Source organism: Muscardinus avellanarius, assembly GCF_963383645.1.
Source record: "Muscardinus avellanarius genome assembly, chromosome: 1".
Lineage (NCBI taxonomy): Eukaryota > Metazoa > Chordata > Mammalia > Rodentia > Gliridae > Muscardinus > Muscardinus avellanarius.
Genome location: NC_137786.1, coordinates 128,980,525 through 129,268,882, shown reverse-complemented (window position 1 = coordinate 129,268,882; position 288,358 = coordinate 128,980,525). Strand labels below are relative to the sequence as shown.

At 44.3% G+C, this 288,358-nt stretch overlaps 1 protein-coding gene across 4 annotated transcripts; it reads left to right on the top strand.

Annotated features, from left to right (window-relative positions):
• Window positions 1–117,375: 117,375 nt before the first annotated feature.
• Window positions 117,376–240,762, top strand: ETS1 (ETS proto-oncogene 1, transcription factor; the record flags this gene model as incomplete). 4 transcript variants are annotated; one of them, XM_080707433.1, is made up of 9 exons in its annotated part: window positions 117,376–117,444; window positions 136,192–136,336; window positions 210,624–210,743; window positions 212,519–212,719; window positions 215,624–215,701; window positions 216,836–217,084; window positions 221,543–221,803; window positions 238,526–238,644; window positions 240,547–240,762. In XM_080707433.1, 9 exons carry the CDS (start codon window positions 117,376–117,378, stop codon window positions 240,760–240,762), a joined length of 1,458 nt encoding a protein of 485 aa, XP_080563559.1. The 4 variants fall into 4 exon arrangements, with proteins under 4 accessions (XP_080563559.1, XP_080563560.1, XP_080563561.1 ...); XM_080707434.1 differs by lacking the exons at window positions 117,376–117,444; window positions 136,192–136,336 and adding an exon at window positions 177,451–177,700; XM_080707435.1 differs by lacking the exons at window positions 117,376–117,444; window positions 136,192–136,336; window positions 221,543–221,803 and adding an exon at window positions 177,451–177,700.
• Window positions 240,763–288,358: the final 47,596 nt, after the last annotated feature.

Here is a 288,358-nt window from a genome sequence, read left to right as displayed (position 1 = left end):
TCTGTTGTACAGTATCATGTCAGTGGACTAATATAATATAAATGCAACCTTTGGAGTCTGACTTCTTTTACGTAGCAAAATGAAATCAAGATTTATTTAGCTGGGGATGGTGGCACAGTACTGTAATTTTAGTACAGGAGGACTGCAAATTCACAGACTCAGCAACTTAGCGAGGCCCTCCCCTCTGCAACCTAATGAGACCCCGTTTCAAAATTAAAAATAAATAGGGCTGGGAGTATAGCTCAGAGGCAGAATGTCCCTGGGTTCAAGCCCTAGTACCACCAAAAAGAAAAAAAATGATTCATTTATATTGTGTAAATTTATGACTTAATTTCTTTTTACTGCTGAGTAGTATTCCTTTACATAGATTTACCACATTTTGCTTATCTGCTCACCTATCGAAGAACCTCTAGGCTGTTTCCAATTTTGGATGAACAGGAATAAGGCCGTAAATATGTGTATAGAGATCCTTTCTAGTGTGTGAGTTTTCATTTGCTGAGGGTGCTGAGGAGTGGGATCCTAATTGTTTACCTTGATAGGACGCTTCCAAACTGCTCTCTGCAATGTCTGTGCTGTCCTGCTTTCTGCCTATGGGCTCAAGTTCTGCTTGCTTTTCAGGGAACTGGCCCTTGATTTTAGTCCCCTCCCTGTGTGCTAAGGATGAACATAATTCTTTCAGATGTGGACTTACTGCATACTTTCTCTGGCATTTCTTTAGATTGATGTTTTATTTTCATATTTAATATTTTAAAAATATATTTTGCGGTTTATCTTTTGATTCTCTTAACTGTCTTTCTCATAGCGAAGGCATTAAATTTTGATAAAGTATAATTTCTGATTTTTGTAAGTTTGTTTTATGAATCTTACTTTTGTAAGTAAGATTTTTTTCTGGTGTGTGTGTGTGTGTGTGTGTGTGTGTGTGTGTGTGCGTGCAGCTAGAGATTGAATTCGGGGGCATTGTATCTCTGAATTACACCTCCAGCCCTATTTTATTTTTTTATTTTGAAAGAGTCTCAGTAAGTTGTCAAGGGCCTCACTAAGTAGCTGAGGTTGGCCGTAAACCTGCAATCTTCCTATCTCAGCCTCCCAAGTACTGGAATTACAAGTGGGCACTACTATCACACCTGTCTTGTTGTCATATTTAAAACACATATCCAAGCGCTGGGCGTGGTGGCACACGCTTGTAATCCCCGCGCTTGGGAGGCAGAAACAGAAGGATCACGCAGGTTCGAAGTCAGCCGCACTGGCTTAAGAGACCCTGTTTCCAAATAAAATATAAAATAGGTCTGGGAATGTAGCCCGGAGGTAGAAGGGTTCCATCCCCAGTACCACCAAAAGGCAAACAAACAAACAAAAAAAACACATATCCATACCTGAGGCCATGCAGACCTGTTTCTGTTTTCTTCTAGAAGTTCAGTGAATTTAAGTTTTTCAGTTGAATCTGACATCGATTTCAGTTGGTTGTTGTATGAGGTGGGAGGTATGCATAGAGGCTCATTACTTAACTTGTATTGGTCATTTGTATTATAGATATCTAAGTGTTCTGGCAACATTGGTTGAAAAGGCCATCTTTCCTCCATTGAATAGAGTTTCTACTTTTGACAAAAGTCAGTTCTTTATTCTGTTCCACTGATCTCTTTGCTGATCCTTTTGCCAATACCAGTGTCTTGATTACACAACTCTACAATGAGTCTCAGCCAGGCGTGGTGGCACACACTTGTATTCCCAGTACTTGGGAGGCTGAGACAGGAGGATCACAGGTTCAAAGACAGCTTCAGCAAGTAATGAGACTTTCATCAGCCTTGCGAGACCCTATGTCGAAATAAAAATTAAATAGGTCTGGGAGTGTATCTCAGATATAGAAATGCCCCTGGGTTCAGGTCCAAGCACCACAAAAAATATAAATAAGAATAAAACTAAAAATAAAATGGAATTGGGGGTGTAACTCAAAGGTAGAGTATACATTCCAGAAAGAGAGAGAGAGAAAAAAATAAGTCTCAAATTTATAGTGTGAGTCCACCTTCATTTTGCAAAAAATAAAATTAATCTTTAAAGCTGGGCATGGTGACGCACACTTGTAATCCCAGCACTTGGGAGGCTGAGACAGGACAATTGTGGGTTTGCGGCCAGCCTCGACTACTTAGTGAGGCCTTCTGCAAACTTAGTGAGACCTGTTTCAAAATAAAATGTTAAACATAGAATTAGGGTGTAGCTCGGAGGTAGAGTGCCCCTGAGTTCCATCCCCAGTACCGCAAAAATTAATCTTTATTGGAGCAGTGTAATTGTACATGATACCGAGAGTCGCCGTGGTACATTCATATATGTGCATGCTATTCATTGTTCTCTTTCCTCTCGTCTCCCCTTTTCCTCCCTCTCCCGATTCCTTTCCGATGCTGTGAGGTCCTTTTCTTTCATTTTTTCTCTCTAGCTGCTACCTGTGAGAGGAATCACACGGCCCTTGGTTTGCTGAGTCCCTGGTCTCCCTCGGCACGAGGGTCTCCATCCCACCCATCTCCCCCCAGATGATATCATTTCATTCTCCTTTATGGCTGGGGAAAACTTTGTAGTGTATGGACACAACGTATTTTCTTTGTTCACTCTTCTATTGTCAGACTCCTAGGTTGGTTCCATAACTTGGCCATTGTGTCTTTTGGAAAATTGTTATAGCCATTCTACCACCTTGCCTTTAATTAAATTTTAGAATCACCTTGTTGGTAACTTTAAAAGCCTACTGGGAGCCGGGCATGGTGGCGCACGCTTGTAATCCCAGCAATCGGGAGGCTGAGACAGGAGGATGGCGGTTCAGGGACAGCCTCAGCTACTTAGCGAGGCTCTCTAAAACTCAGTGAGACCATGTTTTAAAATAAAGAATTTTAAAAAATAGGGCTGGGGGTGTAGCTTGGAGGTAGAATGCCCCTGGGTTCCATCCCCAGTACTGAAAAATAAAATAAAATAAAAGCTTATTGGGTTTGTGACTTATTGTGTTGAACCTATAGATAAGATGGGGAATGGCCGCCCTCCCTCCGACATTTCAAGCCGTATCATCCTAGTGCATCTTTTGAACGTTGTGCAATATTGTTGCTGGTGTTTATTGCCACACCTAAGTACATCACACATTTGCTCTACTCTGCCATGAGAGGCTAAGCTGAGCTGCAATTGTTAATGTTTGGCATTAAGTAAATGGTTCAGTACTAAGACAAAAATATGGCCACAAATTTCCCATCTGATTATTAAGTGATTGAGGATCCTATGTCTTTAAGGTGGCGCCTGAGCCACCAGGCAACACTGTACAAACAGACTTATTTGTGCCTGTATTTTTATCGGATTTGTAATTTCAAATTACCTCTACCATTTTTTTCCATAGGAAACACCTTGAAAAAGAAAGATCTATAGGAATTTGAACGTAGATTAAGTGCTCAAAAATGGGATTGACTAACCGGGCGTGGTGGCGCACACTTATAATCCCAGCATTTGAAAGGCTGAGACCAGAGGATTGCGGTAGAGGACAGCCTCAGCTACTTAGTGAGGCCCTTTGCAGCTCAATGAGACCCAGTTTCAAAATAAAGAATAAAAAAAGTAGGGCAGGAGGTGTAGTTTGGAAGTCGAATGCCCCTGGGTTCTATCCCTAGTGCCACACACACACACAAAAATGTGATTGACTAATAGTGCTGTAAAAAATGATTTAGTAATTGCTATTACACTAACATTACTAGCAGTGCTCTGAGGCACTGCAGTGTGGTGGTGAAGACTCCCGCTTTGGGTGGAAGGGCTCTGGGTCTGCGGGACAGCAGCTGGAGGACCTTGGCTGGTTATTTAACACAGCCAAGCCTCAGTTTCCCGTCATTGAAGTAAAAATAGCTACTAGCAGCTCACTCCCAGGGTTCTAGTAAAAATTAAATTGTATTATGCACTAAAGTGCTTAGCACAATACCTGCAATTTAAGTTTTAATAATATTAGCTATAGTAATTAATAGACTTTCTTTGATACTGGGAATTGAACCAGAGGGCATTCTCCCTCTGAGCTACATCCCAGCATTTTTTTATTTTTTATTTTGAAATAGGGTCTCACTAAGTTGCTGAGGCTGGCACGGAGCCTACAATCCTCCTGTCTCAGCCTCTCAAGTACTGGGATTACAGGAGTAAGCCACCATGCCTGCCTTAGACTTATTTTAATCATTCATTCATTCATTCATTCATTATGATACTAGGGGTTGAACCCAGAGGCATTCTACCTCTGAGCTACACCTCCAGCTCTATTTTTTTTTATATTTATATTTTGAACAGAGTCTTGTTAGGTTGATGAGAGTCTCACAACTTGTTGAGGCTGTCCCTGAACCTGTGATCCTCCTGTCTCAGTCTCCCAAGTACTGGGATTATAGGAATGCATCACCATGCCCAGCTAGATTTGTATTTTATTTTATTTTATTTTATTTTATTTTATTTTATTTTATTTTATTTTTTGTGGTACTGGAGATGGAACCCAGGGGCATTCTACCTCCCAGCTACACCCCTGCCCTATTTTTTATTCTTTATTTTGAAACAGGGTCTCACTGAGTTGCAAGGAGCTTCACTAAGTAGTAGCTGATGCTGTCCGCAAACCGCGATCCTCCAATCTCAGTCTCCCGATGCTGGGGTTACAATCGTGCGCCACCACACTCAGCTCTTTTTGGAAGTATATATTAATGCAAGAGAGCTTTCAGTTACGGACACACACACACACACACACACACACACACACACGCACACACACACACACATTCACATATGCCGCGAGTTGTGTTTGGCATTAGGAATTCATCTAGTCCAGTTTATAAACAATCCTGCTTAGTTACTTAAAATAAACTTTGGCACTCTCATTACTTTTGCATGATTGTAGGAAAAGCAGACACAGTTGACTTCAAATCTCTATCATTTTGGAGTCCCTACAGTAACTGCAGCTCCTGGAAGGCGTGGGGACAGCCTCAGTGGGAGGGATGCAGGGACAGCGGGAGGAATGTTGAGCCCTTTGGGGATGCCACAGGCCCTCAGAGGGTTTGCCCAGGTGCGCACCAGGCTGGGAGCTTTGGGACCTGGGAGAGCGCCACAGAGCCGGGCTCTGTCTCCATGGTGGGTAAGTCTGAGTCCCTTCTCGACTCCATTTCCTGCCTCTAACTGCCACAGCTTGATCGTTGAGACTCAGCTACCCGTGACTGTTGTGGGAACTAGGGGAAAACTGCGCTGCTGTATTCAACTCCTCCCTTGCCACAGGGGAAGGGCTGGAGACACCGAGCCTGAGCAGAGCTCCTCACTCACAGTCACCCTCTGGCTTTCCTTTAGTTTCTTTTCCTTCCTTCCTTCCTTCCTTCCTTCCTTCCTTCCTTCCTTCCTTCCTTCCTTCTTTCCTTCTTTCCTCCCTCTTTCTTTCTCTCTTTCTTTCTTTCTTTCTTTCTTTCTTTCTTTCTTTCTTTCTTTCTTTCTTTCTTTCTCTTTCTTTCATACTGGAGATTGAACCCAGAGGGGTTCTATCCATGAGCTCCACTCCAAGTCATATTATTATTATTATTATTAATTTTGGTGGTACTGGGGTTCCTGGAAACCCTTCTACCTCCAGGCCACACTCCCAGACCAATTTCATATTTATTTTTATTTGGAAACAGGGTCTCTTAAGCCAGCGAGGCTGGCTTCGAACCTGCGCGATCCTCCTGTCTCCGCCTCCCAAGCGCAGGGATTACAAGCGTGTGCCACCACACCCGGCTTATTATTATTATCGAAACAAGATCTCACTAAGTGGCTGAGGGCCTCCCTAAGTTTCTGAGGCTGGCCTCAAACCTGTGATCCTCCTGTCAGCCTCCCAAGTACTAGGATGACAGGTGTGCACCACCAAGCCCAGATCACCCTCTGCGTTAAAACCTAATATACTCTTAGGACTCAGAAACAGAGCTTCAGCAAGCCTTGAGGGAAAGCATTTTCTTTTCTTTTCTTTTCTTTCCTTTTCTCTTCTTTTCTTTTCTTTTTGGTGGGGGGGGGAGTTACTGAGGATTGAATGTCCCTGGGTTTACAGGTGTGAGCCACCATACCTAGCCAGTGAAGCTTTTTCTTTGAATTTAGGATGGAAAGCTTAAAGTTTCAGGATGGAGAAAGACAAAAGTCATGCACAATAAAGGGTCGGTGTTTCAGATGTAGGGAGTGAATTTTGAGACATGGAGACCAGGGACCATGGAAGTTAGAGACTCTGCCCTGAGAGTCTGGTGCTCAAGGGTGGTCATGGGTGGGCACTCCCCCAACGCCCGCTTCTCAACCACTGGGCACTCGTGCCAGTCATTTAATCCCCACCTGGCCTCAGATTTCTTAGTCTTGTAAATGGGGATATGGACCACTGTTGAAAATGTAGTGAGACACCCATGGGCGGTAGAGGTCCTAAAAAGCACAGTCTAGGCCTATGCACAGAGAACCATGCTTTAAAACTTGATTTGAAAAATTCACTGATGGCTAAAAATATCCTGTTGACACAGGCCTGTCTGCACCCTCTGATTTTTCATTTTACGTGCAAAAATTTATGTTTTTCCATTTTTGTTGGCTGGGTTTCTGTTATTTGAAGGTAAGGTGTGGGAAGTCCTTCAGAGGTTCAATGGGAGACAGGAATCGGATATAGTCTTTTCTTTTCCCCCCTCTGGAAGAAACTTTCATGGAGATTTTTTTTTTTTTTATGTTTAGGCTCCACTTGCTACTGTAAACTCTAGTCCCTTGCCAAATGGCAACACAACAAAGACAGCCTCCTTTTCAAGTTTCTGGTTAATAAAACAACACAACGCAAGACAAATAAACAGAAACAGAAGGCTTGGGTTTGCATAACTTAGCGGCACATGGGTAGAGAGAGGAGGATCCGCTCTGTAGGGACAAGCGGACCACTCCCATTGAGCAGCCTACCCAAGACCAGCCGTGGGGCCCAAGATCTGAGACCCACAGCCCAGGTCTGCACACAAATGCCACGCTGGGCCTGGGGCAATCTCACATCACATGGCCTTCACTCCGCCCCTTGGCTCCCAACTTTAGAATCTGTGCTCCTGGAGATTAGAGTCACTGACTGAATTTTTCGAGGTGTTGGCTTTGATCATACTGGTGGCATTGCTAGCTCAGCGATAGAAAGTGGCTATGGCTGCAGGGGTGCTGGTGGCACGTCCTGTGGGGGAGTCCGGGTAGAATGAAAGTGAGATCACGCTTGTAATCCCAGCATTTGGAGGCTGAGAGGGGAAGGTCACGGTTCTCAGACAGCCTCAGGTACTTAGTGAGGCCCCTTGCAACTCAGTGAGATCCTGTTTCAAAATAAAGAATAAAAAATAGGGCTGAGGGTGTAGTTCGGTAGTAGAATGCCCCTGGCTTCCATCCCCAGTACACCCACCCACACACAGAAATGCAAGGAAGATGACTCCGTTGAACTAGGAAGTCAGCTGTCTTGGGTTTCTTTTCTTTCTTCTTAGTGATACTTGTTTTAGGACTCCTCTGTGAGTGGGGTGGAAACTTGGGGCCCCTTGCTAGCATGCAGGAAAGGCAGAGGGTGCAAAGGAGCACACAGCCCTAAAGCCCTCCAGTCCTACAGGGACCCAGGAGGCTCCTCCTGCTCTCGCAGCTGCTGGGTCCCACACTTTGCTGTGGGTTCTGGGAAGGGAGTCCGGCACCATGATCCGGAGGGCAGTGAAGTAGCCAAACCCCCATCCTACATTCCACGCTTTCCTCTCCTTCTCTTTTGTTCTTTGGCATGGAAGAGTGCATTCGCGCCTCCGAGGGGCACTGGATCCCCTCTTTCTGCCCTCTACCAGGACGAGCAGAGACGTGGCTTTCATTGCAGGATGGAACAGGCACTCCAAGCCCGGAGGAAAGCAGTTCCTAGTAGTGGCTTCTCCCAGGCGTGTAGGAAGGGCCGTCTCAGCTGTTCATCTCTGTTCTCAGGGGACATCTTCAGGCCATTACGAGGTAGTATTTGTGGATCAGCTGCAGCTAAGTCCTGGAAACGAGGGGTAAGTCCAACACTCAAAGAAACACTAAGGATTTATGCTGTTTCAGAAGAGAAACTGTCCGTAGCAAGAGCCAACTTCTCCGTAATGTGTTAAATAACAAAACCGAGGGTGGAGAGCTGCTTCGTGTCACATGGAGCAAATTAAATGTCAGGAATGACTGTGAAGCCCTTGGTGGGATGTCTGAGTGTTTGGAATTCGACTGTGCAGGGTTTTCATCATTTTGAAGATTCTCTGATTTTTGCTTCTCTTCGTTCAGAACCATTGCTTCTCCTGTTTTTGATCAGTTTCTCCAGGATCTCTTCTGGGATATATGGTTCCCTCATTTCTCTCAAAACCCCTTGAATCTCAAGTCCTTATTTAGGGCTCAATCGACTCATCTACAACAACTTCTTCTTTTTCCTTTCTTTATCTATTTATTACCCCCAAAGAAAATAGAAGCTAGAGGATATCCTAACACAGAAACTTCAAAGTCTTAACTATCTGAAGGTTTCCACGTGCTGGGCGTGGTGGCACGTGCCTGTAATCCCAATACTTGGGAGGCTGAGACAGGAGGATCACAGGTCAAGGTCAACCTCAATAACTTAGCTACACCCTCAGCCACTTAGCGAGATCTTGTTTCAAAATAAAAAGTAAAAAGGGCTGGGGGTGTAGCTTGGAGATAGAATGACCCTGGATTCAATCCTCAACAGAAAAAATGTAGTAGTAGTAGTAGTAGTAGTAGTAGTAGTAGTAGTAGAAGTAGTAGTAGTAGTAGTAAGGAACAAATAAATAAAGGTTTTGATGGTTCTCTATAGACTGAATTTCCATTCCCCTTATTTGCTTCTTGAGACAACCAGGCCCTGGAGCGCACCTCTCCCGCATGCTGCCTGGCTTCTCAGGATGTCCTGTTGAGACATCCTCCCTCCCAGGGCGGGCTTGGATTTGGCTGCATAAATCCAGGCAGGTGCATCCTTTCTGAAAACACTGGCCGCAGGAGTGGTCCTGTGACCTTACTTTGAGAACTCACATAGGAACCCGAGGCCCAGCTGAGGTCTCAGGCTGCGAGGTAACAGGTGCCAGCTCGACCTTTGACGCTGATTCCTATTAAAGGCCTCACTGAGGACCACATACATCAAAGCTTCAGAACCTGTCATGCACCATGTTGTTACCACCATCATTTGTTGGTTCAACCCATCACTCCTCCATAAAAAATAACAATAGCATCCACCCTTATTGAGGGATTATGATGTGCCAGGTCTTGTGTGGAATGTTGAAGTGGCTTTAGAGCCTTTGTGTTTTTACATACCCAACTCTTTTAGTATTTTTTGTTTTAAGATAGGGTTTCACTAAGTTGTTGAGGCTGGCCTTGAACCTGTTATCCTCTATTCTCAGTCTCCCAAATACAGGAATTACAGGCATGTACCATCACACCTGAATCTTGGTTTAGTTCCTTTAATCTGTGTTGCAATCCTATAAAGCATGTTATTATATCCCCATTTCAGATAAAGAACAAACACTGATAAGCTAATAATTTTTCCAATGTAATACAGCTAATAAGTACTGGAGTTTACTGATAAATATCTAGTAAATATTTGAGGAAAATGATAATGGCCCATGCATGTGTTCAAGGGATTGTCTAGTCTGCAAAAATCGCTGCTTGTTTCAAATTCTATTCTGGTTGTAGAAAAACACTTTTGTAAGCCGGGCGTGGTGGCGCACGCTTGTAATCCCTGCGCTTGGGAGGCTGAGACAGAAGGATTGCACAAGGTTCTAAGCCAGCCGCACGCGCTGGCTTAGGAGACCCGGTTTCCAAATAAAAATATAAAAAATAGGTGTCTGGGAGTGTAACCCAGAGGTAGAAGGGTTTCCAGGAACCCCAGTACCACCCAAAAAGAAAGAAAGAAAGAAAGAAAGAAAGAAAAACACTTTTGTAGTGTTTTTCTATTCGTGCTTCCATTATTTGGCTTCCTTTTTACTGCTCCCTAAGTCTTTCAGCTCATACAAACTGCGCCTTCACAATTTAAATCTAACTACTGCACTTACTCTACTGCACTAGGGAAACAAATAGTAAGTGCTGCTGTTGGACCCTCCCTCCCTCCCTCCCTCCCTCCCTTCCTTCCTTCTGTGTGTGTACTGGTGATTGAACCCAGAGGTATTCTACCTCTGAGCCATATCCCCAGTCTATTTTATTTTATTTTATTTTATTTTATTTTATTTTATTTTATTTTGAAACAGAATCTCCTAAGTAGCTGAGACTGACCATGAACCTGTGATTCCCCCGTCTCAGCCTCCCAAGTACTGGGATTACAAGGGTGCGCCACCACCCCTGGCTTACACCACACCCTAAGTGTGTGTGTGTGTGTGTGTGTGTGTGTGTGTATTAATGGAAACTGTGGGTGCCTCAAATATTTTGAAACTGCTAAAATAAATGTACTACTTGGTATCAAAGACAGCAGCTTACTAGCTACCACATGTAGGTGTAAGGGACCTAATGTTTTGCCCTGGAAAATGGGGACCGATTCTGTGCAATTAGGGAGGGTGTCCTAACCATCTTGACCAAGAGTTCTTAACTGGAGAAGGTTTTGCTCCTCAGTAGTTTGACTGCCACGCACCTGGTGGAGCAGACCCATGTATACAGGACAGCCCCTAAGAGCACAGACTGCCCAGGTCTGAGTGTCAGTAGTGCTGAGGCTGAGCAACCCTGGTCTAGACAGACCCAAGGACCGGCGCTGGCTTTCTTTCCTGATTAGGCGGGTAGTCCATCCTATCTACAGGGGCTGTGAGAGCATCCTGGAATGCTCACAGATTGGAGCCCGCACTGGCGCTCAGCCAAGGCCTGGAGCCTGGCCAGGTCCTTTTATTGGGGGAGACACAGGCCTCTGACCTGAAGGAGGGACTCAGCGTATCCGCACTCCTTAGCAGAGTGGGAGGAGTTCAGCTGGGCAGGGCCTGCAGTGTGTCCAGACTCCTCCCTCTCCTCTGCCCTCAGTTTACTTCCACTGTGCTGGCTCCTGACAGCTCCAAAGCCCTAGGCTGAACACTTTCCCTCCTCTATTGCCAGCCTAGGGACCTGTATCACATCTCTATAGGCTAGGGTATCTTCCCTCTCTGCTAATTCTCCCTTGTTACCTCTGCTCTGCCATAGACATGATGTCCTGTTAGGATTTTCCCATTTGATTCCCAGAAGAACTTTACAAAGAGTAGAATATTCAGATTTCTTTTAATCCTTTTACTAGGCAAGTCAACTTTCCTTAGGGCTGTGCAGATGCCTCCATATGCCGAGGATAGTCAGGACATAAAAGAAAGAAAGAAAGAAAGAAAGAAAGAAAGAAAGAAAGAAAGAAAGAAAGAAAGAAAGAAAGAAAGAAAGAAAGAAAGGGAGAGAGAGAAAGAAAGCCAGCCACAGAGACGAATCTGTCAAGTTCTTACTTCACTACATCAGAGATCTCACCAGTTTCCTCTACCTATGCTTTGCAGTTAGGAAGGAGGTAGCGGTGGCAGAGGGCAGTTTTATAGGTTCAGCCAGATGTCAGGGCCATCTGGTGACTGGGTGTTTGTTTTTAAGCATCTCTCCTCTGATGCCCATAGGAAGGGGGCTGGGAGTTGAGAGGTGGCTGCTCATGGTTACTCTGAGATGGCGAGGACCGGGGCAGGAGCAAGGGCAGGAGTCTTGGCCTGGCAGGAAGTGACTCTCTGTGCCTTTGTTTCTTCCGTTGAAGATGAGCCCTTGATGATCTCTGAGACAGTAGTCATCACAATTCTAGCTATAGCATACAGGGCCCTTATTTTATGACGGGCACTGGGCTAGGCCCTTTGCTTATGTCATGTGTTCAAGTTAGTTTCTCTTGTGCTAGGAGACATACTTCCTAATGCTTCTGGAGTGAATGCCATTCTCTTTGTTATCTGGCCAGATAGCATGCTTTAGACTTAAACATACTGTTCTCACTTTTAGAAGTTTTACTGTGCCAGTCCCAGGGTAGTATTTTATTGTTGTTGTTGTTGTTTGCTTGTTTTCTGTGTTTTGTTAATGAGCTATCTCAAGTTATCCACTTCCATTAGCCCACTTTTCTTGGTATTTGTGACTGTGAAAGCCTTCCATGAAAAATAAACTTTTCCAGCCTAAAGTCACACCTTGGAACTTTTCTTTCATAAACTTTGGGCTCCAATGAGGTAAACTGATCGATATCTTTGAAGAAAGAATCAGACTTTCTGGAGAACGGAGCTCTTGAACTTGAGTCTCTGTCTCAACAAAGGCAAGCTGGTACCTGCATTTTGTGATCCAAATTCAAGCTTTAGAAAGGGAAAGTCTGGGTAAGACTCTACTGGATGTGTAGATTTGAGGACTGGTGGAAATAGAAGATTGTGAACAGAATTCTACCCTTTCTAAAATACCATGTCCAGCACCCAGAGGCCATTTACGATGCATAGGCTCCAAGTCTAGGTAGCTTCTGGCTCTTGTCCCAGTGGCCCACTAATTTAGGCTCCGATTCTGGGAGACTTTTCTAGAGTCTGCTAGAGGTTGTCAGTGGCAGCAGGTTCTGAGGTCAACAGGAGGTTCTGAGGTCAACAGGAAAGATGAAAAGATGGAAAACATGGTTAGAGAAAGAAATCACAGAGCACCTCATAGAGAAGAAGGGTGGGTTGAATCAAAGTAAAAGAGGGATCTGGGTGTGGTGGTCCATGCACGTAACCTTAGTGCTTGGGAGGCCGAGACAGGAGGATCACAGGTTCGCGGCCAGCTTCAGCTACTTAGTGAGGCCCTCAGCAACCTAGTGAGACCCTGTTTCAAAATAAAGAATAAAAAATAGAGCTGGGGTGTAGCTCTGAGGTAGAATGCCCCTGGGTTTCATCCCCAGTTCTGCAAGAAGTAAAAATAAAAAATAACAATAATAAATATAAATAAAATAGAAACTCAAACATAGTTTATTGTTTTGTTTTGTTTTCAGTACCAGGGATGGAACCCAGGGCATTCTACTTCCAAGCTATACCGGCAGCCCTATTTTTTATTTTTTATTATTTCTTTTATTTTTATTTTTATATTTTTGGTGGTACTGGGGGTGGAACCTAGGGATTTCTCTACCTCTAGGCTATACTCCCAGACCTATTTTATACTTTATTTGGAAACAGGGTCTCACTAAGTTGCTGAGAGCCTCATTCAGTAACTGAGGCTGGCTTCGAACCTGTGTGATCCTCCTGTCTCAGCCTCCCAAGCTCTGGTATTACAAGCACGCACCACCATGCCCGGTTTCTCATTTTTCAGTAACCCCTGTGTTCAATGTCGAGTGAAAGGTCAGGAATGCCAAATATTGTCTATAAAGCAAGACCTCTCCTTTTTTTGTCACTTCCTATAAAGGGGAAAAGTTGTTAAATTTTGGAAATCTCAAAAATTTAAAAAGAACTGAGTGTGGTGGTACACACCTATAATTCCAGTACATGGAAGGCTGAGATAAGAGGATTGTAATTTCAAGGCCAGCCTCAGCAACTTGGAGAGGTCCTCTGAAACTTAGTGAGATCCTGTTACCAAATAAGAAATAAAAGGGCTGGGGATGGAGTTCAGAGGTAGAATGACCATGGGTTCAATCCCCAGTACTGTAAGAAAAAAATATTTAAAAGCATATTTTCGAATGGATCTTTATAATAAACAAAGAAAACAAAATTACTACCCTCCATGATATCAACTTTCACATTCAGTTTAAGTATTACTACCGCTTGGATCAACCAAATACTTTCAACTCTATAAAGTTTCCATTATTTCATTTAGGCAGAGAAATCTGCCAGCTAATATTTTACTAAGCCTGAAAAAAAATTTAACTAGCCCTTTCCATATCTATGAAGTTCAAAGAGATGGTATAGTTCGTGTATCAAGACGCCATAAAGTTTAGTTTTAGAAATGTGGATTATATTTCCAATATTTCTTAAAAATATTTTTCTTTGTCTATTGGCTGACTTATTTTTAGGCCTATGGGCATGTGCTTTTATCTCACGGTGGGCTTAATTCATATGTTCTGTCTAGATGACTTTAGCCTCTTTCTGTTCCTGAAGATCACTTAAGATGAAAGGCATTAAAAGACGGTGGACTGGAGGTATCGAAGCATCTGTTTAATACAGCCCCTCTCCATAATACTTATTTCTGGTTCTGGGCATCAAAGAAAAAAAAAATTGAAAAGTCGGCACTATTCTCTTAAAAATACGTCAAGGGCCCCTGACTCTTTAACAACACAGGAAATGTCAAATATTATATGGATATAAATAACTCCGTAAAACAGGGTTACAAGAACATCTGGCTTTGCACAGTTCCACGCACTCGGCTGGCGCGGAGATATTTCAGTAATACTATCCAGTCTTTGGGTTGTGTGAGACTATGGGGCACAGAAGGGAATTTGAGTGTCGAGTGAAAAATGTGCTTGTAAAAAGGTCTGAGTTGTTATCTGTCTAATCCGTCCTAATCTGTTCAGTCATTTGCTCTGGGGGCTCTTAAGAGAGGACTACTGACCCCCTCTGGAAGCCAGTCTCTTAGGCAGATACCCCCGGGGCCCCAGGGTTAGGGACAGGGGCCAGAAGGTTAACGACCCTGGAGGAGCACGCTCCTCCGATGATAACTCGAGAGATCATTTTGAAAAGGACATCTCAATTACCAAGGAACTTGCAGTTTTGTCTTGTTCTAACATTATGGTGGCAGATCGCAGGGGAATGGTGACATCTCCCTCCTGTGTCTTGCCTGTCTAGTTCCATCCTCGGGCCCCGGTCTTCTCTTTACTGCCTCCCGTTTCTGTAGGAAGGCTTCCTTTCATTTTTAAGGTCTGATTTCCTTGGGCTTTGGGCAAGCCACCACACAGGGAAGGCAGTCTTTGCCTTTTATACTCTTTGGTGTTCATTTCACTTAGATACGCTTAAAAGAGAAATTAAGCCCCCCTAAACAAAAATACACCCCCCAGATTTACACGAGGCACTTGAGGGTTATGGTTTTCCTCTACATTGAAATTATAACATTCGCCTTTATTAAGAATAATAAAGAGCGAAGCCATCTGTGCCAAAGGAAGGCAGAGCAAATATAAATGACAGCCATAGCTTAGGTGCTTTTGGGCTCATTCCCAGACACTCGGTCACTTATGTACTCTGTGGATATTAGTAAGGACTGTGCGCCAAGCACTGCGGTGGGTAAAAGCCAAGACCCCACCTTGACGTGCAGGGGCTCACAGCCAAGGCAAGAAGCCACACAGGACAGGAGTGACAGTGAGATACAGTGCCACTCAACTCAGTAGGACAGGACACACTACAACACAGTCCCTTCCTAAATAAAGTGGACTTTTGAAAGAAAATAGATACCAGATAGAGTTGACTTGCTTAAATATCTTCTACTAACTTCTGGAATATCTACTTTTTTTATTTATTTATTTATTTATTTATTTATTTATTTATTTATTTATTTTTTGGTACTAGAGTTTGAACCCAGAGACATTTTATCTCTGAGCTACACCCTCCAGATCTTGATTTTTTTGTTATTGTTGTTGTTTTACTCCTAAATAGAGTCTCCCTAAATTACTGAGGCTGGTCTCCGATCTGTGATCCTCTTGTCTCAGCCTCCCAAGTACTGGAATTAGAGGTAGGTGTGTGCCACCATACCCGGCTTTATATTTATCTTTTTTCTACCCCTTCAGTGGTCTTTCTGGAAGTCATTGATCCTTGGATAAAGCCCAATGCGGGTGGATTAACTCAACATCTCAGTGAAAACGTGCCCAGCGCTACACCTAAAAGCGAGGTTAATGCTGGCTGCCCTGCAAGGCAGGTAGGAAAGTTGTGTTGTGCTGAATGATGGAAATTCCTTTACTTGGAGTGTGGTTGGTGGGTTTGTGTGATAATCTGGTTCCTGCCCAGGTTTCTGAAAACCTCTAAGTGCTTCCCTTATGCATATCTTTTTGTGTTCTTTCTCCAATGACCATTCTCTCTCTCTCTCTCTCTCTCTCTCTCTCTCTCTCTCTCTCTCTCTGTGTGTGTGTGTGTGTGTGTGTGTGTGTGCTGGGAATTGAACCAAGGGTTTTACACACGCAGAGCATAGCCATAGCACACGAGCTCCACTCCCAGTCATAACTTTGATGTACCTATCAAAGTCTATATTGTATGATAGTCCTTGCTTTCAGGGAGCTCAGTCAGTGGGAAAAACTTTGCAGACAAAGAATTAAAACATAGCATGAAGCGGAGACAGGAGGATCATGGGTTTAAAGCCAGTCTCAGCAACTTAGCAAGACCCTGTTTCCAAATAAAAAATAAAATAAAATAGGGCTGGGAGTGTAGCTCGGAGGTAGAATGCCTCTGGGTTCAATCCCCAGCGCCACAAAGCAAACCAAAACAACAAAATTATAAAGCAAAACAAAAGAATAAAACCAAAACATGGTGTTAGAGACCTGTGCTAAAGGTTAGAGGAAGATAAAGAAAGGTCTGCTTAGAATGCAAAGCCCAAGGTGGATGGCCTGGGCATCATGGGTGGATCAAAGTCCTTCCCACATTGAATATTCAGTTGTTTAATGGCATTGTTCATCCTAATGTATCCTAATTGGCTACTTACCTTGTATACATCAATGGGATAACTTCTCCGTTCCCTTTCACTGTGTACTCTGTAGACCTGACTTAAAAGGAATAGCCAATTATTCTAAATTAAGGACTCTGCCCAGACTGCATGATCGGTTCCCAAGGGACCTGGAGACATTCTTGGCTGGATGGCATCCCCGCACAACCAGCCCATCCCCAGACAAACACCCTCAGGAGTGTCGCCTGCAGCCTGCTCTTCTGCGGGACTCTCGGCTGCTCTCGCCCCTTCCTCCCGCTCCATTCCAGGATCTTACAGAACCGGTTGCACCCAGACACCATCGAGATGGTGCCATGGGCTAGTACTCTCCAGGAAACCCACACTGACAGAAACTCCTCCTGCCTTCTGCCCTTGGGAAAGTGGCTTAATGGAGTAAGACGCCAGCTCAGAGCCAGGAGCCGCCAGCTGGCTGCTCAAGGTCCCTGACCCTCCTGCAGAGATGGAGGTGCCGGGCTGAAGGCCGTGGCAGGCTGGAGACCAACTCTCACGGTGAGGCATTTTTCATCTGTTCATCCAGAACTCGTGATAATATCAGGCAAGACTGTGGCGCTCACAAGAAGCAGCGACAACGCTCTGGAGAGTGGGGTGAGAGAGAAGAGTTTGGTTTTTCCACAGAGAAAGGTTTTCTGGATGCTGGGATGCCAGGTAAAGTGTTCATGAAGCTGGAAGTGGAAGGCAAGATGGTAAACTTGGGGGTTCTAAAGAAAGCCCATGGTGCTTCCCACATCCCCCCTGCCCATGCTGGGGAGGGAAGGGGTTTTGCTTAGAGCTTTGTCCACATCCTGCTCAGAGGATTCCTTCTCTGGGCGGACTAGAGGACGTCATTCCTCATCCTGTGCCCCATTACTCTCCCTTCTTTTGACTCTAGGAAAATGGTACTTTGCTGTTTGGTTTTTTTTTTTTTTCTCTTTCTCTTTTTTCTTTTCCTTTTTTCTTTCTTTCTCTTCTCCTTCCCCCTCCTCCTCTTTCTCCTCCTCTTCCTCCTTCTCCTCTTCCTCCTCCTCTTCCTCCTGGTGGTCATGCCTGGATGTTGTTCTTCTTAAAATAAACTTTCTTAGCTTTCCTACGTAGCCCTAAACTCAACATCAATTGCTTCGTCCTGATGCAAGTCAAAAGGCAGAAGGACAGCCATGCCACCCAGTCTCTAACAACATTGGTTGTTAGAGTTGTGTAGGAATGACGGGCGCTGCGTGAAAATCCTTCTAGATGGTGCTATAAAGAGATCTTACTGAAAGAGGATTTCTGCATTTTAGAAAACCCAAAGCAAATATCTGGTAATTGAATCCTTTTTTATTTTTAACCATTGACTCCAACCCTAATCGGATTTTACATTTGTATTTCCCACACACGGCTCATTTTTGTTTTTATTGTAAAGCTGTATGGGAGAGCTTTAAATTTTTAGTTACTCTCATCTGTTTTTTCAAAAGTATTTATTGAGTTACAGTTTTTCCACATACACAGCGACTGTTTTTCATCTCCCCTGCTTCCCCTGAGCTTCCAGCACCCCTACTTCACCTCCTGACTAGGGCCAACCTTGTGTCCCTCCGTCCTTCCTGTGACCGTGGGGACAGGGCTTTTGGGGAGCGATGTCACAGCGCCAAGACGTGACTTGGAGAACCGTCTCACACACTTCATCAGTGGCTGTGGCAGAATTTGAACTCAGGCCTCCTGATATCTTTATCCCAATGATATTTTTTTTTACTGCATGTAGTACCTTTTAATTTTTTTATGTGGTACTGGAGATTGAACCCAGAAGCATTCTACCTTTGAGCTGCACCCCCAGCCTGATTTTTTTATTCTTAATTTTGAAACAAAGACTCATTAAGTTGTAGAGAGCCTCACTAAGTAGCTGAGGCTGGCCCAGAATCAGAATCCTACTCTCTCAGCCTCCCAAGTACTAAGATTACAAGTGTGTACCACCACGCCCAGCTAGTACCTTTTAATTTTTATACAGGTGAGCAATATTTTATTTAAAGTGTCTGTAGTGGTGGCATATGCTTGTGATCCCAGTACTTGGGAGGCAAAGACAGGAGAATCACAGGTTCCAGGAGAGCCTTAGCAAATAGTGAGACTCTCATCAGCCTAGTGCGACCCTGTTTAAAAATAAAGCCGGGCGTGGTGGCGCACGCTTGTAATCCCTGCACTTGGGAGGCAGAGACAGGAGGATTGCGCAGGTTTGAAGCCAGCTGCATGCGCTGGCTTAGGAGACCCTGTTTCCAAATAAAATTTAAAAAATGTAAAAATAGGTCTGGGAGTGTAGCCCGGAGGTAGAAGGGCTTCCAGGAACCCCAGTACCACCAAAAATAAATAAAATAAAATAAAATAAAAAAATAGAGCTGGGGTATAGTGTGCAGGTAGAATGCCTCTGGGTTCAATTCTCAGTAACACACACACACACACACACACACACACACACACACACACAAAGTGTCTGTAGCAGACTACTTAAGCATCTGTGTACCTATTTACAACAGCCCTGGGTTTGTGTGTGATGATTCATATGGTCCTAGAGAAGCCGACTGCATTGCCTGTCCCAGCTGGGAGAATGAGCATCCTCCGGCTCTGAGCGGCTCAGCAGTGGGCCTGTGTTCTAAGTTGGCCCACTCAAAATGGACACATTTCTTGTTTCTTCTGTATGTTATGGCATAAGGATGGGAAACCCAGAACCCCTGAGCCACTTTGCCATTATAAGGGAAGTCCACCTGATTTTGGAAAACAAAGAAATAAACTAAAAGCAGGAGGAGATTTGCAAAAACTGAAGGTGGGTTAAACCATAACAACCTTCTCAGTGATTGTAGCCATAAACTCTGGTTATTGTTTAAGACATTTTTTTTTTTTTTTTTGCGGGTCTGGATATGGAACCCAGGGGCATTTGACCACCGAGCTACACCCCCTGCCCAATTTTTTATTCTTTATTTTGAAACAGGGTCTCGCTGAGTTGCAGAGGGCCTCACTAAGCAGCTGAGGCTGTCCACGAACCGTGATTCTCCGGTCTCAGCCTCTCGGATGCTGGGATTACGAGCGTGCACCACTATGCCCGGCTTTTGTTTAAGACATTTTGATTTTGGTTTTTTGTAACCTATAAATTGAAAGAACAACTGACTGGTCTAACTTTTTCTGATTGCACGACCAATACATTTTTCTTATGAACAACGTAGACATTTTTGAAAAATATAAAGAAGAAAATCAAAATCATTCATAAACCTACTGCTAGAATAACTGCTATTGATACTACTGAGGTTCTAGCCCAAGGAAAAAGTATTTAAGTATTTATACTTTATTTTATACTTATTTTTATACTTTCCTTCCTTTTCTTGAGGAAGAGGTGTGTCAGTTAGCTATACATCGCTGTGACCAAAACACCTACGAGAACAACTTAGAAGAGGAGAAAGGTTTATTTGGCTCATGGTTTCAGAGGTTCAGTCCATGGCCAGCAAACTCCAGGCAGAAGCATCGTGGTGGCAGTATAGCAGAGGAAAGCTGCTTAACCCATAGCAGCGGGAAAACAGAGAGGAAGGGGCCTGGGGCAGGTAAAATCCCTAAGGCCAACCCATAGTGCCCTGCTTCCTCCAGCCACGCCACACATGCCTACAGTTACCACCCAGTAAATCCACCAAACTACGACTCCAGCTAGGCGTGGCGTTGCACACCTGTAATCCCAGGATGTGGGAGGCCGAGACAAGAGGATCGCAGGTTCTAGGGCGACCCTGTTTCAACTTAGGGAGACCTTGTGTCAACATAAACAGTGAACTAGGAATAGGAGTGTAGCTCAGAAGTAGAATGTCCTTGGTTTCATCCCAGTACCATGTGCACACATGCATGCGCGCGTGCACACACACACACACACACACACACACACACACACACACAAACACAATCAACCCATCAATGCATTAATCCACTGATGAGGTTAGAGCCCCAATTTAACTATTTCATCTTTGAATATTTCTGTTCTGCCTGCACAAGAGCTTTTGGGGGACATTCTACATTCAAGTCAAGCCATGACAAGGTAGAAATTAAGGTTTGTTCTACAGGCCTTTATTTTTTATTATTCTAATTTTTTTTATGTGTGTGTATGGTACTAGGGATCAAACCCAGGGCCATTCTACCTCCAAGCTATACCTCCAGCCTGATCTTTCTCTCTCTCTCTCTCTCTTTCTCTCTCTCTCTTTCTTTCTTTCTTCTTTTTCTTTTTTTGCAGTGCTGGGGATGGAACTCAGGGGCATTCTACCTCCAAGCTACACCCTCAGCTATATTTTATATTCTTTATTTGAAACAGGGTCTCACTCGTTATAGAGGGCCTCACCAAGTAGCTGAGGCTGGTCCGCAAACCGTGATCCTCCTGCCTCAGCCTCCCAAGTCCTGGGATTACACATGCGCACCGCCACGCCCAGTCTAGATGATCTTTTTCACAACCACTCTGAGCAGGGTGTAGGGGGCACACTTGTGCTTGTAATCTCTAGTACTTCAGAGATCGAGACAGGAGGATCGCAGTTCAAGACCAGCCTCAGCCATTTAGTGAGGCCCTCAGCAACCTAGAGAGATCCTGTCTCAAAATAAAGAAAATGAGCCGGGCGTGGTGGCGCACTCTTGTAATCCCAGCATTCGGGTGGCTGAGACCAGAGGATCGCAGTTTGCGGGCAGCCTCAGCTACTTAGTGAGGCCCTCTGCAACTCAGTGAGACCCGGTTTCAAAACAAAGAATAAAAAATTGGGCAGGGGGTGTAGTTCGGAGGTCGAATGCCCCTGGGTTCCATCCCCACACCTGGAAAGAAAGGAAGAAAGAAAGAAAGAAAGAAAGAAAGAAAGAAAGAAAGAAAGAAAGAAAGAGAGAAAGAAAAGGATTGGAGGTAGAAACACACCGGTTTTCAATGCCCAGTAACACACACACACACACACACACACACACACACACACACACACACTAAAAGAAAGCCACTTCTGCATTTACAGTTAATTTTGAAACCTGATTTAAACAGGCCATTCTAGGCATCGCTCTAGTCAGAACTCTTGTAAACACTACCTGCCAGTATCATGTCACCTGGTCACCCCACTCCTGGATTCAGAGTGCCTCTGTCATTTGCTGCGTGCTGTTCTGTCTTCTGAGTCCTTGCAAGATTGGGGACGTTTTCTTACTGCCTTCACCAACAGCAGACAGCTTAGCTGTTCTTGTGTTCTTTTCTTTTTTCTTTTTCCTTTTTTCTTTTCTTTCTTTTCTTTTTTCCCCCCCAGTACTGGGGATGGGACTCAGGGGCATTCTACCTCCGAGCTACACCCCTTGCCCTATTTTTTATTCTTTCTTTCTTTATTTATTTATTTTTGCGGGTCTGGGGATGGAACCCAGGGGCATTTGACCACCAAGCTACACCCCCTGCCCAATTTTTTATTCTTTATTTTGAAACAGGGTCTCACTGAGTTGCAGAGGGCCTCACCAAGTAGCCGAGGCTGTCCGCGAACCGCGATCCTCAGGTCTCAGCCTCCCGAATGCTGGGACTACGAGCGTGCGCCACCACGCCCGGCTGTCTTGCGTTCTTGTACTTCATCAGCACCCTGCCAGGCTTCCTTTCTGTCCCACACAGGTAACGCGATTTTCTTAGCTGCAGACCGGCCTGGCGGGCGCCCTCCCTGCTGTCCTTCTGTTCACCGTGGATTTCCAGAATACTGCTCTGTGTTGCTGTTTATGCCTGGGGCATAGTGAACATTTTTTTATCTTAGGGACATTTTTTTTTTCCTTCTCAAAAAAGCATTCTCCAGTTAGGATTCTGATTCTGATGCTGGTCTCAGTCACTTGGGTTTATTCCCCGGGAACACAACTGTGCTCATGCAGACCTGCACTCCCAGGCCTCTGGGTCTAGCAGTTTATTTTACATGATTGAGGGGCCAGGGATGCATTTAAGAGGAGAGAGACCCTGACCCCAGTCTTGAGCAGTCAGGGATTGTTCCCCAGCAACTTGAAGTGGAAGTTGTCATGGGAGCTCTTTATGCTTATAAAAGCCTGTGAGAGCCGGGTGTGGTGTCGCACACCTGTAATGCCAGCACTTGGGAGGGTGAGACAGGAGGATCCCAGGTTCAAAGCCAGCCCCGGCAATTTAGAGAGACCTTCAGCAACTTAGTGGGACCCTGTTTCAAAATAAATAAAAAGGCTGGGGTGGGTGGAGCTCAGAGGGAGAATGCTCCTGAGTTCAGTCCCCAGTCTCTCTCTCTCTCTCTCTCTCTCTCTCTCTCTCTCTCTCTCTCTCTCTCACACACACACACACACACACACACACACACACACACACACACACACGATTGTGAGGAATTGAGATTTGTTTAGGGTCTAATGATAATGACACTGGATGTCCCCTGTCTGGTGTTAGACATTGAGGGGAAAGCAGAGGGGAGAAGAGGTCTCACATCTAGGCCGCCGCCCAGTGCTCCCCTGTGGGCAGCAGGGGCAGCAGGAGAGACCCCAGCCTCAGGGCTCCGTGTGTGTTAGTCCAACCACAATCTTTACGACCTGAGCGCATCCTCTCGTGTTCCTGTTTGTCTTAGCTGATGCCCAACCAAGCATGCCTGCCGGGGTTACAGGGTTTGGGTTTATCTCCTGATACAGCTCTTCCTCTCCTGGGGACTTCCGCGCATGTTTCCTGTTCCCGCCAGGACCAGCACATCCTGGGAAAGCCTCGGCTCCGGATGAAGCGTGTGTCAGGGAGGAGTCCCGATGTATGGCACTCCCCAGAGGAGCTCTTCCTTCCTTTTTTTTTTTTTTCTTCCTTCCTTCCTACTTTTTCTTTATCTCCCTGCTCCATTCCCCACCTGCCCCAAATTCTCTGACTTCCTCTGTAGATTCCAAGCAAGGATTTCAGAGATTTCGAATGATCTGGGGCCTCTCCCGGGGCAGGGACCCCTCTCGGCTCTTCTTAGCTTTGAGTGAAGCAGTTATTTGGGTGCGAGGCTGCACGCATGAGACCCGCGGGTGATTACAGAGCTGTGAGCCCTGCCTTCTGCTTACAGATACAGCCCTTGGCGGAGGCGCCCACAGCCCTCGCCCACGGGGGCAGGACCATAAAGGATCCTGAAATCTTGAATAAGGAGTGAGAGGGGATGGACGTTAGTGATCGGTAACATAATGTGAATTAGCTTCTCTGCCACTCCGCCCCCCAGAACATACCAACCACCTTGAAGGCATGAGACCCAGGATCTATAACTTTTATAGGCATTAAAGGATTTGAAGAAGGAGGAAAGATGACCTTGCTGACCTTACATAGAGAAAACTGGAGCCTAGAATCTCAGTCTACTTGTCTGTCTATTCTAGCTATCTGGTCTACCCTATACTTATCTATATCTCTTATACTTATCAACCTATCTATCTTTTTTTTTTTTTTTTGGTGGTGGTACTGGGGTAGAACCCAAGGGCTTTTCTACCTCCGGGCTATACTCCCAGGCCTATTTTATATTTTATTTGGAAACAGGGTCTCACTAAGTTGCTGAGAGCCTCACTAAGTAGCTGAGGCTGGCTTCGAACCTGCGCGATCCTCCTGTCTCAGCCTCCCGAGTGCGGGGATTACAAGCGTGCGCCACCACGCCCGGCTCAACCTATCTTTCTGTCTGAGCTATCCTATCTCTATCTGATCTACCTGATCTATCCTGTATCTATCCACGTATCTAATCTATCTCATCTATTATCTATATTTCCATTCATTCATCAATGTATTGTGTGTGTGTGTGTGTGTGTGTGTGTCTGTGTGCTACTGGGGATTTAACTTAGAAATATCTCTGAACTACACCCCCAAACTATATTTATTTATTTATTTTTATTTTTATTTATTTATGTGTGTGGTACCTCTAAGACACACACCCAGCTCTATTTTGTTTTTATTTTGAAACAGGGTGTTGCTCTGTTGATGAGTGTCTTAATATTTGCTGAGGCTGTCCTCAAACCTGTGATCTTCCCATCCCAGCTTCCCAAGTGCTGGGATTACAGGCACATGCCACCATGCCCAGCTTTATCTTTTATTTTGAAACAGAGTCTCGCTAAGTTACTGAGCCTGGCCTCAAACCTGCCATCCTCCTGTCTCAGGAAGCCCGTGCCACCACACCGGCTTTCGTCTGTTTATTTAGTGGAAGCCTTGCGTGTGCCTCTCACTTCCAGGAGCTGCTCTTTCTGTGTATCCAGGGTGAACATGCATCTGTTGCCCATTTGAGCTTTATGTGGAGGGAAGGGCTGGGCACAAAGACAGTAAAATAAAAGTGTGAGTAGTGCTGGAGACACACCAGAGCCCTCCTGGGCACGTTTCACAGGCCACTGGAGCCAAGCAGGAACTTGATGAGCAAATCGAGACTTTGCAAGTGGATTTGACAGAGAGGGGATTCTGGGAGAGCATGGCTCCCCGTGTGCGGCTGGGGCTGGGGCAGGGGGCCACTGAGAGAGAGCGTAAGGAGGCTCAGGGATGCCGTGGCGTCCTGGAGTGCTGGAGCCATTGGCGGGTCAGAGCAGGAAGCCCAGGATGAAACTGTTACAGGTATCTCCATCCTGTGGGAATCAGTCCGGTAGTACAATACTCATGGTTTTCTTACAAATGCATATTTGAAAGTTCAAGGATGAAGAAGTGAAAAGAAAGACATTAAAGCCAAGAGCAGCGAGGAGGGAAGAAGCCAGTCGTAGGTGGAGTTCTGGATTTCCCTGTAAACTGGGTAATTTGAGAGAATAGCCTATTGCGAACCTCTGATTCCAGTTGGTGGCAGTGTCAACACAACGAAACAGAAAACATAAAAAAACCCCGGCAACACAGAGTAGCTAAAGCCACAGTCCAATTATTTGGGCTTCATTTTCCTTGGATTCCCCTGTTGGGCTCTTGACAATGATCGGATGAAGCAGGAGTTGTCGCTAACGGCTCCTTTCCCTTTGGACTGCGGGTGCCAATCTCTGCCTGTGGGGGATTCCTTCTTCTGTAACACAGAAGGAAGAAAAGGCTGCTCATGGATTCTCCGGGCTGTGGCCAGTGCTGTAGGGATGCAGCCGTTAGTCAGATCAGATCCACTTCTGCTAAGAAATCGTGACATTTTAGGATAGAACCCTGATAGTCTTTGATGGGCCCACATGAAGGATGTGTGTATGTGGCCCCAGCGTGTTAGCGAGCTGGTCCGGTTCCTTCTTCCACCCCGCTCAGAACGCTCCTGAAGCTGGCGGTAATGGAAAAAATAATCCAGAGAGAAAAGGGTGGGGAGGCAAAGGTATTTCTGGTCAGCAACTCCTGTTGCTTTTGGCACCTCAAGAGTGAGATTGCGGCCACTTGTGGCTGGTGAGGATGGGCAGGGAGGTTGAGGGCAGGGACATCCAGGAGCACTCTCGGGGTCTTCGGCCATTCCTGCTAAGCTTTGTTTTTTGTTTACTTTTACATTTCAGCGGTTCCTAATTCATGGACACAGGTGGGGAGAAAGGAAAGGAAGGGGTAGCGGCTTACATGTGGCTTTAAGGTCTCAGAGCCGCAGTTCTCCCTCCGCCCAACCCCCGCCAACAACCAGCCCTGTGCAGTGGGGCAGTGCAGTTACAGCGTGTGGCCACTGGGCGGCGGGCAGGTGATCGCCGAAGGCGGGAGTTTCTCCGTGGTCAGCATACCACTGAGGACGGCTTGGGGGCCGTGCGCAGAACAGAAAACTTTCAGTAAGGACCCCAGATGCATTGCAGTGGCTGGCACGTCACGGACAACTCATAAATGCTTGGTGTTGGTCTTTGGTACTGGATGTCAATTCTAGAATCTAAACGGATGATGGTTGCAGGTGCCTGCAGCGCCTATCATTTGTGGGAGATGCCGGTGGAACAGGACAGTACTGGGTTCTCCCTGGCTAAAGCAAGCCACGTCTGTATGATATGGGGTCTGTTTCTTAGAATGTGTGCAGTTGTTCTAGAAGACAGGGTGTAGACAATGTGAGCATCTGAGTCGACAGAGGACAAAGGCAGACATGGCAGGTGTGTTGTTTCCGTAAAATTACTCTAAATTCTGTCTTCCGGCCTTGGTCAGTTTTGATATTAAAATGATTGGTACCTAGCTGGGCATGGTGGCACAAAACTGTTACCCTAATACGTGGGAGGCTGAGACTGGCGGATCCCAGGTTCAAGGGCTTCAGCAACTTGGTGAAACTGTTTCAAAATAAAATAAGAAGGTGGGCATGGTGGTGCACATTTATAATCCCAGCATTCAGGAGGCTGAGGCAGGAGGATAACAGTTTCTCGGACAGCCTCACGTACTTAGGCCCTCTGCTACTTAGTGAGGCCCTCTGCTACTTAGTGAACCCTGTTTCAAAATAAAGAATAAAAAATAGGGCTGGGGGTGTAGGTCGGAGGTAGAATGACCCTGCGTTCCATCTCCAGTACTGCAAAAAATAAAATAAAATAAAAATAAAATAAGGAAAATAAGGGTGAGGATGTAGCTCAGAAGTTACAAACTCCAGTACTACACACACACACACACACACACACACACACACACACAGAGACTGGTGCCAAAGTTCAGATATTTTCAGGTCAGCTATATTCAGCCATGCCATTTACACCTATGACGCTTGGTCACTACATGAAGGCCACTCCTTTCTCTTCCCCTCTAGGAGTTCTCTTTTCCCTCTTCATCTGTCAGCCCTTGCTCTCCGGGCTCCACCCTGGGCTCCACCCTGGGCTCTTCTCACTCCTACTTCTCCACTCCAACTCTTGTCATTGTCGCCCTAGGATTTTAATGGTTTGGATCGTCGTGTCCTCCCACAGTGCGGGTGTTGAAGGGTTGGTCCCCGGCCCTGGTACTGTGGGAAGTAGTGAAGGACCTCCTATAGGAGGGGGACCTCGTGGGAGGAAGTGAGGTCACTGGGCGCGGCCTTCAAGCACATGTTGGGGCCCCAGCCCCTCCGTATCCTTTTCAGCTTCTCAGCTGCCACAAGGCGAGCAGCTTTGCCGTGGCAGGTAAAGAAGCAAAGGGCCAACCCACAATGCACTGAAACCAAAATAAATCTTTCCTCCTGTAAGTTGATTATCTCAGGTGTTTTGTCACAGCGATGGGACGCTGACGAACCCAGGATCCTCGGTCACAATTTTCGCCATTTTCTACTATTGTGAAGGTCACTTGCGGTGGCTGACTTCATGTGTCTACTTGGCTAGGCTGTGACGCAGATTGATGCTCCAACTTAGGTCAGGTGTTGCTATGGAGGTTATTTTTAGGATGTGATTAACACTGAAGTCAGCTGACTTTGAGTAAAGCACATCAGCCTTCATAATGAGTTGGGGCCGGGTGGAGATCGCCCAATCCATAGAAGGCCTGGGCTGCAGAGACAAGACTGAGGTCTCCAGAGGCACAGGACTCAAAACTGCAACAGTAGCTCTGCTTAGGGTCTGCAGCCTGAGGGCCTACCTACCTTGCCGATATCAGGCCTGCCAACTCCCACAAGCCCAGGAGTCAATGTTTTGACTCCTGGAGCCTTGTTTGAGCCTGCACAAACATTAGTTCTGTTTCCCTGGAAAGCTCTGTATAATTCACTCCTCCCCCTGCTCAAATGCCCTAAGAGAGATGTGCTCTCTGCAGCCCCTTTCTCTGGAGGCAACTCTTTTTCTGATCTCAATGTATTGGAGCCTGAAGTAGGAAGTAGAATATTCTCCCATGATCTCCTTCCAGATTTACTTTTTTTTTTTTTTTTTTTTTTTTTTTTGGTGGTACTGGGGATGGAACCCTTCTCCGGGCTACACTCTCAGACCTATTTTATATATATATATATTTTTTATTTGGAAACAGGATCTCTTACTTAAGCCAGTGAGGCTGTCTTCGAACCTGCGCCATCCTTCTGTCTCCATCTCCCAAGCGCGGGGATTACAAGCATGCGCCACCACGGCTGGCTACAATTTTTTTAAAAATAAAAGTTCACCTTTCTTTATGTATATAATGTTTAATGAATACATTTTACACATGTCCAATGACTTCCCAGATCTGTTTCTGTGCTTCAAGCCATTGCCTTTGATCTTACACCTTGGGAAGCAGAGTAGCGATAAAAGGAACCGCATTACCATGTTGACTTTTTTTCCTGTGTTTTTTTAAAACTTGAAGAGAAAAAAAAAAACCTGCAATTTATATAACTAAAATGTTGTGAGCCGGGCTGCGTGGTGGTGCACACTTGTAATCCCAGCATTTGGGAGGCTGAGACAGGAGGATCTGGGTTCGCAAACAGCCTCAGCTACTTAGGAGGCTTTTGCAACTTAGTAAGACCCTGTTTCAAAATAAAGAATAAAAAATAGGGCTGGGGCATAGTTTGGAGGTAGAATGCCCCTGGGTTCAGTCCCCAGTACCTGAAAAAAAAAAAAAGTGATCTCCTGACTCAGCACTTGCAGCTTCTCATCTACTATTGGGGGGTGGGGGTGCTGGGGATCGAACCCAGGGTCACTCTACTTTTTAGTTACCTCTCTGGCCATATTTTATTTTTTATGTTTGACCTGAGGGTCTTGCTAAATTGCTGAGGCTGGCCCTGAGCCTGCCATCCTCTACTCAGCTTCCCCAATACTGGGACGACAGGTGTGCCCCACCACACCCAGATCCAGTCAATCTTGTGCTTGGCTGGGTCCTTCCTCATGGCCCTTCCTGCTTGATCAAACCTCCTCCCCTCTCTCCTTCCAGCTTTCTTTCAGTATTTTAGCCCCGGATTCTTACAGTTCTTATGTCCAGGTATGGCTGGGGGGAGTAAAGCTATTAGGAATTATCTTTCCCATGTATCCCTGAGCTGCTTCTATACTTCTCCACACCTTTCTAACTTTTCTCTTTGCCTCCCCCGCCCACCCACACTCAGCTCCTAACAGGGTGGCCTCCGTGACCTCGCTACCTGTTCCCAGCCCACAAGAACCTTTGTGGCTGGAACCCTCTCGCACCCCAGGGAGCCCCGTTTCCTGCTCTTTCTCAGAAAGAGGCTGTCAGCTGCACTGGGCTGTCTGCCCCCTGTGCAGTAAGGGTTATGAGAGGGCTGGGGAGTGAGGACCCGGGAAGGGCTCATATTTCTTGAATTGGAGCCCTGCTTGGTAACAGGAGCTTGTGAAGCCATCAGCTCTGAGCTTGTGAGAATGTGGAGTGTTCAAGGACCCAGACTTTGAGTGGTTGCCTGAGCTCTAGGTCGACTCAGCAGCTGCAGAGGTTTCCAGGGTGACAGTGTAGCTTCCTGGCCAAGCTGAGCCTGTCATTCAGAATGGGATGTTGGATCTTCCCTGTACTCAGGCCGACCAGGTGCAGGAGACTAAACTCAGAGCCCAGAGTAGCCATAACAGCCCCAGATGTCCCACAGGGCTAGGGACCTGCCAAGGGCCCTCTGTGGCAGGGCCTTGTTTGAGCTCCTGCAGGCTCCTGATTTTATCTGGGGAGCATTGTGTTTATAAACTAACTTTCTTTCTTTCTTTCTTTCTTTCTTTCTTTCTTTCTTTCTTTCTTTCTTTCTTTCTTTCTTTGTATGGACATTGAAAAAGTCAGAAATGCCCGGCATGGTGGCACATGCCTATAATCCCAGTACTTGAGAGGCTGAGACAGGATGATTGCAGGTTCGAGAACAGCCTCAGCAAGTCGAGACTCTCATCAACCTCCTGAGACCCTGTTTCAAAATAAAAATAAATTGTGCTGCTATGAACATAGTTATGGAACCAACCCAGACCACCATCAACAGATGAATGGATAGCAAAACTGTGGGAAATACACACTATGGAATTCTATTCAGCCATAAAGAAGAACAAAATTATATCATTTGCAAGAAGATGGAAAGCCCTGGAGAACATTATGTTAAGTGAGATCAGCCAAGCACAGAAGGAGAAGGTACATATGTTCCCTCTAATATGCCCAAACTAGGAAACACAAAGGATACCAGTGGGACTCCAGATAATGGAGGAGAAATACCAGCAAAGTTTGAATGGAAAGATAGGAGAGGAGGAAGGCCGATCTTGATTAATGAGGGTCTACACCTGAACATGTGTAAAATTATGAATAAGACATGGTTAACCTGGACAACCATTGGTGGGAAGGGGGAAGGGAAAACGGGGGCGGGGGGAGAGGGTACCAAATATAGTTTAAATGTATACTATTTATGTTCAATTAAAAAATTGTTAAAAGAAAAAATAAATAAATAAATAAAAATAAAAATAAAGCCGGGCGTGGTGGTGCATGCTTGTAATCCCAGCATTTCAGAGGATGAGATGGAAGGATCGCGGTTTGCAGACAGCCTCAGCTACTTAGTGAGGCCCTCTGCAACTTAGTGGGACCCTGTTTCAAAAGAAAGAATAAAAAATAGGGCAGGGGGTGTAGCTCGGGGGTCGAATGGCCCTGAGTTCCATCCCCAGACCTGCAAAATATATATAAATAAATAAATAAATAAATAAATAAATAAATAAATAAAAACTAAAAATAGGGCTAGGGGTGTAACTCAGAGGTAGGATTCCTCAGGTTCAATCTCTAGTACCATATACATCCCCCCACACACATGCAAAGTCACAAAAATGCTAAATAAAGGTGTGGGCCTGGAATCTTGTCATTTCTTTCCTGGCCCAGCTGTCATCGCCTCTGTCACAGGGTCAGCTGGTGTGCCTGGGCTGGTGCCATTGACCCTTTACCTGCCTTAAGCACCTTATGTATTCATTTTTTCTTTTCTTTCTTTCTTTCTTTTTTTTTTAAGGAACTGGGTATCTAATCTAGGGCATTCTACCTCCAAGCTACACCCTCAGCTCTATTTTGTATTCATTTTGAAACAGAGTCTCATTAAGTTGCAGAAGCCTCACTAAGTAGCTGAGGCAGGCTGTGAACCTTCGATCCTCCTGTCTCCGCCTCCCAAGTACTGAGATTACAAGTGTGCACCACCAGGCCCAGCTCACTTTACGGATTCTGATGGAAAAATTTAGTGATGCCTTTCTTTCTTAATATTTTTGTTTGTTTGTTTTGTTGTAAACCAGCTCTGGGTTGGATGCTAGTTGCCTTAGTTGAAGATTGTGTGTGTGTGTGTGTGTGTGTGTGTGTGTGTGTGTGTGTGTGTTACTGAGGATGAAACTTGGGGGCATTCAACCTCTGAGCTACACTCCTGGTCCTATTTTTTTATTCTTAATTTTGAAACAGGGTTTCACTGAGTTGCAAAGGTTCTCCTAAGTAGCTGAGGCTGTCTGCAAACTGCGATCCTCCTGCCTCAGCCTCCCAAATGCTGGGATTACATGTGTGTGCCACCATACCCAGCGAGATTTTTTTTTTAATGTGGTCAATTATGCACTTTCAATTAATTAGAAATTAGTACAGCTCCTCCCCCCTCCAGCCAGCCCTGTGGTCCTACTTGCATTTTTTTTTTTTTTTTTTTTGCCTTCAGGAGAGGGATGATGAATGATATTTAGACAGAAAAACTAAGGCTAAGGGCAGATGTGCTTGGGTCCCAGGGTCATTACAGCCCCAGGGTCGTGGGTGCACTCCTGGGGGGGTCCCCTCTCCCTCCACTTTGCTATTCCCCCAAAATTAAAAGAGGCCGCGTATTGCCCATAAAACATACCACAAACCCACCGTGGCCGGCATGGCCCTTTCCAGCTGCACTCCAGCCTCTCATTGTGTGCCCCTCCCCTAAGTACCCTGTCCCCACACCATGCAGCGCCCCCATCCCAGGCCTCCGCACTTAGCCATTCCCTCTCTGCCTCCTGGCTCAGGGAGTTCTCTTCCAAGAAGGTTCTGGGTGCTTCTAGTCACTGTAGTCTCCCTCCTGTGGCCAGTCCCTGCAGGGGACAATGCCTGCCCATCTGCGTCCCCAGCAGGTCCCAGCCCTGTGCTTGGCGCCCAGCGGGATCCGGGGAATCGCTCGCTGAATGCCGCGGTGGCCCAGGGCTGAGGAGACCAGGCGGGCTGCCAGGCCCAGGGAAAGCTTCTGTTGTTTCTTTCCTAGCGTCCCAGAAGTCCGCAATTCATCGCATTGCACCACCAGCATCTGGCCAGAAGGGGTCTCTGCAGCGCAGACCACGCTGTTCTCAAGCAGCCCAGAAGCCCTTCCTGGAGAAAGCCCCCCTCGCCCCCAAACCCAGCCAGCGCCCCTTTACTGTGGTACTCAGAGGCACTCAGCATCTCTCTTTCCGAGGAGGAATGCCCTCTAAGTTTGACCTCCCTTGGAAGATATGTTTCAAGACTCATCTTCCCATTGAAGACAGCTTCTTGCCTCACCCCTCCAACCCCCAATGCACTGACTCTATTACTTAAGATATAGTATGCAGAGAACGACTTCACAGATACACTGGGAAGTGCTTTCTGAACTGAAATTTTCTCCGATTGCCACAGGTTAATGTCAACAATAAAATCCTAAGAATGAAAAAACAAAAAGACCACCAAGAATTTCTAGTGAGAGTTTAATTTTTTAACTCACGGGTAATTTTTTATATGGTACGTCAATTGTCCGAATACAATGTACTGGTTTCTTGCCCCCATTAATGTGTCATTTCATATTTATTAGTCCTCCCCCCATAAGACAGAACATCACACCTGTTAGAACGACTGTCATCAAAAAGAGAAAGAAAGAAAGAAAGAAGAAAGAAAGAAAGAAAGAAAGAAAGAAAGAAAGAAAGAAAGAAAGAAAGGAAACCAACAACCGCAGGAGAAGATATGGAGAAACTGGAATCCTTGTACGGTTGGTAGGAATGCAAAACAGGCGGCTGGAATACAGGGTGGGGTCCTCAAACTATGAAAACAAAATCCACCATAGGGTCCGGGTGTTTCACTTCTGGGTCTTCACCCAAAAGAGTAGAAATCGGGATCTTGAAGAAACATGTGCACTCTCGTGTTCAGTGCAGTGCTGCTGACACTAGCTAGGATACGGAGTCAACCTCAACACATCTTGACCGATGAGCGGAGGAAGAAAGTGTGGCACATACATGCAGTGGGTTAGGATTCATTCTCTGTGTGTCTGTGTCTGTGTGTGTCTATGTATGTATGTATGTATATATGTATGTATGTATGTATGTATGTTGAGGGCTACTAGGGATAGGAACCCAGGAGCATTCTACCTTTGACTCACACTCCCAGCCCTGTTTTATTTTTTGTTTGGAAACAGATGTCGATAAGTTGATGAGAGTTCCACTAAGTCGCTGAGGCTGTCCTCGAACCTGCAATACTCTTGTCTCAGCCTCCCAAGTACTGGGATTTCAGGTGTACGTCACCACACCTGGCTATGATTCATTCTTAAAAAGGGAAATCCTGCTCTATGTTATAACATAGATGAACGTGGAGGTTATTATGCTCAATGAAAGAAAGAAACCCACCGCACAAAAGTTCATTGATTTTGTTCCATGGAGGAAGGTCCTCTTAATCATCTCTTGTAACTGATTCCCTGCATCTATGGTAAATTTTATGAATGTGGTTTACCAAGAAGGGGAACCTAACGAGAGCTCCTGTTTATTGAGCACTTATTCTGCACTGGGCCCAGGGCCAGGTAGTTGAGCCTTCTCTTTCCAGGCTTCATAGTGGCCGGCGGTAGGCGTGGGAGCAGTGTGCTGTGTGGTCTGGCCCAGGCTCCGGGCCACACCACCTAGGCTCAAACCTGGTCTTGCCGATTGCCAGTGGCAGAGCTTCCTGACTCACTCTGGGCCTCTGTTTTCTCATTGGCACAAAGTGGATAACGATAGCACATAAATCAGAGAGGTTTGTAAGGATTAAATGGCTTAAACACTTGGTGAGAGCTTAGAACAGAGAGTGTAAGATAGCGAGCAGTCAAAAAAGGATTACAGTCCATTCTCCGTATCCTCTGGTTCTGCATTTTCAGAGTCGACCTGCCATGGCTTAGTACTATGAAATTAGTCCCACAATGGTTGCATCTATATTAAACATATGCAAATCATTCCTTACCATTATTCCTAAATATTGCAGAATAAAACTACTTACATAGCGTTTACTTTGTACTAGGTGCAGGTACAATGATGATTTAAAGAATACAGGATGAGCTAGACCTGTAATCTAAGCACTTGGGAGGCATAAGACAGGGGAATCACAGGTTCAAAGTCAGTCTCAGCAACTTAGTGAGGCCCTGTTTCAAAACAAAAAATAAATAAACAAAACAGGGCTTAGGATGTAGCGTGGAGGTAGAAAGCCCCTGAGTTCAATACCTAGTACCAAAAAATAAATAAAAATCAAAGAAAAAGTATATAGGATGCTTATATATTTGTTTATATACAAACACCACATTCTAATTTTTATTCTTTTATTTTTATTGGTGCATTGTAATGATACATCATAATGCGATTCAGAGCGATATTTTCATGCATGCCTACATCACTTGATGTGTTTTCCTTTGTACCCCCCAGTCTGTCTGTCTCTCCTCTCTCTCCATAGATGCTAGTGAGATCTTCATATGAAGTCAGTGGTAACTTCATATATGGACATAACATGATTTGAACTGTTTTCTTCCTCAATCTTCCTTTTCCCCTCCCCGCCTCCCACTCCCACCCCCTCCCACTGTTCTACTGGTCTCTTTTCTCATTTATCTGAAGTCCCTTTTGTTTCCTAGTTTCTTTCTAGCTTCTCCATAAGAGAGAAAACACATGACCTGTGACTTTCTGAGAGTGGCTGATCTCACTTAACGTAATATTTTCTAGCTACATTCATTTTCCTGCAAATGACATCATTTTGTTCTTTATGGCTGAATAAAACTCTAGCATGTGGATATACCACATTTTTTTTATCCATTCATTTGTTGACAGACACCTAGGTTGGCTCCATAGTTTGGCTATTATAAATTGTGCTGCTGAGCCGGGCGTGGTGGTGCACGCTTGTAATCCCTGTGCTTGGGAGGCAGACACAGGAGGATCACACAGGTTTGAAGCCAGCCTCAGCTACTGAGTGAGGCTCTCGGCAACTTAGTGAGACCTTGTTTCCAAATAAAATATAAAAGAGGACTGGGAGTATAGCCTAGAGGTAGAAAGCCACTGGCTTCCACCCTTAGTGCCACACCCAAAAAATAAATAAAATAAATAAATTGTGCTGCTATAAACATGGGTATACATATATCACTATAGTATCCTAATTTTAGTTTTTGGGGAAAATTCCAAGGAGTTGTATAACTGGGTCATAAAGTGATTTCATTCCTAGTGTGTGCGCACGCGCATGTGTGTGCTTCTAAGTATTGAACCCAAAGGCATTCTACCACTGAGCTACACCCCTAACCCTTTTTTATTTTGAATTTAGAAACAGGGTCTCACAATAGCTCGGGCTGGCATTGAATCTGCAGTCTTCCTGTCTCAGACTCCCAAGTCCTGGGATTACAGTAGTACAGCACCTCACCCAGCTCCATTCTTAGTCTTTTGAAGAAAATTTTTATTTTTTTAATTTTTTTTTGCAGTACTGGGAATGGAACCCAGGGACATTCGACCTCTGAGCTACACCCCCCGCCCAATTTTGTATTCTTTATTTTGAAACAGGGTCTCACTGAGTTGCAGAGGGCCTCACTAAGTAGCTGGGGCACTGAGTTGCGTAGGGCCTCACTAAGTAGCTGAGGTTGTCCGCGAACCTCAATCCTCCAGTCTCAGCCTCCCAAATGCTGGGATTACAAGCATGCATCACCACGCCCGGCTTTATTCTTTATTTTATTTTATTTTTTTCTTTTTGATGGTACTGGGGTTCCTGGAAGCCCTTCTACCTCCGGGCTACACTCCCAGACCTATTTCATATTTTTTTATTTAGAAACAGGGTCTCCTAAGCCAGCGCCCGCGGCTGGCTTCGAACCTGCGTGATCCTCCTGTCTCCACCTCCCAAGCGCGGGGATTACAAGCGTGCGCCACCACACCCGGCTTTTATTCTTTATTTTGAAACAAGGTCTCACTGAGTCGCAGTGAGGGCCTAAGTAGCTGAGGCTGGTCATGAACCCCGATCCTCCTCTCTCAACCTCCTAAATGCTGGATTCCAAGCATGCACCACCACACCCGGCTTTTTGAGGAATTTTTATACTGATCTCCATAGTGGTTGTACTAATTTACAATCTCACCATCAGTGTATAAGAGTTCCTATTTTCCTACATACTGTACCATACTTCAGCATCTGCAGAGTGTGGCGTCTGCAGGAGGCTCCTGAACCAATCCCGCACAGATACCAAAGGACAATCCACACGGATACCATAGAACTGTACTCGGCTTTCTATCTCACACAGAAAGGGAAGTCAACTGTGTCAAATGAAACCCAATGCCTTTTTTATACCAAAGCCCAGTCTCTTCTAAGCTATGTGAGCACAGGTATAAACAGCTTGATGGTGTCGAAACTGGGCTCGCTACATGGTTTTGTTGCAGACTGGCCACGGTACTGAAGCCTGGAAAGGGACTGGTCTTGGCTGTTCAGGGAGGGTTTAAGGCACCTCGCCAGGTCCTCTTGTTCTGCACCCTCCCTGTTGGCCTTCAGGGGGCGCCATTGAGCCATATTCACCACGTTCCCGGCCACAGGCCCCCATAGTACTATTTGAAATTATGCAGGAGGCAAAGAAAAACTCAAAGGCTGAAATCCAAACTGCCAAGACTTGGTCTTAATGACAAAACGACTTTTACAAACAAAAACTGCCTCACTTCGGGGATCAGAGGACTTTCCAGAAGTCGAGGTTAGTGCAACCAGCCTTGTTCATTTTTTCACTTAGCGTACTTTCAAAAGAAACTCTAAAACTACCCCAAGACAAAACGAAATGAAAAGGCAGCCGAGACACAACTGTGGAGAGAGTGTCAGCGTCAGATCTGCAGCCTTAACCTTGTCAGGGTAAGTGTTTTAGAGCCTGCCTCTCCAGGACAGGATTAAACAAATGTTTAACTCTGGTTAACGCTAACAGGAATCTAACACGTCAGAGAGCGTGAAAACCCTGGAAAATAATTAGGACCCATTCCAATTTTTTTCCTTTACATATTTGCCAAATGTGAGGTTCCAAAGGTGGCACCTGCCCTGGACGCTCTCAACAGGACAGGCCAACCTTCTCCCAATTGCCAGAACTACTTTGGTATCCCTGGCCTAAGACTACAGAGGACCTTCTGGGTCCTGGCTTTGTCCATGCCATGCACAGGGCTTGACAGCAGCAAATCACAACAACAGAGTGTGGCCGTGCGTGCCTGTAAGCCCAGTACTTGGGAGGTGGAGACAGAAGGATTGCAAGTTTGAGGCCAACAACTCAACAAACTTACTGAGACTCTTAGCAACCTAGCAAGTCTCTTGTTTTCAAAAAATATGAAGGGCTGAGGGTATAGCTCATAGGTAGAAAACCCTTGGGTTCGATCCCCAATACCATATAAATAAATAAAAATTTACAACAAATAAAAGAGAGAAAGAATGGTTTTGCTCCAGTAACTTCCAGAAATCTGATAAACATTTCCAAGCGCGCGCTCTCTCTCTCTCTCTCTCTCTCTCTCTCTCTCTCTCTCTCTCTCTCTCTCTCTCTACTAGGGATGGAATTCAAGGACATTCTTTCTACCTCCGAGGAGTGACACCTCCAGCCCTGTTTTTTTATTCTTTTTTTTTTTTTTTTTTTTTTTTTTTTTTGCAGGTTTGGGGATGGAACCCAGGGGCATTTGACCTCCGAGCTACACCCCTGCCCTATTTTTTATTCCTTATTTTGAAACAGGGTCTCACTAAGTTGCAGAGGGCCTCACTAAGTAGCTGAGGCTGTCTGTGAACCACGATTTTCCGGTTTCAGCCTGCCGAATACTGGGATTACAAGCCTGCGCCACCACGCCCAACTATTTTATTCTTTATTTTTGAAACAGGGTCTTACTGAGTTGCAAAGAGCCTCACTAAGTTGCTGAGGCTGTCTGCAAACCACGATCCTCCTGTCTCAGCCTCCCAAATGCTGGGATTACAAGTGTGCACCACCATGCTCGGCTTTCCAGTCCATTTCTAAATGAAGAAACTTCAAGCACATTAGCCCATGCCAGCTACGCCCCTCAGTCTTCTGTGATTACCCTGCTTACAGCGAGGGAGGAAGGGGACTTAAGTGTAGCAGATCAACTGCAGTGACTATGTTGAGGTTCGAGCTCTTTAAATCTGGAGAGCTTCCACTTCCACTGAGTAGCGTCCAGGGTGAAAGATCCAGTCCATTTCTCCCGGGGTTTGTGGATAAGAAAATCTTTGTTCTTCATCCCCAACCCCACAGTATGTCTCCTCCTCCTCTCTGAAGTTCAGCTCTACCAAAACGATGCTCAGGGCCAACCTGGTGAAATAGGAGGCCTCCCCATCTCCAAGGTTCCCCATTCTGGTCTTAGCCTTTGGTCCTCACATTCACAGTTTACCTCCTGCAGCCCTGACCAGAATTCTTCTGCTTTGTAAAGGCAGATACCTCCAGGAGGAAGAGCTAGGATCGCTAAGTTAGTCTCTAAATCAGCTAAACTAGTAAACTTCACTCCTCTCCTCTCTTCTCCTCTCTCCTCCTCCTCCTCCTCCTCCTCCTCCTCCTCCTCCTCCTCCTCCTTCCTCTCTCTCTCTCTCACTAGGGATGGCATCCAGGGGCATTCTACCTCTGAGCTGTATCTCCAGCCATTTTTTTTTTTTTTTTTTTTTGGTGGTACTGGGGGTAGAACCCAGGGGCTTTTCTACCTCCAGGCTATACTCCCAGACCTATTTTATACTTTATTTGGAAACGGGGTCTGACTAAGTTGCCGAGAGCCTCACTAAGTAGCTGAAGCTGGCTTTGAACCTGTGCGATCCTCCTGTCTTAGCCTCCCAAGCACTGGGATTACAAGCATGTGCCACCGCACCCAGCATCGAGCCATTTTTATTTATTTATTTTTTAATTTTAAAAGGGTCTTACTAAATTGCTGAGAGTCTTGCTAAGTGGCTAAAGCTACCTTCAAACTTGCAATTCTCCTGCCTCAGCCTCCCAAAGACTGGGGTTACAGGTGAGTACCACTGCGTCCTGCTGAGTCTCTAATGTCTCCATAGGATCTAGTTTATAACTCCTTTCTAGGATGAAAAAAGAAATTAAGAATGGGAAACCGAGTCATAAAGCAAAATAGAAAGGGCTGAGGGCTGCCTTCCAGTTTGACTTAGGGCAGACCTGGTCCTGAGTAAACTCTGAGACCACCCACAGTGAGAGCAAGTGCCCTGGGATGCAGTGCCTCCTGACGCAGGCTTCGGAGCAAAGGCGCCCCCTGGCCTGCCTGCTGAAGCTGAGCCTTCTCGCAGGCCCCACAGACGCTTTGATGGCACCAGTGCGGTCTCACAGCACAGCTACTTTCTGCTGTGCAGGGTGGGTGACTTTCAGTGCTCCTGGCTAAGAAGGAAGAATCAGATTCCACGACACAAGGCTCCTGATTCTGTTCTCAGGAGGTCACTTGGAAGGCTGAGGCAGGAGGTCACTTCTTTAAAAGAACTTAAAGAAGCCGAGGTGGGGTGGCACATGCTTGCAATCCCAGGATTTGACCGGCTGAGACAGGAGGATTGCAGGCTCAAGGCCAGCCTCCGCAACTTAGCTAAACTCTGTTTCAAAATTAAAAATAAAATAGGACTGGGGGGTATATCTCAGAAGTGGAATGCCTCTAGGTTCAATTCCTAGTATCACAAAAATAAAATTTTAAAAATTTAAAAAGCTGAGTCCATCGTGTGTGTGTGTGTGTGTGTGTGTGTGTGTGTGTGTGTGTGGTACTGGGGGTGGAACTCAGGGCCTTTTTCTATCTCCAGGCAGGCTGTATTCCCAGATCTATTTTATACTTTGTTTGGAAACCGGGTCTCTCTAAGTTGCTGAGAGCCTCACTACATAGCTGAGACTGGCTTTGAACCTGTGCAATCCTCCTGTCTCAGCCTCCTAAGCGCTGGGATTACAAACTTGTGCCACCACACCCGGCTTGTTTTTTTTGTTTTTTGTTTTTTGTTTTTTGTTTTTTTTTTAATGAACAGATACCATTAATAGTTTGCAGGCCCTGGCTGGGTTTTTTTTCATTTTCATTTGTTCTGAGAGGCTTTTGTGCCTTTAACAAGAATTTTCACACTTCCCTCTGAATTCGCCATAGCCCTAAACGCTGAGCTAACCTTCCCAGAGGCTTGAGGGACTGCTCTCCCAACAAATTCCCCTTCCCCGGTACTTAAATCCTCAAAAATCTCCAAGCTGAAAATCCCTTGCCCATCCATCAGCAATCCAGTTTCAGACAATGCACTTCTCCAAAGGCCACAGAGGTGTGATTATATCTAGAGTCACTGGGACACCCCAAACTTTTGTTTCCCAAACTCTATAGCTTGGCCCAGGAGTTGGGGAAGGGCTGTCATGTTTCTCTCCCTGAGGTAGCAGGAGGCTGGATTCTAACTTACTTCAAACAGGTGACCCTCCGTGACGTGGGGCCAGGGACCCTGAGCACTGCAGTGCCGGCACTCTCTCTCTCCACGTGGCTGTCCTCCCTGTCCCCACAGTGCTAGGGCCAGGGCGATCCTGGCAAGACCTCTGCAGCCAATGCCTGCGCTCACTGTGGGGTGTGGGAGCCAGGAAAGGAGGTGAACAGGCCGCTCCAGCCCAGTAGCATCTCCTCGTCCCTCCACCTCTTCTGCTCTCCCTCCCTATTCTTTCTGTTGGGTGGCTTTTCTTGTTGGTCTTCCTCCTCCATTGGGGATACAATCCCCTCCACCCCTCACATTTCCAATCAGGATGGAGTGACCTGGCATGCTCCTTCTGGTGCTCATTACTTGCTGGACACCTGGGGAGACGTTTCCCAAACTAGCAAGAGGAGATGGGGCTTCGGATGCTCTCTGGGACAGGCTGGTCTACAAGACCTGGCTGGGCTCACGGCCTCCGTGGTGTCCCGGGGCAGGGGTCCTGCGGTGTCACTGACCCTGGGCCAGGGTGGAGGGTGGGCGGGGCTTCTGCTGGCGCTGAGCCCCGGCTGCCAACCCCACCCGCCCGACTACAATGCATGACAGCGGATCACGCTTTCCTCTTCATTTTATTTAGTAACTGGGTTCAGCCCAGGAAACTCTGGCTTCCAATCCTTGAGTGTTTTGACCCCGGCACCATAAACTGTCTGATTTCTTGGACAAACACAATCTTGAGGAATTTTTCTCTTGACACAATGGCCGGGCGCTGTGAATGTCATGGTTCCCCCATTCAGACCTCGGTCATTTATTTCCCTTTCCTATAGACGTCAAAGGACTTAAAATAAATACTCCCTTTGGTTTGGGGGGCCTTTCCTTTGGATTACTCACCTCTATCTCTGGGATTGGAAGGCAGCTGCAGGCAGAGATAGGGTTAGTGCTGCCTTCTGTGCAGAGCCCGGGTAAGAGTCAGGGCCACGAACTCGGCTTACAATCTGATTGCAGCGACTTTGGACTTTGCCTTTGGCCATGAGGATGGCACTGCTTTGCAGTCCTGCCGTTGACCTGTGCAGTTTTCCTGTGTGGAGTGTCTTCTGATTGTCCCCTGCACCACCTTTCCCTTCTGTATCACCACCTGAGGGCTCTGGGCCTGTCTCCTTCAGGCTCCCTTCTCTCTGCTGGAAACCTCGGAGGACTCCAAGCTCAAGTTCCACTACTCAAGAAAACCAAGCCTTGACCCTGGGGCTGGCTCTCCTGCCTCCTTATCTCACTTCCCCTGTGTGTGTGTGTGTGTGTGTGTGTGTGTGTGTGTGTGAGAGAGAGAGAGAGAGAGAGAGAGAGAGAGAGAGAGAGAGAGAAAGAAAGAGAAGAGGAGAGGAGAGGAGGAAGGAGGAGGAGGAAGAGGAGGAAGAAAAGAAGAGGAGGAGGAAGAAAAGAAGAGGAGGAGGAGGACGACGAGGAGGTGGAGGAGGAGAAGAAGGAGAAGGAGGAGAAATAGGAAGAGGAGGAGGAGGAGGAGAAGGAGGAAGAGAAGGAGGAGGAGGAGGAGGAGGAGGAGGAGGAGGAGGAGACTCCTATCTCCTCATCTCAGTTTCCTGGTGTGTGTGTGTGTGTGTGTGTGTGTGTGTGTGTGTGTGTGTGTGTGTTCTACTGGGGATGGAACCCAGGGCCATTCTACCTCTGAACCATATCCCTAGTCCTATTCTATTCTTTTATTTTGAAACACAGTCCTAAGTTACATAGAGTCTTACCAAGTTGTTGAGTCTGGTTGGTAACCTGTAATCCTCCTGTCTCAGCCTCCCTAGTGCTGGGATTACAAGCAGACGCCAACACGCCTGGCCCCTGCCTTCTGTGCCTTCTGAGCTATGGCCCACCCTGAACTGAGGGTATCATTTCAGTAAGTGCCAATCCCTCTGCCCAAGGTGTTTTTGCCCTTTCTTCTTAGACTTATCCTCATGTGTAAGAACCACTTTAAATGTCGCTGTATGAGGCTTCCTGTACAGAGAGTCTCTCCCTGGCACTACACTCTCACAGCTAACCAGCTAACCATGTTCCACCCGTAGAACAGAGGCTAGCTCACTGTGACCATTATTTCAATCAAATACACTGATAATTACTCTTTTCTCTCTCTTTCTCTCTTCCTTTTTCTTTCTTTTTTTCTTTTTTAGTACTTAAAATTGAATTCAGACAAATGCAACCTCTGACATACATGATATACATCCTCAACCCTTTTTATTTTTTTAGTTTGAAGTAGGCCCTTGCTAGGTTGCTGAGATTGGCCTCAAACCTATGATCTTCCTGTCACAGACTCTTAGGCACTGGTATCACAGGCCTGGGCCAAGATGCCCAGCTCACTACTAATTTTATGTGTGTGTGTATCATACTGGGGATTGAACTCAGGGGTGTTTTCCTCCCTAGCTAGATCACCAGCCCTGTTTTATTCTTTTATTTTGAAACAGGGTCTAAGTTGCAGAGGGCCTTACTATGTTGCTGAGACTGGCTATGAACCTGCTATCCTCCCGTCTCAGCCTCTCAAGTACTGGGATTATAAGGGTGTACCACCACGTCCAGCCTAACTACTTTTAATTAATCTTTCCTTTCTTCTCCTTTTTTGCTTCCTCTTCCTTTTCCTTTTTGTTAGCTAATAATATAGTCTTAGAAACCTTTTCTGGGCATGATATGGCACTTAGAAAGCAAAGCTTTTGTCTAATTTCTGTGATATCAGATATCTGCAATGTCTAGGCACAGATCAGCTATCTTATGTTCATTATCCCATTTAACTCTCCCACTTAAAATTTTGTGAGCTAAATGTTATTTCTCATTCTCACATGACAAACACTGAGGCTTTGTGAGTTTAAATGTGTGTTTCAATGTGTTTTAGGCAAGTTTTCTCATTACTGTGACCAAAATAACCTTATGAGAAAATCCTGAAGTAGGAAAGGTTTATTCAGACTCCCGGTTTCTGGGCTTCAGTCCATAGTTGGCCAGCTCCGAGGCTGAACTCTGGTGACAGGCATAGAGGAGGGACGCTGCTCTCACTTCTTGGTGGCCGGCGAGCAGAGAGAGTGAGAGGAGGGGACTAGGAACCCCCATGACCTCCTCCAGCCATGCCTCGGCTCTGAACCTTGCTGCTCTGGGGATATGCTTTCAATACATGAGTCTTTGGGGGAACATTCCAGATGCAAGCCAAAACACAATTTCACATTGCTAGCAATGGCAGAATTCGGATCCCAGACCCTAAATCCCAGCTTCGCTGGATTACCCAAATGCTGTTGCAGTTGGACCCTTTGCATGGGAGCAGACAAAAGGCTCGCTGTTAAGAGATGACCTCACTACACCGCCATCCTCCACTCAAGATGTAGAAATGGACACATCAACAGGGGGTCCCCAGGAAGGTCACTGGGGAAAACAGGTTCATAAAAAAAAAAAAAATCTGCGATTTTTAGGCCTTCTGAAAAGGTAAGACAATTGGGATTTTTATATCCTTCCTTACTCTGATTCTCCATCCCATCCTCAAATTTATTGTTTTCCTTGTCAAAGAAATTCATCCTTGGGGAGAATCAGCTGCAGCAAGCCTCAGTTGCTGGGTTGGGGGTGTGGGGGGAGCAGGAATTTTGTATCTTTAAAGTAGAGGCAGCCGGGCGTGGTGGCGCACGCTTGTAATCCCCAGGCTTGGGAGCCAGAGACAGGAGGATCACACTGGTTCGAAGCCAGCCTCGCTGGCTTAAGAGACCCTGTCTCCAAAAATAAAAAGAAAATAGGTCTGGGAGTGTAGCCCGGAGAAAGACTTCCAGGAACCCCAGTACCACCACAAATAAATAAATAAATAGTAGTGGCAGAGCTGACTGTGATGATGCATGCCTGTAATCCCAGTACTTAAGAGGCTGTGACAGGAGGATCACAGGCTCCAGGCCAGACTCAGCAACTTAAAAAAAAAATACGTCTGGGGGTACAACTCAGACTTATAACACCCCTGGATTAAATCCTCAGTACCACAAAAAAAAAAAAAGAAAAAAAAGTGGGGGCAGGAGGAAGCAGGTGTAGGAATGTGTAGGAGATACTGTAAGATACTAGGTATCCCTGAGTGGAAACCTTAGTGAAAGTGCCCTGCACAGTGTTGGAAGGAGTCGCTGGGGAGGCAGAGCCGAGGGCAGCACAGCACAATGTGGATTGGAGCAAGAAAGGGCACTGGAGAAGGGCATGCTGAGCTCCCGGCAGCCTGGGCACGCCTGTGGTCTTGGCCATGCTCAGCATCACCGGCCCCTTGGGTCCTGACCTTTATTTCCCTCCTTTCATTCAGAGATACAATCTCTTGAGCCAATCATCACTGCATGACTATTAAAATACCTACTGTGCACAAGACATTATTAAAATGCCTACTATGTGCCGGTGTGTGTGTGTGTGTGTGTGTGTGTGTGTGTGTGTGTGTGTGTTTTGTTTTTAAGAATCCAAGCCCAGTATTTTATTTTATTTTATACTGGGGGTTGAACCCAGGGGCATTCTACCTTCGAGCTGTACCCCCAGCCCTATTTTTAAATTCATTATTTTGATACAGGGTCTAAGTTGCTGAGGTCTCTCTAAGTTGCTGGTGCTTGTCCCCAACCTGTGATCCCCTAGTCTTGGCCTCCCAAGTATTGGGATTATAGCCATGTGTCACTGTGCCCAGTGAGATACGGAACTATAAGACACAGGCCCTCCCTTAAGAAGCTGAGGTAAGGAAGACATGAATATAGGTTGAGTATCCACAATGCTGAGGGTTGAGGTATTTCAGAGTTGTTTTTTGTTTGTTTTAGGTATTCTTTAGTTTTAAAATGTTTGCAATAAATAATAACATACCTCGGGGATGGGACTCAAGTTTACACAAAACTTGTTTATGTTTCATATATACCTTATACACATGTGAATAAGGTATATGTGATTATTTTAAATAATTTTACTTATTATTTTAATATTACCAACTTTTTTTTTTTTTTTTTGGTGGTACTGGGGGTGGAACCCAGAGGCTTCCTACCTCCAGGCTATACTCCCAGGCCTATTTTCTATTTTATTTGGAAACAGGGTCTCACTAAGTTGCTGAGAGCCTCACTAAGTAGCTGAGGCTGGCTTCAAATCTGCGCAATCCTCCTGTCTCAGCCTCCCAAGCGCGGGGATTACAAGCGTGCGCCACCACACCAGGCTATTACCGATTACTTTAAATGATTTTGTGCACAAAACAGTTTCATAATATGGAATTTCTTTCTTACAGCATCCTGTTGGTGCTCAAAAAGTTCTGAATTTTGAAGAATTTTAGATTTTGGATATTTGGATTGGGGTGCTTAATCTATAGTAGGTTCCTACAAGGGCTCTCTCTTTGAACCACTATTATCTAAGGCTTTCCTACCTTTCGAGAGTAAATAGGAGAAGACCAACAGACAAACAAAATGCCAAGTGGTAGAAGTTGTTGTTGTTCAGACAAAGAACATCTGCAGGGAAAAGGGACCGTGGGGACCTGGTGAGGGGTGCGTGCTGCTGCAGGTGGAGCGGACCCCGAGGGATCCCGTTCGCACCCACTGCGCACAGGGCTATGGCTGGTTCACTCCGGCCGCTGAGGCAGGCCGCGTGGCTTAGCAGCTAGCTTCTATTTATGGAGACATCTGGACCAGCAATTTGGAACTGGGTCTTGCCTGGAAAACCCAGCGGGGGTGGTTGCCTCACTGAGCTCTAGTGCACCTTAGTTCTGGGACCTGTAATGACCGCCACACTCTAGCAAGAAAGCCAGGTCCCTGCAGCGGCTGCTCTCATGCGTCTCTCTGGTTCTTCACCCTCTTTCAGAGTGGTGTGTGTGCGTGCGTGCGTGCATGCGTGCGTGTGTGTGTGTGTGTGTGTGTGTGTTAGTGGAGATGTGGAGATTGACCCTAGGGATATTCTACCTCTGAGCGCCACGCAGCCCCCAGCCCTTTTCATATTTTATTGTGAAACAGGGTCTTGCTGAGTTGATGAGGCTGGCCTTGAATCTGCAATCCTCCCGTCTCCGGAGGACTTTTGGCTTGTAGCACTGCACCTGGCTCTGGGTTCCTTCCTACTGAAAAGCAGTGAGTGCAGCTGTCACCCTGAGCTCACTGAAGGCCTGGCCCTCCCTCTTAGGGCCCCAGCTGGCCTCTGCCTTGGCATCCTCCCCTTCTCCCAAGTTAAGCCCACCTGAGGGTGAGTCTTGTTGGAGAGTTACAGGGGACTGTTTGTCAAAGCCAGCGGGAGTCCAGACTGAACCTCTGAGCTCCTGCCTGTCCCTTCTCTTCAGAAACAGGAACTTGTCTCAGGCCAGGTGAATCACCTTGGGGTTTGGGTTCCATTGGAACTTCGAAAATGGTGTTAAAACTTGGCAGTTTTAGAGCCCAGCACTGTGGCACACGCTTGTAATCTCAGTACTTGGGAGACTGAGACAGGAGGGTGGTGGTTCGCAGACAGCCTCAGCTACTTAGTGAGTCCCTTTGCAACCCAGTGAGACCCTGTTTCAAAATAAGTAATGAAAAATAGGGCTGGGGGTGTAGCTCAGAGGTAGAATGTCCCTGAGTTCAGTCCCCAGGAGAGAGAGAGAGAGAGAGAGAGAGAGAGAGAGAGAGAGAGAAGAGAGAGAGAGAGAGAGAGAGAGAGAGAGAGAGAGGGAGAGAGAGAGAGAGAGAGAGAGAGAGAGAGAGAGAGAGAGAGAGACAGAGACAGAGACACTCCCAGGTGGCAGGCCTGATGGGTGGCCCAGAGTGACCTTCTCCTATGACATTGCACGTGCTCTCTCTCTCTCTCTCTCTCTCTCTCTCTCTCTCTCTCTCTGAGCTATACCCCAGCCCTATTTTTTTTAAAAAAACAGGTCTCAGTAAGTTGCAGAGTGCCTCGCTTAACTGAGGCTGGCCTTGAACCACTATCCTCCTGTCTCAGCCTCCCAAGTACTGAAATCACAAGCCTGCGCCACCATGCCTGGCTGACATCTCTCTCTTGGGTTTGTCGAGTCTTAACACAAACTCTCCTTCCTCACAACTAATTTCATCCTTGGACTCCCTTCCGTACGTGTTCTGACACTGTTCATCAGCTGATAACCAGTGGGGATCGAGGGTGGTAGGGGTGACTTATCAATGGGAGAAGAAAGTCAGGTCCCCAAGATACTTCTGTAAGGAAACCAAGCTTACTCTTCCTTGGGTTCCTTACAGAAGTACCTCAGGGACCTGACTTTCTTCTCCCAGCTCTTTGCTGTCATCGTCTCTGTCCCAAGACTGCATCTGGGATGGCCAGGGTATGCCTTCTTGTAAACATACAGGAAGCATTACCTCAAGGCAAGGTCTCTGGATCCCTCTGGGCTCTGCAAGGTCAGGAGAAGGCCTGGCTGGTTGGGACATGCAGCTCCCTTCATGAGGGAAGTTAGAAAAATTGTCATCTTTGTCTTGGGACATTGGCTGAGGTCATGTTTGAAGCTACACATCTCATCTGGTGCAACAGGAATGGACCACTGAGAGACGTATTATGTTCTCAGGCTTGGAGACCCTATGGGAAATTGCCTCAGGGCCCCACAGCCTGGGAAACTGGCCTAGAGGTTTAGAGAGTGACTAATATCCTACAGGGATCTGTCTCCTCCCAGGACTTGCCATGGGGTCAGCAGACTGGCCCCTCTTGAGCAGCAGCACCCCGGGGATTGTCCATGTCCATCTGGAAGAAACTGGTCTCTGGGTCTGATTCAGAACTTCTCATCCCCACCTCTCACCCCACCGTGTGGCTCACATAGCATTTTGTATTTCTGTTGGGAAACCTCAAAGCATTGGACAGGCAAGCCAAGCAGTGACACGCAAGTGGTAGTCAAAGGTGTGTGTGCAGGGCAAAGGCTGAGCTTGCCACAGAGAGAGGGGAGGTGGGGAGAGAGAGGGAGAGAGAAAACGGGGTCTCTACGGTTTAATACTACAATGATATTTTACTACTATAATATTATAATTAATAATCCTGCCATATTTGACTCTATGTGACACCATTCCACTTAATTTATTATTATTTTGGTACTACAAATCGAACCCAGGAGGATTTTTTTTTTTTCTTGGTGGTACTGGGGGTGGAACCCAGAGGCTTTCTACCTCCAGGCTATACTCCGAGACCTATTTTATACTTTATTTGGAAACAGGCTCTAACTAAGTTGCTGAGAGCCTCACTAAGTAGCTGAGGCTGGCTTCGAACCTGTGCGATCCTCCTGTGTCAGCCTTCCAAGGGAGGGTATTATAAGTGTGCGCCACCACGCCTGGCAAACCCAGGAGGATTCTATGTCTGAGCTACACCCCCAGTTTGTTTGTTTGTTTGCTTGTTTGTTTACTGTACTGGGAATTGAACCCAGAAGCATTCTACCTCTGAGCTCTACCCCAGCCATATTTAATTTTTTATTTCAAAAGAGGGTCTCACTAGGTTGCTGAGAGTCTCACTACATTGCTGAGGCTGTATTTGAACCAGGGATCCTCCTCTCTCAACCTCCCAAGTACGGGGACTACAAATATGCACCAGTATGCCCGGCTACTTGTTTATTTTTATTCTCGTTTTTAATTTATGTGGCACTTGGGAAGAAACCCAGTGCCACAAATAAACTCAGGGCATTCTATATCTGAGCTATACCCCACCCTATTTCATTTTTTATTTTGAAATGGTCTCACAAAATTACTGAGGCTGGCCTCGAGCCTAACAATCCTCTTGTTTCAGCCTCCCATGGCATTATAGGTGTGTGCCACCACGCTTGGCAACCCTAGACCTTTTTAAATTTTTTTTAAAAAATTTTGAAACAGGGTCTCATTAAGTTTCTGTGGGTCTTGCTAAATTGCTGAGCTGGCCTCCAATCTGCTATCCTCCCGTCTCAGCTTCCCAAGTACTGGGATTACAGGTATGTGCCACCCAGCTTATTTAACTTACTTTTATAATTTAATTATAAAATTGGGTGAAACAGTGTCACAGACACAAAATCCTTTTCTCCCAATTTGGATTGGGGAGGGGGTGGTTTGTGTTTAGATGTTGAACAGGTTCCTCCTGCTCTGGACGCTTCTCTTCCACAGTCTGGTGGCACCTAACACGAGCACCTGCTTGGCCACCGGTTGTCTGGGGGAAGGAGTTCCAAGTCCTCGAGCTCCTGCAGCACTGACCTTCCCACTGCCCGCGGGGTCCCTGGGAAGTGGACGACTGCTCAGGATTCATGTGTTCTTTTGCTTTGAGGACAGGCAAAGGTTGGAGCTAGAAGAAGCCTGGGAAGAGGGAGTGGTGAAGGGGAGAGGCATGAAATTTGCATGAGACTCAGGCGCTTTTAAAACCCTGACTTGCTGGCCCAGGGACTCTACCAATCACTGGAGGCTCAGTGTGTGCCTCTGGCAATGTCGGTGTGCTTGAGGGTCTTATAAGCTGCCCTGAACATGGCCATTGTTCCATAAATAAAGTCTTCAATATTTTCTAGCATAATCACCTTACTTGACCTGGATAAAACCTGGACCCAGGAAGAGAGTATTCCGTGGACGAGGGATGTGTAAACACTCCTTGAGGAGAACTAAATGATTTGTTCAGGGTGACAGCCTAGAACCCAGGCCTCCGGGGTCCAAGACAGGGCTCTTTAGACTCCATTTCAACTTTGTTCTTCTCTGAATGGGCTTCTTCTCTGATTGCAATCACAGAAACACAAGAGGCTCAATCCTGTTTCCCTGAGATGGACTCCACTAAGCGTGTGATGTGGATACAAGTGCGTTTAGACCAGGGGGCTTTGACTAGAGCCCCCTGGGCGGTAGCAGCAGGAGGCTGAGCACCGGGTCGGGAAGAAGGGAGAAGTCCATCCAGAGGAAGCAGCAGATAGAGCTGCCCCCTTGCAGCCTGGCTAGAGGTTGATAAGCCGTGTGCAGAGCCGGCCAGGGAGCTGTCGCCCCAGCTTCCTCACAAACCCATGACTCAGGGATACTGTTCACATCCTCAGGATGGCACAAGAGCTAAAAATAAGCCCCGAGATGTAGGCCAAAGAGAGCCTGCTGAGAGGGAGCGACAGGGGAGGGGGTACCTGGAGATGCAGGGATGCTCTGGGGAGGAAGGAGAGAAAGAAGAAAGGAGATGGGAGGTACACACAAAGAGAAAGAGAAGTGGAGTTAGAGCCTGTATAGGGAGAGGCAATCCAGGAAGGAGGGTCCAGCCGGGGCAGGAGAGGATGCCAGCTGCTTACAAACATGGACTTAGCCTTCAGTGGTGGCACACCTGGCAGGCTGGCTGCCCTGCCCCAGGTCACTGGCTGCTGCCCTCCCTCCCAAATAAATAAATAAGTAAATAAATAAATAATAAAATGATAAATAAAATAAAATGATAAATAAAATAATAAATAAATACATAAATAAATAAAATAAAATGTTTCAACTAACAGAATGTTCCCTCAGGGCACTGTAATCTTCCTTCCCCAGGGATCCATAAGTGCCTTTAGGTATCAGTTCTGAGCTGATGACCCCAAACCTTCATTCTGACTCTGATCTCTGATCCAAGGTCGATCCAATTTGTTCAGTCCCTGGTAGCACTGGTTTTCCTGTTCTGAGAAGCTCTCAGGATTGGTGGCTTGGGGGATGAGTCTACAGGGCCAAGGCCATGACACTCCTTAAGCAAGAGCATCTCCCTGTTAATTGGCTTTAAGGATTAGCTTCCGTCCTAAGATTGGTCTTGAAAAAGAAATTTCGCTGCTTAAAAACTTGGCAGCCATTGACTTGTAATATAGAGTGTCTTTTCTTTCTTTCTTTCTTTCTTTCTTTCTTTCTTTCTTTCTTTCTTTCTTTCTTTTTTGGTGTTACTGGGGATTGAAGCCAGGTACATTCTACTTCCGAGCTATACCTCCAGCTCTATTTTTGTATTCTTTATTTTGAAACAGGATGTTACTAAGTTGCAGAGGTCCTCACTAAGTAGCTGAGGCTGTCCACAAACCTACAATCCTCCTGTTTTAGCCTCCCAGGACTGAGATTACAAACTTGCACCACCATTCTCGGCTTGGAAGTGTCTTTTAAAATGTTTCAGCTGAGCAGAGTATAGTGGCACACTCATGTAATCCCAGCATTTGGGAGGCTGAGAGAGGAGGATCATGGTTTACGGCCAGCCTCAGCTACTTAGTTACCTTTGCAACTCTGTGAGACCTTGTTTCAAAATAAAGAATAAAAAATAGGACTGAGGGTGTAGCTCGAAGGTAGAATGCCCCTGCATTCCTTCGCCAGTACCACAAATAAATAAATTAAATTAAAAGGTTCAAACATGCCTTCTTCCATGCCCATCTGACTCCCTGTCCCTCGGCCTTTTCCTCCTTCCTGATACTGCATCCATTTTTCCACCCTCAGCTGCAGGGGCCTGATTCCACGTGTGTGTCTAAACCTTCTACTGCCTGGAAAATGCCTCAGGCTGGCCCTTTCCTTCCACCTGCTGGAGGCCCTTGGTCTCCTCCCATCTGGGCCAGGCTGCTGCCCTGGACTGGCTTCTCCCTCCTTCCCGCCTAGGCTGTGCACTGCTGTGCTGTCTAGGCTTCTTTCCCCACCTGTGCTCTTTTGCTGTTCTCCTTTCAGAATCCTCCCACCCTCCCCTGAGGCCTGGCTGGAAATCCTCCAATCTGGACACACTCTGTCCTGGCCAGGCACCTGCAAGCCTGGCCCATCCCTTCCATCAGGGATGTAGACCTTCTCCGCCCTGTTCTTCTTGGAACCCGCTCATTCTCTGAGTCTGTCCCAGTCTTGGCCATTCTTTGGTTTTTCTCAAGTCCAATCTTCTGCTCTCCCTTCTCCGAGACTCCCTGACTTATTTTAACCCAACCTTTTTTTCTGAGTTCCTTCTACCTTTGCTGTCTGGGGTGCCCAGACTATCTTGCATTGCACACAAGTTACCTGATGCTTGCCTGGAGACTGGGCCTCGTCTTCTGTTTTGTTTTTTGCTTTTTGTTTTTGGTACTGGGGATTGAACCCAGGGGCATGCTACTTCAAAGATACACTTCCACCCCTATTGATTTATCTATTTATTTAATTATTTATTAAACAGGCTCTCACAAAGTTGCAGACGGCCTTGTTAAATTGCTGAGCCTGGCCTCGAACCCGCAATCCTCCTGTCTCAGGCTCCCAAGTACTAGGATTCTAAGCACGCCCAGCTCTTTCTGCTGGGATCCTTCCACCTCTGGTTCCACACTGGTCTACCCTTCACTGCCCCACCTTCCCCAAGACACTGTGGGCCTCCCGGGCCTGACTCACCTTGCTCTTGGGTTGAAGTCTTGACTTCTTGTGGAGTGGAGGCACACCTGCTGTGGCTTTGGGCTGCTCCTGGCTCCCAGGGCAGTGACTCCACAGCAAGAGGGGCTGAGCATCCCCAGCCTTACTGTGTCCCTGTCCCTAGGCGGGCTCCCCGTTTACCTTCTTAATGGCTACACCTTTTTCATCCTGGCCTCTTGGTGTTTTGACAGCTCAGGCTTCTTCCAGTCAGGGCCTTTGCATGTGATCTGTCTTCTCACCATCTCTGCTGCGTTTCTCTTACTCACCCGTCGGCCTCAACCCAGAAGTCACTTCCTTGGGCTGCTTCCCTGACTGCCAGGTGCTGTCAGTCCTCTTCTCCATTCTCAAAGCATCGTAATGCTTACCATAGCCCTGATCACATGGTTAGCTCCTTACACAGCTTCCCCAGTAGGCCATATGCACCTCTTGGACGGGGACCAATTCTTCTCCACTGCTTTCTGCTCTGTCCCCAGCATGGACTACCATACAGTTGCTTGGAGTAGATTATAGATGTGTTGAAAATCTATGGTATACATCCTTTGGATTTGACTTAGGGGCCAGGGGCCACCAGATCTCATGGGCTTGGAGGGCCTGAAGGGACCTTAAACGTTAGCATGTTGGTCCCCTGGCCATTGGTTCTCTTTCCCTTTCCCTTTCCCTCCCTCCCTCATTCACCACAAGATTTTCTCCTCTGTGTCTTTCCTTGCCCCATGGTGCTCCTATCCTTCAGCCCTACAGGCTAACTGGTGTCTGCAGATAGGAAGGAGAGCCCCTCTCCTAGGAGGAGCTAACCTTTCCCAGAAACGTGGAAAGACCTCACTTCTACCTCTGAGCTACACTGCCAGCCCTTTTTATTTTTGAAAAATTTGAAAGTCTCACTAAATTTCCGAGAGTCTTGCTTAATTGCTGAGGCTGGCCTCGAACCTGAGATCTTCCTGTCTCAGCCTCCCAAGTGCTGGGGCTACAGACCTGTGGCACCATGGCGGGCTTCACCTTTCTGATATGAGTCAGGCTGATTTTCAGCAGCCCTGTGACTGTCCCCACCATCCTTCCCCACTGTTGTCCTGGGCTTCTTTGTTCTGTAAGATCCACAGGAGGAGACAGTGAGGAACTCACTTTTCCCTTTGAGAGAATGAGATTGGCAGGTAGGAAGGACCTGGCAACATTTGGGCTGTGCTTTCGGTCACAATATACCTTTATTAGATTCCCCCTTCCTTTCTTTCTTGCTGGAAAACACTTGAGGAGGAAAACTGCATTGCACGTTTGCATACTCTTTCTCTCCCCACACAACAGGCAAGCTTGGCTCACTGGCTGCCTGTGTTAGCAAGCCTCCAGATGCTATGGAAACAGCCTGGGCTGGATTCACATTACAGTGGGACCATTTATTAGCTGTGCAAACTCGGGCAAGTCACTTCATCATTCTGAGCCTCATCAAATGGAGACAAAATAATAATTGCTCCCCAGATGGACCATGTACAAGGACTGAATCTACTGAAGTGTCTGACAGGACAGGCACCGTGCCTGGCCAAGCTCCTCATTTCAGTGATCAAACGCGTCTGGAGGCCCTAGTGTTCAGTCCTGCAAATTGAATGGACCTGGATCTTGCATTTGAGAGATCAGAGAAGCAGCAGCCAGGGTGGGTAGATCTTTTTACGGACAGGGTCCCTCCCCTGTCTGAGGGCCTGGGCCTGTGCTGGGAAGTATGAGGGCCGGCAGCCAGGCCCTCTCCCCAGGAGCTGAGCGCACATTAAAGCTCACTGTAGCTCAGGAACTGGGCCCGCTGTGCGGAGCATCTGGATGCTCTTAGATCTCTGTCTGGACCCTTCTGCTTGTCTTATAGGATCACTTATCAGCAACAGGCAGGCCAGGCCTTTGGCTTTCCTCTCTGGGGCCTAGCCCCTGGCCTTCCTATGCATAAACACTGTTGGGGGCGTGGGGGATACTCCAGGACCTGCTTTCCTTCCTCAGCCCTCAGGGCACACACACACCCTGTCTGTCTGTCTCAGTGCAAAGCAGGGCCTCCTGTCTGGCTCCAGCTCCCTTTACTTAGTTCCCCACATGTTCAGATGAGAGATGCATGGGGATCACAGGAAACTTCAAAATTGTTCAAAAAGTGTGCATGTTGAGCCCGGGTCACCCTCTTGTAATCCCAGTACTTGGGAAGCTGAAACAGGAGAATCATAGGTTGGAGGACAGCCTCAGCAACTTAGCAAGACCCTGTTTCAAAATAAAAAATAAAAAGGGCTGGCGGAGCTGGGCATGGTGGTGCACGCTTGTAATCCCAGTCCTTGGGAGGCTGAGACAGGAGGATCGTAGGTTTTGAGGCCAGCCTTAGCCACTTAGTGAGGCCCTCCACAACTTAGTGAGACCCTGTTTCAAAATAAAGAATAAAATAGGGTTGGGGTTTAGCTCAGAGGTAGAGTGCTTCTGGGTTCCACCCCCAGTACTGCAAAAAAAAAGGGGGGGGCTGGGGGTGCAGCTTGAAGGTAGAATGTTCCTGAATTCAATCAATCCCCAGTATCAGAAAAGGAAAAAAAAAAGGAGGAAGGAAGGAGAATGTAAAAGAGAAAAGAAAGTGCATGTAGAAGGCTGTCATTAAACCCCACCCCCACACCATTCCTTTCAAAATCCTTCCAATATTAACCCCTGTCCCTCAGAACCGGGCCCTACTCTCGGAGGTTAGACTGAGCCTTTTATTCCTTACTGGTGCTTCTGTGATCCTGCAGGTGGCCGCTGGTTGGTTCCTGGAGAGGAGGCCCAGGCTTTCTAGTTGTGTCTCTGGGAGGCAGTCGAGGCAGGGATCTCAGGCCGCGTGGGAGGGACTGCCAGCACTGGGGCGAGGTCTTGGGGCGCGGCTCAGATCACCCTGAAAAGAATGTGACTGCGCAATCCTCCTTTACCACTCCACCCTGGCAGCAGTGTGGCACTGTCCGTTGCTCTGGCCTGCCCTGTGCTTCTTCACTGGGACTCGGTGCACCCTTGCTTGGCTTCCTCTGGTTTTTCTTTCTTTTCTTTTTCTTTTTTCTTTCTGTTTTCTTTTCTTTTCTTTTTTTTTTTGCGGGTCTGGGGGTGGAACTCAGGGCATCCAACCTCTGAGCTATACCTTTCTTTCTTTCTTTCTTTCTTTCTTTTCTTTTCTTTTCTTTCTTTCTTCTTTCTTTCCCTTCCTTCTTTCTTTCTTTCCCTTCCTTCCTTCCTTCCTTCCTTCCTTCCTTCCTTCCTTCTTTCTTTCTTTCTTTCTTTCTTTCTTTCTTCCTTTCTTCCTTTCTTTCTTTCATGGTGCTGGGGATGGAACCCAGGGACTTTCTACCTCTGGGCTACATTCGCAGTCCTATTTTTTATATTTTATTTGGAAACGGGGTCTCATTAAATTGCGGATAGCCTCACTAAGTAGCTGAGGCTGACTTTGAACCTGTGAGAACCTCCTGTCTCAGCCTTCCAAGCGCGGGGATTACAAGCGTGCGCCACCACGCCTGGTTCTCCTCCCAGCTCTCAAGCCTCCTCCACTCCGTTGTTTCTCATTCCCTCTCCTGCAGGATCCCGGATGGTCACAGGACCTCAAAAAGTACCTTTGAGCTGAAACCCTGGACTCGTGGCTCCAGGCCAAAATCCCTGCTCCAGACACACCGGTGTCACTCACACAACAGCCCCTCAGAATTCAGGAGGGCACCCAGGGCCCAGCCTGGGCCGTAGCCTCCGGGCTTCTATTCTTCCCCGCCCTGTGATTGCAAGCCACACTTCTAGCTTCTGAGGCCAGTCTGTGGTGTCCCGTTAGACTTCTCTCTTCTTCTCAAACCCAAGTTCAACCTGCTCATGATATCCTGGGCTCCGCTTTTAAGCTCTGTCCGGCATCCGCCTGCTGCTCTCACCTCCACTGCCGTCCTCCTGCTCACCCGTGGCTACCTTGGACATCTGCAGTGGCTGCCTCCCTGGACTGGCTTGCTTTCCTAGAACAAGAGAAGCCAGAGTGGACAGTCGTGGCTCTCCACTGCCTTCATCTTCTTCAAGTGTCTTCTCAAATGTCCTCTTCTGCTCTGACCATTCTGTATAGAAGAGCCACACAGGGCACCCTCCCATCCCCAGCCCGTTCTTCTCCACTGTCACCTGCTGTTTTACCCCAGTACTGTTCTTTCTTTCTTTCTATCTATCTTTCTTTTCTTACAAGTGGTATACATTTTTTTTTATTTTTATACTTTTATTAGCTCATTGTAATTATACAGCACAGTGGGATTCAAAGTGATACCAGCACCCAGCACTTGGTGTGCTTCCCTCCACATCCAGCCCCTCCATGTGTGTCAGTGAGATAGTGACACCTTCATGCATGGACATAACCTCACTTGAACTGTCCCCTTCCTCAAGCCTTGTTCCCCGTCCCCATCTTGCACCTTCAGTGTCTTTCCACTCTCCCAGTCTCCTCATCTGAAAGTCACTTTTGCTTCTCAATTTCTCTCTAGCTCCCACAGATGAGAGAAAACAAATGGCCTTGAATTTCTGAGACTGGCTGGTCTCACTTAGCACGATATTCTCTAGTTCCATCCATGTTTCTGCAAATGGCAGAATTTTGTTCTTCTTTATTGCTGAGTAGCCATAGTGTGTATGTGTTACATTTTTGTTATTGATTCAGCTGTTGACAAACAACTAGAGAGTCATTTCTTATTATGAAAGGAAACAATCCCACAAGAAGATATAATGATAGTAAACATTTGTGGCCCACTTACATAACACAAGCACTATTTGGCATCAAGACTCAGATTCCAACACAATAACACTTGGAGACTTCAACACACCTCCATTAGCGTTAGATAGACCATCCAGACAAAAGTTGTAAAAACTCTTCAGACCTAAAGAATATGGTAAATCAAATGGACTTGCCGGACATTTCTAGAATATTTCACCCAACGGCTGAATTCACATTGTTCTCAGCTGCTCATGGAATCTTCTTCAAAATAGACCATATTCTAGCCCACAAAGCAAGTATTAGCAAATTCAAAAGAATTATCTTTTTGGATCATAATAGGCTGAAATTAGAAATCAACAGTGAGAAAGTACAGAGCAATTATACCAATACATAGAGACCAGCCTTCCTTCCTTCCTTCCTTCCTTCCTTCCTTCCTTCCTTCCTTCCTTTTGTATTGGGGATTGTACCCAGGGGTTTTCTACCTCCAAGTTACATCCCAGCCCATTTTTAGGTTCTGAAATAGGTTTCGCTAGATTGCTGTGAGTCTTGCTAAATTGTTGAGGCTGGCCTTAAACCTGTGATCCTCCTGTCTGGATATCCCAAGTACTGGGATTACAGGTGTGTGCCACCATGCCCATCTGGGTGTCACCATTTCTCATGCTCTGTGTTTTCTGTCTTTCTTCCCTCACCAGGCTGCAAGGCCTGGCAGGGACCCTTGTCTTCCTGTGAATCCTGTGAGCCCAATGACAGGTGACAGTGCATTGTGATAAGCATAACCTTGCTGCTATTGATATCTATCCCCTTCTCATCCTCAGTGAGACCTGAATGTCACTCCCCAGGGGCCCGGGGAGGCAGATGGGGGGCTCCACTCCGCCCCACTGCTCTCTTCCCAGTTCCTGCTTCATCTTTACCTATGGACTCAGGGCTTTCTTGACTCTCTATGCCCTGGCTGCAAACCCAGCTGTAGTGAGTTTCCTTTATTCTCCAGGGCCTTCTTTCCCTTTCCTGGCACAGGCATATGAGGATTAGGTTCTAAATAATATTGGATGAATAAATGGGAATCTCTTAATCTCTTGGTATATTGTCCTATTTGATGCTCACAGTCATCTTGTGAAATATCTTTTATTAAAATATCTAACCTAGCCAGGCATGGTGGCGCATGCTTATAATCCCAGCATTTGGGAGGCTGGGACAGGAGAATCATGGTTCACAGACAGCTTCAGCTACTTAGTGAGGCCCTTTGCAACTCAGTGAAACCCTGTTTCAAAATAAAGAATAAAAAATAGGACTGTGGGTGTAGCCTGGAGGTAGAATGCCCCTGGGTTCCATCTCCAGTACTGCAAAATAAATAAATAAATAAATAAATAAATAAATAAATAAATAAATAAATATGCCTACCTTTATCTGGGTGAATTGGCATGCACCAATAATACCAGTACTTGGGAGGCTGAGACAGAAGGATCACAAGTTTGAAGATAGCCTCGGCCATTCAGCAAAACCCTTAGCAACTTAGTGAGGCCCTGTTTCAAAATAAAAAATAAAAAGGGCTGAAGGTATAGCTCAGATGTAGAATGTCCCTCAGTTCGATCTCTAGAACCAAACATAAATAAATGAATAATTTTTTAAAACCCTACTTTTTTTTTTGCAGTACAGGGGATGGAACCCAGGGACACTATACCTCCAAACTACACCCCCCCCCCAGCCATATTTGTTAGTCTTTTTATTTTTGAAACAGGGTTTCACTGAGTTGTGAAGGGCATCCCTGAGTAGCTGAGGCTGGCTGTGAATTGCGATCCTCTGATCTCTGCCTCCCGAATGCGGAGCTTGCAAGCATGTGCCACCATATCCAGCTAAAAACAAAACAAAACAAAAAAACAAAAAACAAACAAACAAAAAAAACCCCACAAAACTACCTTTTGTTGTTGTTGAAGGAATTCAAAACTCAGAGGATTGAGTGATTTGCCCATAGACTCAGAGCTATTTCAATAAAGAGAATTTAATAAAATAGGGCTGAGGGTGTAGCTTGGAGGTAGACTACCACTGGGTTTCACCCCCAATATTGCAAAAAAAAAAAAATCATTATCTATGGAGCTCTCCTCTCAGTTACAATGTGGGACACCACCCTTGGTCCCGCCTGGCTCCACGCTCTGTGCTGTGCAGCTTTCTGGCTGAGTTGAGAGTGGCTTTGCTCCTGAGCAGCACTATGCAGGGACCAGCTCAGCTCTGGGACCCTGGGTTTGGGGCCTGGGAAACACTGGAAGGGAGGCCCGTGTACCCCCCCCCCAGCTTGGCGCACATGCGCATACGCACGCACATACATACATACATACACACACACTTAATTTGCAACAGGCAATCCCTAAAGCAGCCTGTTTGCTGCTCTTGCTACTCTATCAAATAAGTGTAGATCTATAAATAGACCTCCTGTTTTGCTTCAAAAGTGACAAGCGTGCAGAAACGATTTCGCACACCGGCTAAAATGTTGGCTGGCTTCGTGTCATTGGCTCAGATGCTGAGGAGTCTCTGGGATTGTGCGTTTTCAGGCAGCTCTGCACCCTCTCTCCTGGTAGCAGCAGTGTTACAGCAGGGTTTTACAACCACATTGGGATGATTTCTTCACCTGTACCGGCTTTTGGCTTCATTATTTGGGTAAATTATTCATCTCCATTTTATTTTAATATGAACTCTTCTCAGTGCTACTAATACAATAATACAAGCTGGCATTCATTGGTTGGGAGAGAGAAGGAGAGAGAGAGAAGGAGAGAGAGAGAGAGAGAGAGAGAGAGAGAGAGAGAGAGAGAGAGGGAGGTGTGGAAGGAAGTGAGGGAATAAAAGAAAGTGAGTTGCTTCCCTCCGAGGTAAGCCCACAATGACAAGGACACACCTAGTCACACTTCTCATTCAGACCTGGGCCCCTACCTGTGCGGGCCGGTTAGATGGGCTTCTGTGGTCTCATGAGCCAATGATGGACACTAAACATGGAAACCAGTGTCTCCCCCAAACTACCAAGGCCATTTTATACAAACGAAAGAGCGCATCCAGAAGCAGCAGGCGCTAACTGCTGCTCCTCAAGTCCACTTCTGCCGGCCCTGCACCCCTGCCTGGCTTCCCTCTTCCGTAAGCACATCTGTGCTTACGGGCAGGTCACAGGGTTCAGCCTTGTTCTGATCAGTCCCAACGGGGGCACCTAGGTTGCTGTGACATCGGCCCATTTTCCCATTTTAAGACAATGTGGAGTCTTGAGGCTGCGAGCAGGTGCCCTGAGACCAGCAGACGAACATCACCGGTACCCTCCCTGGGTCTAGAATGTCAGGTTCGCACAGCCCTCACCTGTTGCGCTGACCTCCAACTCCTTGGCTCCAAAAGCTTGATTTGACGCTTTGTCTAATTTTGCAGGGACTGAAGTTCTGGGCTAGAGTGAGAAAGCATTCTCGGCCTTCTTTCCCATTGAGGCTGGATCCAGTTTTGCATGCCTCATTCCCGAACTGGCTCTTGTAGGAATGGATGGATGTTTGAGCTCCAGAGCCGCTGTCAGTGCGACGGCTCTGCCCCAGGATGGCCCCTGGCTGCACTCTGCCCACTTACCCTGGCACTGGCCCTGCGCAGTTTACATGACTTTAGGGCCTGGATCCCCTTTTCCTTCCTCTTTCTATCTGCCTGGAGGCATTTGCATCAATGCCTTTTTACATTATAGCATCTTACAGGTGAGACATCAGACAGGGCAAGAGAGAGAAACGAGGATAATTGTTTGTGTAGACAGGACAGAACCTACCAGGACTTGCAAAGCTTGGTCTATGAGTTTTTCCCTGGGTGCAAACTCTTACATTCTGGGCCACTCGAACAAACAAGAGCCCAGCACTTAACATGGATAACACCTAGGACGAAGTACCCACACAGCCAGATACCATTCGTCCACCCCCACACTCAGTTTCATTTGTGCGGCCGCCTAAGGCAGCTCAGGGTGAGACATTTATGGGTCTCTGGTCCCTGCCAACCCAGGCCTGCACAAACCACAGGCTCCGCACTGCAGGTGGTAATTTGCATGGGGTGGCACCCCTCTCCCTGGAGGTTTGGCCTATCTAAGTTTCTTTTCTGTACTTGGAAGCTGAACAACAACAAAAAAAGTTGCATTTTTTTTAAGAGAAAAACAAGACACTCTCTCTGTAAGTAACTCTCTGTTTGGACTGAGGCCTTAAGGTGTTTCAAAGCCTCCTGTGGCTATTTCTGGTACCATTGTCGTCTGGATCTGAGAGGAAGAAGGCCTGATGGCAATTCTTTGCTTGAAAGACAGAAACAGAACATTGTTTCTGGCGGCTTTGATTTAATGGCCAAAAACAGTCATAGGAAACTGTTGAGCAGATGTTCTATGAAACTCAGAAAAGACTGGGTCTTTGAGAATGGCTATTTTTAGACAAATGCTTCCTACCATCAGGGTTGGTGCACACAAAAGGGACAGAAAAGAGAGAGAGAGGGAGGGAGGGAGGGACAGGAGAGAGAGAGACAGACAGACAGACAGACAGACACTTGGAGGGAGCTTTGACGATCACATCCTATTTTTCTTCCATTTTCAGCATGAATTAAATGTACCTGGGAGCCTAAGGAGGATGGGTTAGAGAGCAGAGGTAGTTTCAGAAGGAGGGTTTTGTCCTTTGAAAAGCAAAGTTTTGCTGAGTGCTAGAAAAGCCTCTTTTGCACCCCTCTTGGTTAATGTTCCAGCCACAGGGAAATGTTGGTCTTCTTTGACTGCTTCAATTTTTGGCCTCTCGTTGGCCAAGCTGTTCTTCTATCACTCTGATCCTGTCTCTTTTACCTCTTTGGTGCTATGCCTTCAATTTGTCATTGTTGTTGCTGTTGGTGGTGGTGGTGGTGGCGGTATGTGTGTGTGCGTGTGTGTGTGTGTGTGTGTGTGTGTGTGTGTGTGTTGGGGAGTGAATTCAGAAAAATTTTACCTCTGAGTTACACTTCTATCCTTTTCCCCTTTTTATTTCTTAGTTTGAATCAGGGTCATAATAAGTTTCTGAAAGTCTTGCTAAGTTGCTAAGGCTAACCTCAAACCTCAGATCCTCCTATCTTAGCCTCCCAAGTACTGGGATTACAGGTAGCCAGGCATTTCCCCCTCCAGGGAGCCTTCTGGAGCTTTCTTGATAGAGCAAGGCTCCCCCATCCTACCTCAGACCTGCCCTGCTCTCTGGATCCGCCCAACTTCCGGGTCAGACTCATTCTGAGGCCGTGAGCTCTATGAGGCTGACACTGTGTTATAATTACCTTTCTGCTCTCGCCACTTAGCACTGTGAGTGCAAAACCAGGCTTAGAATAAACGTTTATTGAGCGAATGGATGGATGAATGGAGGAACAAAAGGAGTGAGCAAGTTAGGAGATGTTATCCACTGAGTAAAGTTTCATTTCCCCTGCAGGAGCAGAAATTAATCCTTTTTGTCTCTGCTGTTCAAATCAAACCCCAATCTGTTACGACTGTAAGATAATCGTATCATGACCATCGGGTGAGATGGCTAGAACAATTTCCAGGAGACAGGCTCTGCGGCAATCCTAAGAGCTGACCTGTGACAGCCTTCAGATTCAGATATCTACCTTTTCATTCCAGTCAGTTGTTTTCTTCCCTTCATCAGGGAAAGCCATTTTCGTGAGGACAGAGCTTCAAGACAGCCTTGGGTGTGTGGTCCCAGGAAAGGTCCCTGTTAAGGGAAAGGGCGCAGAAAAGCAGGCGGGAGCCCTCAAGAGTCTCTAACAGTGTCCGTGTGAAGCGGGGCTACAGCACTGTGCTGGAGAGCTTCCTGAAGGCTGACCCCTGGGCAGGACTTTCTTTTATGTTCCATGGCCTTTCAGTGAATGTTCCCACTTCCTTTTATTTTCTTAGAGCAGATCTTTTTTGAGCGTTTACTCCATTGTAGTTAGGTGCTAAGTGCACTAGAAAAAGATCATAATATGACATGCTCCTGTGTTGATGGGGAGCATTGTCTCAGTGTCCTCACGTCTCCTCTTTGCCTTGCTTGGGAAGGCAAAGATGAAGCCGAGTGGGTGGGAGAGAATCTGTAAATGGCTGGGCGTTGAGCAGGTGAGGGAAACAGCTGGAGTTCTTGCTCAGGTTTGACTGGTTCCAGAGGCCAAATTCCTCAAGACCTCACCATTCACCACAGTTTCCAGTGGCTTTTCTGTTTGTTTTTTTATCTTTTGTGCTCCTAGGGATGAAATCTAGGACCTAGTACATTACAGGCAAGCACCCCTGAACCACACCCCAGACTTTTTCCAGTTTTTTTTTTTTTTTTTTAATCCTACTAGGGATGGAGCCTAGGGACATTCTACCTCCAGGCTACACCCCTAGCCCCATATTTAATTTATTTTTTATTCTTTATTTTGAAACAGGGTCTCACTGAGTTGCAAAGGGCCTCACTAGGTAGCTGAGGCTGCCTGCAAACTGCCATCCTCCTGTCTCAGCCTCCCAAATGCTGGGATTACAAGCATGTGCCACCAAGCCCTACTTCTCCAGTAGTTTTTGACTGAGTTTCTCATGAGTCAGTGTCTCTCTCTCTCTCTCTCTCTCTCTCTCTCTCTCTCTCTCTTTCTCTCTCTCTCTCTCTCTCTCTCTCTCTCATCTCTTCTCCCCTCCCTTCTTCCTCCCTCCCTTTCTCTTTATTTTTAGTACCCAAGATTGAACCCAAAGACATTCTACCTCTGAACTATACCCCAGTCTTTTTTTTTTTCTGGGTTTTTTTTTTTTTTTTTTTTTTTGGTGGTACTGGGGTTCCTGGAAGCCCTTCTACCTCCGGGTTACATTCCCAGACCTATTTTTATACTTCTTATTTGGAAACAGGGTCTCTTAAGCCAGCACGGCTGGCTTCGAACCTGCGCGATCCTCCTGTCTCTGCCTCCCAAGCGCGGGGATTACAAGCATGCACCACCACACCCGGCTTACCCCAATCTTTTTAATTTTTTGTTTTGTTTTGTTTTGGGACCTCCCAAATATTGGGATTATGGGTGTGCACCATGGTTCCTAGCTATGAGGCTCTCTCTTGATCAAACCTTTTCTTTCTTTGCACACTCTCTCAGATGATTTTTCTCTCCAGAGTTTTCTGCTCTTTTCCAGGACTCTTCATTGGATATCCTGTTCTGACCACCAACATCTATAGGCCATAACAGCCACTCCCTGAGGACGTGAAGCGGCCTCGCAGGGAAGGAGCCTCTGCTGGGCGTGGACTGTCCCAGGCGCTGAGTGGCTCTTCTCTGGAAACATGACCAGGAGCACGCATGGCACCCCTGTTCCTGTACCTGCAGTTCCATGTTCCTCAGTTTCAGTTACCATGGTCAACTGCATGCAAGATTCCAGAAATTAAAAAAAAATCCTCAAGGCGTAAAGTTATAACTTTAATAAAGTCTATATTATTACAATTTTTCTATTTTATTGTTAGCTACTGTTGTTAATCTCTCACTGGGCCTAATTTATAAATTAAACCTCATCATAGATATGCAGATACAGGAAAAATATATTACAGAGAGAGTTTGGAACTATCTCTGATGTTAGGCACCCAGGAGCAGTCCTGGAATGTATCACCCATGGAGAAGGAGGAACAGCTCTATGAGAAGGAGCTAGCAAGGCTGTGTGTAGTGGTCTGTACCCATAATCCCAGTGCTTGGGAGACTGAGACAGAAAGATTGCGGAGGCAACTCAGCAAAACCCCAATTTGGAAGGGCCTTGTTTCAAAAGTAAAAAAAAAAAAAAAAAAGCCAGGTATGGTGGTACACACCTGTAATCCCAGTACTTGGGGGGGCTGAGATGGGAGGATTGCAGGTTCAAGGCCAGCCTCAGTTACTTAGTGAGACTCTTCACAACATAGTGAGATTCTGTTTCAAAATAAAAAATAAGCCGGGCGTGATGGCGCACGCTTGTAATCCCCGCGCTTGGGAGGCGGAGACAAGAGGATCGCGCAGGTTCGAAGCCAGCAGCGCTGGCTTAAGAGACCTGTTTCCAAATAAATATATAAAAAAAATAGGTCTGGGAGTGTAGTCCGGAAGTAGAACGGCTTCCAGGAACCCCAGAAGCACCAAAAGAAAAAGAATAAAAAATAGGGTGTGTAGCTTAGATGTGGATGCCCCTGGGTTCCATCCCCAGGACCACAAAAAAAATAATTTAATTAAATTAGAGCTGGGGGTGTAGCTCAGAGGTAGAATGCCCCTGGGTTCAATCCTCAGTACCACCAAAATAAATAAGTATATAAATAAATAAAATAGCAATTGCTTAGAAAAAAAATATGCTTCTCTGCTAAGATCAGGGCATAGCTGTGGATGCTAAAGGCCCTGGGTTGAATGCCGAGAGGGCTCTACCAGGGTCCTCTAGCCCATCTTTGCTGATTCCTTTATGGAAACAGGCTTGGAGAACTGAAGTAACCCTCTCGCAGCTTTATAGAATCCCCCGAGAGACCTAGTCTGGAATTTAAGTATTTTGATTCACAAGTCACTGTTCTTTAAACTCTTGGTTTATAGATGCACTTGCTGTTTAGACTTGATGATAAACTTGATGCTGACCTTGTGTTGCCCTGTCTGTCAAGATCATGTTTAAAGCAAGGCCGATACAATAAAAGGAAATCAAAATAATGTGGTTTCTATGGCAAGAGAAAAACAACCCCATGGCTAACATTAACAGGCGCTCTCACAGAAACCTCAGTTCACCAAGAACGCTTACCCTCTGTGACTGACTTCCGGGCCACATGGGTGGAGCTTGGAAACTCTGGTTGGAGAAGTCTTTTATGTATTTATTTATTCATTCATTTATTTTTGTGGTACTGGAGATTGGACCCAGGCTGCTCTATCACTGAGTTACACTTCCAGCCCTTTTTATTTTTTATTTTGACGGGAGGTCTTGCTAAGTTGCCCAGGCTCTTGTAGAATTTGTGATCCTCCTGCCTCAGCCTCCCTAGTAAGTCTTTAGGCTGGCACAAACAGGCTACAGCTGAGTTTCAGGAGAGGCTGCCATCATTCTGTGGAAAAGAGGTGGGATTTGAAAGCAGATCTGGCTCAGATCCCAGCTCTACAGGATTTCTGAGCTTAAGTTGTATTGTCTGGGAAATAGGTTAAGAAATCTGCTGTGCCCTCTTTTTTTTTTTTCTTTCTTCTTTTCTTGTTTTGATTCAGGAGTGTTCTACATTCAAGCTGAACCCCCAGCCCTATTTTATTTTATTTTTTTATTTTGAAACAGGGTTTCACTAAGTTGCTGAAACTGGCCTTAAACCTGTGATCCTACTATCTCAGCCTCCCAAGTACTGGGATTACAGGAGTGTGCCACCACGCCCAGCTCAATCAGTCTTCATTAAGGAAACATTTCATTGAGTACGTAAGTAGGGCTGGCCACAGTCAAAGGCAAATGGGACAGTTAACACGCCTAGAGGAGTTCAGTAAATTAGGACCAATTCAAGAACTTCACAAATTGGCTGGGCATGGAAGCACATGTAATCCCAGGACTTGGAGGCTGAGATAGAAGGATCTCAAGTTTGAGACAAGCCTCCACAATACAGTGAGATTCTCAACAACCTAGTGAGATCCTGTTCAAAACAAAAATTGAAAAAGGCTGGGGGTATAGCTTGTAGGTAGAATGCCCCTGGGTTCAATACCTAGCACCATACACACTCTCCCACACCTCCCCCCACACAAAAATTTCACAATTTATAATTTTCTCTCTGTGTGTGTGTGTGTGTGTGTGTGTGTGTTACTAGAAATTGAGCTTAGGGGTATTCTATTTCTGAGCTACAACCCCAGCCCTATTTTATTCTTATTTTGAAACAGGTTTTTCACTAGGTTAATGAAAGTCTCACTACTTGCTGAGGCTACCCTCAAACCTGTGATCCTCCTGTCTCAGCCTCCCAGGCACTGAATTACAAGCACGCACCACCACTCCTGGCTTGTTAGACTTTACTTTGGATGGCCTATCGAGTGTGAAAGCAGGAGTAGGGAATCCATCCAAGCCCCTGTCAAGGTGGCCACAGCTACACTAGTCCAACCGGTCCACAAGGTACAGCCTTGTATGGAAACGCAAGCTTCCTTACCACCACCCCTCGCTACATTGTTATAACTGGTGTCATAATTAGCTAAGAGGAGACCCTCTTTCCTGTTTTTTTGAAGCCATGTTTACTGTGACCTCGGATAAATAAACCCCCAAGCAGTCCTCAGACCAGGAAGCATTTTTTAGGGCTTATATCCTGCCCTGGCCCGGAGATAGGATGAGATGAGCTAATGGGTCTTTCCATCCTCGCTGCTCTGACAGCTGCCTTGTTAATAATGGCTGGGACAGCAGAACCGCAAGGTGTCCGGTGAGAGAAAGATTAGAAGTTAGCTTGGTTGAGTTGTCATTTCCATCAGCACAGGGAAATGAGGTACCAAGGCAGCCATGTTTATTCTGTTCATGTGGAAATTAAAATCAGGATGAGGGAAATCTGAACACACCTGGTCTAGGATATGCAATTGTCTCATGACCAGAGGAATAGGGAACAACAACCACACACACACACACACACACACACACACACACACACATCATAATTGAAATAAAATAAAGCTGGTCATGGTGGCCCATTCCTGTAATCCTAGTATTTGGGAGGCTGAGACAAGGAAGGATGCAAGTTCAACATAGTGAACATAGCTTCAGCAACGTAATGCAACCTATTCTACTTCTAATGCAAGCTTAGAAGTAGAAGTCCCTAGATTCGATCATCAGTTCTAATAAATAAATACCCCTTGGATTTATATTTTAGATCTAGAGACAAAATATGCAGTTCGCCACTTCCACAGAGTTGGTGGCAGGGTTTGAATGGCAGAGAAGATCTGACTGGCAGTGAGCTGTCATCGAGTCTCTGCAAAAGAGTAGAAGGTAGGCTTAGTGTTAGGCAGTCACAAGAGATCCAGTCAACTATCTCCATATGGTACAGAGTCAAACAGAGCTGGGCATACAGGCGACAAGTGTCTGCCACTCTAGTAAAGATCGCCTGGACCTTAACTTACCACCAAGTGGCTGGAATTCCCATGGTCTGGTCGGAGAGTGACAGTTCCTGGTACTGTGGTCTAGGGAGAAGACCCTTAAGTAGGAAGGTCAAGGAGTAAAATCAAGCCCTAGCTGTGCAAATTGACCACCATCCAAATCAAATCTGAGCTTTGGCTTCATCATTGACTGAACAGAAAAAATGCATCTTTCTCTCAAGATTTCCCTGGAGGAAAAATGGGTACCAGCATTTAGAACTTGGAGAGGGGTCCACACAAGCATGATAGGACTTGCTTTCCTTCCTTTCAACCTCACAGTCGTGTCTCCAAACTCTTTTCAGGCCCGGACTGCGGAATTTTCTTGATGCTTCCTCAGGCTACTTGTTGGCTGCAGGGTGACTGGGAAGGACAAGCCTGGCATTCAGAGAGTGTATCTAGCCCATGGATGTGGGTGGCAGAGAACAGAGCCAGGAGAATTATTACTGTCTTTGGCTGTCTTTCTCTGTTCCCAGATTCCTCCAAGGGACCATTTTCCCACCTCCTTTCCAGTTTGGGGGTAGTACAGAGGTACTGCACAGAAGTTGTCCATTTCATGAGTCTGACCACAGGGTGTCCAGTTGTGTGGTCACCTTTCTTCTTTCTTCTGGCTTGGGAGGCAAATAAGCCTTGGGAAGATTTTAAAGCCATTTTTATAAAATTGATGCTTCAAGTCAGTGAGAAATTGAACTCAGCCTTCCAGGCAGGATTTGCCAAAGAACAAAGATCTGATTCATGCTAACTCATTGACTGCTTTATTTGTAATTTCCCCTGCTTAATATTATAAATGCAGGCAACCAGGAATGCAGATTTTCCAGATGAGGATTTGCACAGATCATTTTTGTTTTCCATTTTCTGCATATTTCCTGTCCACCCCCATCCCAAGCCAGTGCACCCCATGAAAACCCATCCCTGTGGGGAGAGGAGCTGGAGCTGCCTTTGTCTGGAAGAGTGGAGGGCCATGCACACAAGAGAGAAAGAGGGATTCTGCAGGATGCCTTCTGCCATCTAAGAGCTTAACACCACAGGACGGGCCTTACCTGGAACCTGACAACAAGTCTTAGATGGGGAGAATGAGGCTGGCCTGCAGATCTCACCGTCCTGTACCCCTCCCTGCCTGAGTGTCTCCAAAGTGCCTGTATGAGCTGTGTGGGTGTCTGGCTATAGTGTTCAGTAAGTCAGCAGTTTGTTTCAGATCTTTATATCGAAATTTGACTCTGCCAAGAGGCGTGCTGGAACTGCTGACTTAAAAATCATAGTCATTTAAACAACATTTGGCCCATTTATTTGCATGCCGGACATGCATAAACACGGAGCAGCCCATTTGCACAGCTCTAGAGGAAGAAAGTGGCCACTGGCAGTTTCCTAGTAGCATAGGGTTCGCACATCTCCTACCCTTGGGACTTGAGTCAAGGAGGAAAACATGGTTGATACAAATTCCGTTGAAGGATGGAAAGATGGAGGCATAGAAATTTGTTGAAAGATTTTTCTGAAATTAGTGTTTCTTTTGATTCCAAATGCTTAGTCTTCCCAAAGATTCTCATAGTCTTCCTGTAAAGTATCCCGGGGGGAGGAGGAGAAGCCAAGTTTTCATTTTGAGAATTTTGGTGGTCTGATTCATCTCATTCTGACATATCAAGGATCATGGGGGAGATGGTTATGGGCCAGTACCTTCTAATACATATGGTCTCTCCTGTTAAAAAGCAGTGATTTTATTTTATTTTATTTATTTTTGGTGCTGGGGATGGAACCCAGAGGCTTTCTACCTTTGGGCTACACTCCCAGACCTATTTTTTCTATTTTATTTGGAAACAGGGTCTCACTAAGTTGCTGAGAGCCTCACTAAGTAGCTGAGGCTGGCTTTGAACCTGTGGAATCCTCCTGTCTCAGCCTCCCAAGTATTGGGATTACAAGCGTGCACCACCACACCCAGCTAAAAGCAGTGATTTTTTTTTTTTTTTTTTTTGCGGGTTTGGGGATAGAACCTAGGGACATTCGACCTCCAAGCTACACCCCCTGCCCTATTTTTTATTCTTTATTCTGAAACCAGGTCTCACCGTGTTGCAAAGAACCTCACTAAGTAGCTGAGGCTGTCCGCGAACTGTGATCCTCTAGTCTTAGCCTCCCGAATGCTGGGATTACAAGCGTGCGCCACCACACCTGGCTAAAAGCAGTGATTTTAAAAAAGTGAGTAGCCGAGCATGGTGGCACATGCTTATAATCCCTGTGCTTGGGAGGCGGAGACAGGAGGATTGTGCAGGTTCGAAGCTAGCCCTGCTGGCTTAAGAGACCCTGTTTCCAAATAAAAATATAAAATAGGTCTGGGAGTGTAGCCCGGAGGTAGAAGGGCTTCCAGGAACCCCAGTACCACCAAAAATAATAATAATAATAATAATAATAGTTAGTGGAGATGTCTATAAAAAAGGTAGACAGAACTATGGGGCGCTAGTTCATTTTATATGGGATGAAATTAGATAGGTTGTCTAGAGATAATGAGTCGATCAATTAAAATGAAGGTATATTATTCAAAGTTACAATGATAGCTAAAAGAAAGCTAAAGATAAAAAAATCACTTAAAGATTGGGAGATTGCTGGGTTGGGTATAATATAACTGAGTTACCGATTTTATGTTTTGGATAGATGGTCAATTGGTGTGGTTTAAAGTAACTAAATCAAAAAGCAGAAGACATATATTATAAAAAACAGGGAATTAACTGCCAAAAAGTGAAAATAAAAATCAACATGAAGCCAGGTGTGGTGGTGCATGCCTATCATATCAGTATTGAGGAAGCTGAGACAGGAGGATCCCAGGTTCACAGTGAGTCTCAGCAATTGAATGAGGCCATCTACATCTCAGCAAGAGAGACCTTGTTTCTAAATAAAAAATAAAATAGGGCTGGGAGTGTAGCTTGGAGGTAAAATAAAGGCACTTCTAGTGAGTGGACCAGCCATAAAGACAGAAGTGTCAACTTGCATGGTTACTTCTACACCTTTCTTTCTTTCTTTCTTTCTTTCTTTCTTTCTTTCTTTCTCTCTCTCTCTCTCTCTCTCTCTCTCTCTCTCTCTCTCTCTCTCTCTTTCTTTCTTTCTTCTTTCTTTCTTGGTGGTACTGGGGTTCCTGGAAACCCATCTACTTCCGGGCTACACTCCCAGACTTATTTTTTTAAATTTTGGAAACAGGGTCTTTTAAGCCAGCGCAGCTGGCTTCGAACCTGCGCGATCCTCCTGTCTCCGCCTCCCAAGCGCGGGGATTACAAGCGTGCGCCACCACGCCCGGCCCTAACTAGTATTATTAATGTTATTTTTTTTATTCTATGTTATAACCAAAGTTAAATATTTACATTTTGTTGATTGATTCTTTGTGTGTGTGTGTGTGTGTGTGTGTGTGTGTGTGTGTGTGTAGGTGAGTTACTGGGGATGGAACCTAGCTCTACCTCTGAGCTACACCCCCAGTCCCAGGTTGCTGAAAGTTTTCACTGTGTCGCTGAGGCTGTCCTTGAACCTGAGATCTTCTTGTCTCAGCCTCACCGACTGGGATTACAGGTGTGCAACACCAAACCTGGCTTGATAGATACAGATTGGCTCTAAAAATAAAAATTTGTGTTAAGATGGCTATATATTGATAGTAAATTGACTCACCCTAAAAACAATCTGTGTAACTAGACTTTACAGAATGAGGTATATAATTCTATGTCACTAAACCTGTGCACCAATGAAAAATAGTCTAAGTTTTAAGATCAGATGAAGTCTCTCCTTTATATGCTAGTTTAAATCATTCTAGTTTTCCTCATGTGACTTTCCTTTATAGCTTATTTTTTATTTTTATAGCTTTATATTTTTCTGGTATTTCTAGTTGCTTTTTTTCTCGTTAATTAAAGAAGTTTAAATTTTTATTTTTTTATTTTTCTTTTTGCGGGTTTGGAGATAGAACCCAGGGGCATTCCACCTCCGGGCTACACCCCCCTGCCCTGTTTTTTATTCTTTATTTTGAAATAGGGTCTCACTAAGTTGCAGAGAGCCTCACTCTCAGTAGTTGAGGCTGTCCTGGAACCGGGATATTCTGGTCTCAGCCTCCCAAATGCTAGGATTACAAGCATGCGCCACCACATCCTGACTAAATTTTTATCTTTCATCCAACTTTTTTTCTTTGTGGTATTGGGAAGGGAACCCAGGGGCATTTTACCTGAGCTACATCCCCAGCCCTATTTTTTATTCTTTTTTTTTTTCCCAGGAGTGGGGATGGAACCCAGGATATTCCTACCTCCGAGCTACACCCCCAGCCCTATTATTTATTCTTTATTTTGAAACCGGGCCTCAACTGAGTTGCAAAGGGCCTCACTAAGTAGCTGAGGCTGTCCACAAACCGCGATCCTCTAGTCTCAGCCTCCAGGATGCTGGGATTATACGTGTGTGGCACCACGCCCAGCTTATTATTCTTTATTTTTGAAACAGGGTCTCACTAAGTATCTGAGGCTAGCTATGAACCATGATCCTCCTGTCTCAGCCTCCTAAATACTGGGATTACAAGTGTGTGCCACCATGCCTGGGTCTTTTTTTTTTTTTTTTTTTTGGTGGTACTGGAGATTGAATCCATGGGCATTCTACCTCTGAGCTACACCTCCAGCCCTATTTAATTTTTATTTTCAAACAGGGTTTCCCTAAGTTGATGAGGGTAGCACTACTTGCTGAGGCTGACCCCTCAGCCTCCCAAATACTGGGATTACAAACACGTGCCACCATGTCTGAATCCTAAATTGATCTTCTAAACTGGGTGTGGTGGCACACACTTCTAATTCTAGTACTTGGGAAGCTGAGCCAGGAGGATCGCAAGTTCATGGCCAGCCTCAGCAACCTAGTGAAGTCCTCGGCAACTTAGTGAGACCCTGTTTCAAAGTAAAAAATAAAAGAAGCCTGGGGATGTAGCTCAGAGATAGAATGCCTCTGGGTTTTATTCCCCATACCACCACCAAAAACAAATTGATCTCTTATATTATATTCATAGCTTAGATCCCCTAGCACTTTTGCTTTGTTCTGAAAGACTTTGACATTTTTATTCAACTATGCTATTGGAATTTTACTGGGTAATCACATTTTTTGAGTTTCAATAACTCATTTATTCGTCATCTTCTTGTGTGTAAATATCTACAATTTTTTGGGAGGGTACTAGGGATTGAACCTAGAGACATCCTACCTGTAAACTACACCGCACCCCCTCAGCCCTTTTTATTTTTTATTTTTGAAACAGGGTCTCGCTAAGTTACTGAGGCTGGCCTTGAACATACAGTCCTCATGTCTCAGCTTCCCAAATACTAGGATTGAAGGTGTGCACCATCACGCCTGGCTATACATCTAAAATTTTAAGAAAATCATGTTTTATTGCATTTTAGGCTGTCATAGAATCTATATCTAACCTTCAAGGCTCTAAAATAGAGAGAACCTAGACATTTTTTTCTTTTTAATTAACACATAATGGTTATATATAACATATTGTGTGTGTGTGTGTGTGTGTGTTTACACACACACACACACACACACACACACACACAGTACTGGGGCTTGAACCCAGGGGCATTCTATTTCTAAGATACACTGTCCTCCCTCTATTTCATTTTATTTTTAAAAATTTGAGGGGCATGCCACATGGGCGTGGTGGCACACGCTTGTAATCCCTGCGCTTGGGAGGCGGAGACAGGAGGATCGTGCTGGTTCAAAGCCAGCCTCGCTGGCTTAAGAGACTCTGTTTCCAAATAAAAAATATATAAAATAGGTCTGGGAGTGTAGCCCGGAGGTAGAAGGACTTTCAGGAACCCCAGTACCACCAAAAAAAAAAAAAATTTGAGGGTCCGGAGATATAACTTAGTGGTAAAGCACTTTCCTGGCATGCATGAGGCCCTGGGTTGAATCCCAATACTGCAAAAGAAAAAAAAAAATTGAAATAGGGTCTCACTAAATTTCTGGCTGGCCTCCAATCTGTGATTCTCCTGTCTCAGCCTCTCAAGTACTGGGATTATAGGCAAGCACCACCATGCCTGACAACTATGTATATCTTCAACCAAATAAACCTGTGCTGAGAAGTGCCTAAAGGCCAGGCATCAGGGAAGATGCTTAGAGCTATAAAGACAAGACACAGTTTCGCCCAAACTGTAAACAAATAAGCCGTGTGTGTGTGTGTGTGTGTGTGTGTGTGTGTGTGTGTGTGTGTGTGTGTGGCGGCAATTACTCATTGGATTTGCTTACAAAGTCATTGGGAATGTGGATACCTGACCCCACAGAGGCGCTGCTGCTGCTGCTGCTGCTGCTGCTGTGTCCAGGGAAGGGTGAGGACAAGCAGGGAGGACTCACAGAGGAGAGGAGATGGAGACTGAGTAAGATTTGGGTTCAAGGACAAGATGGAGGAGAACTTTTTCATAGGGTGGTGACCATAAGCACCACCCAACACCAAACATATTTCCACCAAGAGTGGAAATGTAATTCAACTCAATTAGGTTTCTGGAGGCTGAGAGTAGCCAGGCACATTAACTTAGTTTTTCCTGAGAGAAAGAGTCTAAGAAAGAAGGAGTTATGAGGCAGGAGGATGACTCTGAGCACATGCTCATTCACACACCGCTTCCCTCTGAGTTTTGTTTTCTTCAGTACTGGTAATGGAACCCGGGGACTTTCTCCCTATGAGTTACACTCCCAGCCCTATTTTTTTTATTCTTTATTTTGACACAGGGTCTCATTGAGTTGCAAAAGGCCTCACTAAGCAGTAGCTGAGGCTGTCCGCGAACCGCAATCTTCCTGTCACAGCCTCCCAAAGGCTGGGATTACAAGTGAGCGCCACCACACCTGGCAGACTTGTGCTCTTTAAGTCTGCTACCTTGGGACTCAAATCAATGTTTTAAACCTCAGAGGAAGTCAGGCGTGGTGGTGTAAAAAAAAAAATTACATAGCAATTCTAAATGTTTAAGCTGGGCATGGTGGCGCACCTCTGTAATCCCAGTACTCGGGATGCTGAAACAGGAGGATCACAGGTTTAAGGACAGCCCTCAGCAACTTAGTGAGGCCTAGTTTCCAAATGAAAATAAAATGCGGCTGGGGTTGCATCTTAAGAGGTAGGATGCCCCTGGATTCAATCCCTGGTACCAAAAAAAGAGGCTTCTCCATAGTATACTGCTCGCTGTTCCCACAGCTCTCTCTCCACTTACCCAGTGCATCTCCAGGCACTCCTTTCTGATTTGAATGCCTTCAAAGGTTCAATAGCATGCTCATTTTCTTTTTTTGTGATTCTAGGGATTAATCCCAGGGGAACTCTCCCTCTGAGTTATACTCCCAGCCCCTTTTTATTATTTATTTATTTATTTGTGGTACTGGGGTGGATCCCAGGGGCATTTTACCTCCAAGCTGCACCCCCAGCCCTAATATTTTATTCTTTATTTTTGGTTTTTATTTATTTTTTTTTTTGTGGTACTGGGGTTCCTGGAAGCCCTTCTACCTCCGGGCTACACTCCCAGACCTATTTTTACATTTTTATTTGGAAACAGGGTCTCCTAAACCAGCGCGCGTGGCTGGCTTCGAACCTGCGCGATCCTCCTGTCTCTGCCTCCCAAACGCGGGGATTACAAGTGTGCGCCACCACGCCCGGCTATTCTTTATTTTTGAAACAGGGTCTCACCGAGTTGCAAGGGGCCTCGCCAAGTAGCTGAGGCTGTCCTCGAACCGCAACCCTCCTGTCTCCGCCTCCCAGCCGCTGGGATTACAAGTGTGTGCCGCCACACTCGGCTCCCCCTTTTTATTTTTGTTTAGAAACAGGGTCTTCCAAGGCTGCTGAGAGTCTTGCTATGTTGCTGAGTCTGGCCTTGAACTTGCGATCCTTCTGTCACAGTCTCCCAAATCCTGGGATTATAGATGGGATCCATCTGGTTCCAAAGCACTCTAAATGTTTAAAGCTCTTTATCATTTTGATGAGGAATACACCTCCCAGTAGTATTTATCTACTTATCTCATTTCAGTGCCATTTGTCAGACAAGGTGGGTTTCATCTGAGATTCCTTAAACAAAACCTCCAATGCCTTTCAAATGCAGAGCATATTTCAAAGCATCCCCCCCTCCACAATCTCATTTTAGTTTTCAATATCTCCATGAGAAGAGATCCTGTGCTGCAAGGAACACAGGCAGCAGAAAGCAGGAGTGCCCAGCTGAGGGACTTGCTAACACTGACAGGTGGGGAGATAAACAGTCAAGTGGGAGGCATCTCAGAAGATGCTGACTGGTCCAGTGCCCTCCTTCTCCGGAGCCCTGCCTGCTGATACGTGGGAACATGAGCACCTTTGAGATGGTGAGATGTGCTGGCCTCCTCCTCACTTTCCTCCTATTTCACACCAGAATCACAAATCTCTGGGCTCAATGGAATTCATGATAAAAGTGAAACATAAAGAAACCCCTTCATATCTTCTCTGTGAGAACACCCTCTGGTGAGAGATGTTGGCTTTTATTTATTTTTTCTTAAGATACCTAAATTGACAGACTCCAGAGATATTTAGAGATAAAAGGCAAATGTGTGCTTTCCTAATCTCCAGCTCTTTGTTAGACTGCTACATGCATTGCCTGGGGCTTGGGGAAATCCTTTCTTTGGGGCAATGGGTATAATAATTTTCTCCCGGCCCCAGTTATGCAGGATTACATGTGAAGTTTCAAGAAACCTGCAAAATCTTTTTATGAACTACTAGATCAGACCTCAGGAATTCGGAATTCCTTTACCCTCCAAATCCTGGGCAAATTGAGTCTCCCATTTGACTCCAGAGGGTACAGTGGAAACCATTTTCTCTTCCTCTCCTCTCTTTGATGTGGAACACACAGTCTTTATTGGTTCTGTTAAAAGAAGAAGGATTAATCAGGGTGTGGTGGCACACGCTTGTAATCCCAGCATTTGGGAGGCTGAGACTGGAGGATCGCGGTTCACCAGCTACTTAGTGAGGCCCTCTGCAACTCAGTGAGACCCTGTTTCAAAATAAAGAACACAAAATAGGGCAGGGGGTATAGCTCGGAGGTCGACTGCCCCTGGGTTCCATCCCCAGACCTGCAAAAAAAAAAAAAAAAGAGGAAGAATTAATTTTTCTGTTTCTGGTCCAAAGTAATTGGACATGCCTTTTATATTTCTTCATAATTTTATTCTGGCTGGAGCCTGCAAGAAGGTAGAAACTTCCTCAAAACTCCAGGAATCAATTTTCTTTACCCCAGGGGTATGGGGCTCAGACGAGCCTGCGAAGCACCTGTAAACCGACCCACCCCATCCCTGGGTTCAAAACAGACCTGTCACTTCCAGCAGGAGACTGGTGGTGAGTTTGCAGAAGTAGAAGAGGCCAACCACCCGTCTTCTGACGAGCAGATGAAAGACATCGCATTTCATTGTTTCAGAGGAAAGGAAGTGGAAAAATAAAAGGAAAACAAATCAAAGGATGAAGGGAAAGAGGAAATCCCTCTCATATGGAATATACAGAATAGGCCGAGTACAGCAGTTAAGAAACTGCATTATATGGTTTATGTGTCGGAAATCTTCCCTTTAGACTTTCTAGAAATCAACTATGCAATACTTCACTTCCTAGTGGAGAAAACCAATGTCCAGAGAGACCCTGCTTCAAAAATGGTTATTAGAACTAGCAATTGAATCCGTGTCTCGTGATTTTTCTCATGACTAGAAGAATCAGTATAGAATAAAGGCTCTATCCCATTCAAAATTTTTGGTTTTTTAAGAATACATGTAAGGGCTGGACATGGTGGCGCACACTTGTAATCCCAGCATTCGGGAGGCTGAGACAGGAGGATGGCAGTTCGTCGGCAGCCTCCGCGACTTAGAGAGGCCCTCTGCAATTCAGTGAGACACTGTTTCAAAATACAGAAAAAAAGGGCCGGTGGTGGAGTTCAGAGATAGAATGCCTCTGGGTTCCATCTGCAATACTGCAAAAACAAACAGACAAAAAGAATACATGTAAGAATACCAGGCAAATAGTTTTAAATTTTGGGAAAAGAGCTGAGAGTGGTGCTGCATGCTTATAATCCCAGTACTTAGGAGGCTGAGACAGAAATATCGCAGGATCCCAGCCAGCCACCAAAACTTATTGAGGCCTCTGTAAATTAACAAGATCTTACTTCAAAATAAAATAAATAATTAGGCCTGTGGGTATAGTTCAGAGGTAGAATGCCTCTGAACTCAGTCCCCAACACCACACACACACACACACACACACACACACACACACACACACATTTAAGATATATAACTAAGAACAATAAATTAGCCAGGCATGGTGGTGAATACCTATAATCCCAGCACTTGGGATTTAATAATAATTTAAATTTAATTTAATAATAAATTTAAATATTTAATTTAAATGCCATGTGTAGTATGATCTTTTTTATTCTGTATAACATAAAGACACTTATTTGCATAAACAAGGTTGAAACAGGAGAATCAGAGGTTTCAAGCCAGTTTCAGAAACCTAGTGAGACCCTGTTTCAAAATGTAAAAAAATAGCTGGTCATGGTGGCACACACCTGTAATCCCAGTACTTGGAAAGCTAAGGCAAAAGGATAACAGGCTTGAGGCCAGCGTTAGCAACTAACTTAACAAGACCTTCAGCAACTTGGTGAGACCTTGTTTCAAAATAAAAATAAGGCTGGGGTATAGGTCAGAGGTAGAACTCTCTGGATTCAATCCCTAGTACCACCTACAAAAAAATAAGTACAAAGTAAAAATAGGAATGCTGGTATAGCTCAGAAGTAGAATATCCCTGGATTCAATCCTCAGTACAAAACAAAGCAAAACAAACAAGCAAAAAAACCCTCCTACACACACAACAGAGAGAGAGAACAACGGAAACCCAGAACAATAACTTAAATACCATGTGTAGTATGATATTTTTTACTCTGTATAACATAAAGATACCGATTTGCATAGACAAGACTGGAAAGAATTATCCATTGAGATGCTATTATTGGCTGTGTTTAGGTGGGGGATTACAGATGAATCCAATGTTGGTTGTCCTTTTGACTCTTCAGATTTCCCGAATTTTAAGCCATTGACGCATATTACGTTTGGATTTAAAAAGAACAATTATTTAGAAAAAAGAGCAGGCAGAATTTCTTTTGGATTTAAAATTAAAGTCCTTGGAATTTGGACTCTAGGTCAATGGTAAAATGCTTGCCTACAATGTGCAGCCCGGGTTGGATCTCCAGAACTTAAAAAAAAAAAGTATTAGAAAGTGAAGTTAAAGGAGGTTAATAATTTTAGTATAAATTAAGTTCCCTTAAACTCTGATCACCTTTAGAGGTGACATTCACTATCTCAATAAATATAACCTTTCCTACCTCTGATCTATTAGAAGACTGAGCCCTACTTTAAGGAAAATATACCAGGAATTGTTTTTCCTTTTTCCTTTTACTTTTTTCGTTTTTGTTGGCTCTCCGGACAAGTATCTGTTACCCAAATACCCAGAGTTTCCAAAAACATTTTTTAAATGCCACCAAAATAAGATTAAAGAAGTGCTAGACTGTATCATGTCCCGCCTTGGCCAGCCATGAGCTATGGTTTAAGATACAGGAGACAGCCCTGATTAGACGCCTGATGTCATTAGATAAAGAGCCACACCGTCTCCAGGCACGAGCCTGTCACCGAGACACAGCAAGGTCGGCATCTTTGGCTATTTCAGTTGCTCTCTGCTTTGTATAAGGTTGGGTTCAAGTTTATGTGATTTCCTTAGCTGGCTTAAAAAAAAAAAAAAATCAAAGGGCAAATGGTGCTGTATACTTATTAGGGAGTTAAGGTACTAGATTTTACAACAAAAAGTTTCTTTCCACACACACTTTGTTTGCTTCAGATCTGGCCCGGGATCTCATTTCTATGCAATTATACAATTAGAGGAAAGTTCTGTAGTCAATGGGCATTGATAGGAATGAGAGACATGAAACTCATAGAAAACAAACTAAAAGGGAAATAAAGCCCCAAAGTTTAGATTCAGTGCTGAACTCACAAGTCAAATTCTTCTATTTCACTCTTTCTTAAGGAAAAATAAGATGAGGGATGTATTGAGATAACCACTCAAATAATCAGGGAAAGCCGCACCAGATGTCGGCTGAATTACCCAGATAACAGACAAACAGAGATCTGGTGTGAAGTGGTGACTCATTCGGTCTGTTTACACAGCCTGAATTTTCTGGTTAATTGTCAGCTCTTCACTTCACTCTGTGCTCCATAGAAGATAAATTATTCTCCCGGCAGGTTTATTTTTTGTGTTGATTGGAAAGAAGTGCATGCTGAAACTGTTGTATGGGGTGGACTAGAGAGGAAAGAGGTGGGTGCCAGAATTTGATATTGTACTGTGTGATATCAGCACAAGCAATAATAGAAGGATGAGAGATCAAAGAACCAAGAGTTAAGAGATTGTTAGATGAATCAGATTGTACCCATCCAGTTCTCAAAGACCCAGTCACCCACCTCTCTATCCACCCAACCACCCATCCGTCCGTTCATCCATCCACCCATCTACCTATCCATCCACTCATTCATCACTTTAGATTTCAGACCCAGTGATAAATATTTTTTTTAAAAAAAAAAAAAGATAAACAGGGCGAATCCATTCCTCACCTTGTGGTTTTACAATAAACAGAAGAGAAGAATATTGCACAAATAATTGCAATCCAATTTTTGCTACATGAGGGGAAGTAGCATATGGTTGGAAAACATAATGAAACCCAGAATGCAGTGAGGGAAGGGAGATAGGCGTGGCCAGAGGAGAGCTCCTAGCAGAGGTGGAATTCAGGCTGAAACCAGATGTGTGAATGTATGAGACATCTGGATCGTCTTAGCTTGCTTCCCCAAGTCCCTGAGTTCAGGGGCAGTCTTGATTTTGTGGAAGAAGAAAGGGAAGTATCCAGGATAAAGATGTCAGCAGCAAACCTGGCATTTGGTTGAAATGGTGTTCCAAAAAGGCTCAAAACCAAAACCAATCGACTTCCAATCATTCATCAGCCCCAGGCCAGAACGATGAGTACGTTAACAACGGCTGGAGGTGGCTTTCCATAAATCTCTCAGTACATTCAAGGCTGTGGCTGACTGTGGTTACTGGACTTCTGACCCTAGACACGTTTTGAAACAGCCAAACCCGTGGCAATCTTTCTGCTATACACTGGATCACTCTACTGGGATCTGAGCTATCTACCAAAGACCCAGACATTTGGTGTGAAAATGGGAGGACTACTCCATCAACCAAGCAATTAATCTGAATTTTGCTTCTACAGTGTGACTACCCTAACCCCAAACACAGACCCGTAGGCTCAGCCAAGGTGTTCGATATACAGCTGACCTTGGCTTCCACTAGTAACCTAAGCATTTAGCTTTGGAGTGATATGGCAAAGTTATTCATCACCTTTCCCTTAAGAGATTGATCGCTGGCTGCTTGCTTATTTGTAAAGTAATAAGCTTGCAGAATCCCTGAATATTATGTTCAACAAGTTCATGGCTTTTAGAATTCTTCGTTATGATGGCCTTGCCCTCGGAGGTATATCTTGGCTGTCTTCCAAAAGCCCTCCAGGCTTCCACAAGGAGGGGTAGTGTATAGCCACTTTATCCTGAGTAGATCAGTGGATGTATTAATGGTCTGGGTGTCCTTTCCAATGAAAGCAGGCTGACTTCTAATACAGGACTAGAAAACTTAGCTGGGCATGGTGGCATACACCTGTGGTCCTAGTACTTGGGAGGCTGAGACAGGATGTTCACAAGTTTGAGGGCAGCCTCATCAAATAGTAAGATTCTTAGCCGGGCGTGGTTGCTCACACTTGTAATCCCAGCATTTGGGAGGCTGAGACAGGAGAATCGCGGTTTGTGGACAGCCTCAGCTACTTAGTGAGGCCCTTTGCAACTCACTGAGACCCTGTTTCAAAAAAATAAAGAATAAAGCCGGGCGTGGTGGCACACATTTGTAATCCCTGCACTTGGGAGGCTGAGACAGGAGGATCACACAGGTTCAAAGCCAGCCGCAGCTACTTAGTAAGGCTCTCAGCAACTTAGACCCTGTTTCCAAAAAAAAACATAAAACAGGACTGAGAGTATAGTCTGGAGGTAGAAAAGCCCCTGGGTTCCACCTCAGTACCACAAAATAATAATAATAATAATAATAATAATAATAATAATAATAAATAATAATAATAAGAAGAAGAAGAAGAAGAAAGAAAAAAAATAGGGCTGGGGGTGTGTCTCAGAGTCAGAATGCCCCTGGGTTCTATCCCCATTACTGCAAAAAAAGAAAGAAAGAAAGAAAGAAAGAAAGAAAGAAAGAAAGAAAGAAAGTAGTAAGACTCTTCACTGACCTAGTGAGACCCTGTTTCAAAATTAAAATAAAATAGGTCTGGGAGTGTAGCTCAGGGGTAGAATGTCACTAGGTTCAATCCCCAGTATCAAGAAAAAAGGAAAGGAAGGAAGAGAGAAAGAAGAAGAAAATAGAAAACTCAAATGGTTGGCCCTGTTGTGGTTGTCTTGGGGAGGAGGGCCTGGCTGTGAGACAGGGCTCATTCTATGATCAGTAGATGGTTTTTTTTTTTTTTTTTTTTAAATTTTATTTTATTGGTGCACTGTATTCATACATCATAGTGGGATACAAACTTTTGTAGACATACATGCACACATCGCCCAGTCAGCCCCCACCCGATCCCCACCCCATTCTCTCCCCATCCCTCCTTCCCATGCTTGGCTTAGTGGTTGACATCTAGTATTATAGCAATTTATCCAAAATTAAAAATGATAATCTCACATAACAGTTTCATTTGTCTGCTACCAAGCGTTTGATGATTTAAAGATAGCATTTCAATATTTCTTTTTGCTTTCTTTCTTACCAGAGCATATTTTTTTCTGTTTTTTTAGGTGAAACTATCATATATTTATATATTTATTTTTCAGAAAAAAATCTATCCTAATATGGAATATGAATTCTAGATACCCAAAACGATCTTGAAAAAGAACAAAGCTAGCAGATATATATTTTCTGATTTCAAACCATATAAAGCTACAATAATTGAAACAGTGTAGTACTGTTCTAAAGGCAGATATATAGACCATTGGAGTTAAATACAAGCCTAGAGCTAAATTCTTCCCTATATTGTCAAGTTATTTTTGACAAGGTTTCCACGAACCTTTGGTGGTGGAAATAATAATCTTTTAACTAAATATTGTTGAAAAATGATAATTACATGGAAAAGAATAAAATTGGACTTTTACCTAATCCCATATACAAGTATTAACTCAAAATAGATAAAAGACCTAAATATAAATCTTAAGACTATAAACTTTTAGGAGAAAATCTGGGTCATAAAACCTCACAACATTGAAATTGGCAGTGATTTCTTGGATATGATTTCAATGGCACAGGCAACAGAAGAATATACAAACTCCCTAAAAAAATAAAAGAAAATATTGTATATCCAAAGACAATGTAAACAGAGTTAAAAGTTACTAATAGAATTGGATAAAATATTTCCAAATACTATATCTGAAGGTATATTAATATTCCAACTAGAAATCCTAAAAATTAACAACAATAAAGGCAAACAATACAACTTAGAGATAGGTAAAAGACTAACATAAATAATGAATCTCCACAGATAACCAATCTTAGTTGTCTGTTGGATGGAAACTCTTGTTTCTCTGGTTCTGGTGAGTGTTACCTATTTCTTCTTTGTAGTTAATCTCTTTGAGTATTTTCTCTAGCGCTGGTTTTGAAGACATAAATTCCTTCAGTTTCTGTTTGTCATGGAAGCTTCTTATTTCTCCATCTAATTTGATAGAAAGTTTTGCTGGATAGGAAATTTTTGGCTGGAAGTTGTTTTCTTTCAGAGTTTGGAATATGTTACTCCAAGCCCTTCTGGCTCTCATGACTTGGTTTGGGAAGTCTGGAGTGATTCTAATTGGTTTGCCTCTGAATGTCAGTTGGCCCTTTGTTTTTGTTGCCTTTAAGATTCTCTGCTTGGCTTCCACATTGGTCATTTTGACAATTATATGGCGTGGGGATCCTCTTCTCGGATCCTGTCTAAAGGGAGTTCTATAAGTTTCCTGGATCTGTGTATCAACCTCTTGCTCTATATTTGGAAAATTTTCTGCTATTACTTCCTTGAAGAGATTGTTGATCCCTTTGGTATCACTTTCTTTTCCCTCCTCTATTCCAATTATTCTTAGGTTAGCTCTCTTAAGATGGGCCCATATTTCTTCAATGTCAGATTCCTGCTGTTGGATATTTTTTTCTAGATTAGAAACTATGCATTCATTTTTGGATTGCTCATCTTCTAAGAGCGAGATTCTGTTCCCCATGTGGTCTAATCGGTTGTTTGTGCTTTGAATTGAGGCCTTTACTTCATTAATTGCATCCTTTATCTCTTTTTGGCTCTCTCTGAGTTCTTTTCGAAGCACCTCTATTATTTCTACAGTTATTTTCCTGATTTGATCTTCTAGAAATCTCTGATTTTCTGTTTTATCAGGTTCTGATGTTGTGGGGTTGTGCACATTCATTACTCCAGTGTTATTCCTCTTTCCCATGATTTCGGAGGTTTGTGCCTTCTCTGGGTTCTTCCCTTGGGTCACTATGGCTTCACTTAAGGTGCTCTGGATCTCGAGTCTGTATTATCTCAGACCCCACTACTCCTTTACTGGGTTGTATCACAGAGTCTCCGACCCAGGGAGTCGATAGAGGCTGCTTTAAACTATGGGGGGTGCCAGGTTGCACGTTCTCCTATGGTGTGATATCTCTGCCACCACCACTCCCTCACTGGGTCAAGTCCCAGGAGGCCCAATACTGCGATTTCTCCTCTGTGGCCCGCAATTTGACTCACTGTTCTTGAGTACGCAGATGTAGCTGTACTGAACTCGGTGAATTCACTGCTGCTGCCGCCGCCGGTGGCAATATGGCGCCTCTGCCACGCCCTCGGCCATGAGGCTGGCGTATTTTTTCTTCTCTGGTTTTGATTTCCACTCTGAATCCCTGCAGCGTGTGCTGAGCTCAGCCACTGGGAGCTTTAAATGCTGTCTGCGCCGAAAGATCCCTCCAGGCTGTTCCGCAGCGGCTCACCTGGCTTGCTGTAGCCGTCCGTTGAGTTCACCGCTGCCGCCGGCAGTATGGCGCTGCTGCCGCGTCCTCGGGCGCGTGTGTCTCCTCTGTGGCCCTGAGCTCTGTTCTCAGTCCGCTTTCTCTCTGGAGCCTGGTGGGTTTTTTTGTTTTTCTGGTGATGGTGTTTTCTGGCTATGAAAGGCGCTCTTTTTGTGGTAATGGAGATTGGTTGTTAGCGGGACTCTTAAGCCCCGCTTTTCTCGGTCGCCATCTTCCCGGAAGTCCAGTAGATGGTTTTATAAGGGAAAGTGAATGCGTCCACATTCCTTCGTGAGTGCCACAGAGACACAGCTGCAGCTATCCCACCAGCCCATCAGGACACCTTCTCCAGCAAGTGTGTCCTAATTCCATTACCAGGTGCTGCATCAGTCAGTTTCTTTACTGCTGACTAGAAAACCAACATTCCAGCCATAAGAGAGAATCAGCCCTGACTTCTCCTCTGAAGTTCCCTAAAGTGTGGTTAGAACAGCACTGGAGTGGGAAGTTGGAGCCTTGGTCTAGTCCTGGCTCTGCCATGGATAATAGTTGATAGTTATTGAATATCTGAGCACTGAATGAAATACTTAGCACTGGCCAGGCATGGTGGCACATGCTTGTAATCCCAGTACTTGGGAGGCTGAGACAGAAGCACCCAGGTTTTTGGATAGCCTCAGCTACTTAGGCCCTTTGCAACTCAGTGAGACCCTGTTTCAAAATAAAGAATGAAAAATAGGGCTGGGGGTGTAGGTTGGAGATAGAATGCCTCTGGCTTCCATCCCCAAAACTGCAAAAATACATACATACATACATACATACATACATGCATACATACATACATACTTAGCACTGACTACTTCTTTAATCCTCACAATAGTCCCTGAAGTATATTATACCATTATCCTCATCTCATCTATAAGGAAACCAAAGTTCAGATGTGTGTGTGTGTGTGTGTGTGTGTGTGTGTGTGTGTGTGTGTACTGGGGATTGAACCCAGGGGTATTCTACCTTTGAACTACACACCTAGCCCTATTTTATTTTATTTTTATTTTGAAACAGAGTCTTATTAAGTTATTGAGGGTCTTGCTAAATTGCGAAGGCTGGCCTCAATTTTTGCTATATGCCTGTCTCAGCCTCCCAAATATTGGGATTATTGGGGTGGGTCACCATGCCTGGTTAAGATTAGATATCTCAAGTAAAATCATCTGATCACAAAAAATGAAGCAGGGCTGGCATTTGAGTTGGGCCAGTTTGGCCTCAGAATATGTGCTGTAATGCTATGGTAAACTGTAATCTCCATCAGGATAATAGTTACACATTTAAAATAAAATTTTGATTGGGCGCACTGACGCACACCTGTAATCCCAGTACTTAGGTGTCTGAGACAGGAGGCTCTCAGGTCTGAAGCCAGCCTCAGCAACCTAGTAAGATCCTCAGTGAAGAGACCCTGTTTTTTTCCCTCCCTCCTTTCTTTCTTTCTTTCTTTCTTTCTTTCTTTCTTTCTTTCTTTCTTTCTTTCTTTCTTTCTTTCTTTCTTTCTTTCTTTCTGCGGGTTTGGGGATGAAACCCAGGGGCATTTGACCTCTGAGCTACACCCCCTGCCCTATTTTTTTTAATTATTATTTTGAAACAGGGTCTCACTAAGTAGCGAAGGCTGTCCGCAGCGAACTGTGATCCTCCTGTCTCAGCCTCCCGAATGCTGGGATTACAAGCGTGTGCCCCCATGCCCGGGTTCTTTCCTTTCCTTTTTTCTTCCCTCTCTCTCCCTCACTTCCCTCTTCCTTCCTTCCTTCCTTCCTTCCTTCCTTCCTTCCTTCCTTCCTTTTTTCTTTCTTTCATACTGGTGATTGAACTCAGGAGTGTTCTACCTCTGAGCTATACCCTAGTCCTATTTTCTTTATTTTGAAACAGTGTCTCACTAAATTGTGGAGAGCCTAAATTACTGAGGCTGACCACTGACCTGTGATCCTCCTGTCTTGGCCTCTCAAGTGCTGGGATTACTAGCATACACCACCACGCTTGGTGTGAGACCTTGCATTAAAATAAAAAAGAAACCTGGTATGGTGGCACAAGCTTGTAATCCCAGCATTTGGGAGTCTGAGACAGGAGGATTGCAGTTCAAGGACAGCCTCTGCTACTTAGGCCCTCTGCAACTCAGTGAGACCCTGTTTCAAAATAAAGAATAAAAAATAGGGCTGGGAGTATAGCTTAGAGGTAGAATGCCCCGGGGTTCCATCTCCAGTAGTGCAAAAAAAAATTTTTTTTTCCCTACTACCAACTAGAAATGACCACTCAGCACTGAGGCGATTTATGCTTTCAGGTTTCAAATACAGCATCACACTATCTAGACCACCTACTTTGAACTATCTAGCCGAGACTTTTCATATTCACCTAGTCCATATTATGTTTAAGGGAGTGTTGGGGGAGCTTTATATGACTATTGATGATAAGCAAATGTCAAAAACAGGAACCCGCCCTCCCAGAATCACATTCGAGCAGAGAGATAAGGCAGGACAGACTTGGGAAGGAGAGAGGAGAGCTGGGATAGCGCATCGCGGCAACAGAGGAGCAGGGAGACGGCGATGTGGAGAAGCGCGGAAGAACACGGGACGTAGAGGAGACCCGACCGCAGAGCCAGAGCTGCACCAGGGTAGGATGAGGACGGCGGGTGCTGAAGTGCGCAGGGAAGCCTTGACCCGGCTGGTGTGGAAGGCCGGCCCACCACGCTGAATACGTCGCTGACCTCAACATGGAGCCGCCGAACATGGCGTCTAACACAGTTTCGTGACAAAGGTCAAGTACTGGTTTAAAAACTAGGAAGCGTGGTGGGGCACGCGTGTAATCCCCGCGCTTGGGAGGCTGAGACAGGAGGATCACGCAGGTTCGAAGCCAGCCTCAGCTTCTTAGGCTCTCAGCAACTTAGTGAGACCCTGTTTCCAAATAAAATAGGTCTGGGAGTATAGCCTGGAGGTAGAAAGCCTCTGGGTTCCATTTCCAGTACCACCACCACCACCTATAACAACAAACAAAAATCAAAACAAAACAAAAAACCTAGGAAGAGCCTGACATGGTGGCGCATGCTTGTAATCCCAGAGTTTGGTAGCCGGAGACTGGAGGATGGTGGCTTCCGTATAGCCTCAGCTACCTGGCGAGGCCCTGCGCAACTCAGTGAGTCAGTGAGACCCTGTTTCAAAAAATAAAAAAAAACTAAAAACTAGGGCTGGGGATGTAGCTCAGTCAATGCACTGTAAATAAATATGTTTTATTTTATTGAAAGTTGATTTCAATCATATACCAACAAAACTTTTATTAAAAATGAAAATTAGCAAAAAAAAAAAAAGTACAATGCCCCTGGGTTCCATCCCCAGTAACACACACACACTACAAAGAAACCTGAGGGCCTGAATAGTAAAACATCAACAGTGGGTAGCTTTTTGGTGTGAGATTGGCTCAAAGGGGAGCAGAGGTGGTAAAGATAGATAGATACATACATACACACACATGCTTTTATTAGTGCAATGGAATTATAAGGCATAATGAGATTCAAATGATACAAACATCTATGCACTCGGTATATTTCCCTCTGTACAACCCCCTCCCTCTGCTCCCCCATCCTCCCTCCTCATATATACTAGAGGGGTTGATAGTGACATATTCTTGTATGGAGGTGACCCCAGTTCTTGTTTTCCCCTCCTCCCTCCCTCCCCCATCCCCTTCCACCAGTTTCTTTCCTCATTTGACTGAAGTCTTTCTTGCTTCTTATTTTTGTTCTAGCTCCCACATGTGAGAGAAAACATATGATCTTTGACTTTCTGAGACTGGCAGATCTCAGCATAATATTTTCTCGTTCCATCTATTTTCCTGTAAATTACATAATTTTGTTCTCTTTCATGGCTGAGTAAAATTCCACTGTGTGCCTATACCACATTTTCATTATCTGTTTGTCTGTTGACGGACTCCTCGACATAGTTCCATAGTTTGGCTATTGTGAGTTGTGCTTCTCGGCCCTTCGGTGTGACTTGAATATGCAATTTTCACATGTTCATGTTGTAATCGTGGTCAAAAACTTTATAGAAGTTAGACTGCCAGGGTGAAAAAGGAAAAGCATTTCAAGGTGGACCTAGTGACAGAAAGTACGGAGAAAGGAATAGGGGGTCAAAGAAGGAGCAAGAGAGGAGGGTTTTCAGAGGGCTCTCATGTACCCCACAACCGTCCACTCTATTGGGACTCTAAATTTGTGTATTCCAGAGATTATTCAGTACCAGGATGGAAGGCCAGGTGTGGTGGTGCACTCTTGTAATTCCAGTACTTGGAAGGCTGAGACAGGAGGATGGCAGGTTTGTCAGTCTCAGCAACTTAGCGAGACCCTTTGCAACTCACTGAGACCCTGTTTCAAAATAAAGAATAAAAAATAGGGCTGGTAGTGTGTAGCTTGGAGATAGAATGCCCTGGGTTTCAGCCGGGCGTGGTGGCGCACGCTTGTAATCCTAGTACTTGGGAGGCTGAGACAGGAAGATGGCAAAGGTTCGAAGCCAACCTCAGCTACTTAGTGAGGCTCTCAGCAACTTAGTGAGACCCTGCTTCCAAATAAAATATAAAATAGGTCTGAGAGTGTAGCCTGGAGGTAGAAAGCCCCTGGGCTACATTCCTAGTACCACACACACACAGATACACACAGACACACACACACAGCCCCTGGGTTCAATCTCTAGTACACCCCCCAAAAAAGGACCAGGATGGAGAAAGTACCTTTGACAGACTTTATTATACAATTTATTGTATAAGCTGCTTTTCAGAGGACGCTTTTAGGACCTTCTCCCTGACCCATTCTATGTTTCTATGTTGCAGAAAGGTCATTAAAAGCAGAAAGTTGATGTAAGCAACAGTGGGGTGTCCTGGGGTGTCCTGGGAGGACCATGCCAAAGACCCAGCTTCCTGCAGGGAGGCTTCCTGGCACAGCAGAAGGGCCCGCGCCTGGGTGCCAGATGCGACCTCACGGCACGGGTGCCGCTGTAGTTCCGTGTGTGGCTCCAGAGGGAGGCTGGGCTTTGATCATGGGAAGGAGAGCGATCCTTCACAAAGCGCAGGATAAGAAGCCGGGAGCCAGCGCGTGAGTAGAAGAGGGTCCCAGCTCCCTGCTTCCTTTAATCTTATCTTCGATATTTGGTGACAGTTGTCCTTACAATGGTGTCTGGATTTGACCTCCATTGTTTTGAGAGTTTGTTTAAAAACTCTTCCCTGCACAGAGGGAGTCTTCCGTAGCATCCAAAGGCATTTTCCTAAGTGAGAGGGAAGGAAAGCAGACAATATGAAAAGTATCATCAGTAGCCAATGTTTTGTTTCTCTTTCAACTGAACGCCTTCTTCAGCTCCAACTTAAAGTCTTCTTGAGTGCGGAGAGTGCTTAAAGAACCATTTCAAGTCGCTGCGAAGGGGAGTCCTGCATTTTGACGGGCTGGAGTAGGAGTAAATGGTAGAAACGGATGAAGATCCTTGCGAAGCCAAGATCTCTTAAGGAGTACGGGCTGGCGATGTGGCTTATTAGGATGAGAAAAGGAGGAAGGTTTCTTCAGTAAGAATGGCAAACAGCTCAGTGGTAATTGTTCTACAAATTCATATATGCACTATCTCAATTGTGCCTAATATATTAAGACGACTGTTGTTTAGGCTTGGCTACAAAGATACACCTGCTGATTTTGATCTTGGATTTTGAAACAAGAACTTGCTAGATTGATGAGAATCTCACTCCTTGCAGAGGCTGTCCTGGAACCTGCGATCTTCCCATCCTAGCTTCCCAAGTACTGGAATTACAAGAGTGTGCCACCATGCCCTGCGTTTTGAATCTTGTTCTTTTTAAAGGCTGAATAACATTTCTTTGTATTTGCATAACACATTTTTACAATCCATTCTTTTGTGGATAGATGTTGGTGCTTTTTCTACTTTTTGGCTGTATGAACATGGATATACAAATAGCTAAGCTTCTTTCAGTCCTTTTGGTTATAAAACAACAAATAAAATTGCTAGAACATATGGTAAATTATGTATGTAAATTATGGTAAATTATGTATGTATGTATTATGTATGTTTATATATACATATACATATACATATACATATACATATACATATACATATACATATACATATACATATATGGTACTGGGGATGGCACCCAGGGGCCCTCTACCTCTCAGCTATCCATCAGCCTTATTTTTTTTTTATTTGGAAACAAAGTCTCACTAAGTTGCTGAAGCAGACTTCAAACCTGAGATCCCCTGTCTCAGCCTCCCAAGTACTCTGATTAGATTACAAGTGTGGCTCACCACACTGGGCGTAATTTTATATTTAATTGTTTCAAGGAAGTGCCATTGTGTTCTCCACAGTGACTACACCAGTCTACATCCTCACCAGCAGCACAGAAGAGTTCAGTTTCTTCACATCCTTGCTCTTATTTCATATTTCTTGGGTAATAGAAATCCTAGCACGCCGGGCATGGTGGTGCACTTGTGCAATCCCAGCATTCGGGAGGCAAAGACTGGAGGAACAGAGTTTGCAGACAGCCTCAGCTACTACTTAGCAACTCAGTAAGACCCTGTTTCAAACATTTAGAAAAAGGACTACAAAATAGGGCTGGGGGTGTAGCTCAGAGATAGACTGTCCCTGGGTTCCATCCTCAGTACCACAAAAAAAAAAAAAGAAAGAAAGAAAAGAAAAGAGAAAAGAAAGAAATCCTAGCACATATGAGTTGGTATGATGTAACTTAGATTTGCATTTTGCATTTCTCTAATAATTAGTTATGTTGCCCATATTTTTGTGTGCTTAGTGGGCATTTCTGTATCTTTGGAAGAGTGGCTCTTCTAGTCTTTTTCTATTTTTTTTTTCAACAGGTTAGTAGTTGAATTGAAGGAATTCTTTATATACTGTAAATATCAGAGTCCTTATCAAATATGTTATTTTTAAATATTTTCCTTTTCACTTTTTTTTTGGTGTGGGTCTGAGGATGGAACCCAGAGGCATTCTACCTCTGAGCTATACCCCCTGCCCTATTTTTTATTCTTTATTTGAAACAGGGTCTCACTAAGTTGTGGAGGGCCTCACTAAGTAGCTGAGGCTGTCCGTGAACCGTGATCCTCCTGTCTCAGCCTCCTGAATGCTGGGATTACAAGCGTGTGCCACCACGCCCGGCTTCTTTTTCACTTTCTTGATAGTGCTTTTGTGTGTGTGTGTGTGTGTGTGTGTGTGTGTGTGTGTGTGTGTGGTACTAGGGATTTAACTCAGGGGCATTCTACCTCCAAGGTACAACCCTAGCCTTATTTTTTATTTTATTTTGAAACATGGTCTCACTAGATTGATGAGAGTCTCACTACTTGCTGAGGCTGGCCTTGAAACTGTAATCCTCCTGTCTTAGCCTCACAAGTACTGGGACTACAGGTGTGCACAATCATGCCCAGTTATACAAGTTTTTGTCTTTTTCTTCTTCCTTCCTTTCTTTCTTTCTTTCTTTCTTTCTTTCTTTCTTTCTTTCTTTCTTTCTTTCTTTTTCTTTCTTTCTTTTTTTGGTGGAATTGAACCCAGGATTGCTCTACCACTGAGCCAAATTTCCAGATCCTTATTATTTTTATTTTGAGACAGGGTCTTGCTAAGTTTCCCATGCTGGCCTCGAACTTGCGCTACCCCTGCCTCAGCCTCCAGAGTTGCTGGGTTTATAGACATATGCTACCACATGTCTGACAAAATTTTCATTTTAATGAAATACAACTTATCTATTTTTATCTGTTGTTGCCTGTACCTTTGGTGTTATGTTCAAGAGAATTACTGACAAATTCAAAGTCACAAAGTTTTCTCTTATGTTTCCTTCTTAGAGTTTTTGTAGTTTCAGTTCTGCTGTCAGGTCTCTGGTTCATTTGGAGTTAATTTTTGCATATTGTAGGAGTCCTGGGTCCAGTTCCAACTAACGTGCATGCGCACACACACACACACACACACACACACACACACACACACACACACACACATTGTATGTCAAAGAGTACTATCAAAAAGCCGAGTGTGGTGGCGCACACTTGTAATCCCAGTACTTGGGAGGCTGAGACAGGAGGATCGTGGTTCGAGGCCAGCCTTAGCTACTTAACGAGGCCCTCTGCAACTTAGTGAGACCCTGTTTTAAAATAAAGAACAAGAGCCGGGCGTGGTGGCGCACGCTTGTAATCCCCGCGCTTGAGGCGGAGACAGGAGGATTGCACAGGTTCGAAGCCAGCCGCACTGGCTTAAGAGACCCTGTTTCCAAAAAAAAAAGGTCTGGGAGTGTAGCCCGGGGATAGAAGGGTTTCCAGGAACCCCAGTACCATCACCAAAATAAATAAATAAATAAATAAATAACAAATTAATAAATAATAAATAACAAGAAATAGGGTTGAGGCGTAGCTTGGAGATATAATGCCTCTGGGTTCCATTCCTAGTAACACACACACACACACAAAGAACACTATCAAGAAAGTGAAAAGGAAAATATTTGCAGATCACGTATCTGATAAGGCACCCGTATTTTCGGTATATAAAGAGTCCAATTGTTTTTAATGTGGATACCCATCTAATGATGTATTTCTTGAGATACTGTTGAAGACAAAACTTAGCTACTTTCATGAGCATTCTCCAGGCCATTTCTGGCCAGTGATGGTTTACTCTGCACCATCTGATTTCCAGTCTATTCCCTTCCACACATGATAGCAGCAGAGGACAGAGCAAAGGTACCACAGGATTACTGTTTCTAGGAGCTCTTGGTCGGCATCTCCAAACTCCAGTCCCTCAGTAACCAGCCCAAAACAACTGGAGGGAAAGAGTCCAAGTCTTGTTCCTCAATTTTTGTTCAATTCTCTTTCAAACCCAGTAGATACAATTGTAATAGCTGTGACTGATTTAATTGACCACACACTTTTTTTGTGTGTGTTACTGGGGATGGAACCCAGGGGCATCCTACCTCCGAGCTACACCCTCAGTCCTATTTTTTATTCTTTATTTTGAAACAGGTTGTCACTGAGTTGCAAAGGGGCTCCCTAAGTAGCCGAGGCTGTCCGCAAACTGCGATCCTCCTGTCCCAGCCTCCCAACCACACACTTCAGTGGGTCAGCGTGCTAGAACCACGTAGGCCAGTGGGACAGGCAGAGGCCCCCTCAGCATCCCAGCCTCCTCTCAGAGCACGCGTTGCACTCTGTGGAGGTGATTGCTCGCTGTGGTTGTCTTCCCTTGATGGTGCAAACTGGATTTCTAGTGCCTAGAACAGTGCCTGCTACAAACATGTACTAAACTAAACCAAACCAATAATGTTATCTCTTCTTTCAGACTACTCCAATGCGCAGGAGCAAAACGTGAACAACAAATCTTACCTCATTATTTATTTGTTCTTTTTTGGTGTGTGTGGTACTGGGGATTGCACTCAGAGGCATTCTATCTCTGAGATACACACCCAGCCCTGTTTTATTTTTACTTTGAAACAACATCTCACTAGGTTGATGACAGTCTCACTACTTGCTGAGGCTGTCCTCGAACCTGCGATCCTCCTGTCTCAGCCTCACAAGTACTGGGATTACAAGCCTGTTCTACCACAACTAGCTTAAATTTTGATTTAAATACAACATGACTTTAACTGCACTGTTAACTTTGTACAACAAAGAATAACGATGATAGTCCTCTGAATAACATTAGATTTTTATGGATTTTCAAAGTTAAGCGCTTGTATTTTTTAATTTTTTTATTTTTTTGGTACTGGGGATTGGACCCAGGGATGTCCTACTTCCAAGCTACACTGCCAGCCCTTTCTATTTTTTATTATTTTGAAACAGAGTTTTGCTAAGTTGTAGAGGGTCTTGCTCGGTTTCTGAGGCTGGCCTCAAACCTGCAATCCTATCTCAGCCTCCCAAGTACTAGGATTAGAATTGTGTATCACTGGGCCTGGAGGAACACTTCTCTATTAAAGATGAAAAGAAGCAAAACTTGATAAATTTCAACTCTCATCTATTACTCAAAGTCAATGGAATCTTAGAAGAAGAGGCTTAGTTTTAGCTAGGCATGGTGGCACATGCTTGCAATCCCAGTACTTGGGAGGCTGAGACAGGAAGATCACAGGTTCAAAGCCAACCTCAGCAATTTAGTGAGACCCTCAGCAATCTGGTGAGACTCTGTTTCAAAATAAAATTAAGAAATAGGCCTGAGGGTGTCGTTTGGAGGTAGGATGCCTTTGGATTCAATCCCCAGTACCATGAGAAAAAGAAATAAAATAAAAGGCTTAGTTGTTTTTGTGTGTGGTATTAGGGGAATGAATTCAGGGGCATTCTACCTCTGAGCTATACCACCAGCCCTATTTTGTTTTTATTTTGGAACAGGGTCTTACTAGGATGATGAGTGTGTCACAACTTGCTGAGGCTGTCCTCGAACCTGCAATCCTCCTGTCTCAGCCTCCCAAATGCTGGGATCACAAGTGTGCGACACCATGCCCAGCTATTTATTTTATTTTTTTGAGGGTCTGGGGATGAAACCCAGAGGCATTTGACCTCTGAGCTACAGCCCTTGCCCTATTTTTTATTCTCTATTTGGAAACAGGGTCTCACTAAGTTGCAGAGGGCCTCACAAAGTAGCTGAGGCGGTCCTCGAACCGCAATCCTCTGGTCTCAGCCTCCCGGATGCTGGGATTACAAGTGTGCGCCACCACGCCTGATGAAATAACACTATTTATGAAAGTGCGATTATATAGTAACTTTTTTGTTTTTACCTAAAGGAGATGCAAGACTTTTATATTGCTCATCATTCTCTAAATGAAACATATCTGCATGAATATTTCTGTATTTTTATTCCCACACTCTGACTGATGAATTAGGGCCATTGACACTCATCTACTTTAGAGATCACTTAAAACCAGAATTTGCAAGAAGGGGCCGATTTAGCTTTACTTTTCAGAAGTCCCATCCCCTGATTCCATCAGTTCTCTTCCATACACCGCTGTACGTCAGCGGTCACACAGGACCTTTCAATCAAGACAGACTGCATACATCAGAGTGTTCACATACAATCTTATAGGTCCTGTGATTTCTTTTTAATGTGTGTGTGGTACTGGGAGGTGAACCCAGGAGCATTCTCAGAGCTACACCCCCGGCCCTATTTTTTATTCTTTACCTTGAGACAGGGTCTGAGTTGCAGAGGGCCTCACTAAGTAGCTGAGGCCGTCTGTGAACCACAATCTTCTCGTCTCAGCCTCCCAAATGCTAGGATTACAAGCGTGCACCATCATGCTTGGCTTTTTCTGTGTGTGTGTGTGTGTGTGTGTGTGTGTGTGTGGTACTGGAGATCGAACCCAGGGGCTTTCTCTCTCCCAGCTACACCTCCAGCCCTATTTTTTATTCTTTATTTTGAAACAGGAGCTCAGTAAGTTGCAGAGAGCCTCACTAAGTAGCTGAGTAGTTGTGTGCCTCGAACCTGTGATCCCCCTGTCTCAGCCTCCCAAGTACTAAGTACTGGGATTACAAGTGTGTACCACCACACTCAGCTTGTCACTGTGATCTTTCTTTGTTTAACTACACACTATAACAGTTTCCATATTGACAGAAGGGTAAACTCACCAACCTGTACTCCTCAGAACTTACCCCATATAGTAGAGGCACAACTGCATTACTGTCTTGGCAGGAAAACGGCATTCATATCAGGTTAACAGGCTGAGCGGTTCGGTGTGCCAGAGACATCTTGAGTGTCCACAGTCTCTTAAACTGGCTTTATTTATTTATTTATTCATTCATTCATTTTGTGGTTCTGGGAGTGGAACCCAGGGGCATTTCTACCTCCGGGATATACTCCCAGATCTATTTTATAATTTATTTGGAAACAGAATTTCACTGAGCTGCTGAAAGCCTCACTAAGTGTCTGAGGCTGGCTTCAAACCTGCGCAGTTCTCCTGTCTCAGCCTCTCAAGCACTGGAATTACAAGTGTGCATCCCCAGGCCCCGCTTCACCTCCGGCTTCTTAAACTGGCTTTAAAGGAGCTCTTTCGTAGAGTGTGGTACCATAGGCCTACATAACTCCAGTATTTGGGAGGTTGAGGTAGGAGGATGAGTGTTCAAGGCCAGCCTCAGCAACTTAATGAAACCTTCAGCAACCTAGTGAGACCCTGTTTCAAAGTGAAAAGTAAAAAGGGTTGGGGTTATAGCTTGGAGGTTGACTGCTCCAGGGTTCATTACTCTGTGCCAAAAAATAAAATAAAATAAAGTAAAAAAATTTTTAAAAGGAGTTTACCCTAGCCTTGGTTAATAGGGCTTCGTTGAGACGGTGAAGTTATGTGGAGCATGGATAGTCATAATGCATCCTCTGTAGGTAAACAGCGTTATCCTGCAGAGCTAGCTCTCTTTCGCTAATCTCCCTCCTTATTTCTCTCCCCGACTGAGTAATATATAGCAAAAGCATATTTCAAAGGATGCAAAACAAGATGTGACTCGTGTCGCCGGTGACACTTTGCTTCCGGCGTGGACCACAGGACCAGCTGCCCTGGTGCCAGGGGCCAGCAGAAGACCGCCTCTTCCAGCTTTCCCTGGCTTGACCACACCCCCCAATTTAAAAGGCAGCTCTATTAGAAACATTATGGTCTTCGCATCCTCTTCAGCCACAGAGCCGAGGATTCCCGCAGGTAGTTGGAAAGAGACCGCTGACCTGGTCGGAGGCTCACTCGATAGCTTCTCTTCATCTTGTTTCTCCGGCAAAATAGTAAGTGAGGTGTGAGTATCTGCTTCAGACTTTCCATTCATTCTCTTTCCCTGCCTCCCCACCCCACCCCACCCCATTTTGTGGAATTACAGGGTAAATTGATGGAAACTTTCCAGATACGAGCAAATTTCTCTTCCTCTTGTTACATCTCCCTAAATTCAGCCATTCATTTGTTTAATCCAAGTTTTCAAAAATACTGCTGAACCGTGTTAGATTAATCTGAGATCAAGACTGTGTGTCATTCTTTCCCCAAAAGCAAAATCACGCACGGTTTCGATCCTCACAGGGGACTTGTTGCAAGCTCTGAATTTTCTTCACATACTGGAGCACTTCCAAAGAAATACAGCTGTAGTTGGACAGAAAAATAGAAAGTTTTTCTCTCTCATTCCAAGTGAGCATATTGTTTTGCTTTTTTTTTTTTTAAAAAAAATGTTTTTCCTTCCCTAGTGTCTTAATGGATTGCTTTTATAGAAAAGAAATTGCAGCAGGTTTGAGTCTTGCGAGGTAAACTGGCCCGTTAGGGGGTTTTTCTGCTGTCTTGGGCCTCGCGGTTCCCCAGGGTCTGCCAGTCTCTTGGGCTGTAGTTGCAGTGGGTGCGGGTGGCTGGACAGAGGGCGGCTGCCATTCAAGGTAACACGTTTCCCACTGCAGGCGAGGCTGGACCCCAAGCGGCCCTGCTCTGGAGAGCCTGGGGGTGCAGATGGCAGCGGGCCCCATCATCACTAACTAAAGTTACATCAGGCATTTCCACTTTGCGGTTTCTCTCCTGTTAAAATCATTTTGGTCTCTATCACCTCCTTTCAAAGTATCCTTTTCTGGGAATGAACTGTGCAAAAAAAAATATGCAAGAAATTTGATTGCAGGTTTTTTTTTTTAATTACTCCTCTTTCTTTTTTTAATCATAAGACCATTCTTTCTTCTTATTTTGTACCCCTCCCATGCAACTGGGGGTGGGGGAAGAGAATTTTTTAAAAAACTAAAACAAAAACAAAACATCCAACCAGGAAATACAGATCCTAAAATGATAACTGGCAGCTCCATTTGGTTTGTGAAATTACTGACACTTTAACTCCCATCAGTGGCCCTGGATCGCTACGCCTCCTTTTTATCTGGGGAGAAGGCGATCGGGGGTCAGCAGCCAGGGATTAAAGCCGCGAGGGCCGCGAGTGGCCGGCCCGAGAGCCGAGATTCCCGCTTACCTGGCAGGAAGAGCTAATGAGTTCATGTCTGCAGAGTGCTTTGAAGATGAAAAGGTCTTTTCATGTGTTCGGCTATTGTAGTGATTAATATTAATATTTGAAGAAGCATGCTGCTTCTAATTGTAAATCAACAACTCCCATCCTTGCCAACTCGGTAGTGAAATAAACAGCTCAGGCAGCCACGCAGCCCCTTCCGCCGGGCTGGGCGGCCGAGGCGGTGGGGAGCCGCGGCCGAGCCCGGGGCCTCCGGAGGCTCCCGGCGGGGCGCACGGCCGGCCGCGGGGCCCCAGGTGTCGCCCGGACGGGGTCCCGCTGCAGAGGCCGGGGGCAGGCAGCCGTGATCCTCCGAGGCCCGGCAGTCGGTGGCCTTGGGGAACCGGGTGGATCCGGGCCAGTTCCAGAGGCTGAATGGAATTCGAAGGCCAGCAGGGTTGCAACTGGAAGCAGCGCTGGATTTCGAGTTAGGAAAGTGGACGCGCATTGGTCTCTTCTAGAGATTAGCTTTGTAACTGAGAAAGGGTTTTGAACGTGACTCTGTCTTTTTTTTCTTTCTTCTTTTTCTTTGTTTCTAAAACGACAATAACCATTTGTGCCCCGCCTGGTTTTCAAAGATGAGAGAGTAAAAGTAGCTAGCACAGAGTCTTGAAAAATGAAAAGTGTCAATAGGTCCAGGAGAATGTGAAGGAATACCCAAGGAATTGGGTGTGTGGATGTAGGTCCCTTAAAGGAGGGAGCAGCAGAAGGCAGACAAACGCTCAGAAACAAATCATTGGTACCTATATGTAACCAGGGCACTGGCGGATTTCTTAGCATTAACTCAGGCGCTACTGTACCTCACAGATTTACTTATTGGCAAACAGATTTTTCTCCTACAGCAAGTCTCATTTTCAAATTACCCATTCAAACTTCCCAATTATTCCTATCAAAAAGCATAAGGAGCCGGGCGTGGTGGCACGCGCTTGTAATCCCCGCGCTTGGGAGGCTGAGACAGGAGCCAGCCTCAGCTACTTAGTGAGGCTCTCAGCAACTTAATGAGACCCCTGTTTCCAAATAAAATATAAAAAAAGTCTGGGAGGTAGAAAGCCTCTGGGTTCCACCCCCAGTACCACCAAAAGAAAAAAAAAAAAAAAAGAAAAGAAAAACATACGGAGCCAGGCATGGCGGTTCATGTCTGTAATCCCAGTACTTGGGAGGCTGAAACAGGAGGATGGCAGGTTGGAAGCCAGCCTCAGCGCTATAGTGAGACTCAGCAGCCTACCAAGACCCTGTTTCAGAACAAACGATAAATAAAAAGATACTGGGGGTGTAGCTCAGTGGTAGAATGCCCTGGGTTCCAATCTCCAGTACAAAAAAAGACAATAAATAAATAAATAAATAAATAAATAAATAAATAAATGGAAGAAAGAGCAGAAAGAATGGATTTCCCCCCCAGAGCTGGGCACCTGTTTTCCTCCTTTTCTTCCTATCTTCCTTTCGCTCCTTCCTCTTCCTTCTCTCCATTTTCTTCCCTCTCCTCCCCTCTTCCTTATTTCCTTTTTATTCTTTCTTTATAAAAATTTAAAAAGTATTTAGTATTTGAATGAAATAAAGTGGCATAAGCCGAGTGTGGTGGCACATAACCCCTAATCCCAGGACTAGGGAGACTGAGGCAGGAGGACCCCAGGTTTGAGGATGGCCCTAGCAATTTAGTTAGATCCTGTCTCAAAATAAAACATAAAAGGGCTGGGGAAGCTGGGCGTGGTAATCCCAGCATTCCGGGAGGCTGAGACAGAAGTGCTCCAGGACAGCCTCAGCGCAGATGTCTTGTTTCTCAGAGTCACGTGTCTCCTACACAGCCGCCTTGTTACACATACTAATGAATCTAAACAAGTCAGCACAGCCATTGCCTTGGTCCTCAGAGTGAGCACCCAGGTCACGCACCAGGCAGAACGCTGGCCTCCAGATGGACACTGCCCTGGAACGCCATTCCCCGTCATTCATAATTTGGGTGGCCCTGCTTTAAAGGAATCAACAACAAAAGAAACAAATCGATAAATACAAAAGGTAAAACAACAACCATCACAAATGTTCACAATCTTTTTTTAGAGCAGTTTACTGTTTCCTTATATTTATAAGTAGTTACTATGGCGTTATTCCACAAAAGATTGACTTTTTTGGTGGTACTGGGGATGGAACCCTTCTACCTCCACCAGGGCTACACTCTCAGACCTATTTTTTATATTTTATTTGGAAACAGGGTCTCTTAAGCCAGCGAGGCTGGCTTTGAACCTGTGCAGTCCTCCTGTGGCTGTGAACCTGTGCGGTCCTCCTGTCTCCACCTCCCAAGCGCAGGGATCACAAGCGTGCGCCACCACGCCCGGCAAGATTGACGTTTATATAAAAAAGGTGTTTTAGCCAGGCGTGGTGGCACACACTTGTAATCCCAGCGCTTGGGAGGCTGAGACAGGAGGAATACACAGGTTCGAAGCCAGCCTCAGCTACTTAGTGAGGCTCTCAGCAACTTAGTGAGACCCTGTTTTCAAATAAAGTATAAAATAGGTCTGGGAGTATAGCCCGGAGATAGAAAAGCCCCTGGGTTCCACCCCCAGTACCACCAAATAAATAAATAAATAAATAAATAAATAAATAAATAAATATTTTTTTCTTAGGAAGCTGCAGCCCCCCCCCTTTGTGCCCGCACTCTTAAGGAGTAGGTTTGGAGGGCTGCTGGAAAATGCTTATTTCTTGGTGTTCTACATAACAATGGTACAAATGGGCTACCATTCAACTGAAACTCTGACTCTTTTCTCCTACAAAATACTTGACTAAGGCCACTCCCCCTATGATTATGAAAAGGAATCTTTTTGGGACAACTTAAAATCCTTAGAAAGAGAGACGAGAAATTTAGGCCGTTCTGCTTCTAGTTTTAATTTTTAAATAAACACCCTCTGTTATCTAGCGCAATAAAAATAGTAACGAATGAATACCACTGCTATTTACTAGTAGTGAATTCTTCCCACTGGCCAAGCACTACTGATAAAATAGCAATATTAATTATTATTTATTGACCATTTTATCACGGCACTCTGTTGGGGACTTTTATTTTAATAATCCTTCTCAATGATCCTGAAAGGTTGATCTTATTAGTCCCGTTTTGTAGTTGAAACTAAGACTAAAGTTATGAAGTTTGACTATGACTATATACTCAAGGGCTTCACTTTCACTTGTAGCCCAGAGTATCCCTTTAACATGAAAAGAAGCTACATGTCACCTAACAGTCTAACCCCAGAGGGCTGTTAAACGTGGAGCCTCTCTGAGCGCGGTTCATTCATTTTTTAATGAACCAATTTGATGAATCCCCACCCCCTTCCAAAATTCATTGACTTTGCAAATTCCCTCTTTCGAGAAGAATGCCAGCAAGCTGTTTAGCATTATACTGAGAAATTGGAACCTTACAATTTGGGCAATAAAACAAATGTAACTCCACCATGAAAATCACAATCAGACATAGTTCAAAAAGTTGCTTGCTGGAGTTGGGAGATCTAAATCAGCTGGTGTCTTAGCTCGATTCTATAGAGGCATTATGAAAACAGTCCATCCAGTCTTCTTTAATTATTCTTTCAATCTCTATGTATGGCGCCTTCCAATTTTGTTGAGAGCTCCTTAAAAGCCAGAACCAAATCTAAATTCCAGATTAAGTCTGACCTGGTCCACATACTATGGGTTGAAAAGCATTAGTTAAAATTTCAATGCCGGGTGTGGTAGTACATGCCTGTAATCCTAATACTTGGGAGGCTGAGACTGGAGGATAGCAGGTTCAAAGCCAGCCTCAGCAATTTAGAAAGGCTCTCAGCAGCCTAATGAGACCTTGTTTCAAATAAGAAATGTTTGTAGCTTGAAGGTAGAATGCCTCTGGTTTCAACTTCCAGTACCCCCCTAAAAATTAATTAAAAGTAAAATAGGGATAGGTGTGATGGGACCTGCCTATGATCCTAGTATTTAGGGGATGGAGACAAGAGGCTTGTAGGTTCAAGGCTAGCTTCAGCAACCTAGTGGGGCCCTTGGCAACTTAGCGAGACCCTGTTTCAAAATACTTGGGAGACTGAGACAGGAGAATCACAGGTTCAAGGTCAGCCTCTCAGAGAGACCCTTAGCAATTTAGCAATATTATGTTTCAAAGTAAATATAAGCCAGACACAGTGGTGTATGGCTGTAATCCCAGTACTCAGGAGGCCGAGACAGGAGGATCATTGGTTCGAAGCCAGCCTCAGCAATTTAGTGAGGCCCTTAGCAACTTTGCAAGATTCTGTTTCCAAATTAAAAAACAAAATAAAATTGTGCTAGGGGTGTAGGTCAGAGGTAGAATGCCCCTGAGTTGAATCTCTAGTACCATGAATAAATAAATAAATAAATAAATAAATAAATAAATAACCAGTGTGGTGACACACAGCTGTAATCCCCGTACTTGGAAGGTTGCGACAGGAGGATCACAGGTTTGAGAAGAGCCTCAGCAGTTTAGCAAGACTGTCAGCAACCTAGTAAGTCCTTGTTTCAAAAGAAAAATAAAAAGGGCTGGGGATGTAGCTCAGAGGGAGATGATGTCCCTGGTTCAATCTCCAGTACCACACACAAAAAAATTTTTTTAAGTTTAAAAATTAAAAACAAGGAGGTCTAGGGTGTCGCTCAGAAGTAGAAAAACCCAGTGTGTGTGTGTGTGTGTGTGTGTGTGTGTGTGTGTGTGTGTGTAGACATACATATGATCCTAGGCTCTGAGGAATTTCTTTGGCAGCAAACATTGGGGGGAGCTTGAAATTTTCAGTCTTTTAGTCCTTGTTTGGATTTGAATTGGCCGAGGATCCATTCTGACCCCTACTGCATCCGCTTTTGGGAAACAGAGCATCTTACCATCATTCCCTTCAGCTTCTCCCCCCCACCCCAGGTTCTTAGTAAATAGGACATTGTAATTAATTTATTCAGTTAGTCACGATTACCGAGCACATCCATGGCACTGGCATACATCTGAAGACCAAGTCTGATAGGGATGATTCTGCGTCAGATTTCACAGTTAGCACAGGACTGACAAATAGTATTTGTACACAAGCAATAGCTGCTTCACTGTAAAACAGACTCTGTTACCTTTGATCTTCCAGAGGGTGCTCCCACAAGGAGGCTCATAGACCAGAAAGAGAAAATTGTTAATTCCTGGGCATCTTAGGTTTTAATACAGTCCCTTGATGCTTTTGAAAAGTGAAACCTTTATGCCTATGGTTGACAATACATTCCAACAAGAGGAGGAGGAGGGTGAGTGATTTTTTTTTTCCCCAATCTGGGAGGAAATAGCAAAAGTAACCTATGAAGCACTCCTAAATGCTAACTCTGGTATGCCCACCAAAGTAAAACCCCCTATTATCATTATTTTATTATTATGATGATTTTTTGCGGTACTGAACCCAGGGGTATTCTACATCCAAGCTGCACCTCCAGCCCAATTTTATTTCTTATTTGGAAACAGGGTCTCACTGGGAGCCTCGCTAAGTTGTGAGGCTGGCTTTGAATCTGTGATCCCCCTGTCTCAGCCTACCTACCACTGGGATTACAAGCATGCGCCGCCACGCCTCACTCTTATCTCTATTTTTTTCTGGAGATTTTAGCGCACTACTCCAGCAAGGCATAGGAATCTACTCTTGTAATATTATGGTGACATGAGTTCACTCAGTTGAGCTCTAACCATTCTTACAGGACTTGAAAATGTTATACCTAATGAGTAGATTTTCCTTTTAAGAGAAATAGGAGATGGATATGAATCATTTTCCTTTAAGAAAGGGTTAGGGAAATGATTACCTGTGAATGTAGGCCACACAAGACAGATGCCAATTATTCCCAGTTGCTGCTTTGTGGAATTTAGTGGTAGAGTAGGTGATTTTGTTTAAAACACAGAAGCTGATAGCCGTGGTTCTGAACATCATTCTTATTGGTGTGCTGACTTCTTAAAGAAGAATGTTTACTACTATAAAATTTGAATATCTAGTCAAGAGGCTGAGGTTCAGTTAGGTATGGTGGTGCAATCTCATAGTCTCAGTACTTGGGACCCTGAGACAGGAGGATCACAGGTTTAAGGACAGCCTCAGCAATTTATGAGACTCAGCAACCTAGTGATACTCTGTTTCACAACAAAAAAATAAAAAGTACTGGTGGTGCAGCTCAGAGGTAGAATGCCCCTGGGTTCAATCCTTAGTAAACACAAAAACAACAAAAACCCAAGAAGCTAAGGTTCTCAGAGATGTAAGAGTGAGAAAAACAAACCACTTTCAATCCTAACCATTTCTCCTTTTCTATACATTGTAATTACAAAGTTTCTTTGGAAGAGTGGGAAGGTACAATTATCTGAATATGGACTCTTTTAAAATTGAGTTCTTAAACCTGGGCGTGATGATACATGCTTCTAATCCCAGCATTTGGGAGGCCGAGACCGGAGGATCACGGTTCGCTGCCAGTCTCAGCTACTTAGCGAGGTCCTTGCAACTCAGTGAGACCCTGTTTCAAAATAAAGAATAAAAAATCAGGCTGGGATTGTAGTTCAGAGGTAGAATGTCCCTGGGTTCCATCCCCAGTACCACAAACATAAGTTAATTAATTAATTAAATTGAGTTCTTGAGCTGGGTGTGGTGGTGCAAGCTTGTAATTTTAGTACTCGGAGGTTGAGTGAGACAGGAGTATCCCATATATTCAAAGCCATCCCCTTCTACTTAGACCCTATTTCCAAATAAGAAATAAAATTGGGCGGGGGGGGGGGAGGGCGTAGAATGCCTCTGGGTTCTACCTAGTAAGAAAAATACATACATATACATGTATATATACAATAAATTTGAGTTCTTGGAAAAATGGGCAGGTAGGTTTTGTTGATAGATAGGAAAGACATCTACCGAAATGACTTGAGGAACTCAGCTGCACTGTTTCTGGGAAGTAGAGCAGGACAGAGGAGGATGGGCAAAAGCGTCAGTCTGTGGGCTGGTTCTGAGAGTATATGATTTTGCTTGTAATTACCATGTCAGAAGCCTGAACTAGGGTTGCATGTGGACACACTGCATCATTTGAGGTTTTTTTTTTTTTTGTGTGTGTGTGTGTGTTTTGTTTTGTTCACAATGGTGTCTTCATTCCCTGGGATATGTTCAAGCTTTGACACATAGTATACACATCAACTCTATTTCAATTACCTGTACTTCTCTTTCATTCATCAGCAAGCATGTGCTGCAGGTCTACCAGGCACGCTGTAAAAGACGTGGTTTGAATTCCAAGTAGCCCCATGATTCAGGCATCAGGACTTCACTACACTGTTATTCAATCCCCAAAGGAAAATCGAGGCCATCCATGAGCTGCCCAGGAACATCAGGGGAAGCTTCGTGAAGGAGTCTTTAAAACTATGAAGACAGCTGGGTGTGGCACATGCCTGTAATACCAGTATTTGGGAAGATAAGACAGGAAGAAAACAGGTTCGAGGACAGCCTCAGCAACCTAGTGAGATTCTGTTTCTAAGTAAAAATAAAATAGGGCTGGGGGTGTAGCTGAGAGGCAGAAGGTCCCTGGGTTCAATCCCCAGTACCACACACACAAAAAACAACAACAAAACTCCGTATATATGGTATAGTTGGTTCTCTGTGCCTGCAAATTCAACTAACAGCAAAGTAAAATACTAAAAAAAGAAAGTGCTACCAGTACCATACGATACGAACGTTATTCTTGTCACTGAACAACAACCTAGAGCGATCTACATAGAATTTATGTTGTATTAGGCATTGTCAGCAAAGAATTACAACAGGATGTGCATAGGTTATATGCAAATATGACATAATTTTATATAAGAGACTAATATCCATGGATATAAGTATTCTGAGATGGAGTGATTTCCTGAAATCAATCCCCAAGGGACAAAAAGGTATGGCTGTATTCAGGAAGAAGAAATTCAAGGCCTTTTGCAGATTACAGATGCAGCTTGGGTAACACGGGTGTTGGCTTTAGTTTGACTAAGTTTCTGTTGTTTGGTGCAAGTTCCCTTTAACTGGCCAGGACTTTTGGAAGCCAAGCTCTTTCTCTCCTGCATCTCAAGCCAAAAGGATATCCTTTTAATATAAGTTGATGGGAATTCTACATTGTTGGCATTAGGAGAAATGCTAATTGCAAGTTTACTCAAGTTTTTCATGGCTTTCCAAGAGGAAAAGAAATGGGAAATAAGTGAACACATTCCACCCCAGCTTTGCTGCAGGTTGCATTTCCCGTGTACGCTCTTCATACCGGGAAAGGCTTTGTCATTCTTTCTGGCCTGTGAAGCTAACATCAAGACCAGAGGCAAGTTCAGATTTAAAGCACGATGCCTTTGTCAGTGTCAGTACACTTGTGGTTTATCTATTATGGAACGCACTTTGCTAATATGTGGTAAAATATAGAATGCATACTCTTTTGCCCTAATAATACTTTTAGGCATTTCATGAGATTACAAAATATTTTAGGAATTTTTGTAGTGATAAGAAAGTGGAGACCAATTAAATATATAATAGTGAGAGGCTCATTAAAAAAAAGTATGATAAACCGGGAGTGGTGGTGCACGCTTGTAATCCCAGCATTCGGGAGGCTGAGACCAGAGGATCGCAGTTCACAGACAGCCTCAGCTACTTAGTGAGGCCCTCTGCAATTCAGTGAGACCCGGTTTCAAAAAATAAAGAATGAAAAATAGGGCAGGGGGTGTAGCTCAGAGGTCGAATGCCCCTGGGTTCCATCCCCAGACCCGCAAAAAAAAAAAAAAAAAAAGTATGATATATACACAAATAGAAGCTTGACATTATTAAACTTGAGGACATAGAGAGCTATGTTTATTGACATATAAAAATTCCCATTAAACCAGGCGTGGTGGCTCACGCTTGTAAACTCATCATTCAGGAGACTGAAACCAGAGGATCACTGTTTGTGGACAGCCTCAGCTACTTAGTGAGGCCCTCTACAACTTAGTGAAACCCTGTTTCAAAATAAAGAATAAAAAATAGGGCAGGGGGTATAGCTTGGACGTCAAATGCCCCTGAGTTTCATTCCTAGACCCGCAAAAAAAAAAAAAAAAAAAGGAAAAGAAAAAGAAAAAAATACCCATTAGCCAGGCATGGTAGTGCATGCCTATAATCCCAGTACTTGGGAGGCTGAGATAGGAGAATTGCAGGTTTGAAGCAGCCCCAACAACTTAGCAACGCTTTCAGCAACTTAGTGAGACCTTGTTTCCAAACAAAAAATAAAATAAGACTGGAGATGTAGCTCAGAGATATAACAGCCCTGTTTCAATTCCTAGTACCCTCAAAAATGCCCATTAATATTTGATGTATTAGATAACAGATTATAAATAGCATATAGAGGATAATATCAAGAAGGTAATACGATCACATGTATGTGTTACATCTATATTTATAAAGATACATTAAAATACTCAAAGGAATAGTGTTATAATTATTAGCATGATATCTCTAGATGATGGGATTTCATGTAATTTTGATGTCCATTTGAGACTTTTCTGTTTTTTTTAAGTTTGCAACATATATACACACAATATATATATATATATATATATATATATATATATAATGCATATATATATATATGAATGATTTGGGCAAAAACAATTATTTTGAAAGGAAAAAATTAGTTATTGTTTACTGGATTATTTATTTAAAGAAATAGTCTTTCCTTTAAGAGCAGATAACTGACATCAATTACAAGTTTTTTTTATTTTGTAATTGATGTCACAGTTACCTAGAAATACAGCTAAGGGGTCAGAGTTATGTGAACTGGATTCGGCCTTGATTAAGGCCTCATCTCTTTGGATTTCCTACTGTTCTGCTGCTGTGGTCCACACATCCCTCTCCCTCCCTAACCTTTGATTCATTTTCATTTTGTGGATCCGGCAACTTGCCCTTGTTGCCCTTGGTGAGGCGCGGGTAAAGGAAGGGTCGGTTTGCAGGTCCTGGCTGGGTTACAAGTCTTGCCAAGGGCAGGAAGCTGGAGAGGTAGTCACATGCTTTACCAAGAGTAGAACTCTCTAGAGTCAAAGGGGAAACTAGTTTTGTTTTGTTTTGTTTTGTTTTGTTTGTTTTTTTTGTTACTGGGGATTGAACCCAGGGGTATTCTACCTCTAAGCTATATCCCCAGCCCTATTTTATTTTTATTTTGAAACACGGTCTTGCTAGGTTGACGGGAGTCTCACTACTTGCTGAGGCTGTCCTTGAACCTGAGATCCTCCTTTCTCAGCCTCCCAAGTACTGGGATTACTATCGTGTGCCATCATGCCCAGTGGGAAAACTAGTTCTAAATAGATTTGTTGGACATGAGAAACATGAACCGAATTGTTACCTCCTCTGTTCTCTCCATGGACTGCTTACTCTGGTCCTTAAAATCCAAAGGGTTGATGAAGGTAGAGAAGCACAGGAGAAGATGCCAGGTTTCAGTTGGGCAGATTAAGGATGTGGCCTTAGTGTCTTTTTATCTTTATTATTATCATTATCATTATTTGCGGTACTGGAGATGGAACCCAGAGTCATTTTACCTCCGAGTTGCACCCCCAGCCCTATTTTCTTTTTCTTTATTTTGAAACCGGGTTTCATTGAGTTGCAAAGGGCCTCACTAAGTAGCTGAGGCTGTTGGCGAACCGCCATCCTCTGGTCTCAGCCTCCCGAATGCTGGGATTACAAGCGTGCGCCACCCCGCCCAGCTTCTCCTTATCCTTAAATAAGGAGTTTGCGTGAGTTAAAGGATGTGCACACCTCTTCAAATACAGGCTGTAATAGTGAATATTGGTGTGCCAGATGCCTGCCAACTCTGGTCTAGGATCCTGTGAAGGAATGTATTAAATCCCTGCCTTGGGAGAACTTGACATCTAAGGAGAAGGGGCTTGAAGGAGACAAATGAACAAAGAAGTGTCTGAGTAGGGAATCGGGCAAATGCTTTCTTTCTTTTTTTTTTTTTTAAGTACTGAGGATTGATCTCAGGAGCATCTTAATTTTCAGTTATACGCTCAACCCTAGTTTTTTGTTGTTTTTTTTTAAACAGGCTCTCACTAAGTCGCTGAAGCTGGCCTTGAACATGTGATCCTCCTGTCTCAGCCTCTCAAGTACTAAGATTACAAGCCCCTGCCACTGAGCCCAGCTGCGAAAAGGATTCTTATATAAGGGGACCATAAACAGCTACACCAATAGAAGGGAGCAATTTTCACTTAGAAATGGGTCATGAAGCCGGGTGTGGTGGCACATGCTTGTAATCCCAATACTTGGGCGGTTGAGACAAAAGGATCATAGGTTCGAGGACAGCCTCACATCAACCTAGCAAAACAGGGCCCTGTTTTCAAATAAGAATAAAATAGGTCTGGAGTGTGGCTTGAAGTTAAATGCCCTTGAGTTAAATTTTCAGTTCCTAATAATAATAATATTAATAATAATATTAATAATAATGATAATAATAAAAGTGTAGGGTTCAGGTTCAGTGGTACATGGTTAGCCATGGGCGGTGAAGTGGAGAGACTGGGGGGGCTCAGGGTGAACTTGGCCATCTGGCTTTTCATCACTGGCTCTGCTGGTCAGGCAGGGTCCTATTCAAGAAAAATGTATTTAGCTCTTCCCTAAGCCTATTACCAAGTGTTCAAATCTTTTGTGTGTGTGTGTGTGTGTGTGTGTGTGTGTGTGTGTCATTGTGTCTGTGTGTGATACTGGGGATTGAACTCGTGGGCATTCTACCTTTGAGTTATACCCCCAGCCCTATTTTTTATTTTTACTCTGAAACAGGGTTTCTCTAGATTGATGTTTCACTACTTGCTGAGACTGTCCTCGAACCTGTGATCCTTCCTGTCTCAGCCTCACAAGTACTGGAATTACAAGCGTGCGCCACCACACCCGGCTGCAAATCATTTTTATACCCAGAGAGGTCTCACTGCTGCTTCTCAGCTGGAGAGTAAATCTTAAAATCACACAGTTGTTTTTCATTTAGGTAATAAACATGTTCAGAGCAGAGCGCTGGTCCAGCTGATGTTCAAGCTGTTGTCATGTGGGAGGGAATTCTCCTTGGCTAAAAAGCCAAGAAAGCCAATTAGAAAAATGGGCGTGCACACACACACACACACACACACACACACACACACACGGCTCCAAACATTCCTTTTGCATCTTCTGAGAGTTTAGATCTCTAGCAGCTGTTCTGTGTCACAATCTACAAGTGGAAAAAGGGCGGGTTCTTTTTTTCCTTCTCCAAAAAATAATAAGGCAGCAATCCATTTCTGTCCCAGAGTTATTTCCTGAGATGAGAGCCCTGGAGAGCCCTGGCAACTCCCTCTTTCCAGTTTCCTCCCTGGGCAAAAGGCTTCTCCCCAAGGGAAATGTCATTCATATAGCGATGAGCACAGCCCAGCACAGAGCACACCAGATGTGGGGCCAGAGGTTCCCTCCCTGCTCTGTCAGTTGGAAGAGAAAGCATGTTTCCACTGGACCTTCTTCCAAGCGTGTAGCTGTGAGGGGGAGTGTGGTCTGGCCAGCAGACAGATACTCGTGGTGTCTTTGAGCTGGGCTCCAAGATGCTACCACCAATTCCAGAAGTCCTTTCTCTTACAAATATGTAAGTGAAATAGGCATTCAGGAGGGCAGAGCTCTTTGCTGCCTGTGGGAGTGTAGTGCTGACTCACGGGTCACGTTGTCACACACCCCTTGCGCTGTGAAGCTTCCATGATGTCCTGTTCCCTGCTCCCGGCAGGACTCACTGTTTCTTCCTTTTTTTTCCCCATACTTTTGGCAAACTCCACATCACATTATATTATCGTTACATGTGAGTCTGTCTTCTCCATGGCCTGAAGAGAGAGGCTCTGCCTTTCTCTTTTTTTTTTCTTTTTTTTTTTTTTGGTGGTACTGGAGTTCCTGGAAGCCCTTCTACCTCCGGGCTACACTCCCAGACCTATTATATATATATATATATATATATATATATATATATATATATATTTTTTTTTTTTTTTTTTTTTTTTTAAATTTGGAAACAGGGTCTCCTAAGCCAGCGTGCGTGGCTGGCTTCGAACCTGGCGATTCTCCTGTCTCCGCCTCCCAAGCGCAGGGATTACAAGCATTCGCCACCATGCCCGGCCCTCGAGGCTCCGCCCTTCTGAAGCGTATTCATCCTGAATCTGGTAGGATCTTAGGGTCTTGCGTTCAGAAATCTTTGTTTACTGGTGTGTCTCAAGTGCCCAGAAGAGGACGTGATGTGTAGTAGGCACAAAGTAATTATTTATTGAATGAAGAAACAAGTTCTGAACAAAGGAAGCCTGCTCTGTGGTTGTTTAATGAATAATTGGGGCTGTGCGTATTTGAGAGAGCCTCGGTGCTCTGGGGGAAGAAATGGGCATCTTCTGTGGTGTCCGTGGCTGGACATTTTGCTGCACGTACCAGCTGCTCTGCTGGACCCGAGTGGGGCGTCCAGCTTTTCCCTAAGGAATCTAGTCATGGCCTAGCTGTTCTCACAACAGTACAATCAGTGTGGGTACCTTTTAAGTAAAATGAAATTTGACTTTGAAGTCTTATCCTTGAGTAGGCTAAAACATTGATGTGGGCATTTGGTGATTTGTAAAATCCAATTTCAGGTTGAAAATAAGGGCCACTTCCATGGAAAAGGGGCCCTGAGCTCCTAGAGACACCTCCTGGTACAGGATCAGGACAGGTCTCTACTGAGATTTGCTGTCTTTTTGTTCGTTTTTCTTTTCTGTGATACTGGGGATTGAACCCAGGGGCATTCTGCCTCTGAGCAACATGCCCAGACCTATTTTTATTTTTTGTTTCCAAATAGGATCTCACTTGGTTGCTAAGCGTCTCACTGTGTCTCAGAGGCTGGCCTCCAACCTGTCATCCTCCTGTCTCAGCTTCCCAAATACTAGGATTAAAGGCGTGTGCCACAACACCCAACCTGCTATCTCCTTATCCTTATTTCATGCTCAGTGCCCAGCTCAGAGTGTGAGACACAGTCGCTGCTTACTGCATTTAAGTAGATACTAGGAAATGAAGCCAGGAGCATTCTACCTCTGACCTACACCCCCAACGCTTTTTATTTTTTATTTATTTTTTATTTTTTTTATTTTTTTTGGTGGTACTGGGGTTCCTGGAAGCCCCTCTATCTTCGGGCTACACTCCCAGACCTATTTTTACATTTTTTTTTTTTTTTTGGAAACAGGGTCTCCTAAACCAGCGCGCGCGGCTGGCTTCGAACCTGCGCGATCCTCCTGTCTCCGCCTCCCAAGCGCGGGGATTACAAGCGTGCGCCACCACGCCCGGCTTATTTTTTATTTTGAAACAGGGTCTTGCTTAGTTGCTGAGGCTGACCTCAAACCTGCAATCCTCCTGTCTCAGCTTCCCCAGTACTAGGGTTACAGGTGTGCATCACTGTGCCTGGCAGTCTCTGTTTTTAGAAACAGTCACTGACAGGGCACCACTGAGCCAGTCATTGACGGTATCCTTGGACTGGCTTCCTTTGGCCTTTTCCTACCATTTGGCTTCACCACTGGGTAGCTTTTCCTGGAGGCTCTGCTGCAGCAGAGAGATCAATTCCCTTAAAAAACTAGAGAATGAAATCTCTGTTAATACAGCCTGGCCTTCAGCCAGGCATGGTGGCACACACTTATCATCCCAGCATGTGGGAGGCTGAGACAGGAGGATTCCCGTTCTTGCACAGCAGCAGCTACTTAGTGAAGCCCTCAGCAACTCAGTGAGACCCTGTTTCAAAATAAAGAATAAAAAATTAAGCCAGGTGTGGTGGCGCACGCTTGTAATCCCAGCATTCGGGAGGCTGAGACTGGAGGATCGTGGTTCGCGGACAGCCTCAGTTACTTAGTGAGGCCCTCTGCAACTCAGTCAGACCCGGTTTCAAAATAAAGAATAAAAAATAGGGAAGGGAGTGTAGCTCGGAGGTCGAATACCTCTGGGTTCCATCCCCAGACCTGAAAAAAAAAAAATAGAATAAAAAATTGAGCTAGGGTTAGGGGTGTAGCTTGGAGGTAGAATGCCCCTGAGTTCAATTCCCAGCAACAACAATAACACACACACACACACACACACACACACACACAAATACACAAATTATATATATATATATATATATATATATATATATATATATATATATATATTCTGGCCTTTCAGGCTCATTGCTTTATTGTTATTTGAGTGCAATCTATCTTTTCTTATGTGTGCATGTGTGTGTGGTACTAGGAATTAAACACGGAGGCAGTCTATCTTCAAGCTACATCCCCAGCCTTACTTTATTTCTTATTTAGAAACAGGGTCTCGCTAGGTTGCTGAGGCTGTACTTGAACCTGTGATCCTCCTTTCTCAGACTCCCAAGCACTACAGATGTGTGCCACCACACCGGCTCTGCATTCGTTTTTTTGTTTTGTTTTTTTTTTTTTTTTTGGTACTGGGATGAAACCCAGGGGCCTTCATCCTCCGGGCTACACTCCCAGACCAATTTTATATTTTTATTTGGAAACAGGGTGCTGAGAGCCTCACCAAGTAGCTAAGGCTGGCTTCAAACCCACACAGTCCTCCTGTCTCAGCCTCCCAAATACTGGGATCATAAGCGTGTGCCATCACGCCCGGCCTAGCTCTACATTCTATCTTTGAATGAAAAAGATATCATCAAAGGGTAAAGTAGTTAAAAAAAAGTAGTTCTGACACAAAGTTATGACTTCAGGAGGTTGTTAGCTCATGCATCTGAACACGTGATTGTAGCAGCTCAGTGACTGAAGCCCTTTATATAATTTTATATTGTTGAGCTATTTCTCTTACATTCATTTTGTGTGAAAGTAGATATGTTACTGGCTGTCATGGGGTGTCAAGATAGTAAACCAAAACCAGGTGTAGTGGCACAAATTTGTAATCCCAATATTTGCGGGCCTGAGACAGAAGGATCACAGGTTTGAGGCCAGCCTCAGCAACTTGGTGAGACCTTGTTTCAATATAAAGTGTTGGGCAAGCTGGGTGTGGTGGCACACACTTATAATTCCAGTACTAGGGAGGCTGAGACAAGAGGATTGAAAGTTCAAGGACAGCTTCAACTACTTGGTGAGGTCCTCAGCAACTTAGCGAGACCCTGTTTCAAAATAAGGAATAAAAAATAGGGCTGGGGTATAGCTCAGAGGTATAATACCCCTGGGTTCAATCTCCAATAACACACACACACACACACACACACACACACACACACACACACACAGGTTGGGGGTGCAGCTTAGAGGTAAAATGCCCCAGACTCGATTCCCAGTTCCAACAAATAAATAAATAAAAGATGGTGAACACAAACTGCAAATTAAATGTAAGACCTATCTTCTATACTATTTATTTATTTATTTATTTATTTATTTATTTATTTATTTGTTGGTTTAAATGGCTCTAAGAATAATGGAAAGGCCCAATAACTGCCCGCAGAGCCGTGATGTTGAAATGCCACTTCCTCACAATAGGAGTTTGGCTCTGAAGGACATGCCCAGGAATTTACATCTTCTAAATCATTCAAGGATGATGTCTATTTTCTGTGTGCAGTTCTGACTTTATGAAAGAGCGTGAACTAATGCCTTCCAGGAGGCACTTGGGTCAACAGAATGTTTGATACATAAACGATGTTCCTGATGACTGTCAGCTAGCTGGAAAATCCCTCTTGCCAGAACATCCCTCAAGTATCCTCACCAGTCAGACTTCCGATGGAGATTATAGCCCTCAACACGATTATGAAATGGCCCTTCTGGGCTCTTCAAGAAGAGCCCTGCTCCGTGCCTTTGGCAGGGCGTCTGTCTGTCGGTGCCAGCATGCGGGTTCACACATGTCTTCAGAGAAACTTTGTCCAGTGTTCTTTTCTTCAATCCCTTATCTACTTACTCCCATATCAGCTAATTTACGACCCAATTGTGTATTGATTTTTCATTACATGCTGGACCTAACTGAGGGTGCTGACGTGTAGATGGAGATTTTATTTTAAAACACACGAGTCTGGTATGGAGGCGCACACCTGTAATGCCAGTACTTAGGTGGCTGAGACAGGAGGATTGCAGATTCCAGGCCAGCCTCAGCAACTTAGGGAGACCCTCGGCAACTTAGTGAGACTCTGCCTTGAGATAAAAAAATAAAATGGGGCAGGGGTATAGTTAGTTTGGAGGTAGAGCGGCCCTGGGATTCAATCTCCAGTACAAAAAAAAAAAAAAAAAAAAAAAAAAAAGACACTCAAGACCTGGTTTCTGTTCAGAAATCTATGAAAGTTGCATTTTGTGGATGCTTTCACTGTATATCATCTGCAGCACACAGACACGATATATTATCTATTATCCACCCTGTTTGCTGTTGGGGGTGGAGGGTGGGGGTTTGCTCTGCCTGGGGTTTGCTTCTCCACTGTGTGTGCTGAAGAGCGGCCATTTATATTTCAGAAAGTCAGTTTCCTTCTCTACTTCACAAACATGTGAACTGGATGGCTCCTAAGGAGGCTCCCAGTTCTGAGATTCACGCGCTCTCTGGAGGTCCTAGTCCCCACACCTGCGCACCCCATGGCTCAGCCTACGCTTTCTCTCCCACAGGTGCTGAGAGCAGAATGAGCTACTTTGTGGACTCCGCCACGAGCAGCCCTGTCCCCTACCCAGTGCCCCGTCCTGCGGCAGTGGTGAGTAGCGGTCCCTTCTCGCCCTGTACCCACCCCACCTCCTATCCCTCCCCTGTGTTTCCTGTTCGCTGACCTCCCTTCTACAGAAAAGCCAGTCTTTTTTTTTTTTTTTTTTTTATCAGCATTGAAAGTAGAAATCCAAGACTCACCCACGGAATTGCTGAAGAAAATTCTTAGTATGTTTGAGTTTCAGAAAATGTGACTCAGTCCAGTGCAATTTTTCACTTGGGGAATATTTTTTTTACATATTGATAGACCTTACGCCTGTTTGGATTCTAATTTAATTTAGATTAGATCTCAGGCATAAAAGCAAATACAAGTTTCCTAATCAGAGAACTTGAGAGTGAAAATAGAATGTGACAATAAGTTCATGGAAATATTTCATCATTCTTAGATTAAGAGGGGTAAAAGGATCCGAGCGTGGTGGTACAGGAGGCTGAGACAGGAGGATCTCAGGTTCCAGGCCAGCCTCAGCTACTTAGAGAAAGAGAGACTTTGTTTCCAAATAAAAAATAAAATAGGTCTAGGGGCTTTGCTCAGAAGTAGAAAGCCCCTGGGTTCATCCCCAATATAATAATAATAAAAAAAAGAAAAAACAAAGAGGGGGAAAAGAAACTTTAAAATAAGGTAGGACTCAATAGTGTTTTTGCCCATGGAGAAGAAGATTCTTGCTCAGACTGTATGCGAATCACGAGACAAGACTGGCTAAATTCCTTAAGAATTTACTGTATGGGAGATGTTATAATGTAGTCATTGGTTAATTACAACAGTAAATGAAACTTTCATATTAATGAAATTTCCTGTTTTTATATAAAGATAGCCATCATAAATGTTTTCTTTTACTTATGCCATAAATGGATAGATAAGTTAATTGTTATTTCTTCCCAATCCATTTATGGGTCTAAATAGATACCAGTCCACCAGAACTTTTTTCTGACTTTGGTCTTTGACTGTGTCCTGCCTGGGGTTCGGTGTGACTTCTCTATTGGTCCCCTTAAATTATTTACAACCTCTTACTGTAATTGTATATGAAAAGATCTGTATTGTTTGAAAATCTTTGCTGCACTATCAAAAAATAATTTCTCAAAGCTATTGGTTATTTAAGCCAAAAGATACATTTTAGGGATGATTCACACATCTCTCTTCACCAATGTTCTCTTCTATTTTTTCTTCTATTTTCTCCTTTTTTGCTTCCTTCCTCCGTCCCTCCCTCCTCCCTCCTACCCTTTCTTTCTTTCCTTCTTTCTTTCCTTCTTTCTTTCTTTCTTTCTTTCTTTCTTTCTTTCTTTCTTTCTTTCTTTCTTTCTTTCTTTCTGCAGTACTAGGAACCTAGGGGCCTTCTACCTCTGAGCTATACTTCCAGCCCTATTTTTAGTAAAACAAGGTCTCACTAAGTTGCAGAGGGCCTCACTAAGTAGCTGGGGCTGGCCACGAACCTGCAATCCTCCTGTCTCAACCTTCCAAATGCTGGAATCCAAGCATGCACCACTATGCCCTGCTTTTTTTCTCTTCTAGATGGCTTCTGTTTTCATATAAGCACCATTCACTATTCAAAAAAAAAAAAAAAAATAGAACCAAGAAAAGGTTTAAACTATAATTTATATCAAAAAATTTAAGGAGTTCTTTTTTTGTCATTTTGGAACCGGGGATCGAACCCGATGTTTTTTAAAAAATCTGTCACTCAACAAGACAAGTCAAGAAGGCACTGGAGTTTGCTTAGTAGAAACTACCAAGGGACTCTCAGATTAAGGTCACAAAAATGGCTGGAGAAACTGGCAGAGCATCCCTCCTGTTTCTCCCAAAAAGGTTACCATTTAAGGACAGCACAAATTACACTCCATTCTTCTTAGAAATGATATTGTAGAGATTTGTATAAGTAAATAATGATATTGTGATTTCAAGGTAAAAATGTCTCGTTGCCCTGGAAAAGAGGATTTAAAGCCAGCCTATGCTAATTCTCTTTACTAATATTCTAATCAAATTAAACAAGATTAATATATTGTCTAAGAAAAGAAAGGCCCATACATAGATACCTATTTTATTTTAAACACTGAAATAAAAAAATACACTATCCAAGTAGCTATATATGATAATATCCTAGACAGAATATCTGGACATTAGGAGATTAATAAATCCCAAACCAAATCAAAGCACATGTTTTGGACTAAAGACCCTCATCACCAGTTGAACACAATGAATATTTTGATTGTTTTCTGAAAGCTTTCCATTGGCTTCAAAACAAATCTCCGCTTTACCCCACCCATAGCTAAATCATTTTAGCTGTATTAGAAAAATATCAACATGTAACATCCCTTTCACTCTAAATTTCAAAGTTGCTTGGGTAAAATCAGAAGCTTGCATAAGAGAGCTGCTAAATTTTTGTTCTCACACTTTTTCCTCATAACTTCTCTCTGTACCCCAAGTTTCTCCATCACTGGAGCTAGTTAAGCAACCCTGCAGAACCAGGAAGAAAGCAAAAAGACTTCAACTTCTTCTTTCGGATCAAAATAAACAAATGAAAACATATATTAGTACAAGTTCAAGTCCAGTAAACTGACTCTCGCCAATAACCTTCAATATTAGGTTGGACTATAATAAACAGTCAAGGATTCTGTAAATTATCTGAAAACTACAACCTTGGGGCACTGGCACGAGAGATGCTAGCAAGCAAACTTTACACACTGAATTCTAATCTAAGATTTGGTGGATGAGCGAGAACAGCGTCGTTCACTTTGCAAGAGGAGGAAATCCAGCTCAGCACTGTCAGAGCCTGGCTTAATCCAATTATCTGAGTCCTCCTGCCTGGTGCCATAGCCTATAATTGAGCTAGACTGAGCCATCAAGGAAGGGAACTCATGTATGGTAAGCTTGAAGGGAAAAGGAAAACCTGGAGAACTATCTAGGTTTTCAGTGGGGATGACTTTGCCCCCCCCAAGGGGATATTTCATGCTATCTGGAGATAAACTTGGTTGTCAGTATTTGAGAACCACGAATGTTATGTATTGGAAGAGGCCAGGGGGGTATCCGAATGTTCCACAATACACATCCCGCATCAAAGAATTATCCAGTCTCTAAAGTCGATTATGAGCTTGAGTGATATAAAGTGATATATGAGCTTGAGAGACCATAGCCCAGAGTAGCCACCCAGTAGCTTCAAGCTCAAAGGCAGGATGGTATTATATACACAGACTGGTCTAAGCAGGTCTTGGTGACTTGTAAAATATTGCTTTAGAAAGGGAAATCTTAAAAAAAGAAAAGAAGTGAGAATGCGTTCCTGTTCCAAGGGGCTCTATTTAGCACACTGTTGTGTTGACGAAGGAAAAAAAAAAATCTCGTAAAGTAGGATACAACCATTTTCTAATGCCAAAAGATTGCCAAGTCTCAGACTCCTGATTTGGAAATTATGGGTCACATTTGCATTATGTAGTCATTTACTGAACTAGAAGAATGCTTAAAATACTCAAGCCACAGCTGTTAAAATGAAGGCCACTCGCTGTCAGGTAATGACCATTCTACCCACCGCTCACATTTTCTGCCTCAGGGCCGGTTTATCAAAGGCAGGACACATGTTTTCCCATTTGGAAGGTCAGCCCCTCGAGGAGGCTATAATGAATGAAGTGATATCACAGCCAGGAGGTAGAGAAACAGCCTTTCTGGAAGTTGTGTGGCCTTTGTGTGGGCCGGGTGCTGTTTCCAGGTACTTATATGGACCGTGTGTCAGAGTCTCGTTCATTCAAGGGAGGAAGCATGCCTTCCTGTTGTGCTACGCCGGCCAGCCCTTCGTGGGCCCTGGAAGTCCCTCCAGCACTGGCTCACTGGCCCTCTCCTGCGTCATCCTTCTGTTCATGCTGGCCCAGCTGGCATGAGGGCTCCGAGTTTTCACTAAATGTGTCCCAGGCCTTGGCCACCTCTCTGGCTGGATGGGAGGAGGAGGTCCGCAGGGAGCAGTGAAACACCTTGAGCTACTGAGAGGAAAGAGACCTCTGCCTACTCACCTCCTCTCAGAGCTTCGGACATCTGGAGACATAGCAATGTGCCCCGGGCAAGAGTGGCTGCCTGCGTGGCTAGGTGCCCAGGCCCCAGAGGTTAAATGAATATTGCCAAAGTCGGAAGTTCCTAGGATCACACTGTGGGTTTAGGGGATATCCCTGGTAGTTTGAAAGTGGTGTGACCACACTGAAAACTCACCATATTTTAGCCTTCTCTGCATCAGAACACTTTTCTTATAAATAATGTGTCGATATTTTCCAAATGAAAGTATAAATTCAGAAACTGTCCAACCAAAGACTTTGTGAAAAAACTTGTAAGAGGGCATGGTTAGCCTATACCTGTAATCCCAGTACATGGGAGGCTGAGTAGGTTCCTGGCCAGCCTCAGCTACTTAGTGAGGCCCTCCGCAACTTTGTGAGACCCAATTTCAAAGTAAAGAATAAAAAGTAGGGCTGGGGTATAGCTTAGAAGTAGAATGCCCTTGGGTTCAACCCCCCCAGTTTCTTGAAATTAAATAAATAAATAAATAAATAAATAAATAAATATTTTAAAAGGACTAGGGATATAGCTTGGTGGTAGAGTGACCCTGAGTTCAATCTTCAGTACCAAAAAGAACCAAAAATACTTGTGAGTTTATTATATAAAACACTTCAATTTATAAAAATGAGAGCATATTATTCTTTTGGCGCTTAATTACTCTGTGTAGAATAAAATGACATGAAGCCAGGGCTAATCTAGACACATGATCACAGAATGGATAAGGTGGTGGAGAAATGCCCAAGTGCTTGCTGGGCGTTGGCTCGGCTGGACACGAGGAGGGGAGTAGCAGCCATTTGCAGGTCCTGGGCATTAGCTCCATCCTTTCTGTGCAGTGGCACCTGCAGGCTTGGCTGAATGTTGAGTTGGTGCCAGCAAAGGCAATGAATGGCTCTGCCATGAGGCTTCACCATGTGCCTAGTGAACATGAGCTCTGAACTAAGGCCCTCAGACACAAGCCCTGTAGGGGCACGAGATCTTTTGAGATAGACTATGGATCTTGCCCATCTCTCCATAGTTTGGGCAGATCTCCTTATATACTTTTTCTTTCTCCCTTCCCTGGTTGATTGGTTACCCCATCAACTGACTGGTTTATACACTTAATTCTATTTCTACCTTCAGACCCTCTGGCAGGGAAGAAGACAGACCCATCTCACACCTGTTTCTTTTATACCAGATCTTAGATGGAGCCGTTAGCCCTGGGCCAGGCAGCTGTGGAATGCATCTGTCTTAGTTTATTTTCTGCTGCTTGAAGAAAATACTTGAGACTGGGTTACTTTTTAAAGGAAAGACATTTATCTGGCTCATGGGTCTAGAAGCTTTGAAATTCAAGATCATGAGGCTGTGTCTGGTGAGGGCCTTCTTGCTGCATCTTGATGTGGCAGAAGGAATCACATGGCCAGAGAGTGTAAGAGAGTAAGAAAGCAAGGCAGGGAAGGGGGCCCGAGTCTCTCCTTTTTATCAGGAACCCATTGCTAATGAGGATGCATTCATGTCACTAAGTCATGTGTGTGTGTGTGTGTGTGTGTGTGTGTGTGTGTGTACGTGTGTATTTTACTGGGGACTTGAACCCAAGGGCATTCTACTTCCTAGCTACACTCTTACCTCTGTTTTACTTTTACTTGAAAACAGGGTCTTGCTAAGTTGCTGAGGGCCTTGTTAAATTTTGAAGGCTGGCCTTAAACCTGCAAACATTCTGTCTCAGCCTCCCAAGTACTGACTGGGGTTACAGCCATGCAGCAACGCACCTGGCTACGAAATCACGTCTTATTCTTGTAAGTTTTGGAGGAGACGTTCAAACCATAGCAGCATCCCAGACAATAGTAATGGTAAGTACTGGGGCTTTAGAGTTAGGAATACCTAGGTGATTTCTAGTCTCTTACTCTTTAGCCATGTAACCTTAAGGCAAACTACTTAATCTGGCTAGACCTGAGCATTCTCTTCTATAAAATAGGCACAGTATAACCTAATACGGAAGGTCACTGTGAGGCTTAAGTGAGAAAATGTTTGTCAAAACCTCCGAAAAATGACCTCGGTTCACTCCTTCTTCCTCTTATTCAATACATCTTCTCTCTTTCTTCTGGACTATTCTATCATATTAAATGGGTACTTGGAATAGGAATACAGATATTTCTCTTTGTTGTTCATACAAGGGTGTTGCCAGAACTAGACGGGGTTCCTGGGGAGGGATGGAGACATTCTTATTGGGAAATCTCCTTGCTCCATCACTACCCTGCATGAGAAACCATTTTCTTGCCACCAGATCAAAGTTCTCTTGTCACAGGCTGGTGGTTTACAGCCCCATTGTGTAAACAGACCTGGTTCTCCTATCTTGAGTAATTGCAGTTTAATTGGGCCTCCTTGGGAGGCACTCTCTTCTTACCCTTGGCCCTGGCCCTGGCCCTCTCTTCACCCCCAGCCTGCAGGCCTCAGGAGTCCAGCCTTGGACCTGTTCCCAGGAGAATCACCCTGTGACCTCTGAGCTGCTTAGGCAGCAATTGTGCTGCTGACTGTGAAACAGAACAGATGCCTTTTCCTCCTCTAGGGGACTCCTGGAGAGCAATGGGTAAGGCATTTAGGATTAGAAAAGTGAGAACAAAGAAAGCAATGTAGAAGTTAAATAAAAACCAGATTAGGATTTTTTTCCCCCTTGTTGTTTGGGATGGGGACAGCTTTATGTTTGGGGAAATTGTTTGAAGCATGTTTATGGAAGTTATTTAAATTCATTACTCTTTATGGTAGTCAGAGAAATTGAAGGGAAAAAAAAGATTATATATGCTGGGTGTGGTAGCGCACGCTTATAATCCGAGCATTTGGGAGGCTGGGACAGGAGGATCACAGTTTGTGGACAGCCTCAGTTATTTAGCAAGGCCCTTTGCAATTTAGTGAGACCCTGTTTCAAAATAAAGAATAAAAAATAGGGCTGGGAGTGTAGCTCAGAGGTAAAATGCCCCTAGATTCCATCCCTAGTACCACAAAAAAGATTATATATATGTATAATTTTTTCTAGCCTCCTTTGAAGTAGGGTTCAATGAACACAAACTAGAAAAATTCAGTTAGCCAAGACCATGTAAAAATATCAGGAAACTAGTATCCTGAAAGGTTAAATGAACCATCCAAGTTTGCCAGAGCTGACAAGGTATGGTGTAAGGCCCAAATCTCCTGACTACTGGCTTAGAATACTCCCATTTTAGTCTCTGTGTGTTGCTCTGAGGAAGCACCTGAGACTGGATGCGTTATAAAGAACAGAAAGCTATTGCTCACAGCCCTGGAGGCTGCGACTATTGAAGTCAAGGATCAAGCAGGTTCTGCGTCTGGTGAGGGGTCCAATCTCTCCTTCCAACACGGCACCATGTTGCTGTGGCCTCAAGAAGGCCAGAAGTGTCCCCAAGTGGCCAGAAGAATGAGTTGGGCTAAACCCAGCTTTCAAGCCCTGTTAAAAGGGGCCTAGTCCCATTTGTGAGACTCCACCGTCAAGACTTACCTCTTAGAGGCCCCACCTTTTATCACTATCACTTTGGTGATAAAGTTTAACATCTGTATTTTGGGGGCACACATTCAGATCATAGCAACTCCTTATTACTGAGTTCATCTTACTTGTTTTTACTTAGCTATTTGGTAGTATATTAGAACTTCCAGCCAGCTTTCATTCATATACCATATGCCTTAGTTATGAGAGATTGGCCTTCCCTGACCCATGAAAGACTCAAAACTCTACACTGTAGGCCACTGAGCAAATCACCATGCTGGGTAGTCTAAAGCACAGGTCCTCCTAACCATATCCCATCACCAGGCTCGGAGGTGGTCTTTCTGTTCATCTCCACATCACAGGATGGCCTGTCAGTCACTCTGAGTCTGAAGGTTTCAAGCTGCGTGAGGTCCAGAGAGCACGGAGCAGACACATGCTGGCACCAGGTGCTCTAGTTGTGGGCTGAAGCCCAGAGGCCCTTTCCACACTTCATGGCCTCCGTGTCTCAGCTGGTGCCTGCTGTGAGCCAGGTCCTGGTGCGCTCAGGTGTCTGCTGTGAGCAGAGGCTGGGAACTGGCATGAGGTGGCCCTGTGGCTGTCCGATGCCTCGCTGCCATCTTGGCATGCTAAACAGGCGATCCTACGGAAGCCAGCCACAGGTCCATCAAGGGCACACTTAGAGATTCTCCTTTCCGCAGCCCTTGCTGCTCTGCGCTTCACACTTTTTTTCTCTTAGAAACCCGCAGTGTGCTGGGTGTGGTGGTGTACAGCTGTAATCCTGGTACTTGGGAGGCTGAGACAGGAGGATTGCAGGTTTGTAGCCTCAGAAACTTAGTGAGGTTCTCTGCAACTTAATGAGACCCTGTTTCAAAATGTGCAAACTAAAACAGGGCTGGGATGTAGCTTAGAGATAGAAGGCCCCTAGATTCAATTTCTAGTGCCACAAAGAAAGAGAGGAGAGAGAGAGAGAGAGAGAGAGAGAGAGAGAGAGAGAGAGAGAGAGGGATAACGCGAGAGAGAGATAACGCGAGAGAGAAAGAAAAGAAAAAGAAACCTGCATGAGTGTGGTGGCACATGGCTTGTAAACCCAATACTTGGGAGGCTGAGACAGGAGGATCACAGGTTCAAGACCAGCCTCAGTAATTGAGTGTCGACTTTTAGCCACCTAGAGAGACTTTCAGCAACCTAGTGAGACCCTGTTTCCAAAGAAAAACTTAAAAAGTGCTGGGGGTGTAGCTCAGTAGTAGAATGAGTGGGTTCAATCCCCAGCACGCCACAAACAACAAAACCAAAGAAACCCGCAGTGTCAGTGCTGCCCTTTCACCAAGGCTATCACTCTTATTGTTTAAAAAGAATTTCCTGGCCTTGAGTCTAAAATTAAATTGCCCTTTGAGAGTTTCCTATTTTGTCTGTTCCTGCCTCTCCTGGTGGCTGCACCGCCCTCCTCTGTCCTCCTAGATAGCCATACTCAGGGGAGCAGGTGGGGGCCTGCTTTCCCTCCCTCCCTCCTGCCTCTCCTGGGAGGAGGATGGACCTGCTCTCCTGAGCAGAGGGGCTGAAGATGCGCCTCCTTCTGAGGCTAAGTGCTCACCTGAGCATTGCCAACCAGCTTCACCTGTCAAGTGCCAGCAGTCAGTGCAAGGCGGCTGCCCCATGCAGCCCCTTCCAGGGTGAGGAAGGAAGTTGAGGAAGACGAGGCTAAATAGAAGTCTGTGGAGCCGGTCAGGTCAGTGTCAAGGGGTGACTGCCCGTCCCAAAGTGAAAGGTGTTAAGCTGAGAAACGGCCTGTGCCTTGCAAGATGTTTTACTCCATGTGAGCACCCCCATGACTGCTCAGTGCCTAAGTACTTCCTGAGCATCCCTCTCTTCTAGGACGTGTGGAATGTGGTGGCATTGTTTAAGTGTGATTTTAGGGAAGGATGAAGGCAGTGCTAAGCCTTTAATAAGAAGATGTGTATGTTGCACATCCTCATTGTGACTCTTGACAACTTGTTGGCTCGGTGAACTTCCCTTCCCTGGCATGGCATGGCTGTTGATCTGATGAAGGTCATCAGTCCCAAGGTCAGGAGAAAGAATGTGGGTGGATCAGCAAAATAGAGCCTCAGGGCTGGCTAGCAGCTTGCAGACTGGCAGCTTAGGGAAGTTGAGGGAAAGGCCCGTGGTGACGTCACTCCTTGGTGATAGAGCAGGACTTGAACTCCAGATGTCTGATTGATAGTCTCCTGTCTTTCTGTGAGAGCGCTCAAAGCATCTCTGACCTTCCTAGGGAGTAGGACAAAGTCGCCCCTGTGGATGGCAGAACACGGTGCACACGCATGTCCAGCGTTGAGTCGGCTTCACCAGGACTAAAGCTTAGGAAGCAGCGGCATTTAGAAGTAGTCATTGTCCCTGCTATGTTTGTGACGGTTTTTGCCCTGAGTGGCGTGGACAGAAGGTGGGGAGGGAGAGAGCGAGTTACATAGCAAACCCCCAGCCTGCCAGCGGCCGTGGCAAGCTGCGGGATGAAGCCGCAGCGAGCTGGAGCACCGCTCCCACACTGACTCTGTATGTCTGGGATTTGGTGTCATGAAAGTATTCCCCTATTCCCCCTTTTCCAGTTTTTTGATACTTTAGGAACAGAGAGAAGGAAGACTATGAGCAAATGGAATGGTTTGGAGATGCGGCAAGACTGAATGAAGGAGGGGAAGACGTGACTTAGGCAGTGGAGAAGGGGAGATGGCCAGGGGAAGGGCCAGTGTCAGGCCCTGAAGCACTGAGCGGTGGAGCTAGGTTGAGGGCACAGGCCAGGGAGGCTGCGCCGCAGGGACAGCAGAAGTGGCCGGCTGTGGGAGTGGCTGCTGGAGCTGGCCCTGCCTTCGAGCAGGGCAGGGAGGAGGGCGTGTCTTTGTCCTGGTGGTTTCCAGACACTAGATCTTGGCATTCTTCATTTCTCAGACTGTGTAGGTGGGGTATTGAGCCCTTTGGTAGCTTCTCCGGAGAGAAGAAGGGGGAGCTGCGCTGTTGCTGGGCAGCGCATCACCGTGGGGGTGATGGAGTAGGGCCGAGATGGGCTTCTCCGAGGTGCCAAGGGATTGGTCACTCATGGCTTCCTGGCTGCCAGCTTTTCTCAGTGGCCACTTGCAACCACCCCCTGGTGCTTAAAGCTTGTCCTCTGTCTTCAGCTGGTACTTCTTTGTTGTCTTGGTTGGTCCCTCCTTTCTCCTGACTGGGCCACTTGGCAGACTCGTTTGGGTTCCCTTCCCTTTTTAATACGTCCTTCGCCTTGAGTCTTGGCTCTATCTGGATTCTTATGCAGTGAGCTCTAATTTTATTCTTTCTCGTCTTCTATCAATGCACCCACCTTGGGACTTCTCCACCAGCTTGCTCCGCCATCCTCCTCCTACCCCAACTCAAAGTGACGTTTTCTCTCTCTCCTTATTTATGTCACTGAACTCACCACTTTCAGTATTATAAAAACAAGTGATCTATGTGGTGGCTTGGATTTTTTTTCTTCTTTCCTTCATCTCCTATATTCAGTCATAAAGCCTTGTTTTTAGGTTTTTTTTGGGGGGGGGGGTTGGATCCCAGGGGCATTCTACTTCCAAGCTACATCCACAGCCCTACTTTTTTATTTTTTATTTTGAAGCAGGGTCTCACGGAGTTGCAAAGGGCCTCACTAAGTAAGTAGCTGAGGCTGGCCTCAAACCTTCAATCCTCCTGTCTCAGCATCCCAAATGCTGGGATTACGAGCAGTGTGCCACCACTCCCAGCTGCCTTGTTCTTCTTTTAAAGCACTCTCGGTATTTTTTGTCTCCTCTTCACCTTTACACTCATGACTCGAATCCAATTTTTTCTTCATAACTGGACTAGATGAGCTAGGCACGTAACTGTGTGTGTGTGTTGGGGGGTGCACAAAACTCAGTGTCAAGATGAATCCTATTTCAGTGAGTCTGGTGTGATGGTACACACTTACATACAGTCCCCGTACCTGGGAGGCTGAGACAGGAGGATCACAGGTTGGCAGCCAGCCTCAGCTACCTAGTGAGGCCCCTGCAACTTAGTGAAACCTTGTTTCAAAATAAAGAGTAAAATAGGGCTGGGGTACAGCTCAGAGGTAGAATGCCCCTGGGTTCATTCCCCGGTATCACCACCAAAAGAAAAAGAAAATTTTTTTAGTGGTATATATATACTTACACACTTTTTTTTTTTTGGTACAGAGGATCGAATTTAGATGCACTCAATACTGCCAGTCCTTTATATTATTAATCATTTATTTTAGTGGTACTGGGGATGGAACCCAGGGGCATTCTACCTCTGAACTACACTCCCGGTCAGATTTTTTAGTCTGTGTATTTGGTGGCAGCGAACCTGCAATCCTCCTGCCTCAGCCTCCCAAGTACTGGGATTACAAGTGTGCACCACCATGCCTGGCTATTTCCATCATTTTATCAGCTATGTGAACTTTGGATATTTACTTGTCCTCTTAAGTCTCAGTGTGCATTTCTGTGAAATGGAGATAAAATAGTATTCTTGCAAGATTATGGTGAGGATTAAGAGTGACCCTGCCTGTATGATGCTTAGTGTATCAGCTGGCACCCACAGGTGTGTGATGTATTGTTAGTTTCTTTCAACAATCACAGGTAGGATGAGTGGGTGAGAAACTGTCCCCCGGTTTCCTTGAAACCATGATAGTGGGGGTGTGCTGCTTGCCCGGCGCCCGCTCATCTCCACTGCAGCAGGTGAAGGTTCTGGTGAAGAGACCCGCTGGGCAGGAACTTGTTGTGGGTGGTGCCCTTGAAAACAATGAGATTAGATGTCAGACCTGCTGGTACCCTGCCTCTCGCTCCTCAACCGAGGTGGTTTCATAATGAATCAGAACTGATGATGTGGTTCTCCTGAGTAAAAATGTCATTCTCATGCTACATGAGATAGTTATTAAGTCAGTTTGTGAAATATCGAATAAACAGGCAGGTGTCCGAATAACAGAACCATAGAAGACTTCTCAGGAGCATCTACCAGCGGAGATGCTCAAGCATCTTTTTTTTTTTTTTTTTCTTTTTTTTTTTTTTTTTTTTTTTTTTTTGGTGGTACTGAGGACCTCTGAGCTACAACTCCCGGCCTTTTTAATTTTTTTTTTTTTAATTTTGAAGCAGAGTTTTTTTTTTTTTTTTTTTAATTGGGGTATTGGGTATTGAACTCGGGCATTCTATCTCTGACCAACACTCCTAGCCCTATTTTTTTTTTTTTTTGTGGGTCTGGGGATGGAACCCAGAGGCATTAGACCTCCAAGCTATACCCCCTTCCCCTAAATAGGGTCTCACTAAGTAGCTGAGGCTGTTCCCGAACTGTGAGCCTCCTGTCTCAGCCTCCCAAATTCCCAGCCCTATTAATTTTTATTCTTTTATTCTTTTTTTTTTTTTTTTTTGCAGTACTGGAGATGGAACTCAGGGGCATTCTACCTCCAAGCTACATGACAGCCCCATTTTTTATTCTTTATTTTTTGAAATAGGGTCTCACTGAGTTGCAGAGGGCCTCACTAAGTAGTAACTGAGGCTATCTTTGAACCGTGATTCTCTTGTCTCAGCCTCCCAAATGCTGGTATTAAAAGCACGCACCACCACACCCAGCTTATTCTTTATTTTGAAAGAGAGTCTCACTGAGTTCCAAAGGGCCTCACTAAGTAGCTGAGGCTGGCTGCTAACCCACAATCCTTCTGTCCAAACCTCCCAAGTACTGGGATTACAAGTGTGTGCCACCACACCCGGCTTGTCTTTTCCCATTCTTACAAATAGGATCCTTTAGCTCTGTTGAGGACACCTACAGAGGAAATATGTCTTAAAATATGTCGTCCTACTTTTAAAATAAAATGAGCTAGTCTTCTTGACAAAGAACCTCATTTTGGGGCGGAAGAGATTCCATGAAAAAAAGCCAGCCATGTAAAATCCAGCCATGTAAAATCAAGCTGATAGTGTGTGTAGCTATCACAAAGAGCGCTGAGTTTAACAACAATAAAATGGCCTCTACAGCATCCAGGTTGGGACCACATTATATTATCCTCTCCCCAAGACCTGATCACGTGCCCCCCCCCCCACCTTCTGAGATCATTTTTCCTCAATGATTCTGCTTGTCATGCCTTGACTTCAGTGGCCTTCCCATGGCAGGGACACCTCAACTTGAAAATCTGCTTTCTAGTGCATCTCAGTTATTTGCAATCCTAGCAGGGTCTATAATAAACTACCCATGACCAACCTACAAGAATTCTACTTAACAGTACCTACTGGCCTCTCACAAAGATGCTGCTTAACCGGGCGTGGTAACGCACACTTGTAATCCCAGCGCTTGGGAGGCTGAGACAGGAGGATCGCACAGGTTCAAAGCCAGCCTCAGCTACTTAGTGAGACCCTGTTTCCAAATAAAATAAAAAATAGATCTGGGAGTAGCCCAGAGGTAGAAAAGCCTCTGGGTTCCATTCCCAGTACCACACACACACACACACACACACACACACACACACACACACACACAGATGCTGTTTATACTACCTGTAACAAGGACTCTAAATGCACTACCCATGACCGTCTTATAAAGATTTTTGTGAGCCAGACAAGTTGTGCATACCTGTAATACAATCCAGTAATTGGGAGGCTGAGACAGGAGGATCACAGGTTCAAGACCAGACTTGGCGATTCAATGAGGGCCTCAGCAGCTCAGTGAGACCCAGTTTTGACATAAAAAATAAAAAGGGCTGGGGGTGGAGCCCAGAGGTAGAATGCCCCTGGGTTCAATTCTTAGTACTCTTCCTCCCCCCCAAAATAATATTATACTTTAGGTAAACCATATACAAAGTATCTCAAAAGAAGACAGACACAGGTAACTTAGTGTTCCTTCTCCTTCATACCATCTGGAATCAGTCCTTACCATGAGGTCCTATTCCTACAAATTTGAGCTTGAGGTTGAATTTTGAGAAAGGACCTAACAGGATAAGAAAAGATGGAGATACATATTGAGAGCACATAGCTTGCTTTATGTCTAGGACATTCATTTTAAATTAATTCAGTTTCAAAATGTTGCGGATTTGCTTGGTGTGTGTGTGTGTGTGTGTGTTAATTATTGAGGACTGAACCCAGGGGTGTTCTATCTTGAGCTACACCCCCAGCCCTATTTTATTTTTTATTTAGAAACGGTCTCGCTAAGTTGCTGAGGGCCTTGCTAAGGGGCTGAGGCTGGTCTCGAACATGTGATCCTTCTTTCTTGGCCTCTTAAGATTACAGGTGTGCACCACCACACACGGCTTGCTTATTGTTGGGAACTCAAAGAATATTATAAAGTTGATTCAGGAACTTATAGTGTTCAAGTAAGATATAAGCAAAAATGGGGCCAGGGAGGAGGAGAGCAGAGGGGCAGGGAGTGGAGGGGCGACAGGGTGAGATGGGGAGGGTTCAATGGGTACTGTGTGCACGCCTGCCTCCATCACCCTGAACTTCAACATAAGGTATGACTACAATGCATCAGTTAAAAATATATAGAAGCAAAATGGTTTATGGCCAAAATTCAAGAAATGTTTTCCTTCCAACTGAAGCTTAATATAGTGTATTTTTTGCTGATGATTTCCCCAGTCTCCTGTCTTCAGACACATACCTGGTGGCAATCCACCATTGCTCTGTTTATGTTCTCAGTTCTCCAGGCTCCCTGGCAGCAAAAGGCCAGTGCTGTCAGCTTTGATAAGACGCAATTCAAAGCATCTTGTTGAATTCCTCGCATGTTACCACTTTCTTAGCACCTTGGTGTAGTTGGGAGATGAACGGCCCCGGGGCAAACTTCATCTAGCCCTGGTCTAAACAATTTTTATGAATTCTATGGAGAAACAAGACCTAACTTAATGAAGTTTTATAATGTGCAAAATCCTTTCATCTACATTTGGTGTTTACTTGCCATTTTTCTCTGTGCTAATATACTCTGTTGGGTTATTTTTACTGAGCTGAAATAAATGGACTATTGGAAAATGGGGGAGAGAGGAGATAATGAATATTGCTGAACTCTTGTAGATGCTCAAAGGGACAGAGGGCATAGGAGGTTCTTTGACTAGAGAAACGTATTGGGGTTAGCAAGACACTCTTTAGGAACCAGAGTACCAACTTAGGGGCTATATTAGCATCATATCATCAAAAGTTTGTTTTTGTTTGCAGTTTTTGATGTGGTACTCATGACTGAACCCAGAGGCATTCTACCTCTGAGCTATACCCCCGACCTTTTTTTTTTTTTTTTTTTGGCAGTACTTGGGTTGGAACCCAGGGGCATTCTAACTCTGAGCTATGCCCCTAGCCATATTTTTTATTCTTTATTTTAAAACAGGGTCTCACTGAGTTGCAAAAGGCTTAAGTAGCTGAGGCTGTCCGCGAACCTGGATCCTCCTGTCTCAGCCTACCAAGTACTGAGAATACAAGCATGTGCCAACAGCCTTGGCTACCCCCAGGCCCCCCCCCTTTTTTTTTGTGGTACTGGGGATGGAACCCAGGGGTTCCATCTACCTCTGAGCTACATCCCCAGCCCTATTTTTTATTCTTTATTATGAAACCGGGTCGCACTGAGTTGCAAAGGGCCTCACTAAGCAGCTGAGGCTGTTGGCGAACCGCGATCCTCTGGAGTCAGCCTCCCAAATGCTGGGATTACAAGTGTGTGCCAACATGCCTGGAAACTCCCAGGCCTTTTAAAATTATTATTTTTTTGTTTTGTTTTGAAACAGTCTCGCGTCTCAGCTTCCCAAGTACTGGAATTACAGGCATGCACCACCATGCCCAGCTATTATCATCAGCAGTTATAATCATATTATATCAGTGCTGGGTTTTCCTAGTTGAGCTTTATGGGGGTAAAGGGTCCATAAAACGAAAGAGTAGGAATGATGTGTAATTGCAATGCACTAATAAATGCATAGTTTTTTAAAAAGAAAGCAAGGCATGGTGGTGGAGCCCTGAAATCCTAGTACTAAGAGGCTGAGGAGGATTGTAGGTTTGAGGCCAGTCTCATCAGTTTAGCAAGACTCTCAGCAACTTATCAAGATCTTGCTTCAAAAATAAAAATAATAAGCCAGGCGTGGTGCTGCACGCTTGTAATCTCAGCATTGGGGAGGCCGAGACCGGAGGATCATGGCTTATGGACAGCCTACTCAGCTACTAGGCGAGGCCCTTCGCAACTCAGAGAGACCCTGTTTCAAAAACAAAAAAAGACTAAAAAATAGGGCTGGTAGTGTAGCTCAGAGGTAGAATTCCCTTGGGTTCCATCCTCAGTACTGAAAAATAAAAAATAAAAATAAAAATAAATAAAAAAATAAACTGGGCATGGTGGTTTATGCCTGTAATCACAGTACTTTGGAGGCTGAGACAGAAGGATTGCAGGTTTATGGCCAGCCTCAGCAACTTAGCTAGACCTTGTTTCAAATAAAAAAAAAAATAGGAAAAATGCCTTGGGATTCAACATTCAATAACCAGTAACACACACACACACACAAATAAATAAATAAATAAATAAATAAATAAATAAATAAATAAATAATAGGTGGCCTGGGGGTGTAGCTCAGAGGTGGAATGCCTGGAATGCCTCTGAGTTCAATTCCTTGTAAAACCAAAAAAAAAAAAAAAAAAAAAAAAAACAACAGAGAAAAAGAAAAAAGTCTAAAGTGATAAAAATGAAAAGAAAGTTTAGAAGAATAAGCTAGTTTAGAATAGAATACTATTCTTAGAAAATCTGTTTTTCATGAACCTAATGCTTTTCCTTTTGTGTCCTAATATTTAACCTACCTGGCTAATGTGAGGAATGCTAAGAGTGTTTTATTTTTTATTTTATTATTATTATTATTTTGCGGGTCTGGGCATGGAGCCCACGGCACCTGACCTCCAACCACATCCCCTGCCCTATTTTTTAATTCTTTATTTTGAGACAGGGTCTCACTGAGTTGCAGAGGGCCTCACTAAGTAGCTGAGGCTGTCCGTGAGCCATGATCCTCTGGTCTCCACCTCCCAAATGCTGGGATTACAAACATGTGCCAACACACCTGGCCTGAGTCTTTTATAGTAAAATAATACCTACCTGGTATTGAGGACCAGGAGTTGTGTTTACTATTACTATTACATGTATTTCATACAATACATAATTTTAGTAAATGAATTTCATATTTAATTTTGCTTCCTGTATAGTTTTCTTCTACATGTTTATTTCATTCAGTCCTCCTCCCGTATGAGGTAAGTATTAGTATTCCTGTTTTACAATTGAATAAATGGAAGGCTAGGTTAAGGAGCGGTCCTAGGTTCTCATTAGTAAGTGGAAGAGCCAGGATTTAAATCTATATTGATCTGGCTTCAAAGTCCAGGGCTTCAACCATTGTAAAACATGGCCTTCCACATAGGACTTTTGTCTTTCGTACACAGTGCTGGGTGGATCATATAATTAATAGGTTTTATAAAACTTGTAAGAAGGTGGCAGAAATCCTCACATACTGGAAGAAATGGACAATTCTTGTCCAGCAACTGATGTCATTAAGAACCATACCCACCGATTAACTAAAAAATGAGGTGTACTTATGATGCAGATTTCATTTTTTTTCCTTTGGCATTTGTTGATATTTGTCTGTCGAATGTCTTGTAAGAATATTCTATCATGGTTTTGTTGTTGTTTGTTTTTGTTTTGTTTTGTTTTTTGGTGGTACTGGGGAAGGAACCCAGGGGCCTTTTACCTCCGGGCTACACTCTCAGTCTTATTTTTTTTTTTCTATTTTATTTGGAAACAGGGTCTTGCTAAGTTGCTGAGAGCCTCACTAAGTAGCCGAGGCTGGCTTCGAACCTGCGCGACCCTCCTGTCTTAGCCTCCCAAGAGCGGGGATTACAAGCGTGCGCCACCACGCCCGGCTATCATGGTGTTTTTACAGAGTAACATACCATTAAAAGGAAAAGGCTAGGACGGTATAAATTTAAGCTGACCAGTATTCTGCCTTGTTGTTAACCACAAATCTTTATTTGAAGGTTAGAAAAGGTGGTTCTGAAGTGCATGGAGAAATGGGTGGAGATAAATGTATACATCATTTAAACCAGGAATTCTTCTCATTCCCTGTGAATTTTGTGGGGTTAAAAAGGGAGAGAATCAGTAGTTGGTTTTGTCTTATAATCAGCTATGGATGATACCTACTTATATGCAGTTGGATGATAAGGAGTCATCATTCCATTAGGGCTAAACAATAAAGGTTTTTCTCCTAATATATTTCCTTGTATTTTTCCTGGTCACAGAAGCAGGGACCTATCAACACTTTTGAAGATCCTCGAATGACCTATGGTTTCCAGTCCAGTTACTACCAGCAGAGACCTTGCTACCTGTTTTGGGATGAGACGGCCACTCAGGAAGTTCCCACTGGTCTTGAACACTGCGGCTCAGGTAGGAAAAGAAGCTGGGGATGGGGCGCCAGCTGGAGGAGGAGGGAAGGCTGCCAGGGCCATGCTCTCTGGACTAACAGCTGCCCGACCTTCAAGGGCACAGAGTCTATTGTTCTCGGGTGGAAAGTCCCAGATCGTCTTCTCCATCATTTCGGGTCACATTATTGTCCAACAGGAAGACTCAACTCCAGGAATGGGCTCAAGAGAGGTTGCCGTAGGTCTCCACTTTGTAAATAGTTCTGCCTACTGTGCATTTCCTGACACTTAACCCACTTAGGTGGGGCTGCTGGCAAAGGGAGGTGCGGGGTGGAGGGTACATCGGGATGAAGGGGGACAGAGGTAAGAGGTGCAGGAGTACTCAGCCTTCTTACAGACATGATTCCCTCCTTCACCATCTCTTTTCTTCAGTCCCCGCCTCCGCCCATCTGCATCTGACTTCTTCCTTTTCCCCTCCCTCTTCTCCCCAAAGCTCCTCCTAGTCGCTCCTCTTCTCGGCATTCCTGGTCCTCCTTTGGCTCCCTGGTTGCGTGCTGCCCTCTGGTGAAGGAGTCAGCTGCTCCAGACAGCTCTCTGGGTTTCTTTCACCAAGCACCTGGCAAGTCCGACATCTTCACCTCCCACATTCACTGTTTCTCACAAATTCCATTTGTGTTGTCTTATGAGCTTGCATTAAAAAAGAAGAAGAATACAAAATGTAAAACTCAAATTTGGGGGATTCAGAAATGATTGGTTCAGATATTAAATTCACTGTTCTCTGAGACCATGTAATCATAGAGCAGAATATCAAAAAGCCAGCAGAAAGTTGTGTTTTCTCCCAGGATAAAATTTATTTTTTTATTTTACTATTTTATTTTATTTTAATTAGTTTATTTATTTTGCGGTACTGAGGGTGGGACCCAGGGGCATTCTACCTTTGAGCTACACCCCTAGCCCTATTTTTCAAGTCTTTTTATTGAAACAGGGTCTCACTGAGTTGCGAAGGGCCTCACTAAGTAGCTGAAGCTATCCGCTAACCTCCATCCTCGGGTCTCCACCTCCTAAATGCTGGGATTACAAGCGTGCGCCACCATACCCAGCCTTGCTATTTTATTTTTTATTTTCTTCGATACTGGGGATTGAGCCCCAGGGGCATTCTACCTCTGAGCTATATACTCCTAGCCCTATTTTTTAATTTTTTATTTTGAAACAGGGTCTCACTAGGTTGATTAGAGTCTCGCTACTTGCTGAGGCTGTCCTCGAACCTGTGATCTTCCTGTCTCAGTCTCCAAAGTACTAGGATTAGAAGTGTATGCCACCACACCTGGTTCAATTCTTTTTTAATTTTTGATAGTACTAGGGATTGAACACAAGGCATTCTACCTCCAAGCTACACCCCCAACCCTATTTTATTTTTTATTTGGAAATAGGATCTCACTAAGTTGCTAAGAGATTCTCTAAATTTTTGAGGCTGGCATTGAACCTGCAATCCTTCTGTCTCAGCCTCCCAAGTACTAGGATTACAAGTTTGGGCCACCACACTTGGCCTTCCAGGATGAATTTTAGCATACCAGCTGTCTGATATCAACATCTTGCATATTGAAAATAAATAATTCTGAGGAGTTGTACTGGCAAAGGGTGGGGTTGGGGAGTCAGTAGAAACTAATTTAAGTGTATTATTTTGTTCAGCATCCTTTTACCTCCTGCAACTTTATGGAAAGCTACTTTAGAACAGTGGAGACTTAATACAAGTGTTTGCTTTTGTCCATGCCTTATTTTTCATTAGAAATAAACAAAGAGATACAGGGCGAGATGCTGTAGTACTTGGTAGGTGTGGTGCAGGAGCAGAGGTTGGCATAGGAAGTTGCTTGGCATTTGCCTGGTATCTGCTCAGGGCAGGATGAAGTCAATACCTGGGTTTCATATTCTCTTGACTCCATTTGCACTATCGTGTTCTGCCTGTTACCTCCTTCCCCTCAAGCATAAATACAGATAGATGTCTTATCTATCCATTTTGCAACAAGGCTGGGAAGATTTTGCACCTGTTCATGGGTTATACTAGGAAGATTTTACACCTGTTCATCGGTTATACTTGAGGATTTAAAAATTTGAGGACACGGGGAAAAAAGTGACCTTTGATCATTATAAACAAAAAAGATTTTATTTATACAAGCTAAAGGACAAAAGAGTTATATCTGTATTTGGATAATTCTTAAAATCCTATCAATGCCACACGCTTTCTATCTCCCAGTGCAACTGAGATTGAAGCTGTCTGGTCTTAAACGCTCAGCTCTGGGTCTTACAATTTGCATCTCATTAATGGCTGAGGTCATCGTCCCATTTGCCCGAAGATGAGACTGTTTCTTCTTTTACCACAAAGAGAAATGGTCTTCTCGTTCTTACCTGAGAAGAACATCGACTTCCAAGTAGAGATAATTTTTTTTTTATTCTCTTCAAGGCTCAAAAAATGTTTTAATTTCAGGGCTAATGAGACAGTGTCTGCAAGTCATATGAAGAACACTTCAGGATGAAACTGGCTTAAAATGCATGCATTTATAGCAGAGTAGTATAATCTTTGCTTCATTCTGTTGTGAGGTGGGAGCGGGGGTCGCCCAATCTTGTGGCTTTTGGGTAGGGTGGGAAGAGAGAGGCATATACTAAGCAATCCTGGAATGACCTGGGTTGCCATCAACTGCAGCTCAGCTAGGGTAGACAGCTTCCACAGGGTTGGTAGGAGTGTTTGCAAATGTGGGCCTTGGCTCCCACCACCCTAGGCTCCCTCTGATGGAACTATCTGGCCAGAACCCAGGGCCTTTCCAGCTCCTTCTTTGCCTTTAGTGAGATGAAGGCGCTGCAGGGACCCTTTCTGGGCTGTGGTCCAGCCTGCCTCAGTGATGGGTGTTGTTTGGAAGGCGATAGTGGGGCTCTAAGGAAGGGAGATGAAGACGTGGACCAGCCAATGATTTCTCCAGCTGTGGCATATTTCCTTGGAGATGTGTTGAGTAAAAAGGAAGGGATAGAAAAAAATACATTTTTTTCATCTTCTATTATCCTATTTATAACTTCGGTCTCCTCCCCGTCCTCCAGCTCATGGCTACTTCCCATCCCCGCTTCTCCCTCAGGGATGAATGAACTTCTTTTCCAAGGATTGTACATCTGCGGATGACTGCAATACAGACAGGAGGGGCTGCTGAGGAACCACTGGGTCCCTCACAGTGGGCTTCATCGGACTCTTGTTCCTGTTCCTGGAGGGGCAGAGGCTGAGGAGGAAGAGAGGAAGGCAGGGAGGGCCAGAGAGAGAAACATCTGAGTCAAAGCATGAATTGGGGCAAGCCTTACTGGGTGAAGAAAGGGAACACTTGGTAACCAAGTCAAACCAGGAATTGATTGATGCGAATAGATTAAAAAGGGAGAAAAACAGGTCATAATTGGGTGTACCTGTAATCCCAGTGCATGGGAAGCTGAGACAGGAGGATTGCAGGTTTGAGGCCAGCCTCAGCAACTTACTGAGACCCTGTTCCAAAATAAAAAGTGTGTGTGTGTGGGGGGGGGTATAGAAAACGGGATGTGGGGAAGTAGATGGAAAATAAAGGTGGCCATTGGTTGAGAGGTCGAGAATAATGGGAAGAGGAGATGAAAGATGAATGGGAAGGGAAAAAGAAGTAGGGAGCCCGGAAAAAGTCAAGGCGTGGAGGGGAGGGGAAACGGCATGAAAGAGAAAATGAGATGATTCTGAGGACATTAACTATCCAGCTAAAAAGGGAAGGCGCATTTGCATGCAATTGCCTGTGCAGCTGTACATTTCTTCATGACAATCTTGTAGTCATCATTTTCTTTCATTTTTACCTCCTCCTCACGTCCGCCTCGGCCCCCTCCTCCCTAGCAGCCCAGAGCCATTATCCACAGCCAATGGGGGCTGAGTGAGGGTGCTCTGCGTGAATGAATGGGTCCTTTCTGTCTCGGCTTCTCGTCATCCTTCTGTCAGGGAACCTTGCGAATCAATGGAGCCCCTTACACAAGACAGGGCTGAAATGTCTGTTACTGTTTATAGTCGGACTGGAACGGAGCCCACTGACCCTGCCTCCTCTCTTTCCCTTCCTCTGTTCTGGCTTCAGCCCTGTCTCGAAATCATCTGAACAAGAATCTTTTTTTTTTTTTTTTTTAATGTCAGTCTCTTGCTCCCTGCCTCTAAGAACTTATTGACACTATTCTGCCATTAAAAATCATGGCTAGTTTCTATCCATAGCCCAGTTGAGAAGTGACAGGGTAGAGGTAAACCATTCTTAGGTGGAAACAGAAAGCATCGGAGTGAAGCCCAGATCTAGTTGGGATCTGTGATGCCCATTTTCTTCTGGGAACTAGAAACTGACATCGGAGATACTACTGAGTACCCCGGCCACAGGACCACAGTCCCTGCCACCGCTGCCTGCTGTCCATATTGATTCAGCCTCCTTGCTACGATGGTCGTGAATGACCTCAGTGTGTACTCGAACATACGATGCTTACTTCACGCCCTTCGAAGGTGATATATTATCAAATTATCTTTCATTTCAGAACTCAGTTTGTCAAAGCAAGGGATGGATTTCCCATGAATCAACAAAATTTATGGGTGTGATTTTGCAATTGAAGTAGACATTTGCAAAATACTTGCTTAGAGCTGGGGAGTAGTCTGTAGCTGTACAACAGTAGTAAACACACTTTTTCCTCATGAGAATAAATCTATGACCACTTTACCATGGTCCTTTATTCCTTCCTTTCTTTCTTTTCCCTTGGCATTGAGGATTAAACCCAGGAACATTCTACATATCAGGTACACTCTTGTTCCTTTTTATTTTTTATTTTGAAACAGTGTCTCACTAAGTTGCTCAGTCTCATTAAGTTGCTGTGGCTGGCTTTAAGCCTGTGATCTTCCCAAGTACTGGGATTACAGGCATGAGCCACCATGCCTGGGTTTTTCTCCTCTTCCTCCTCTTCTTCCTCCTCCCCTCCTCCCCCTCCTCCTCCTCCTATAATGCAATTTGTTATATTTTGGTTGCTGAACACAGTAAAACTCTCATTTACCCACATGCACAGAATACCTACCACTTCCAATTCTTCATGAGATGGATCTAGGCTGGGGCTCAGGAATTTGCATTTCTTTTTTTTTTTTTTTATGGTACTGGGGCTCCTGGAAGCCCTTCTACCTCCAGGCTACACTCCCAGACCTATTTTTTTAATATTTTTATTTGGAAACAGGGTCTCTTAAGCCAGTGCTGGCTTCGAACCTGCGCGATCCTCCTGTCTCCGCCTCCCAAGCACGGGGATTACAAGCGTGTGCCACTACAGCGGCAGGAATTTGCATTTCTGACAAGTTCTCAGTGCTGCTGCTGCACTTTGAGAACCACTAAGCTAATCTACATAAAGCATAAAACTGTTCCTCATTCAGCAAGCATGCTAGGAGTGTTTGCTACTATAAACTGCATTTGGAAGCCCCCGATATCTGGGTATCATCGGGTCAGAAAGTGACCCACTGACTGATTGAACACGTTTGGTTGTCAGTGTCCCCAGCAGGTGGAGAAAGGGGAAGACTGTCGTTGTCTCTGAGCGCCCTTGATCACGTGTGTGTGAGCTAACGGTTCCCATAGGAAGTGTCACACTTATTTATGACACCATGGTTGGCAATGTCAGTGGGTGACTTCAGATCCCACTATTTAAAATTTCTGAAACAAATTTACTAATAAAATGGCGGAACTGAAGGATGCCTTTTCCAAATAAACCTCGGAAGTTCAAGTGGGAGACAGAGCTGCGAGTCTGGATTCCTGGTGTCTCCTGGGGCTTTCTAGGCAGCCGGGCGGCTGGGAGACATCAAACCTGGGCAGTGTTTGGAAAGGGCCATCCAGAGTCAGGTGGGAAGTTTCAGCAGGAGAAACAGATGCCTCCAGTTTGTCCTTTAAGTGTGGGGAAGGTTGAGGGAATGCCAGAGAGTCTTGTTAAACGGGGATTCACCTGGGTCTAAAATGTTTATTCTTACGGCAGATTTGTTCTTTCAACTTATCATCTCAGATGGCCCTGGGGTTTTTAAAAAATGGTGTTTAAAACTTGATCTGCTGCACATACCTGTTCTTTCTTCCTTTAGGATGTGTTTTCCTTTTCTACAGGGCTACTTTGGTTTCTCTGTTCTTCAACAAAGTTCTGACCCTGTAGGGGTGTGTATTTCATGGATGTTGTAACAGTGGAGGTCAGAGGATTGGACGAATACTGTCTCTGAGAGGGTGATGGACTATTCCTTTTGAGGAAGTTTTATTTTATTTTTGTGTGGGTGATATTGGAATTGAACCCAGGAGCATTCTACATCTGAACTATACCCCCAGCCCTTTTTATTTTTTGTTTAGAAACAGGGTCTCATTAGGTTGCTGAAAGTCTTTCTACAATTGCTGAGGTCGGTTGGTCTTGAACCTGCGATCCTCCTGTCTCAGCCTCCCAAGTATTGGAATTACAGGTGTGTGCCACCATGCCCAGCCAGAGAAGATTTCTAGGTACTCTAATGAAGTAAACTAGTAACCCTGCCTGGACTTCCCCTCCCTCATCCTGGTCTCAGAATTTTATTTTATTGTCTCGATTTTCCAACTCTATGTAGAGCTGTCTTAAAATTTTCAAGGATGATAGCATGCAACTATTCTGTAGCACAAGACTGGGGAATGAAACTCCTTTCACTAAATAAAGAGTGAATGCTGAAGAAGATGGGAAATGTGAGTCTGAAGCCCAGGTGTGGTGTCTGTGTAGGAGCCAGCTGTGGTCAGGCTCTGGCTTGAGCCTAACTCTCCTGATGAGACACTCCCTGGAAACACTGCTCAGAGGATCTTGAGGTAAAAAGCACCTTGGCATCCCCTTCCCCACTCCAAGGGCACCCGATGTTGCAAGAGGAAAGTGCAGGGGTACAGAACAGGGTGGGCCCAGCCCAAGCAGGACAGGAGGAAGAGAATCCACACGCCCTGTTAAACAGCCAAAACAGGGTCCCATCCTTTAGCTCTGATAGATCCATAGAGGTCTATGGATGCCAATGCTCTCCTCCACTCTGAAGGGCGGGGTCACTGTGAGGACCCAACTGGCCCCTGTTTACCAGCATTACATTGCCTCCCACTTCTGCCCCTTCCTGCCATAGTCTTGGTAGCTTTTGAGCCTGATATTTCATATCCACAGTATTTTTTAGTAGAAGCCGAAGGGAGCTGAATGAGGCAGAAGGTTTAGCCAGAGGCCCAAAACACACCTGGCATCTTGTTGGCAGTGGATTTTCTGTTAAGTCCCCTCACTTCCCTCTCCCCACCTTTGACGTTTGGCATGCATATACACTTATTTCAGACTTCTTGTGCCCATTCAGTGGAAGTACTGTCCTTAAAAGTCATGGACTATGTAACAGGTGACCAATTTCCTTTGCCATTCGGTGTGGTTTGAACGTGAATTTGTGTGGCCCAAAGAAGCCGTTTTCCCGCAGTCACAAACTGAGTCTTGCTTCTCTTAACCTTGTGCCAGGCTACTTTTGTTAACACCTGCCTACCTAGCTCTTCAAGGTGACCTATTTTACCAGTGAAAAGGAGTGGGGGTGCCCTGGCAGAAAAGAAAGGGAAGCTCAGCCCGGGAAGCTGTAAGGCTGAGAAAGGCATTTACAGATGGAAATCTCTTTTCCAGGTGCTGCGGTGGTAACCCTGACAGGGGAAACCGCAGCCTGGGGAGGGGGCTAGGGGCCTTCCAATCGGAATGCAAAGATTCCTTTGGCCTGAGCAGCGACTGATTCGCTTTGCTTCTCCAAAACCCTAGGAAGTCCTTTGCCCTGGAACTCCCAGGGGGCTGCGGAGCACAAAGTTCTCTTAACTTTTTCAAACCGCAAATATTTAGTACGAGTTGGGAAAAGGTCCCTGGGGCACCGAGTTCTTATTGGATTGAAGCAAATGACCCCTCTCCCGGAGCGGGGGCGGGTGGGGGCCGCGGTTGGCTGGCGTCGGAGCTCTGGCGGGGCAGTGGGCGAGCCGGGCGCCGAGCACTCGGCGAATGGAAGTCTTTGGGTAGGTGGGTGGGTGGGTGGGTGATGTGGGGGCCCGAGCCCAGCGGCGAGAGAGGGGTGGGGTGTGAGAGCCGAGGGGGTGGGGTGGCCGCGCAGGGACAGCCCGCGGTGCTCACGTCTGGCCCGGGACAGACTCTCTCTCTCCAGATGTTCTCTGTGTTTATAGCCGCTGAAGCAGGAGACCCAGCACCCTCATTAATAAGTTGCTTTCTGGCGCTGCGGCCAGGGGTCCCAGCCCGGAGCCGGCAGCTGGAGGCTGCGTCCCGCTCCCCTCTCCTCCCCTTCCCTCCCCCGAGTTCCTCGTCCCCCACCCCTGCCCCGCCTTCCTCCCCTGCAAGCCTCCCAAAATACACGAGCACACAAAAAAGAAAAACACCAGCAGATTTTTTATTTCAGAGAGTAAACACTTGGGCCGTGGGGGTCTGGAGGTTATGGGAAAAGAGGAAACCATCAGGCTAATCAGGCAGCACACACTTCCCCTGCTGAAATAAAACAGAAATCATTGCTGCGCAGGGAGGGCTGGCCGGTTAACCCCCGCGCTGCCAGCCGGGCGGGTGGGGCGGTCAGGGGCGCCGGCCTCCCTCTCCAAGCGCGGAGACCAGACCTTTGGGGCCAGAGAGATTCTGGACCTGCAGGGACTGGAGAGAAGTTCTAGATGAGTCAGGAAGATAGAGGCCAGGACGAGGGAGCTTAACTCGCCAGCCAGGGTTGATGGGGTGGGGGTACTGATTGCAGGCCGGCTCTGCCCCGCGAGCCCAGCCGGCATCTGAACCTCTCTGAGCTGAGCTCAGTGTCCTCACTCATGGCACGGAGAGGGATTTCAGACTCCTGCCAACGTGCCAGGTCCCTTTCTCCCTTCCTCCCTCTCTCCTTCATTCCTTCTCTGTTAAATCCTTTGGCTCCCACATTGTTGCTACCTGCCTGGAGAACACAAGTTCCCCATGGGGTCAAGCAGGAGACCTAGCTGCACTGAGAGAAATCACTTTCCACCCCTGTGGGCTTGGCTGTGCCCAGGGGAGTGCCCCCGAGCTTTCTGTTCAGACCCCACACTCAGTCACCCACTCCTCAGTTGGTTATCTCCTGCTGGTCAACTGTGTGTGTGTGTGTGTAGTGGTACTAGGGATGGAATCCCGGGACATTATACCTATGAGCTACACCCTATTTTCTTCTTTTATTTTGAAACAAGTTCTAAGTTGGTGAGGCTGGCCAAGAACCTGCAATTCTCCAGTCTCGGCCTCCCAAATATTGGGATTATAAGTATATGCCACCACAGGTGGCTATAAAATTATATTTCATGGGGATCTGTTTTTTATTTATATTTTTATTTTATTTATGTTTTATAAAAGCACAAATACATTTTGTAGAGATTTGCTTTTTTATTTTACTTTATTTATTTATATTTTTGTAAAAATAGAAATATAGCTGGGTGTGGCAGTGCATGACTGGAATCCCAGTACTTGGGAGGCTGAGTCAGGAGAATCACAGGTTCCCGCCCTCAGCATCACCATTTTAGTGAGACTCTCAGCTACTTAGTGAGACCCTGTATCAAAATAAAAAAATAAAATAAGGCTAGGGATATAGCTCAGAGGTAGAATGCCCCTGGGTTCCATTCCTAGCACCACAAGATAAATAAATAAAACACCAAACGCCAAAGCTACCAGTTCCCAAAGTGGTTATCCCAAGTCTTTTCCATACCTCTGCAGGCTTCCCAAAGTGGTGATCGAGAATCAAAAGGATTAGTGATTTAAACATCTATGAACTAGGGTTCTGGTTGCCTTTGACCTTTTCACTTGATATTGTACTGACCTAAAACAACAACAAAAAATATTAAATCAACCCTGACAACTTTCTGTCAAGTCTTGGACTTGCCAATTCTCATAGGGCAGGGCTTCCTGTGGAAAATGAGCTTTAGAAATGTGTGATCCTGCCGAAATTATGTGTCAGAATATTGCTAAGGGTCTGTTGCTTTCCTCTGACTCTCGAAGTGATCTAAGATCCCCAGAGAGGTCAAGAACTATTGGCTCGAGGAACAGGCACCATTGTGCTCCCTTGCAGCACCGAGTACAGTGCTTTCGGAGCACAGCACGCCTATCTTGTTGAACAGAGATGAACTCACTGGTATAAACTTCCTTCCTATAAAGGCCTTGTCACTCCTAGTTGAGCCAGAGAGAATGTATTTGAATCCGGAAACCCTTTCCATTCCATTGTCTCAGACAAGCATCAGATCCTTGCCTGAAGTCTAGTCTTGTCTTTTCTTTCTGTCCCAATGCTCCTTTGATCTCATATCTCTTTGCAAATACCCATGAAGGTTATGGATCTGTGGCCTCTCCAAAAGGAGTGAGCGGTGGAAAGTGTGGATGGCCACCTTGGTCTGCTTCACAGCACTCTGGGAAAGCCATGCAGAGAGATCAGCATCTGATAGACTTTCTAGTCCATCGTCCTTATCTCAGGCAGGAGGAAAACCTGTGGCACAAATAGTGTTTCTAACACTTTCCCTGCCCAAACAGCATACACAGGAACAACAATGGCAGACCAACCACCAGATGTCTCAGACTCTCCCAGGCAAACTGTCCCTGACCCTGGGTTGTCCTCTGGAGTCTTGGGCCTCGGTTTTGATCTTTGGTGTCTCTTGCATTATTGCATATACCCACTGCTACAAACTCACGTTGATGAGTGGAGACAGGTTTTTGTTTTTGGTTTTTTTTGGCAGGGTTTTTTTTGGTTTTGTTTTGTTTGTTTGTTTTGGCGGTACTGGGGATGGAACCCAGGGGCATTCTACCTCCAAGCTACACCGACAGCCCTATTTTTTATTCTTTATTTTGAAACAGGGTCTCACTGAGTTACAAAGGGCCTCACTAAGTAGTTGCTGAGGCTGTCCTCGAACCGCAATCCTCCTGTCTCAGCCTCCCTAATGCTGGGATTACAAGCTTGCACCACCTCTCTAGAGAGAGAAAGTACCCTACACGGAGCCAGCTACTTTGAACTGCCCAACCATGCCCTAGTATTTCCATCTTTGGTCAATACTTTGAATGGACCTTCCTAAGTGAGCAGGACAGGAGCTTATGTTCTCTGAACTGCTTATAAGTTGAATGTTGAATTTTGTCAAGAAAGTGACTGGCTCTTTCTGTAAATGGATATGCCTGTAGACTCTTCCTGGAGAGCTGGGTAAAGACACTAGAAGTGAGTGATAGAAAAGTAGCTGCTTCACTTCAAATACACATGGAACATCTGGCATTTTCATCTATCCTAATGGAAAGTTTCGTTCACTGTTGATCTTTTTCTTTATTTTTCAATGTGGTTTAGATCCCTCTAAATTTCTAATTAGATAATCTGTGCATATCTCTATTTCTGTGTTGCTTTCCTGCTGACTAATTAAAAATCAAGGCTGTTGATGAAGAACGGTTCACAGCACATTCTCTCTTTTGGGGATAGTGGTGGTAGTGGTGCTGGGAATAAAACCAAGAAGGGGTCTACCTCTGAACTAAACTTCTCCCTTATTTATTGGTTTTGGGGATGGAATCCAGGGGCGTTCAAGCTCTGAGCTATACCTGCAGCTCTATATTATTTTGAAACTTAGTTCTCACTAAGTTGTTGAGGGTCTCACTTAACTTACTGAGGCTGTCCTCCAACCTGCGATTTTCCTGTCTCAGCCTCCCGAGTACTGGGATTACAGGTCTGTATCACCATGCCCAGCTCCATCCTCCAATATTCAGTAATTTTATTCTAAAAAACTCAGAAGACCTAGCCTATGTGAAGAAGTTACCATTCATCAAGTGCCTTCTTATTTTTTTTTCTTTTCCTTTTTTACATGCGGAAGATCATGCATCTGCAGTCTTTTGCTCTCCACTGTTTCTACGAAAGCAATATTCCCACTTTACAGATGAGATGACTCAGGCTCAGATGTCAAGTTCCTGCTTCAAAGAAACCTTATGTAATCCTAGGAGGCAGAGAGAGGGTTGGTAATAAAACTTGAATCTTATTCCAAAGCCTATTCTCTTAACCATGATGTCAGCTTCGCCTGTCCAGACATTTTTAAAGTCCTCCTTATTGCCTCCTGTTTAGTGACTAATGTCACCCTCCAGGATAAGAGAACAGAAGCTTTCCCACACACCAGAGACCCAGGAGACTCTTGTAGCGGTGGACTAGGAAGACACGCCACAGACGATTTGGGGATCTTCTCTGTAGCTTCCTTTGGTCCGACATTGGTTATTTAAGGGCATGACTAAGCTCAGTGATTTGCAGGGCTTCTCTAGAGAACGGTTTCCCCTTCTTTGGATATTCGATTAAAGTCTGGAAGGTTTTCTTATCCCTTTATCTAAGTTCCGCCCTTCTTTTGCCCCTTCCTCCCCCAGCCTAACCGACCAGCTCTGTGAGCAGCCAGAATCCCTGAGCAAGACTAAACCCGGAGACGTTTCTGAAAGGTGATACCCTTGAAGCCGGCTGCAGTGTACACAGCACGTGCTGAAGTTTACACAGACTTCTCAGACCTCTGAATAGAGAGACTAATTGTGGGGAAGCTGCTTTTCAGCACACAGGATGGGCTGTTCCCTGTGGGTTTTACTATCAAAAGGCTTTTAAAAGTGCAGTGTAGCCATTGTTGAATATTTCACAATGAATTAAATACCATTTCTCTCCTCGCAGCTGTTCCATGTGAGAGAGCGTGGAGTGCATTTTTTCCTCCTGGCAGAAGACGTCTGCTGTATAAACCCAAACCCAAGCACTGGGGTAATGAGATTATTTGTGTGCGAATTCTTTAGGAAAAGCATTTCTTTATTTGAAACTCACTGTGATGCGGGGCTGCTGTTCTGGAGGAGGGGAGCGGGGGAGCCTGGGCAAAGAATGGAATTGAAATGTCTCTGAGCCAGACTGGAGAGGAGAGGAGAGGGGAGGAGAGGAGCGGAGGGCGGGGAATTAAGCTTCTGGCCTCAGATCATTTATCCACAGTTCCCCAGGGCAGCCTGCCTCTCAGCCCTACTGACTGGGCAGTACAAGAGGGAAATTCCATAATTTTTTTTTAGTAAACAATTAATCGCTTTTCCATCTGCCCTCTCAAAAATTCCTTCCTGATCTCACAAATTTGTAATGGAGTTGAAGGGACATTTGTTTTGCTCTCTATTTTTATCCCCAAGTGTTCAAAAATTTAAAAATTTTAAAGTATTTGAGGATAATGTCTGTCTGCTAACACTTGGGATAGTTTCTACAATTTGGATCTATTCAACCTTAATAGTGCTAGGCCATTAATTCGTGCTATACCAAGTGCTGGGGTTTGGATATGGTTTGAGTTTGTCCCCCAAGTTTTAAATGCTGGAAACTTGGTCCCCAGGGTAGTGTGGAGAGGTGGGGGCGCCTTTAAGAGGAGGTCTTAGTGGGAAGCAATTAGGTCTCAGACAGGGATTTTCTGCTGAGTGTGTTCTGGCTGTCACAAAAAGCCCCTCAAGAATGAATTAAGGCCGGGAGTGGTGGCACATGCGTGTAATCTCAGTATTTGAGAGGCTGAGACAGGAGGATCACAGGTTGGAGGACAGCCTCAGCAACTTGGTGAGGCCCTTTGCAACTTAGTGAGACCTTGTTTAAAAATAAAAAGAATAAATTTGGGCTGGGTGTGTGGCTTGAAGGTAGAATGGCCCTGGGTTCCATCCCCAGGACCACAAACACACACAAGTGGGCTGTTATTGCTGGGCATGGTGGCACATGCCTATTACTCTAGCCCTTCCTTGGGAGGTTGACACAAGAAGATTGCAGGTTTGAGGCCAGCTTCAGCAACTTAGTGAGACCTTGTTGAGAGAGAGAAAGAAAGAAAGAAAGAAAGAAAGAAAGAAAGAAAGAAAGAAAGAAAGAAAGAAAGGGAGAGAAAAACAATATGAAGGGCTGGGAGTATAGTTGAGAGATAGAATGCCCCTGGATTCAATCCCTGGTACCAAAACCAAATAAAAAGAATGGGCTGCTTTAAGTGAGCTGGACAACTCCCCTGAATCTCTCTTGCTTCCTGTCTTGCCCTGTGGTCTCTCTCCCTCTTACACATGTTCCTGCCATTGTTACATCATCTGCGATGAGGCCCTCAACAGAGGTGAACAGATGCTGGTATCTGTTCTTGATCCTCCAGAACTGTGAGCTAAGCAAACTTCTTCAGAAATTATCCAACCTCATATGTTTTGTTACAGCAACACAAAATGGACTAATACATAAAAGTAGTCACATACCTTCCTCTGTTTGACTTTAGTTTTCCTTTTCAAATCTTTTATGCTTTTTATAGAAATTGAACTTCAGGTGAGCAGTGAGTTGGAACTAAGTATAAAATCAACAAGATTAATAATAGTGTCAACTTAACTCTTCTAAATATCATCAGGGAGTGACCAGCTGCTCTTTAGATACATTGAAGGCTAAAATAAAAAAAAAAAATAAGATAGGGTCAAATGGGGAGGAAGAGGAATTGAGGCAAGCTCCAAGGAAATTCGATGCTAAAGCCAGTTATTAATGGAGTTTGTGAGTTACTTCTACCCTCATATCTTTCAGGATATTTCAAGAGTTTAAGTGATTTTTAAATTATTCTCTGTCTGGTTCTATCACATAATACACAATTTCCAAAACCTTTTAAGAGAATTTGGAGGGAATGTTTTTAGAAAAGTCAAGTGGGAAAGAGCAGGTCAGATAAGAAAGCAAAGCGACAGAGCTCAGAGTCATTTTTAATTCCGCTTCTGTGGGAGAGATGGACATAAGAAGGACTCGGGCTGGGCATGCTGATACAAGAACCCCATTAATAAGACTTGGGGGCCAAAGAGAGAAAGCTTGAAATCCTAATTTGGGACCTCTCCCATTGTTACTGGCCACTAACTCTGTACTTGCCAAATTTCCCCATTGCCTGTGTCTGGTGGGCAGGCCAAGTCAATCATTTTTTCCTCTCCCTGGTGATAAAGTTTTGTTAAGAAAAGGAGAGAGAGAGAGAGAGAGAGAGAGAGAGAGAGAGAGAGAGAGAGAGAGAGAGAGAAACTCTGCTGTCCTGGTTGCCTCTGAACACAAGCTTGGTCTCTTCCTAGCTGTGATCTGGTGCTTTTCCATGTGCCCATCTATACCGTACTTAGTTTATTTAAAAAAAAATCACTTTAAAAATCATATGTTTTGAGCCAGGTGTGGTGGTGCACGCTTGTAATCCCAGCATTCAGGAGGCTGAGACAGGAAGATCATGGTTTGCAGACAGCCTCAGCTACTTAGTGAGGCCCTTTGCAACTCAGTGAAACCCTGTTTCAAAATAAAGAATAAAGATAGGAGGCCGGGTGTGGTGGCGCACGCGTGTAATCCCCACGCTTGGGAGGCGGAGACAGGAGGATCTCACAGGTTCAAAGCCAAACGTGCTGGCTTCAGAGACCCTGTTTCCAAATAAAAATATAAAATAGGTCTGGTAGTGTAGCCCGGAGGTAGAAGGGTTTCCAGGAACCCCAGTACCACCAAAAAAAAAAAAAAAAAAAAAAAAAAAAAAAAGTTGTAGCTTGGAAGTAGAATGCTCCTGGGTTTCATCCCCATTGCCCCAACTAAAAGAAAAATAAATCATATGCTTTAAGCTGGGTGTGGTGGCACACACCTGTAATCCCAGTATTCAGGAGGCTGAAACAGGAGGATTGCAAGTTTGCAGCCAGCTCCAGCTACTTAGTGAGACCTTGTTTCAAAAATTAAGAAAAAAGAAAACAGGGCTTGGGGTATAGCTTGGAGATAGAATGATTCTGGGTTCAACTCCCAGTTCCACACACACACAAAATAAAAATAAAAATCATATGTTTTAAAGAAAAATTGAAAATTAAAGAATAGTAACAGGGAAAGCCTATTTAGTCTCATTCTCCTGAGGTTTTTAACACACTGAGGTGTGTCTGTATCTCACTAGGCTCCTACATCAATGTTCCAAGTTACAGCTGAGCCTGTGCCTTCTCCCTTCTTTTGTGCCCTTGTCTTTTCCTTCTCGCCTGTCCTGGTGAAAGACACCATTAGCTACTACCTATCACCAGGCTAGAAAACATAGAGAACTGGTAGTTCTTGACTCCCTCCTTTCTGCTAAACTGCTGTGATGGTTAAGCTTATTTTTGTATACAAGTGGTGAAAAACTGGCTATAAGCAGGAGTGTGTGTGTGTGTGTGTGTGTATGGGGGATTGAACTCAGGGGTACTCTACTTCCAAGCTGCACCTCTTGCCCTATTATATTTTATTTTAATTTATTTTTCAGTACTGGGGATGGAACCCAAGGGCATTCTATCTCTGAGCTACACACCCAGCCCTATTTTTTATTCTTTATTTTGAAACAGGGTCTCACTGAGTTGAAAAGGGCCTCACTATGTAGCTGAGGCTGTCCTCGAACCGAAATCCTCCTGTCTCAGCCTCCCAAATGCAGGGATTACAAGAGTGCGCCACCACGCTCGGCTCCTATTTTATTTTAAAACAGGGTCTTCACTAAATTGCTGAGGGTCTCGCTGAATTGATGAGGCTGGCTTCAAATCTGCCATCCTCCTGTCCCAACCCTTCAAGAACTGGGAGTATAGCTGGGCGTGGTGATGCATACTTGTAATTCCAGTATTGGGGAGGCTGAAACTAGAGGATCACGGTTCGCAGGCAGCCTCAGCTATTTAGTGAGGCCCTTTGCAACTCAGTAAGACCCTGTTATAAAATAAAGAATAAAAAATAGGGCTTGGATGTAGCTCAGAGGTAGACTGCTCCTGGGTTCCATCCCTAGTACCACACACACACACACACACACACACACACACACACACACAAAAGAGCTGGGATTATAGATGTGTGGCAACATGCCTTGAAGTACAAGAGAGAATTTAATGACCTGCAGAAGGCCAGTATAAGAGCCAGACTGGGAGAAATTAGGAAGTTAGAAATCATGTCTGTCTTTTCTCCTCCTCTTCTTTCTCCTTCGTATCTTCCTGCTCTTCTTCCTTTTTTTTTCTCCTTCACTAGTTCATGACTCACTTTGATGGAAGTAAAGTTCATGATCATAGGAGTTCCCAAAGAATGTCTTCCTGCTAGTGCTCACATACATAATTCCCGAGTTGCATGCCCATCCCTAGGGCAATTAATGTGATGATGGCCAGGTGGATCTTGTGCTCAACTGTGAAAAGAAGAGTACTGCGCTCAGCAATTCCACCAGAGACATGCAGTGTGAAGAAGAGTTAGTTTCCTATAGGAAAGTGGGCGGGGTCTCGTACTATAAGAACAAGAAAAAGAGAAAAGCAACAGCCGCTGTTACAGTCCGGTGATTCTCTTCCCTGTGAGCCTATATGTACCTCGAGGGCAGGGTTTTTGTCCTGTGTGTTTCTGGCACTTTAAGGAGTTCCTGAATTGTTGCAGACACTCAGTTAAGGTCTGCTGGGTAAATAAACCAGAGTCCTTAAGTTCATCTACCAGGATGATTGTGATTGCTACCCAGGAGTCTTAAAGTTGGTTAAGAAGTGACTAAAATAAAGCACATGTGTGTAACACCCCTCCACACACATAACACACACATATACCCTTTAATCCATAAAGACTTGAGAATAAAACCCAATGATTGGGCCAGAAGGGCATGTGTGTGTGTGTGTGTGTGTGTGTGTGTGTGTGATGGATATTATGGATTATGGTTCCTCTCCCCCTCAGGCCAAGAGACACTGCTATTTATTTCTGCATCCCTAATTCCTAGCTCAGTACTTGCCACAGAGCAGACAATTTGACTGGTATTAATGTATTGGTTGTTCCAATTCATTGTAGTAGAGGGGCAGTTGGTGTCTTGGTTCTTAATTGGATCATAGGGAACTCTACGTTTTTGACTGACTGAGGGTTTTGGTTATAGTAAAGCATCGTTTTCTTCATATTTATTGAGGTTTTATTCTGCATGAGGTATTGGGCTACAGAGTAGGGTGGCACTTTGGTCTTCAAGGAGCATGAATATGGCCTGGACAGGGAGCTCTAATAGACACATCCATGCACAGCAGAGTTGGATGAGCCCTATGGTGTGGGGGTAGGTGGGGAGAGAGGGGAGAGGATGAGAGGAAAGTTTCTGCTACTGACCAGAGGTAAGAAGAGAAAAAGGTGGCACACACCTGTAATCACTTGGGAGGCTGAGACAGAAAGACTGCAGGTTTGAAGCCAGCCTTGGCAATTTAGTAAGGCCCTCAATAATTCATAAGACCTGTTTCAAAGTAAAAAATAATATTGGGGCTGTATTCATTTCGAGTCACCCCTCCGTGCCAGTCTGGTTATGGAGCTGTGTTTCTATTTTCTGTATTTCTATCTTTCTAATAAACTTATTTAAATCTTCAAAAAATAATATTGGACAGGGAATGTGTCTCAGGTGTAGAATTCTCCTGGGTTCAATACCCAGTACCACAATAAATAAGTAAATTGATTTATTAATTACTAATAATTAGAAATCAATGTAGTAAGATTCCTTCTGTGGCTTCCCGATTCTGTGAAAGTGAGGGTTGAGGGAGTTTACCTGGAAGAACACTCATTTCTCCAAATTTGGTCAACAGAACGAGGACAGAGTTTGATTGGCAAGGGGTTTTCCTGGTGTTTAGTGGTCATCTGCTGGGCGTGGTGGTGCACACTTGTAATCCCAGCACTTGGGAGGCTGAGACAGAAGGATCTGGGTTCACGGACAGCCTCAGCTACTTAGTGAGGCCCTTCGCAACTCAGTGAGACCCTGTTTTAAAATAGAGAATAAAAAATAGGGCTGGGGCATAGTTTAGAGGTCGAATGCCCCTGGGTTCCAACCCCAGTACTGCCCCCCAAAAAGAGAAAGAAAGAAAAAAAAAGTGATCATCTGGCTCTTTTAATGCATCCTAGACCATTGTAATTCTTTCCCCCTCTACCCTGTGCTGATTGTACCTCCCTGCCCCTAGCTGGTCTCCCTCTGGCCTTCCTGCCGGCCTTTGGAGACAAGTTTAGGCTTTTTTGCTGGGCCCTCTCAAACTGGGTGAGACATTCTATTCCTGGCTCTGTGACTCCTCCTTCATTAGTGTTCGTGATGTCTACAAAGCCAGGGGATAATTTTTTTTAGGTTCCATTTGGACTTCCCTGGGCAGTCTCTCTCTAAGACTCTTAGGAAGTTTAGAAAAGAAGGTCACAGACATGTTAGACTTTTTCCACTGAACTTTGGTTAGGTGATGGTCTTAAGATGTTGTTCGTGGACCCCACCCGGCAGACTGCACTCGGGAATAGGAAATTCCTCCACCATTTAAAAAAAAATTTGTCTTACCTTCACTTCTGGAAAAGCAAAGTTGTTTTACTTTTTAAACCAATTACATTGAGGCTAACCATTTAAAATGTACAATTCAAGTAGTATTGTGCAACCATCACCACGGTTTATTTTTAGAACATTTTTTGTCTTCTCTCACATTTTTTGTCTTCTCTCTAAAGAAATCCCATACCCATTAGTAATTAGTCTCCATTCTCCATCTTTTTTCCCATCCTTGTATCTTGGCAACCACTGGTTTGATTTCTATCTTTATAAATTACTATATAAATAGAGGCGTGCCACCTGTGGCCTCTAGTGACTGGCTTCTTCCACTTAGCATGCTGTTTTCGAGGTTCATCCATTGTAGCATGGATCACTGCTTCATTTCTCTTTAAACCCCCAAATAAAGCCGGGCGTGGTGGCGCACGCTTGTAATCCCCGTGCTTGGGAGGCTGAGACAGGAGGATCATGTAGGTTCGAAGCCAGCCTCAGCTACTTAGTGAGGCTCTTGGCAACTTAGTGAGACCCTGTTTCCAAATAAAATATAAAATAGGTCTGGGAGTACAGCCTGGAGGTAGAAAGCCTCTGGGTTCCACCTCCAGTACCACAAAAACAAAAAACAAAAAACAAAAAAACCCAAATAATATTCCATTAAGTGGCTATGCCACGTTTAATTTATGGGCATTTCGATTTCATTTATGGGCATGCAGGTTTTATCTACTTTGTGGCTACTATAAATAATACTGCTATGAAAAATGTTCACATTTTCTTCTTTTTTGGCACTGAAGGTTGAACCCAGAAGCATTCTACCTTTGGCTATATCCCCAACCCTATTTTACTTTGTATTTTGGGATAGGGTCTCATTAAGTTGCTGAAGCTGGCCTTGAACCTGCGATCCTCCTATTTGTCTCCCAAGTACTGAGATTACAGGAGTGTGACACCACGCCCGGCTTCATGTCCACATTTTTGCCTGAACATATTTCCATCTCTCTTTGTTGGGTCATGTATGATTGTATGGGTAACTATTGACAGAACTGACAAAAGTCTTTTCCATCCCCATCAAGAATATATGGCGGTTCCAACTTCTTCATACTCCAATATTTTTGTCTTTCTTTTTGATGACAGCCCTGTGGCAAATGTGAAATATTATTTTCCTGTGGTTTTGATTAGCATTTCCTTAATGATTAATTATGTCTAGCATTATTTTCACAGATTTATTGGCCATATATATATATATATATATATATATATATATATATCCTTTGGAGAAATGACTATTAAAATCTTTGACTAATTTTTTAATTGGATTAACTTTTTAATATTACGTGATAAGAATTTTGTTTGTTTGTTTTGGTATTAGGAATTGAACCCAGGGGCGTTCTACCTCTGATCTACACTTCTGGCTCTTTTTTTATTTTATTTTGTATTCAATTTATTTATTTATTTATTTATTTATTTATTTATTTATTTGTACTGGGGATGGAACCCAGAGATGTTCTACCTTCAGGCTACATCCCAAGCCCTGTTTCATTCTATTTTTTTTTGCAGGTCTGGGGATGGAACCCAGGGGCATTCAACCTCCAGGCTACACTCCTTGCCCTATTTTTTATTCTTTTAAATTTGAAACAGGGCCTCACTAAGTTGCTGAGGCTCGCTGTGAACTTGTGAGTCTCCTTTCTTAGCCTCCCAAGTATTAGAATTACAAGCATGCACCACTACACCTGGCTTTTAAAATTTATTTTGAAAAAAGGCTTGCTAAATCTCTGAGCCTGGCATCTATACTGCCACCCTCCTGTCTTAGTCTCCCAAGATTTGGGATTAGAGGTATGTACCACCTTGTCTGGCTAGTTGTTAGAGTTCTTTATATGGGTTGGATAGAATTTTCATATCAGGTTTGTAATTTGCAAATATATTCTTCCATATTGTCAATCATCTTTTCACTTTCTTTATGTTATAATTTGTGCAGCACACACAAAAGAAATTTGTTTTTATGTAGCCTAATTTATCTAAATATATGTCTTTGCTTCCATCATTTCTGGTGTAGTAACTAAAAAATTATCATCTACAGTCAGGAGTGGTGGCACATACCTGTAGTCCCAGTACTTGAGAGGCTGAGACAGAAGGATCACAGGTTCATGGCTACCCTCAGCAATTTAGTGAGGTGAACTTTGTATTTTGACCCTGTTTAAAAACACAAAATAAAATAGGACCGGGGAGATAGGTAGGATATCCCTGCTGCTCAATCTTCAGTACCACAAAGAAAAAGAAAAAAAAAAAAAAAAAGGAAAATAAATTATTGCTTGCTACAGGTTGTGAAAATTTACTCCTTTTTTTTTTTTTTAAACAGGAATAGCTGTGTAGAATTACCTCCTACATTTAAGTCTGTAATCTACTTTGAGTTCATTTTTTTGCACTGTATGAAATAAGGTATAATTTCTTTCTTATACACATATATAGGGTTGTTTTCACATTCTTAAGACTTTTTTTCCATTTTCTGGCTGTTCTTGTGGATAGAGATTTTTAAATACATAGACCACCTATATTTATGAACTGCTTTTTTGATTTATGGCATAAATAATTGTTTGTGTTAAGTATTTCTTAAATATTGCTCTAGATAGAAAATGAGTATTTTGAGGTTACCTGAGTTCAAAGGTAGCTTGGTGTGTGTGTGTGTGTGTGTGTGTGTGTGTGTGTGTGTGTAACCTGCCATTTGCTACTTAATCTGAGCTAGACACTGCCAAACATTTTTCATACACTACCGTATTTAAATCTTACCAAAAAATCCTGTGAATTATTATTAACTCCATTTTACAGACGAATAAACTGAGCTTTACATAGTTGAAGTAATTTGCCAAAACTTTACACTGTAAGCAACAGACCCTGAATATGGGCTCAGGTGAGCCTGAGTCTCTAGCCTCCTTTTGAAACATGGTGCGGGACCTTGGGTAATGTCTGTGAAATAATGGTAGCCAGGAAAAAGCAACACAAAGCAGCCATTATGTTTGCAATTTGTGAAGAATGCCAAATCTGCAAATCTAGTTATGTTGAATGGTTATCAATTTCCTCATCTCTAAATAGAAACATCAACACCCTCCCCTTACCTCCTGCATTACAATGAAGCCCAAACAAACAGTATTTAATTTTGAAGTTTCCCCAGCCTATTTGAACTCAAAGAAGTCAGCAGACATTTTTAGGATAATTTCATCCTACTTTTAGGAATCAATATCGGTCTGACTTGAGGCAAGTTCTTGTATCTAAGATATTAATATTGATATTTTTTCACTTTCCTTAGCTTTGATGAGTTGCAGAGAAAGTCGCTAACAGCTAGCAGCTAACCAGCCTGAGTCTACTGAGGGTATCAAGACAAGAGGTTTAATAAAATTGATATATTCAATTTGGGCATTTTGAAGGAATAAACACGGTGCATCCGAGGAAAGTAGAACCATTATACTGGAGGAGTCAATAGATGCTCTGCCTAAAATTGTTCCCCATGTCTTCCTCCTGTCTGATTCTCTCTCTTCTTGCACATGCTCACTTGCCCTTTGCTGAACAATTTATGGTACATGGCTTTAGAACAGTGGGACATTTCCTAAAATATATTGTTCGTGTGTTTGTAATGCCTTGGCCTACTTTTTCTGAACTCTCTATTGGAACATGTTACTACAAAATTCCAATAGACTTGTATAAGTGGGAAAAGAATTGACTAGTAGTGCATGTTTTGTGGCCAGCTGTTCCTCTTTCGGAGACTTCCCAGTGTTCTCTTGCTGCAGCTGCGGGGAGAGGCGCAGCGCACTTGAAAGCTCTGGGTGCAGGAGTTTATTTCGTGTCAGTTTCCCTCGCCCCTTAGTTCCCATGGGAAGGGAGCTGCCTCTGCTCTCTTTCCCCTAGTCCCCAGCTGTGATTTCATTTCATCCCTCCTCTGCTCCATTGTAGAACTCAGGCAGATGCAAGGCTGGAAATCCTACTGAACCCACCTCCCAAGGACAGCTCTGCTTACTCCTATTCTGAGTGGAGATGGTAGGAATTTGTGTTGATTGCATCATCCGCCACCCCCTGCCTTTCCTTCCCTTCCCCCTACACACTCTTTCTTGGTGGAAAAATAATGACTCCGATGGTTTATGCTACTGAAATGATAAAAGGTCTAATAAGCTATCCCAAAGACAATGACAAAAGACTTGGTAGGTCTTCAGATAGTAGGTGAGAGTGATTTTGGACACAGACATGATTTGAAAACGTGGCGCCAACGCGCATCTTCAGTATTTTGTTGTATCTTCAGCATCCAAGCTGACTCGGGTCAGAGTTACACACAACATCTGAGAGAGAGTCTCTACACCCAGGACAGATGCTGCATGTGCAGAGCTCGAGAGCCTTGCCCTCCTTTTTGGCATTGCTAAAAGATGCTCTGAAATGACACCCATACAAGTGCTTTGCCGCCTGCCATGCTAGACCAGGTGGAGCATCACTGTTATTAAATCAGAGGAAAGAAAAAAGGTGCTTATTCACACTGAAGTCTGAGATTGGATACATAAAAGATTTCAAATGACCCAAACTCTGTGAAGATAGTGTGAAGTGAGTCTTTTCCTAATTGCTCTTCCACGGAATCCCATTTGCAGAATTACATGGCCAGCTTACCCTGAATTCATTGCTTACCCTGAAGTAAGCTGCTGACCGAAAATGTATAGACATGGACTGTCAGCATGCTGCTCCCTATAGGCAATTCTCAACTCTTCTTCCCCCTAATGGGAGGTGTCTTATGTGTCTTGATTGTCTATATTATGTCTTTTAACCCTGCTCAACACTCCAAGTGGACTCAGAAAATAGTCACTTCCAGCTCACACAATGTATGCTGTTATCTAGGATATAATATAATGTTGTGTTTACCCAAGGTACTTAATTTTTGTACCAAATATCCCCATGATAGTGCTCATGTTTGCAATACAAATTTCTTCTGTTCTTACTCTTTGATTAAAGTCTACTGTTTTTATGCATCTGATATTTCTCTTGGAGTAATACAATGAACGACATTCATTCTTATATATATTTCCAATGCTTCTTCTCTTTTGACCACGTTTTGTTTTCCTTATTATAACAGTTTATTTCTGCAGTGTAGGTATTTGATCTGTCCTTGAAAAATTATCAGGGGTGACTTTTGCAGGCCTAATGTTCAATGGCTGCTTTGTATTTATGCTGAGCCATACCTTGAAGAGACAGATCCATATGAAAACTCAGATCTCTTTGTCTTTGTTTATTGTCTTATTTTCTATATGTCTTAAAGGTCTTGGCTTGGGCTTCCTTAAGGCAGTGTCTGAGAATGGAAGCGTGCCATGGTAAAAGAGAGTAATAAAGAGCTTACTGCCAGCCAGAGTCTAATTTTACGGCTTTCAATCCATTATGATCATTATAAAGTGGGCATTCCACTTCAGCGTGTAGGAAGCTTGCCAGAACAAAGTGACTGCCAAGTGAATGAGAGTTTTCTCCCTTGCTCTCAGCTTGGGGGTTAGGAAACTCTTTTACTGATATGATTATTTATTAACTTACTAATCATGGAATCTCCCCCTGTTGCTGTAGGCCTCGATTTCTTTTTCTGTAAGAAAGGCACCCATCGATATTAGAGAAACACACCTTTTTAAAAGTTGAAGTGGCAACGGTAAAGTAACAAGGTGAGACCTGACCCCAGTTGTCACCAAGCACACACAAGGGATATTATACAAGAATCATCAGGCAGTGTCTTTTGCTACAAGGCTTTATATATTATAAATGGAAATCATTCAATGATTTTGGCTGTTTTTAAATGTTTGGGAATTTGGCAGAGTTCAAAATCCATTTTAAAGCCAAGTGCTTTGACTTTTTATTTTCTATTGCTAATTGTGAGGGCCATGCGAATGTTGTAAGAGACTTAAATGGCATATGGTATTGCTTTACAAATTAGTTATCTACTCAAGACTCTTCTTAAGAACATTTGGAAAAAAAAGTTTGGGTGGATCTAAAGATGAAATGAATGAGAAACCTCAAAGACTGGAGTTGGTTTAAAGAGGTTAGCTCCAGAACTCTTAAGCAGATTGAGAAAGTGGTTGGCCTGGTCTCCTTCCACCTTTTAATATTTGGACAATTGTATATGAGAAGGACAGGGTGTTTATACATGTGCATGCATGAATATGGAACCTGACAATTTTAAATAGAACAGCACCATTAAAAAAATAATATCCTTTTCCAAGCGCAAAGACCATGTGGAGTGGTGCTGGAGTAGGGTCTGCACTTACTATCTCAGATCTCTTTTAGTATACAATGGATGACATTCCTTCATTCATCCCCTCACACATCATTCATGCCTTATCATCTTTATGACATCTTGCCTTCAGGTCTCTCTTCTCCCAACATTAATGAAGTGTTCACCATGTCTAAGTCTCTGTGTTTTAAGCTAGACATTCACATTTGAGTTGAATGTGGTTTCTGCCCTTGAGGGAGCCGATTATTTCCAGTGATATAGTAAGTGTTGCCGCAGAAGCCTGTATGTGAGAAAGCAGAGGAGGGAGTGTCTGGTTTCATCTGGGAAGGCCTGGGAACTTTCACAGGAGAGGTGATGTTTGTTGCTGAATCTTGACAGTGGAGTGAGGCAGGTAAACCAGGGATTTTCAGAAAGGGGAAGCGTCTGCAAAAGTACATGAAAAAGTGAAGACCCCAGATTCCAGCAAGTCCAGGATGGTTGGATTGTCAGGTTCTTCTGTGGGAAGGAAGTGGACATGAGGTCAAACAGTGGACAAGACCAGTTTTGCCTTTGGGGCTTTGCTTGAACTTTATCTGCTTTGTAGTAAGGAGTCTGAAGGAGTTTAACCTGAGGAGTAGCTTGCTATTTCTTCATTATGTTTTAAGCATTTTTTTCTTATTTCTGCTTTCTTCATCCTAGTTCTCCAGGAGCCTGTGCCTGCCCTTTCATACAAGTCTGAGCTTTCCCTGTGCTGAGCTGCCTATGTCCACCTTGAGTCCATCTTCCCTGGTCCCGGGAATATGGGTATAAGTCCTTTGCAAACTCTCCCGGGTAATGGCAGCAGTAGCATTTTTGGACTGTAATGTGGGTGCTCCCCCCCCCCCCAACATTTTACATTGTGATGAAGAATATCGGTTTGGTCTACTCTTTTGAGCTAGAGGTGACTGGAGTCAGAGCTGTGGATAAAAGAGGAGCCAGATGAACTCAAAGATATTGATAAGGATGGTTTTTCAAGCAAGGGCTATGGCTAATGGGAGATGGGGATGGGCTTATAAGGAATAGAACATTGGCCCATTTATCTCTAGGCTCTTTGCTGAGGTTTAGGACTGAGGAAAGCTAATCAGGAGACCTGCATGGGGAGAGAGGCGTGTTATTTAATTAGCTTTACAATGGGGTGACTTGAAGGCACGTGGTGGTTTTAATAGAGGGAGATAGATGTCCTTTTTTGCAGGGCTAATTGTTGGGGAAAAGCAGGGTCTTTGTTCAGGCCCAGCATGAGGGCTCTGATCTCTTGGAGCCTAGGGCTGCCCCTGCTTATAATTTTAGACAGAGCTATTCAAGGCTGCTCTGTAGAGAAAAGAAGAACAAGAACAGTATTGTGTATGCAGGATCACTGCCCAAACCTCCCCAAAGTCACTGGGAAGAGAAAAAAGAAAGAAAAAGAAAAGAAAAGGAGAGCCAGAGGACCCAGCCATGTGCGCTTTGGAGTATTTCCCCATCGTTTATTTGCTATGGCTGTTGGAAAGGGCAAAGTTACACTTTCATCGACATGGAATTGAGGTGGGGTGACTTAACTCAACACCCTCAGAAAACCAATTAACTCTGCTTTCCCAACAATACAGCATTCGTCTTGCCAAAATAGAGCGGGCAACTAGTTCAGGAGACTACGCGTGTTCCATGCTGCCAGGCTGGATGGCCCAGCGCCAGGCCATGGGAGTGCTAGAATGCAAATTATGTAGAGGATGCCTTGTAAATAGCAAAATCTGGGTTGCTGGAGGGCCCTGCTAGGAGCAGCCATACAGCCCAAGGGACAAGGTGAGAGACCTCCTCCTAGGTTCTCTGGGCAGTGGTCAGCCCAGGTAGGCAAATCAGCAAGTAAAACTTCATGTGAATTCCAGGTGGTGAGTCCAAGTTTGGAGAGGGTTCGGCATGGGTCCAGAATTCTGTCACTACAATGTATGTGTGACAGAATTAGAGAAGGGAAGGGGTTCAGATTTATAGCAGCTAGAAAGTCGAAAGGTGAGGCCAGGTGCTTAAGAAGATCTTATTTTGTTCAAGTCGCACAAAATCATCGAATGGGTGTCAAATCGGCAACCCAGAGAGGAGAGGTCCCAAGACTCGAAAAGTCCTTGAAGGGCCATGTTTCTTTGCTGCTAATTTGTAGTGCAGCTGTGCACATGTTTTGAACTTCCACTGTCTCTCTCACATCTCTGTGATGAGGATTAATCCCCTTTTATCCAAGAGGAGTGATGTCCAGGATTTGTGTGACTTACTCGCTTAGACCCACAATTATCTTTGTCACAATATCATAATTTTATTGGCGTATACCAAGAGGGGATGCCTCAGCCTGATCTCTTCATGAAGACCCATGTGCCATGGGTTAGATTGATATTCGTGAGGAGTTTAGGCTCACTAGATCCAAAGTCACAGCTTTGATTTTTAAAATGGATAATAGCAACGAGTTGCCGCCATACTTACTGAGTGCTCATTCTCTGTTGGGTGCAGTGCAAAGCGCAGCGCTTGGCACTTGTGTTCATTTCTGGGTGAACTGGGTACTTTTGTCAGTTCTCTATAGATGAAGAAATTGAAGCTTACTGATGACAGAAGACTAAGAGATGAGGAGGGATAAATTTCAAACTCAAACTCTTTTTTTTTTTTTGATACTGAGAATTGAACGCAGGAGCATTCTACCCTTGAGCTCCCCTCATCCCCAGCCCTTTTTATTTTATTTTTCTGAGTTTCACTAAGTTTCTGAGGGTCTTACTAACTTGCCGAGGTTGTCTTTGAACCTGCAATTTTCTTCTCTTCTATCTACTGCCCAAGATTATGCATTAATTCTATTACATTACTTCCCAGTTGTTTTAGAGTTTAAGTGTATTTTATATTTTGAGGACACCCAGCTTTCTGCTTGGTAAGAAATTTCAGGTCTTTGTGTGGGCTATTTGGGAGCAGAAACATTTATTTAGAATTGCCACCTTATGCTAGGTCAATTCAATAAAAATATGCTCTCTATGGGAGAAAGCATTACTACTCAAAAAAAAAAAAAAAAAGAAAGAAAGAAAAGGAAATGAAAGGAAAGGAAAGGAAAGGGTGTATATGAGCATGCTGGGCCTTTTAGGGTTTGGAATAGTTGCAGCCAGTTGGTTTCTCACTCAATGCTGTGGAATTCCCTGAAAGAAAAGTCCATGTTCTTTTTGATTTTTTAGAAACTCTCAACATTATTTAGAATTTGTAATTCCTGGAAAGGACGCTCTCCTGGGAACCTGCCACAAGAGAGTTGACGGCCTTTTGTTCTTCCTCCCACATTCTGCTGCCAGCTCCCCACCCAGCTGCACCCTCCTCCTTCCATGGTTCCCTGGTGGCGCTTCCCACCCAAGGCCTTTCTCTGATAGAGTTTTTCACGATGGTTTCCCAATCTGGGGAAAACACATGTTTCTGATCAACCTGATGAAATATATTTCCATTAAGCGGTAACTTCTATATGGTTTCTACTTTCTCCATTCTCCACGTTACCTATCATTACCTATCATTTCCAGCCCCCGAGCGAGCTCTTGAACACGTCTCACAGGCCTCGCTGATTACATGGCGCCTCCTGGCACGTCACACATGTGGGATTTGCTTCTCTCCTGCTCACTGACTCAAAGGAAGAAAGACTTTGTTGTACGGGAGCCAATCCAGATAGATGAGATGTGAGGCAAGTCTGCGTCATCACCAGAACTGTCTACCTTACTCCAGCTCCATTTTGGGGCTGAAGCGCCTCATGGAGCAGGCACAGCTGGTTTCCTATAAGTTAAACAGCGCTTCACATCTGTCTCTGCATGTGAAGAATGGAGACTCGAATTGAGCTATAATCCCAGGGAGGTTGTTATAATCCCTTCTTGAGGTTGTTTTTCATCTGTCAACTTTACATTTACATACTTTGTTTGGTGGTGCTGAGTAAACTCCAAATAATTGAGCTGGGCATGGTGGTGCATGCCTGTAATCCCAGTATTTGGGAGGCTAAGATGGGAGGATCTCTGAAGAATTGCAGGTTTGAGGGCAGCCTTAGCAGCAATTTAGTGAGGCCCTCAGTTTAGTGAGATCCTGTTTTAAAGTAAAAAATAAAATAGGGCTGGAGATGTAGCTCAGAGAGGAAATGCCCCTGGATTCATCTCTAGTACTTTATGTATATGTGTACATATAACAATTGTACCAGAAATTCCAAAGTTATTTTTTTCTGGATTTATGCTTCTGTATATTGAATGAAATTCAGATATGGTGCATAGTTTTTTTTTTTTTTTTTTTTTTTTTTTTTTTTCAGTACTGAGGCTGGAACCCAGGGGCATTTCACCTCTGAGCTATATCCCCAGCCCTATTATTTTATTTTATTTTTTGCGGGTCTCGGGATGGAACCCAGAGGCATTCGACCTCCAAGCTACAGCCCCTGCTCTATTTTTATTCTTTATTTTTTGAAACAGGGTCTCACTAAGTTGTGGAAGGCCTTACTAAGTAGCTGAGGCTGTCCACAAACTGTGATCCTCTGGTCTCAGCCTCCCAAATGCTGTGATTACAAGCGTGTGCCACCAGGCCTGGCCCCAGCCCTATTTCTTATTCTTTGGTTTGAAACAGTGTCTCACTGAGCTGAAGGGCTTCACTAAGTAGCTGAGGCTGTACATGAACCGCTGTCCTCCTGTCTCAGCCTCCCAAGTACTGAGATTACAAGCATGTACTACCACACCCAGCTCTGTGCACAATTTTTAAGAGAGTACACACCAAAAAAGAGGTTTAAAGCAGCTGGGGATGTAACAAGTGTTGTGTATTTTATTTTCTTTGTTATTAAACTTAGCACAGAGCTGGGTGTGGTGGCGCACGCTTGTAATCCCAGCGCTTGGGAGGCTGAGACAGGAGGATCACACTGGTTTGAAGCCAGCCTCAGCTACTTAGTGAGGCTCTCAGCAACTTAGTGAGACACTGTTTCCAAACAAAGTATAAAATAGGCCTTGGAGTATAGCCCGGAGGTAGAAAAGACCCTGGGTTCCACCCTCAGTAAAACAACAACAACAACAACAACAACAACAACAACAACAACAACACAGCAGAGATGAGGTAGGATTCATATTAATTCATTATAAGTCCACCATGTAGCTCAGCAAAGGATGGCTAAGGTGAAATACATCAGATGTCTGTGGATAACTGCAATGTTATTCTCAAAGACTGTTGTATTTACTGGTTGGTAAGATGTTCTCAGTGTGGCACATTTGATTCTTTTGCTGGGACTTGTCTACAGACCTAGTCTTGGGAAAAGGGATGTAAAATAATAATCCATATCACAGGCCAGGAGCCATGATGGACCTTAATCAAGCTCATTTTCCCCTTGGTTTCTATGGTTTAAGATCAGTGAGCCTTTCTGTCATAGCATCTTAACCATCCACTAGCAAATATAAATAATTTAGTGGTTGGAGTAATCTTCTACCATAGCAGGAGAGCTAGGTATTTTTTACCTGTGTCTGCTCAGGTGGCCCTCCCTTTCCTTTCTATTCCCACTCTCAGCTCATCTCATTTTTACTCCCAACCCATCCCCTTCCTCACTCTAGGGAAACCTATAGAGCAAAAGGATACGTTTCAAAGTACAGTGCTTCTGGGGACTGGACTGATTATAGTAAATTATTTTTTATTTTTTTTTGGTAGTACTAGGGGTGGAACCCAGAGGCTTTCTACCTCCGGGATATACTTCCAGACCTATTTTATATTTTATTTGGAAACAGGGTCTCACTAAGTTGCTGAGAGCCTCACTAAGTAGCTGAGGCTGGCTTCGAACCAGTGCGATCCTCCTGTCTCAGCCTCCCAAGTGCGGGGATTACAAGCGTGCGCCACCACTCCCGGCCGATTATAGGAAATTTAAGAAGGTGGAAGGGATTTGTAACAGGCACTGGGCTCCCCATAACGTGTATGATTTGATTCTTCCTCATAACAATGGGGAAAAAATGAATTCATTGCATGTATTTCTCTTCTCTTATAAATGATGTACATAGCAGTCAGCTGTATAGTTTTCCTTTGTGGCCTTCAGTGAAATGAAAGATTCAACTGCAAGTTCAAAAAGTTCTGAGGACCGCTTCTGAGCAGCAGTCTGAGAAGATGTGCGGCATGCTGTACAAAATGTCCAGGCTGACGACAAAACAACCGGCTTTCTCTGTGGTTTGCTAAACGCCGCATTTCGCAAGCAACTCCACGTTTCTATACTCAGAGGAGGGGAGATAAAACGAATAGTTTGATCATGGCAACATTCTCCTTTAAGTGGATGGACAGGAGGATAAACAGAATAATACCACTCAATAAAGATGATCTTTTTGGTTAGAAAAGAGTCAGGTGGTTAGTTCTTTAATCTTAATCTCTGGGCAACTTTGAGTTTCACTTTAGACAAAACAAAACTGAGAGGCGAGTTTTATTTTTCTATAATGATGAATGCTTAGGATGTTAGGATGTTTGTTCATCAATTAAACAATCAACATGATTTATTGAGCCCTCTTACTGCCTTTAGATAGACACCATAGGGTATAATAACGATTGGACCGTAGCTGATGCCCATAGGGTGGGGTATAAGATATAAGAGACAGACATACATGTTCCAGTGTGCACCAAGGGTGTGTTCAGGCTGCTGAGCAGAAAAAGGGCAATTTGGAGGGAGGAGATTAAAGCTTCCGAGAGTGAAATTCTTTGCATATGACAAATGTCGATGTTGGTGGGGAGCTGAGAAATACCCACTGTGTTCTGTCTAGATCTTTAGCTTGACCTGCCCTTGTATCTTCTGTGACCTTCTGAGGTCCCATTTATTCGGCCCTTGGTGATCTCTAGTCTACTGTGCATCCTTTGCAGATCTTTCAGCATGAGGACCTCCCACTGAACTGTTTTTGTAGATGCATGCCTGGTGGCGGTGCAGAACAGTTTAAGTTGGTCTGGTGCAAGTACTGGATGCACACTGGGGATCTTAGTCCCAGAAAGAGGAGGATTTAGAATGACTGTGACTCCAACTCCTCCTCAGCCCCCTCCCATCCCTCACCTCACCACCCATAATTTATTTTCCCATTATTCTCCAGGAAGATCCCTTCTGCTTCCTCCTTTACCATCTTCCCTTTTCCTGTTGGGCTATGTTTTCTTCTGTCGCTGTGTGCTTCCTCTGCTTGACTCCAAGCACCAAGACCAGGATGGAGAAGTTCTCCACTGCTTCTCTGTCCCTTGATCTCTAGGGTGGTACATGTTAGTCCTTTGGGGCAATTGACTTGGCATTTTAAAATGAACATTGTGGGATGGGGGCGGGGTTCCACAACGAAATTATCTTAATGTGAGCTTCAAACCACAACTGCAGAGAACATCTGTTTTGAACTTTGCTGTTGTCTTTGTAACCTAAGAGAAAAGCAGGGTAATATCAGAGGCAGGCTGTAGCCTTTCACCAGGGTGAAGCCACCTGCAGTCCCTGGGGGGCTGGGGTGGGCAGTAATCCTGTTTCCACAGGGTGCAAATCCCCTTGTTAAGGAGCCTGATTCTCTACTTGTGTTGTTATTAAAGAACATTGACTCTCCTGACATCTATGCCAATGCCATCATCCTTTTACCTCCTCATGGGGCCAATTTAGGACAACTTAAACTGGAGCCCAAGTTACATGATCCCCACAGGTTTGTAGGGTAGCCTGTAGTCTGCATTATCAGTTGACCCTAGGAAACATGGTCAGTCTGCTCTGAAGAAGGAAACTGACCCTGGGCATGGAGCAGGCCTCCAAACCTTGAAGCCTTGATTGGCAGCTCTTCGCCTCTTTCTGTCTGAGCTGAGTCTGATTTGCTGCGAGAATCATACGTGATGTCTAAACTGTTGGATTTTAAAATGTCTTTTGGTCTGTGGATTAGGCCAATCCATCCCACATTGTTGGGGCTGCAGATGCACATGAATGGTTCGTAATTATAGTCTAAAGAAACTGCAGACAGCAATAGAGCCAACCCAGACCCCTTTTCTCCTTATAGCCATGCCAAGCTGTCTCCCGCAGGCAGCGACAGGATGGTTATCCTGCAATGAGCTTGCCCAGAGACAACACATTGAATGCACAGAATTGTAGAGCGGTGGGTTTCTGGAAATCGAGTATGATCAGCTGTCTGTTCAGATGAGCATGGGGCCCTGCTTTGTGTCTGCGGGGTGTCCGGAGCAGACCAAGCGAGTGGCCTGGACTTGGCTTCCCCAGTGACAGCTGTGAGTGTGCTGTGCCAGGACAGGCCGTGAGGAGTGGCTCAGCAGTGGAGTCCTGCCTTCTTCAGGTGGAGTGGCACTGGGCAGGAGGATGTACTCTCACTCAAACTCCTTTTGTCCCCTGGAAAACAAGAGAGTTTCACTCAGACTCCAATAATGGGCTTCTGTCTAGAGGGCATGTCTTCAAAGAGGCACTGGGCTCCCCATAATGTGTATGATTTGATTCTTCCTCATAACAATGGGAAAAAGATGAAAAAGATGAATTCATTGCATGTATTTCTTTCAGAATTTGAACTACATCTTTTTTTTTTTTTTTTTTTTTTTTTTTTTTTTTTTGCGGGACTGGGGATGAAACTCAGGGTCATTCTACGTCCGAGCTATAATCTCAGCCCTATTTTTTGTTCTTTATTTTGAAACAGGTCTCGCTGAGTTGCAGAGGACCTCACTAAGTAGTAGCCGAGGCTGCGCACGCACCATGATCCTCCTGTCTCAGCCTCCCGAATGCTGGGATTATAAGAGTGCACCATCACGCCTGGCTCTTTTCTGAACCTCTTGAAGTAAATGCAAACCTGCTTTCCTTTCCACTCAGGTAGTGCTGAAATTTCTGAAGTGAAGCCATACTGAGGCAGGGGCTTGAAGAGATTTTTAAATTAAATATGATAGTTGACCCAAATTCTCTTTGGAGACAGTTCAGGTACTTGAAGGTTCCAAACTATTCTGCAAAAAGATGGCCAGAAAGAATGATCTATCTTTCTTTCTTTCTTTCTTTCTTTCTTTCTTTCTTTCTTTCTTTCTTTCTTTCTTTCTTTCCCTCCCTCCCTCCCTCCCTCCCTCCCTCCCTTCCTTCCTTCCTTCCTTCCTTCCTTCCTTCCTTCCTTCCTTCCTTTCTTCCTTCTAGTGGTACTAGAGATTGAACCCAAGGCTATCCTACTTTTGAGCTACAGCCCCAGGCCTATTTTATTTTTATTTTGAATCAGAGTCTAGCTAGGTTGATGAGAGTCTCACTACTTGCTCAGGCTGTCTTCAAATCTGTGATCCTCTTGTTTCAGCCTCCCAAGTACTGAGATTACAAGCATGTGTCACCATGCCCATGTGAGAGAAAGATTTAAAATGATTTCTCAGCCAGGTGAGGGTGGTGTATCCTAGTATTTGGGAGACTGAGACAGAGGGATCTCATGTTTGAGGACAGCCTAAGCAAAAATTTTATTTTTGCAAAATAAAAAACAGAAATGGCTGGAAGTGTAGTTTGGAGGTAGAATGCCCCTGGATTCAATCCCCAGTACCAAAACAAACAAAACAAAACAAAAAAACAGAAAAAGAAAAAAGATCTAAACAAACAATGATTTCTCATATATTATATCTTATACTGGATCTTGTATCTTATACTGGATCTTAAAAACAGTAATAATGATTTGATATTAGTTGAACAGTTTTTCTGACTTAGACAATGTGCTAAATGCCCAGGAATTATCTCATTTAGTTCTCTAACAGCCTTAAAAGGTAGGTACTAGCCGGGTGTGGTGGCACATGCTTTTAAAGGGGGTTTTATTTTTGTCCTTTTTGGACTGGGGATCAAACCCAGGGCAGTGCACTTGCCAGGCAAGTGCTTTGCTACTGAGCTACATCCCAGCCTGTGGCACATGCTTTTAATCCCAGCATTTGGGAGGCTGAGACACAGGAGGATCACTGTTCAAGGACAGCCTCAGCTACTATTTATTGAGGCACTTTGCAGCACAGTAAGACTCTGTTTCAAAATAAAGAATAAAAAATAGGACTGGGGGTGTAGCTCAGAGGTAGAATGCCCCTGGGTTCCATCTCCAATACCCCCCCCCAAAAAAAATATATATATATATATAGTTAGTTAGTTAGTTAGAATTTTTAGCAATAGTAGTACTAAGGATTGAGTCCAGGGGCATTATATACACTCCCAGCCCCCTTTTAAATTTGTTAATTTGTTATTTTGGAACATTATTTTCCTTTCTTCAAATATGGAGGAACTAGCCAGGCGTGATGTTGCATGCTTGTAATCCCAGCATTTGGGAGGCTGAGACTGGAGGATCGCCGTTCGTGGACAGTCTCAGCTACTTAGCGAGGCCCTTTGCAACTCAGTGAAACCTGGTTTCAAAATAAAGAATAAAAAATAGGGCTGGGGGTGCAGTTCGAAGGTAGAATAGCCCTGGTTTCCATTCCCAGTCTTGCGAAGGAAAGAAAGAAAGAAAGAAAGAAAGAAAGAAAGAAAGAAAGAAAGAAAGAAAGAAAAGAAAATATAGGGTAGGGAGCGTAACTCAGAGGTCTAATGCTCTTGGATTCCATCCCCAGACCCTCAGAAAGAAATATATATGAACTGAGTTTGAGAATTATCTAAGTGACTTACCTGTGGTAGTTTGGCCGATTGGTAGAGCTAGAATCTGGATCTGAGTCTCATTTCTAAGCCCGTACTACACACTATGATCTATGTTATTAGGGAGATTTACAGGGCAAATAAGCCCCCAACCCTTCCTCTCCTTCCCTGTTCTCCTTCTCCCTCCTAACTGTCTCTTTGTTTATTGTGCCTTCTAAACAATAGCTAATGTTTCTATTACTTGCTGGGGAGAGCCAGGGGTGATTTTATTCCCTGAAGCTGAGGCGAGGCTGTGACACTGAAAGGTTAAGTGGCATTGGTGAGGTCACAGATCCAGCCTGCAGTCAGTGGCCCCACCTTCTGAGTCCCAACTTGGGTTCCTGAGTTGACCCTAAGAATGTTGGGAATCCGAGTTTAATTAAGAGAGTTATTTTAATTTCCCTTCCTATCTCTCGGATTTTCTACTTTATTGCTGCTTGATAATGGTAGCTATCTAAGTCCAAGGCACCTTTTCTTCCTTGGTGCGCTTTTAAATGACTGAAATTATCACATAGAAACCACTTGCTTTAGCGTTAATCTTTTGAAGCCTTTTTCTGAGTAGGGCAGGGACTGTTGCCTTTTCTCAGAGGAAAAAAAAAAAAAAGCAGACCACAAATGCAGCTCAGACAGGTTGTTAATTGAGAGCTTGAGACTTTTTTTTTTAAAAAAAAATCTTACATTTATACCAGTAAATCAACATCTGTGAGTCATAAACTCACTCTGGATCAGCCGTTAGTGGTCTGAATGTTTTTGTACCTACCTTTAGTAAGGCACATTTTAGTTCAAAACTCAGTTTCTTTGTTTTGTTGAAGTTCAACACTCTAGCTCACTTCTGGAGAGGGAGAATATGTTTTCTATGATTGTTTGGAATTAGGTGTATTTTTATTTTTTTTTAATCAAATGGGTGGAACTGAGGGAGGAGTATAAAGAGAGGAAAAGTTTGTGTTTTTACACACTCCATATGTTGAGAAATTTCCTGTATAAAGCTGACTATTTTCTTGATATCCTTCAAGACTACCTCTATATTCCTGTCCCAGAATTTCTGCAGCCTTTTCTTGACAGTTTTCGACTTGATGTTCCAAGTATAAGAAGATTCAGCCCTTGGTTGGATGTAATCAACTCAAGTCCGAGGAATGTTTAAAATTACAAATCTGTTTTCTCCCTGGTGCAGAAAAAAAGACTTACTGCATTACAAGTAAAACCAAAGATGGTATTTGATTTTTTTCCCCCGTGTGCCTTAAAAATCATCAGATACAATCTTGAAATATCTTGCTCAAATAGATGGAACCAAAGCTTGGCTGTTCTTATTCTTCTGCTGGGGAAACTAAGGTACACAGGAACCTGACTGGACTTGAGTGTTGGGAAGAAAGGTTCTGCTCCATCATGAGGGATCTAAACGCAGAGTTGCTGCCATCTTTTAATTCATCTTCACAAACTATAGCGTGTCAAACTAAACCTATGAATTAGAAAGGACTGGTGGCAAAGTAGAATCCCATAGTGACCAGAAAACTGATAGTTCCCCATTCAATACATATTTATTGATCACCCAAAATGTTTTGAGCCCTATGTTAGGCATTTTTTTAGGATAGGAGAGATATGTCACTTAAAGTTCATAAATAATACATTTAGACAAATCTACTTGTGTCCTAAAGAAAATAAAATTTTATCAAAATTGATTAAAAGCTGGGTGCAGTGGCACATGTTTGTAATCCCAGTATTTGAGAGGCTGAGACAGGAGGATTGCAGATTTGAAGACAGCCTCAGCAACTTAGTGAGGCCTTCCACAACTTAGTGAGACCCTGTTTCAAGATAAAGAATAAAATAGGGATGGAGGTATAGCTCAGAGGTAGATTGTCCCTGGGTTCCATCCCCAGTGCCCTCCTCACATTGATTAATCAAGATGGGAGTGGTAGTTCTGCATCTGTAATCCCAGTACCTGAGAGGCTGAGACAGAAGGAGAGCAGGTTCAAGGCCAGCCCTAGCACCTTAGTGAGGCTCTCAGCAACTTAATGAGACTGTTTAAAAAAAATAAAAATAAAAGACGGGTGTGGTGGCACATGCTTGTAATCCCAGGATTTGGGAGGCTGAGACACTAGGATTGTGGTTCGAGGACAGTCTCAGCTACTACTTTGTGAGGCACTTTGCAATTCAGTGAGACCCTGTTTCAAAATAGAGAATTAAAAAAATAGGGCTAGGCGTGTAGCTTTGAGGTAGAATGCCCCTGGGTTCCTACCCCAGTACCACAAACAAACAAACAAACAAACAAACAAACAAACAAACAGCAAACATGAAAAGAGGCTGGGGCAGCCAGGCATGGTGACACAGGCTTATAATCCTAGCATTTGGGAGGTGGAGACCAGAGGATTGTGGTTCACAGACAGCCTCAGCTACTTAGTGAGGCCCTCCGCAACTTAGTGAGACCCTGTTTCAAAATAAAGAATAAAAAATGGGCAGGGGGTTTAGCTTGGAGGTCGAATTCCTCTGGGTTTCATCCCCAGACCTGCAACAACAACAACAACAACAACAACAACAACAACAACAACAACAACACACCACCACCACCACCATCAACAACAACAAAAACAGGGCTGGGGGAATATCTCAGAGGTAGACTGCCCCTGGGTTCAATCCCCAGTAAACACACACATGTGCACATGAGCACACGTATGCACACACACACATCGAATATGTCAGCGGGCCTGATTGGATTATGAATTCATGTTAGTGTAGTGCTCCTAAGGGAAATGTCAATTGGATCCCAAGTTGGATTCCTAATGTCTAATAACATTATCTGCTCATTTAGAATAACTTTCTTGAAGTCTGTGTTGGCCTCTGGCTAGCTCCAACACTCCTGTTTCACCCAGCACTTTTCCTTGATTTGGACCCTCAAAAGAACTTGTGCTTCTGTGCTTCCTTGGTTAGAAACAGGATGACTGACTAGGTGACTTGTCATTGTTGAAGAATTAGAATGAATTTCCTCGTTGCTAGAGTGGAAAGTGTTTACAGTTGAATCGTGGTGGGCTTTTTCAGTGTCTCACTCTGGTGGATGTTAGCAGCAGTGTTTAGGCTAACTTGGGGATGAAAGTGGAGGAGCCGCAGACTGGGAAGGAAGAAAGGACTTGTTCTGCAAATAGAGAAGTACTCACACTCGGATGAAAACAAAATAGCACCATTTTCCTTAGGACAACATACATAAAATAAAAAGTCTCCAAAGCAACTCTTGATTTGCTGAGTCCTTATACTAATGCCATCATAGCAAGGCAGAACTGGCTCAAGACCTTTTTTTTTTTTTTGCTGCTCATTTCGGTGTGTGAGTGTAAATTCATTCATCAGCTGTTTCCCTGAGCTTTTCCCAGGATCAGAAGCGTCTGTTCTTGTCATCTGGAGGCCAGCATTGTTTTCTTATACCTTCTGGAAAACACAGCTGGGTTGCAATAGTCTTTGTTCTTTCAAAAATTAAGATGATCACATATAAATATTTTCCTCTGATCACTTGGAAAGTGGTGTAATCTGGCGGTTGGACCGTGAGCCAGAGATTGCCTTTAATTCCTGGCTCCATCTCTGATTAGCTGTGGGAAATCTGCAAGTTACTAATGCTCCAAGGGACAAAAATGGGGTTAGACAGATGCAGCTAAGCAGGTGTGCTAAAATTTACCAGAGTCAGAGGTTACAGTTAAAAGCAAGAGGTAGGAGTTCAACATATGCTTAGAAAAATCAGGAAACAGCATTAAAAATAGTTTTCTCTGAAGCTGTTCAGGGAGATTTATGTTTAATCTTTGAATTAATCACAGGTAAATGTCAATGCTTGGCTCCTGCTATGTATGTGCCTCTATGTGCTGCTTGGTTTCTTAATTAGGATCAACTATAATCCACTTAGAATAAGCAACGTATCAGTGGCAAATTGTGAATTATTCAGGCTCATAACTTGTTATCAAAAGTGCTGAGAGTCCCCAGATATAATAGGGATTGTGCATTGATTCTGTCATGGCTGCCAATGATGTACTCCAGAAATTCAAACCAGACTCTGTATTATCACTTTTTTCTGGAGGTGGTGGTGGTGTTGGGAGGGCACTCGTTTTTTATCAACTGGTAGAAAATCCTTGAAAGAAAAAATAGAGCTTTTAGCCAATAAGTACAAACTATAGCTTCTGCGTCTATCTACCCACTGCTGGAGGTAAAAAAAAAGCAGATGCTTCTGGAAGCCCAGGACTGAGTTCCAGTCTCCACGCTGCCCGCGGATACAGGAAGGCGCATTTGGGCCTGGATCTCGGGTCCCTGGTAGGCAGGGTTCTGATCAAGCCCAGCAAAACAAGATTTCTGTGCGTGGACGCTGTCCCTGTCCTTTCTTAACCGTCCCAGGGGCGGGCTCTGAAAAACCCCAAGGCCCCTCTAGAAACACAGTCCCATTCTCTGGCTGAAGTCCAACCTTGAGATACCCTTTGGCCCCCGAAAGCCCCGCGCCTGCCCGCACGCTCGCACGCCTCACGTCCTGTGTGTCAGTCTTTGTGAATGAATGATGCACACGCACTTGGAAAACTATGCGCTGGCTGGGAGCCGGGCAGCAGCGGGTGACAAAGCCCTTAAGAATGCGTGGAGAATCAGACCGACTCTACCCCAAAGGCCGAGGCAGCCCCGGCGCCCTGCCTCCTCGGCCGCTCGGGGCCTTTCCTCCCCGGCCCGCAAACCGAGATCTCCGCGGCCCGCGCGGGACGGACGCGCCCCGCTGCCCCGCCGAGCCCCGCCGCGGCGCCCAGCCCGCGCCCGCCCGCGCTTCCTTTCACTTTGAGCCGCGGCGTTGATTGGCAGCGGGCGCTCGGCCGGCCCCGCCCCGGCCCCGCCCAGACCACGCCCCCGGCCCCGCCCAGAGGAGACCGCGGGAGCCGGCGCGCGGGCGGGGAGGCTGGACTCGGCGCCGCGGGAACGCCCTGAGGAGGAGGGAGAGCGCGGGAGGACGGGGGAGAGCGCGGCCGCCGAGGGCCAGAGCGAGAGCGACCGGGAGGCAGCGCCGCGCCGAGAGGAGGAGCCGGCGAGGTGGGACCCAGCCGCTCGCTGCTCCGCCAAGTGCCAACTTCCCGGGAGTCCGTGCCGGGCGCGCACCGTCCAGGCGCCGGGGCAAAGTCAGCGGGAATTAAAGGTTTTAGGGAAGAAAGTCGGATATCCCCTTCCCCTTCCCCCTGTTGAGAATCCCCATTAAAAAGAAAAAAAAAAAAAAACCAAGAACAGTCACCGCAAACTTGCTCTCGTCCCGTCTGTCCCCGGCTCCTGGCACCATGAAGGCGGCCGTCGATCTCAAGCCGACGCTCACCATCATCAAGACGGAAAAAGTGGACCTGGAGCTTTTCCCCTCCCCGGGTGAGTGGTGACCGCGAGCCCCACTCCGGCCGGGTCCCCGCCGCCCGCCGCTCCTGCTCCGCGCTGGGCGCTGGGCGCTGCGTGTCTGCAGGACCCGGGATGCTGTAGGCAGCTGGAGAGAGGGAGAGGCCAGGGGACTGTTGGTGGCCCGAGACCCTTGGTTGGGGTGGTGGTATTTATTTTTACAGCTGCGTTTTTTGGTGAGTGGTGGGAAAAAGCATACAGAATTTCCAGCGTCCACATTCTTGGTTTTCTTTTTATTTGTATTTTCCCGAGAGAGGGAGGAGGGCCCTCTGGTTTTATTCAGTAGCCTGAGGGAAGGGGTTGGACACCACCCTGGAGTATATCATCTCCTGACTCTGTGTGCCCCAGAACTGGAGCTGGTTGGAGCGCCTGGACTGTAAGAGAGGAAAGGGTGTCTAACGGGCGGGCCTTCAAGCAAATTTTCAAATAATGTTTTGCTTTCCCGAGCTTCCCTGTCACATGTCCCCGTGCCGTCTAGATCTTTTGTAGGTTGAGGGTGAGGGTGAGGAGAACTGAAATCATTCTCTTAACTTTGGGAAAGTCCAATCTTACTCACCCAGGTTACTAACTTTACCTATGTTTCTCTTCTGTTGGTACATGTGTCCTCTGGATCCTAGGAGAAGAAAAGCATCCCAGCACCAAGCGAGACTCAGTGTCCTCAGCTGATGGTGTTGTCTAACTCTGTGATTTATAAGGATTTCAAGAGAGGGATGGGAAATAAATTTCATCTTGTCTTATACACAGATTTTTGGTGCTGAGCAGATGGATTCCAACTGCATAGGATTCCTAGAACTAATGCAGTTTGAGAGGGAATATGGTTTCTTTTAGGATAGGGAACTGCCAGTTATCTTTAGAGATTAGTGATTTTGGAGGTAAAAGATATAGGGGAGAAGATGATGCATTCTGGAAAATAATTAGCGTAACATGTACCCCCCATCGTATGTGATAAGTTTAGGTGCCATTCCCTGTCCTTTATTTGCCTCTGCTATAGTTGTTTATTTTAACCCTTTCTTAAACTTCCAATACCAGCCAAGCTAATGTTTTGCCATTCTGAGATCCTTAGGAACTGTTAGTAAAGATATTTAAGTCATGGCCCCTCCCAGTGGGCTTCCTAACATTCCACCCCATGATTGCTCTGAGCACAGCAAGCTGAGTTTCTTGTCGTAAGACGATGATGGGCAGAGCAATGCCAAGATCTACTGGAGCCACGAAGAGGCTTCAGGCGCATAGAGCTACAATCCAGAAGTGATGGCGCGGTGAGGGTTGCATACGGGGTGTTGAAGGAAGCCAGAATAAGTTTTCTTTGTCACAATTGATGCAGGAGAAGTAAGAAAATAGCTCACAGCAAAGACAGAAACTCAGCAAACAGGTCCTTTCCTTAAGAATGACTTGTTTATATGTGTTCCGTGTGTTTATGGAGAAGAGACAGATTCGGTCATCTGGGAATCATCATGTAGATATGTCAGTTCACGTACCTACCATGGATCTTCCATGCTGGCAGTGAACAAGGGCCCTGGCAACACATGTTTTAGATCACAGTAAACAGCTAAAGCTTTTTTTTTTTTTTTTTGTAATTTAATCTTGAAAACTAGAGATTTAAAGTATATGGTACTCTTAATTTCAGTTATTGATAAAAATAAACCCTGGGCAAGTAACTTTATTTAGCTTTCTTATCTATAAAATGGAGATAACAAGGTCTAATGCTATAGTCAACATGCATTATAATAAGTACCTTTAGGATGGCTTTCTTATTTATAGGTTTCCAAGCCAGTGAGTATGTTTTATAAGTGACCTTCAATACCACAGAATTGCACCTGGTCAAAGACATCTGGTAGTCTTTTGCCATTCATTGTAATGAGGTTTGATTTCTAGCAGTTTCTTGGAGGAAAATAAAGAGCGAAACTTGAAAAAATATATGTAGAATCTAATAACTAACTTTTAGCTTTTTCCTGACTTCAGTTGCTTATATGTAAATATTACGCCCATACCCCCAGAGAGGGAGATAGAGGTACAGATAAGGTAAGTAGCTTACATAGTAATATCCAGAGAATTGGTGGCTGGGATAAAATTAACCCTTGTTTCTAACTTCCCAGTGTATATTATCATGAGTAATATTGCAAGTTACCTTTGAAAAGCTTAGCATAGAAACATCAGTTCAGACTTCAGCTTGCAGGTGCAAAGATGGAAGAAACGTTGGCTAGGGCTGCCTGTGTTAGTGGGTGGGAGAACGAGACACAGGCTGAGTAGAGGTTTGCCTTGCCCATCAGACCATATAGGACATGTGTTTAAAGTTTAACTGCTCACAGCGTGGCTTTGTATCCACAGCTGTGACTTCAGTATTTGTCAGAGTGCTTCCTTTAGGTTGCTTAGTTTCTTATGTGTGAAGACAATTAGTGTGGGGTTTTATCTGGCTTCAGCGATGAAGCCAGAATTTATTTTCTGCCCCCTTCCAAATTTATGAGTGCCAAAAATTGAGTGAAGAGGTGGGGTATCCTAGCAGGACTGCAAAGGCCTGGGCTGATTGCCTGCCTTTGTTGGTTAGGACCTGACCAAGAACATTTATTCACTTTTATCTTATATTGAAACCTAACAATGTTAATAGTGTTATGTTCCAGATTAAGATACACTTTGAAATAACATTGGCATCACCTTGTACGTACAAAGTGGAATATGCTGTTGGATTACACCATTTTCAGATCTTTAGTAGGCTCAAACCAAACATGGCCATTGAGTTATCCCTAGTTTTTTCTTTGTGGGGAGTTCCCTGAGAAGGGGCTGAGGCCACCACTTCATTTTTTATTTCCTTCCCCATTCTATACCTTCCTGGTGAGGTGAACCTCATGTCCAGATAAGAGTTCTAATTCTGGATGTTGCCCATTTATAGGAATCAAAGAACCAGCCCGAATCCCTATCCCACCATGGCAGTGGTGTTTATCCAGTGGGGGCCTTTATTGTTCTCAGAGGAAGAAGCTTTGCCCTTTCCCAGCATGGGCAGTCTGTTCATTAGTGTAGGCAAGAGAAAAGGGCAGAGCTGCTTGGGCTGTTAGGATCCCTGGCTGTGTGCTCCCAGCTTCCCACTGACCATGCTCCATTAGCAACTAAAAAGCACAGTGGTTCAGAGCTGGGACTCAGGAGCCATCCTGTCTGGGTGTGAATCCCCAGCTCAGCCACTTAGTAGCTGTGTGATTTTGGGCAATCACTTAATCTCTCTGTGCTCCAGCTCCTAAATGTGTAAAATGAGTGTAGTAAATCATTCTTCTTCATAGGACTGATGTGAGGATTAAAACTGAGTATATAAAAAAATTTTTTTTGATACTAGAGATTGAACCCAGGGGTGATCTACCGCTGAATCAGATCCCCCACCCTATTTTATTTTGCTAAGTTGCTGAGGCTGGGCTCAAACCTGCAATCCTTCTGTCTGAGCCTTGCAAATACCGGGATTACAGGCATGAGCCACCATATTTGGTAATATGTGTAGAATTTTAGTGCAGCGTCTTATCTGTAATAGATTCTCTTTAATGGGTTAACTAGAAAGAAAACCAACAAAAAATGATCTTGGCCATAGAGAATTTTCAGAAGCCCTTGAGGTATTTGTTAAAGGATATGGTGGCTACATGCTATTCTTCCCCAAGAAAGAATAGCATGTATTTTTTTTTTTTTTGAGGGGTAGGTAAAGGAGAGTAAAGCTGAAGAAGACTTTTGCACCTGATTAGCTGAGATTTCATGCCAGTGAAGCTTCATTTTGTGCTCCTGAGAGCAAGCATTGTGAGCAGGTGACTTTCAGCCTCCCCAGGCCTGGCTGTCACAGTTAGTGGTCCAGGGGTTGGCCAGTTACTTTGGGCGATAGAGGCTGTCAGTGTTACCTCAGAGTAGGAAGTCCTAAGTCTAGGGTCAAGGAGGACATTTGCAGGGTTGATGGAAAAGTTGAGTTTTTTATTATTCAGTGTTGAGAAATGCACATGTCCAGTTATTACAAAGTATCTCACATTTTATTTATTTACTTGGTTGGCAGAGCTTGCATTCCTGGCATTTTTTGGTTGGTTTGTGTTGCTGGTTTTTTTTTTTTTTTTTTTGGGTCTGTGTAACATTTTTTTCCCCCTTAAAGAGGCCAGACCACCCTGTAGGAACATCACCTCTTTCTAGGACACAGAGCAGCCCATGATCAACTTTCCAAAGCTCTGCTTGCTCTGGGCTCTGTCAAAAGCTCTACAAAATAGAGTTGGTTAGTGCAGGTCAGGATTTTCTAGAAAAGAAAGTCTCCCTGTTTCAGATAGCTCTGCAAAGGCTACAGTGGCAGTATAATCAAGACATATTCCTGTTTTGCAGAATAACTTGTGGCTATGGTGGCATAGTGTTCCATGAGGGTGCATTGAAGGTGGATTCTTGCCATTCAAATGTTATAGGGCTGTTTCTGAGATGTGTGTTGTTTGTGGACATACTTGACACACAAAGCAGGCTCAACATATGTTTCATCTACTCTGAGATGAAAGAAAGCATTATCTTCTCCATTTCCACGTGGAAAAAAATGGCATTCAGAGAGGTGCAAACTTTGCCTAAGGCCACACTTTAGAAACTTACAGACTGATGAGATGTCACACCTACAGTCCAAGTACCCTGTTTTTCTTGGGAACTCTGGAATTTAAAACATGGGCGTTAGGAGAAGGCAGTACTAGCTGGTGCTGTGGGGCTTGAGGGAGTACAGGGCGCTCCCTACCCTTCCCACAAGACTCCTCTGAGCTGAATCAGGTGGCCTCATATTCATCTGAGTGCCCCGCACAGCTTGGGGAAAGGGTGTCCCCAGGCCTGGCCATCCAGATGTGCTGCTTTAGGAAGAAGCTTAAAGGTTCCTTCCAGCAACACTGACCTCAGATGGTGAAGCAAGGAGCAGGGTGCGTAGTTTTTCAATGTCTTCCAGATGTGCTTGGCTCTCACAGGTGGGGAAGTTGATTGCATTCACGACCAAGGTCAGTCCTTTTCTGAGCTTCCAGGTTCTGCCCAACTTTGCTTCCTTCTTCACCAGTGCTGTTCAGCATCACATGCACACAGTCTGTATAACAAGCTATTTCATTTCCTTAAGACACAGTTTTAATTTTCCTGCTTGCAAAGAGGTGGTGGGAGTCGCAGTTATGGTTTGTACAGCAGGTAGATTTTATTTTTCCTCCCCTAAATTAGCTCCCCCCCCCCACCTTAAGTCAGTCAGACAATGCACATTTGTTTGGAGCTGTCATGACCTGGGGACTGATAGCCCCAGGGTCCTACCTGCAGACCTGAGGCCACCCACAGCTCCTGTGGAGAAACAGACTCTCTGGCTTCTTATCTATAGCTATGGTATTGGTTCCTTTATCATTGCATTTTGGGGAGTGTTTTCCCAAATACTTAGCATCCTTAGGCTCACGCCATAGAAAGGAATTTATATATGAACAACACAGTCTCATGTTTTTCTATATTGTCTCTACAGTCGCATGTTGGTCCCAATTTTCTGCTCAGATAGACTCTCTGATAGGACTAGCTTCAATGTTTGCTTGCCTTATTCTAGATCTGCCCTTTGCCTAATGGCAGGACTTTTTCCAAATCTGTCATTCTACTTGTCATACATCAGTAGCTTTTTATTCCTTTCCTTTTTTCAGTTAGGTTGAATATATATTTCAGTTAGGTTCAATATATATTAGTTAATATATATTTTTTTGTGGTACTGTGGAGTGAACTTGGGCTTTCTACCTCTGAGCCACACCCTAGCCCTATTTTATTTTTATTTGAAAACAGGGTTTCACTAAGTTGGTGTGAGTCTCACTACTTGCTGAGGCTAATTCTCGTACCTCCTTCTGTCTCAGCCTCCCAAGTAATGGGATTACAAACCTGTGTCACAGTACCTGGATGAAGATATCTTTTTGTTGTTGTTGTTGGTACTGGGGGTGGAACCCAGCGACTTTTCTACCTCCAGGCTATACTCCCAGACCTACTTTTATACTTCATTTGGAAACAGGGTCTCACTAAGTTGCTGAGAGCCTCACTAAGTGGTTGAGGCTGGCTTTGAACCTGTGTGATCCTCCTGTCTCAGCCTCCCAAGCGCTGGGATTACAAGTGTGCACCACCACGCCCGGCTCTGAAGATATCTTTTTAAAATTTGGTTGATGTTTTTCAAATTGCATCAGTAAGCTGTTTCTGCTTGACTGCTGTGCCTATCAATGTCACCTTTTCTACTTGTGCCCATGAATGCCATCTTTTCCATTTAATTGTATACTTTATAATCTCCATATGGGAAAGAATTGGTTTGTAGTATAGGTTGTGGTAGGTCTCATTTCATTGGCAGAGAGTCATGCTTACAAATATTGTTGTGTAAGCCATAAATATTTATTATTTGGCCAACTATGTCATAATTCCCAGATTCTTCCATTTGCTACTGCTTGAGTTCATGTCAGACATTTGATACTCTAAATGTGGCTTCTTATGGCCCCTACAGTTTTCTCAGTTGCCTTTTTCTATAGCATTTGGTTCTGTCTCTGAGAGTTGTAATTCATGATCCAGAGAGAGTACATTTAGACCAAAGTAGCATTGTGGTATTTTAGGTTGTTGGATTTCAGATCCTATGGTATGTAGATAGGGAGATCTTATAATTTACCATCCTAACTGGAACATTTTTGAGAGTATAAAGGAGCACTATTAAAAACCACACCAGAACAATATGACATAAACTAGGATTCATCAAAAGATGAGGGTTACCCGACTCAGACACTAAATTGGGCCATGCTACTCCTTAGAATATCTTTTCTCAATTGCCAGTCTTGGAGTTTAGACCATCCAAAGTAAGTAAATAGGACCAGATGAAGAATATGAAATAATTTAAGTACAATGTGGTTTTCCCCAACCATGAGTTATATTTTTAAATTTGTTTTTGACACATAATATAATGCTTCTCAGAACCTGACAACTCAAATCGACCTCAAACAAGTTCGCATCAAGCACTTGGAACCTCTTTGTAGCTTTGGGTAGCTGTGATAAGCCGTCAATTTTTGCCTCGCAAGGTTCTGTGGAGGAACTTTAGACTTTTTGCATGTAGAATGTATGTGTGTGTGTGTTCATGCATGCATGTGTGTGTATGTGTATATGCGTGTGCATAGGGAGTGCATGCTTGGATGAGAACAATGAATTTTTTTATTTGGGGGAAACATCATTATTACATAAGTGAAGGTGATTAAAATTTTGTTTTCTTTTCTTTCAATGTTTATCCAAGATGAGAAAGTTTACTGCTTTATCTCAAAGGACAAAAACTTAAAAAAAATACCTTTAAAGTGGACAAAAACAAAAGTAAACAAGCCTTCCATTCTTCTGGAGGGGAGGAAGGGATTGGCTATAAAAAGAAGAGAAAGAAGGAAGAGACAGGAAAAGAGTAGGGAAGTAAGAAAGAACTAATGAAAGGGTGAAAGAACAAAGGAAATAATTAAAAAAGGAATGAAAGAATTTTAAGTGGTATTTCATGACTTTTGGAAAAGTCCCCATCTGGATCAAGCACTGAACTTGACTAGGAATTCCAGTCTCAGGTGGCTCAGTGGGCAATCTTGGGTCTGTTGTTTTTATTCTTTGTCTTGTAAACGTTCCCTTTAAACCCCTCATGGGTATATGGCTGGGCAGGGTAATTCAGATATGTCTTCTGTTAGTTCCAGGTGTTTCCATGGCGTAAGTGTAGGAAGACTTGTTTTTGAACTTAATGAAATGATGCATGGATCAGTGCTTGTATATTTTGTGCATCTTGGACCCCTTACCTATTAGTTCTAGAATAGAAAAGTTTCATGGGCCAGGGCATTTCTGAAGCATTTGAAGGAGGTATAAGAAGAAAGAAAGGATGATTTTCAGTATAGAAAATAGCATGAAAAAATTGTTACATATTTGCAAGGGAGGAAAAGTTTGCATAAACAAGAAAGGAGAAATCTTGGTCCTAGAAAGGGAAAAGAGAAGGAAGAAATGAGGCGGGGACTTGAGTGACAGCCTGTGAAATCTCAGGATGGTTTTTACCTCTGAAAGTGGGAAGATTTTAAGGACAGAGTAGTGTTATTGAAAGGGCCTTGGAGGGGTGGTTCCTTTTTTTTTTTTTCTTTTTTTTGCATTATTTTCCCTCCCACTCGTACTGTTAGTTGTTAAAACCTCTATATCTGTTTATCAGAATAGGCGTTAAACCTCAGAGAACATGACAAAATCAATCAGGTACATATTTTTAAGGTACAAATGGAAAATAATCTAGGTCAGGCAAGGGTATCTCTCTTAAACTTGGTAAGTGGTTATAGATACATTTTTTTAAAGTCTTTAGGAACTCTCACCATGTGCCAGGTTCTATAGCTATTCTTAATGTTATTTTGTGTGCAATTATAGTTTTATGCTAGGGTAACTCATTCTTATTATTTGGTACTGGGGATTAAACCCGGAAGCATTTTTACCATTGAGCTACACTCCTAGCTTTATTTTATTTTTTATTTTGAAATGGTCTGTCTTAATTGCTGAGGCCAGTCCTGAATCTATGATCCTCCTGTCTCAGCCTCCCAAATACTGGGATTGCAGGCATGTGCCACCATGCCCATCAAGGATAAGCCATTATCATTCACATTCAAAATAACAATGATTCATTAAGTTCAATTTTAAAATACATTTCTGAAAATTCATCATAGGGAATTTTCAGTGGAATATTTTTACGTGACTGACTTTTATACTTTTAGTATTTATACATATTTCTTATTTGATATTTCTTGCTTAAAATTTTAGTTAATTCCATATGCTATGCATAAGTTGCTTGCAGCATTGAGATACCAATTAAAGACACAGAGTACAAACAGGGAACCACAAATGATAAAGGAGATCCGTCAGCATAGTAGAAATAAATACTGTGAATAAAATAAATGGAGAGTCCACTCTGCAGTTGGGAGATTTGCACCTGTTTATGTGACGTTGAGTAAATCATTTCATTTTTCCTGGGCCCCATTTTGTTTACTAGTCACATTCATTGGAGATGATGACATGCAAGGTTTCTCTTAACACCAGCATCTTATGGCTTTAGGTAACATTTGAAATCATCAAATATTAGAAAAAGCATTGATTGTTATTCAAGAGTCCCTAAATTTTGTTGGTAATTCAATCATTGGGGAATTTTGGGTACCTCTGTAAAGGATGTCTTCTGCAGAGACAGAGAGAAAGAAGAGAGAGAGAGAGAGAGAGAGAGAGAGAAACTGAGACTGACTGACCTTAGGAATTGTGCAGGTCTTGCCTACTGTTGGGGAAACTGAGGCCCTTTTTCTTGGGGTGACACCAGGACCAGGAGGCACACCTTCTCCCTGGCCTCCCAACATGTAGCAGCTTGCTTTTCCACAAGCCTTTGCCACAGTGGCCTCTGTGTGGGGCCTGAGCTGGTGGAAGAAGATGTAGGTTAGAGTACTGTAGGTACAGCAGCCAGCCCCAGCTGTATCCGCAAGGCCAAGCATGTGGTCTGAGTAATGTGCTTATTTCATCTAAGCTGCGCCTTGTTGTTCTGTTCCTTGATAAACAGTCCCTCCTGCATCAGGAATGTATGCTGCTGTGGGCCACCTCAGCACTCTTCCTGACAGTCCCAGTGAGTCAAGGCCCCAGTCCCTGCTTTGTGCAGAGGGCAGGGCCCAGCCTGCAGTGTGGTGTCTGGGCAGCAAGAGGTGACCCTTCAACGGCTCCACCTGCCCCATGGAGTCAGTGGCAGACCGGACTCCACCTGTTTCTGCCCGCACTGCCATTCAGGAAGCTACAAGTGTGCGCTGGGTAGTTGTGGTAAGCGTAGGCTGCTTTACTTTTCAAAGGCTCCTTTTGCCCACACACAGTTGTCATCTGAAATCTCACTTTACTAATGTTATTCTTATATTTTGAGAAAGACTTGTTACCGTTACCCTCTTTGTTGAGAAGCAGGCCCCAAGTTTAGCATGCCAGTTTTTTGGAGAAAGCAAGGAAAACTACCATTGATGATAGGGTAAAGTTTATTTGCTGTTTTTTTTTTTTTTTTCCTGGGCCCTTCTAATTTCTACTCATCTTCACTTTTTCTGTTCTGCTTTGTTTACTTTAGTTATTGAATGCCAACTCTGTGCCTAGAACCTCATTATTATACCCTAATCCCTAATAGGGAAACATTATTCCCATTTCACAGATGAAGAAAAAGAGATTCCACAAATTGTCCAAGGTCACTGAGTCTCCCAGTAGAGGAGTTTAGATTCAAAGCCAGCAGTAGCCAACTCTAAAATCTCATGTTTTCTGTCTTCAGAATTCTCAGAAATATTTGGATGTTTGTCGAATTTGGGGGAAATACTAATCTGTTATGCACATTATCACTCTTTCTTTTTTTTTAAATTTTTGGTACCAGGGATTGAACCCAGGGGCATTCTACCTCCGAACTATACCCCCGGCCTTTTTTTTTTTTTTTTTTTTTTTACTGTGAAAAAGGGCCTCACTCATTTGTGGAGGGTCTCTCTTAAGTTGCTGAGGCTGGTCTTGAACTTGTGATCTTCCTGTCTCAGCCTCCCAACCAAGTACTGGGATTACAGGTGTGCACCATTACACCCAGCCCACTAGAATTAATACTTGATCATCACCTGGTAGTGTTTTACCGTTTGACCTATACTCTTACCATGTTTGAGCTCCTAGTAACCTTCTGAGTTACCAACATCTTACAGAATAGGAACAGTTAAAGGAAGAGAGGCTGTGGTGCTCTCCCAATGTTATCTGGCAAAGAAGTGGCTGAGTTAGAAGGTGAAGTCAGAACTCACCAAATGCCTGTGTGCTTCAGCCACACATATTTTTAAATATTTATTTGGGGCTGGGTGTGGTGTTACACGATTATGGTCCCAGTACTTAGGAGGCTGAGGCAGGAGAATTGCAGGTTCAAGGCCAGCCTCAGCCACTTAGGGAGGCCCTCAGCAAGTTAGTACGACCCTGTTTCAAAGTAGAAAATAAAATAGGGCTGAGGGTGTAGCCCAGAGATAGAATGCTTCCTGGGTTACACACACACACACACACACACACACACACACACACACACACTCTTGTGCGTGCGTGTGTTTTGTTGAATACTCAGTACATGCACTTAAATACTAATGGCGATAAACTTTAACATGAGATTGAAGAGACAGGAGGCATCCTTTGCTCTGTTGCTGGAGGTAGATTTTCTCTGCAAATTTCACACATACTTAAGGAGTCCCAAATAGTTGGCTAATTATTGAGCTGCTGGCCAGATTGCACAAGACCCCTGTGACACAAGATCTGGGCAAGGTATATGGATATCCCTGATAGAATGGATGGATAGTGCCTTCTCAACAAGTAAGCAGACATATGAGTTATCCCACAGCCTACTAGACAAATATGCACCTTCTTTTGGGAAAGGTTGACCTTGGACTTGAAAAAAATAGATTTTTTCTCTTAATCTAAAGAAATTGAAAACCAATTTCTGTTCAAGCTCTGTTTCTCTACATTGAACTATATCATGTTATTTTGTCTTCTGCCTCAGTTTATCTCTTTCAGCAAGTGAGGAACCATTGTGATGAGTAGCAAAAATTCGAGGTAACTGAAGACAAAAAAACAAAACACAGCAAGCTCTGTGTCTCATGGTACATGTCACAGGAAAGAACCGTGCCTAACTAACAGGCATAAGAGATAGTATATTGCATCTTAGATGAGTGATTTATTTATTTTTCCCCTTGCTAATTTCCATTTGGGACGGAAGGCATTTGCTATGGCACCAGGTATATCATATCTATTCAGAGTTTAGCAAAGTCATACGAGATTATCTCCTTAATGCAATATGTTTTTCTTAGCCAAAAATAAATGAATAAATGAAAATAAGCCCCCTCCGATCCCCACTCTGCTTGGTCATTCAGGAAGCCAGAGTTTGCCAGGGCCAAGTGACAGGTCGTTAGCCTGAAAGTACTCTATTGGCATGTTGCTGTCTCCTTGCAAGTGGGTATAAATCCTAAGTAACCAGCTGCACCTTTCAGTGTTTCTGGATTACTGGGAAGACGAGGTGGGCATAGGAAGTAGGGAAATAGGGGACGGTACACCTGATTGTAGCAAAAATGGAGAGATGGTTTAAATTTGGCATTTTTGTTTCAGGGCACTCACTTAATGCTTGCTAGGAAAATTTTAGAACTCATGAACTAAGTCCCAGAGTGACCATAAAATATGTCTTTTCCAATTGGAGTTCAGGCTCCTGGAGTAGTACCCTCCACTTGAGAATAGTTTTGGGTCAGGGTCCTGGGTCTTACCGTTGCCTAGTTTGAATGTTTTCCATGCAATTGGCTAAGCAGGTCTGTACAAGTGGTCATTCCATGTCCTTATGTTGCCTGGTGTGAGTCTGTTTTTACTGCAAGTACCAGTGGGTTGTCACATCTGTGCATGATCTCTGAATTCTTCTTGAAGGAGGAGATTGCTCCTGGTAAGCAAGACGCCTTTCTTCGGGAGAGAATGGGAAAGTTGATGAGTTCTCATTTAGAAAGTTGTCTAGAGTTCTTGGTGATAGAAGGAGTGTTATTAAATTAGTGGGAGATAGGATACAGAGTAGTTAACGCTAAATACATCAGAGCTCCCTTAGAGTGAGGTGTGTGTGTGTGTGTGTGTGTGTGTGTGTGTGTGTGTGTGTGTGTAGGAAATGCAGCCTTGATTTCCTGTAGATCAAGAATTCAGTCTTTTATCTTTCTTGTCTCCTAATGGAAATCAAATGTTCTTCAAAACCGCCGAGTGTTTGTTTCTATTAAGAGGAGTAACAGAAATGAATATTTATAGAAGACCTATTAGATGTCAGGGACGTTGCAAGGTGCTTCACAGAAATAATCACATTCCTTCAACAACTTTATGATGTTGGTGTTTTAGTCTCTATTTTTATGGATAAGAAGTTGAATAGCAGAAAAGTACTAATAATTTGGCCAGGCCCATAGAATTTCAAAGTTACAAAATCCCACCTACTCAGAACCCATTTGAAGAGAAAACTTCCTAACATTTTTGTGAGAGGCCTTGATTCCTGGGATGCTATTCTGGGTGGCTCATTCTCTTTTAGGCTCCTCATCGTTATCAAGAGTAGGAAGAAAATATTCAGTTTATCTATAAATATTTACCATAAGGATGAAGGGTGTGTAGTGGAGGAAAGAAGCAGCGTGGGGGGGGAAGCAACAAAATAGCTCACATTATTTCCACTTTGCAAATCCTTAATGGACAGGCGAAAGGCGGCTTTCATAAATTTACTAAACTTGCATATAGCATTGGTGTTTGGTCTCCATTTTCCAGATTGGGTCTTAGAGGAGTGAAGTAAGAGCTCCACCCAGGCTGGAGAATATTTCAGAGAGGGGGACATGCAGAGACACAAGTCTAGGCCTTGAGGCCACTTGATACAACAGGAATGTTTGTAGGAAAATAAACACACACACGGAATGAATCAACATCTACATGGTAGACCTGGAGTTAACCTCGGAGTCCACTGGAAGGCTTTTTTTTTTTTTTTTTAAATAAAGTACTGCTTTCTGGACGTCTGAAGGCCTCTCTCCTAGGGGATCTTCATGGCTGTTCTGGGCCTCGTTCATACTTTCATGGGATGGATGGGCTGATGGAAGAACTTTGAAATTTCAGGCCAGCTGCAGAGACTCCAAAGGATCGTGGGTGCTAGGTGAACAAAATAGCAACTTGTTTTTTTAATGAGACTGGGCCCTGGCGACTTGTCCTGGATTCGCAGGGCTTTGCCTAGCGTGTTCTGCTGACTGGCACGGCAGTGACCAAAGAGCAACAAAGAACAGTCTCCTGTTGCCCGCAGTTGCCTTGCTTTGTAAGAAAGGAATATTTTCAGTGCTTTTACAGGGGAAAAAAAAAAATACTCGAATTTGCAAGATACACACTGGGCTGCCGTATACGAGCTAGTAACAATATGTGTGAATCTTCCCCCAATTCCTATTCCAACAGATTCTGAATGTAATTCACCTATCTCTTAGATTTATTTCTCAAGTGAATTTATGTATGCCACAGGCTTCTGACCATACTCTTAGTCTAGAGATAAATTCTTTTTTTCCCCTTGGGTAGATGAGGCCTCCAAGTGAAAGGGAAAGGATTTACATTCATGTTTTTTCATCATAAGTAACCTTCGTCTCTGAATCATACAATCTCACTTTTGTGATGTCGGCTCTAGTAATATTCCTGGCTTGAGGCAGGTAAGACAGCCCTGGGTTTGCATTCCGGCTTGCTGCTTACTAATTTGTCCTTAGGCACATTTAACTTTCCTAAGCCTTCCTTTTCTGATCCTTACAATGGAGATAATAATAAAGAGCTTTCAGGGCTATTTCCAGGATTAAGGATAATTCCTGTAAAACCCTCTTTCACTGCCATAGGGTCTCAATCAACCGTATTGTCACTATCTCTCTGGCCACCATATTCTGCACAAATGCTCATTGCCGCTGATGCTGTTATTACTTCAGCGGTTGTTAAAACTGTGGTTACCAGTAACCTGGTTACAGAAAATTTTCCACTCAACACCCCCATAACCAAGTGGGCCTGAACAGTCCTGGCGGCCAGTTGTATGATTTTCCAGTCCCTCTCGCGCACACTGAACGGGGCTTGAGCAAGGTGGTCAGTTTCCAAGTCCAGTATTTTCCAACATCACCTTTGCTATTTCAACAAGGCACGTCTTAGAATTATTTTCAGGATCTGAAATTATTATTATTATTACTACTACTATTATTATTATTATTATTATTGAACTACTTCTCATTGCTCTGGAATCCTTTGTTTTCTGGGAGGTGACCCAGGCATGGCAGGCTTAAGGGGACAAATGGCTCAGCCAGATATGGTCATGCATGTTAGAACTACATTCTCCTGGGTGCTGCTTCCAGATCCAGGTTGTCTTGCTCAAAGGGGCAGGGAGGTCCAGGTCAGTGCACTTGTTTGGCATCCCCCCCAAAACAGATAAGGGGGGAAAGCACACTCTCTTTTCTGTCTCTGGGCCCCTCCCCGCCTATCCACTAGAAGACTCTATCTAAAGAGCTGGCCGACTGAAGAAGTCTACAGGAGCCACGCACCTCTGATTGCAGCAGTTGATTTACAGCCAGAACCTGGCACTAGAAAAGGGGATTGTGTGTCTTTAAACAGCTGTGCGCCAGTGTGTGTAAATGTGCTTGCTAATCCAGTGACTAATTCAGTATATTATAAAGCGGCAGTGAGCCGGCTGCCAAGGCAGGGCTGTGTCCCAACTGGAGGGGTGTAGATGGAAGGCCTAGAGAATCAGTTTTTGAACACACACACACACACACACACACACACACACACACACACACACACTTTTCTCTGAATTTCATCTGTCTCTTCCCTGAACCAGTCAAGTCCCTGCCCCTCCTCCTCCCACTCCACCCCTCCTCCCAGTGTTTACTCATCTGAGGGTGGGGCTCTACTCACGGTGAGTCAGGGCGGGGGAGCCAATCAGAGCCATGCTGGGGCATTCCAGTGGACCCAACTCAGCCATCCCTCTCGGAAAAGAATTTCCCAAAAAGATCCCTTGCCGTCACAGTGTTGTGACTGCACCTTCCTCAGTTCCTGTCCAGGGATCCTGCTGTTTAATTTGTTTGCCTGCGGTCCCCCATCTCTCTGTCCCTCCTCTGTCACCCCACCCCAGAGGTTGGAAGAGAAACGCCCAGCCAGGGGGCTAGCATCAGGGTCTGATGGACACTTCTTTCCCGGGTTGGTCATTCAAATAAAAAAATGCAAATGTTGCTTTAAATGCATGCTGGGGCAGCCTCTTCTGGGATCATCATTGGGTGAGGGATTTTGTTTGTCTTTGGGAGTCTGTGGCCTTTCCTCTGAGAGCTAGACCTAAGAGGTCCCAGAAGCTGCAGGCACCAGGTGTCTGTCTGCCTTGGAAATGGACCTGGCCCAGCTGCTTCCGCGTGTCCCAGTGAGCAGAGACTGTCTGCCATGCAAGTGTTTCCATGTGTCAGGTGGGTGTGGGTGGCCTCATGCCCTCCCCATCCTTCCTCTCTTGGCATCACCCCTCCCCCAGTGCTTCTGGAACCCAGCCACCGTGTTCAGCCTCCATTGCAATGCTTGCCTCTGTCAGCGTGCTTTCCCCACAGCGTAACTGCTGTTGTGTACACAGACGGCCTTTGTCTTGCCCACTAGAAGGGGATCTCTAAGTGAAGAGTCCTTAGATCTCACTCACTAGGTGGGTCAGTAGCCCCCCCCCCAAAAAAAATACTTTCTGTCAGGTGTGGTGGGCTTATAATCCCTATAGTTGGGAGGCTGAGACAACAGTATCATAGATTTGAGGCTAGCCTCAGCAATTTAGTGAGCCCTTACTTAAAATGAAAAGGGGGTGTAGCTTGGAGGTAGAATACCGCTGTGTTCAATCCCTAGTACCAGATATTGCTATTTAAATTGAGATACCGGGCATATAGTGCGTGCCAATAATCCCAGTACTTAGGAGGTTGAGACAGGAAATTCAAGACCAGCCTCGGCAACATAGTGAGACCATCATCAACCTAATGAGATCCTGTTTGAAAACAAAAAATAATAAAGAGCTGTGGATGTAGGTCAGAGGTAGAATGCCCCTGTGCCCCTGGGCTTAATCCCTGGTACCAAGAGAGAGAAAGAGACAGAGACACAGAGAGACACTGAGAGACAGAGACACTTCACATAATACAATTTACCATTTTAAAGTTCAGTATCTTTTAGTACCTTCACAGGCATGGGTGACCAACACCATCATATGATTTCAGAATCTGCATCATCCCCAAAACAAGCCCCTTGCCCATTAGCAATAGTCCCGGACTGTCTGTGCACGCGAGAATGCTGTGCAGTGGGGGATGTAAGGAAGCGGGCCCCTGTTCTTGAGCTGGAAGCAGGCACCTGGGCGAGCTCTGTCTTCCTCCTCTCATCTTTAGAGACTTCTGGTTCCCTCCTCCCTCACCACTTAAGCTCCACGTGTGTTGGGATGGCTTGCTTGGAGAGCAGCGTAGGCCTGGGCTGGGCGGAGGTAATGAGTGTCCTCACCAGCCGTGTGCAGACAGTTCAGTCCAGAGCTTGGGCTGTGGTGGCTGCAATTTCCTGATGGCTTCCTGATGAGGCAGAGCCATTTATTAGCAACGGATGAGGGCTGCGCAGCCTGGTTTCTCGGTTGTCTGCCTGACCCAGGCAGAGGGAGAGTGGCTTGGCCGCCTCCTTCTTTGCATTGATCACTTATTCTCTGCTCTCCACCTATTGGTCTCGCTCCTCCATTGATCTGAAGATGGGGTCGGCCTGGTGACATGTTGGCCTCTTGGGTTTGCTGCTGGCAGAAGCATCCGCGCTGTCTGCTCTGGGCTGTGTGGGCGAGACTTCAGGGCAGCAGTGGGATTTTCAGAATGATGCTGTCTGGGTGTTTGGGGCCATTAGGAGAGACCCATTGTGAAAGGAGAGAGAAACCTGTGTGGCCTAAAAAAGGTCCCGGCTAGGTGAACATTCCTTGAAGCCTTTGGTCTCTCAGTGTCTTTGCATTTAGAAGAGGAGCTGCTTGTGTGGCTTCAGGCCTCTTGGATTAGACCGATGGCTTCATTATAGATGCGCAGACTCAACTCTGCTCTGAGTTTGTGTCCTGGCTTTGCCAGTGAGCTTTGTTGTACTCCCTCAGCCCTCTTGTCTCTGTGTCTTGGTTACCCTGTTTGGGACACCGGTGGGCCTGGGATGCTCATGCCTGTAGTTTCTGCCTCTTTCAGTGGGTTTCAGATAAGGGTCCCCAGATCACTGCGATTAACTGCCCATCGTCACTTCGGAATGGATAAGAATGGCACCTTCCGATTTCAGAGCTGCAGTACACTGTGGTGTCATGCAAGTCGAGTGTCAAAGGCTGCTTGCTTTATGATCCCTGTTCTACAGCAGGAATCTCTGCTCCAAGGATGCTCTTCTACTGGGGAGTCTGGTTATCATTACTCAAACGTACAGCCTGCAGTGGGAGCAGACAGCATTGGGAGTATGTAAAACCCTGTCATACTTGTTGGATCTGTGATTCTGGTTTCTTTGTTTGTTTTCTTTGGTATAGGGGATGGAACCCAGGGACCTTTTACCTCTGAGCCATGTCCCCAGCTCCACTTATTTCATTTTTTATTTATTAACAAGGTCCTGCTAAGTTGCTGAGGATCTCACAAAGTTGCCGAGGCTGGCCTTGAACAGGCTATCTTCCCATCTCAGCCTCCCAGGTACTGAGATTACAGGCATACATGACCATACCCAGTGTACTCTGTGGTTCTTATGAATGTGGAGAAGGGCAGTGTTTATCCAGGATGAACCTGGGCTTGCTGGTGGTGAAGGCATGGAGGAAATTCTCTGTCCCAATCCATGGGGCCAAGTAAACAGCAGTGGTACAGAGGGGGAAAAATATTGGACAGGGAGTCAAAAGGTCTAGAATTAGTAACCATGTGACCCATGGCCGGCTGGTGTCACCTTCCCGAGCTTCATTTCCCCATTAGCAAAAGGAAAAATTTGAAGTAGATGACGTCTACAGTTCCAGCTGATTCTTGGTTCCAGGAATAGTGTTGGAACCCTGAGCAGTGACAGAGCCCCCACCCCCATCCCAGCAGCTTCCTTTTTCATTCATCTTTGGGTTATGTCTGATTGCCAGGAGGGAGAACCTCTCTCCCAGGAGTTGTTAAAGTTTTATAGCAAATTCTATAAATTCTTCTTTTTCTGCTTTTTGGCTGCAGATAAGGTTTTCTGCATCATATAGAGCCCGGGTGAGGGCGGGACAGGAACAGAAAGAAGGAGACCTGTGAATGCTTAAGTGAAATGCATGGGGCCATGGTTAGTGCTCACCAAGCCATAAAAAAGGCCAACACTGAAGAGATACAGGGACCAAAATTATACATTAGGTAGGGCTGCACAAACTGGAGTAGCCTCAGATGATAGGGTTAGCAGGGAACCTAATGGTTTGGAGAGAATAACTATTCCTCTTTCAAAGCTTGTCTCTCTGGGTCCTACATACCTCTTTACAGCTCAGGAAACTTCAGCTGGGACTCTGAAATTATTACTTAAATGTCTCAAAGTAATAGGATCTCTGGCACATTAGGGACATACATTTAGATTTACAGAACTGAGTGGGGCCTTTATTCATGAGTTGTTGAACACATAAAATGGGACTGTAAACCCCAGATGTTCCAGGTTGGGGCCGTGCCATTGGTTTTCAGTGCCTGTTGCCAGCATGCCAGCATTTTGGAAGACTGTGATAGGTCGGGAGGAGGGCCCTTTCCTGCGCTTGCCAGACATGCTGTGGGTGGGAATTTTCACATCTCCTCTGATGTCAGCCTTGCTTCAGGGTAGAAATGTGTGTCTCTCCCCAGTCCTACCATGTGGCTCCCATGTGCTCTCTAACATTACACTGGGATGAGTCAGCAGGGCCTTCGGAAAGAAGGGAATTTTTGCTGTAGGGAATTTAGGGTAGAGGAAGCAGTGTTTGAATGAAATTCTGGGCCGGGTCAGGTGGCTTGTGCACCCACTTAGATCTTTACCATTTGGTTTTTAGTAAGCAGTTGTATGCTTTATCTGGGTTTCTTTCTCTACCACCTGCATAGAATGAAAGGTACATTCAGGTGTTTGCTTTTTGTGGCCTTGAATATATTATCTCAATTATCCTAATCATTCAGGTTTATGAAGCGCTACCCTTCACATGGTCAAAACCCCAATCTTCTTGATTTGGGCAGTCTTGAAGTCAATGAAGAGGGTGTAGGAGAGTGACCGCCTGTAGGGACTCACTCTCTTGCCTCTGGCCCCATGCCTTCCTCTTGGGCCCAAGCTCTGCATTCAGTTCAGTGTCCATCACTGGCTCATCTGGCCACTGGTAGCCCTTCTTAGAAAGCCTGGAAGAGAACTAACAATATAAATAACACAATGGGGAAAGATTAAAATGGATTATTGACCCAAAACCATGTTACAGCAAAAGATGAAATTGCATGAACTAGAGAGCCATCAAAGGAGGCTGAAATACAGGAGAAGAGATCTCCCATGAGAGTTAGTGCACACCTACCTATTAATTTCAGCTCTTGGCCTCTTTATTCAGCTGCAAAGAAGTGAGGAGGGAGCCAGGCATGGTGGCACAGGCCTGTAATTACAGTACTTGGGAGGCTGAAACTGAAAGATTGTAGGTTCAAAACCAGCCCCAACAACTTATTGAGACTCTGTTTCTAAATAAAAAATAAAATAGAGCTGGGGGTATAGCTGGGAAGTAGAATGCTCCTGGGTTTAATCCCTAGCACCACAGAATATAATTTGGAGAGAACTGTCTCATGCAAAAGCTCTCTTATAATGTCCCTAAACACCTGTAATTATAAGACCTGAGAAGACTGTTGTCTAAGGAATCGAAGAAGTGAGCTCCATCGATTGGTCGGCCTGTCCTTGGCATCTCTGCCTTAATTGCTTTGGGACGAGTCAGAGCCACAGCTACCTTTCTGGTCTAGCCCTTTTCAGCTGGGACAGCCAAGCAAACCTCTTCATTGGGCTAAAGGGTCCTTTAGGCTGATCAGGAACTATTTGAGCCAAAGAACAGCCCATTCCTAAGCAGGCCACATTGGTGACCTCATCTTCCTTCTAGTGGGGTCCAGTTGGAGCTCTGCATGCAGGGCAGACTTCCAGTTCCTCCTGTCTGGGACTCACAGTGGCAGATATAAATAGACCAAGACTTTGTCTGTAGCCATTGTTCTCTAACTGCCCATTGTTTCTGGAAGCCAAGCCTTGCTGTGCTGCAGCTTACTCCTGCTCCCCCCCATCCTTTCTTCCTTTCTTTCTTTATTTTTTCTTTTATCTTTGCAGAAGTCTGAATTTCAGCTCAGCCCTTTGCTACCCTCTGTTTTTATAGTTGTCTGGTACTTAGGGAGAAACTTGGAAGAACCAGCTCCATCATGTAACTCGGCCGAATACTGAGGCCTCATATTTTAATTCCAGTAATGCTTGTGTCTAAACCTTTCCATGATCTATTTGTGGTCAAGACAGAGATTTGTGAATCTGATGATAGTAAAGTCGGGAGGATTTGTAACTGGTTGAGCAACTATACCCAAGGGTCTCGATTAATGTGTCAGTGTCAAAAGTAATGCATGGGCTCCCATGTTATGTTAAGGGGCACAGTACTCCGTCATTGCCTTTTCAACATTTTCATTGGAGGCTTAGAGTAGGGAAGGATGCAGAAAACATACTTAGGAAGTTGCAGATGGAGCAAAACTGAGATTGATAGCTAATAGCTGGCGGATGAATTCATGATATAAAAAGATCTCTGCACACAGAAACATTGGTCAAAAGAAACAAGTTGACGTTTAATTTAGATAAATGTGAAACCTTACTTTGGGCTTAATAAAATCCAGTCAGTTAGACGCAGAACTGGCTCAATATCAGTTTCTGTGGAGAAGGGAGAGCATCGTACTTTGAGTGGTTTTGGGAAGCGTGGCTGTTAGTGTCTTCCTTTCCCTAACCAAAGCTTAAGAAGTGTGATAATCATCTTGTTGATCTCATTTTACTCTTAAGAAGTATGATGTTCAGCTGTAGATGCTGAGGATACTCCTTAGGGACACAGACGTACAGGAGCGCATCCAGAAGGTGGGAGGGTGTTCAAAAATCATGCTACCCTGAGTGGTTGAAGGAACCAGGGAGTTTTAAAACCTGGACCAAAGGAGGGAAGTCAAGCAGTTGAAAAGCTGTTAGATGAAGAAAGATTTGGGTTGTATCGCATGGCCTCAATCAACAGAACCAGGGTTGATGCGTTGAACTCCTAAGAAGGCAGATTTAGCTCAAGGTGTGTTATTACCGTTTTTTAAAAAACTATTGTGGCTTGCAAGTGAAATTGAATGGCTCACAAATGGGGAGTGACTGGCTGGCAGAGTGAGAAGACTTTTGGGGAGGATGCTGGTCCCCCAGGTTCTGCTCTGCTGCTGGCTGTCACTTGTTCCTTTGCGCATTTGGGAAGCAGTGACCGGGTCTGTATGCAGAATACATTGCTCTGGTGCTGGTGGTGGCCACATTGAGATCCTTTGTCTCCTTTATTGGGAAAAGGGACTTAGATTTTTTTTTTTTTTTTTTGTCGTAGATTCCTGGGGTTGAAAACAGTCACACTCTGAATGTGTACGGGTATGCGTTTTCCTTCTCTGTCCAGATTTATTTATTAAAAGCAAAACACATCTGCATAAAAAAGCCTTAGAACGCAGGAAGAATGTCCACTTTGTTTTTCTTTCTGGAGCACCAAGACATGGGGGGTTTCAGCTTCCTCTGAGGGGTTTTTGAAGACTGGCTTTCATCTCAAACAAGGCTTTTTCCCATTGGAAAAATGGCCCTTTTTGGTTTAGAAATGTATTTATGTAGTGCATAAATAAATAAGAAAGTGGGGAGAGAATTCCTTTCAAATTTTACGGAAAAAATGTTGCTTTCTGAACATCATTAATTAGGAGTAAGTCCCTGCTGCTTCCAGTCTGGCCCCACCCTGCCTTCTGTCTTTTTATTCTGGTTCAAATTTTCCTAATATTCCCTTCTGCTTTCTCCTTTCCTTTCCTCTCTGTCTCCTCCTCTGCCCACTCTTCTCCTCTTTCTCTTTTCAGCTCCTGCCTCCTCCTTGGCCTCTCCCCAGGGCCCCGGCCCTATCTTCCCCTAGCCCCTCTTTCTTCTGGCCTTCCCTGGGCCAGCTTCAAGCGTTCACTGGAAAAGGCTTGTCTCTTGTGTTTGTTTCCTGCGTGGGAGGGAGAGGCAGGCCTTGAGAAAACAGTTCAAAAGTGCAGAAAAACTTTACCTCTTCCAGCCTAAATAAATGGGCTCCACTGCATTTGTTTGCCCAGATTTTTCCTTTGCCCATAGAGAAACTTCATCCTCCACCTTGTTTGGCCCAGCCTTCCTGGTGCTTCTCTGGACCCCTCTCTGCCCTGCCTGCTTTGCCCCCAGACCAGCTTCCAGGTGGGCCCTGAGTCAAGGGCGGGAGATGGCCAGTGCTGGGGGATGCACAGTGTGCCTGTAACTCCGTGGGCCACAGCAGTTCTGCAGAGGCCCAGCCATTGAGGTTCTTCCCTTCTCCAAAAGAGCTTTTTTCCATAATGACAACAAACAGTTCTTGTGTTCCATCATGTCTGCCTCCACTGCCTTTCACTACAATTGGGCACAGAGAGAAAATACCTGGCTTTCTTGCATCACTTTGCTGCTTGATATCTTGGTTAAGTCACCTCAGTTTCCTTTCCTGTGTGTTGGACATAATACTCACCTTGTTTGTTTTGAGAGTCATACTAAAATGCTGGAAGAAGTACTTTCTAAGGTGTAAAATGCTGTTCAGGTAGCCATAATGATATGTATAGGTAGGAATAAGTGAAATTAAATTGGTTATCCCAGTTAACCAGCATCTTCAGTGGGCAATAGACCAGAGGCTAAGAAGCTGGGGTAATAGCAAGATGAGGAAGAATGTGATTATCCTATGTCATACTGGTACCAAAAACCTTATGACCCCACCATAAGTGTTTTACTTGAAGGCAGGGCAGGACTTTTTCTCATTCTGAAGCATAAAAGCTGGAGTGCAACCCAGTGGTTAGCTCTTACCTAGTGTGTATGTGTCCCTGGGTTTTATCCCCAGCAGCTTGTGCATGCGCGCGCGGGCGCGCGCGCGCACACACACACACACACACACACACACACACACACACCTGCGCATGCATGTGTATGATGGGGGGGTAGTAGAAGGTGCAGTCTGGCTGTTTTCAAAGCTGCAGTGGGAAGGGCCAACTCATGATTTCCTCCTTGGTGATGTGGAGACTGGGTCTGTATTTTTCATGATAGAGGAATCACACAATTCCAGGACACTTTAGACTTCTTAAAATATGGCACATTGTGAGAGTCAAATGTAATCATGTATGTAGGAACTGATTTGGAACATGTGAAGTCTTCTCAAATGGCCTAGAATGATCATACAGGAACTTGAAAGCACTCTAGTGAAGTGGTTATATTCCTTATATGCAGGAATTCTAATTATAGCTAAAACACTCTCCTTGCCCCCAGGGTTGGGGATTTATGAAAGTGTCATTAATTTAAAGGCCCATAAATGACTAGGATAAAGTGCAACTTGACTTTTGGCAAATTCCAAACATACAGAAAAGAGTTTTGAACACCAAAATTGTAAATTTCTTTTGTGCCACATTACTTCTACGATAGCACTCATAGGAAGTTTTTAAAAACAAAAGGTAAATTGGATTCATGTAGCTGTGAAGTGTCCTGGCAAACATATTTTTGGTGATAATTGCTGCAAAAAGGATTTCCCCCGTGGCATATTGGAAGATGCAGACTAGACATGAAACTGATGACATCCATTTCTGTTACATTTTATAATCAGATTTTATAATCATTCTTTTTTCTCTGTTGTTTAATTGTACTTGGGGAAATTGCCACATTCCTTCTCCTTATAGTCTCTCTAAAAGATTAGGAAATAAAATCTTACTTTTTTTATTCATTAGATTTTTTTATAAGATGCTGCAGTTCAGTCAAGACACTGGCAATTTATTGGGCACCTACCATGTGTCAACAGGCTTTGGCATTTTCACATGTCTTTCACATAGTCCTCATTGCAGGCCTGGTAGAGCATCCCACGGATTTAGAATGAAAGCAAGCTGCACCCCAGGGCCTTGGGGACCCATCTCATGTGCCTTTACTTGCCAGGACTGCTGGAGAAAACACGAATTGAACAGGCAGGGCGCCTTCATTCAACTATTTCCTCTTTCAAGCCATTCGCCTAATGTTTTGGGTGGGAGATTTGAACTGTTCTAAGGATCAGAGGGGGGAAATTTAGCTGCAGGGCCCAGGGGGTGGTTCTGCTTTCTGGCTCAGGTCCTGGAACGGAAGAGCCTTTCTGGGTTTCCCTGAACACCTGGAATTGATTTGGACTGTGCTCTGCCTTCCAATACATTTGCTGAGGTGGAGGATGGAGGAGGGGTGGGGAAAGAAATAAATCCAGTGATTAAAAATAGCTCTTGCATGTCAGGTGCCCGAACGAATTTGGGAACGTGCCTGCAATCCCTTTTGTCTGGCAGGTCTGAGCTGTGTGCTGCCGAATTACAACCGCTTTCATTTGTTTTTCCTGCTTCCCTACCATGTAATGGTCAAGGGCTCATTGGAACCATGTGTGTGCCTGGTGAGTCACCAGATCCTCGGGACTTCAGTGGTAATAATGTGTTAAAACTCCGTTTGGGGGATGGGGAAGGGAGTGGATGAAGGCAAGGAGGGAGAAGTCTGAGGTCACTTCCTACAGATGTTCAACTTGCCTGGCTCTCCCTGCAGACTTCTTTCTCAGACCCTGCTACAGGACCCCGGCCGGCTTCTCAGTCCATGTGGAGATTACTTTGTCCCCCAACAGATCCTGTATTTTGTCCTAGGGCAGCTTCCCTCTGCGAAGAGGCATCTACCTCGAAGTTGGCACGTTGTACCCAAACAGTGTACATTCTCCAGTGGCTGTGTGCATTGGCAGCATAGTCGAGATGCTGTAATTTGAGACTGGCTTGCATTTTTGGGCAGCCAGGTCATTGGAGGGTGAATTGGGGATTTTCTGTGCAGCCTTTTTCTCCCTCCTTTGAGTAGTTTCTGTTGGCTGATGCCTTGGAGTGGGGTGGGGGTGAGTATGACAGAAGAGCAGATACCATTGGACATCTCCTTAATTAGTAGGAGTCCGGTACAGATCTTGTGTCCCATTGTTTGGGGTGTTGATAGGACTTTTGGGATGGGAGGTCCCCCAGCAAGGGCACTGAGCCATTTCTTGCTCAGTTCTTGCTGAGACAAGACTACTTTCTACCTGTTCCCCATTGCTTTGTCACATCATTACATATATGAAAGCTGAGCTGGGGCTGGGAAGGGACACTTCACTCCCTTCTTTGCCAATAACCTCAACCAGAAGCAATGGGGTTTATACCAACTTTCTTGGGCTGAAGTCCTGCCTGCCAGGCTTCTGGTGCTTTTAAGGAGGTCAGGGTAGAGGAGACAGAAGATGTAGGTTCCTTCAACTCTTCTTTCAATCTACCTTCCTATGAGTGAGAAGGCAATGGAGACCTTTTGAGGTTCCCTTTCGCATTCTTTGGGGATTGTTAACCTCTTTCTTGGGTAGGTCCTAGAGACCAACAGCAACTTAGGATAATCAAGTCTTGAGCCATTGCTCCTCGTCTCTGGCCACAGCCAGTTTTCTATGTAGGTGGGTCTGAACAAGTACACAAATCTGGTCTTCCACATGGGGATTTGTAGGCAACTTGGCCATGGCCTTACTTTTGAAATTGCCCTTCTGGTGCTGGCCAGAATTTGCAGGCATTTTTTTTTTTTGCATGATCCTAGTGAGAATTGGAAGTTATCAGGACATGAACTGTTGGAAGGATGACCACTGCAGTCCTCTGCATGCAGGACGTGGGCGTCAGAGGGACCAGCTTCCCGTCTTCACTTGAAATTGTTTCTTTCCAGCCTTGCCACTTTTCACATCCCAGTGGCCTTGCTTTCCTGCAAGTTCTGTGATTCCGGTGGAAGAATGAATGAAATGTTTGAGCTCAGTGGAAGTACTGGGGAAAGTCATTTTAAAGCCCTTTTTTCTTTGTTCTTGCAAGTTTTCATGCTAAGATCCTTCTTCATCTCAAACCTCGAGACAATAAAACATTAGTGAGTGTAATGACAAGTTGCCTGGGATGAGCTTTGCAATTCCCCCTTGTGTATGAGATGAAGTAAAAACGAGAATGCTGGTAGATCTTACGGGTTTATTGTGCCACTTGCTCTACTTTTGTGTGTGTTTGAATATTACCAAATGAAAATTGTTAACACCTAGTGAGGGATATAGACACCATGCCTTTTTTTTTTTTTTTTTTTGGTGGTACTGGGGTTCCTGGGGGCTATACTCCCAGACCCATTTTTATATTTTTTATTTGGAAGCAGGGTCTCACTGAGTTGCTGAGAGCCTTACTAAGTAGCGGAGGCTGGCTTTGAACCTGTGCGATCCTTCTGTCTCTGCCTCCCAAGCGCGGGGATTACAAGCCTGCGCCACCACGCCCGGTGACACCATGTCTTAACAAAGTCTTTTAGACATAAGGTGAGTGTGGGGCTTACCCAGTGTGAGCACATTCATGGCAAAAGTGAAATCAGAACCCCAGATTTTGGCCCGAGAGTTAATTCAACCCTGTGAATATTCCTCTATCTTTTTTTTTTTTTTAATTTTCCTTGTCTTCAGAATACTGTCTTTGTATTTGGACAATTGCTCTTTTTTTCCCCATGTGAATCAGAGATTTTTCTCATTTTTCTCAGTAAGTGTTTGTGTAATGAATTAACCTGATGTTATGTGCACAGTGGTCCAGTAGGGTGACTTGGGGTTAACACAGTATGAAGGAAGCCACGTTGTCATTTAACCTGCTTGCTACAATGTGGAAGGAAGCCTCACCATCCTGATTCTGAGGAAAGGAAGCAAATACAGATGATTCTGATTCTGTAAATGTTTTTTTAATGATGTCTTTATGGTGCTGACTGGGTGAAACACAGGGTTTCTTGGAATTGTTTTAAGTGTTTAAGTATTCCTTCAAATTTATCAAATTCTCAAACCAGGAAATAACGAGCATTATTTCTCATCTCTCAAGAAGAAATTAAGTTATTTGCTTTGTTTTAAATCTGTGACCTTTTACTATTTGCGATGGAATAGAAAATGAAGACCCTGGATTCTAAGAGTTGGAAGACTGACATCTGGCCCTGATTGGTTCCTCCCACCCTATGATTTTAGGCTTTAGAGTCTTGGTTTCCTCGTCTGTATAAGGTGAATTCTGTAATACCTTAACAGGTCCCTCAGAAGTTCTTGTGAGGATGAAATTGTAGTGCATGTGAAGAGCCTTGGCAAACTGGAAGGCAGTTTGCAGATGTTAAGACACGTGGCTTATTCTTGGTGTTTCCTTTATGCTGCTCTGATTGTGGTAATACCCAACACACACGCCTGTGTCATTGTAATCTTCTAGGATTTGGTCACATCCAACAGTCACGTTAACACTGAGGCATGTGCCTCAGGTTTCTTGTTTGTAGCTGTATCTCACCACCTAACCCTACGGTGCCAGATGCTGCAATCTTCCCTTCCTCATTTACTGAGAAATGGGACAGAAATCTTGTGTGGTTGGTAAGGCCATATATCTTGAACTTCTTGCTGGAAAAAAAAAAAGCCCCCTAAGTTTAGATTCTGTATAACATGTCGGTAAGAGCCATTCAATTTCAGAGAACTCCAAAAAGTGATATAAAAAGACACACAAAACAGCCTCAAAGGGTTCTTGGAAACGGAACAGCCTTTAACGTTGAGTTACATACAAGTGAATAGAAATGCTTGTTTTACATTTCGCTTGAAACATGTATGAGGTGGTTTGGGGTTAGGCCACAATGAGAAACTAGCAGATGTTTCCCTGCATCAAAAATGCTACTGGCTCATCATGCCCTGCAAATTCCAGAAGAGCCCCCTGCTCACTTCTGCCCTGATGCCGCAATCTTGGGATGAGTGTTTATTCACCAGTACATGCACAGTTTCCCTCTCAGACATCTGGGGTGATTCTCTTAAGCACCAAGTCAGATTTAGAATTAGTGGACAAGAAATCAAATCTAATATGCTTATGTCTCCAATTTCCATTGCACGTGTTGAGAGTTTTCACTGCATCGACACAGTATTTCTTCAGATTAGGTTCTCAACATTTTTAGACAAATTTATTATTTAGAGTTAAGATACTGTAATTATTTGGCACAATGGCAGTTTCAGTATTTTTCCATAAAATACTGTGGAGGGACTGATTAATATCTAGATGCTGATCCTAAAATTAGAAATTCTTTGGTGCCTTATCTAAAAGTATTATAATAGGTAACGAGGTAAAATACTTTAAGAATCACAGAAATGTCTGCTTGGGCTAAACACCTGCCTAATGATTTCATCTCTATTATTGATCTGAGAAATTAACAACTGCTGTAATCATAAGCAAGCAACATAAAAGGACTTTTGCATTCATATTTTATGTGACGGGTTTAGTATTTTCTGTTAATGTCCACGTTTGATCACAGTTACTATATTTTAGTGTAGTGCCCATACTACTGCAGCAAACAATTCTGGCCAAATTTTCACTTACATTTAAAGGGGGTTGAACTTTTTTCTTAAATTCAAAATTCCATACTTTACAAATGTTGGCAGAGCGCTGACCCTTCTGCATCCTTCGGGTCCAAGGACAATGCTATACTACCTACGGGAGCCCATTCAAACTTGATCCAAATGCAAGTATCAAGTGTGCTGAGCTGCTTTCCACCACCGAGCTAGTAGGTCTTTTTCAGGAGACCCAGCACTTGAGTCCCATAGCCAGAGGGACAATGCCCCCTATCCTCAGTGCAGCCCTGTACTGCTACAGCTGACCGCATATGGAGTGGGCTTTGGAGATGGCATTGAGGTGGACAGGAAAAAAGAAATTCCAGCTGCTTCCCTCAGAGAACAAGTGAGAACCGGAAATGCTGGCTCCCCAAACAGGAAGTGGAGCCCTGCATGGAGAATTGTCCACTCAGCACTCCAGCCCAGGCCCGACTGCCCTGCAAGTGTGTAGTTAGCATATTCAGGGACACCTCCTCCTCAGCCTCTGCTGCCGTCCTTGGCCTTCACCTCACAAGGGTGTTACACCCGTGTTGAGGACGCCTGGTCCCCCCAGTCAGCCTGGTCCCTGGCAGAACCTCTGTCTTTCCTCTTGGCCTGGTCTGCATTTCCCCCATGTGTTGTCCTGGCCGATTCCTGCGATTCGTAAAGGCCTTTTCATCGCATCATAAATCTAACGGAGGGAACAAACACACCAAACAAAACCCACACAGTTCAGCTGTGTGGATTTATGTTGGATGCGAGTGAAGGGAGGAAAGCCGATTCAAATTTGGAAAATTTAATTCACAAAATATTTGTTGACTACTTGTGTGTCTCGCCTTGTGCTTGGAGCCAGGAAGCTGCAGTTGTCTGTTCTTTCAGAAGCAACACTCTGATTCACTAAACGGACCTTTTCTCTATAGTAAAACTGACTGCATTTAAAGAGGAAGCATCTCTCTCTCTCTCTCTCTCTCTCTCTCTCTCTCTCTCTCTCTCTCTCTTTGTGGTACTGGGGGTGGAGCCCAGGGGCATTCTACCTCCGAGTTATACCCCCAGCCCTATTTTTTATTCTTTATTTTTGAAACAGGGTCTCACTGAGTTGCTGAGGGCCTAAGTAGCTGAGTCTGGCTGCGAACCACTATCCTCCTGTTTCAGTCTCCCAAATGCTGGGATTACAAGCGTGCGCCACTATGCCTGGCTTAAAGGGGAAGCATTTCTGAACCTGCCCCTTAGCTGTTCTTGGACTTGTACAATGGGGACAAACAGGGGACACTGATGTGTTTCTTAGTGACTCATTTGATGATTACTACATTGTTTGAAGGGCTGGATGTTATGTAATCAACATGCAAACCCCTCCCCCCCAGTCATTTATTTTACCCCTAACAATCTGGGATTTTCCATCATTTTGTCAACCCTTCCTGGAGGCTAGCTGAGTTTTCCATTACTTTTTTTTTTTTTTTTTTGCCCGGTCCCAGAGTAACCCAAACTCACCACTCTCTGGAACTCAGATTCCCTGTCAGTGGCAGGCAGGGCCCAGAGTGGAGCAGCTCCAATGAGCCCTCCTGGTCTTCCTGGCAGACCTTGGATCTAAGCATTTCCCAGCAGCTTGCAGAAAGCAAGCCAGAGGCCAGTGATGCCCTTTCTTCACGCAGTGCCCTTCCCAAGCATTTTGCCACCCAGAGATGATTACTAGCTCTTTTATTGGAGGTCACCAGCTGTCATCTTTTTCTTGTTTTGTTTCCATTTTATTCAGCCAAGAGCACACTGTGTATGTTCAGAGATCTCTTTTCACCAAGCCAGTGTTTAGAAATGGCTAGTGAGGAACTTCTGTACTGTCCTTGCATGGAAGTTGGCCATTTTATAAGTCAGTTTCAACATGTGGTACACTGGAGATTCAGACTTCTAGAAATCACTACAGTGAAGGGTATCACTGCTGAAGGTCACAGAAAGGCTGGAAGGGGTTGGCTTTGGGTGAGGAATTGAGCCCAACATAAATTCAGATGATGCTTGACTTTAGCTGTGTGTATGTACAGGGCCTGCAAGCACAGGAGGGCCAGGCACAGCAGAGGGGAAGGTGCAAACGGCTGTAGCAAATGGTGGCACGCTAGCAGAGCTACAGGTTTTGATACAGCTCTTCTTTACCACCTACGTAAATCAAGTTTGATAGATTTTACCAACTCCTGTATTTAGCACTTGAAGTTGCCTGCTTATCTGCGTCACCACCTTCTTAGTCAAAACCACCATCATCTCTCAGCAGAACAAATGCCCGAAGCTTCATACTAGTGTGTCCATTCATACCTTCTAACCCATTCTGTATAGAACAGCCCAGGCACTCTTCTTAACACAAAATGTGGTTAGGTCATTCCTCTGCATGAAACTCTCAGCTGACTTGCTAGTTTACTTAGGATAGAGTGATAAAGTCCTTAAGAGGCTCCCTATTGACCTCTTCAACTTCATCTCCAGCAACTGCCCCCCTTGATTGCTGCTTTGACTGCACTGACCTTTTTGATACTAACATATGTCAAGCCCCTGTCTGATCCATAATCTTCATTTAGTTCTGTCTAGCATTGTGGCCCACTAACTTTAGTGCTCTTTAGGATCACCAGGATCTGATGTTAGAAAATGGGTTTTCTAACACTGGTGTGTCTGTAATTGGGAGGCTGAGACAGAAGGATCGAGGCTGAGACAGAAGGATTGAGGGTTTGGGGCCAGCTTCTGCCACTTAGCAAGACCCTCAGAAATTTAGTGAGAACTTGTTTTATTTTATAAGAAATAAAAAAGAACTGGGGGTATAGCCTGAAGGTAGAAGGCCCCTGCATTGAATCTGTCAAAAATTAAATAATAGATATTTTGGTCTCTACTTTCAGAAATTCTGATTAGTAGGTCTGGAGTGGGGCTAAAATTTGCATTTGAAAATTTTCAGTGATAAAGACATAGCTTCTGGGGTGCCACTGGTCTATAGTTCTTTTTTCTTCCTAAATTCCTGTACATCCTTTAGATCTCTGGAAGCTTTTGCTGGTTCTCCAGACTTGTAGGTATTCCTGTTTATATGATAACATGCATCTTATACTTATTTTTGAAGCCTTTTATTGACATTTTATTTGAACATTTCATTATGTCAATAATTTTTTGTGTGTGTGTGGTACTGGGGTTCCTGGAAACCCTTCTACCTCCGGGCTACACTCCCAGAACTATTTTTTTTTATATTTTTTATTTGGAGACAGGGTCTCTTAAGCCAGTGAGGCTGGCTTCGAACCTGTGTGATCCTCCTGTCTCCGCCTCCCAAGCACGGGGATTACAAACGTGCGTCACCATGCTCAGCATATCAATAAATTTTTAATGACTGAATCTACCGCAAGAATCAGATATCCCCCCTCCATTTCTGTCTTGTTCACTGTGATTGCTTTCTCTAATTCCTTGCATATAACAAGGGCTAAATAATTACGGGTTGAATGAGTGAATATTGCTCTTTATTTTTCCTAGGTAATTGAAAATATGTAATAGCACTGATGCCTTCAGTAAGTAAGAAGGATAGTCAGGGACTGTGTGGGTAACTTAGTAGAGAGTATAGAAAGAATAAGCATATTTTATATGTCAGGGGTATACGGCATTAAAGGCAAGAATTAGGTGTTTTTTAAGGGGCCTAGTACATTGTTGAAAGCCCCTTAAGTTTTACCTGCTTTGATGAGAACGTTAACACAGTTTTTTCTCAGCTTAGCTTCTTCAGTCCCTCCATAGCCTATTACGTCTTTTGAGTGGTTAATTGCCTATTTAGTTTTAGTTATTCATATGCTATGTGTGTTTTTTTTTTTTTTACAGATATGGAATGTGCAGATGTCCCGCTATTAACTCCAAGCAGCAAAGAAATGATGTCTCAGGCATTGAAAGCTACTTTCAGTGGTTTCACAAAAGAGCAGCAAAGACTGGGAATCCCAAAAGGTATGCTTTTGTAGTTGGAAAAAGAGAAAGTAGGGGCCAGACCCTTAGGGAAGGTTCATTTGTCCACCTTTAGTGTGGGAGCCAGATAGTAGACTAACCACACTTGAATCAGCAGCCATGAGTTATTGTAGACGTCCATTAGAGCAATCATAGATACATACATGTACTGGTGATTCTCCATCTCCCAGGCTTGTCACCACCATCTTGGTCCAGAACCTATGTGCACAGATGCCGAAAATTTCCAAGGCCAGGCCCTATTTCAGAACAAGTCATTCATAATCAATGGTGGAAGTAATATTTTTCAAGCTCCTCCAATGATTCTGCAGTCCAGACAGGTTTGGGAAACTTTTTTCTGGGCCACCACTGGATGAATTCAGTCCCTTGGTTTGTTAGAATTTGCTGATTGCTCTTTTCTCTTCTATTAACTCTGGGAAAGCGTGTTTGTTGCTAGGGAGTTCTTATCTGAAAGGATTTATTCAGAAGTGGAAGGAGTCTGGAATTGTCAGAAAGGAGAAGTGAGTGGAGAACAAGCAGCCTTGACCAAGGAACATTTCACAAGCAATGGAGAGCAGAAAGGACACTTGTGTGTTGAGTGAGAGTCAGGCTATCCTGAGATCAGAACAGTTCTACTGCTGGATGGGAGACTTACAGACTCACTACACTCAAGCTGTAGGCAGATTCTGTGAAGGTCTCTGCACCTTTTCCCATGTTTAGAACTGACCACAAACTTCAGCAGGCAGCTATGCTGAACATTCTTTGAGGATCACAAGGCAGAATAAAGTGAATTCTGACTGGGCTTTCTAGCATCTCATGACATGGTCTGTTGGATTGAAGTGGGTGGGTACCCTTGGAGAAGCTGGGATGTGGGCACTGTGACCTGCTGTCAGCTGAGCTCTCTACGTGCCATTGGCTGGTGTAGCTGGGTTAAACCTCAGGTCATGTATGAAGACTGTATGTCATCTGTACAATAGTGCTACGAGAAGCCAGGCCTGTGATATGTATTGATTTTGCAGGGATATAGTATAATGTAGGCACCTAACAATGTCATTAGCAAGCACCATTCAAATGACTTACTATTACTGATTGCTATAATTATTTGGTATAATTGGCTTAGATACAAATAATTGAAAATACTGATCCCCAAGCAAATTAAGAGCAGGGAGAGGCATGTGCATGTCACTTTACTTGAAAACACTTTACTTGAGCTGGGCATTGTGGAGCACACTTGTAATCCCAGCATTTAGAAGGCTGAGACAGGAGGATCATGGTTCACAGACAGCCTTAGTTACTTAGTGAGGCCCTTTGCAACTCAGTTAGACCCTGTTTCAAAATAAAGAATAAAAAGTAGGGTAGGGGATAGAGTTCGGAGGTTGAATGCCCCTGGGTTCCATCCCTAGTACCGTAAAAAGGAAAAACAAGAAAAAAAAAAAAAAGAAAAGGAAAACACTTTATTATTGCTATTAAAGAAGCCATTTAAGAATTGTCAATGGAAATAAGGCCGTGAGGGAGGAGATTCATGGAAAGCTATGCCAGAATGGAAGGCAGGGAACACTTGTGTGTTGCCTTTTGGCTGACCTTGTTTTCTCCTACCTGGCAAACTAAAGGAGGTGGGGATGTTGAATGTGCGGGGAGGGTTATGGAAGGTGCCTGATGAGATCCATATTCCTAGGCTGATTTTGTGGACAGGATAGCATCTTAAGCTATGTTCAAGCCCTTCAGTGAGTGTCTCTTTCAAAATCTGACCCATTGCATCTTCATTTGGTCTCTTCCCTCAGACCCCCGACAATGGACAGAAACCCACGTTCGGGATTGGGTGATGTGGGCTGTGAACGAATTCAGCCTGAAGGGCGTGGACTTCCAAAAGTTCTGTATGAACGGAGCAGCCCTCTGTGCCCTGGGAAAAGATTGCTTCCTCGAGCTGGCTCCAGATTTTGTTGGGGACATCCTATGGGAACATCTAGAGATCCTGCAGAAAGGTACATTTGTGGAAACTGGGGAGGTGAGGGCTGTGTGGAGATGCTTGCTGTTAAGAGTAGGTGAGAGGACTGACCCAGTGGGGATGTCCCTGTCATTATCTGGGTCTCCAGTTATGGCACAGATGGTCTATGGGATGTTCTTGGTGCAACCCCCACCTCCGCCGACATGTAGCAGGTGTTCAGTACACATTTCTTTCTTTTCTTCCATGTATTGAGGGTTCTGATTTTAAACTTCAGCAAGATCATACTCCTGTAGCTTCTTAGTGTACAAAATTCCAATCCATTTTTTTTCTCAGAACTATTTTCTACTCAAACAAGCAGTGCCCTTTGCCAGAATAGGTTTTGGGCTTTTTATTTCCCGGCAATCTTAACACACATTGCCTTGATCTGGGCCGCATCATACCTTGTTGCATCCACAGGCATGCTCAGCTTCTCCCAGGTCATTTAGGAGACGGGCTTCTCTGCCCGCAGACTGGATTGGAATTGCAGTAGTGCAGAATACCTTTCGCATCTGGAGTAGAAACTGAGGTTATATCAGGATGCTGTGTTGCAACCTTGTAATGACACGGCCTCTCCTGCTGGCTTCTTCCAACCTTTTTGGACGAAGTGACTCATGTCCCACAGTCCTGGCCGAGTATAGAAACAGCAACAGGCGGCAAACTTGGGTGTTTTTGCGCTTATTTTTCTGAATTTCTTCTTAAAATAAATTGCAGTTACCAGCAGTCAGCAGTGCCCTCCAGCTGACTGAAAGCCTAGAAGCCCGCTGCCCTCTCTAACCCAGGCCCACCCTTTCCCTGTGGTCACCAGCTCTGGCTCCTGGGGGAAGGGTGCAAAATTCAGGGTTAGCACTTTTATTCCATATAATACCTTCATTTGTTTAAGGCTATTTTCCACTCCTGCGATGCTCAAGAGAGACTGAATTAGATTTCTTGGGGCACAGCAGTGTGATCTTTATTCCTGTTCTTCAGCTTCTCTGTTGAAAAATAATAAATACATAGTTAAGAACGGGGTGAATCTTCCTGTGGCTGCAGCTAACCAGGGCTGGCCAGCGGCTTCACAGTCCTCCCCAGAGCTCTGGCAAGTCCTCTGAGTAACTGCACGTACGCCCACTCCTAGGTGTTGACATGAGCGACTTGTTTATAGAGGGAAAAGATACAGCAGGCTCCTTGCAGATCTGATTTAACTGCTGGCTTCTAAACACAACAGCAGATTGCACCAGACTGTAACCCAAATATATTTTACTAATAGAATATTTCCCTCTGTTTATCATATTGGAGCTGCCAGGTGCTTTGGGGTATCTAAGACTGCCCTGATCATGGTTGTAGTTAATATCTGTATAGTGTCCCTGTGTTTCCAAAGTGTTTTAAAATATGTTTTCCCTCTGAATTATCAAAAAAGCCCTGTGAGATAAGAAAGACAAGCCCTATTATTCCTTGTCTGTAAAGTGCGGCTCAGGTTAGATTTCCTCAATTATCCCTCATTTCCTTAAATTTTTAAATTTAACTCTGAAATGTTTTATTCGTTTACCTTTTTTTTTCTCTTTTGGTCTTTTTAAACTTAACTTTTCGTCCTGTGTTCTTTCTGTGATAATGTGGACTCACGGGAAGTCTCTCGGTCCTAAGACAAGTGTGTCCTGCCCTTCTGTCAAGAAACAACATAAGGGAATTTAAGGAAAATAGGGTGTAACTGAGTATGTTTGAGGACAAAAGTCCTGTCATCCCATCCATTGTTCCCCTGAGAGGTGGCAAGAGTCATCCCTCTTCAGATTCACGGATCTGAAGATATGAGCAAGATGTTTGTATTGAGGGTGCAGCTTGGGGTCTGTGATGAAGCCAGAGCAGCACAGCACCCAGAGAACATAGCTGTGTGGGTGGGGTGGGGTGGAAGGCCTAAGGTACCAGGGAAGGTTCAATCTGATAAGCTGCTAAAGCAAAGTTTAGTCATTTTATCTCAATTGGGAGCTGTTTTGTTTTGTTTTGTTTTCTTCCCCTCCTCCATGCAGGCCTAAACTTGTTTTCCTATCAGCTTTTGTTTCTGACAGACTATCAAATACCTGAGGAAAACCCCAAACAAACATAATTCTCTTTATGTCTGATTGTTAGAGTGAAATTCAGTCAGAAGCTCCATAAAAGAGTGATAAGTTACCTTATTTGGTTCCAGGGTTACCAGAGGGTCCCAGGCTCACAGAGGCTCTGGGGAAAGCATGTCTGTCTTTAGTTACCCTTCCTCTCCATTCCTTTCTTGTTCCCGGGGAAGTTGGCATCTGAACAGCAGTTTGGTTATATTGCTCTGCTCTCATTTTACATAAGCCCTCAGAGTTCACCAGGTGGAGTCACCTTACCAGGTATCCAGGCCTGAACTTGAATTCTAAGAGCAACTGGGGAAAACATAGAACAAAACCCAGACCTCTGTTAGAAGTGGTGGGGGCTATCAGATCTATGAGCCTAAAGATTGCAGTATATCTCAGAGAAGGTTTTGCATTGATGATTTGAGGTTCAGACACCAATCCTGGTAACCTCCTGAGACAATGTCAAGCCTTTGATTCTAATCTCTTCCATGAGGCGCACATACACGCACGCACGCACACACGCATGCATACACAGGCATCTAGAATAAAGGCTGAATGTTTTTCCAACTCTTAGTGATTACTCACTGATTCTCTTTGCAAAATATTAAATCCCATTTTGAAGCTACTGAAGTAATATACTTAGCCATACTTTTGTGATCTCATACTTAGACAGGGCCCTGGTCAGGGTAGACTCAGACACCAGCTCAGTGAATGACCTTGTAGATTTCTTAGCAAAATGGTTGCGATCATTGTGGTGTTTGCATCCAAGATTTTTTAGGCCAAATGTTACTTGCATGTTGCCTTCTTTATTTCATTCCATACCCTGTTCATTGCAGAGGAGGTAAAACCGTATCAAGTTAATGGAGTCAACCCCGCTTATCCAGAATCCCGCTATACCTCGGATTACTTCATCAGTAAGTTGCATCTCTGCTTTTCTATTTGCTTGTTATAATGGGATACTGGGAAAGGTTCCCTGTCTTATAGATCGCAGGCTCCTTCATGAAAATTCTGTGGAAAATAATATTTTCTAAACTATAGACTATTTTATTTATTTTATTATTTCTCACAAGGTATAAGGATTCAGCCTCTGTAAATCTCTTATTAACCTGCAAGTTTCTGTGCCTAGAGTCAATCTGACGTCTTTAATGTGGCAGAATACAGCTTGGCTCAGACACTTGTGATCTTATTTGGCCTTGTGCACTACAGTGGCCAAGGAGATTAGCTTAGGGACTTGATCTTGGCCCGCTCTTTCATTTTTTACTAGTGGAAATGACAACATTTCCTCCAAAATCCTTATTTAAGATCATGCCATGCAGCTTCATCTTCTATTAAAAAAACAAAGACATGTCTTTTTTAGTTAAGATACCTAAATCCTTGAGAGGTAGCCAGAAGAACATAATTTGTATAGGGCTATTCTTATCTGATGGCCTCACTTTTTTTTCCCTTTATACTCTATTTCAATTTTTATTCCAATAACAGCAGCAATAATAAGTATTATATATCAAGAGCTTAAGTGTCAGAAATGTTGTAGGCATTTTGCATACATATTCTCATTGGACCTCCATCACAATGTGTTGAGGAAGATTGTAATCTCCCTTATCATGCCTGTGATCTTAGTATTTGGGAGGCTGAGACATTAGGATCTCAGATGTGAGGACAGCCTGAGAAACTTAGTAAGACTCTGTTTCAAAATAAAAAATAAATAAAAAGGGCTCAAGGTATAGCTCTTAGTAAAATGCCCTGAATTCACACCCCCCCCAGTACAAATACAAAAAAGAAGAAAGAAAAAAAAACAGATAAGGAAATTAAATGAGAAAAGGAAAGAATCTTATCAAGGGCCATAGCTATTAAGAGTGGAGCAAGGTGTAAAAAAAAAACAAAAAGTCCTAGGACTTTTGACTTAAAAGTTTTTTTGTTTTTTGTTTTTATCTTCTCCTCTAAGGTAGCCAGCTCATTCCATACTGTGGGGCCATTGTAAGTGGTAAGGAATTGCTTAGTTTACGTTTAAGTGTCGCCTTTCTCCAGTTCTAAATGTTCTCTGTTTCCAGGTTATGGTATCGAGCATGCTCAGTGTGTCCCTCCATCGGAGTTCTCAGAACCCAGCTTCATCACTGAGTCCTACCAGACACTCCATCCCATCAGCTCAGAGGAGCTCCTCTCCCTCAAGTATGAGAACGACTACCCTTCAGTCATTCTCCGGGACCCTCTCCAGACAGACACCTTGCAGACCGACTACTTTGCCATCAAACAAGAAGTTGTAACTCCAGACAACATGTGCATGGGGAGGACCAGTCGTGGTAGGTTAGCTCTCTTCTTGGAAAGCTCTTGGCTTCACAAGTGTTACCTACCTTTGTAAGTTTTTCAGGTCCCACTTCACTTCTTAGCCTTGTGATATCTTAGTTTCAGCCTAAGATATTCCCCATCTTAGAATATCTAGGTAATTAGATCTTCCCATCATAGAATTACAATCATGTCCATCATAGTGACAGAGATCTTGGGGTCCCTGGTGGGATTCAAGTCTGACAGGATAAACAATCACATGTCTTGTTTGGATAAAATGTTTTATCCAAATAACAACTGTAGTTGAATTTCATCATTTTTTAAAAAGATATGCTCTATTTTCTCTGAGAGAATTTTGCATGAGGAGGATGTAATCAAAGATAAAAGCTTCAAGTGACTATCTTAGAAAACCCTTTAGCTTTGCATGTGTCCTTCTGTTCTAGAATATTCCTGGGTTAGACTATAGGACCTGGCTTGGCTCCTGGAATGATCTCTGCTGCTCAGCCTGGGACCTTTAGCCTCCTGTGACTTCTTTGGTTTGGGAAGATACAAGATGGTTAACCAACAATTTATTTGGAACCACTCATCAACAGTGTGGTGAAAGTGTGTATTTAGGTAGAGGACCAGGGGAAGAGGTGGCCAGAGGCTTCCAAAAGAAGGTACTCTTGTTCCCATGGCTATTATAATAATGATAAAACATACACTGGCTGTGAAGTAAATGTTTCAGAATAGAGCTGGCGGACATAAAGCAAAGCGGGTAAAATCTACCCAGTTTATAAGATCAGGGCATAAACACTCAAAGGCATTGCCCACCTGGTAATTTGTTCTCATTGTTTTTTCTTTTCCTGAGGCAAGTAGAATCTGTTGGCAAGAGGGGCTTGTCCATCTAGGAAGAGCTAGCTAATGTCTGAAAAGCTAAACAAGATGGATTTTCTGATGAATAAATGGCGAAAAATTATAAACAGGAAGAACAGGAGAAAGCTGAGCCAGGAGATTCGGAAGCCTTTGGTCCTGGAAGTCTGACTTGGGTCGGCTTGTTAGTGATTTCTGCTTCAGTGACTGCTGTGATGCCCATCCTGAGGCTCCTGGCAGAGAGCTCAGGGCAGCCTTGCTTTGGTGAATCACGCCTTGCACATCATGGCTGTCCCCATCATGGTCTTCTTTGTGTATTCAGGCTCACACTTTGTCCCAGCAAGGCTTGGGATATCTAACAAGCCCTGCATAGGGAAAGTCCCTGCAAAATCAGAACCCATAATAGTTCTTCTTAGGGCCCCAGGGTGTTTGTGTTTTCAGGCCAAAGTGGCTGGGTGGGACCGATTCTGCCTTCCCCTTTCTGTCTTTTATTTTTGGGTGCATGTCTATTTAAATACATAGGCCAGTGTACGTATGTGTCTTCTCAGGCAGGTCAAAGCATTAGGACAGCTTTGCTTTCTTGTGGGGCTTTCTTTGCATATACTCAGTGAGACTGAGTTGTGGCTTTGGGGTTCAGCATGTTGTAACTTTGGGTAGATCTACTGTCACATTGTTTTGAAATTGTGTCTGGCTTTGCATTTGTGTAATTGCCCCTTTTCCCTCTCCTTTTCTTGGTTCTTGGTTTTGGTCCTTAACATCCCATTAACCCCAAACTAATGACTATAAACCAAAAATGACCCTCACTAAGGGGTGTGAGGTATTTTTTTCTGGCTTCACTTTTACTTCTTCCCTCCACACTTCAGGCCAGGAAAACTTAAGCGGCAGACCATTCCTTCAGGTCTGCTTTTTGCATGTGAGAGTTGTTGCAAAAAGACCGATTCCAGGGTCCCATGGAGTCTGAGATGGAGTGACTGGTCCAGACAGAAAGCATTACTGTTAGCAGATTATTGTTAATAATCACGGTATTCATACACTGCATTATGGTGTACAAAGCGCTTCTCTGTCCCACTTATTTGGACTCTAAGGACTGCCTTTGTGCGGGCAGTGTGTGTTCAGCAGATTGCTGTGGAGCTACCGTCTACTTTTCTGAGTGCTCTGAGGTCTGTTTGGTGGAGTCAGATAGCTTTGGATGGGTCCCGCTGAGGCATTTCTCAGAAAAACCAGCCAGTGGACGTCTTTGAGGTCACGTGCCACACAGCGTGAGCACTGAGTGTCTAATCCAGTTGGATTCAACCCATTTTGAGAGAAAATACCAGTAAATGAAGGTTTCCAGCTCTAGGGTTGTGAAATAGAGCTAAAATGAAAGCCGCCTTCTGCTGTAAACCACAGTTTTCAACTGAGTTGCCTCTGGCTCATGTTTGAAAGGTTGCCAGAGAGTGGTTATGGCCTACTTTAGTGCCCTCGCTTTAGTGGACTTGTTGGAAACTCAACTGTCTTGTTTTTGGAGATCCCGCTCTTTCTGTCCTCCGAATATAAAAGTGGCTGCTGGCTGGTTAGAAAAAAGGAATCATTTCAGGAGATGTAAGGATCGACAGTATCTCTAAATCTCGGTGGCTTGGTGGGATATTCTTCATGAATATACAAATTCTCTTTCTTAGGCCTGTGGTGTCTCACAGAGCAGTTGAACGACATTAAGACTGGTAACTGGTATGAGCAAACACCTTTTTATGGGATGCTAGTAGACTTCCTGTTCTGCTGAACACAGGAGGTGGCTTCTGGTCATGGACAGTTTTCCTGAGTCATTTCATGTGAATATCTGGAAGGGACCACTCCTTCATTTTATTAAGAATAAGGAAGTGCCAGTGTGACCGGGGATGGGTAGGTTGGGTCGATTGCTCCACAAAGCTCTTTGATTTGCTTTCTGGAGAGTACCGTCCTATGAGTGGATGAGTTGAGGAATAAATGAGATAAAGCAGATAATACTACCTTTCTATTGTAAGTAGTACTGGAAGGCATTGAAGGTGCAGAAATGTATCATATTTATATAATATTTATATATTATACTAGACTGTATTAAAGGTACATACTTGAGAGGCTGGGTTGTAGCTCAGTGGTAGAGTGCTTGCCTAGCATGCAGGGCATCCTGGAGCCGATCTCCAACATACAAGAAGAAATACATACATGCATAAATATATAACATACATACATATATAAAATAAACATACTCAAATACATTTTTCTGGCATCTTTAAAAACTTTGGGAGCAGGCTGTTTTCCCAATTATTTTAAGTTATATTCAGGCAACTGCTCATGTTTAAATTTTATTTTATTTCATCTTTTTACTGATCCCCACTGTTGAAGGGGACATTACACTGAACACACATTAATATAAAGTTGTAAGAGCCAAGCTTATTCTGTAATTTGAAATTTATAGAGCAGTACTTGGAATGATTGAGGATTGATTTGTAGGTATTTCTGCATAATCATTCCTATGTCCTTTTGCCTCTTGGCCCTTGGTGGGTTGAGGTGACCTTATAGTATCTGGCAGTTTGCCTTAGGTTGCCTGCAAAGTATCTGAACATAAAATACAGAAACATTCCTAGGAGCCTTTTAGCTCTTAAATGTATTTATTTTATTAAAAATTTTTTTGTTTGCCTCTTTTAATGTGGCATTTTTTGCCAATGGAAATTTCTCCAAGAGCTATTGTGCAATCATAGCAGCTGTTTATAACCTGGTCTGGGAAATTAATGAACTTGCATGATCTTGTGGTCAGTGAAGAATGCTTTAGCAATTCACAGAATGAAGGATTTCTGACACCACTGTGGACCTTAACTCCTTAATCAACTTATTTGCTTTTTTTTACTGCCCATGCTTCCTGAATGAGGCATAAATTTAAGTACAAAATTGTAATTGCAAAGGATAAGGAATATGATTTTCTATTTAAAAAAGTGATAGTGGTTTTCTTTTTTCTTATCTCCTGAAAACAACATCCCATAATATCTTTATTTGAGAAGGCACGTATTTCAGGACACGTATTTCACTTAAAAATAGTATTTGGGAAAAATGTTAAAAATAACACTTTAGTCCCAAGGTCAAGGAAGGTCAATCTTCTCTTAGTCTAATGGAATTTTTTTTTCCTTATGGTCAGAATCTTCTGCCAGATTGAACCTTCTGAAGTCATCTCACTGGCTTGAGTTGGAAAAAGGATTCAGCCTGATACTGCTCCAATTTCTTCATTAATCCATCTGGTCTTAGACATAGACCTGAAATCCCATAAGAGCACTTGTGATTCTCAGCTTTTAGGTTCTGGCTTTAGAATTCTTGAGGTCCCAAATGCTGCCATGGCTCTGTGACACGTGTGAGGAGTACTTGGCTCTGAGTCTTGTAGTGAGAGCTTTAAGCCAGGCAGCAGAGTGGCAGTGGCCTTTCAGATTGTGGCCCAGACCAGCCTCCTTGCCCCAGAATAAACCCCTTAACTAGAGATCTGGTTCCCCTGGGCCCCTCCCTTCTTCCATCCCTCCTGCAAATCTGATCAGCAATCTGTCCCATAAGAGGGTTTTTACAGTTGTTTTTTCCCAACCCTCTCTCCCCTGTCCTCTTCCTACCTCCTCCTTTACCTCCAGGTAAACTCGGGGGCCAGGACTCTTTTGAGAGTGTAGAGAGCTACGATAGTTGTGATCGCCTCACCCAGTCCTGGAGCAGCCAGTCATCTTTCAACAGCCTGCAGCGTGTGCCCTCCTATGACAGCTTCGACTCTGAGGACTATCCGGCTGCCCTGCCCAACCACAAGCCCAAGGGCACCTTCAAGGACTATGTGCGTGACCGTGCTGACCTCAACAAGGACAAACCTGTCATTCCTGCTGCGGCTCTGGCTGGCTACACAGGTAGGCACTCTCCCCTCACCTAGGCAGCTGTCTGCATGTTTGTGTGCAGGGTCATGGAAGGCACTGTGCTGTCTACCCAGGGACACTTTTTAAGGGGAAGTGGAGAGACATCTTTTATGAGGTCTTCAGTCTCTCTACTTTGTGAATAGCCATTGAATTTTTTGAAAGCAAATAGTATTTTTTCCCAAGGGTTCATTTCCAAGAGTGGTAGGAAACATATTTTGGACCTTTTCCATATCTGGGGGAAGGAAGGTTTAATGATTTGGCATTCCTGGAAACTCAGTCTAGTGGCCTGGCATCAAGGAACATTTTCTGGCCTGCTCTTGGGAGGTCTTTCCAAATACAAAACCAACTGCCTCTCAAAGGCATAATTGAATGGCCTACTTGGTAGGCCATTTCAGAGTACAGTTATCATTAGGCTAGCTGCTTGAATGTGGGGAAAGTGTCCTTGTGGGCTTAGATGCTGTTCAGAGCCACTCTGGCCTTACATAGGAAGTCTTTTTTTTTTCCACACTTAGCTTTATGATTGATTTTTTTTTTTCTAGGAGTGAAAGCTATATTGTAGTAATAGGGAGAAAAGAAAGATAGTAGAGAATAGAAGATGTACACGGTGACCTTGGGCTTTGGTTGAAAATCTGATAATAGAGCAAAGCAGGTGATTGTTCAAATGGGTTCTAGCACATGTGCTGCCTGACCTAGGAAACAGTGAAGAATCTATTGAGAGATATCCAGGAAGCACTAGCTAATGTGTTAATCGTCCTGTCCTTTCTGAAAGTTTGCAGCGTTTTCTAAAACTTAGAAAGTGCATTGTGAATGAAATTTATTTAAGCTTTGACTACTCAGATGTGGCCAAGGCCTTTATAATGTCCTTCACTCTGGACAGGTTACCCTGTAGGGGGCGCTTTGTGTGATGGAAGACAAACGGCAAAATCAATGTTTCTATTGACACATCTGATCTTAATTAAGAGTGTTGTTCAGGGAAGTCTTAGGATTTTCCCAAGGAAGATGAACTGATATTTGAGAACAAAAACTCAAATACTTAGAAATATTACTCTCCCCTCCCCCACGAAGATCAAGAGGGTCATTTATGTGGTGATCATTGCATGAAAGGATCATTGCAAAGGAATATCTATGGCTCGAAATAGCACCAAGGTCTATATGTAAAGGAATAGGCTGCATGCAAAGGGAAATATCCTCTACTTTATTCTTTCTGAAGTGTCTTGTGGTCTTTGCTTAAATGTGATGAGTACATGGGAACTTGCTCTGATTCAAGGGAGTCCTGTTCCATCTCTGGATGCCAAATTATTAGAAAGTTTACCCTTTTTATTAAAGAAATCTAGAATGAGGAAAAGTCTATTAAGTCTGTCTTGGGATGTGCAAGAAAGCCAGCTCCTACAGTTAGAACTAGTTGGATGCAGTGATGAAGGAAGGGAGAAGTGCTGCTTAATTGGGAAGAGAAAGGGCCAAGGTAGTCCTGAAATGATTGGTATCACCTTTGTTTGGACATTTTAAACAGGTGGTTGCTTTTCCTCCCTCTCTCTCTCTTTCCCTTACTTCCTTTCCACCTGAGATAAGGGGGTAGCACTGTCATGGAACACAAGAGAAGGGAGTTGATTATCCCTTAGAATTCTTAAATTACCTGGTCCCTTGAATTAAAAAACAACACACACACTTATTCTAAGTATCTTTATTCAATTGTTTCTACTTTGTAGATGGGGATTTCACTTTGCAGACTCTCTCAAATGGTGGTGAGAACAATAGCCCAGAAAACAGAAGTCCCCTGCGTCCCCTCCCAACCCTAACACACTGCTTGATTTTAGGCAAATTGACCCTGTACTCTTTTCTACTTTTAGTGAAGTAGAAGTATTCATCCTTATCTTGGCAGTAGGAGATGTGTGAAAATGTAATTGAACCATTTCAATGAACTATAAACAAATGAGTGTGAGACATTGTGCTAGACATGGGGAAGAGAGAAGAAATCAATTATTCCAGCCTGTGAGCACATATTGGGCACAGGCAAGATAGTCAGCCCTTCAGGGCTCATCGTCCTGTAGAATTCAAGGTGCTGTAAGTGGCCTTAGATTTGAACTGTATTGTCCTATTTATTGGGGTCTGAATGAAAGTTGGGATTTGTCAAGTGGGTGAGAGCAGCCCCAATTATTTTTTAATATACTCAGTGTCTGGTTAAGACATCCTGCCTGAGCTACAGGCTGAATGTGGTGGTTCCCTGACCTTGTACCCTCATTGTGAGCCCTTCCTGGTTCAGATACACCCTCGGGAATGGAGGAGGGGACAAATGATACCCATTCTGCCCAGTTCCCCGCCCAAGGTAATGAATGACATGGTACCTATGAGTGGGTGTCTGGCTTTATGTAGACATGTTGAGTTAAACTTTGAAAAAAAAAGTCTTTTGGAAGGTGCAATCATTATGCAAGTGCTGGAAATGCTTTTTCCCTGCTCACAAAAGTCCTAGGTATTTCCTCTCTTAGGCTCTACCAGATTTCTGTCTGTTCTCTTAATATTCCGTTTTGGTGAGCATGTGTACAGCCACACAGTAGGGACACTTGGACTTGTACATCACAGGTCTGATGTAGTCTGAACTGAGGGTGGATGTTTAGATCCTCTGAGTCTGAAGAGGACCCATCTCTCCACCCTTACACTAGGAACCTAGGTGTTTGTCCTTATTGCTTTCAAAGGAATACATCTTACTTCTTCATGTGATATTTTAGTTAATGCACTGTAAGTGTGGACAGCAGTTACAAACTGAATTTTCACATTCTCGTGCACAGTTACATTCTTTCTCCAAAGATAAGAAAATTGCATCAACCTTCACTGGGCTCCCATGGCAACTTGTTAAATTAGGTCGAGATGTGGGGGCAGATAACATGGCTTGAAAGCCTGCCTGTTAGCTGAGTTAAGAATACATCAAATGCAATGTTGGCTTCCGCCAAAATGTACCTCCTTACCTTACTGTGAACTGCTTACGGTTATCAAGCTGATACAATCAGAAAGCTCCATTTTCTCGTGTTCACAGATACGTTCTGAACTCCTAATTACAACACGATCTGAGAGAAGTAGCCCAGCATTTTTTGTCTTTTTATAGACCTCAGCAGAATGCCTTCCTGATCCTTGAAACACATAGACATCTCTGGTTCACTTTTTTTTTTTTTTTTTGGTGGTACTGGGGTTCCTGGAAGCCCTTCTACCTCTGGGCTACACTCCCAGACCCATTTTTACATTTTTATTTGGAAACAGGGTCTCCTAAGCCAGCGCGCATCTGGCTTCGAACCTGCGCAATCCTCCTGTCTCTGCCTCCCAAGCGCGGGGATTACAAGCGTGCGCCACCACTCCCAGCAGTCTGGTTCACTTTTTGTTTTCCAGTTTCAGGGGGTATAGAATAATATACTGGATCATCAAATAGTACCCTCCCTTCCTCTCTGATCCTCCAGCCCCATTTTATAGATAGTGAAACCAAGCACAGAGAAAGTGACTTATTCAAGGCCGTGCCAAAGCAATCTGGCACCTGAATGAAATCTTTAAGTACTAATATCTCACCTGAATACAAAATCTGTTCTCCATAATGAGGAATGAGAATATTCCTTGGATATCTTCATTGCTTCCATAGAGGGATCAGGACCATGACAACCCTCTTCAGTTTCCTTAAGGCAAAGCTTGGGACTCTCTGGAATTCAACTTTCAAGTCGTGTGTGTGTGTGTGTGTGTGTGTGTGTGTGTGTGTGTGTGTGTGTGAAAGAGAGAGAGAGAGAGAGAGAGAGAGAGAGAGAATTGATTGCAAAAGGATACCAATCTTGTAGAAAAAGAAGCCTCTTACATTTCCCTAAAGGTTGTCTCTGATGGCTTCTGTCCTGAGAGAAAATGTCTTTCTTGCCATTTCACAGATGGCATAGGGCCCGGTCTAAAGTCGTACAGTAAGAAAACTGGAGGACCAATCCAAAATCTTGGAGTTCTAGCTTGCAGTTGAGTAGGCTTCAGTAACCCTAAACTAACTATTGCTAAAACATGTGTTTGAAAATAAACATCTTTACTTTGAAAGGAAGTTCTTCAAAGCCCTTGAATTCAGACTGCAACCCAAGATTTGGCAGCATTACTTGCAGTCACAGTTTTCTGAAGGAAAGCTGGGTTTCAAAATCATCTCGTGTGTCTGGGTTCTAAGGACCACTGAGGATGCTTCCCATATGAGCCTGAGTGAGTGAGAAGAAAGATTGGGATGGGGGGCAGTCACCAAAACAAGTTACTAATGCAGTGTGAATTTATGCAGATTTTAACTACTCTAAACCACGTGGGCATGTTATTCGGAAGAGTGGAACACTTTTTAATTTGGGGAGGTTACTAGAGCCAGCCTCTGGAATACAGAGCCTCTTCATACAATGATGCTGGTAGAAGAAAAGGACTCTGGTGCCAGTTGATGTAGTAGCCACCATCTCAGAGATCTGGAGAAGTGAGGTGACTTCGCTGGGTCCTTGAGCCAGGCGGGGCTGGGGCTGCTGAAGCCATCAGTCTCAATGTGGTACACTTGGATGAAAAACAGCTTGGGAATGAGGAACCAGAAACTGAACATCTCCCTCAGAGGCTGCTGTGACCAGCAGGCTGCAGGAAAAGCCAGGCCAACCCCTCAGTTTAAGCTGAGTCTTGATTGGCTGCGTCTAGCTGTGGATTCACAGGAGATGTGTGGGATGGATTTGGGGAAGCTAGTAATGGGTTAGTGAGATTGATAGGAAAACACTTTGCAGCACTAGGGAGGAAAATTCCCAGAAAGATTTGTAGTAGACGGGAGGAGGAGCCCTCTTCCAGTCTGCCCCAGAGCGGCCTCTCTGCGCCTGCCTGTTAATTAATTTGCTTTGTGACAGTTTTTCTTAATCATCTTCCACAAGTAGAATATGGTTAGAGGACTTGATCTTACTAGTAAGGTGTTTCGTAATGTCTTTCAAAAGATGTGGAAAGTGGAGGTTCCCTCTTTCCGTTGGTGGCTTTTGAAGGCCTCCATCCGCTGAGCCACCTGTGACTTGGTTCAGCTCTGGTCTTACCTTGCAAGCTGCCTTCAGGCAAAAAAAATTCCACTTATACTTTGCAATCTGTCCTGATCCCTGGGGCTGTTTCTTTGTGTCTCTTTTCCCCTCTCCATAGGATTTTGGACTCCAGGAAATGCACAGCTTGACCCACCTCTTCCGTGTGGGTCCCTTCCTGCTGCCTGTTTTACAGGAGTGTCTGAGTCTCAGAGTTTGGGGGTCACTGTTTCTTTAACCAACTCTTACTGCCAGTTCTGGAATTGGGTGGTGACTCTTGGCAATTCCACTCTGTCTCCAGGTTGAAGCTCCACGTTTTTGCCTTTGAAGCAGAATGTTTCCATTGAGCAAATGAGGCGTCCACAGGAATCTTAGCTGCCTGCGAGCAGTGGGCCTTGGAAACTCCGTCACTTTGGTTGCTGTTGGGAAAGGCCCTGCCACATGTGTCCCGAATATCCCTTGGCATCTCTTTCTTTTCCCTGGATGGCCTTCCCTGCTAGAGAGATGAGCATTGGCCGTTCCAGAAAAGCAGTGTCCCTTTCTGTCCTCCCTAAAGCGACTTGCGTGGGATGCCTTTGGGTGGGTTGTAGTGTCTGCACCCATCTGTCACTTGAGAATGCCTTCAGGCTAAAGTTGGAGTCACACACAGGAGACAGTGGCCATCCCATGCTGCTTCTGGATGGGTTACGTTTCCGGGGCTATAACTTACAGAAACTAAGACCAGAGCCGGGCGTGGTGGTGCACGCTTGTAATCCCAGAATTTGGGAGGCTGAGACCGGAGGATCACAGTTCGTAGATAGCCTCAGCTACTACTTAGTGAGGCCCTCTGCAACTCAGTGAGACCCTGTTTCAAATTAAAAAAAAAAAATAGGGCTAGGGGTGTAGCTCAGAGGTCAAATGCCCCTGGGTTCCAGACCCGCAAAAAAAAAAAAAAAAGCAGAGACTTATCTTGGGCAAGCTGACATCTCTGTGCCTCATTTTTCTAATCTGCAAAATGGTAATAAAAGTAGTTCCTGTCTCATAGGCTTATTGTGAGAATTAATGAATGCGTTCTTGGAAAGCACCCTGGACAGGGCAGAGTGCATAGGAAGTTCTCTATGCGCTGGCTGCTACTACTCTTCCATATTATTGTTCCCTGGGTTCTGAGCATTATGTATTTCAGTGTGTGGGGTATAGTAGATATTAATATCATATAGGCCACTTCAGTTATGCAGCTCAGTCAGCCATGCCCCTAGTATTTTATCTAACTGTTGGACAAGAAATTTTGAAAGACAAAGTTGTGTGCTACGTGGCTTTGGCTTCAGGCTCAACATCCCAAGGAAAAAAAAAAAACCTAAATAATTCCATTATGTGTGCAATGAAGATAACAGAACTTTCTTCATGTGCTTTTTAAGTGAGTGTTAAAAGAATATTAGTGTATTCTATGAAAGAGTCTAGCTGGGCGTGGTGGCAGACGCTTGTTTCCAGCACTTCGGAGGTTGAGGTAGGAGGATCTCACAGGTTCAAAACCAGCCTCAGCTACTTAGTGAGGTTCTCAGCAACTTAGTGAGACCCTGTTTCCAAATAAAATATAAAATAGGTCTGAGAGTATAGCCTGGAGGTAGAAAAGCCCCTGGGTTCCACCCCCAGTACCATAAAAGCAAATAAACAATAAAATAGGCTAGGGGTATAGCGCAAAGGTAGAATGCCCCTGGGTTCCATTCCCAGTACCTAAACAAAAAAGCTGTGTTAGTTTGGGACTGCTGAAATAGGATGCCCAGATGATGCTTAGATGTACAAGGCATTTGTTGGGGGAATGCTTTGGCAGGACGGGAGCAAGACAGAGAAGGCAGGTGGAGCCATCAGACATGCTGTGGATCTGGAAGCTTCGGGTAGGAACAGCTCAGTTCCAGGAGTGTTTTGGCCAGGCAGGTGGGGAATCCAGTGATCAGCTCACATCTCATGGGATCAGGCCTGGGTGTTTCCACATGCTTTCTTGGCTACAGCAACCCCAGGATGCATAGCCCGGGTGTGGACACATACGGCCATGATGCTCTTGGCCCAGCAGATCTGAGTAGCATGGAGAGTACCACAGAGGCTGCTTGTCACGTAGGCCAGCACAGCTTGTCCATCTGATTGGTGGTAAGGCAGGACTCAGGACCACGTGTGCTCTCGGTGGCCCCTGAGGGGCTCCTGAGCGCAGTGTATACTGGTAACTAGAACTCGTCCAAGTGCATTGTTTTCTGTGTGACTCATTCTCCTTGAGAGATAATGAGAATGAAAGTTCTCCTAGGGTGATTGAATGTGAAAGTTTAAACTCTGCAAGGAGGATGGGACTGTGCTGGAAAGATGGGGTGGCAGAGCTTGTCCCTGGAGGCATTTGACCTTCAGAGCAAGGCCTCTCCAGGTTCTGTTCTTGATCTCTAGCCCTAATTCTTTAAAGGCATAGGTATGCTGGGTATAATGGCCCACATGGCCCACACCTGTAATCGTCGTACTTGGGAGACTGAGACAGGAGGATGGCAGGTTCAAGGACAGCCTCATCAGCATAGTGAGACTCTTAGCAACCTAGCAAGACTGTTTCAAAACAAAATAAAATTTAAAAAAGGGCTAGGGGTGTAGCTTGGTGGTAGAATGCCCCTGGGTTCAATCCTTAGCACCAAAAAAATAAAAAGCCCCCAAACCATAGGTAAGATGCTTTCAGCTCATGGCATTATGGGGAACCCAAAGCTTTTGTTCTGTAGCTTTATACTGTTGTTATTCTGGTTTATGTTTCTGCCCAATCTGGCTACCATGTCTTATATTCGAGGAGTATTCAGGAATTATTTGCTGGAGAAATGCTTGAGGATCCCAGTGTATTAATGATTACTTTGGATCTACTCTATCTCCCTGAGACCCCCAATATGCCTAACTAGTGATTTCCTGCATCCTTTTTATGCAGGGAAACTCCTCCCCCAGGATAAAATTAAGCTCAGAAATGGACTTGAAACTCTTGAGAAAGATGCAGTTTTAGACTCCTCTAACCCTAGTCAATGAACCACTTTTCTTGTTACCTATAGGTGTTCCTTTTAGATATTTACTTGTTTCTTCTTATTTACTATTTAGTTAGAAGGCATTTCTCTTAGATTTACATTAGTTAGGGAAAAAAAACAAACACCCAAATGTTTCTTTGCTTTAAAGCAAAACTCATTCCCTTACCCCAAATCCAAGCCTAAGTCATTTCTGGTAACTTCTTAAAAGAACTGGTTCCCTAGAAGACATCAGGAGGAAAAGCTATAAAGAAACCCACTTCCTGGCTTGAGCTCACTGGCTCGCTGTCCAAGTTTAGGTCTGAGTGTCAGCCTGAACGTGGTTAGACAGCATCTGTGGTGGGTTAGAGGAAAGAGGTGCCCCATTTGAATAGAGGCTGCCCCTTTAAGAGAGAGGCACAATCCCCCTTCACTGACTGCCACCCCCACACATGTGTGCTTGAACACACCCAGGTGTGCAGAGCCAGATCAAAAACAAAGGTCTTTCCTCTGTACACTAAAAACACGTAACTGCCATGTTCTCAGACCCAGGCCGTACCGTCCAGGGGAGCTTCACCCAAGTCCCTCCCAGGTGGGTGTGGCAGCCCTGCCAGCCAGGTACCCCCTACCTGGGCGTGTCTTGGAGCCTGCCGTGCGCTCTGCTGGCTGGGCAAGATGCCCTGCTTCACCCTCAGTTAAAGCTGGCAGGATCTGTCTCAGATGCCATTGAAGTCGCCGCAGTACTACATGGTCATAAACAAGGAAGGTGCAGGGCGCTCAGTGAGGAGCATGAATGATTAGGGAAAAAGGCAGTGTGGGGAAAGAGGATCTGAGTTCATCTGTGGCCAAGATTTCCCCAAACCAGAACTGTCTGCGATACTTTCACTTGCAAAGCAGCTTGCATCTGCTGTCTCTTTTAGTTTGTGCCTATTTCTAATTACAGTGAGGATTAAAATAATCCCTAACCTTAAAAAATATGGTTTTTCTCATTTTTTAAATGTGCTTTTATTGGTGTATTATAGTCTCACATCATAATGTAAATCATATTGACAGTGATATATATATACACTGCGCTTGGTGACCCTCCCCCCTTTATTTCAGTTAAAACTGAGAATGTAAAATATAAAAACATTTTTTAATGTTTTAACTTTAACTTTTTAATAAAAATCTTTAACTTTCTGCTTTCTCAAAGTTGCCATTTAAAAGACTAATGAAGTTGGGTGTGGTGGTGTATGCCTGTATAATACCAGTACTTTTAAGGCTGACTTACAGAAGGATCTCAGGTTCCAAGATAGCCTCAGCAACTTAGCGAGGCCCTCAGTAGCTTAGTGGAACCTGTTTCAAAATAAAAAATAGAATAGGGCTGGGGGTGTAGCTCAGAGGTAGAATGCCCCTGAGCTCAACCCCAGTGTCAAAAAAAGAAAAAAAAGTATATATGTATTTTGTACAATACATCTGTATGATGTGAAGAGCAGAAATTACTATTTCCATTTTAGGAATGGGAAAATAAGTTCAGAGATGTTAAAATGATTTGTGTATGATTGCACAGTGAATCAGAAAAGAATCGACCTCAAAACCTGTACTCTTGATTCCCCATGTGGGGCTTTCCCAGGGGAATGTAGATATTTTAGTTTTATAAAATACTGTCATCTCTTAGTCCTCCACTGTGTGTTCTTTAAAAATATGTTTTTCCTTTTTTGGGGATCTAACACATCAAAGATATGAACTTGACGGTCAGAAGCTGGTTAATTGATTGGAGAGCTGTTTCTAACTTGCTTTTATTGTTAGATATTGTCCATCAGCCAGAAATAAATGCACATTCACCAAGTTATTATTGGTCAAGTGTATGTTTTAAGCAACTGTTAGAATATTCTGTGTTGTTGTGAGTTAAATGATTAGGATTTACATTCCTAACTACTGTCCTTGAATTCCCAGTCATTGATAAGGAACATATTTATAGAGTATATTCCTGTGCCCTGATTCCTTAACCAAGGCATTGTCTGATTGAAGAACGTACCATATAGATCAAGTTAGAGATGGGGTGAGATGGGCTGAAGGTGGTGGTAAAGGAGGGGCAGACTCGGGGGAAATGGGAGAGGGCACCCATAGGCCTAAAATAAGCCAAAGTGTCCAGCAGTCCCTACTCTTTAAAAGCTCTTCCCAGTGCCTTGATTGCCAAACAACCTAGTAGTATCACCCTCAGCATAAGACTGTGCAGCTCCTGGCTGTGTTTGGCCAAGACAGCAAGAAACTCATACTTTTTCTGTTTAGTTTGTCATTAAACTTCATTCCACAGGGAATAGGGGGATTCCGTGATCTTTTGTGACTGTCGAGTTAGAGGGGGTTGACAGGAAAGGGGTGGTTCCCCACCCCACCTGCAGAGGTGGGTTCTCCTTCAGGAGCATGAAAAGAAGATGCACTTGTGAACAGATGGGTCATTTCTGGATCCGAGTAGTCTGTTTTTGCTGTCCTCGTTTGGCTGTGGGCAGAGACACCTGGCTGGGAGGGAGGGGCCCGCCAGCCCATTCTCTGTTTTAGGGCCACCTGCCAGATGTGGGCTTTCAGGGCAGAGTTAGCCCTGTTGCAAGGGTGACCAACCATGATAGTTTCATAGGTTAAAATAAATGTGGTGCCCTGCCCACCCTGAGGTATTTGATTTGAATTTGAGAGTAGAGCTAGAGGATTTTAGCTTCTCAAAGTAGCACATTAACCCCCAAAGGATGGGAGGTGTGATTGTGTCTATTCTGGGGAGCATGTTGATGCAGTGTAGCCTGGGGGTCACCCGTATTGTTTGGCTCCAAATACAATTTAATAGAGAGAAGGAAGTTCAGGTGGCTTTGGAACTCTTTATGCCTTTTTTTGTAAAGGAGGAGTCTTCTAGTAAAATCATTCGGTAAATGTTTATGGAGTACTTATTGAAGGCAAGATACTGTGCCTGGCATGGGGAATGTAAGGATCCACTAGACAAGGAGCGAACTGGAGTCATTCAGCAATAGCAGCATTGGTGCTGGGTGGTGTTTGACAGTGAGGCCCTACTGGTGTGGCACTGTTCTTGATTTTGGGTCACAGCAGGGAAAACACAAAGCACCGCCTTCAGAGCACCTATCTCATGATGAGACAGATGGACATTGAGCAGACCATTAGGGCTGGTCCTGGCATCTGCAAACCAGTGAAAATCCTAGGAGTCTGCCCAGGAGAGGAGCTGCTCCACATAGACGCCCGTCCATATGGAAGCCAGCTGTCCGACATTAGCCTCTGCTGTGTCATCACATTAGCACAGGTGACAGACTGTGGGCCTGTGGTCGAAATGGAAATGAGGAAGGAGTAGAAGGAATAACTGAAGTCCAACCCCAAACCCTGTTCACAGCCATGAGGAGGTCATCGCCACAGCCCGGCAAGCCCCAAGCTGGAAAGACAGGAGGAAGATAGGAGTTTGCAAATGGGATTATCATCAGGAACATCTTACTAAGATTTCATTCTAGCTGTTGACTGAGTTGCTAGGTTCTTAGCCTCAGGGTAGAGGATCTCATTCATAACCAACCCTCACAGAGAGGTGGTAAGCCTCAGCAGTGCCTAGATTTGAAGGGACCAAATGAGCAGGATCTCATTCAAAGCTGCTGAGTGACCTCAGACCTGTGATCCTCCTGTCTCAGCCTCTCAGGTATTGTGATTAGAGCCATGCTCCACTGCACCTAGCTTTTTTTTTTTTTCTTTTAAAGAGATTGTTGTATTAGATTCCTGGTGTCCTGAGAGTCCTCCTTGGAGGGAAACATCCTCGGTGGGATTTGCTTTGCTGGCCCAAGATCCCTCCAAGTACCCACCTGCTATTTCTTCTTCTGAGGCTGAATCATGTTCTTTCAGTCCAGAATGCTAGTGTAGTAGTAAGAACTGTGCTCTTATCCAGAAGCTGAGAGGAACAAAGCAGTCAGGAAATTCCCTACTGCAGCCAGTGAGAGGCTGGCGGGCGTGGAACTCAGGAGATAGGAGCCCGGCCCTGGGTGTGTGGTGCCCTCTCCCTGCACCAAACCACTTTGGGAAGAGACCTCCTCTAACAGGGGCGCCTCTGTTGTGGCTCAGACCCCCACTTGAGAAACATAGTTTCCCAGTGATGCCACTGGATTCCTGATGTGTGACACTGCAGGGCAGGATGGTGAAGGGCGCCGTTGACTGCCGTGGGGCCCCAGACAGGGGCACCATTGTGAGTCACTTTTAACATGTGAGATCCCCATTCCCATGACTGGAGCTATTCTTAGTGCAGTCTCTGCTCCGGGGCCTTGAAGGTCACTGGGACCACTGTCCGTTTGGGTAGGTGGCCGAGCTGGGCCCAGGGTGCGGGGGAGGTGCAGAGAGAATGGGGCAGAGCTTTGTGATCTTAGACTACATCGGAGCAAGGGCCAGAGATGGAGCCCGTGCACTGTGGATTAAAGTGGATCTGTGCTGGGCAGCACTGAAATGTCTTCTGGGAGAGTTGTAACAGGGAGCATATACAGGCCTCCTTTATTGTTTATCTTTTCTACCAGTCTGGGCCGTAGGCCTGGGTGTGACCAGCAGGTCTGCAGAGCAGCGTCCACTGCCACTCAGAGTGGCCTCCATGCTGAGTGACTCCATGTGGCCTTCATTTTCCCTCCCAGACCTGAAGTGAGGGTTACGTGTCGCTGTAGAAACTGACTTATCGTGTGGGGTCATTCAAGGCATGAGCTTGCCCTGAGCCCAGAATTTTAGCCGGGGACCAGCATTTGTGGCTGGAAGAACGGTTTTGTGTCTTTACGGTTTATGCTTCTGTTCACAATAAAAGGACAGTTTTTGGGGCCGTATAAAGGTGGCAGCTGAGGAGGGGTAAGGACTCCTCTCTCGGGGTAGCCCCGTGGGTGCCTGCCAACCCGGGTGTACTTGCAGAAGTTCTCAGCAAGGGGACTTGAGCCGACATGGCCATTGTGTTAACTGCCCTATCATGGCACTCACCAGACATGTCTTCCCATCAGTTCCTGTGCATTTCCTGAGCAGCTCCTTTTCCCGCTCAGCCTCCTTCTTCCCATTAGTTGAAATAGGAAAAAAAAAAAAAAAAAAGACTGAGAGCAAAGTACCTGGTACTTGGGGTACCAGTGCCTGCATTTAACACTTTTCACATTCCTTCAGATAATTTACAAGCAACAAAACCTTCTCTGGGGAGGACTCACTCTGTCCCCTGGCCATTTCCACGGACACCTGGGGTCAGATATACACAAAGAAAGGGCTGGCACACAGGGCAGCTTGGCATTTCAGTTCAGGACACGGAGCTCATGGGAAAACACCAGCAATAGTACATCCAAGGTCCTGTCCTCTGAGCTGATGTCCATGACATGAATCGAAGCCTCCCTCTTTGCCTCCTGGCTGCGGGGCTCTTCGGACCTGTTTGCTGTTTGCTTCCTGCCGAGAGAGAGGGCTGCCTGGGTTTCTCCATCTTTCCATCCCCTTCCTCAGCTTGACATATTAGCCTCTTTTCTCCAAGAGATATTAAGACAGTGTGAGAAGGTTCTAAGGCAGGTAGCAGTAGGGAAAAATAATGACGTGCCATGACCTAGCCACCTCAAGGGAACCTGATGGGTCAGGTTGGAAACATCACCTGCAGAGGTGGGTGCCCGGGAAGGAAGGTTGTGTGGCCATCCAGTGTCCCATGACTGCTGCCAGAGGTGGGGATAGGTCTTTTATCCTTTGGGCTACCCTCCACCCCCGCAGCAGGCAGTTTAGATGGCAGGCTTTTGGGTTGGTCTTAGCAAGGGGCATTGTAGTGTTAAATGAAGTATTTGAGAGCCAGCTTGCCTGGGTCCCAGGCCCAATTCTTCCACTTCTGATCTGAATGGCTTTGAACGGGTTAGATAGCCGCATGGGTGCCCGTTTCCTTTGCAGTAAAGTGATAGAAGCAGAGTCACAGCAGCATCTGCCCCACAGAGTCACTGTGAGGTAGCACGGGATGAATAAGAGCATCGTGCAGCGCCTTACGTAGAGCAGGTAAACAGTGAATCATGGCCCTGTTATTAGTTCTTTCTGGGGTCTTAGAGCAATCCCTCACCCCACCTACCTAAGGTCTGCAGTGTGGGTGCAGGAGCACCCTCATTTATAGAGCTTTGGGCAACTGGTATTTCTGAATCTGTCTCTCCTGGGATCCCATTGGTTGCCTATAGTTACTATGAAGTTTGTTAAGAACCCATAATGTCACAGGGCCTCTTGCAGGTGTATTTCTCTTTTCTTTTTTCTTTTCCTTTCTTTCTTTCTTTTTTTTTTTTTTTCTGTACTGGGGATGCAACCCAGGGGCATTATACCTCTGAGCTCTACCCCTAGCTTTATTTTTTATTCTTCATTTTGGAACAGGGTCTCACTGAGTCGCAAAGGGCCCCACTAAGTAGCTGAAGCTGGCGATGAACTGTGATCCTCCTGTCTCAGCCTCTCAAATGCTGGGATTGCAGGTGCAATTTTTTTTTTTTTTTTTTTTTTTTTTTTTTTTAGGTCTGGGGATGGAACCCAGGGGCATTTGCCTTCGAGCTACAGCCCCTGCCCTATTTTTTATTCTTTTTTTTTGAAACTAGGTTTCACTGAGTTGCGGAGGGCCTCACTAAGTATCTGAGGCTGTCCACAAACCAGGATCCTCAGGTCTCAGCCTACCGAATGCTAGGATTACAAAGCGTGTGCACCACCACGCCCGGCTTACAGGTGCATTTCTTAAGAGCAATTTGCTTTTTTACTTCTTGGACCCATTAGTGTGGCTTCTTCATGTAACGTCATATTTAGTTTCGGGAGCCCAGGTGGGGAACAGTGACCGCCACCTTCACTCAACTCCCAAGAAACCTCCAGAAAACCTGAGTGTGTGCTAAGGTTTTAAACAATGGGCTCACACAGAGGAAGTGAGAGCTGCTCCAATGTGGCCATACACGTTCTTTCTTGGGATGTACATTCATTTTGGAAGCATTCCCTAAATCCTTTTATTCTTAAGTTTGTGTAAGGTATTTCATGCAAGATGTTTTTATTTTTTATTTTGTTTATTTATTGATCCTGAGGAGTCAACCTGGGACATTGTATCTCCCAGCTATACCTCTATCCTTTTTTAGATTTTTAAATTTTGAAAAGAATCTCCCTAAGTTGCTGAGGCTGGCCTTCAACCTGATTCTCCTGTCTTAGACTCCCAAGTACTGGGATTATACCATGACCAGCTTGTAAGATGCTTTTAAAGAGCTAAAGGCGTGTTCTTGGAAAGCTGGGTGGAGACAGTTCACATTTCAGGTGTAGCTTGAGTATACTGAAGAGGGGACATTGGAAACCACTTCAGGAAGCGTTTACACAAAGTCGGCTTCCTCTGCTCTTGGTTGAGGATGCAAACCAGTGACTATTTCCTCCTACAGGGTCAGCGCAGGTTGCCTAGAGCTTCGACCTCGGGGCAAATTCACATTACTTTCCTGAGCACTGTTTATTGCAGCAGTAGGGTGGAAACAGGAAGAGCCCTTGTGCCCAGCTCACAGCAGGGAGGTGGAATTAGGAGCCAGTAGGATGAGTGTGTAACCTGCCTTGAAGAAGCATAGAAGAGAGGACGCCTATAGAGCATAAAGGACATTTTATTTTAGATGGAGAGAGATCCTAAAGGGTTTTTATTTTCCCTATTTAATCTCAGTTTACTTCAAATCAGACACATTTAAAATTTCTAAGGTTAAGGTAAGCCTTAGAAAGTCGAGCTTTCTTCTGGGTTGCAGTGTCTTAGGCTTCATTATCTACACAGTGAGCTATCCCCAGTCCCTTCTGCTCAGACTTGGCGTCATCGGCGCAGACCGTTGAACTCCATAGTCTTTGCAGCAACGCCCAGAAGTTACATAGGACCCACGGCAGCATTGTCATTTCATAATGGAAAGGTGTCCTAAAAGAAAGACCAGGTGACAGATCCATTAGCATGGGGTAGTTGGCTGTCAGGGTACGCTGGGCTTTGTAGAGCTACGATCGTGGCAGTTTGGATGGCTAAGTCAGGAGAATAGTGTGTGTGTTTCTGTGTGTGCGCACATTCACATATACCGATCCTATAAAAATGGTCTGAGATCGTCCTCCTGGTACCTCTGAGGAGTCCTTGGGTGGCAAGGTCATTGCTGAGACCGTGAGGATGCATCTTTTCTTAGTTTGGGTGCTTGGCTCTTGAGTGGCCTGGGGAGGGTGCTGTGATAGAGGCACATCTAGCCTCCGTTTCCTTGTGAGAGGACCAAGGGAAGAGATCCTTCTCATTCCCAAATCAGGGGTCACAGGCTCCCTCATGACCTGTGCTTATGAGCTATGACTTCTGCTTAGAATTAGAGAAAACATTCTCGAGTTAATGCCTTTCTTACTTCTTCAGGCAAACATAATGGCTTAGTTTTTGAAGGCACGTGAGGTTATGTTTCCTTAGGATATCTCAGGGGACAGAGCCCACATTTTCTTTCTAGAGTTTGCTCAGCAGCAGTAAAAATGGATTGACCTTTATGTCAGTCAAAATAAGGCATTTGATATGTTATCTTACGTGCTTTTACTTAGTCATTTATTTTGGGGAGGAAGGTCGTGATCTCTCCTGTCTGTGAGCTCAGAGCACGCCCTCTGACATTTGTCGCCCTCATCCTCTGGCTGGCTGGACCGAGGAAGGAGGGATGCGGGGAGCTGTGCAGTGGGACTGGTTGCTGAGAGCGCTGAGTGCTGGTGTAACGGTTCACTGTGCCTTGTGTTTCCAGGCAGTGGACCGATCCAGCTGTGGCAGTTTCTTCTGGAATTACTCACTGATAAATCCTGTCAGTCCTTTATCAGCTGGACAGGCGATGGCTGGGAATTCAAGCTTTCTGACCCAGATGAGGTAAGGAAGGAGTACCCTGAGAGTCTGGATTGAAGGAGGAGGAGCAAGAACCCTGGGAAGGGTTGTGGGGCCGGGGTGACATTTTCTCGGATTGCAGCCCAGCTCTGCTGCCCCTGCCTTCTGTAGGACCTTGAGCGAGCAAGTTATACAGCTCACCTTGGCCTTAGTTTTATCAGTTGGAAAACAGAAAATACCTTCAGTGCCACACCTGTTTTCCAAGACTTACTGATATGCACATAAAGTAGCCTGGCACATAGTAGGTCCTTTGTCAATAAAGTCTCGTTCCCTGACCTAGCACTCCTCATAGCCCGGCGGCTCTGTTAATGTGGAAGGGGCCAGACAGTTCAAGAGGCCTTGGGAAATTGGTACAATTTGTCCATTCTTTCGTTACACAAATGCTTATTGAGTGGCCGAACTGTGTGATGCCCGATTCAGATGATAAAAACAATGAACAAGCGAGACAAGATCTCTGTTCTGGGCAGACATGACAAAATATTTGTGCCCTGGCCCAGAAAAAATGCTTCCTGTTGTTGCAAGGTAGGTATGAATATAGCTCAGCCCTCCTTCACACCCAGCCAATGGATTCCATGCTTTCAAAACAAGAAAATTCTGCTAATAATACAGGGAAAGAGGTGTGTCTATCATGTTGCTCTTCTTTTCTCCTCATATCAAATACTTTAACCCCATTACATAGGAGTTCAGGTCACTGTATTTTTATTCAAGTTGAACCATTACCTTCCCCACCATTTCTTCCCAACCCTTGAAAGCTAGAATTCAGAAATGCTATTCTTTGTAGCAACATGGATGGAACTAGAGGATATTATATTAAGTGAAATAAGCTACCACAGAAAGACAAATACTGCCTGTTCTCACTTACATGTGGAAACTGAAAAGTTGACCTCACAGAAGCAGACAATATGGCTGTAGCTCAGGGGTAGAGTACTTTCCTAACATGTGCGAGTCTCTGGGTTCAATTCCCAGCACTGAGCACATACACAAAAGTAGACAATACTGAGTGGTGACCAGAGCCTGGGAGTGGTCTGGGGAGGAGATGAAGAGAGGATGCTCGAGCACAAAGGAATTGTTGAATAAAAGGGATAACTTCTAATGTACTGTAGCACAGACTAGGGTTGACAAAAATTAACTGAATATTTCAAAATAGTTGAGTCTGTGGTATAAGCCTCTAATCCCACTGCTTGGGAGTCAGAGACAGGAGGATTGCAGGTTTGTGGCTAGCCTCAGTAACTTAGCAAAGACCTCCACAACATAGTGAGACTCTGTTTCAAAATAAAAAGGAAAGGCCGGGCATGGTGGCGCACGCTTGTAATCCCCGCACTTGGGAGGCGGAGACAGGAGGATCGCACAGGTTCGAAGCCAGCCGCGCTGGTTTAAGAGACCCTGTTTCCAAATGAAGATATAAAATAGGTCTGGGAGTATAGCCCGGAGGTAGAAGGGTTTCCAGAAACCCCAGTACCATCAAAAAAATTAAATAAATAAAAATAAATAAAAAGGAAAGGAAAGAAAAGAAAAGAAGGTAGGGAGTGTGGCTTAGAAGTAGAATGCCCCTGCGTTCATTCCCCAGTAACACACACACACACACACATACACACACACACACACACAAAAGAAGCTGGTTGAACACCCATAGAAAGTAACTAACTAAATGTCTGATTCGCTGAGATGTCACTCTGTACCCTGTAAATAGGTATAATTATTATGTGTCAATTAAAATAAAGTTATTTTGAGAAAAGATAAATGAAATTTAGAGATCACATCATTTATTGAACATGCTAGTCCTTGTGGATGGATACAGGCATCTAAACATCTATGTGGGGGTCCTCCTATACACTTTTACCTACCCTTTCTTTTATCTTTATTGGTATTTGTATTGTTGTGTTTCAGGTGGCCAGGAGATGGGGAAAGAGGAAAAACAAGCCGAAGATGAACTATGAGAAGCTGAGCCGGGGCCTGCGCTACTATTACGACAAGAACATCATCCACAAGACAGCGGGCAAGCGCTACGTGTACCGCTTCGTGTGCGACCTGCAGAGTCTGCTGGGGTACACCCCCGAGGAGCTCCATGCCATGCTGGACGTCAAGCCAGACGCAGACGAGTGATGGACAGGGAAGGGCCAGGGACCCTCCTGAGACCTTTCAAAGAACAACCGCATTGGCTGGACTCTGAATTTTTAACTGTTATTCTATTTTTTATTTTCCAGAACTTGTTTTTTACATTCAGGGGTGGGAGCTAAGGGAACCGCAGCTGTAATCCATTGTGCGTGGTCGGAAAGGGGGAGCCAGGACTGTGGGTGGGCGGGACAAGAAGTTCTGAGTAAGAGAGAAGGGTCATCCTAGAAGCTTGAAGGGTCTGACTTAAGGGAGGAAGAGACTAATGTGTCCAATCACTTTTTAAAATCACCCGTTGTGGGGAAAAATGCATCTCAAATTACAAACCCATTAGCCAGAGAAATGGTCACATCATGAGTCATGAAACTGATAAAAAGCAATTAATTAGTTTTTGTTTTCAAATCTGGGAGGGAAAGAAGGAGAGGGTTGGATAAAAACATTTTCTTTGGGGGGGGGATGCACTAAAAACCAAGGGTCATTTACCTTTCACTCTACTTTTTGAAACAAAGATGGACTTCAATGGGGAGGGACCAAAACTGTTCTTGTGTTAAAAACTATTTTATTAAATTTTGTGCCAGTATTTTTTTTTCTTCTTAAAAATCGTCTTAAGCTCTAAGGTGGTCTCAGTATTGCAGTATCATGCAAGTTTGTTCTTATTTGCTGGCTGAGGATTCTGTCACAGTGAAAGAAAACTGTTTATATAGACCCCACTGGAAAAGTGAAGCTCTGTCACTGAAGTCAGGGATCCCAAATTCATGTGACTTGTATATGAAGGAAAGAGTAATGCTGATTTGGGCACAGGGGAACCGCATGTGTGAATTTCATCGATAATTATTAAAACAATTATCACTCCCCTTAACTTAATTTGCCATTAGTGGACTCTTGGGGTTTAGACTTAATGTTGAGCTAAGAAACATTAAGTCTTGGAACTGAATGTATTTTGCAGCCCTGCTTTTGGACTAGAGTCAATGTAGGAGCACTCTTGTATTCATGGAAGGGAAATTCAAAGAGGGAGATTCACTTGGTTCTTGATTAATTCTCTACCTGCAACATAGATGACTTGGAATGAAAGCTACCTGCATGGGCACTCACCTTCAGGTCTTAAGAAGTAAGTCCTGAATGCATGTCCTTCCAGACTAACACCCTACAGTTTCTCCTTTATGTCTTATTTTCCCAGCATCCTACATTTATTGCTTCTCCCTACTCTGTTATTCAGTAGACCGAAATGTACAGCTTTCTCATAGGTGAGTGAGAGGGTAACTTTAAGCATGAAGAATGTAGCCTTGCTGGGCTTTAGAAGCTGTGGAAATTAAGAGAGCATTTTAGTAAAATGTGACTTGGCTGTCTTGGGAAGAGAAGCACAATGCTTTCCTTTGAAGAATTGCAACTAGCCAGCAGGATGTCAGAGGAGACTGTGCGCACCAAGGAGATGGTGCAGACGATGTTGGGACCTCGTGGTTGGATCTGTTATCTGGTCAGAGGGTGAGGAAAGGATTTTTTTTTTTGCAGAAGGGAGGAATGACTTAAAAGTCAGAGGAAACAAGGAAGGGAGCTTGAATGACGAAAATAAGGTGGTCCATGAGATTAGAATTTACTTTTAGTTCCCCAAAGTTTAAACCATAGTCAACTGAGCCAGTCGTCTTTCTTCTGGTTGTGAGAGGGGATCTGAAAATGTGGTTTGGAGACAAATCAAATGTGAGGAAATGTGTCTAACATAATTGGAATTCCTCCCACTTTACACACCCCAGTTAAAACAATGACAGCAGACTTCCATGAGCCAGAGGGAAGGAACAATGAGATGGGCTTCTTGTGGCTGGTCCTTTTGGGAACTTAGCTAAGAAACTGGAAGCACTAACTACCTTCTCCATGAAAGTTGACTGCCGACTCTTAGATTCCCTTGCAGACCCCAAATTATCTAGAATGTAGCTCTGTGGCTCGCAAGTGTCCCCATAGTGGGAGCATCCTCTTGGGAAGCAAAGGCAGATTCATTCCAGCTGTGTATTGTATTTTGATCTTACAGATGCAGGTGCCTTAATGAAGCTCTCAGAATATTTTAGGAGCTGCTCAGGGAGTGTTAGGTGGAACCATTTGGAGTATATCATTTTCTCTTAGATTATGTGATCTTTGTTGGGCACTAGCAAAGGGTGTGTGTGTGTGTGTGTGTGTGTGTGTGTGTGTGTGTGTGTTTGCAGAGATGCAAAATAGCAGCTCAAATAATACCTGACTTTTCTAGTTAATTCTCTCCACATTTCAATAATGGGTGAGAGTAGAACCAAGACCAGGTATAGGTGGTTGCTTGCTGTCTGCAACTAGGCGTAAAATCACATTCTTAAGTCGTCAGCCTTTCCTCTTAAATTTTTGCTGAAAACTACCCCTGCAATCTCTGCTGCAGATAGGCTGTAAGAAAGTGCCTCGTAGCCCTCCTCAGCCCACTTGTTACTAAGATGCCCTTTCTCCCCAGGTCCATCTTTTCAGGATTTGTAGGTAGTGAATTCATTCAGACAGCTTTGTCCATCTGGCCAGATGCTTTTTTCCCCTCTGTCCAAAGGCCAGAGACCATCCCAGGAAGAGTGGAGGGTGGTTATACACTGGAAATGTAGCAGCTTTGTTGCATTCATGCCATGCTTTTTAAAAACACATGCTAACTTCAGAGGAAGGACAGGCCGTCTGGTCTGGCTGGGTGAAGCCCCTGTTTTCTTGGAGGTGCCTTAACCTATGTGGATTTTGGCTTTGAGGCTTGGAGTCACGAGGGTCCCTTCGTTCAGGAGAGGGACTTCTCTACACCCGGCCCCGACTCTGTGGCCCTGGGGATTGGTGGTAGCATTCAGAGATCAGATGTGCTCTTCCTCACTTTGGAGACAAACACTCTGGGTTTTAAAGCATTAACCTGCCTAACCTTCGTGGTGAAAAACACACCTTCTCTCTTCTAGTCATGCTGCGCATGCTGCTTTCTCTTTTGGGGTCTATATAAATGTGTTGAGCTCTTAACCTACATTCCAAAGAAGTTTCAAGGAACCGTAAATATATGTATGCATATACATATATGAAATATATATATTAAAATAAAATTATCTCTATCAGGAATACTGCCTCAGTTATTGAACTTTTTTTAAGAATAATTTTTTTAAGCTGAGAAGTATTGGGGTGAAAAGATGTTATATTGTGTTTGACTATTTTCCAACTTGTATTTTCATATAATTTATATTTTTTAAAGCTGAAAATTTAAAAGCAAGATAAAAAAAAGAAAAGCAGGTGCTTTTTAAAAAAAATCAGAACTGAGGTAGCTTAGAGATGTAGCGATGTAAGTATCTATGATTTTTTTTGTTTTTTTTTTAATGCAAAAAGTTTCTTACCGGGGAGTTGTTTTTGTTTGTTTATTTTAGTAGCTGATGCTGGCACATCATTTTGCTGGAGAGTTTTTTATATACTGTAGCCTGATTTCCTATTGTATTTTAAACTGTGTGAAATTAAAAACAAAGAAATTCATTCATAATCCTGTGGTTTTGGCTTGATTCTTTCCCATCTGGGTCATGTAGTGAAGCCGGACAGATGAACCAACCAGAGAGGAAGCTGAAAAGAAACGCAGTCCAGTCTCTCCGATCCCACTAGCCCAGGACCATTTCAGATAAACGTCAGCAAAGGCTGAACTCTGATAGAAACACAGGGAAGTAATCTAACACTCCAGCGGCTGAATGTATTGTGTCATTTCTTGTGGGATGTCCCCAGCTTTTATACACCTTACTTATTTGTGTCTGAAAGACTAAGCCACATGAAGAAAAATTTTAATGAGTCAATAGGTAGACATTTGATTCCAGCTATGTTAATATAGAAAGTTGAACACCACGGATGGTCTGAACTCTTGCCTACATTCCAAAGATGTTTCAAAAAATTTCAAAAGCCATAAATATATATTAAGATAAGGTTCTGTTTCTCCTTTTTATTTTTCATTACTGGAACCCAGGGACATTCTACCTCTGAGCTACACTCCCAGCCCTCTGTTTCTATTTCTTTTAAAAGACTCCCAGTCTTTTATTTTTTGAAACAGGGTCTCACTGAGTTGCTCAGGGCCTAAGTAGCTGAGGCTGTCCTCTGGTCTCCACCTCCGTAAAGCTGGGATTACAAGTGTGCACCACTACACCCGGCTGTTTCTCCTTCTTGATAGTAACTGTTCTGGCCATTTGTGCCCATCCCAAGCCATCCCCTGGGCCCTAACTCTTTCATTGGGACTGAAAATTGGGAATTATAAAATCTGTCAGGACCCCCAGCAAACATGTCATAAGTAAAACACAACCTCAGTGCTTTGGAGAGGAGCGCTTCAGAATGCAACCCACACAGGGCTTTTTCCTCATGGAAACCAGAGAAGGTAGATGTTTTTAATTAACACCAACGTTTGCAATGTGAATCTCGACTCACAGCTGGAAAGAGAATTTTTGCTGAATTGTTCACAAAGAGAGCTCTGTTTTTGGAAAATCTCTTTCTTTGAGCTTGGAGCTTGGGGTTTACTGAGTACACGTTAAACACAGACTGTGGCGAGTGGTCAGGGAGCCCAGCTGGTCCTTGGGAAGGCCGGGGCTCTACAGCCCACGAAGTCCTCCACCAGTCACCGGGAGGCTTGGGGCAAACAGTTTGAAGGCCTTAGAGTTCAGTTTTCAGGAGCAAACCTGGGCAAAGCTGGAATTACTTGCCAACCTCAGGCCACATCTGAGTTTTCCCCTCTCCCTCCCCCTTCCCTGAATAAACAAGCAGCTTATAGATACAGGTGAGAGATTTCCTTCAGTGTCAAGTTGATGTTATCCCTTAGACAATCTGGTTTCATGCTGACCAGAGAAGAAGATTATTTGTACTTGAGCTGAGCATGGTAGCATATACCTGTAAATAATATGGGAGGCTGAGACAGGAGGATCACAGGTTTGAGGACAGCCTTACTAACAGTGACATTCTCAGCAACCTAGAGAAGCCCTGTTTCAAACACAGGGGTCTAGGTTTAGCTTGGAGGTGGAATCCCCCCCCCACTCAATCCCCAGTACCATCCATACACACACACACACACACACACACACACACACACGTACTTGAATGAGCTAGGTGTGGTGGCACATGCCTATAATCCTAGTACTTGAAAGGCTGAGATAGGACCATAGGCTGGAGGTAGCCTCAGCAAGTTAGTGAGGCCCTGTTTCAAAACAAAAAGGGTGTCCCAAGCGTGGTGGCGCACGCTTGTAATCCCTGCGCTTGGGAGGCGGAGACAGGAAGATCGCACAGGTTTGAAGCCATCTGCGCTGGCTTAAGAGACCCTGTTTCCAAAAAATAAAAATAAAAAATAAGCCGGGCGTGGTGGCGCACGCTTGTAATCCCCGCGCTTGGGAGGCGGAGACAGGAGGATCTCGCAGGTTCGAAGCCAGCCGCGCTGGCGTAAGAGACCCTGTTTCAAAAATATAAAATAGGTCTGGGAGTGTAGCCCGGAGTAGAAGGGCTTCCAGGAACCCCAGTACCACCAAAAAAATAAATAAATAAATAAAAAATAAAATAAAAAATAAAAGCAGGTCTGGGAGTGTAGCTTGGAGGTAGAAGGGCTTCCAGGAACTCCAGTACCACCAAAAAAAAAAAAAAAAAAAAAAAAAAGGGGTGAGAGATGTGTCTCAGAGGAAGAACGCTCCTGAGTTCAATCCCTAATATAAATAACTAATAAATAAATGATGCACTTGAATGAGACCAGTTTCCGAGGCCTCTCCTAATGATCCTGCTAAGACCCTCCCCATATCGAAGCTGTGGTATGGGGCTGAGGGAGGAGTAGCAGCTTCAATCATAATTGCAGAGTTGGGGAGGGCGGGGGAGGGGAACTGTGAAGGAGACCTGGGGAAAGAGGAGTCATATGGAAGAAGGTGGTCAAAACTGATAGCTTCGCCATGCTTCCAGGAGGTGATGGAATAAAAACATCGGCCAAGACTAATCTGACTTTTTACCGCCATGGCTTTGGAGTAAGCTGTAACATCACAGCTACCCATGATTAACCCCCAAAGTTGAGCATCAGAACCATATTAGTCCATCTTCTGTGGCGATAGCAAAACACCCAAGACTGGATAATGTATAAAAAAAGAAGCTAGTCAGGTGTCCTGGCACACACTTGTAATCCCAGTACTTGGGAGGCAGACAGGAGGATTTCAGGTTCACGGCTGGCCTCAGCTATGTAGTGAGACCCTCTGCAACTCAGTGAGACCCTGTTTAAAAATAAAAATAAAAATAAGGCTGGGGATGTAGCTCAGAGGTAGAATGCATCTGGTTCAATCCCCAGTCCCACAATAAGTAAGTAAGTAAGTAAGTGAGTAAATAAGTAAATGAATAAACAAAAAATGTTAATTTAGCTCATGATTTTAGTGGCCAAAGGCCCAAATTGATTCAATCCCCAAATCCCATAATAGTAAGTAACTAAGTAAATAAATAAATAAATAAATAAATAAATAAATAAAAGTTAATTTAGCTCATGATTTTGGTGGCCAAAGGCCCCGATTGGCAGTCCCATCTATTTGGCCTTACAGTGGGTGGCATCATGGGGGGAGCACGTGGGAGAGGAAGAACTCTCAAACGAGACAGGAAGCCAGAGGCATGGCTTTAGGGTCCAGGCTTGCTCTGTGTATAACTGGCTCAAATGAGAACTATTTCTTGAGACTAGAATTAATCCCTTCCTGGGGCACTGTCCCCACGGCCCAATGACCTTCTACCAGGCCCCACCTCTTAAAGCCTCTACCACCTGAGCTCTGCCACAGGGGGACCAGGCTTCTGGCACACGAACAGTTGAGGGACTCAACCATATCCACATCGTATTAGGAGCTCTCTAATAGTTTTGGGAGTGGTATAAGGGTGTTTGAACTCAAAGGCATTCTACCTCACCCCAGTCTCTCCCCCACTTTTTTTATAACAGAATTTTGCTCATTTGCTGAGGCTGGCCTTGAATCTGCAACCCTCCAGTCTCATCCTCCTAAGTACTTGCGATTACAAGGCCTGTGCCCCCATGCCTGGCTGAAATGTAATTATTTTAACCTGAAAGGGATGAAAGTTGTGACTTGTGCTTTGGGTAAAATGGGGGAGATCATGTAAACTAGAGGTGATGCACAGACTGAATCCACCACAGAGAGGCTCCGTCTGGCCTCCACAGTGTGAGGCTCCAGCTACACCTCCCAGAGGAATAACTCGCCCTGGGCAGGTCCCCGTCTGGCCCTTGGATTCTGGCATTCTGTTGTAGCGTCCTGAGCAAGCTCCCCTCTCCAGAAGACCAGGAATCTCCTAGTCTGTCTCAGGCAGGCTGGCTCTACACACTTAAATTCCTGCCTAGTCCCCAAGGACTTTGAGTCTATGATCCCTGTGCAAATATCTGTCCACAGTCCACATTTGCCTGGCATGAAGCACATTTAATTCTAGACCCTGCAGTGGAAGGAAGTACAAGAGGTCCTCTGGGTCATCAGAGAACCGTCTGACTCCAAGTCCTGGTTCTTTCCATTACACATGCTGCCCCACCCAGGGAGCTTGAGAGGTCTCCTTGGATGATGCTGGCCTGTGGCCTCCCACCAGGATGATGCTGGCCTGCGGGCCCCACCAGTGGGAGCACAGCCCTCGTTACTGGGAGTGATGCTGTGGGCACCCACCGTGAGACAAGGACAGTCTTCTTTCAGCATGGGGTGCTTTGGGCTTCCCAAATTATTTCAGATCCCTTCTTTTCCCCAGCGACTGTTCCGAAGGTGGTGTACAGAGGCCCATCTCCAGCTCAGCTCTTGAGATGCTTATCCCACATGGGAGCTGGTTCAGGACCATCCCAGGCAACGGATGAGGGTACCACGCTGGCTTAGCTGTGGCTGGATCTTCACGGGCCCAGTGGGATCTCTCCACACTCAGTGAGAATTCTCACCTAAGAAAAATAAATAGCAGAAGAGATAAAAGCTATACTGGCACCTTTCCAAGGAGGCAGAGATTTAAGAATTCTGATTAAAGCAGGTGTTGATCACTGGGTGAAAGTTTTAGAAGGTTTTAAGTTGAGGGGGAAAAAAAAAAACATTAACTGAGAATTTAGAGCACCAAATTAGGGAGTAAGGTGGATCTGGCCTCTGTGCCCTTGGTCAGTGCTGTTTCCTGTTTTACTCAATGTTCCCATCCTTTTTCCCTTTTCCATTTTCCTGGCAGATACATCTGTCCTGGGAAAGCTAGTTTAATTCAATCGCCTGGCCTATCTCAATGTCCAAAGTAGTGACAGGGAAGAGCACCTGCCCTTAGCAACACCAGGAAATCAACAACAACCAGGTCCTGCGACGTGCCGCACAATCCCTGAAGCCTGTTTGGTTCACGGTCCTATCTCTAATCTGTCATCCCTGCCACTCAGGCTGTAGTGTTCTCAGCCACAGCATCTGCCCTGAGCTTTGATGTCAGGTCAACTCTGGTCACTCCATGGGATACGACATAAAGGAGCAAAGAAGTTTTCAGCAGCCACTTGTGGGAATTACCAAGGACAAGAGATAGCCACTATCTTTCCTCTGTCCACTTTACACTGTCAGCTGAGCCGCTGGTTCTTAGCGGTAGATGTCTATTTGTAATCTTTCTTTTTATTTTATTTTATTTTTTTGCGGGTCTGGGGATGGAACCCAGGGGCATTCAACCTCTGAGCTACACCCCCTGCCCTATTTTTTATTCTTTATTTTGAAACTGGGTCTCACTGAGTTGCAGAGGGCCTCACTAAGTAACTGAGGCTGTCCCCGAACAGCGATCCTGCAGTCTCAGCCTCCTGAATGCTAGGATTACAAGCATGTGCCACCACGCCCCGCTTATTTGTAATCTTTCTATAGGCACACCTGAGAGCTTAGCTATGACTTTTATACCCTTCAAGATGTGCTTGTACCGTCAAGAGGCACTTGAAGAAGTGGCGAAAGTCTTTGCAAGCCTGGAGCTCTGGCACTGGCTGTTTCCTTTGGTCTGAAATTACCTTTTCTAGGCAAAAAATATACCCAAATTTTAAAAGAGAAATGGGGCTGGGAGCTTCCAAATAGCTTTGGGAATTGTGTCATGTTCACAAGAAATGACTAGGTCTCACTGATGTCAAAGGAAGGCAAGTTCCAAACTCCAACAGTGGTTGAACTGGGAGCCCTTTTCTCTGTCCATCTACTGCTCAGGTAGATCTATTCATTCCATTTGTTCTGGCCAATATGGAGTAAGGAGGTTTACAAATGCCGTACTGTTGATGCACCTTAGAGAAAAAGCAAGAGGGATCATAAAGGCAATGCCACTGTGACCAGTTCTTGGGTTAATGAGTGTTTTATTCAGGTATCTGTTTTTTCTGTGGTCAATTTTTTCCTAATTCTGGCACAGGGCTGTGTACTTGATCCCAAGAGGATTCAGAGTATTTTCTTCACTGACTCATCATGGAGCACTGGGGAGTGTGGACTGAGCTGGGCACAGGCCTCTGGTTTAGGAGCAAGTAGGCGACCAGGTGTGCCTCCTGCATGGTGGTGACACATGTTATCAGCTCTCAGAACCTATATATATTTTTAACTTCCTCAAAATCCTATACAAGAGCTGGGGCATGGTGGCATGCCTGTAATTCCAGGATTTGGGTGGCTGAGACAGGAGGATTGCAGGTTTGAGGCCAACCTCAGCAACTTAAACTCTCAGCAACCCAGTGAGACCTGGTTTAAAAAAATTGGCTGGAAGTATAGCTTGGAGGTAGAGTGCCCCCAAATTCAATCCTTGGTACCACACTAAATAAATAAATGAATAAATAGGTAAATGAATAGATAAATAAATAAATAAATAAATACATTCCATACCAGATCCCTGATCCTGACCACAAATTCCAAATAGCTTTCTCTCTGCTACTGTATCAGTCCCAAGCCTGAAGCCCAGCCAGCAAAGACTGAATTAAACCCAAGACCCACACATCCTGCTGTGTCTGGGATGGTCTCAGCATCCACCCCTTGTCTTGGCATGAGGACTCATGACGCCTACATACTTTCCTTACTAAACCTCATAGAGATCCAGATGATGGTGCCTGGAAGAACAAACACCATCACTGTACAATCCCACGCTTCAGAGCCAAAGGGATTGTAAAGATGGTCTAGTCCAATCTCTTCTACTGGGCATTGGTGAACTCGGGGTCCAGAGAGGCCGACAGACTTGCCCAGGGCCACCCCACTGGTGATAGAATGTGAACTAGAATGCAGATCTTCCCGTGTCCTGTCAGCAGTGTCCTGCTCCTTGCTGTGTTGACCCTCATCTAATTTCCTGCTAACATACCTGGCTTAAAGTTGACCCCTACATGACCTAGTATTGATCACGACGCTCACTCCTGTACTCTCTGGTAGATACAGAATATGCTAAATACTGAGGTTTGGGGCTGGAAATGGGAGACTAAGGATAGTAGATCCTTGCATGATGGGAGTTCTTCTATATCTTTGTTTGCAGCCACTGAAAATGCAGGGTCTCTGCGATCCCAGCCGATGGGGCTAGAGGATGATGTAGCCAGAGGTGCCTACATAATGACCAAACAAATGTATTCAGTCATTAAACATCTGCAATGTGGTTGGCACGGAGTTGAGTATTTCCTTAGGGAACCCATGAGAAAGATGGCAAAGAGGACTTTTTTCTTTAGTCTGCATTTGGCAAATTAAAGGTTACAGAGGAGTCAAGTGAGAATTCCAATCCAGTAAGATAACACTGATTTGACCTCAGAAGAAAACTACCTTGAAGGAATTTATGGCCTGAAGGTGAAGAGGAAAAGAGTTCAGGTAGAGAAAAAGAATGTGCCAAGACCCAGAAGTGAGAGAGAAACTGGAAGTGTCCTAGAAGCAGAGCACAGAGCGGGGGTGGGGGGTGGGGGGTGGGTGTCGGGGGAGGGAGCAGTCAGGAGGTGACCCTGAGCAATGTAGCATCCAGGAAATCCTCCCGCAGTCCGAGCCGCAGGACTTGACCTGTGCTCAGAAAACTCATCCTGACCGTGGAGGGCAGCCTGGCAGAAACAGTACAGGGGCAGGGGACCAGCTAAAAAATGTCCCATCTGTTCTCAAGAGATGTCTACAGGTGAAGTAACAGTGCACACAGCAGGAAGGTGTTCAGGGCGCAGAACAGCCGGCCCTGGGCGACGGGCTGTTGCAGATGTGGGGGGCTGTGCTAAGACCCAGGCTATGGGGAAATGATGGTGGGAATTCCCGTCCTTGCTCATAATGTCAGAGTATGGATTGTAGATCTAGAAAAAGCCTTAGAGACAAAGTCCTTTATTGTATAGATAAAGGGCCGAAGTCACAGCGAGTTGGGGGAACTTGTGTGAGATCGCAGTGTTAATTGGGGGCAGGGGTAGTAGGACTTCGGCCTGCTTACTTCGAGCCTATTCCTGGGGCTATCCTGAGAGTCAGACCTGACCCTCCAAACACACAATCAAGAAGTAATGTCTCTTTCTTTTTTCTCTCCATCCCTGCTTGCCTCCCTTCCTACTGCCTTTCTTTTTTTCTTCCCTCCTTCTTTGCTCTCTTTCCTCTGAAGACAAGAGCTATTTAGTTTAGAGATGGGAGTGACAGGCCTCCCTGCTTGACTGACATTGGCTGCCTCTTCTCCTAGGTACTAATCTCTCCCTGAGGCCTGGCCACCTGCCTCTACCCCAATCTGTAATTGAAAGAAAAGGAGAAGGTGTTCATTTCTCCACTTCAGCTGCTACTCCCAGGAGTTTTCCCAAGAGCCATTGAGCCCATTTACTGAGTGAACCTAGAGCATTATTCTCAGGATACATATTTGAGACATAGGAAAGAGCAGGTGTCTCTTGGACCAGTACTATTACATCTTTCACCCCCAGCTTAGCATGTCCTGATGTCTTTGTGTCTCAATCTTATACCTCTTCTCCAGGGCTGACAGTCTCCTGCTTTAAGACAAAAACAAAACCCAAATGTTTCATGTTGTTCTACTTCTTGATTTTCCCTTTTCTTTTACACCCATTCCATTTATTCTCCATTGGGTTTCCTCTTGCTGAGGCTCACATCCTGTATTCTTAGAGAGGACATCTCATAAATCAAAGAGAAGCAGTCACACTTAAGAGTATGGAATCTGAGCTCGGCTCGATGGCACACTCCTGTAATCCCAGTACTTGGGAGGCTAAGGCAGGTGGATTGTAGGTTTGAGGTCAGCCTCAGCAATTTAATGAGACTCTGTTAATTTTTCCCCCTTTATTTCTGCTTGCTTGCTTGCTTGCTTGCTTGCTTCCTTCCTTCCTTCCTTCCTTCCTTCCTTTCTTCATGTGGTACTGGGATGGAACCCAGGGGCACTGTACTTCCAAGATGCACCCCCAGCCCTATTTTTTTTAGCCTTTTTATTTTTGAAACGGGGTCTCACTGAGTTGTGAAGGGCCTTGCTAAGTAGCTGAGGCTGTCCACGAACTGCTACCCTCTGGTCTCAGCCTCCCAAATGCTGGGATTACAAGTGTGTGCTACCATGCTTGGCTGAGACCTGTTTCAAAATTAAAAAAAAAAAAAAAAAAAAAACTTAAAAAAGGGCTAGAGGCATATCTTAGAGATAGAACATCCTCAGTCTCAGTGCCCAGTAAAACACACACACACACACACACACACACACACACACACACACACACACACACTGCAGTTAGACTGTATGGTTTTATGCCCTAACCCTGACTTTTGAGAGCTGTGTGGCTTGGACAAACTACTTACCCTCTGCATTTCTTAATCTATTACATGAAGATCATAATTCCAACCTGACAGGATTGATAGAGTGATTGCTAATTGATCCATGGACAAGCAGTTCATGCTTATAAGTGGGATCTATTAGTCTATCTGAAGGGTAGCTTGAGAAAGTCTTTCTTTCTTCTTTGAGTAACACAATTTCCCTGGACTCCTGGACCAAAGAGAAGATCTGAGCACTCAGGGGCAGACCCTGGAGGGTCGGACTGAAGAGAGGACTGTCTGTGGCTAGGCGCTGGGTGCCAAGGGCTCACGCGCCCTCACAGCTGCAGGTGGGCAGAACGCTGGCTCCCAGCATGGAAAGGGAGCGCAGTGACCGCCAAGTCCAGGGCTCAGCACTTTCCACTCCTCCTCGCTCTGTTTGCCTTCCTCCCCAGGCTCCCCCGCTGAGCAGGGACATCTGAATGATGTCCAACAGCAACGTTGGGCCTGCCCAAAGCCCTCTCCCACCTCGGAGCCAGCCCCACGCCTTCCTCTCGCCTCCTCCCGTTGGCAGGCAGAAGGCAGCAGGCAGAAGGCAGCGGGCCTGGCTGGTCCTAGCAGAAAGCTCTCACACAAAGTGCCATTGTATGGAGCCGGTCTATGGGAGACAAATGAAAGGATTTCAAAATCAACGGCAAGTTATTTTTATCCGTGGAAGGGCTGAAATGCCTTTATTTTCCATCTTGGAAAACAAACCTTAAGGGATCATTGTGCTGCAGCGAGTGTTTTCATTTACTCTGGTATCCAAGAACTTAGGAGGGAAGCTTTTGAAAGACCTGGATCAGAAAGGATGAAATCTAGAAAGCAGGCTGCTGCAGCCAGCAACCCTCCCCGGGGAAGGGTCACGGGAGGACCAGAACCCACAGCCGCTGTGGCCCTGACCCGTAAGCTTTGCTCTGGCCATCGCCCTGAGTATCGCCCTGGGTCCTCCCCAGTGGTGCTTTCCCTGGCCTCACACCACCCGCTGACACCCCAAGTCTTCACTGGCCAGCTCTTCCCATCCAAACCCCAGCCTCTGTGTCGGGGCGGGTCCCCAGCTGGACTATCATGATGGCTTTCCTGTAGGGCAGGGCTCTCCAAATCAATCAAGGGTTACACAGTAAAGCAATAGAGAAGGGAGGAAAGTATTAGAACTGCTATTCATATTTATTTCAATATAAAAACAGGAAAGACATTTTTATATACTCAGAGTGGATATATAGTATCCACCCTGGTGTCCTCAGTCAGGTTTCAGTGGGTCCTTTGCATATATGCAAATGACTGCACAAAGTGGAAATTATGCATGTGGGGTGAAGGCCTACACTGTGCCCTTATTAGCATAATATGTGTGTTTGGGGGGAGGGGTATTGGGGATTGAAGCCAGAAGCATTCTATCCCTGAGTTACACTCACAATCCTTTTTAATTATTATTATTATTATTATTATTATTATTTTTTTGTGGTGGTGGGACTGGGGTTCCTGGAAGCCCTTCTACCACCGGGCTACACTTCCAGAGATATATATATCTATATATATCTATATATATATGCAGGGTCTCTTAAGCCAGTGAGGCTGGCTGGCTCCGAACCAGAGCAATCCTCTTGTCTCCGCCTCCCAAACGCGGGGATTACAAGCGTGCGCTACCACGCCCAGCAACAGTCCTTTTAAATTTTGAAGCAGGGTTTCCCTAAGTTGCCCAGACTGGCCTCGAACGTGTGATCTTCCCTTCTCAGCCTCCCAAGTATTGCGATTACAGGTGTGTACCACCAAGCTTGGCTATTGTGATTTTTTAAGGTTTACCTATGCACAATGAGTAGATCTGCAAGCCTAATTATGTAATTTTAACCAGATCACCCTCACAAAAATGGGCAAGTAGCTTAAAATGTGTTCTGCAATGAGGCTATGGGTTATAAACAGCAGGAACAATCCAGGCCAGAAAGGCAAGAAAAAAACCGTATTACTTTTGCTACCTCCGAAGTAAATAATCTTTGTCACTTAGAACTGAAATTAAATTGACAATAATTTAATTCGTTTTGACAAGATTTGGCCAAGACATTTTCCATATTAGCAGAACCATATTAAATATAGACTTACATTCATTGTCACTAAAGATGATTATTACTCTGGGGTATTATGGCGTTTAACAATGCCATCAGATATTAGCTAGTTATGTAATTGGTAAATAAATAAATGTGCATGTATTAGAGGTGGCTCTAAAAGATACTCACCTAAGGAAGAATAGTGTCAGGAGAGTTTTGAACTGGCTGGGCATGGTGGTACACTCCTGAAATCCCAGTGCTTGGGAGGCTGAGAAGGGATGATCACAAGTTCAAGGCCAGTCTCGGCAACTTAGGGAGACCCTGTTTTCAAATACAAAATAAAATAGGTCTGGGGTTGTAGCTCAAGGTAGACTGCCCCTGGGTTAAATCCTCAGTACCACAAAAAATAAAAATAAAAAATTGAGATGTCTACTCTAAAGGAATATCTGTTGAAGGCTAGTAAGATTCCTGGTTATGGAGATGAAAGCTCAACATAAGCCAAATCAGTAAAAACCAGTTCGAATCTGATTCTCCCACACCAATAGTGTTTATACACAGTTCACTAAGTGGCTTTGGGAAGACATGTAACTTCTCTGAGCCTCAACACTACAATGACACAGAGGTCACAGTCCACTTGAGGACCAATGGCACACCTCATACTAAGTGCCTACAGCAATACTTGGCATTTAATAATGCTCTATAATTGTGGGGGGTACTGGAGATTGAACCCAGGGACATTCTACTTTTGAACTACACCCCCAGCCCTATTTGATTTTTATATTATTGAAACAGAGTCTTGCTAGGTGGATGAGAGTCTCACTACTTGTTGAGGCTGTCCTTGAACCTGTGAATCTCCTGTCTCAGCCTCCCAAGGATGGGGATTACAGCTGTGCGCCACTACGCCTGGCTTCTGCAATGATTTTGCTCTTCCAGTTTTTCCTTCGCTTCAGCTGGGAAGCTAGAGAAGACCTGCTGCCTTCAGATGGACCAATCTCTTCTGGCTGAGGCCGAGAAGGTAAGCCTGTGCTTTTCAACATCTCATCCACGCTCTTTTCTTGGCTCTAGGAGGGCAGAAACTCTGAATGTGTTTAGAATCCACTCTGGGCAGGCCTCCTGGCAGCTTCCCAAGCAGTTTGCAGTAAATGGTTGTATGCTGGTTTTATTTCAGTTTTCAGCAGACCTGCTTTTTTTTTTTTTTTTCCTTCTTCTTCTTTGCTTCGGAAGGCATTGCAGGACAGGGCCACAGTTGGCGGTAATTAGCCCTCCTCCCCAAGATGCACCTCAGCCAAAGGTCTCAGAGGTGAATGAGCTGTGGCAGTTCCGAGGCCTCCACTGAGCCTTGGCCTGGCATTGGCAGTGCATTTGGCAGACAAGCGATGCTCTAAAAAAGAAAAGCCAGCAAAGTGTGTGGGGCGCTGGGAAGTGGGTGTAAGAGGGGGTTCATTGCTTCTGGTTCTTTTCCTTGGCACTCATTTTGCATGCAAAGGCACAAGACAAGGAATGGTGAAGTCAGGTAAGGGTGAGAACATTACCGTCACCTCTCATCCATATTATTGCCCCAAGGAGGGCTTATGTTATCTGTTAACAATCACAGGCGTTATGGACACCCTTACCTGTCCTAGGTCCACTGCCTCCTTGCAGGTGGTCCTGGAAGCTGGAGATTCCCTTTCAAGCTGTAAGATCAAGGCATGTTTCGTTCACAGCTCTACACTAGGAGATGCAAGAGAGGGCAGAGGAGGCTGTGAAAATCCCACACTCAGCGGGCTACGGATATTAAAAGACTCTTAGCCGGTGTGGTGGCGCATGCTCCTAATCCCTGTGCTTGGGAGGCTCAGAAAGGAGGGTTTCAGGCTCAAGGCCACCCTCAGCAACTTAGTGAGACCCTGTTTCAAAAAAAAAAAAATTAAATAGGGGTGGGAGTATAGCTCAGAAGCAGAATGTCCCTGGATTCATTTCCTAGCAACACACACACACACACACACACACACGCACACGCACACACACACGCGCGCGCGCACACACACTTTTTTTTTTTTTTTTTTTTTACTAAACAGCAGCCTCCAACAAAAAGCGGAATGCGGGCAGGTGTGGCTGGAAGACCTGACCTGCACACAGCTCACAGGGAAGCTGTTCTGGCCCACTGCTCCCAGGTGGCCTTACAGGGTGCACTCCACAGTCCATTCCAGACAGGTGACCAGCCTGTGAGTCAGACGTCCCCGCGCGGGAGGAGCTGATACAGGGAAGAAGCCCAATCCCATTCCAGAACCCGACACTGGACCCTTGGCTTCCAAGGTTTTGTTCCGCCTGGGGACAAGGTAGCCCTTGTCTTTGTCACCCGCCTCCAGGCCATAAGGAAGGAAGGAGCGTGTTCCTCCCTCTGGCACCAGCTGCCAGGCAAGGTTAAGAACTTTTGAATTTTTTCTAAGCCACACGCTTCTTTTCTTGTCCGCTCAGCCTTCTTTGAGTTTCAGGCTCACTACACAGGATTCCTGAGGTCACTCCCCACCCCGCCCCTTTGAGAGTGAACTCCCGAGTCCAGTGCCGTGATTCCTAAGTCTGTAAACACTCACAGGTGTCTTGGATTCTTCCATCCTGCCAAGCACTCTTTACCCTCTGCATTTAAAAAATCCACCCCTGATTCAGAGAAATACAGCAACGTATGCATACCTATGTTCATAGCAGCACAATTTGTAATAGCCAAAATATGGAACCAACCCAGATCTCCATCAACAGATGAATGGATAGCAAAACTTTGCGAAATACACACAATGTAATTCTATCTAGCCATAAAGAAGAACAAAATTATATCATTTGCAAGAATATGGAAAGCCCTGGAGAACATTATGTTAAGTGAGATCAGCCAAGCACAGAAGGAGAAGGTACATATGTTTCCTCTAATATGCCCAAACTAGGAAACATAGAGGATACCAGTGGGACTCCAGATAATGGAGGGGAAATATCAGCAACGTTTGAATGGAAAGATAGGAGAGGAGGAAGGCTGAACTTGATTAATGAGGGTCTACATCTGAACATGTGTAAAATTATGAATAAGACATGGTTAACCTGGACAACCATAGGTGGGAGGGGGGAAGGGAAAACGGGGGCAGGGGAGAGGGCACCAAATATAGTTTAAATGTATACTATTTATGTTCAATAAAAAATTGTTAAAAGAAAAAAAACAAAAAACAAAAACAAAAAATAAAAATGATTCATAGTTGATCTGAAAAAAAAATCCACCCCTGAGAGCTCGATTTTCTTTTTAGGAAAGAGAAGACCTTCAGAGGTGGATAGACCTAAGGTTCAGCTGAGGGACATTGGACATATAACAAGGTCAGTTTTGCCTGTTCTTGAACTGCAGAACTCCTAGGCCATTGGGTGGAGCGCTGAAAGCTCTTACATCACAGTGCAGCAAAATTAGCCCCAGATAAAATGTTTTTAAAGCTTAAAAACAAGGCTCAAAAGGGTCAACTGATTTCCAAGTAACTTAGCTCAAGAATATTTTTAGGAATGTAAAAAATATCCATTAGATCTACACTGTTTGACCTCCAAAAGAGAATTACCAGGGCCCCCCCTCAAAAAAAAAAAAGAAAGAAAAGAAAAAGAAATAAAGAAAGGAAAATATGACCCATAATGAAGAAAAAAATATCATCCACTTAAAAAATTACAAGAAATGACACACATATAACAGAATTATGACATAAGAATATTAAAAGAGTACTATTCTCTTACGATCAAGAAACTAGAGAAAGACTGAAGAGGCCAAGTAAGATGTGGAAAATAAAAGACACAAGTCAAAATTGCAGAGCTGAACACTGAGTGTAGAAGATGAAAGAGATGATGGCGACCGAGAAAAGTGGGGCTTAAGAGCCCCGCTAACAACCAATCTCCATTACCACAAAATCAGTGCCTTTCATAGCCAGAAAACACCATCACCAGAGAAACAAAAAAATCACCAGGCTCCAGAGAGAAAGCGGACTGAGAACAGAGCTCAGAGCCACAGAGGAGATACACCGGCCTCACGCCCGAGGACGCGGCAGCAGCGCCATACTGCCGGCGGCAGCGGTGAGTCCACCGGGCGGCTACAGCAAGCCGAGGTGAGCCGCTGCGGAACAGCCAGGCGGGATTTTTCCCGCCTGCTGTGGCTGAGCTCAGCACACGCTGCAGGGACTCAGAGTGGAACTCAAAACCAAGAAGAAATAAGCCAGCCTCACGACCGAGGGCGTAGCAGCGGCGCCATATTGCCACCGGCGGCAGCAGCAGCGAATTCACCGAGTCCAGTACAGCTACATCTGTGTACTCAAGAACAGTGAGTCAAATTGCAGGCCACAGAGGAGAAATCCCAGTACTGTTCTCCCTGGGAATTGACCCAGTGGGGGAGTGGCGGTGGCAGAGATATCACACCATAGGAGAACGTGCAACCTGGCACCCCCCACAGTTTAAAGCAGCCTATATCGACTCTCTGGGTCGGAGACTCTGTGATACAACCCAGTAAAGGAGTAGTGGGGTCTGAGATACTACTGACTAGAGATCCAGAGCACCTTAAGTGAAGTCATAGTGACCCAAGGGAAGAACCCAGAGAAGGCACAAACTTCCTAAATCATGGGAAAGAGGAATAATACTGGAGCAATGAATGCCCACAACCCCACAACATCAGAACACGATAAAACAGAAAATCAGAGATTTCTAGAAGATCAAATCAGGAAAATAAATGTAGAAATAATAGAGGTGCTTCGAAAAGAACTCAGAGAGAGCCAAAAAGAGATAAAGGATGCAATTAATGAAGTAAAGGCCTCAATTCAAAGCACAAACAACCGATTAGACCACATGGAGAACAGAATCTCGCTCTTAGAAGATGATCATTCCAAAAATGAACGCATAGTTTCTAATCTAGGAAAAAATATCCGACAGCAGGAATCTGATATTGAAGAAATATGGGCCCATTTTAAGAGAGCTAACCTAAGAATAATTGGAATAGAGGAGGGAAAAGAAAGTGAAACCAAAGGGATCAACAATCTCTTCAAGGAAGTAATAGCAGAAAATTTTCCAAACATAGAGCAAGAGGTCAATACACAGGTCCAGGAAACTTATAGAACTCCCTTTAGACAGGATCGGGGAAGAGGATCCCCACGCCACATAATTGTCAAAATGACCAATGTGGAAGCCAAGCAGAGAATCTTAAAGGCAACAAAAACAAAGGGCCAAGTGACATTCAGAGGCAAACCAATTAGAATCACTCCGACTTCCCAAACCAAGTCATGAGAGCCAGAAGGGCTTGGAGTAACATATTCCAAACTCTGAAAGAAAACAACTTCCAGCCAAAAATTTCCTACCCAGCAAAACTTTCTATCAAATTAGATGGAGAAATAAGAAGCTTCCATGACAAACAGAAACTGAAGGAATTTATGTCTTCAAAACCAGTGCTAGAGAAAATACTCAAAGAGATTAACTACAAAGAAGAAATAGGTAACACACACCAGAACCAGAGAAACAAGATTTTCCATCCAACAGACAACTAAGATTGGTTATCTGTGGAGATTCATTATTTATGTTAGTCTTTTACCTATCTCTAAATGGTATTGTTTGCCTTTATTGTTGTTAATTTTTAGGATTTCTAGTTGGAATATTAATATACCTTCAGATATAGCATTTGGAAATATTTTATCCAATTCTATTAGTAACTTTTAACTCTGTTTACATTGTCTTTGGATATACAATATTTTTTATTTTTTTAGGGAGTTTGTATACTCTTCTGTTGCCTGTGCCATTGAAATCATATCCAAGAAATCACTGCCAATTTCAATGTTGTGAGGTTTTATGACCCAGATTTTCTCCTAAAAGTTTATAGTCTTAAGATTTATATTTAGGTCTTTTATCTATTTAGAGTTAATATTTGTATATTGTGTTAGGTAAGGGTCCAATTTTATTCTTTTCCATGTAATTATTATTTTTCAACAATATTTAGTTAAAAGATTATTATTTCTACCACCAAATGTTCGTGGAAACCTTGTCAAAAATAACTTGATAATATAGGGAAGAATTTAGCTCTAGGCTTTTATTTAACTCCAATGGTTTATATATCTGCCTTTATAACAGTACTACACTGTTTCAATTATTGTAGCTTTATAAGGTTTGAAATCAGAAAATATACATCTTCTAGCTTTGTACTTTTTCGAGATCGTTTTGGGTATCTAGAGTCCATATTCCATATTAGGATAGATTTTTTTTCTGAAAAATAAATATATAAATATATGATAGTTTCATCTAAAAATAGAAAAAAAATATTCTCTGGTAAGAAAGAAAGCAAAAAGAAATATTGAAATGTTATCTTTAAGTCATCAAAAGCTTGGTATCAGACAAATGAAACTGTTATGTGAGATTATCATTTTTAATTTAGGATAAATTGCTATAATACTAGATGTCAACCACTAAGCCAAGCATGGGAGGGAGGGATGGGGAGAGAATGGGGTGGGGATCAGGTGGGGGCTGACTGGGCCATGTGTGCATGTATGTCTACAAAAGCTTTTTTGTATCCCACTATGATGTATGAATACAGTGCACCAATAAAAAATTTAAAAAAAATCTCAAATTGGAGTCAGAGATATTACACTGGATAAAAAAGACCCAACAATGTGTTATTTATAAGAAATGCATTTTAAATATAAAGGACACAGAATGATTAAAATTAAAAAAATGAGCATTTGGGAGGTGGAGACAGGAGGATCGCGGTTTGTGGCCAGCCTCAGCTACTTAGGCCCTCTTCAACTCAGTAACACCCTGTTTAAAAAAAAAAAAAAAAAGAATAAAAAACATGGCTGGGAGTATAGCCCAGAGTTAGAATGCCCCCAGGTTCTATCCCCAGTTATGCAAGTAAAAAATAAATAATGAAATGTAATATGTAATGCTAATGCTCATCAAAACAAAGCTGATACTAGTAGCTAGTATCGGAAGTAGATTTTTAGAGCAATGACTATTACCAAGAATAGAAAGTCGTGTAATCATCAAAAATCAATTAATTCGCCGGGCGTGGTGGCGCACGCTTGTAATCCCCGCGCTCGGGAGGCGGAGACAGGAGGATCGCACAGGTTCGAAGTCAGCCGAGCTGGCTTAAGAGACCCTGTTTCCAAAAATAAAAAAGTATAAAATAGGTCTGGAAGTATAGCCCAGAGGTAGAAGGGTTTTCAGGAACCCCAGTACCACAAAATAAATAAATAAATAAATAAATAAATAAATAATTAGTCAATTCATCAAGAAAATATAATAATACTAAATGATTATGAACCTAATAACTGAGCTTCAAAATACATGCAGCGAAAAAGTAATAACGGAGAAGTAAGCATATGCACAGTTACAGTTAGAGATTTCAATTGTAGGAAATGCAAACAGCAGGCATCTAGAAGACTTGAACATTCTTAATCAAATTGATCTAAAGTTACAATCTTAGAACATTCTACTCAATAATAGCAGAATGTGCTTCTGCCCCCAAAATCAATGAAACATTTGCTCCGATGGAGCATTTGTTGGATTATAAAACAAATTCTAACAAATTTAAAATGAATCAATCATAGAAAAATCTATTCTATAATCACAATGGTGTTAAATGAGAAATTAGTGTCAGAAAAATATGTGGAAAATCCCCAAGTAGTTGCAAGCTAAAACTCATTAGTAACTTGTGGGTCATAGGCAACATCAGAAGAGAGACTGGAAAGGATTCTTAATTTAATGAAAATGAAAGGACAACCCTAAAAAACATGTGGTTTTTCACCTAAGCAGCACTTAGGGCCAGTTTATAACACAAAAGGTTTTATATTCAAGAAGGGGGGAAAGGCCTCAAATCTCTGTACTCAGCTACTACTTTAAATGAGGAGAGCTAGGGGGGGGGGAGAGAGAGAGAGAGAGAGAGAGAGAGAGAGAGAGAGAGAGAGAGAAGAACTCAAAGAAAGCAAAAGGAAATATCTAAGAGATAAGATCCTTATAAGCAGAAAAGCAAGCCAGGCATGTTAATGCAAACCCATAATCCCAGTATTTGGGAGGCTGATATAGGAGGATTGGATCTCAGATTCTAAGCCACCCTCAGCAACTTAGTGAGATCCTATTTCAAAATAATGTGTGTGTGTGTGTGTGTGTGTGTGTGTGTGTGTGTGTGTGTGTTACTAGGGGTAGAACCCAGTGGCTTTCTACCTCCAGGCTACACTCCCAAACCTGTTTTATATTTTTACTTGGAAACAGGGTCTCACTAAGTTGCTGAGAGCCTCACTAAGTAGCTGAGGCTGGCCTCGAACCTATGCGATCCTCCTATCTCAGCCTTCCAAGCGCGGGGATTACAAGCGTGTGCCACCCTGCCTGGCTACTAAAGTAAATTTTTAAAAAAGGGCTGGAAGAACTCTAGAGAAGAAGGTGATTTTATAGAGGAACAAATAAGGCAACCTAACTGAGGGGATGGGAGGGGGCAGAGGGAAACTCTCTAAAGCACATAATGTACTTTATCAAAACATATCAAAATCAATCACCAAGCTAAACATGGGAAGGAGGAATGAGGAGGGAATGGGGTGGGAATCAGGTAAGGGCTAATTGGGTGATGTGTGCATGTATGTCTCCACCATCTTTTATCCCATTAAGATATATGAATACGCTGGGCGTGATGGCGCATGCTTGTAATCCCTGTACTTGGGAGGCTGAGACAGGAGGATTGTGCAGGTTCGAAGCCAGCTGCGCTGGCTTAGGAGATCCTGTTTGCAAATTTAAAAAAATATATAAAATAGGTCTGAGAGTGTACCCCGGAGGTAGAAGGGCTTCCAGGAACCCCAGTACCACACACACAAAAAATGTATGAATACAATATGCACCAATAAAAAATAAATAAAAATAAAAATAAATAAAAGGGCTGGGAGTGTAGCCTGGAGGTAGAATGCCTGTGGGTCCAATACCAATATCAAAAACAAAACAAAACATAAACCAGAAAAGCAAAAGATAAAGACAAGAAATGGTCCTCTGAGATTATTAAAATCAATACTCCTCTAGATAGACTTACTATGGAAAAAAAGAACGAAGGTACCAATATCAGGAATAAGGGAGGGGGCACAGCTCGTTTCTGAAGATATTAAAATATAAAGGGTAAAATAGCATAAAGGATTAAAATAGTAAAACATAAGGGATAAAATACTATTCCATTTATGTTACATTAAAAAAAAATAAAAGCAGATTACTCAGTGCTAAGAGAAAGTAGTTGCTAGGATGGGTGTGGAAGAAGAATGTGTAACCAAGGGGTAGAGGAAACTTCGGGAGGTGATTACGTTTGTTCTTTTGCTTGTGGTGATGGTTTCAGGAGCACGTACACATAGACGCTGGTCATAAGTGAGCTTATGCACCTTAAGTGCCTGGATAGAACTTCTTTGTGAAGTTGCCAGTGGCTGATCAGCCCAGCCGTGGATGCCCGGGGCCAAGGCCGAGGCCATGATACCAAGGCACCCTCAAGCCAGTTAGCTTTTCTGTTTCCAGTAGCAACAAAATCCACCTCTATTTTCCTAAATGTTAAGGTCCCCGAATTAGATTGTAAACAGTACCGGGAAACCTGTAACCAGTACGAGGTAAAAATAATTTCTTAAGGTAAATTGTTTACAGACAATGGATCTTCGCAGATTCCTGCTTCACAATGGTAAACACTTCTTTTTCTTGTTTCAAAAAAATGGTTTCTAGCTGGGTGTGGTAGTGCATGCCAGTAAACCCGGTCCTTGAGATGCTGAGACAGGAGGATCACAGATTGCAGCTCCGCCTCGGCTACTTAGTAAGATCCCCAGCAATGTAGGTCCTGTTTCAAAATAATATAACAACGCCGGGCGTGGTGGCGCACGCTTGTAATCCCCGCGCTTGGGAGGCGGAGACAGGAGGATCGCGCAGGTTCGAAGCCAGCCGCGCTGGCGTAAGAGACCCTGTTTCAAAAATATAAAATAGGTCTGGGAGTGTAGCCCGGAGGAAGGAGGGCTTCCAGGAACCCCAGTACCACCACCAAAAAAAAAAAAAAAAAAAAAAAAAAAAATATATATATATAAAACAGGGCTAGGGATGTAGCTTGGTGGTAAAATGCCTCTGGGCTCAACCTCCGGTACCCCCCCAACCTCTGCAAAAAATGTAAAAAATTGGTTTCTAACTGCCCTACTCAATTCTGAATTTCACTTTATCCTTAAACATTAAAGGCTTTAATTGAAACATTAAATTAAGAGTAAAGAGCTAAATAATTGTCACTTACATAAGTAAGTGTGCACATTTTCGCATCTTTTTTATCTTTTATATTTTTGGCATTAGGATCTAGAGAATTCTACCTCCAAGCTACACTTTCAGCTCTTTTTATTTTTCTATTTTGAAACAGGGTCTCACTAAGTTGCTAAGGGTCTTGATAAGTTACTGAGGCTGGCTTCCAATCTGTCATCCTCCTTTCTCAACATTCTAGTTACTGAGATTATAGGCATGTGCCACCATTTCTGGATCTTTCCTTTGGCTTTTTTCCATCAGCACAATGATTAAGAAATTCATTCATGTTATTGTATTTGCAATCAGTTAGTTCTTTTTTATTACAGAGAAGTATTTTATTATGTAGATATATTGCATTTTGCTATTCATACATATTTTGATGTACATTTGGGTTGTTTCCAATTTTTTCACCATTACAAATAAACCTGATATTAACATTCATTTAAAAAGCCTATTTACACCTGGGTGTAGTGCTGCACTCCTGTAATCCCAGTACTTGGGAGGCTGAAACAGGAGGATCCAGATTCCCAGCCAGCCTCAACTACTTAGTGAGGCCCTCTGCAACTTAGTGAGACCCTGTTTCAAAATAAAGATTAAAAATAGGGCTGGGGGTATAGCTCAGGGGTACAATATCCCTGGGTTCGATCCCCAGGAGTGCGCGCACACACAGCCTATTTATAGACATATATTTTTGTTTCTCTTGGGTACATAAATACCTAGGAGGAGAATAGCTAGGCGATGTGGGAGGTGCACGTTTTAACTATTTTTTTACATCAACTTTTCTTTTTTAGAATAGATTAAATTTAAAAGAAAATCAAAAGATAGTACTGATAGTCTACATCCAGTTTTACCTGTTATCAACAGCTTACAGAAATGTGGTACATTTTTCGAAACTAATAAAACAACACTGGTACATTATTACTAACTGAAGTCTGTATTTTATTCAGATCACATTAGTTTTTACCCAATGTCTTCTTGTTCCAACGTCATATCAAGGTCACCACGTCTGCTTAGTTGCTCTTGGTGATGATTTTTTAACCATTCATTGTTTTTGATGACCTTGACTACTTTGAGGAGCGCTGACTAGGAATCTTATAGAACCTTTCTCAATTGAGACTTGTCAGATGTTTTTCTCGTGATCGGTTGGATTTTGCACTTCTGAGAGGGTGTGCACACTGTTTTCTGTGCTAGTTTTACCACATGACTTCCTTAGCAGTGTCTGTAAGTTCCGGTCACGCCTCATGTTTATTGAGGCTTGATATGGTCAGCCTTGGTACAATTAGACATTCTAATGAACATGCTGATGTAACACTGGTCTCGGGCTGCATTTTCCCCATGTGATTTGACTGTTCTTCATGTGCTGATGGAGCTGAGCACGCTGCATGTGTTTGTTACGATTTGGATGGGCGTCCACAAAGCATCCATGTGTTAAAGGCTCGGAACCCAGGGTGTGCTGTTGGGAGGGGGTGGAGCTTTTGGAAGGTAGGGCCTGTGAGAGGTTCTTAGGCCATCGATCCTCAAAAAGGATGGTGGTACCCCAGCCTGTCTGTCTGTCTCTTCTTCTTGGCTCCTGATGTACGCCATTTGCTTCACCACACAATCCTACTGTAACGTGTTGCCTTATCAGATGCCCAAAATTGTAATGACCCTACTTGGACTTCCAGAACCATGAGCTAGATAAACCTTTTTTCTTTATAAATAATTACACTGGGTCTTTCATTGCAGTAACATAAAACTTACTAATATAGTGTCCAAATCTTTTTGCCATTTTCTTATTATGTTGTTTTGTCTTCTTTCTGGAGTCCTGAGAGTCCTTGTGATGTTTTAGGTATTTAAAAAAAATTTTGTTTTGGTCAAATATATGTACTTGTAGCCTATGACTTCACGTTTAATTTTCCTAAAGTTATCTTTTGAAGACTAGATTAAAAAACTTCATGAGACTTTATTTTCTCTTCTATGGCTCTAGGTTCTGGTGTGACATCAGGAATATATTCCTTAATCCAAAGATCTTATACTGTGTTTAGTTATAAGTGTTTTACTTTTTATTTTTGTAGTACCGGAGGATTGAACCCAGAGGCATTCTACCTCTGAAATATACCTTTGCCCCTCTCTTATTTTTATTTTGAAACAGGGTCTCATTAGGTTGATGAGAATCTCACTACTTGCTGAAGCTGTTCTTGAACCTGGGATGCTTCTATCTCACCATGCCTGGTTTTATCAATATTTTATAATGTTAGGCTTTTCATTCAGGTCTATGGTTCATTTAAGTTTTGTATACTGTTGAGGATAGATCAAACTTAATTTTTATATACCAATATTCAAGAGTTGTACCACCATTTGTTGAAAAGATTTATCCACAGTATTTTAGCATTTTTTAAATTTAAAACATTTTTTTTCGGGTCTGGGGATGGAACCGAAGGGCATTCGACCTCTGAGCTACACCCCCTGCCCTGTTTTTTATTCTTTATTTTGAAACAGGGTCTCACCAAGTTGCGGAGGGCCTCACTAAGTAGCTGAGATTGTCCGTGAATTGTGATCCTCCGGTCTCAGCCTCCTGAATGCTAGGATTACAAGTTTGCACCACCATGCCCGGCTTATTTTAGCATTTTTGCAAAAAAATAAATTGAATAAATATATGCAGGTCTATTTCTGAACCCTCTATTCTATATGATCTTCTGAATTGTCACCAATTCTTGTGTGTGTGTGTGTGTGTGTGTGTGTGTGTGTGTGTGTGTGTGTGGTATTGGGATCGAACCCAGAGGCATTCTACCTCTGAGCTACACCCCCAGCCCTATTATTTTTTATTCTTTATTTTGAAACAAGGTCTCATTAAGTTGTGGAGGGCCTCACTAAGTAGCTGAGGCTGGCTGAAAACCTGTGATCCTCTCAGCCTCCCAAGTACTAGGATTACAAGCATGCGCCACCACGCCCGGCTGTTTGTCACCAATTTTAAAATATCTTGGTTAACTTAGTGTTCAGTGTACAGGTGTGTTCAGGCACGATGGCACACACCTATAATCTCAGTGCTTAGGATGCTAAAACAAGGAGGATCAGAGGTTTATAAACAGTTTCAGCAACTTACCAAGGCCTTTGGCAACTCAGTGAGACCCTGTTTTTTTTTTTTTTTTTTTTTTTAATAGCCAAGTGTGAGGTCGCACGCTTGTAATCCTCATGCTTGGGAGGCTGAGACAAGAGGATCACACAGGTTCAAAGCCAGCCTCAGTTATTTAGTGAGGCTCTCAGCAACTTAGTGAGACCCTGTTTCCAAAAAATAAATGTATAAAAATAGGTCTGGAAGTATAGCTCGGAGATAGAAAGCCCCTGGGTTCCACCCCTAGTACCACCAAAAATAATAAATAAATAAATAAATAAATAAATAAATAAAGGGCTGGGAGTGTATCCCAGAAATAGAATGCGCCTCAGTTCAATCCTCAGTACCATTCCCCTACAATAAAAAGTAGGGTTAGTTCTCCAACTTTGTGTGCATGTTTTCTACTTCTTTATAAAATAAAAATTGCTTTTCATTTTCATACAATCTTTCCAATCCACTTAAAATTTCTACAAAAGAGCCTGATGAAAATCTAGGTTGATAATACATTAAAATCTATAGATCAATTTGTAAATAATTAGTCTTAACAATATTTGGTCTTTCTACTGGTAAAGTATGGTAGAATTTACCATTTATTTTGTTCTTTAATTTCTCTCAAGAGTATTTTAAACCTTTAAGTGTAGAACTATTGGAAATTTTGGTTAGATTTCTTATTAGATATGTTATATTTTGTGGCAACACTATAAAGGGAACTTTAAATTTTTTTACTTTCCATTGTTCGTGAATAGATTATACGAATAGTTGATTTTTGTATATCGACTTGCTATACTACAACCATACAAAATTTGTTCATTAGTTATAAAATTTCTCAGATGTTCTTGACACATAAATAAGTTAATCTGCAAATGTATAGTTTCCTTCTTTTCCAATGATGATTCTTTCTCTCTCTCTCTTTATTGAGATATGTAGGCATGCTTGTAATCCCAGCATTTGGGAGGCTGAGACCAGAGGATCATGGTTCACGGACAGCTACTTTTGAGGCCCTCTGCAACTCAGTGAGACCCTGTTTCAAAATAAAGAATAATAATAAAAAATATAGGGCAGGGGGTGTAGCTTGGAGGTTGAATGTGCCTGGGTTCCATCCCCAGACCCGCAAAAAAAAAAAAAAAAAAAAAAAAAAAAAAAAAGAATGAGGTAGACTCTCAATGATCTTTTTAGTTTCTTTTATCTTCTGACTTTTATTCAATACACCACCAAATAGATCAAAATAGCAATAAAATTAGCCTTTCATATTTATCAATGAAGGGAAATTAATAGATTAATCTGATGATGGACAAACATTTTTAAGCTTTGCTTAGAATAATGGAGTGTGCAGCATATGATTTGATAATATATTTGATAATAATATATATAATTTGTACTTTATTTCATGAATTTGAATATATTTTGTGTGTCCCACACATGAATAGAAAAAGTAATAAGCATATGACTAGGGAAGTAACATATTTGATGTTTCAAGAATCCAGCTTCTCGTGGCAATGTTGATTTTTATAACGAAGAATGGGAAGTAGCCACGAGTGACAGTATTTGGTGTCATAAGGGAGACCCTAAGGTTTCACTCAATGTAGGAAAATCATCCCAAATTAAAGCCCTGTAGCGTGGAGTTACAGCACTAATAAAGTGATCGAGTGGGCAAGTAGGCGCGCACAGTGTTCTTAGGAAAGCGCTCCAGTTCCAGTATGTGTTCGTGTTGGTGCAGCAGCTTCTAAGAATAGAAAGTCAGCCTTACTTTGGGGCACTTGTCCAAAATCTTTTGCAATTAGCATGACCTTACTTAGAAGAAATGGCCATGCCAACGTGCGTAGTGACAGCTCAGTGGCAGTGAAATAAAGGGAACCAGAGGGAAGACACTGAACTTTCCCTTAGCCAGTAAGGAAAATTTGGTAACAATTGTCTCCCTCAAAAACAAAAACAAACAAACAAAAAACACCTGCTATGGATGTCTGCTGAAGAAAGGAGTTTGTGTTTGTGTCCGTGACCATTTGTGCATAGTTCATTCTCTAACTTGAATGTAACTTTCTTGGTAACTAATTTCTTGTCTTAGTTTTTACACATTCTTTATAATAGTATACTAGCTTTCAACCCCTGATCTCATTACTCTGATCTGATGTGTGCTGTCAAGATTGATAGATAAGAAAGGGTGCTTAAGTGAGCTACCTGACTCCCTTTCCCATACATTCTTACATTTCTCATACCATACCCATAAACAGCTTTGAAATTCTTTAGCTATAAAACTTAGCTTTGATGCTTTCATCTGCAAAAATTATAATAAACAATAGTAATAGCATTTTTTGAAATTCTGGCTATGTGGAAGTCACCATGCTATATCTGTTACATGTATATCTTAAAACAATAACATCAGTCTTCCAGGACTCTATGAGGATTAAAATAGATGTTGTATTAAAGCAAAAAGCCAATACCTGATACATAATGAATATTAAGTAAATAATAATTAACGGCGGTATTATATTGCTACCATTATGGCTTATTTACAAAAATCATAGTTAGATATATGAATTTTTGACCACTTTATCATAATTAAATGCTATGATGTTTACATTTGCATATACATCTTTGCACGTCTGCAACTATTTTCTAAGGCTAATCTCTTGAAAGTGGAATTAGTACGGAGACATGTATTAAGAAATCCGTTGAGCCTCACAGAGTAAAACGTGTATCCTTTGGGTTCGGGGTGAGTGATGGGCCTCTGTGGCTGTGGAAAAGGAAGCTGGAGCTGTGAGGATAGCAGAACCCGGGGCTGAATGGTCGTCAGGACTTCCTCTCTGCTTCTTGGTTCTCCTCCCTTGGGTCTGTGGAGTTCTTCCTTCTCCGGGCAGGCAAACGCCCACTGTGTTTCTTGTTCCACGTGATAGGAAGCACAGTCTTGAGATCCAGAGTCTGCGCATCTTGGGGCTGGCTGTAAATCTCCCTCTTTCTCTGTGGCAGAGCAAAGGGCTTAGTGCTGTCCCTGGCTGTGCAGCTGTGGCTGTGGGGAAAATACCTGCTTGTTGGGGCCAAGGCGTCTTTTTCGGGTGGGCGAGTGGGGCTCAGAGCAGAGGTAACTCCCCGAATTTCTACTCTTCTAGGTCAAAGTTCATGCACTGAACAATTTTAATATAGATTACCAGATTGGACTCCAAAATGTTCTCTTTCCAACAACGGTATATGTGAGCAACTGTTTCTAAGTGAAGCTAATATTTCTCCAACCTGTCCCAATATGTCCAAGTCTTTCATCTGTAATATTTAATTTAGGTAATTAAAATAGTGGAGATGGAGAGTTTGGTGTTGGATCTTTTTTTCTTTTCTAAAGCAGAACACCTCTCCTCCCTATATCTGTCCTCCTTATATCCCTTTGCTATAGTCTCCTTGTCTTCTGCCCCTCATTTTGGGTGATCTCAAAGGAATTCAGTTCTCACCTGGCCACTTCTCATAGTTTATTTAGCACTTTTGTACTAATTATCGCCAAGATCTGTAACCCTTTCTAACTGCTATGTGTTGCATGTTAGTAGAATGATTTTTGTAATACTTAAGGTCAGAAATGGAGACATCTACCCGGAGGGCTTTTTTCCCCCCTTGCTCTAATCTTCCATCATGTTTCTGTGTCATGCAAGTAGGCATCATTTTTGCTATCTCTCCACCACCTATTTCTGTTACTCAGTCCATAGGAAGACCACCAATGACAAATATTCTGCTCACAATTTAGTTCTTATATTTAAGCCACATACAAAGACTAACTCTCTCATCTACAATTCTAAATTCTCTGTGTGAATCAGGTTCCTACTTCTGAACCAAGTAGATATGGCCAAGGTCAGGGGTCACAGCAGAAATACAGGGGTGGGGCATGTTGTTCCCAGAAAAGAAGTTCTGGAGGGAAAAATTCGTAGGTGGTTGTGGCATGAGTCATTGTAACATCACAGAGAGAAGTCTAAGTGTCTAAGGTAATTATAAATGGGGGCATAACTGGGCATGGTGGTGCATGCCTGTAATCCCAGTACTTGGGAGGATGAGGCAGGAGGACTGAAGGTTTGAGGTCAATAGCCTCAGCAACTTAGTGAGACCCTGTTTCAAAATAAAAAAAAGTATGATGTGAGACTATAATGTACCAAAAAAAGCATATAAAAAAGAAAAAAAATCCCTAAAAGTAAAAAGGCTTGGGGTATAGCTTGGAGGTAGAATGCACCATAGCTCAATTCCTAGTACCACACACACAAAGAAAGGAAGAAAGAAAGAAGGAAAGAAGGAAGGAAGGAAGGAAGGAAGGAAGGAAGGAAGGAAGGAAAGAAGGGGAACATATTTGGTACCTCTTTGGAGAACTTTAGATTTGGGTATAATTTTTCTGGGCAAATAAAAAAGTTTATGCTGGAAAGTCTCATATAGTAATTTCATGGGAAAGAAAACCTGAAAAGAAATAGAATATAAACAGAAAGAAAAATGCCATTCCATCTCTCAAGCTTTCATTGAAATAGGAAGTCATACTACCTGCTCCGCAGCCCTTTTTCAGACTCATTTTTCACCATCTAGACAAGCAGCCTGGGATTCCCCGGAGCCGGGCCTTGTTTCTTCATGCCGCCGGAGTGACATCATCACTGGGTTTTCCCAGATGTGAGTCCAGAGGCTCTTAGTATAACCAGTCTTAGGATCAGGAAGAATACGTAGACAGGTCTGGAGGAGGCTTCCCCATAGCTTCACATGTCGTCCCTACTGCTTTAACAAAATTCAGCTCATAGAGACACATTCAACTCAAGGAGACAGTCAGTGTTCTGGCTGCTGCATTGGGGGGCATTTCTGTTAAATATTCCAGGTTGGAGAAATGGGTCGAGTACTTCCTTCCTCGTCTCTTGCACTTTCTCCTTCTTCTATGCAGAATTTTTGTCATCTGCGGACTTGCTGTCTAACCTCAGGCCCCGGGCTTCTGTAAATGCTCCTGCGTTGGTGTTTCTGTGAGGCAGGGGCCTGCTGCTTTCTGTGCTGTAGGAGTCCACTCCTTGGCCATCGTCCAGGGCGCGTGCTTCCTAGTCTCTGCAGTCTTCCCCCAGTTTTTCTCCTCTTCCATTTCTGCTGATGTACAGCTCCTTCCTCAGTGGACCCGCTGCACTGTGGTTCTTCATTCTTCACCATTTTAACAAAGAGGTTGAACATGAGTCATATCATCTATGAGTATTTGACTTTCACTTGTAAAGGATGAACGTTTTAGGATGAAAAGGCGTGCTTCTTGCTTACAAGTAGTTTTCATCTCAGAGGAACCCCAGAAGGAAAATACTATACAACATCACGAGGAGTTATACAGTGGATGTGGATGTAGGGAAAGGGACAGGCAATTTTCTTCTGTCCCCCTGGTGTTTCCTTTAATGTGGAGGGAGCTCCATTAGTGTAACACTTCCAGACTTTCTCTGTTCCTTTCCAAAGACTAATGCATTTGCTTGGTGAGTTTTGAAGGAGGAAATCAGCCCTACCCATTCGGCATTTATGTTGTTTTCTGTTACCAGGGCCCTAATTCTCACTCTGGTGTAGGCCCTCCAGTGGGGAAATCTACTCTGTCTATTTGGGCCTATGCCTGCGAGGTAAAGTTAGCCGAATTTGGGGCCATTATCAGGAAGCTCCCTTGCCCAGTTCCTCACAGGCAGAAGCTCATCACTCCCAGTTTTCTCAGTAATAAGGGCACTATTAGACTATGTTGTCTCATTTGCCTTAATCGTTGGCCTTTCCCCCCAGAGTTCAGGTGGGGAAAGCAGGTGCAATGTCTTGGCCCCACCAACCCTCACCTTTGTTCATGTAAATAGGTGTAGAGTGTAAGGAAAATTGTGAAAGGGGACCCGGAGGAATCAGAGGAATCCTTGGAGAGGCAATGCAGGAATTCTCATTAAAGAAGTGTGTGCTGAGGCCGGGCGTGGTGCTTTAATCCCCGTGCTTGGGAGGCAGAGACAGGAGGATTGCGCAGGTTCGAAGCCACTTGTGCTGGCTTGGGAGACCCTGTTTCCAAATTTAAAAAAATATATAAAAATAGGTCTGGGAGTGAAGCCTGGAGGTGGAAGGGTTTCCAGGAACCCCAGTACCACCACCAAAAAAAAAAAAAAAAAAAAAAAAAAAGAAATGTGTGCCGGCTGGGCACGGTGACAAATGCCTATAATCCCAGTACCTGGGAGGCTGAGACAGGAAGGTTGTGGGTTTGAGACCAGCAGTACCAACTCAGTGAGGCTTTTAGCAACCTTGCAAGGCCCTGTTTCATAACAAAATAATCATAATTAATAATAATGATGATGATCATGATGGTTGGGGTATAGTTTGGAGGTACTGGGTTCAGCCCCCAGTACCACACACACAAAAGAAGAAAGAGAGAAGAGAAAAAGAAGAGGAGGGAAAGGAAAAGAGAAGAAAGAAAAGTAAGAAAGGAGGAGGAGGAGAGTAGTGGTGGCGGTGTGCTGGTGGATGGCACAGAGAAACAATTCTTAGCACCCCCAGAGCAGCGCCTACAGGGTAGCAGCACAGAATTCCAGGGAGAATGTGTCCACCTGGACTGAGGAGGCCACGGGGTCCAGAGTTGGGACTGAATAGAAAAATAAGAATCAGATTGGAAAAAAAAACTGTCATGTTAAGAAATTTGGTTCTTTTTGTATAGCCTGGGAGGGCTGATTAAGGAATTCTGAGCTGAGGACTGCTCTAAGGGAGTCTGGGGTCCAGAGGCAGGTGAAGAGCGGTAAGAGCCTGGCTCTGGGTGGGGAGAGGGCTGGAGGCCTGGAGATGGCTGTGCATGAGCCACATCAGAGGTGATGATGGGAGACGGTACTCAAGAGGCCTTGGGAAGTGGGCACTCACGGATGTGCCGATTGGCTGTGGAGGCAGGGGAGGTGGAGGCCCATGCTGGCTCCTAGATTTCCGATTTGAGGATCTAGAAGGATGGGAAAAATGGAATGCCTGAGAACCATCTATCTACTACATTCTAATCCATTGACAACTCAACCACACTGGGTGGGTGGTGCCCTCCTGGGAGGGAGAGACACTGTGACTTCCATTTGAGTATCAGAGGCCCTTGTACATTGCTTGCTACATATTGGACTGAAAACACTCCAATTCTTCATATTCTTTGAAAAACACATCCCAATAGTTTAGGTCTCGGGCATCTTCTAAAAGCCTCTGTGTTAAAGGCCTTGTCCCTACAGTGTTTTATGGGGGATGGTGAAACCTTGTGAGATGAGGCCTACTGGGGGCCCTGAGGTCACTGAGGGAGCCCTCCAAGGGTATTGTAGAACCTTGTCTCCTCCTCTCTCTTCTGCTCCTAGTCCTAAGGTGAGCAGTTTTGTTCCATCACTTGCTCCTGCCATAATGTGCCATCTCAGATCCAAAGAATGGGCCACCAGGTCATAGACTGCAGCCTCTAACACCCTGAGCCAGAACAAACCCTGTCTCTTTATAAGTTAACTATCTCAGGCATTTGCGCATGCGTGTGTGTGTGTGTGTGTGTGTGTGTGTGTGTGTGTGGTACTGGGGGTGGAATCCAGAAGCTTTCTACCTTCGAGCTACACCGCAGCCCTATTTTTAGTCTTTATTTTGAAACAGGGTCTCACTGAGTTGCAAAGGGCCTCACTAAGTAGTAGCCGAGGCTGTCCATGAACCCAGATCCTCCCGTCTCAGCCTCCCAAATTCTGGGATTACAGGCACACGCCACCACGCCTAGCTGGCATTTTGTTATAGTGACAGGAAAGCTAACATATACACATGGTCCTTTCTATGTGCTGTGGACTATTCTAGGTGCTTTACACATGTTATCTCACATATTCTTTGTAACAATCCTACACAATAAGTCTTAATATCCTCTTTGTAAATTAGAAAGCTTTGGCTTTCTAATTTACATGACTTGCATGATGTGACAATAAGTGGCCAATTTCAGTTTTGAGCTCAGGCAGCCAGCTTTGGAGATGTTTTCTTTAATCACCAACTTAAGTGGACGATTCTGTACAATACACTAAATTAATACCTCCAAAGGGACTCTGTCCACTTTCATTTGATAAACATCTTCAAAACTCAGCTCAGATGTCCCTTGACCTGTCAGTGCTTGCCGAGTCCCAGGCTGGGTGTGCAGCCCCTCCTGTGTATTTCTAGTATCCAGGCCTTCCTCTGTCCTGGGACAGACCTACCCTCGGGCAACTGCCAATTTATTTCTGTCTCCCTCCTAGCTTGTGAGCTCCTTGACAGCAGCAGATTGTGTCTAATATGTGTGACCGGTCAGAGCACCCAGCATTCATTTATTTTGGTTTAAGCCAGGAACAAATGACCCAGCAAGGTAGATGCCCACATGGCAGGGCGCCAGGATGATGCTCGAGGGACAGAGGAGGAGCTGGTGGGGAGGAGACGGAACGCAGGTAGAGCAGGAGGCTGCTCCTCGGGCCCAGCCTTCGAACCCCATGCAGGGAGAATTCCCTTCCAGCCAAGGCTCCCGACATCTGTTTCTCATCTACATATCCATTTATGATTTTCTTCCTCTTCCTCTATCTGACTCTTGGGGTTGGCTGTGGCCGGAAAGACCGTGTGGAAGTAAAGTTCTCGGTAAATCACTGAGAAGGCTCTGGGGCTCTCGGGTTCATTTTTCATTGAAAAGAGTCAAATCCAGTGGTGCTGGTGAAGAGAACCTGGCTACAACATGTAACTACAATGCACCAGTCAAGCATGGAAATAATATTAATAAAATAAAATCTAAAAAGGAAAGCCTGGCCTGGGAAATCTCTATAGTGAGCAAATGCAAGGGTATATGCAGTATGTAGTGTGTGTGTTGTTGGTGTAGTATGTAGCATGTGTGTAGTATGCATGTGCATGGTGTATATGTGAGTACTTTATGTGTATGTAGCATGTGTGCAGAGTGTATGCAATGTGTGTATGTTGTGTCTAGCATGTGCATGTGTATAGTGTGTGCATGTAGTATATGTGTAGCATGCACACGGCATGTGTGTAGTGTGTATGTGTAGTGTGTAGTATGTGCACATACTTTGTGTGTATATAGCATGTTTATAGAGTGTATGCATAGTATGTGTATAGTGGCATGTGTGTGGTGTGTGTAGAGTGTACATGAAGTGTGTGTAGCATGTGTATATGTAGCATATATGTAAAATGTGTGTACATGAGCTTAGTGTGTATGCATGTGTGCTGTGTGTGTAGAATGTGTTCATACTGTGTATAGTGTATGTTTGTCGAGTGTGAATGTAGTGTATATAGAGTATGTTTAGTGTGACCCCATAGGATAAAGGGAAATAGAGGGTTTTTTGGATAATCTCAACACAGAAATGTACAAACATGTTATTATCAAGGCTCAATAATAATAGCAAAAAATAACGGCGACAATAATGTATAGAATGTGTGTGCATGTGTACAGTGTGTGTATGTGTCCAGGTGTCGGTTCAGACCTTTCCTTACCGTTCTTGGTGGCACCAGGGAGTCAAAGCCTCTCTCTATGGCAGAGCCTGGAGACCTCCCTGTGCTTCTGGCCTGTCCCACTGAGGAAGGCAGGTGTCCTTCCATTGGGGAGTCTGCAGGGCCGGGCTGCCCTAGGGCTCCCTTGCACTGGCCGCCCACACACTTCACAGGAAAGCAAGCAGGGCAGGGAGCGCTCGCCCAGATGACCGTGGTGGCTGTGGCCAAGCTGGAGCTGAGCTCGGCCGGGGAGTCTGCGAGTCCAGAAAACCCAAGAATTGGGAAACGCCATCTGGTATTTAGTAGGGCTGGTGGCAAAGCTTAATTTCTCCATAACAGTGTTGCCTTTTTACATTTAAGCTGCTTTCTACTTAGAAGCTACTTTTCTGTTGGCTGTTTGGTGAGAGGCAGCTTCGGATATGAGGTTCCACAGGTGCAGAAACTCACAGGTGAACCGTTCAGCCCATCTGAAGCCTGGGTTCTCCCAGATACTGTGGCTCTGAAAAGATCATTTTCAAAGCTCAAAGATCATAGGTCTCGTTTCCTCAGTTTTTTGGAGTCGAGGTATACTATATTAGGAATAAGAGGATTTTGTGATGAGACTCTTGATGGATGGCAGTAATGATGATTCTCTGTTATGCATGAGTTTGGGGCAATTTTTTTTTTTAACTGAAACTTCTGGCATAATTGGTTCCTCTGGAAGACTTGGAGTTGTCCGGGCTGGGCCTTTGGGGTATACTGTGTGGCTTTGGTCTCCTCGGCTTTTCAGCCCCTCAAAGTCCTAGAGCAATGATAGAGTGATTCTCAGTCCAGGGCTCTTTCCGTGAATGCACGGGCTCAGTTTAGCAGACTAAATTTGAGACTCACATGATATGTACAAGGATATCTGTTGCCACATCCAAGTGTGGGGAACAGCCCGGAAAATGTAGTTTCCAGAAGACACTGAGAGTTTACGAGAATAACAGATGAGACGATTTGAAATTGAGACCCTTCCTGACAACATAGGTTCCTATTACTTGTTTTGTAAGAATCCCAGGACGAAACCTCCTGCTCTCCACACTATTTGCTCCAAAACCTCCACTTAATCCTGAGAATAAGTGTGTCCATGCTACTACTCTGAGTGTGTAGTGGGGTTCCTATAAAGAGGTAAATGACTTCTTGACTACTCTCAGAGCCTGAGGGTAATAGGGAGACAGCTCGAGATCTGGAACTGAATGGAACAGATAATTCTACAACGCCCACTGTGGACCACGATGCAGAGTCCCATTAAAAAGGCTTTTATTTTAATTATAAGAGCACCTGGGAAACTCCTCCAGCTCTGGTTGACTATAGCCTTGTTATAAGGACAATTCACAGTACCTGGAGTCTGTACCAGAGATTCCACAGGGCAAAAGGAAACAGTTTTCTTTTTATAATCTCAACACAGAAATGTACAAACATGCTATTATCAAGGCTGAATAATAGTAGCAAAAATAACAGCGAGAATAACATCTAACATTTGTGAGGTCCTCACTATGTGACGTCCTTGTTGGTCATTCTGTATAAATCATATCACTTAATCATGGTGACAGTGCTAAAAGGATGAGCTCTTGTTATGCCCAGGCAGGAGCAGTTAAACCGCAGGCCCAAATTCATACAACTAATCAGCTGCCGGGTTTACTCAGACCCGGACTGGTTGATTGCAGAGTCTATACTTATCCCACTGTGTTTACTGCTTTTCTGAAAACAGTTCTGGGCTGTAAGTCAATACTTATCCCACAGCCTCCTTGGACCTTGCTACTGTAACTAGCAAACATGGTTGATATTTGGTGGACAAAGTGGGCAGGTGACTAGGAGTTGAATGTTTAGTACCTTCTTCCATCACCCCCAAAGTAACTATTGGCAGAATCCGTATTTCCTACACTCGTGTTAGTTCCATGTCAGTGGCTGGATGTGGGTAGGAAGGGTGAATTTGGTTATTGGTACCTACTAGAAGTGTGTAACAGAGGAATACTATTCCTGGGTGTCAGGATGTGACTTTCTCTGAGCACATCTAAAGGCAGGGAGGAGACAGGACAGGCTTCCGTGGCTTCTACTTTCCCATCACACTCGGATACGTGTGACAGGAGGAGTGAGTGGCTGAGCAAGACAGAGACAGTGGTAAAATGTCTAGGTCAGCCAGGAGTGGTGGCGCACACTTGTAATCCCAGCATTCGGGAGGCTGAGACAGGAGGATCGCGGTTCGCAGACAGCCTCAGCTACTACTTAGTAAGGCCCTCTGCAACTCAGTGAGACCCTGTTTCAAAATAAAGAATAAAAAATAGGGCAGGGGGTGTAGCTCGGAGGTCGAATGCCCCTGGGTTCCACCGCCCCGACCCACACAAACACAAAAAATGTCTAGGTCAACCACAAGAGTGCCTTAGGATCAAACAGCTCAGCCAGAGGCAAAATGGAACTTGCCCCAATACCCTGAGAACCTAGTGGGGTGCCTCACAGGCGGTCACCCCTGTGTGGGGACTTGTTATGCTGAGCAGTCTTATGAACAAATCCCATGCAGCCAGGTTCAGAGGAGGACATGGCTGGAGGGGCTAGAGATCCCTGGAGGCATGGCCAGGGACTGTACCTGTCATCCCCCCACCACCTCCATGAGCTCAGGCCTGCTTTCCGAGTCTAGTATGCCCTAAAACCCTGCTGGCAAGCTGTTCTGCTACTGCTGAGAAGCTGACCATGGACTAACCTCTGAAATCTTAGGAAACTCTGAAATTATGAACCCTAAAGAAATCTCCTTCTTCTCTGTTGTGCTTGTCAAGCATTGTGTTCACAGAAACTAAAAAGTTAATTAAGACAAGAAGGAATGCCCCTCCCCTCTGTCTGTACCAAGGCTTTAGACCCGTGGTTGGTCTCATCTGTTCCTTTGTCTCATGCTGCAAACTTAGTTGGGGAACCCCTGTTGACATTTTGAAGGAAAAAGGAAACAAGTGTGTAACTGGGTTCCAAGCCTTCTCCCTGCAGCTGCAATCTGAATGTCAGGCAAGCTCTCTGTTTGGGGGTTCCAGAGCCCACGAACAAATCCTATGCAGCCAGGTTCAGAGGAGGACATGGCTGGAGGGGCTAGATCCCCGGAGGCATGGCCAGAGACTGTATCTGTCATCCCCCACCACCTCCATGAGCTCAGGCCTGCTTTCCGAGTCCTGCTTTGTATGTCTTCTCTTCTTCAGGCCAGGGGAGGGGGGTCTGCAGAGGAAGCAGCTGAATGGAGGGACTCTGTGCCTTGCACAATGAGCACGGGAAGGTGCTTCAGCCCTGGTGACACTAGTCAGAACTGGCCCTTCTCAGAGCTGGAGGGAACCTGGGCTTTGAAGGTGCCTGGAAGGCTCTCCCACTGCTCTAGGCCACAGGGCTGGGCTTCCCACTTGCCCCCCCTCTAGGAGGCTCCTAACAAGGATAAGGGATGACCCTCTATTTGAAATGTGCTATGATCTGAATGCAAGCCACATGAGGGGTTGGCAGAGCCTTGGTCTTATTGTTCAGAGGCCCGGATTCCAATCCAGCAAATTGCTAAGTCCCCTCCAGCCCCATCTGTAAGAATGCTGGTCATCTCTAGGCTAGCGGTGGGCCTCCAGTGAGACCACAAATGTCAAGACAGCCAGGGAACAGTAATGAGCTGCTTCCATGTGGGAGAAACCGTTGTCATAACCCAAGCAAAGAAGTAGTTTGCTAGTTAATACTATGTGCTAATTATGCTATTGCTTAATAAGAAGCTAATATTTAACAGACATTAAAGACTGTAATAAAGCATATCTAAAAGATATAACTATAAGCCAGGTGCAGGACTGCATACCTATAATCCTAGTGCTTGGGAGGCTGAGACAGGACAATCTCAGGTTCGAGACCAGCAGCCCATGGTAAACTTAGCAGTACCCTGTTTCAAAATCATAAATAAAATAGGACTAGGAGCACAGCTTGGAGGTAGAATGCCCCTGGGTTCAAGCTGTAGTAACACACACACACACATACACACACACACCTATAAATATACACATATAGTGTCTACTATATAGCACACACTGTTCTAGGAACTGGTTATAAATAAGACCAGTGCTCTCTGGGGACCCAAAAACAATCATATGAAAACAATAAAGATGATTTCAGACATAAATAAATACTGTTCAGAAAGTGATATAGAAGATGGTGCAGACAGTTTCCCAGAGTGAGTACTGGGGTTTTAAAGTAATGTTTCTTTTCCATGTGGAGGAGTGGGGTCTCCTGTCCTAGAGAAGAGGAATAGTTAGGGGTTGAGGGAGCAGAGAACTTGAAGCCCATAAAAGGGGGTGGCCAGAGCAATGCACCAGTGGGGCCTGTGCCCCAGGTGAGTTTTATAGAGCCACCCACTGGGTGTGCTTGGGACCTTATGTCCAGTGGGAAACCACTAGAAGGTTTCAGCGGAAAGCAGCAAGACTGATTCACATCTTAAAACGAGCCCCAGCTGTTGGCGGGAGAGAATGAGAACAAGGCAGGAGTGCAAATAGATGCTACATGCATTGAACTGCGTATCCTAACCACCTACGAGGGATGGCGACTTCTTAATTAGACACCGAGGTTTGAGGGAGCTTGGATTTCTTTTTCAAGGAGTGCCAGGAGGCTGGGATTCCGGAACCGCGTCCCTAAACCTTGAGTATACCGCTGCTCTCATCCAAGGCTCTGCAGATCCAGCTCTGCCGGCTGGGCGGGGCGAGCTGGCGGGGCGGAGCTGCTCCTTGGGGGGCAGGTCTGCGGGGCTGGCGGCCTGGCTGCAGCAGGAGGCTCGCTGCACCCTTGCGCGGGTGTTCCCGGTTGGGTCCCTGGGTCTCCTCCATTCCCACGCGGCGGTGCCGTCTGTGTGGTACCAGAGCGCTCCGCCGAGGCCAGCGGTCACCGAATGGCTCCGCTCCGGCTCAGCCACCAGTGGCAGGCCATTCGGTGAAGGTCAGGCAGTTGTTTGCCACAACAGCTGTCTCCATGGCAACAGTGTGTGATACCACTGGAAAAGCGATTTGTGCGCTAGGGAGCTGGGGCAGAGCTGTCTGGCTGCGGCAGAGGACAGAAAGACCCTACTCTGCAGCTACACTGATAGTTAAAACACCGCCGCCCCTTTTTGTGGATGCTGCCAGACCTTTTTCTTTAGGCTTAGCGAATCCAGATGTTCCTCCACGAACTAGCTCAGGCGCATTTGGCCCAGATGTAAACTTCTGTTCACTTTTCATTCAACATCACAAATATTTGGAGTTACCCGGTTCTGTGAGGTCCAGGACACCTTTGGGCGGGAGGAGGTCAATGAGAACAAGCCCTCCCCAGGGCGGCTTCCCTTTCTCCTCTGCCCCTGGCCACTCTCGGAGGCCAGCAGGGTTTGCTGTCCAAAGGACTTCAGGAGACATCCAAGCAGTCTTTTCTTAGAAACAGGAAACGGTCTCCAGCCAAGTACAAATGAAGAGAAGCACCCAGAACCCCGGGGCCTGGAGGCGGCGAGGGCGGGCTCCTGGCAGGCCCCGCTCATTCTCATGGGTGAGATTGATCTCAGCTGCGGTCTCAGGCTGTGCTCAGATCAGCCTGTGAGTGCCGATCACAGCCACTGCAATACTTTCAGCACAGCCTTTTTTTCAGTCGTGAATAGAGGCATCAACACAGTATCCGTTTGGTATTTTTCATAACCTCCGAACTTTTTCATACTAATCACTACCGGGATTGAAAAGACCACTGATGGCTGCTGAGCCAATTATTGGGTAGAGAAGAATGAAATGAAGATTGTGTTTCTCCAAAGTAGGAAGAAGGCGTGTTGGGGAGCCCTGGAGGAGCGGGTGGGAGTTTGGGGTGACTTATTTGCTGAGCTGTTTCGTAAGTCTGTCGTCTATCTTTTGGAGGATTAAGTAAGTACCTCCATTCTCCTTCAGGATCGGAACCACATCTCCTGGTTCACTGTAGCATCTCTAGCACTTAGTTCAGTGACTGGAATTTGGTGGATGTTCAGTGAACAAGAGTTGGAAGGGTAAATGAATAAAGAAGCAAATCAATCAATCAGTTAAATATTAAAATATAAATTTTTGTTTGCACCGGGCACTGAACACCATGGGGTGTTCTACCTCCAAGCTACACCCTGGGCCATTTTTTATTTATTATATTCAAACAGAGTCTTGCTAAGCTGCTGAGAATGCCACTAAGTTGCTGAGGCCAGCTTCAAATATGCAATCCGCTTGTCTCAGCCTCTCACGTATGGGAATTACAGATGTGAACCAGCATGACCAGATTCAAGCTAGTTTTTGACTCATTAAGATCATAACAAGTTCACACTGGAATGATGGGTGTAGGTAAAGAACAGAGAAAGACGGCAGATATACTGGTGAAAAAGAACTTTCTCCTGGGATGGTTGGAGAAAGGACCCTTAGAGTTGCCATCAGAAGAGGCAATATTTTACCCTGGCTCTGCAACTGAGCAGCCATGTGACCTCAGACAAGTAGTTCAGACACCCTGAACCTCAGTCCCTTCATTCCTCACACAAGACCTTTAACACCTGCAGAATATTCGACTAATTTTGGGATTAAAGGAGACAAGGAAGAGAGAGGTGTGTGGGAGTGTGCAGCACGCAGAACCAGCCTTTGCATGCTTTTAGGAAGGGGCCCTTCAGCCTGGTCTGCTGCCCAATCTCTTTTTAAATGCACCGTGCAGTTTATTTCTCCATCTATTTCCACCATCGGCCAGTGTTGTCTGCTTTTGCTGTCCTCACCTACAGTCCTCGCAGCCAGCCAGAATGCCCTTGTGTCCCTGGCACACGTCCTTTTCTTGGGCAGGACACCCCAGTGTGTCCAGTCTTTTTTCTCTACAGTTACTACAATTACCAATATAAGAAGTCCGGGTGAGCAGATCGCACATTTGCACAAGTTTTTGGAGCTGTGGAGTATGAACCACTGGTGGAGTATTTTTGTGTGTGTGTTTTTTTTTTTTTTTTCTGAAAATCCAGCCTTGGGGCTGAGCAACAGTGCTGTGCTAGGCCCCCTTTCTTTGCGAGTAGCAAAGCACACTGAAAGATAGCCCCACCAATGCGGATGCCTCTGCGCCCTGCCCGGCTCTCTTCATCCCAGCCACCACCTACGCAGCGAGGCGCCTCGGGGACAGCTCTTCTGGGGCACTTGGGCTTTCCGATGGGCCTGCCAGAGGAGGGAGCGGTTTCTGTGGTATGGTCTGCAGCGGCTCATTTTCCATGAGGGTCACCAGGCAACCACCAGAAAGCGACAACTCTTGACGCACACTCTGCTTCCCCCGGTGACAAGCTCTGTATCCCGTTACTGAGGCTGGGCCAGCTAAGGGCAGGCTGTGCCAAGGGTGTCCTGCTGGAGGCGGACTGGAGGATTTGAGCCATGTTCTCTGCAGGGGCTTGTGAGCTGTGGGTCTGGGGCCAAGGTGCTGGGGTCCTGTGTCTGGACAGGAGAAGGCAGCAAGGCTCAAACATCAGACAATTCCAAACGAAGCGTTTTCCTTCCTAAATCCTGCACTAGCTGGAATATTTTTCTATTAGGGTGTCACCCAGGAAATAAACTGCTACATTACTTAAAAATAATACCAGCATCTCATGTTTATATGGTGATTTATAGTGTTCAAACTTATTTCCATCTTTGAAATTGACCCTTCAACTAACCATTTGAAGTAGGGGATATTCTCCTCATTTTAAAGTTGAGACTCAGAGAGAAACTCACTAGCCCATGTTGGATCATTGAGTCACCAATTGACAGAGAGCCATTTTCGGTCTTCCTCTTACACTGAATTGTAGCACCAGTCTATTTTTATTTCCTAAGGACTCTGCTTCCTCTTAAAATACTAGTTAGCTATTACCCACTAGTTAAGACTAGTCACTAGATACCTATGGAATGCCTACTACCTGCTGCGTATTAGTAAAACCGTGAGCACAGCGTGCAGCCCACTCTGCTCTATGGCACTTAAATCCTGAGGGGAAATGGACAAGTACTGGGAGTACAGCTAGAATTCATGTGAGTGGAGGACACAGGAGAAAAACCAAGAGAGGTGAGGCCAGAGAGCGCAGGTGTGCAGGACTTGGGTGTAGAGAATCTCTGTTCTCTACAGGGTGATGAGAGCCAGCGTTTTAGTAAGCCAGCATTAGATTAGGGGCTGAGAACAGTAAGGAAGACCCTGGTATTTCTTGGGCATGTGCTGAGTGGCATTGTGAATTAGTATCCATCAGTTGTGTAAGGCAGGTGTGGTTACCCCAGTGACAGAGGAGAGCAACCTGGCCAGGGCCACATAGCTATAAGTGTGTGCGTGGGGGGGGGCAGTCTGTCTGTCTTCAAAGCTCTACTCAGGATCTCATTAATTTGGGTAGAGACATATACTCGGGTGGGGAGATATTTGAGAAAGGGTTCTCCTTACCTATATCCCTCAAAAAAATACTTTGTGACTGAAAAAAAACACTTGGTGACTGTGAAGTACTGCCTATGACTCGAACAGTACACACACTGGCAGTATCTGTTCTTATTATTTGACTTCCTTTTTATTTTCTGTTTATTTTTTATTTTCTATTTTTCATCAGGCAAAGGAGCAGAGTTCAGGGATCTCAGTCAATAGCAGACGTGTTCGTAGCCAGACAGACTGAAATCATGACAGTGACATTTCTTCAAACTTTCCTCATTCCAGAGCTATGATAAATATATGTAGCATCTCTTAATTTTTACAAAATATTAGAGATATGGTAGTCCCTCCTTGTCTAAGGTTTCACTTTCTGCTGTTTAAACTATCCCTAATTATTAAGTGGGGATCTCTATAAATAGTGTTTTTAAATTGTATGGCATTCTGAGTAGTGTGATGAGTCTCACGCCTTCCCACTCTGTCCTGCCCAGGGCCACGAATTATCTTGTCCAGTGTACCCATACTGTATACACTACCCTTCTGTTAGTTACTCTATAGCTCTCTTGATTATCAGATGGGCTGTGGGAATGTGGCAGCGATTGTTTAGAGGCTTCAGTGCTGTCTGTAGTTTCAGACATCCACTGGGGTCTTTCAATGTATTCACTCTAGGTAAGGGGGATGACTGTACTGCATTCATCTTTTTTTTTTTTTTTTTCAGTGTTGGTGATGGAACCCAGGGGCATTCGACCTCTGAGCTACACCCTCAGCCCTATTTTTTATTCTTTATTTTGAAACAGGGTCTCACCGAGTTGCAAAGGGCCTCACTAAGTAGCTGAGGCTGTCCATGAACCACGATCCTCCTGTCTCAGCCTCCCAAATGCTGGGATTACAAGTGTGCGCCACCACACCAGGATTGCACTCTTCTTTATTCTGCAAATAATGAGCTTGGTTAAATAATCTATCCAAGGTTGTACTACTACTAAAAAGTGTCTCACCTATGAGTCAAAACTCACTTCTTGCACACTGGCTAAGATCTTGGCAGATTGCTCTAAGAAATAGATGAGAAAAATCTGAAGTAGCAAGACTGAAGGAGAAGAGGCAAAAGGGTGAAAGTCAGTGGAGTGTTTGTATTGGCTTTGTTAAGGGCATATGTTTCTCTAATAAGTATACGTGGAGAAAATTGGAATTGGTTTTAAATAAAGCCTTTCTCTCCAGATCTGAACTATGGTATCACAAAAATCAATTTATTAATTCACTAAGAATGTGGTGTGAACTTTCTAATGTGCTCTCTTTGTCAGCTTTTCTGTTGCTTGTGACCAAAATACCTGAAAATCACGGTTTAGAGGAGGAAAAGTTTATTTGACTCACGGTTTCAGAGGTACAGTCCATAGTTGATTGACTCCAAGGCAGACTCAAGTCAGTGGCAGTAGGAAATGAGTGGGAACAGATACAGTCCCCAAGGCCACACCCCCAGTGCCACCTCCTTCATACCCCAGCTGCTTAAGTTACCACCTAGTAAATTCATTCGAATTATTAATTCTTCAGCAGATTTATTCACTGATGAGATTAGAGGCCTGACTCAATATTTTCCACCTCTAAATTTTGTTGAATTGCCAGTGCACAGGCCTTTCCAGGAGGCAGTCTGTGCTCAAACCATAGCACATACTTAACATTTGATTCTTAAATTTTTTCCTTTTATATAAGATGTTATAGGTGCTGGGTGTAGTGGTGCACATATAATCTGTAAT